The sequence below is a fragment of the Trachurus trachurus genome (genome assembly GCF_905171665.1).
Source record: "Trachurus trachurus genome assembly, chromosome: 15".
In the NCBI taxonomy this organism is placed as follows: Eukaryota; Metazoa; Chordata; class Actinopteri; order Carangiformes; family Carangidae; genus Trachurus; species Trachurus trachurus.
This window is the reverse complement of record NC_139906.1, coordinates 7,132,239-7,401,884: the sequence shown is the minus strand read 5'-3', so window position 1 is coordinate 7,401,884 and position 269,646 is coordinate 7,132,239. Positions and strand designations below refer to the sequence as shown.

Genomic DNA, 269,646 nt, shown 5'->3' with positions numbered 1-269,646 from the left:
AGGATGGTAAAAACACGAGCTACGGGTTACCTGGAACGCTACCAAGTCGTAGTTGTGACTTGAAGCTGTAACTTACGGTTTCAAAAGCCTGCCTTGAACGCAGCATTAGCCGAAACGGCCGTGAAGCTGATATCTGCTTTAACTATAATATCAACTATTTTGAACAGTAATTTGTCTTTGCATGCGTCACCATGTGTTGAAAGCTGTGAGAGGAAATGACGTGGCACACACTCTGGATGTACAGTTATCCTTTATTTTTCTTTAGGAGGCAACTCATGAGAACATTATTTACAATTCTGGGCTGGCGACGGGTTCGTTCAGTTTGGTTTTTTTGTATTTTCCACCTGCTGGGATCTGAAATTAAAAGTCTCAGCTCCGTGACCTGGTCTCTCTGACATGTCGCGACTTTTTTTTAAATTTTTTCCTTCAACAAAAGTTACACAAATTTACTCTTTCGAAAAAACGATTTGAACTTCACCTAAATAAATGAAATAATGGATCTGTGGAGGGAAAAACAATCACTAGAGTAATGAAACTAGAGCTTTTTTTAGTTATTTTGGTATAAGAGCGGAGGGGCGGAGAAGCTCTGAACACCATCACTGCTGTTCAATAATAATAATAACAATCCCCACTGTGTATTAAAATTCACTTTACAAAAAGCTCTTCATCCTTATTAAGTGTTTTCGTTGGAAGAGGCCACCGTCTGCTATCTGATTTTATTTTATTTCTTTTTCGTAACGTCTCACCACGTTCAGGATTAAACAGCGATCAGGTGTTGGTTGAAGCGCTCGAAGCCTAATTTTTTTTTATTTTTTTTATTTTTTTTTAAATATCTTAAAGTGATTCTCAGGTTCGATCGTTGAGCGTTGAAGCGCCGCAGAAAAGACGGCGGCGGCGAGCGACATTCGACCCGGCGACGGACAGAGGACGAAAGGTCTGGGATGTGAAATAGAGAGAGAAGAGAGAAGAGGAGGAGAGGAAGGGAGGAAGAGGGCGATACAGAAAACAGAGGGAAGGGGAGGGGGGCGGAGACAGGCAGTGATGTCATGATGATATATAATCAGGCTTTATTTACTGGAGTCTCTGAAATTTTAAAATCAAACATCTGGTCTCTTTGTTGTTGTTGTAATTGTTGTTGTTGTTGTTGTTGTTGTAGCTCCATGCGTCCGTCTGTCCGTCCGTCCTTCAGTCCGTCCCTTTGTCTCTTAAGTCCGTCCTTCCTAACTCCTCCGCCCCTCAGTCCTCCAGCGCCAGTGTGTTCAGCTCCTCGTCGAGTTCCTCCAGGTCTTCGCCCGTGAACAGGTTCTCGTCAACCGGTACCTCCTCCTCCTCCTCCTCTTCCTCCTCGTCTTCGTCCTCTTCTCCTCCTGCCTCCCCCTCGCCCTCCCCTACTCCTACTCCGTCCTCGTCCCCTCCCCCCTCTGCTCCCGAAAGCCCGTTGGCTTCGCCGCCGCCGCCACACGCTCCGTTCAGCTGCTCCTCTGTAAAAGAAAGCGGGAAAAGAAAAAGAAGTTTTAGTGTTGTGTTGATATCGTTGAAATCAGGGTTCCTACAACTTAAGCCAAGTTAAATTTAAGACTTTTTAAGACATTTTTAAAGCCACTTGAAATGAAATTTAAGACCGACTTCATAATAAACACAAATGCAGAAAAAAGAAAAAAAAACACCACATCAATTACATAGGGTTAGGGACAATTTTACCCACTTTCCTATGTGATCCAAGGTAAGTGACTGCTACATGAACATTGGATTGTGTCTCTTTCCAGCTGTCCTTTCAAAATAAATGCATAAAAAGTCCGGAAAAAAACCCCCACTGACTCGGGAGCTGGTGGCGGTGAGAAATTTAGCGTTGACGGCCGCCACTAACTTCTCTATGTCGGAATGTTACGAATTATTTTGAGATTCGAGGCTAATTACAACCATAAAATACCACATACCATGTGTTAACATTTTTAAGACTTTTGAAAAATTGATTTAAGACATTTTAATGCCAATCAAGGCCTTGTTTTTTAAGACTTTTTAAGGATCCGTAAGAACCCTGGAAATTAGCGTTTTTTTCTTTCTTTCTTTCTTTCTTCCTCTCACCGTCCGTCGGTTCCCTCTTCTTCCTGGAGGCGAAGCGGTCCATGGCTGCTACGGTGATGCCCGTGTTGTCGACCTCTTGTGGAACAAAGCGGGAAAAGTCTATGTCGTGGATCTCCGTGGGGTCAATCTGTGATTTAAAAAAAAAAAGAAGAGGAAAAGATCATTTAGACGATTTATTTAAAATGTGGCATCGATTTTCCAACCTCCTACCAGCGATAAACACAAAAATTAAATTCCCATGTAGCAAAATATTCACACCCTTCCCTCCATAGGAAAAATATACACTTAATCACTTTATATACTTATATTTTTGATTTCTTGCATCATTTTAGAGTCAAGACCTGCCATTTGTTTTCTATTTAGTTCATTATAATCAAATATTTAATAGCATTATGTACAAACAGAAAGTGAACTTGTTTTGCTAATGAAGCAGCCTGCTCCTTTAATTCATGATAAAAATGATTTTTTTTAAAATAATGTAACAAATGTATAATTAGCAGCAACAGGTTCTTCTCAGTAGCCAACAGAACTTCATTTCCCCAAAATAAAAACCTGTTTACATATTAATATTTAACTACTAGAAATTAATCAAGGAACAGAGATCCCAAACTGTGTTTAATTAAGAGATGTGAATAAAAAACAAATCACTGTTTTCTTGTTCCTTAACAAGTGGGCGACAGGTGCAGGTAATTAACAGGCTGATTGATCGTTAACAGTGTGTGAAGACGAGCAGCTGCAGGAAAAACAGTGAGGAAGCTGAGTTATGGTTCCTGACTGAAGCTCTGACGTCTCGACTGTTAAAGAGTTAAACTCATGTGACTCACTCCTCGACGCCTTTAATTAGACGTTAATGCATTAAAGCAGTGACATCATCTGTTTTGGTGTCGGAACGAACAGGAAGCTTTTTTTATGATCCACTCTGTGAGATAACAACATGGAGATGTTTCTCTGCGTTTTGAACCGAGGTCACTAATAAGTGGAGCCTGTGACCTTTGGGTTAATAACATTATACATTAAAAACCTTTAATTCATTTTATAAAAAATGAGCAATTTATGTTGTTCCAGGCCGACAAAACATTTATCACTGACTGGAAAAGAAACGATTCTTCTGTTTATTACTTTATTAGTATGATATTTGTTATGTTACTCAATTATTCTTATTTATAATCTGTTATTATTATTATTAGAGTAATTATTATTCTATTGTATTTGTCTGTGTGAATGTGTGACTGTATGAGGGAATATGTATTTGTGAATTCATGGACATGCTCTGATTAATTTCAATAAATAAACTGTTCAAACTAATAAAATGTATAAACAGTGTTTATATTTCAACCAGCAACACTTTGCTGGTTCTTACAGCACTGGTCACATGACACTAATCGGCCAATCACAGCAACTCAAATCAGTAAGCGAGACGCACGGGACACATCTGAGAAAATACGTGGAGAAGTGAGACATCAGATGTGAAAAAGAAAAAAAAGGAAAAGTCGAGCTTCACTTAATTTTTCCAAAATGGAATAAAAAGTGGATCCAAATTGGTTTGGAGGAGGAGGAGGAAGTCATTTGCATAATTTCATTGATAATCTCGCCCTCTAACACGAACAGTTTCCTCTGATGTTCTGTCAATAGAGTCAGACTTGATAATCATCGACCTGGAGGAGGAAGAGGAGACTCCACTCTCACATCGATCACAGATTAATGAATTAATGTATTAACATATTTACCATCTCCTCCTCGTCTTCGCCTTCGTCGCTCTCGTATCGAGTGTCGGCAGCTTCAGCGTCGTCGTCGTCCACCAGCTCCGGACGGAACTCGAACACCTCACGCCCGCTCACCTGCATCACACACACACAGATTTAATTAAACCCTGTGTAACGGATGTGCACGCACGAACAGTGGCCGCTGCTACAAACACAAACAGGAACTTACAACTAGCGACTTCCCAGCCTTGAAGTCGGCCTTCTTCTTCTCCATCTCCTCCTTCGCCTTGTCAATCTGTTCATCAACAACAGCAAACCGTTAATACACTTTTCTGCAACTTCACACACTACTAGTAATAGTCAAACTAAATCAAAACACACCCAGGATAATAATGCGATAATAAACATTATAAACATGTTTCCAACCTTCTCCTGCCGTTTCCTCTTCTTCCAAGCCAGGAAAGTCTCCAGGGTGATCCGGGTCACGTTAACACCCAGAGCCGCTCGCTGCAGGAGGGAGACACACGGGAAAAATCTGTCACACTTCATCACTAACTTACTAGACTTGCTTTTATGTGATGTCATCCTCTTCCTTCTATCTTCTATTCTATCTCAGTTTTACTCAGATGCTCTTAGTTTTACTTTACACCTTCTGTTTTTAACTCTTTTATCCCACCTTTTCTTATCTTATTGTATCTAAGCTCTTTTTTATCATGTATACCCCCTCTTCATTTATTTTATCTAATGAACTGCATCCTGCATTTTAATTTCCTGGTCTCAATTTGTTGTTAGGTTCTTGTGTTGCTTGGCTGGTCCATCTCCTATGGTTTTATGGCATTTGTGACTTGTCTCTTATGTTTGTTTTGTCAAGCGCTTTGTAAACATGTGTTTTTAAAGGCGCTATATAAATAAAGTTATTATTATTCTTTTTATTATAGCCATGTTGGACGTCCTCACTTTTCGTACGATCTGAAGTCATTTGGTTCAGTATCTCAATACCTGATTGACATCCAAGACCAGTTTATGAGTTTGTTGGTCCAAATCTGCTTTATTGTATTTATCCTACAAAGTCCTTTGTAACTGTTTTTTTGGTGAGATAAGAAGGTGAAACAGCATCAAAGTTCACTCGCAAGATGCTCATGAAAACAACATTTTTACTAGAAGCTAAACACTAAACACGTCCTTTCACTAACTGACTACGGAAGCCCTTAGCGGCCAAACATTTACACATTTTATTTCCTCCGATTTTCCCCAAGATAACGACACCATGAATCTGAGATCAGGAAACAACAGCGTGAACAGGAGAATATTGTTCGGACCATTGCACGTTTCTTCAATCAGGGATCTTCAATCTCCAGCACAGCTTTAATTAATTATGTCGTAAGGATCTCAGATAATTATCCTGTTATCTCAGTAAAAGAGGAAATAAAAATAAAAACTCTGAATCCATCCATCCCTCCCTCCATCCTCACCTCGTTTTCTATCAGCTCCTCCAACGAAATCTTCTCCTCCTCCTTCTCCTCCTTCTTCTTGTCCTTCTTCAGCACGAAGCCCGGCGGCAGGGCGTGTCGGTACATGCAGACGTCGCCCCCCACTGGACACACCCAGAACCAGCCGTACTTATTATTCTCTATGGCCTCCAGGAAGTGCTTGCACACCTAAAGGACGACACAAACACAGCAGAGAGAAGATGATGAAAAACACACGGCACGAGTCAAAGTTGTTATTTCCTTCATGGGTCCGTATGGTTGAAGCCAAACAACCATGACATCACTGATGCATTGGATCAACTGGATTGGTTCCTGCTACCCACTTTTAATAATTTAGGCTATTTTAAAGGTTTTTATCCTATTTGTTGTACTAATTATAAGGGATTGTTGTTGATAGTGTATATTTTTGTATTTTGACTTTGACTATTTTGATTGTCTTGTGATTTAAAGTTGTTTGTCTTTAAACGGACCCCAGAAAGAATAGTCCTCACCAAGGTGACGACTAATGGGGATCTACAGTATGTATAAATAAACAAATAAGCACAGGTTAAAGTGGGGTTTCGCTTTTTATCTTCTCAAAAAAAACACTTACAATTTGTGTTTTGGCCGTAGCAGCTTTCTTCTTCTCAGCTTCTCCGTGTTTTTTGTTGACGACCTCCTCCAGCTTCTTCTCGTCCCAGTTGTCCATTGTGTCTAAACAGAAAACAATTGATTAAAAAACATTTTCTGATAAGTGTTTTTTTTTATCAGATGTATCAATTTGAGATGATTATATCAAACATTACACACATGAAAAGTCATGTTGTGACTTAGCACCAACCTTTCTCCAGTTCTTCGTCTCTTTCATCCACGTAGACGCTTCTCTTCTCACACTTCCTCTCCATCGACAAGTCGTGGCTGAACTTGCACTTGTCGCCTTTGGTGCACTGGCCCTGCTTGAAGAACGCACACAGCACCGACTTTGGGTCGACTCCTGCAGGAAAGAGAGGAGTTTTCATGTTTAATAATAAGATACTGACCACTCACAAGAACAAAATGCACATGTTTGGAAGGATGATTGAAATGAGGAGCAACTAAACTAAAATGAAAGATTAAGTAATGTTAACGGTCGATCGTCACCTTTGCTGACTTTCTGTGCAGCGACGACAGGTTTAAACAGCTCGTTGAGTTCGTCCAGCTCTTTCTTTTTGTCGCCCTTCTTGCCGGTCTTATCCGCATCAGTCTGCGCCGTCACCAAGCAAACAAAACAAGTTCTTATACACAGGTTTAAACAGCAGACACTTTCAGAAAGAGAGGACAGGGTAAATACTGATAGACATCAGTGTGTGTGTGTGCGTGTGTGTGTGTCTGACCTTTGCACTCTGTTGTCCATATTTCACTTGATGAGTGACGTTCTTGATGAATTTCTGCTGTTTTGCCCCTTTCTTGTTCTTCAAGCCAAATGTCTTGTCCTATAGGAAAAAACAAAACAAACATCAATATCATTATCGATACCCCCAAAGCAAACAGCTCCAACCTCCAAAAAACAAACTTCTGCACTTCATCACAAATCAACATCCCATAGAAGTCAAGGGAAAACCCGCTCTATATAAGAAGTGAAGTGAAATCTGTTGATCTATAAGTGTGTTAGACACTTTTCTTTGATCACATTACCACCTACATGTGAACAGTGGTTATTAGATGATTTTAAGACAAACTAGAATTAAATTTGAGCCATACAAAGTTTAGACATTTTTCTCTGCACAATGAGAGAAAGAAGAAACATCCCTCATATCATACTGCTGTAATATGGCAACTCTAAGACAGATTTCTATACAAAAAATACTGACTAAATGTATTGTTTCTAAATAAATATAAACTTAATGTGATAAAATGATATCCTGAATTTGAATTTGCAGATGAATGTGGTTGTTAAAAGTTGGAGGACATGGCTGGCATTTAATGTACTGACATGTTTCAGTCTATTTTATCTGTAGTGCTCAGTGTCAGTCTGAGGCTCCATTAGTTTCTAGTGAAGATGTAAAACGGCTAACTAATACGTCTTCAGGAAACACATTCATGTGTTTTAAATTAAGTTTTTAAAAGACTGGAGAATGGGATGTCAGGCTTTGAAAACAGAGACAATACTACTTTTTTTAAACGTGATTTAGAGTCATGTTTTCCCTACATATCTTTTTAAGTGTTATCACTAGAGTCTAGTGGACCTGCTCTCTATCTCCCTGCCTATTGTTCAGTTACAAAGAGGATGAGAGATATTTTTTCCTTCAGATCTTCAGCAACAAACAAACATTTTTTCAGCTATTAAGAAGTTTATTTTTTAGTTTAAATGTATTTTAGCCTCTTCTATTTATTCTTATTTATGTTTTTGTAATGTTAAGGGTTGCAATGCAACTAAGAATTTCACTGCATGGTTTTTAACATCTGTGTAAATCACAATAAACATTTTGAAAGAGCCTGACAAAAAGGATGCGACAATGGCAGTGATTAGAAGTTTATTTTACAGGTACTTTTACTTATAACTATTTCAAATCATGGATATTCAAGTTTAAAAGTTGCTAACTTTTACAGCTGTGTCAATCCCAACCCTGAGGTCTGCTGCTGCTCCAGGCCGGGCTAAAACACAGGCCCACGCCACCACCACCGCCGCCCCTTATACTCCTGGTTTTAAACAGGAAATGATCGCGTTACTTTGACTAAAACACCACAAATACACCCTGTTAACGTTTCTAATCAATATCCGTGGACTTTAAAGGACATAAATAAACGCATAGATGAGTAAACTCAGAGGACTTTCCCCCGGCGGCCCGGCCCTGTTAGCTGCTCGGCCTCTCCTGACAGCTGACTTCATATGACTTTATAGTGACTATGGATCTCGCTAGGAGGCTAATCAATAATTCAAAATGACTACAGAACAATTAGTTTACGCTGACAACTACCCGGTGTCAAGTGTAACTTCGTAGGTCACTTGTTAGCACTTGTGTTACCCTCGGTTAGCACTGAGCTACTGCGTTAGCTTTACCGGCTAAGTTAAGGCTACAACCGACATGCTAACTCGTGTAATTTCTCTCACTCTTTACCTCAATTATCTTTTCCTTTTTCTTCTCTTGAGTTTTTTTATTTCCCGCGGCCGGGGCGGGTTTCTTCGGAGGCATGTTGTTGGCTCGGGTTAAGCTGTGTACAAGTCGCGTGTAGGTAGTTAGCTGTGTGGTATTTATTTTAACGTGGACGTCGGCGGCTCCACATTCACCCCCAGTTGTTGCTAACACGGCACAGCAACGGTCGGCGGCGCCGCGCGTAGAACGCCACATGTGAGTTGTTGATGTCCTGTGGCGTCATCACGCACCACAAGATGCATGATGGGTAATGTCGTTCTTTAGAGAAACGACTTTATCCAGGCAATACAAACTAAACTAAGTAAGATTAAAGTAAGAGTTTAACCAAGTACAAATAATAAAGACGTAATCTATCTGTACAGACTTAAAACAACAAAAACAAACATAATAATAATGTACAACAAGTTTACAAAAAGATAAATTGAAACAAAATATGAATAAAACAATCAACTTTTCATCAATAAAACAGGCCTGACAGTTATTTACATTCAAAAATCAAGCAGAAATGAAATCTTTCATGACAGTAACATTGAAAACAATGGATTAATCAGTAAAATTGGATATTTAAAATGGGATAGAATAGAATAGTACTTTATTAAAGCAGAAGTAAGCTGAATATTTGTGTTAATATAAGTCTTAAATAGTTAGCCTATATCTTCCGACAGCAATCACTTCACAGAGTGTTTGGTCTGAAACAAGGGTCTGTCAGTCACTCTGCTCTGCTGTAAGCCGAGGAGAAAACTTTATCCTGCAACCTTTATCCAATGAGGAGAGAGAACGGCATAAAGGGGCGGTCCTCTCTGTGTGTGCAGCCAAGGGATGCGCGTGAATGTGGTGACGTAGGGATGAGGGCGGGGTCTGCTAACTCCATCGGCGGACAAGAAGTTAGCCAAAACGACCGGATCACTTACTTGTGCTTTAATCTTTTGCAGGAGATTATTTTGTCACAGCAGCTCCAATAGAATAGAATAGATAATACTATATGATAATTAGGAGAATAAAATAATATCAAGGAAATTATGAGTAGACAATACATATTTACAGTAATTCAGTTACTGCAGGATGAACAATTGTGAGATGTAATATACAAGTGCAGGTGTGCAACTCTGCATTTTAAAATGTCATAAAACAAAATAAAAGTTGGTAAAATAGTCAAAATATGGAATAAAAACAATGGTAGGGGGACAACAAAAACATACTAATTAGAGAAAATCTATAGTTTTGAGACCAGGTAGTTCTCAGAGATGCTGGCGACTTGACTGCAAAAGGCCAGGCACCTTAAGTCCTGGGGTGGGACTCGGGGACAGCCAGAGGAGCCCTGCCCGAGGACATGAGTCTGAGCTCTGGCTTGAAAAGGACTCGGAGCAATAACTGAGCAATATAACTGTGAAGAGGAACCATGAAGTTATCAGTAAAATGTTTAAATTCCACTATAAAGCACTAAAGAGAGGCTAAAATGGGCAATCACTGGTGAATTAAGACATTAGGTTGTTACTTTCATTTATTCATTCACCAATATTTAAATCCCTATATATTTATTTATGCATATCATAATTTTCTTTTACGAAAAATAAATCCATTATTTATCAGAACAATTCATGAGAGGCCTTGCCTGGCATAAAACAGTGCTGATTAACATAAATAAGCCCATTACACTGACACACAAACCACCAAGGGTCATAGAGATTATATAATCAAAACAAAAACTGTTAGAGTTAAACTCTATTATGTTTACCTGCAGGATAGCGAAGGAACAGTGGTGTTTAAAGTTGATCCTCAACTCAAAATAAGCCTCGGTAATTTTTATCTATAACAATTTTGGCAACTTCCAGTGTGGTTTCAGTGCAGTTTTACCACCTGACCACCAGGTGTCAGTGTTGCAGTGTGTGGCAGTGAAGACGAGAGGCAGCACAGCTTCTGGAGAGAGGCTCTGACTAGTTTAGTGGTCAAGTGTAGCTACAACCTAAATCCCAGCATAAATCCTTGGAGAGCACATGGGCTGATGTCAGAATGACAGCAAGAATAAGAAATGTGGTCTGCCGGAGCGAGTGGCTCGCCTGGAGCAGCCGAATGGAAATGAATACCCTGGTTTTTATATATAAATATATATAACAGTGGAGCAGACTCCATGATGGACTCATTTTCCTCAATATGTTAAATTCCATTCAAGTAATGAGTGTGTGATTATTACTGAGCCACCCACATAACTTGCAGACTTTTCCTTGAAATGCTTTTTTTTTTTTCTCTTCTGCAGAGGTGAGGTGATGAAATTAGGACATGGCTGTGTCTGGTTTCTCTCAGATTGCACCGAGAGCTAACAAGTTACAGTTTATTTTGTCAGATCTGTGCCATAATTTTCATATTCTCGTGCATGCTCAATCATGGGAGTCCAGATATGCTAAAAAGTTGGAGATGATTGGATCAATGGCTTTGGAGGTGATGTGTGTGTATAGTGTGTAGTGTGTGTGTGTGTGCATCTGGGATGTTACACAAATACGCAGCTTAGAAAATCCAATATGCTGCAACAAAATGCTGTGTGGCAGAATCTGAAGTTGCGCTTGATTCAGCAGCAAACGTTCGAGGATAAATGATGAGAACAAAGAGCCGCATGCGTTCCTCCACTGTTCGGTTTACAAATAATTGTCCTATCGGCCTCTATAACAGAGGTTATTACAGAGCAGCATCTGGCCAATGGACATCAGAGCGCCGCTTTATTGCCTCTGTTTAATCGTTTGATTGTATAAGCTGCTGGTCAATTAAGACACCCCTGGCATGACTTTTATTGCCTGAGTATATATAACGGGATGAAATTTTAGACCTCGGCTGTGGAGGTGGTGCAGGCTGTGAGCTCCAAGTGCTTTAGGGGGGGAATTAGGGGGAAGCAGAAAAAGAAGAAGAAGCAGAAGAACGACAGCCAAAAACAGGGCTGCTGCAGTCATCTGTGTTTGGAAAAACACAACAACAACCACACAAAAACCAAAAAAAAAATCCTCCTTTTGTTTCCAGAGGCGTGCAGAGATGGTGTCAGGGCTGCAGGGCGGAGGGAACCGGCCAGCCGAGGGTTGATTCAACTTGATTTAATTAGATTTCACTTAAGTTATACTAATGTGATTTCATTTGGCACATTTGACATGTGTGGCCTTGGTCCACACCCCGTCTCACTGTGGCGGCTATAGTTCACTCTTGAAGATGTGTGTGTGTGTGTGTGTGTGTGTGTGTGTGTGTGTGTGTGTGTGTGTTGTAGAGCGAAACTACTGTAACGCCAAAATGGGTCACACACGCCTGCTCCTTTTGAGCTCTCATTTGCTCTCGTGTGTTTTAATGAGCCTTGGTTTTTCCGTTTCTTTTTTTCTTTTTTTTCTCGATGGTAGGGGACAACAGTTACTCAGTTTGGGTGCCCACATAATGACCGTACCATGGTAGTGTGTGTTTTAATGAGTCCCACAGTGAGACAATGAGTTTATACTCCAGCGACAGCAGACGTCTCTCTGCTCACATCATCCTCCCTGATCTGACTCCACTTCATTTCATCTGATGTTTGTGGAGATATTTATTTATAAAACACTTCTTTCTCATGTATGCATGGCGCCCAGTTCCCACTATATATGTGTGTGTGTGTATAATAACCTACGTATATTGACACAGCTCCTGACTACATGGCTGAGGGCTATAGATTTTAAGACAACAGAGGTGGGTAATATCGCCTCGAGCGAACTTTCTCCCTGTGTTTCTCTCCTCCTTCTTGCTCCCACTCCCTCTTCCTTCTTCTCCTTCTCTGAGACTCTTTGTCTGTGTGTGAATGTGTGTGTGTGTGTGTGTGTGTGTGTGTGTGTGTGTGTGTGTGTGTGTGTGTGTGTGTGTGTCAGAGTGTGTGTGTGCGTGTGTGTGAGAGAGAGAGAGCGGGTCTAATAAATCACTATATCTGCTGCAAGACCATTTTTCCCCATAACCGCCCTCTTCATATTCATACAAACATCGATCTTTTTCTGCAGAGGGCATGCATGTCATGTAGTCTACACACACACACACACACACACACACACACATGCATGCACTAACACTTGCAGATATAGAGAACACATCTGCCTAATTTTAAAAAAGCAGAGTAGTTGATTCTCTTCCTGTGACATCTGAGAGAACTTGACACCACAACACACAACTCCTCCCAGTCCATTTTTTCTTTTTTCTTTTTCTTTTTTGCTCAATAATTGAAAGTGTCCTCTTTTTTTTTTCTTTTTCATTTTTCTCGGGCTCGGCCTCCTCCTGCTTCCAAGGACAAACTGCAGCACCGCCGTCCGCGGCGCTGACTGCTGAGCAGGTCATCGGCTGTCAGCTGCTACCCCATCAAGGAGCTGCACGACACCGGGGGCAAAGAAAAGGGCAGAAAAGATTGCCTCCAACCAGGCCCACCCAGGTAACTACCTGCTTCTTAAAGGCGAGAAAATAAAACTCCACTGCAGATGGAAAAAAAAAAAAAAGACTGCTGCATAAACACCCAGACCTCCCGTCACCTCACCCGCTTCCTGCCCGGCACACCACCGAGCTCCAGTTCCTCTAAAAAAAAATCCAGGAGTTATTTTGTGTGTTGAATTTCTATTATTGTTTTTTATTTTGGTTTGAATCCCCCGTCGTTTCCTTTTCAACCTGCCTTCCCTTCCCTTCATGTCTGCACTTCCTTCAGATGATTTCCTGTGTTTTCCCTGTGAGAACAGACGTGAACTTGTTGTATTTAGCTTTAAGTTTTTATGTTCAGGTAATGAGCAATAACAGGAGAACTTGTGATGCTGACAGCAAAGGAACGGCAGAGAATCGTATCCTTTTTTTTTTACTGATAACACAACTCGTCTGCTGGATGCATTGTACTCTGGTCCCTTGAGGCGACTGTCGGTGGAGAGGATTGTTGTGTATTCCTCCTCTCTTGGCGGATTTCTTTCTTACCCGTGTGACAGTTGAAAGTGTGTGCAAAATGAAGAGTCTAAGAGTGCTTTTGCTCCATAATCCTGAGGGACTGACACCAAAAACAGGATGTTTAGCCTACTGTTGATGCTGTGTAGATAACTGAGAGTACATACTATATATATATATATATTTATTAAAAAATGGTGCTGCATTTGTAGCCCTGTTTGTGTTTTAGTTTTTTCCCCTGTTAATATATAGCTGCACTGGAGAGAGATCCACAGTTCTTCACGGAAAAACAGACAAAATGCACTAAGAAATTTGAGCTATTTTCCAATTGTCTGTTGTCAGACGGTGTTAAACTGTTTTCAGGGGGATTTTTGTCTTAACTAGCCGCCCCATTATTCACTCAGCGCGAGGGGGGAAAAAAGATGTCTAGACTCCTTCTGAATGGGGCTGTTTGTAAACCTTATTACTGTCAGTCATAAGTGCTGCCACCATTCATTTTGGGAGGAATCACCGGCAGCACTGATGACTGAGGGTTTTTATTGTATTTTATTTTTTTTTATTGCTGTATATTCAGTATTGACTCCCTGCAGGGTTTTATCAGCTCGTGCTCGTCCTTGGTGGCATAAAACAGTTTGTTGGTTTTTGTGATTTCACTCCTATGCACCTATGCATTTTATTGGTATTATTTTGTTGTTTCTATTCCATCGTTTTTTTTTTGTGTGTGTGTGTTTTTTTATTGTTAACTCCATTTGCAAACCATATTCTTCTCAGGGGACAATAAAGAGTGGAATTGAACTGCACTGAGTCATTCAGGGAGGAGCGGCTGATGACTGGAAACAATGGGAACATTAACAATCATACCGCAAGATCCATTTAGTTGCCGCTTTGGGCTTTCGAACGTTACCGCGTGATCTTTATGTGCATACATGCAGAGTCGACATGGATGAGAAGTTCTGCAAGAGGGAATGTGAACACCTCCGTCTCCACGACAACAGTGCAAACTGAGACCATGGGATGTGAGGAGCAAGTCGGGAGTCGGGGATTTCTTACTCTCAACTCCTCAACTGAAGATGAACTTTGAACCTCGACTTCACAGTCACTTTTTTTTGCGATGAACAGACTTCGCCTCGAGATTTTTAAAAAAGCAGCCAAAAAAGAAGCTGAATGTTAAAAATCAAAAATCTTGGTTTCGAGGCGTCTGAGTCATATTTACTTTATTCATTTGGCAGATGCTTTTATGTAAAGTGGCGTACAAAGTGAAGTACAATCAAGTGACAATAGATCAAGAACGAGTGCCTCAACACTCTCGGTTCCACCTGACACACGACAGCGCCATCGGCTGCAGATGCATTGTGCAGCGTAGAGGCGCTTAGTGAACGACAGATATTTCTGGAGAAAGGAGTAACACAGAAGAAGAATATAGGATCAAAAGATGGATGGATGCGAAGAGACAAGGCGTGTTAGTATCCTCGGAGGAAGTGATTTCAGATCCAGTTCTTGTCGCATCGAGCTCAAACTCCTAAGGTCACGTCTCTGTTGTTTCATGTCACTTCCAGTTTTACTTTGGTCACTTCTTGGTCTTTGCATTTAAAGACAAACTCTGCTACATTTTTACCTTAGTTAAACAGCTTCAGAGTCTTAAATCAATGACTTGTAACTTGTTACAGGGAGAATGGAGGCTCTCTGTCTTCCACCTAGCGTCTCTTGGCTGAAAACCAACCTCGTAAGATCAGAGCCTCCGACCCGGTGTCCCAGCTCTTGTCTCTGCGGCACCGACACACAAACGCCTAATCTCCTGTTTATGATAGATAAGATGACACAAATATACACATGGTAACATGGTAGATGATAAATAACGGATTGATTTCTTGTCGGCTTTGTTGAAAACAAATGCACATGGCCGAGAGGAGGGTTAGCAACACAGAGGAAAAGCAACCGGACTTTAATAGTTTCCCCTGTAAGGTTTTAAATCTTAAGGCCGGATCAAGGTCTAAGAGAACTAAAGCGCTGCTTGGGAGTGCCTGCGTGCCATGTTTAGTGATGCAGGAAAAGAACAAAAAGCTCCAGCAACACTTGTAACAAAAGAAGACAACTTTATTCGACCAACGCGTTCCGGCTCATAGCCTTCATCAGGGTCATCAAGGTTTAGTGATGCAGCCTGGTGGGAGGTGGGAGTTCAAGTCCAAGCACCGCCTGAGGTAGAACAATCCACCGACCCTGAACCTTGAGACAGTAACTTTCAGTAACTTCCAGCAAGAATTCCAGTGTCGCTGTCGTAACCCATGACACAACCTCACTTATATCTGTTTATGGGTGAATCTTGGGGGCAAGCCCACGGGGGCAAGCCCTTGGGGGCAAGCCCACGGACACTTTGACATGTGGACTGGAGGAACCAGGGATCCAGCACTGGCCCAAGCCTCCATTGGGCCCTATAGGCAAAATTTGATTTTATCTGACATAACATGTGTCATTGACTCCACACGAAGCTGATGTGTGTAGTGGATTTGCAGGAATATTCACCACTGTTATTTGCTTTATAGCCTATCACCACAGCCACGTTCATCTTTCACCGTTGCTCTTGGGGGCCCCCTAGTGGTCAAAACACACAAAAACTAAGCAGGTGCTTAGTGCATTTATGCCTTGAGTCAGCCCTGCAGGGATCGAACCGCCGACCCAGTGGTTAATGGACAATCTGCTCCATCTCCTGAGCCACAGCAGCCTAACACTGCATCAACATGGAATCAGGCAGACGGACGACAGCCACAGGATGGGATGCAAAAAAACAAATAAGCGGTCTGACAGAACGGCACGATGGCAAAATGATACAAATGTCTTAATATGTTGGTATGCCGATGGCATGTTGTTTACAAAAATTACTATTTAAAGGGACAGCGAGGAGTTTCTCCAGCAGCAGAACGAAAAATTCTGCGACAATAAAAAAGTCTCATATTAATGTGGATGAATCTACGTTACCCACACTTGTTAATGGGCCCATTTTCGATAAATATATCGTTTTGTCTCTATCGTTATTTTGTTATTATTAGTGGTGGCGGAAATGCTGGTCGAGCCGACCAGCGTTTCCTTACTTTCGGTTTTGCGGCGAGTCATGAGAATAACGCCGCCGAATCGCCGTTTATGGTCGGAACTACGACGGTATGTGATCGTCTTTGAACCTCTGACTTTAATTCTTGATGAATGAAAACATCAAAGAATTTCACAGAGGCTAATAAATGTAGTGTGAAAACGCTTCGCTTTTCCAAAACTCCTCGTTGTCCCTTTAATGTTATTCACGTCATCTATAAAATTCAGATTTCGCATTGCACATTAACGCATTGCAAACTGAATTTTTTTGTTAAATTCCCTCCAAAACGTCACATCTGGTTGTGAATACCATGCCGGTGGACAGTACAAAGTTAAAATATTCTAACTTTGGACGCCGTTTACCGTTGCTGTCTTTGCCAGCCTCGCCCCAAGTTTTACCGCCCGTCTCTCGTCCACTAAAATGACATGCGGTTTACCGTCTGCCTGATTCCATGTGAACGCAACGTGAGCCTTTGCTAAGCTACCGTGCTGAAATGCAACACTACATATATGTATGTTAACACATTCACAACATAAAACAACACACAAACCTGAGACACACTCTCTGACTGATGGTGCAAATGATCAAACACTCACAGTAGCCAACAGCTGCTGGTGGTGGTGTTGAAGCAGCAAGAGAGAGCAAATCAAATTCTGCTTGCAGAAGGTTTGGGTTTGGACCAGCTCTGGTTTTTGTGATGGATTTCCTGCCTCACACTGACAGTCGTAGTGAAGGAGGAGCTCCATAAACCTGCATGAGGGAGTTCACTATGTGCTTCTCTCTCTTTTAATGACCTGAACTCAGTGCGAGCAGCAACAGGGAGAGACACAGTGGAGACACGACCACCAGACCAGATGTGCTGCTGCAGTTTGGGGCCATTTGCAGAGGTTTTGCTGTCGGTGCTGGCAGCCACGCCAGGAGGGAGTTACAGCTGTCACGGCGGGAGAGACGAACAGCACCTGTACAAGGAGTGAAGTGGCGACTCCAGCCACTGTTTATAACTTATAACTTCAACTCAAACAGCAGTCGACAAAATCTACTGCTGCTGCATTAGACTATATGAAGCTAAATCTCTATCGGCAGCTGCTGAAGATGCGGTGTATTGTAGTAAACTTTCATTTCATCTTTTCAATTCAGGTGTTGTCAAACCCTGAGATGAAACATGTATTTATTAGTTTTCTCTACGATGCCCTGGGTGCTCGCAGCATTTTGTTTCCTGTCACAAGCTGCTGATTGAAGCTGGCATAAGTGATGTGTAGGTTTGTGTGCAGAATTGAAATGGAGAGCAAACCGCACCCTCTTGGCTCAGACCAGCACTGTGCCAGTTTGCCAGTCATGTTTTGGACACGAGCCGTTTCACCGATTCAAAAAAAAGAAAAAAAAAAGAAAGAGAGAGTGAGAGAGCCAAAGCCAAGCCAATCAGAGCTTTGTAGGATTAAAAACTGTGACACTACCTTCCTGTTGTAGAGCCAGGAAAAAAAACACAGAGAGAAAAAGCTGCACACGCAGCTGTAAACTGAACTTGTGCAAAAACAAAGAAAAACTTTTGAGCATCATCTGATTCGACTGAAAGCTCCAGAACGATTAATAAACGGAGCTTGTTTACGAGCTCAGGAACGAACTAGAAGGAAACATAATCAGGCCTGTGGGGCAAAAACAAAGTGAGGAGGCCAGAGTCAGACTGGAGCTGCAAGATGCCGAATATACACGTGAACAATTAACACGTGATTCATTTTTATTAACTGGCGTTTTCTTTCCTTCACATCAGCCTCCTGTCAGGACTGTGTGAACATCGTCTGGATTAGATTATGTTTGACAGATAACTAAATGTCTTCACATTAAAAATGTATATGTTGTCTCACTGTTGAATGCAGCTCCTCCTTCATTATTGATGCCAAAAAGACACAGTTAAGAATCATGCGGCAGAAACTACTCAGCACCTCCTTATGCAGAGGAGGAAAGTGTTCATAAAAGTCTGCAGTAATAAGGAGTAAAGGCGACGCGCAGTAAATACTGCATGAGCCTCCGATTGTTTGATTCAATTCTTAGTCCAGATTATAAGAGCAGAACGTTCACAGATTACAAATTGCCAAAGATAGTTAAAGTCCTCCTCTTTAATAAAAAATGAAGACTTTCATTCCAAAATTAGACATCCAGCACTCAATATATAAATATATATTCGACGCCTACCAGCAGATGATTGCTGGCAGTAAAGCTCGGCACTATTAGAGTTAAGAGTCGCGTCACGTTTGCTCGACAAATTGTTACGATTTAAGGACTTAATAAACTGTAGTTTCTGAAATATTAACAGATGAATTCCAGACAGTAAAGACAAATTTATTGCGGCTTGAAATGAAACCTGTAAATCAGTTTCAGATCCATGACTGAGGCTCCTGTTATTGCCAATAAAAAGAACACAAGATGAACATTTTCACCTGCTGTCATTCACACACAGCTTGTTGGAGCCCTGCAGGCATGACGTCTAGCGTTTTAATGTTCCTTTGTTTTTTTTGTTTCTTATTATCATTATCAAAGCAACATGGAAGATAATCCACACACGTCGTAAACTGCTGGGTGGAAGTTTTGAATAAATATATAAAGTCCAGTCACGTCTGGCGTTGGAGCGGCGTGCGGCTCCATTCAAACTGCTCTGATTAGAGTTGAAATGAACTCCTAGTTTTTAATGAAGCGAACGCTTCAGTTTAGATCTGCAATCAGCTAAATGGCTCAGTTTAGAACAACTGAAATAAACCAAATAATTAATTTGGAAGCGTTGGTAAAGCGCTAAAAGATTAATTTTGAGAGTGGCGAAGAAGTAAATGATTCATCTGAGCAGAAGTGGAAGGAGCTTAATGTTGAATGGAAGCAAGTGATTCATTCAGAGGAGTCAGTTCTAAATGACTCTGAGCCAGTTTCATCCTGAAGTTAAAAATAGACTTTCTGTGGTTGAAGCTCACACACACACACACACACACACGAGCACAGATGCTTGCATGCATGTTGTGGCCATGCACGTGCACAAACACACACACACATGCAGAAACACACAAATGAGGATTCAGAGGCCTCCAAACACCACAATTACATTTTCTGGATTTTCAAAATAATAGCAAAAAAAAAAACTCACTTTACACACACACATGCACACACAGTGTCACACTTTCTGTCACTAGCTCTCCTTTTTTGTTCTCTCACTTGCTGACACACAAATACACACACACTCTGACACAATCCCACTCCCTCACACACACACACACCAATACACACACACTCTCGCACTCGGGCTCATGAATTAAAGAGCAGAGCTGGTCCAGGGGGAAGAAATTATTCAGGCAGATCTGCTCTCTGACAGAGGAGTGGGAGGGAGGGAGAAGAGGGAGAGAGAGAGAGAGAGGAGAAAGAGAGGAAAGGGAGGTGAAGAAGAGAGGGGAAAAAAGAGAGGAAAAAAGAGGAGCGAGAGAAAACTGGAGGGAAGAGAAGAAAAAGGCTGTTAATAAGGAATGCACTGATTTGACATCGAGAGGCGATCAAGCCCCCAATGAAATGCTGTGTGTGTGTGTGTGTGTAGCTCTTCATTGATTGTGTGTGTGTTTAATGGATGTGGGGCGCATGTATCAATTTCTCCCTGTGTGTTCGTCTTCACTGTTTGCATCTGTATGAGCATCCAGGTGTGTGTCTGTGTGTCCGAGCTGCTTTTATTCTATTAGATGACAAACTTGTTTTTGTTTTTTTCCCCCCCTAAGGTCACATGTTGCATGGAAACGGGTGATAAAAAAGATAAAATGTTTTCTGTCCGAGCTCCTGCTGGGATGAAAATTAAAAGGCTGGCTAATAAAAACCTGCTGAACGTCCATCTATTGTGCCCCGGCGCAGCCCGTCGTCAATATGTGTGTGTGTGTATAATTAAATATACCAACATCAAAAAACTATGTGCATGAAAACAAAAATTAAATAAAATACAAGCAACAACAGATTTCTAATCAATAAAGGAGGCAGAGAGCAATCAGAACAGAGCAGATGTAAATAAACCTGCAGCAGGGTTCAACCACCGACCCACCAGTCAAATATTAAGTGTGATTTTGTTGCTAAGCGACATCTAGTGGTCGCACTAATTACTACAGGAGTGAACGAAAAAAGTGCAGTGAGTCCATGTTTAGTGGAAGTAGCGGTTATCCATCAGCTTTGTTTGTAATATTGTAACCATGACGACAAAGACCAGTTATTTTAAAGGGATAGTTCAACAATTTGGCAAATTGGCCCATTGCCATAATCCCTATAGTCATAGCAGTAGGTTCGTTACCTTTAATTGTCGGTGCAAGCTATTCTTAGAACGGCGGAGCAGAGCCGCGAGCTGCTCAGAGCTACAGTACGCTACGGAGGCTCATGGGATTTCTTGGTTTCCCTCATCATACTCATCAAATACACAATCCAACAACTCCAAAACGCAAAAGTTGTGACCTGCACATTCACCACGCTATGAGATAATAATAACGTAACGTTACCAGAGTTGTTTTAGAGGTAAATACAGAGACTGCTTGCTATAAAACTGCCCCTGAAGGCAACGTGCATCAGCGGTTTTGCATGAATTTACCTCTAAAACAGCTCTGTTCCGTTATTATCTCATAGCGTGGTGAATGTGTCACAGGGCAGTGGGACTGGTTTTATTGATTGTTTTGTTGTGTATATTTTAGTAGAGATTTTATGCATGTTTTTATTCTCTTGTGTGTTTTAGCTACATTAACTGTGTTTTCCCACTGCCTGTGAACCCACCATCTTGATTAAATGCACTGCACCTGCGAGGCTCTCCTGTTCTCCTACAGACCAATCATCGGCGGAGGAGGAGGGCCCGGACCGGAAACAAAAGACCGCAGAGCACCAGAACACAGAAGGAGCTTGGCTGGAGAAGTTGCCACGGGGAGACCGGACATTCGAGTCGGACGAGGAAAGAGACGAAAGGAAATCCAGACGTTACGATGTGTAACACTCGCAGCGGCAGGGCTTTAACGCTCTGCCTCGTGTGTGAGTACCCTTTTGGGATATTAGTAACGTTCTGGTGTGGAGATCGCTAAGAGAGCTTTGCTCATTTTTGAACGTGTATACTGGCAGTGATCTCGTGTGTTTACAGGTGGCCCTCCAAAGAAGGACGAGGCGTTGCACACGAGTCTCCCCTCCAATCCCACTCGCCTCCAATCCCACTCGCCATCCCGGTCTGGCTGAATCCTTTTAAACAGACTGCTCGTTTTATGGATTTTACCCCTGTTGGCTTTTTAACCCTTTTAACTGGACTGCAGCTGTTTTAGAGGGTTTTTATCAACTGGGTCTTATTGTCATTTTAAACTGTAAATAAACCTTGTACATGCATTGGCATCTGCGCCCTCTGTTTTTTATCTTCACTGACAGTGTGCTCCCACCCGATCGTAAGAATCTGCAAATAATCCATAAACATTTATTATTCAATTTTTATTCACTATCCACTCCTTACAAATGTGCAGGTCACAACTTGTCCACCAGAGCGTTTTGGAGTTGTTGGATTGTGTATTTGATGAGTTTGATGAGGGAAACCAAGAAATCCCATTAGCCTCCGTAGCATAGCTCTGAGCAGCTCGCTGCTTGTCTCGGCGGTTCTAAAAATAGCTTGCACCGACAAATAAAGGTAACGAACCTGCTGCTATGACTATAGCGATTATGGCAATTGGCCAATTTGCCCAAATGTTGAACTATCCCTTTAAACCTAACCAAGGGCCTAAAGCTAATTGAGTCCTGATCGTTATATAGTAACCGCGTTGAGGAAGGCACAGTAACCAAGATAATAATAATTTACATAGCATATTTTGAAACCAAAGTTACAAAGTGCTGCACAGAACAGAAGGGAATAACAGTAAAAACAACAACAACAATAAAACAATAAAAACAAAATCAGAACAAAGGAATAAAAACTACAAGGAGATGACAGAGAAAAACAAACAATAAAAACAGTAAAAACAGAAGTCATAAAGGAATAAAAGCTACACAGAGGACAGAACGACAATGAAGACATAAGAACTAGGCTTTGTTACAGTAAAATGCTTCTGAAATATGTGAAATATGTCTTAAAAACTATTGTGCCTGTCATCGTAGAGGTGATGTTTTGGGCACACTTCTTCTTACGTGTGTTATGTGTCGTATGATGGAGGACTGGTTGTTAAACATGTTGTTGTCTCACAGTCTAGAAAGTTCAATGGAAGCAACAGATTAATCCACACAGGATTTGAAGGCTCATCAGAGGCCAGAACACTTTGTAGTACTATGAGACAGGGAAGTCTGGAAGATTATCATTTTATTCTCTGTAACATGATGTTTTGGTTTAGAGAGAAGCCAGGTTGAACTATTTCTTTTTTTGGGGGTTCCTTGGCCTGTGCTGTGGCGAACTGTGGTTCAACTTGAAGTAGGCTACCTGGTCCCAGCGCTTACAGCCACTATTAAAGTTGCAACCACAGTCTCCTCAGAGAGAAAGACTCTACATCCTCTTACATCTACTCCCTCACTTCCAAGTCTCATCTCTTTTGCAAGTTAATTTATGTTTTTCTAAATAAGTGAGCTCCATTTCAATATTTAATTTGGAATCACTTCAGCAGCCTTCCCTGAGCCTGAGCATTTAACACCATGTTAAGATTTTAAGCACAGCAAGTAGCCTACATTCAATTCTTAAAACTGAATGGTTTGTGTGGTTGGTTTCCTGTGTGCAAGTATCGTCTTCAATCTAAGGCCAAAAGAAGCCAAGCTGGGTTTTTTCTTTTTTCTTTTGACATCCTCTCGTGTGAACTTGATGTTCCTGTCCATTGAGTTGATGTGCTCTGTGAAGGCTTGCACTTCCTCTGCTCTAATTTTGACCCATGTGCCATCCACATATCTGAACCACTGGCTCGGTGCTGTTTCTCTGGGGCCCTGCAGTTTTGTACTTTTGCAAACAGAAAACCAGCTTGTTACTGCTGATGCAATAAAGTATTAAAAAAAAAAAACATTTCAGTGGTGTAGCGTAGCCTACCTCAAGGTAGAGCAAATTCTTACTATCTATCATAGTGTTTGATAGTGTAATAATAGGCTACATGTCATATATTTATCATACCATATCATCTCTTATCATATTACATATTTTCTTATAAAAACCTAAAGTAAGGGCAAAGAGCAAGTGCCTTGTTAGAGGCATCAAATAAATGTAGTGTGTAGACTATTTTGTAGTAAAATGTAGAAGTAGCCTATACAATTAGAAAGTAATAAGCACAATCTAAAAAGTATGCTCAAATGTAACTTAATCATTTATACTTTTAAAAAACAAACATAGCCTACATTTAGTGTGTATTTGCCATGGATCTAAAATACATCATATTTGCTAACATGCGCTCTTCTTCAATTTTTCCCTGTTAAAAGGGTTTGGAGTTTTTCCTCAGTAGGGTCTAAGGGCAGAGGATGTTGTTATGATGCTATGTGAAGCCCTTTGAGACAAACTGTTTGTAAAAACGGGCTATATACAAATAAAATTGCCTTGCCTTGCCTTCTTTTTTTCGTCCTCGATCTGAGCAACAGCGCCCCTCTGGACTGTAATCGTGGATCCGTGTTAATCAGCGTGTGTGGTGAACAGTGGTATTGCACCGTCATAAAGCGCGCAGGTGAGTTGATGGACGCTGATTAGAAACCTGCGGGAAATCGGCGGGACCGGAAGAGACGGGAGAGAAGGAAGGAAGAGAACGTGTGGACAACAACATTACTGTAAACGGTTGGCGGTGAAGAGTTCGTCAACAAGTTTCAACAGGTGGGACATGCAACAACATGGATGTTTTACCGTCTGGTCTGTACCGAGGAGACGTCGAGGACGAGCTGTAGCTTCAGTCCAGGTGAGTCTGTTAGCCGTTGGCTGATATTCAAACTTCCCGCCGTGGATGTGCGTTCTGTATTTAACGGTTGAGTGACGTGTTGTGTGTTTACCATAGCGGTTTGTCTGTTAAGACGTTAGTGCTTGACTTTCTGTTGCCTCCTGTTTGTGAATGTAACTGCTACCTATTGCTTGTTCAGTTAGCCTACATGTTTATCTAGCTAATGATTCAATTTAGATTGTTGCTAAAAAAAAAAAAAAATCACTTTTATCCTACCCTAAAACAAACAAACAAAACATTCCTTAAAGCAGAAGTAGTAAGCGATCCGGTCGTTTTGGCTAATGCTGCGTTCCAGGTAGGCTTTTGAAACCGTAAATTACAGCTTCAAGTCACGACTTACGACTTTGTAGCGTTCCAGGCAACCCACTCGTGTTTCTCCGACCTGTTTTACCTGTGAAAGTCACTATAACGGCCACTCGTAACTTCTGACCCGTGAACTCGTACCAGATCGAACTGGTACAACTTCACAGGTCGGAAAAACACGAGTTACGAGTTGCCTTGAACGCACCATAACAGTCCTCGTCCCAACGTCACCACATTCACGGCGTCCCTTGGCTGCACACACAGCCCTGCATGTCGTTCTCTCTCCTCATTGGATAAAAACTGTAGGATACGATAAATGTTTTCTCCTCGGCTCAGAGCAGAGTGACTGACAGACCCGTGTTTCAGACCAAACACTCTATGTAAGTGATTGCTGTCGGAAGATATAACTATTTAAGACTTATATTAACACAAATATATCACTTACTTCTGCTTTAAAGCAGATATCAGCTTCACGGCCGTTTCGACTAATGCTGCGTTCAAGGCAGGCTTTTGAAACCGTAAGTTACAGCTTCAAGTCACAACTACGACTTGGTAGCGTTCCAGGTAACCCGTAGCTCGTGTTTTTACCATCCTGTTGTCTGTGAAAGTTCCCTATAACGGCCACTCGTAACTTCCGACCCGTGAACTCGTACCAGATCGAACTGGTATGACTTCACAGGAAGGAAAAACACAAAGTACGAGTTTCTTTGAACGCACCATGAGTTAGCAGCCCCCGCCCTTGTCAGGCATCAATTGGTCCTCGTGCTACGTCACCACATTCACGCGCATCCCTTGGCTGCACACACAGCCCTTCATGCCGTTCTCTCTCCTCATTGGATAACACTTGTATCCCACAAGGAAAATTTTCTCCTCGGGTTACAGCAGAGCAGAGTGACGGAGAGACTCGTGTTTAGGCTGAAATACTTCATGTAAGTGATTGCTGACGGAAAATAGGACTATTTAGGACTTATATTAACAAAAACATTCCACTGATATCTGCTTTAAGCATCTTAAAGAGGTGAAGACTCAATCCTTATGTCTGCTATTGACTTGTTTTTATATCTAAAATAATTATTATGAAAAGATAAGAAGAACAGGCTATTATTTGCCCATTATTTGTATTTTGAGCATTTGATTGGATGTTAGCCTACACCAATTTTTGTCATAGCCTAATAGGCCTATCAGGGTTGCAAACATACACATAGGCTAAGAATAAATTGAACATGATTTCACTGGAAGAATTTCTTATCTTGTCGCCCATCAGAGGAATTTTCTTTCCATTCTAGTCAATTTCATGCCCGTTCAGATAATGTTAATCATACTAAGTTGTCATTCATGTCCCATGATATCAACACAGATATTTATATGAAAGTTTAGGCTATCTTGCAGAATAGACTTTTTAAAAGTGTGCTCAATACGGCAGGTGCACACATGAGTTAACAGTAGCCTACTATGTCTGATGGGGTCTTCCTTTGATCAATCACTAGAAAAATGTGAATTGATGCTCTAAGCCAAGAGGTTATTTAGTCTGAAGTTGGTAGTTGTGCCATTGTTTGATTAGGCCTAATATTGGTGAGAATTGATTTAATTATCTTTCATGTTGAAGTTGTTTGTCTTTTATGTGTTTGTAAGTCATGTATTTAATACATGCACTAAACAGTTTGAACTCCTTGTTGAGCTTTGTTGTAGAAAAGAGCCAGGCCATTTAACCTGAAATTAATATCACAATTAATTGCCACATTTACCTAATTAACAAACATTATTTTGTACAGCTGTGCACAGGACTCTCTGTCTTGACACTGGACCTTTTGTTATTATTATTATCTTTTTTTTTTTTTTTTTACAGAACAATTTAGACGTCAGAGTAATATTCATGCGCTTCACAGTATCTTTTTGCTAAAAAACATCAAGGTAACATCTATGAAATTAAAATGAATACTTATTAAACCTGCAGTAACTTATTTATTTACTTATTTTTTGGCCACATGGAGGCAGCACAAAAATAAGTTGTCACCTAAATTGTCGTTTATACTGATAGGTTAACATTGGTCAGTTTTTGGACACTTAATGAATGTAAGAATGAAATGTTGTTGACACATCTGGATCTTTAGCAGCTCAATACTATGTTGACCTGCTAGCCTGGTTATCAGAGGGTCAGTGGTTCGATCACCTGCTCCTTTAGTCCACATAGCAATACTGAAACATGGATTGCCCCAGATTTATCGTAAGTGTGTAAGTGTGTGTCTGTGTGATAGAAAAGCACCATATGAATGTGTAAATCTCAGTAAAGCCAAGTGAAGCTGCAGATTCGGGTGATATTTCCCTGCAGCTTGTTCACACATTACCATTCGATAGTGAAATATTACTTAGTAATGAAAGCCTTCTTTAAAAGCAAAGGACTTATAGTTACTGCATTAGTGAAGGTACCTATGTAAAGTGCTAATGCGTCTCAGAACACATTAAGACGTAATGCATGTGTTTCTTCAGAAACAGGCACAGACAAATCAACACAAATAGAGCTTCAAGCATTTGTTTGAAGTTTTTTTTTCTTTTGTAATGCATGACGGTGAAGCAGCCGAGATGTTAAATGTTTCAGGTGTAAGAGCAAATATGCAAATGCGGCTAATTGAACAGCGACGAGGAGAGAATTCACTTCCGTGAGTGGCCAACGTGTGACTGCTGCAGCTGCTAATGACTGCTGAGTGATCACAGTGGCTGAGTAGCTCGGTGTGACAGCCTCGCCTGTCAGGGGGTAATCAGAGGTGCAATACAAAAGAAAGAGATTGTCAAAACCTGACGCCGATATCTGAAGACACTGGAAGTGATTTTCCTTAGTGGAACTCCACGAGGACGAAAACAAAAGAGCAGCGCCATTCCCCCCCGACTTGTGTTGTTGACACATGCTGTCGTCTTATAGATGTTTTTTTTAATCATCATCATCCATTGCGCTGGAAGAGCCACTGAGGGACTTAATATCATCTTAAAATGATAGTTTATCGATAACTAATAAAGACGTTACTGTCACAGGTTTGATTATAAACTCATTTTAAGTAAGACATCCCACATATAGCCTAATATTGTTTTATATCTTTTCCCAATGACAAGCGTCCTGTTCTGTGATTTTTAATGGACACATGCCAGCCAGTGAATTAGATTATGGTCATATTGGGGTAATCGCTCTAAAAAAACAAAAAAACAAAAACAAATTTAATCTAATTTTATGTCCAAAAATTACAATTTCCTTTAATCCAGGCCAACTGCAGGAGACATAGCAGTGAATATTGAGTTTGTGGTTGTTTACCGTAACAAATTTGACTTAGTGTTTCAGCACTATCACGTAAAGAAACTATGTAGCCTAATGCTTTAAATGATAAACAGTACTGTGACATGTTTGCAGTTGCACAGTTCAGCGGAAACAGCAGCTGATGTCATTTTTGATGCAAACTGAAAGCTATGATGAATCACAGACGATAAAATGTATTTCTCTCAACCTTTTTATTGTCTTTTATTGATCATAATTAATCACATTCGAGTCCTTGAATATGTTAGCCAATGCAGGTCAACCAGCTCCTGAGCTCCACCACTGGTTGCACTTAACTAATTGACCATTGACTGGTGCTTCTGTAGTTTCTAGAGTCTCATTCACATTCACCAGATGAGTTTCTTAAATTTCCCAGTGAGGGGGCAACAGTACATAAAATCAATTTTCTCAATCTGTTTCATCCTGTTCTCATGTTTTTTTTGTTTTTTTTCCCCCTGTGCAGAGACTCAAGGTTGATGACGTGCAGTGGCTTTTTCTATAGCTTTTATATCAATCTGTGCAGACAGGGGAAAGTACGACCCTGGACACAAAGTGAAGTAATATTACATGTGTCTGTCTGCTGCGTTTGTGTGCACTATATCCTGGCACTGTTGTTTTTTTGTTTTTTTTTCGATGTTTTTAAAGTAAATGTAAGTGACTGTAGGCCCCCGGAGCAGCTGAATATTCCTCCACCCCTGCAGAGAACCGTTAAAATGTCCTGCCAATGCTAGACAGAACATTAAATCCATTATGTTGTTTTTTTATTTTTTTTTCATCTCCTCTTGCTTATGTTTTTTTCATAAAACCCAGTTGTTTTGGATCGTGCTTTAGAAACCTCCCACCACAGGCTGCCCTTGACTGTGGTGTTTCACCCTCTCAGCTACAGGGGAGTTTGCACCGGGAGCTTTATATCCACAACTGATCTGCAGGATCGATATCTGGACCAATCGCTGCATTTTTTTTTCTTTCTCTCAGTGATTTTTTATTGGCCTATAAGTAAAGCCTGCCAAATCCATTTTCAGTTGCTGTAACCCATCACGCTCCAGGTAGCGCAGCTGTCAGAAAACTCTTAATTGTGCTGTGTAAGTAAGTAAATGCAGAAAAACACAAAACACACACAGAGGCCTGTAGCTTCATAGCCGCTCTACGTTCTTCACCGGGCAGTGTAAACACAGCGCTGCAGGTTAGGAACAGCTGCTGTGCATCTACTTCAGCAGCAGTTTTCTCTGAGCTGCTGCTGCTGGTTGAAACCTGCATTAAATCTTAGTAGTGAGTCTTTTTCTGCAGAGTGTTATTATTGTTATTATGTTAGAGATGCATCACGTACTCTGAAATGAGCTCCAGAAGAACAGGTGCTTTACATTTATGTGATGAGGGAGACAGTTTTTGAGATGTTTAAGTTTATGTCTCGTGCTGATTCAGCTCCAGTTGTCAGAGCTTAAACCCAAACTATGATCTTTCCTTAAAGGGATAGTTTACTCAAAATTCAAATTGCACTCATTATCTACTCACCCTCATGTCGACTAAGGGCTGGGAGAAGTTTCAGAGTCCTTCGTGGCTTCTCTGAGTTACAGGGGGTCTTGGCGTAGCAGTGCATGTCCATAACGGTTGAAAATGGATACCACTTTTCTAAAAAAGACAAAAAGACACACCAAAAAACATCCAAATACCTCCATGCTCCAAATTGGACGAACCAGGAAGAGGAGCTTCCGCTACAAACAAGCTCGAAATATAGACTTATTTAATTTTTTTCGGAAAAATTTCACATTTCGGGGCTTCAATACAAGACTGACATTACATACGAGCAGCATGGAGGTGTTTGGATGTTTTTTGGTGTGTCTTTTTGTTACGAAGAAAAGTGGTATCCATTTGCAACCGTTATACACTGCTACGCCGAGACCCCCTGTAACTCAGAGAAGCCACGGAGGACTCTGAAACTTCTCCCAGCCCTTAGTCGACATGAGGGTGAGTAGATAATGAGTGCAATTTGAATTTTGGGTGAACTATCCCTTTAAGCCAACAGTTATTAGGACCACAGGACAAGCGCACGGGGCGATAACTGTTGTGTTTTGCTCTGTAGTCGACACCAGAGGAGCTAACACCCATGCAGCAGAGAGACAGGTGTGTTTTAAAGACGTCACAGGAGCTTATGAAGTTTGATAAAGCGACTAGGCCTACAACAGAAGCTTCGAGACACCAACATCTTTAAGAGTCGGCCGGAGCTGCTCTGACCCTGATTGATTTATCTGCCAAAGACAAACTTTACTGCCATTCTCCTCTTGAAGGGCTGTAACTTTTGGACCACGAGTGTAATTAACACGTCTGGTTTATACCGAGGATAATAAAAGTAAAGTCACTTGCTCTCTTGGTGTAAAGGTATTTTCTTTTTTTCTTCAGAGAGGACGCAGAGTCCGGCCGGCAGACTGATATGTAGTTAAATGAAGCAAGGTACAAATGAGAGAGGGCAGGAGAACATAACCTCTCCCATTATGTATAAGGTAATGTTTAAAATTTTAATAAGGCAGGTGGAGATATACACAAGTACGTTAAAAAAAAAAGAAAAAAAGAGAAATCCTCCGCTCTGCAACTGTCGCTATAATTTCTTCTAAACGTGGGCTGCACATAAAACACAGTCCACTCGGTCTGTTTGAGCCTGTCGGTACAGAGAGGCTGAGGTTCACCTATTATATTAATACAAGAGTTCCTCTCCAGTCCAGTGTAGTTGAACCTATAAAGCTCAGTGTCTCCATGTTTGTGACTAGGGATGGGAACCTTTTTTGTTTGCACATTTATGTTTCCAATAAAAATGTCAGTTTGAATAGCTTACTGGTCCCAGTTTAATATAATACACACTTTTATAATAATAATATAGTAGGGGTCCATCTCTCCGTCAGTTTGCAGGTCCTTGGCCTGAAAAAGACGCTGAAGTGCAGACTTCAACGTATTTAGGCCCAATTCCGATTCTATTTTTCATCCCTAACCCTAGCCCTAGCCCTTAACCCTTGCCCTTGAAACAGAGCTACAAGGAGTAGGGTTGAAAGTCAACCCCTACGAATTGGGACACCACTTCAACAATCACATACGTCATCAGTCGTCTCTGCTGGCTTTCACATAAGCAGACGTGACGAGCTTTTGCCACAAATCCTCTATTCAGAACCACGTTAACTTAATAAAATAAAATAAAATTTAATGAAGACTGATCGGTTCATTGTAAAACATTTATTTATTGATGTAAATGTGGTGATTTCTGTGTAGGTTACAGAGCCCCCAGGCAGTGCTGCTTCTGTGTCCAAGACACATGAAGCTTCACTTTTAATTCAAACAAATTAATGCGACAATTGTTACATTTCATCAATGAGACCAGCATTTATCTCCTAAAAATAATGTAACTACGCGGCGGTAAACCTTTAAAACCCTGCGGGTAAGTTAATTAGCGGTCGTCTTTTCTACCGGGACGAGGTCGGGAGGTTGGCCGGCTGACAAGCTCTCCGGACGGGGTGGTGTCTCCGTGACGAGCCGTTGATCTGCTCCACAGGTGGAGGCTCCAACGTGGAGCTTCACTTCTCCGAAAAACATCGGAGCAAACGTTAAAACGGATAAACCGACCGCACATTGATGATCTAAACAGCTACTTTCTCGCATGAAAAAATATTAAAACTTAACAAAATGACGTAATAACAGCGCTACAGTGAGAAATAAAACAGCTGCCGGTTGCCGCAAGATGCATTCTGGGAAACTTGTCATAGCCCTCGGTCCGTAGTGTGCCCCTGAAAAATCTCCGTTTTGAGGGCGAGATAGCCCTACCACTTCCCCCTAACCCTCGTCTGAACCAGAATTGGGACACCCCTACCACTTCACGTGAACGCGCAAAACGAAGGGTTAGGGCCAAGGGCTAGGGCTAAGGGGAGAATCGGAATTCGGCCTTAGTATGTGTCTCTTTTTGTTTTGTTTTATTTGACGTGCTTTTGTTTTTGTTTTGTTTTATTTGACGTGCTTTTCTTTTCGGGATAACTACGATAACTTTTAGATGACACTTAAAGGGACAGTGTAACTTATTTGGCTTTTTATTAGCACAAATCAAATATTACATATTTCACTGAAGTCTAATCACAATCGCATAGTATCGCATCGTAGCTTAGAACGAGGTGTTTACAAATACATAGGTGACCGGTCAAATATTGCACTGTGATAGTTCTGATTTGCACCTCTATCATTTGTTGTCGTTGTGTGATTATTTTCTCTGAAAATTAAAGAGGAACTTTAAAATTACACTACATTTTTACCTTAGTTAACCAGCTCCAGAGTCCTAGTGCTGGATAAATCAGTGACTTGTAACTAGTTGCAGGGAGGATGGAGGCTCTCTGTCTTCCACCTAGCGTCTCCTGGCTGAAAACCAACCTTGTAAGATCAGAGCCGCTGCCCCGGTGTCCCAGCTCTCGTCTCTGCGGCACCGCCACACAAACGTAACGCGCCCCGTAACCCGTCATCTCTTGTTTATGATGGATAAGACTACACAGATATACACATGGTAACATGGTAAATAACGTTATTAACCGCTCCATGGATTGATTTCTCACTGGCTTCATTGAAAACAATTGCACATGGAGGAGAGGAGGGTTAGAGACAGGAGGAGAGATCAGACTTAGAGAGTTCCTCTTTAATAAACACACTCGTTGAAGGAAAAAAAAACAAAGTACAGAGTTTGTTCGGTACCCGTCCCTTTACTGTCACACTGGTTTACAGGATGTTTTGTACTGATGCTGCTGAGGTGTCTCAGCCTGAGGGGAGAGGAGTGGGTGGAGGTTTGGGTTGTTGGCTGAACGGGGGCACTGCAGCAAACCCACTTCTTTACTGAGGCATCACACCCCCCCCCACCCCTCCTCTCTCGGTCTCTCACAATAGCCCTGTCCTCCTGTTGCAGCAGCTTCCTGTCGTAGTAATCTGTCTGTTGTTGCCTGTTGATCTGTTGTGTCAGAGAGTCTGGAGCAGATTCACACTCAGCTCTGTGCCCCCCGGCGCTGGTGAAGGAGGGGGCTGCAGCACAATGCACAGTGTTTATGAGAGCACCTTAAAGGACAATTCCTGGGCAAATTCAACTTGGAGCTGTATTAGGTCTAAAGGAAGGAATCTTAAGATTTTCAGTTTAATTGCTCCTGTTTTGCGGTAGTTGTGTCTGTCCCCGCATCGCCACGGCAGCGATGAATGGGAGTGGATTGAAGTTCCGCTGCTTAGGCTGTTTTACATCCCTCAAAGCCGCAATTTTTTTTCCACAGATAGCGTCAGATGGCGACTCAAACATGCACCGAGAAGTTTATTTACTTCAAGCAAGCCGACATGTTTGTAAAACTAGATCTAATGTTGTCACTCAGTTGTTTATGTGCAGTGGGAAGCTCCCGTTTGTGTCATAAACACAGGAATATCAACTCTTGACTTGCTTGAAGTAAACAAACTTCTCGGTGCATGTTTGAGTAGCCACCTGACGCTGTCTGTGGAAAACAATTTGCGGCTTTGAGGGATGTAAACAGCCTAAGCAGTGGAACTTGCATCCGCTCCCATTCATCGCTGCCGTGGCGATGCGGGGACAGACACAACTACCGCAAAACAGGAGCAATTAGTCTGAAAATCTTCAGATTCCTTCTTTTAGACCTAAAATGTTAGGAAAATACAGCCCCGAGTTGAATTTGCCCAGAATTGTCCTTTAAGGATCCTATAAAACTGCTGCTGCTGCTGGGGGGGCGGCCGGTGAGTATAGTTGTCGCCAGTTTTTCGAGTGTGCAAGGTGTTTTTTTTTCTTTTCTCCCTCCTCCACCTCCACCGGCGCTTTCACAAATTATTCAGGAAGTTATTAGACAGCGACGGTAACGTATAAACAAGTCCTGGGCTGCTCACGTTTCTGTCCCCGTCATCACACATCTCATTACCTGCAGCATTATTCATCAATACTCCCACCTCGAGCCCCCCCAGCACACACATATACCCCCACTGGGTAGGATGGCAGCCTCTGACAAGCCCCAAGTAAATGGGCATCTCAGCTTAGTGTGTGTGTGTGTGTGTGTGTGTGACAAGTGCTGACAGTCCAGGAGCCCGGCCGCGTACAAGGTCAGCATCTGTGAGCTTCATCAGTGTGTGTTAGTCAGTGTGTCTGTGTGTGTGTGTGTGGGTACAAACAATACACCACCTGTGCCCCCCTGCCATGTCTGCACCCAGCAGATGCTCTGAAAGTCAAACCCAGAATCTCTCTCTCTCTCTTTCTCTCTCACACACACACATACACACACACATACATGCACACACACAGACACACACACCTAGTCATGAGCACCACGCAGAGTTATCAAAGTCAGCCGAGGTTAGTTTTAGTGTTATGAGTGTGATAAATATGATAAAATATGGGCCATAAATTCAGCTCATATGGAGAGGGGACAGGGCCTAAAGGCTCCCTGACACTGTCAACACACACACACACACACACACACCACGCAACACACACCACACAACACACACATCATGGACAGGTTATGAGAAAATCGGCCCCCATGGGCTCCGAGCACTAAAATACCCACAATCTCACACTGAAGGAGTTATTTATCTTCTGTCTCTCTCTCTCTCTCTTTTTTAGGTGCATCTCAATAAATTAGAATATCATGAAAAAGTTTATTTTCAATTCAAAAAGTGAAAGTAATGCATTATATAGATCCAGAATGTTTTATTTATAATGATTACAGAAAGAGAAGGGAAAAAGATAAAAAGTTAAAATAAGTGTATATGAGTTGAAAGTTAAAAAAAAAGACGAATTGTGTTCATTGCTGTTTATTTTTCTTTCTTTTTGTTATTGTTATTATTATGTTTCATGATCTTTAATTCTCTGAAACAGTGTGTGGCATTGGTGTTAATGCTCGACATCTAAGCTTATGTCATTAAAGGGGCAGGTATCATAAGTTTTTCTTCTTCCTGCTCCTTTCCATCTATGGTGTTATGTAGATAAAGAAAGAAAAAAGAGAAAAGTTAACATCATGTAATGCACTCCATGAATGGAATAAGTATGACACAAAATTAAATTATGGCTTACATTTAATGAAGACCTAAAATGCATTATCCAACATTTTGAATATAACAAAAGACAAATTTAAAAAAGCATGTATATGTAAATGTTGGCCTTCTGTCCATCTATATCAATCAATACTTAGGACATTTTGACTTGAACTACTGGAAATGAACTTTTTCCATGATACTCTAATTTATTGAGATACACTTGTACGTATATAGCCTACTGTATAGTCTCTTTCTTTTTCAGAAGTTGTTTGTGTTGCGTTGCATTGTGTTATGTATTACTGTTGCTAAAGTGCTTTTTGTGTTCACCGTGTGTTTCCTTGGTTTGTCTGCAGAATTACACAAAACGTACTGAACCAATTTGCAGTGAACTTGGTGGAGTGATGGGTCATGGCCCAGAGGAGGGGGAGAGAGTCCGTTCAATGTTAGGGGCAAAACTGGATCATTTGCAATGAATTAGAATTAGCTTTTTGTCTGAAGTCCGGTGTGTGTTGCTGTTGTTTGACATTGGCCTTGGCTGAGGTCTGCGCTCTGTGTGTGTTTCCTTCTAGTGTTTGTTTTTGTGGTCGTTTTGCATCCCCTTTGGGTTTTTATGTCTCTTAAGGTATAAAATAGAAATGTTTCCATACCTGAGAGGAATCCAAAGTACAAAATCTTAAACCCAGGTTGTATAATCAGGATTATTTTAAGGTAAAACATCACAAATAATGATGAGAAATGTTCAAATACTCTGAGTCTATGGAGTTTGTTTCCGGGCAGGTCAGGTCAGAGCTTCCTCTAATGACAGAAAAACGAGACCAAAAAAAAAATTGATTAGAATTTTATTAACACTTGAACAAAAGAGTTTTTGTATGTCAAGACACAATGTTTGAATTTTAAACAGGGCGAATAACAGCACAGCTCAACAGGAGGCGATACTGTGACAGCAAGAGCCAGAGGGAGGCATTATTGTTATTGTCTCCCTTGGTGGTGACTCGCTCGCAATGCTGCATCGCTATTAGAGAGCAACATAAAAATAAAATCAGATTAAATGCACATGACAGGAGGCAAACTCTCTGACTGGAGTCAAGTTTATGACAAGCTTGTGTCATTTATACCGTGACTGCATGATTTATTCGGCCTCCCTCGGAGCGGCGGAGCCAAGCTGGGAGTTTTCTAATTCCTTTCTCCATCATTTCTCCAGCCGTCAGTCAAAGCTGCCGAGAGCACGGAGGCTAAATGTGAACGGCTCAATAATAAAACGAGGTTGTTAGTGCTGCCAACTTACATTTTCACTCTTTGTTATTTCAAGCCTTGTTTTGAGGTTTTAAACGCTTTTGAACTTTGTGCGTTGCGTTTTTCTTTTTAAATAAAACTGACAGCTCTGTTTATCTCGCAGCCGGTGGCACGGCACGGCGGGCCGGGGCGGCGCCAGGTTAGTCAGCGGTTCAGACGGAAACAAGAAGCACATCTGTCCAGCCATCCGAGCCGATCCAGAGCAGGTTAACACAGCCCGTGTTTTGGCAGAGAACACAAACACACACGGAACATTTTAATACATGTGTGACTCAGATACACAACCGGTGGTAACGCACTCTGACACCTCGAGGCAATTTGGACTCAACAGTCATGTTCGTGTTCATGTGCAGCTAATTTGATGTTTTCTGTTGGCATGAGGAGGAAATGTTGACTAACACATCTGACTGAGGCTGACGTTACTCTACAGGTCCTGATGCTAATTGTTAACTAGGTAATTTTTAATTTTTTTGTCTATATCCGATTTGTCTTGACTGTCGGTTTACATGTTCTGTTGGAATACACAATCCAACAACTCCACAACGCTCCGGTGGACAAGTTGTGACCTGCACATTCACCACACTATGAGATAATAACAGAACGTTACCAGACAGAGTTGTTTTAGAGGTAAGTACAGAGACTGCTGCTGAAAAACTGCCCCTGACGGTAACACGCATCAGTGGTTTTGCATGAATTTCCCTCTAAAACAACTCTGTCTCATAACGTTCTGTTGTTATCTCATAGCGTGGTGAATGTGCAGGTCACAACTTGTCCACCAGAGCGTTTTGGAGTTGTTGGATTGTGTATTTGATGAGGAAAACCAAGAAATCCCATGAGCCTCCGTAGCGTAGCTCTGAGCAGCTCGCGGCTCTGCTCCGCCGTTCTAAAAATAGCTTGCACCGACAATTAAAGGTAACGAACCTACTGCTATGACTATAGAGATTATGGCAATGGGCCAATTTGCCAAAATGTTGAATTATCCCTTTAAGGTGGAGCAGACAGAAGAGAGGCCTTTTTAGGTCGTGGGCGTCTGCAGCAGTGATCGCTGCTACATCGGTTCAGTGAAAAGTGTGGCTGCAGGAAATTGATAATAGGCTATTATTGATGGCGTATCTTTGGCAGATATCCTAATATCCAGATCCAGCCTGAATCCGATCTGACAATATCTGATTTCATGTCTTTTCTTACACATTCGCGTTCATGTTACTGATCCGATCTGAGCCACAGGAAAATCTGAGTCACGTAGTGTAAACACAGCCTAATAGCGACAGTGACAGTATTACTCAGCTCTTTTATGGTTCTGTTAGTGCCATTCAGTGGTTAATGTCATGAAAGATCGCCGCTTTTCAGATTTAACGATTTATCACGAGCTTTTCCCTCACATCAACCAAAGTGCTGTTGTCGTGCCTCTTTGTTGTCGTCTCCTTTGTAGTTGTTTTTGTGTCACTGGGAATTTTTGATTTGAAATTTTTTGCCAAGGTCGACGAATTTCGTTGCTTAAAAATCGACACCTCAGGCTCCGATAGAACAAAGGATTATTCAATTTATCTGAGTTCAAAGACAAACTCCACCTGAGCTGAACTTTCATCCTTGCAGCCATTTTTCTTGTCTGTATAATTGTTTTAAAACACATTGAACCATTGTAATGACCTTTTTTTTTCCTTTAAAAAAAATCTATTTTATTCTTGAACCTCCTTTTGAAAATCAAGTGTTTACAGTCCATGTTCAGACGTGGACTGGAAACTCTGCCCTTGGCCTCTATTCAGAGCTTCAACCTGGTTATTGGACATTTGCTGAAAGATTGTGTTTTATTTATCAGAATCAAAAGAATCTATTAAGGACTCACTCGAATGCAATATTGGTTCGGTTGGTCTCAATATAGAGTGGGATGCCTTTAAGTGCTCTCTTAGAGGTCATGAAATTCAATGTTCCTCATAAAAAGCAAAACATACTTGACTGGAATAAATAAAAAAATAATGCAAAAACAAAATTAATTTTCCAACCCTGCAGACAGAGACTCTGCTGAATGCATCGACTACAGAGCTGGAAACGAAGTACGAATGAGTGGAGAGAATTTTTATTTTATTTTATATAATTTAATGTAAATAAAAGGATGATCAACTTTATTAACCTTGTAAGTCACTGAGGACTCGCTGCTGCAGAGCTGCCGTCACCTGTTGGCAGGTGAGCTAACACATGCAGGAGGTGCGAAGGCGTGAAGAGGAGACTTATTGTTCTCCAAAGACAAAGAGCTCCAAAAAAAAGTCCATTAATTTCAGCAGGGATATTATGGGATGTTACCATTGTGTTGCACCTCAAAGCTCCCAACACTTCCTCCCTGTTTACCTGCTCTTTCCCTCCATGTGTCTCTTTTTACCGGAGCTTATAGCGTTTGGTTTCGTTTGACATTTTGGGGTCACACAGGTTTAGTGAAGTCCATGATAGATTTTTTTTTTTTTTTTTTTTTTAAATGTTCTCTGCTTTTATACTGAGGCACAAACAGAAGTTAAAAAACACCACTGCAACATCTATATTTTCACATTTAGCTCTTCATCCTAAACAATCAGAGGATCAATCTGATGCAAAGTGCTTTATGTACAAGAAGGAAGTGCATCAATGCTTATAAAATGAGTCATTTAATCAGGCCGTTGATTGACAAGAAACATTATTGGCAATGGCAACTACTTTGATTGATTTATCATCAGTTGGTGTAGAAGCAGAAAGATCTGCTGCTTTTTTTCTAATGAGATAATGAATATAAACATGAACCATTAACCAATTAACAGAGACAGCAGCACATTATTAGATCATTGAAATTATATTAGTCACAGACTCAAGTAGCCTACATTAAAAGACAAAGTGAAGAGACTTCACTCACTTTTTCATATTCTCCTATAGGGAACTCCAATCCAGTCCAACTTTATTAAAAATAAGAGATCAGAAATAAAAGACAGCTTACATAAGGCATAAAATTACGTATAAAATACAAATAAAATAAATTAAAAAGCATACATATCGGGTGAAAATGATAACTGTAAAAACTGTAAAAATAAGATAAAAATAAAGTTCATCATCCAATGGTCTCATCAGGCCAAAAATATATACATTCATTTTATTCATTTATATGCAACAAGCATTTAAAATGAAGCCACAAACTTTCTTAAAGTACTTGTTTATCCTTCCTTGGTGAAGGATTGGGTTGAAGAGAGTTCTTTGTTAACCACAGAAAAGAAAACATCTGCGTTTGGGTTAACATGGCTGATTTGTTGAGTTAATCAGGGCTTAAATAAAACCAACTGCCACCAACATTAACCAAACAAACACATATTTCTTCTAGTGTGTCATCACGGCAGCAGTATTAAGCCAACACACACTCTGGGTTTTTTGTTCATTTAGATCAAGAAATAGCTTAAATTTGGGCTCATTCAACATCATCAGGAGGTTGTTTGCGCCATCTGTGTAATATAATGTAATATAATATAATATAATATAATATAATATAATATAATATAATATAATATAATATAATATAATATAATATAAAACGACTGAATGCAGCTTCGCTCTGTTTGGTTCAAGCTGACGACTGTGTCCTACATCCAGATCAGCCTTCATCAGCCTCCTGCTCTGACAACACACACTTGTCGAGTTATTGCTGCCTAACAACCACACACACATACACATCCTCTCACAGTTAAAGGGATAGTTCAACATTTTGGCAAATTGGCCCATTGCCATAATCCCTATAGTCATAGCAGTAGGTTCGTTACCTTTAATTGTTGGTGCAAGCTGTTTTTAGAACGGTGGAGCTGCTCAGAGCTACGCTACGGAGGCTAATGGGATTTCTTGGTTTCCCTCATCAAATACACAATCCAACAACTCCAAAACGCTCTGGTGGACAAGTTGTGACCTGCACATTCACCACGCTATGAGATAATAACACAACGTTACGAGTTGTTTTCAAGGTAAATTCAGAGACTGCTTGCTGAAAAACTGTCCCTGAAGGCAACGCGCATCAGCGGTTTTGCATGAATTTCCCTCTAAAACAACTCTGTCTCGTAACGTTCACTGTTATCTCATAGCGTGGTGAATATGCAGGTCACAACTTGTCCACCAGAGCGTTTTGGAGTTGTTGGATTGTGTATTTGATGAGTTTGAGGGAAACCAAGAAATCCCATGAGCCTCCGTAGCGTAGCTCTGAGCAGCTCACGGCTCTGCTCCGTCGTTCTAAAAACAGCTTGCACCGACAATTAAAGGTAACGAACACTATGACTATAGTGACAATGGGCCAATTTGCCAAAATGTTGAACTATCCCTTTAAACCCCACCACCACGGCCAGATTAATCTCGTTAAAACACACCGATAAGTGGCGCCTAAATCTTATTGGTGTACAATCTGTGAAGTGGTGCGGAGGTAGGTGGTTGGGTGGGTGAGGAAAAGGTGGATCTCCCCCGACCAGCACCAACACACACACAGACACACACACACATCTGATGCCGCCACTGTAGCTTTGCTATTCTGTTTTAAGCTCACAGATTCCCCACCATCTCTTAGTGTGATCTCATTCTGACTTGACCTCATATCAATAATTCATTCAGCCCAGAAAAATCCTCATGAGCTTAAAAACTTTTAGTTCCAGCGTTAGCACTTCTGCTGAGGCCAAACTTTAACTGTGGACGAGCGATATTTCCTCCTGACGTCAGACACATAAATTCAGCTTCTCCTTCTTCTTTTCTATTTCTCCCTCCCTCCCTCCCTCTCTCTCTCTCTCTATCTATTTTCTTTGATTTCCCTCCTCTTTTTATCCCTTAACTTAAACGTCTGTGTATTGCTGTACGGACCTGTTTTATCGAGCATGTCCAGAGTTGTTTATTTAGAAATGTGAAACTTTATACTTAATAAAAATTACAAAAAAATATATAGCTGCTATTCAAGAAGAAGAGTTGAGCTTTTCGAAATGGTGATGTTTGCTTTCTTCAAGTTTTCAGTTTGTCTTTCAAACCGTTATCGGAGGAGGAGGGAGATCAAAGCTTCGAGAGAAAGCGTTTGCCATTAGCAGATACTGTACAACAAACCCTCTTTGAACATCGGTTTGAAAGCCTCTAAAGAAATGAAGTTACTCGAGGTAGTCCCACAATTCTCACAGTGACAATGAGAGGACAAATGTGTTAACACAATCTGAGCGCTGCCAATGTGCCGCCAACGTTTTTTGAAGATAACGACGGGCTTCCTCAAAGACCACGGGCGGATTTTGAGCTTCTGGTCCACACACCACAGAAAATAAGTTCTGTTTTAGTTCAGGCTTAATTTGAAACAAAGAAGTTTTTGGTGTGTAATTATTGTAGTGAGTATCACAGTTAAACCTCAAAACACTCAGGGAACAAAGTCGTGTTTGCGATTTAGACTGAGGTTTTCGGCAACTAAAGCAGAACATAAAGTTTTCTTTCTGCAACATGGTGCCGACTTAACCGGACTCTCTATAGGTCATCTGCAGTATTTTTTAGCTTTAAAGTGTCACAGATGATAACGTACACCAATCAGGCCTAACATTACGAGCACTGACAGTATAAGTGAACATTTTGTCCTCAAAGTTGAAGTGTTAGAAGCAGAAAAAATGGTTCAAGCATCAGGATTTGAGCTTTTATGCTGGGCTTACACCAAACGAGTTTCATAGTCCCGGACTAAAAACTGAAAGTCTTTAGTAAATCTTATATCTCGAACCTTAAGTTTAAGGTGGTAATCTGAGCTGTTTCATATCAGTGGGCTTGCGATAATATCAAATGTGAAAGAGGCGACTCAATGACTCTGGAATCTGTCACTATAGGTAGCAGGCCAATGTTTGTGAGGATCATGAATGAAAAGTAAATGTGAATATTTGCTGAGCAAGTTGATGTAAGTGGTGAGCAGTGAGCATCAAATTTTCTGCTTGCGCTCCTAAAAGTTTAAGTTAGGGGCCACTGTGCTCCTAGTAAGAAACGTTAGTCTGGAGGCCTATTATCCGTATCCATAAGCAGAATCACAGTGTGTGTGTGTGTGTGTATGTGTTATCTGTCTGTCAGAGTCACTGCTGCCAAGTGTTTTGTCCAGTTTGATGGGAGTCAGCTGTGAGGAATGTGAACAGCGGATCAGGACGAGCGGGGTAGAGTTGCTCCATCCAGTGTCCTAGGATCGGAGCCAGTCATTGAGAAACAGTTACTGGAAGAACGGGACTTTTTGGCAGATTGTTTATGAGACATGAGACTGGTGTTCCCAGCTGGGGTCAGCCCGGGTCAAAGCTACGGGAGTCTGAAGAATGAAGCTCTTGAGTTTGGGAGTTGTTCGTGAGTTTGTCTGCTGCAGCATTTGCATTTTTTAGATTTGTGTTTTACCTCAAAGTGAAAGTGTGATTATAGTAGAATACATACATTTACATATCAAGATCCGTCCTGTCTGAGCAGGTTTATGTGTCCACTCCTTCCAGTTTTCCACTGTCCACACCTAAACATGAGGCCGGTGTTGTCGGGATTGATTAAAGGAGACATATTATGCCCCGTTTCCACAAATTCAAATAGTTCCTGTGACATGCTTTGGTCAAAATACCCCAAGGATCAAACATCACAACTCTTTTCATCTTCTCAAAACAGCCCTGTTCAGAACGGCTGGTTTCGGTGCCTGTCTCTTTAAATGCAAATGAGCCACTGCTTGCCCCGCCCCCTCTTCCTGCACCAGTACTCACAGGTAGGGGTGGTATTATGCAAATTCGAAAACTAATGACATCATTGAAAGACATCTGAGGGAACAGCACATGGATTTTGACCTAGGGAGCCTGAAAATTACAATTTTTTTTTGTCAATTCTTGCATTTTGGGGAATGGAAGGCAAACATCCTATGTATTTCAAAAATCTCTGAGTAATGTTGGCTTAGGTCGGGTTCAGACTACACAATTTTACAGCTCCGTTTACAAACATGTTGGCTTTCTTGAAGTAAAAAAAACCCTCGGTGTAAATTTGAAGCCACCTGACGCTGTCTGTGGGGAAAAAGGTGGTTTTGCAGGATGTAAACAGCGTAGGATCGTTTTGCTCTCATTATGCTCTGCTGTGGCGATGCGGGGACAGAAAAAACTAGAGACATTAAAGGACAATTCCGGGCAAATTCAACTCCCCGCATCGCCACGGCAGCGATGAATGGAGCGGATTGAAGTTCCGCTGCTCAGGCTGTTTACATCCCTCAAAACTGCAATTTTTTAGTTGATATTCCTGTGTTTATGACACAAACGGGAGCTTCCGACTGCACGTAAATACACTGAGCGTGTCAACTTGGGTTGAATTAGATCTAGTTTTACAAACATGTCGGCTTGCTTGAAGGAAACAAACTTCTCGGTGCATGTTTGAGTAGCCATCTGACGCTGTCTGTGGAAAAAAAATTGGATGTAAACAGCCTAAGCAGCGGAACTTCAATCCGCTCCCATTCATCGCTGCCGTGGCAATGCGGGGACGGACACAACTACTGCAAAACAGGAGCAATTAAACTGAAAATCTTCAGATTCCTTCTTTTAGACCTAAAATGTGTGGAAAATACAGCCCCGGGTTGAATTTGCCCCGAAAGTCCTTTTAAGAAGAACATCTTCAGGTTCCTGCTTTTAGACCCAAAGTATTACAAAACCACAGTCCCAGGTTGAATTTGCCCAGAATTACCCTTTAAACTACTACTTTCCGTTACGGCATCGTCGAGCTTCTTGGATGGTAAATCACTGTTGGTCAGTCATGTTACACTACGCGTCTGTTTGTTGTTCCTGACGTTCACAATCAGGCCCGACGCTGCAAACGTGTTCGCCACAACTCCATCGCGTGAAATTCTGCCTGAAATTGTGTCGTCTGATCCCGACATTAATGTGGATGAAGGAGCCAGAACCAGGAGACAAATACATCTTGTGTGTGTGTGTTTTCCCGGTGCAGAGCTACAGTCAGAGACGTCTGCAGCGTCTCACTTTGCAGTCAGGTTTGTGATTGTGCAGGTGAAAACGATGATGACATTCAAAACCGGGGATATTAAGAGTGACAACGTGTGACTGTAGGTAAATCGACGCTGACGTGTGACAGACAGAAAGCTGCTTCAAGAGTCTGAGCTGATGCTTCACATCCAGTCTCTTCCTCCAGCTCTGAATTATGGGAAGAGGTGCCGACAACCTCCCTCTTCCTCCTCCTCCTCCTCCTCTTCCTCCTCCCCGCTGCCAGAATCTCAGAAAGAGCTGACAGGTTACCAGATATTTCTTCCTCCTGCACACGAGGTGAATCTGAGTCATTTCCACAGTTGTTTACAAGCTCTGGTTCGCTGGTAATTGGACCGAGTGAATGTGTAAGAACCAGAGTCAGAAATGCAACAAAAAGGCATTTCTGCAGAGCCGAACAAAACAAACTGGAGGTGTTACAGTGTGTGTGTGTGTGTGTGTCGGTCGGTGGTCCTGCATCTCTGCCAACTAGTGTCCTCACAAAGATGGTAAAAACCCAGTTCTTGTTACAAATGGGGAGATTTCAGTGTGAGTTTAGCATTACTGTGCACGTTTTGGTTTATAAATAAGAAGTTTTCAATGACAAACAGATACAGCAGTGTGTGTCTGTGTGTTCATATTACTGTGAGTGTGTGGTGTGTGTGTGTGTGTAGGTGTATGACAGGGCAGCATATGGCTAGCCCTGCATGTAGTGAAATATTAAAAAGCAGTGTCAGCAAGAAGGGCACTGTGTGTGTATGTGTGCGTCTGAGTGTGTGTTTAAGTGTGCGTGAGTGTTTGTGTGTCCCATGGGGAGTAGAAATCTGCCGGACATAGACAACTGGGCATGACAAGCTCCTACTGTGACACACAAACACACACACCACCACACACACACATAACGATACTTTCTCTCCTCGGTCTCTGCCAACGTGTCCAGTTGGCCTTATTTGCTGCTGAGACTAAATGCCATCACTCTCACCCTCTCTCTTTCTCTCTCACACACAAACACACCGTTTTTTTCCACATGTGAATGTTTCATGAACACACCCTGAAGGTCTTCATCACTCAGTACATTTACATGACGCTTGAGAAAACCAAATTATTACCTTAATCCGACTATAACTGGACAACTGAGTGAATGTAAACGACGTTAGTCCGACTAGTATCGGAGTTCTCCAGCTCCGATTAAGACACCTGGCTGATGCGATTGGAATATGACTTTCTCCGGCATGTATACGCCTTAATCAGAGTTTAAAGGGATAGTTCAACATTTTGGCAAATTGGCCCATTGCCATAATCCCTATAGTCATAGCAGTAGGTTCGTTACCTTTATTTGTCGGTGCAAGCTATTTTTAAAACGCGTTCCCGTCAGTTATTCGATTTTCTCAGTTGCATGTAAATGGTGTGTGTGTGTGTGTGTGTGTGTGTGTGTGTCAGAGCAACACAAGCCAACCCATGTTTTTTTTTTTCTAACTCCTCTCCTCCTCCCCCTCTCCCCTCTGATTCACACTCTCCTGCCTTGAAGTGATATTTAAAAATCTGTTCTTACACGATCGTTTTTTGGGGTCGAGCTCGTGGTTCGTCAGCATTTGGCGTCTATTTATTTATTTATTTTTTTTAAATTTTGGGTGGGGGGGGGGGGGGGGGCGATGTCGCGCTCTGACCAAATTACACCCCTCACTCACTGTTTACTCATGATGTTTGATTCATGTTGAAAGGCGAAGCAGCTCCCGTGTAGATGGGTTTTATTTGAACAGTTGTCATTTGGAGTTTCTTCTACAACAACAAACATTTCCTCCTCTCTCCAGCAGCCAGTGGATGATGATTATCTCCATTATGGATTAATCTGCTCATCACTTCCTCTATTGATCCATTTCCTATCACAGTCAGCTAAAAACCAAAGATATAAAACACAGCAAACATTCACATCGCTGAAGCTCTAACTTACAATTTATTGGCAGTTTTGCTCGAAGAAATTATATTAATTATCCATCAATTATCACGTTGCCAATTAATTCTCTGTTGAGTCGCCCCATCGCCTCATCGCTCCTGCTCTGTTGATGTGCTGCACAGTCGGGTGCAGTGGATTCACGAGAGCGAGAGGAAGAAGCTGCATGCTTCCACTAATGTCCCTCTTTATCTGCTGTAAACCAAAATCTGTAAACACAGTCAAATACACACAGAACAGTGATGAGTTTTGTTATTTACACTTACAGTACCAGCTAAGCAGCGTTTATGTGTTTTGTGTGACCTCACAGTAATACTGTTTCAGTCCTTGTTTGAGAAAACCCAGATGAAGAATCCAGACTTATTCTGGATGTATGAGCATGATGTTGTGTTACTTCTTTAAAGCATAAAGATAATCTGTCTGATTTTTCCCTATCGCCCGATTATCTTATCTTATTTTAAGATTATCCTATGAGATTATCCTGCGGTGTGAGGTGTGTTAAGAGTCAAATTCTCCCGACAATCTGCTCAGAAAATGGTTGATCGTAAATATTAAACATGTTCGATATTTACGATTGTCGACTGTTTTGATCAAAAGTCGTCTTGTGTGTGGGGGAAGTTGACAGTCGATGTAAATTCATGCAAAACAGCTGATGCACGTTCCTCCAGGGCAATTTTTCGGCAAGCAGTCTCTGCGTTTACCACTAAAACAACTCTGTCTGGTAACGTTCTGTTATTATCTCATAGCGTGGTGAATGTGCAGGTCACAACTTGTCCACCAGAGCGTTTTGGAGTTGTTGGATTGTGTATTTGATGAGTTTGATGAGGGAAACCAAGAAATCCCACGAGCCTCCGTAGCGTAGCTCTGAGCAGCTCACGGCTCTGCTCTGCCGTTCTAAAAATAGCTTGCACCGACAATTAAAGGTAACAATCCTACTGCTAAGACTATAGGGATTATGGCAATGGGCCAATTTGCCAAAATGTTCAACTAACCCTTTAAGGAGGAGATCTATGTCCTGGCTAGATTCACTGATAAAGCCTGGACAATGAGACAGAAAATATTATATCCCACATAAAACCATACATTTTTGATTTGTTTATCTTGGAAGCTTATCATTTTTTGTTTTGTTTTTTCTTCTTTCTTTTCTTTTAAGATGACACGCTAGCCATTCTTGAATGTTTGCACTTACTGCTAAGTGTCTTACTGTACAAGCCCATGTGGGGTGAGCACAAAAATGTGGATGACACTTAAATAAATAAATCAATCAATCAATACAGTATCGTTAATAGTGCACCCAGAACGGAGAGAGGTCAATCTGAGTGCATTTCACATTTTTTCTTGCCCACAAGTGGAAATCCAGGCCTGATGGTGCAGAGGTCACGGGGTCATCGCGGCCGTTAGAAGTCGTCCTCTGGGGGACGGTGAATATTCAGAGCTACTGGAACAGCAATCTGTTTTTTTTTTTTTCAACATCTTGCAGTGGACAAAAAGCTGACAGATGGAGCCCGAACAACTGACAGTGACATCTGTAGGTCCGACTGCTGGCAGCAGCAGAGCCAGCCGGACTGGATGGATGGAGCGGGAAAAAGTGATGACAGGACGAGTATAAGGTGAAGAGAGAGAGAGAGAGAGAGAGAGAGAGAGAGAGGAGGAATCTGGTGTCAAGAACCTGTAACCCTCTGCTTCAGCCTCGGGTCGTAATGAATTCTGACTCATTTGATCCTCCTGAAGTCTCTGTGGTTTGATGAGCGCTGATCAGTCGTGGCAGGCGGAGTCTGACAAGGGTTTATCCGGCCAATTAGCTCGGCACACTCAAAGTATAGTGGAAATGTCAGAGTGTCGTATCGATTGTGTCAATAGGCTTTTCTGTTTTTCAGGTCTGAATGTACGGACAAAAAAAAAAAACTGTAGGTTAAACCACAAGACGCGCGTGAGTGACAGTAAAATGAATCGATCACATGCATTAACAATGTGATAATCGATGTGTATCGACGTGTGGAGCTCATTATTTTTTATCTCACTCTGCGTGAACGGTGTGCTCGATCAGTTCTGGTCAGTTTGAGGCTTTTGTACTGTGGAGAAACACAACGACAGTGGTGTTGTGCAGCTTCAAATATAGATGATCAATGTTGTGTTTGTTTGTCACAGACTGCATGAGCTCAGCAGCTTTGATATCTACGTCGCAGACTTTTATAACAAATCTAGTGATAAAAACAAAATAAAGATTTATGTTTAACCTGTTGAACTTTTCAAGCATACGCTGTTTACTGATTTGAATATTGGTCTTGTTTTTTGGGCTACTTGTCTTTTCTCTCTCTTTAAAAAAAAAAGAAAAAAGTTCAAAATAAAGAATAATCAATCAATGAATCAATATTCGCCCCCTCAGGACGTCCTGATGATCAGTTTGATGTAGTTCCAGTTAATGGCGTCTGCGGTTGCAGTTTGTTGACATGAAGTTTCCATCGACACTGTGATGAGATGTTTACGTCTTTCACAGAGATTAGAAAAATGTGCATATTTCTGTGTGTGTGTTGTTTTAATCTATAAAGTTGTAAAGCATGGCACCAAGTTTTCTGGCCAAGTTCCTGTGGCTGTTTTTCACAGATGTAGATGCATTTCTGGCTCTGGCACCGGAGAAAACGTCCCTGCACCATATCCTCTCTCTCTCTTTTTTTTTTTACGGAGCTTAGAGATGATTGTTTTTCCAACTGGAATTAAAAAAAAAACACCTGTCAGTGCCGAGCTGTGAGGAGATTCTGGTTGTGCTTGTCGTTACATACACTACATACATGACATAACTGGTCTTGGAGATGGTTTGACTGTAAAATTATAAAATTAAATGATTGAAGAAAAAAAAAGTTAGTAAATTTTTAGCGTGGCGCTCAGGGACACGGTGAGTCAGTAGAAACTAATGCTGCCGGTTTTTGGGCCAAAAAATGATTCAGACGCCATCTTGGAAACGAGAGTAGCCAGTTCTCCTAATTCATTTATCATGTCAGCAAACGCATCACGACTGCTGTTCGAGTCAGACTGGGAGCCAGGGAGTTTATAAGTTCATGAGGATTTTGATGGCCAGAAACTCGGATGATTGATTCCTTTTTGCTTTTTTTTTTCCCCCCTCAGTGATACAAGAGAAGAGTTTCATGAGTCACAGTCTTTAGAAATAGACATGGACAGACTGTGGTGTCATTTAGAAGTGGAGTAATGGCTCCTGTTTCCAGAGAGAAACTCAGACCTGGTGTAACATCCCGACCTCTTCAGAGTGAAGTTGGAATTTCTTTTATAGTCAGATTGTAGAAGAAATGCACATGTAAACAACATGTGAGAGGAGGGAGTCTTTTCTTTTTTTTTTGTGGTATGAAATAATCACATAGTATTACAATTATCACGGTTATTATGCATTAGAATTAGATAATACAACACTATGAACTAAAATATAGTCAAAATATAATCACTTTACTAATTATTTACACAGTTATTTTAAAGCAGAAGTAAGTGGTCCGGTCGTTTTCGCTAATGCTGCGTTCCAGGCAGGCTACTGAAATCGTAAATTACAGCTTCAAGTCACAACTTACGACTTTGTAGCGTTCCAGGCAACCCACTCGTGTTTTTCCGACCTGTTTTACCGGTGAAAGTCACTATAACGGCCACTCGTAACTTCAGATCGAATTGGTACCACTTCACAGGTCGGAAAAACACGAGTTTCCTTGAACGCACCATAACAGTCCTCGTCCCTACGTCGCCACATTCACGGCGTCCCTTGGCTGCACACACAGCCCTGCATGCCGTTCTCTCTCCTCATTGGATAAAAACTGTAGGATACGATAAATGTTTTCTCTTCGGCTCAGAGCAGAGCAGAGGGACTGAGAGACCCGTGTTTCAGTCCAAACACTCTATGTAAGTGATTGCTGTCGGAAGATATAACTATTTAAGACTTATATTAACACAAATATATCACTTACTTCTGCTTTAAGTATCTATTAATATAGGAGCAATTATTAATCCCCCAAGGGAAATGTTAATTGTCATCTTTACCAAATGTTTAAGTTCATTTCAATCTTTTATTTTTTCAACTACAAATGAAACGCTGACATTTAAATTCCTACCAGTTCAGTGCTACGTTAATGGACCAGTATCTTTTACTTTTGCGCACATCTGCCAATATGGTTCCAAAATATTTTTTTGTTTTGGAAAGTAATAGTATTTAGGAATCTTTATGATTAATTAATTGTGGCATTTAATGGTGAAAACAAGTTAATCGTTACATCCCCGGTCTCTCCAGTGAGACCACAACATCCAGCATAGACGGTTCGGACGCTGTTTATACTGGGACAGTCGTGTCGTGTATAACAGTGATGCAGTGAAACTCTGTCAAACAGCAGCAGCGTGTTCATTATGGAGTCTCTTTGCTGCACTAAGAGGCCGACTGTGAGAACAGAGCCGTGGCCTTTTAACGTCACACCGGACCAATAAAACATGTGAGTGCGGTGCGTTAAGCAGGAAGCTGCTGCTGCTGCTGCTGCTGCTGCTGCTGGACTCAGTGTTGTGATTCTGTAAGCATAGTTTACAGACAGCAGGAGCCTATTCCTCCTCTAATGGCGGCAATAACTCACACACATACACACACAGGGCTTAATGGCTTTTATAATGAATAGCCCAAGATAGTGGGCTAAATGGTGGTTGCCATGGTGACGGGGCCAATCGATCAGAAGGTATCGATCAGCCATCGATAAGTTCCAGACGGCAAGCAAGTGGAATAGAGAATGAGCCGTGTGCTTGTGTGTGTGTGTGTGTGTGTGTGTGTGTGTGTGTAGCAGAGGTTAGGGATTAGCTCTTTCTCTGTGTGTGTGTGTGTGTGTGTGTGTGTAGCAGACATTTCTCCACAGTAGTTCAGAAAGATATTGCCGTAATAGATTCATGTGTCATGGCGTCACCTCCTGCTCCTGGATCCAGAGAGCAGGAGGTGTCGCGCGGGGTCTCCCTCCTCCCGCAGCCTGAATCCAGGGGCGACGTAAACAACTGAACCAGAACCGACTCAGTCAGGATTAACATTACAGGAGGAGGAGAGAGGAGGAGGAGGAGGAGGGAGGAGGAGGGAGGAGGGATGAATATTCACTTTGCTCCTTTGGTAATTTAACGCCCTGTGTCGCTCGGCATTTTTTTTAACCATCCGAAAATGACAGGATGTGGCCTGTGACGGACGAGGACGTCTATCAGGACAAAAAGCTTCCTCGGTGGTGGAGGAGGAGGAGGAGGAGGAGGAGGAGGAGGAGGAGAAAAAGAAAAAGTCAGAAACTCAGTGATGGAGCGACAGCTGTGGCTTCAGGAATCTGTCAGTGACTAAAGGCCCTTTCACACCGGGGACGTGACGAATAAAAGACACAAAATTGCGAAACATTGACCACGGTTACATGAATTAATAATTCCGAGTTAAATAGTTCGGAATTAAAATGTTCTCCTTTGAGTTTACATGGAAATAGTCATTCTGAATTGAGGTTTACATGGAAAACACGTTCAATTTCCTTTATTTGATTCTTCTTAACGTCTGGGGGTCAGGAAGGGTTCTGATTGGACAGGGGCCACACGTGTTTACGTATCCACGTCAAACTCCATTCTCAGTTTTTATTATTCTTAAAAGGAATAAACGTTTGCATGATATATGAATTAATTAATTCGGATTTAAAATCAGAATAAAACAGCCACTTACTTCGGAATAACTAAATTTAATTCCGAATAATAATTTTCATCCGGAATTAGGTGTGTACATGGTCTTTTTAAAGTGGAATGAATTTTTATTCAGAATTAAAGCTCTCATGTCAACGTGGCCATTCAGCGGCGAATATTTCGCATCAAAATCATTCACACCGGCGGTGATGTGAATATGCGACAGATGCGACCGTGTAAACCAAAGTTTGGCTTTGCGTGGCGTGGTTCTTCACCTCCACGTCGTATCTTAAATCTGTTTTACACAACTACTCGTTGATTATCCATCACATATTCAACACCTGCTGTCGTCCGGTTACCGACTTCACCACATCCAACACAACAGCTCACTGCCTGATCTCTGTCCTGAGTCCTGACCGCCGACACACTGTCCTTCATTTCCTTCTTTGTAAAGTTTGTGTCCCTTGTCGAACAAGACAGGATGGTAAACTTGGACTGTATATAAACAAAGATGGCGAGTGCATGGATGCACTTATAATAGATCCATGGTTGAGAGACACAGGTTGTTGTGGCTACCTTCTTTTCATGGTACATGATTGGTTGATGCGTTTATTCGCCGGGTGAAAGCTCAGAAAAATCAACCTCACGTATGTCGCATTTCCAACGCAACTTTTGACGTGAAAGGACTCGTAATTTGGCAAAAAAATATTGACCCACAAATGATTCGCACAAAAAATACGTCTACGGTATGAAAGGGCCCTAATTCTGTTTTAATGGAGTAAATAAATGCTGACACTGCACCAGCACTTTTATTTTGATGGACTCTTGCCCTCTCTCTCTCCTGATGGCCTGATGCTCTGTTGCACACTGGTCCCCTAACAAGTTTGGCGTCCACTCGTTCCCCATCTGTCAGATTAACAAAATCATCTCATTTTTTTTTTTACTTCTCCTGCTCTTAGATAAAAAGTCAAGATTTCACACTGAGCTCATTAGAAGAATAAAGAAGGACAAGCAGCTATTCATGCAGGAAAAACTCCAGAGGTCCACTTCAAAACACAAGGACATCACTAAGGAAGGGGATTTAAATTACACGAGGACCGGCGAGGCCACTGAACAACAGTCGGTAATTGTAATTATTGCTCGGGTGAAAAATTTTCCCACATGCGCTCTGCAGATTAAATCCACTGACCAGCACAGGGGATGTTGTTAAAATCACCCCACAAGTGTGAACGCAGGTGAAGCGGTGAAATTACAGTATACACGTGGTAAAAAAAAACAAACCCAACAAAATTATATATATTATTGATGATGGTGATAATTGCACACCGTATCAAGACTAGTTATCGGTCCTCTGTTTGTAGGATTGCAGCAGAGGCCTTAATTCTTCAACCGGACGCATTTTAAAGTCTCTATTTTTACTTTTAATGTAAGCTACTAAAGTGAAAGTGCAGACGCTGGGCGGCCGACAAGTAAAACACAGACAGACAGTAACAGGATCCAACATCCACTTAGGAAAGACATTAAAGCTAAATCAGAAACCAAACGGCTGACCAGGAAAGGTTTGTAGATTCTTTTAAACTAACTGTAATTCGGTGAGAAACGACATCTGGCTCTTTTATTGGCAACGATCAGTTAAACGTCCTCTGCTGAACAACAAGCCAGACGACGTTCATGAGCCCAGTGACTCATCGAAATGATGATATTATCTTCATGATCACTGTCTGCAGTGGTCAATCCTACGGGACGACTTGTTTTTATCTGTTTTGTAATTTTGCAGCATGAAGGTTGTTGAATAAATATTGTCACCACTTTATAAAAAAGAGTCAACCTAATCAATAAACACTATCTTTTACTGTTATTTTTGGCAGTAATTAAGTTTATCATCTAAAAGCTTGAATCTACTCAGTTTACAGTCTCTGCTTGGTTTTGTTTTATAGTTTACAAGTTTTTAATCTGGACATCCAATGTAAAACCATATAGGGATAGTTCAACATTTTGGCAAATTGGTATTGCCATAATCCCTATAGCAGTAGGTTTGTTACCTTTAATTGTCAGTGCAAGCTTTTTTTTAGAACTGCGGAGCAGAGCCGCAAGCTGCTCAGAGCTACGCTACGGAAGCTACAGTAGTGGGATTTCTACAACTCCACAACGCTCTGGTGGAGAAGTTGTGACCTGCACATTCACCACGCTATGAGATAATAACAGAACGTTACCAGACTGAGTTGTTTTAGAGGGAAATTCATGCAAAACCTCTGATGCGCATTGCCTTCAGGGGTAGTTTTTCAGCAAGCAGTCTCTGTATGTACCTCGAAAAACAACTCGGTCGGGTAACTTTCTGTTATTATCTCATAGCGTGGTGAATGTGCAGGTCACAACTTGTCCACCAGAGCGTTTTGGAGTTGTTGGATTGTGTATTTGATGAGTTTCATGAGGGAAACCAAGAAATCCCATTAGCCTCTGTAGCGTAGCTCTGAGCAGCTCATGGCTCTGCTCCACTGTTCTAATAATAGCTTACACCAACAAATAAAGGTATCGAACCTACCGCTAAGACTATAGGGATTATGGCAATGGGCCAATTTGCCAAAATGTTGAACTATCCCTTTAACATTAAATCTGTGAGTAGTAAATTTTAGTGAGTTTACTGTTTAGTTAACATTTGTTAATTCTCTGTAGGCCGACCAAAGATTGTTTGTGCAGAAAGATGCACCACTCTGTGACATGCAGCTGTGAATGAACCAAGTGTTTCTTCTGTCTAGAAGTTCATGTCACGTCCATGTCAGAAGTCAGAACGTCTCAATTAAACATTCATTGAATATCAATAATGCACACCCATGAACTAGATTATTATGAACCAGATCAGGTGGCTTGTGAAAAACCAGAAGAAGTCGACTGCGACTGTGACTTCAACGTGTCTGATGCATAATCAATCCACCTGTACCTAAGTAAATATACAGTGTGTGGGACACAGAGACTTCTCAGTGAGATTCATATGTAGCGCCGTCTTTTCAGCCGACGTCTCAGGGTTTTCTGCAACTTATACATTTTAATGGAATAAAACGTTCATCTTCAAGGACAAAGAGCAGCGATGTCGATGTCTCACAGCACAGACCACATGTTTAATGAGAGCGACTTCTCTTTTAACTCATCAGCCTGCCAATCACGAAGCTTTAAACTTTAAACTTTACTCTTTTTTTTGCCATTTTTAGAATCAAAGAAAGAACCAACGAATAATCAATAATAGTCATTAGTTATCCTAGTTTAGTCAGTTACCCACTAACTAAACTGACCTTGAAGTGACGTGTATCACATTGATATGATGCATTAAATCCATATAGAGCCATTTGTTTCAGATTGCATTGTTACATAAATGCTCTCTGAAGCCATGAAAACATAATAAAAGCAGAGACGGTGAGTTGTCTTTGTTTTATTTCCTCATGTGGGAGACTGTACAGTAAAACTATTTCCAGCAGCAACGTCTCAGTAGCAAATCAAATGAAAGCGTCGGCCTCTGCTCCTCTCAGACTGTTAAATGTCAATCTGTAACGTTCGCTTCGTTCCAGGACTCATTCTGTAGTGCTGTAATTAACTTTTTGTGTACTCACCCCGCGAAAGGAAAAACATCAGAAACCCTTCTATAAAGCTTTGTTGTTTCCATGGTTATAGGTTTATAGAGCATTAAAAGAAAAAAACAAGCGCTCATAAACCATTAGATCTGTGGCTGCATACTGGTTTCCATTGGGTTTCTCTCTCTCTGATGAAATGGTTTCTACTGCATCCTTTAGCTGTGGGTTTTAATGGTTTCCATTACAGGCTGCATTGGTCACTAATGGCCACGATAATTACCAACAGATTACAACAGACAAACCAACAAACCATTATGATGCAGTTTGTCAAAGCCACATCACAATTATGGGTAAACCACTAAGACTGTTAGCAAATGTTAGAAAGTTGTTTGGTTTTTTTTTTTTTTTTCCAGCAGCTTATTTTCCACCCACCTGGTTAATCTACTCCCACTTCAATTAGACATTTCTTACTGTTACTTGACAGGACTGCCAGCAGCTAGACGGCGTTTTAATGACTTTTGGATTTAAAATCTTCCTCCGAAATTATTTAAACCACCTTTTATCATTACATAAATAGACACATGAGGAACGTTGAGTTCCAGGAGGAGTTGCTGAAGTTTATCTTGGCCAAAATCCACCGCTCTCCAAAGTTTGAAGCGTTAAGAAGTAGTCAAGGGTTAGCGTTAGGGTCGAGGTGGGTGTTCATTCATATGTATAAAACCAAATGACTTCGGTATCAGGTTCAGGTTCATGATTGAAAAGCTGCTAAAAATCTCTAAATTATTGTTTTACATGCAGATTCACTGAGTGAGTTTGCCCTCATGCAAACCTGCAAACTTTAGTTGCTTGAGCTTTTGAACTGCATGTGACTCCAGAAATTAAAAATACATGTAAAGTGATGCACAGTGAACTGTTGGTGACCAGAGTTTTTCTAGTGCATCACTGATGATGTTGTGAAATGCTGTAGAGAGGGACATCACCCACCCACCATGTGGAGATTGTCCCATAAACCTCAAACACCGGTGATATCACTACAGATATCACCGCACATCATCATCATCGCTGTATCTGTAGAGAGTTTTCAGTTTGCCTGTTTGCATTGGGCTTAAATTCAAAATATGTCAATCACATGGTTTTAATCACCAGTAGATTATTTCCAATATGACCATGTAGAATTTAATTAAAAAGGGAGAAGAGGCTGTGTGTCCAATTTATGGTAACACTGACACCAACACTGAGTAGATGTTTAAAGGGATAGTTCACCCAAAATTCAAATTTCCTCCGTGCCTTCTCGGAGTTACAGGGGGGATCAGCGCAGCACTGAATTTCCATATGATGGTCGCAAACGGGGCTCACTTTTCTTCATCCAAAAAGACACACCAAAAAACATCCAAATACCTCCACACTGCTCGTCTGTAATGTCCCTCTTGTATTGAAGCCCCAACATGAGAAATTGTTCAAAAAAAAAAGAAATAAGTCTATATTTTAAGCTTGTTTGTAGCGGAAGCTCCCAGTGTCTCAGTGGCTCCGGTGTCAGTCAATTTGCACTGAGACACTGGGAGCTTCCGCTACAACCAAGCTTAAAATATAGACTTATTTAATTTTTTTCGGAACAATTTCGGACCCCCCTGTAACTTCAAGAAGGCACGGAGGACTCTGAAACTTCTCCCAGCCCTTAGTCGACATGAGGGTGAGAAGAAAATGAGTGAAATTTGAATTTTGGGTGAACTATCCTTTTAACTTTACCCTAAAATGACACGAGCCTGTAAAAATAAACCTTTTAAAGAAGATAGAGAAAGCACAACAGATTCCATTTCAGCCAATGTCATATTATTCAAACCTATTTAATTATTAATTCCCCACCATAATTATACCCAGAGATTCAAAGAGTTCACACACAAAAACAAAGATAATTCACTTCCAATCCATATTTCTGATTGGACACTCGTACATGTGATCAATCATGTGATCACTTGAAGTGTAATTGCTCTGGAAGTCGGAATAAATCACCTGATAAATGTCTTATTGCTCACTCCTGTGGTGCTCCAGGTGGTTTGTTGCATGGAACCATCTGGAAACTGTTTGGAAAGCTGCAAGCAGGTGCTTCCCAAAAAAAAATCGAGATACTTGATGATACTTGTGATTGGTTGAACCATCTGTCAATCATACGAGGTAGGAGGAGTACAGAGCATCTGTCTGTTAGTGGTTGTTTAAGGACATATTCACACCAGGCTTGTTTAGTTCACTTGAAACAGACTTTTTCCTTGGTGCAGAGCTTTTGGGTCGGTGAGAATACAAACCACCGGACTCATCTCATCTGGTACTTTGTTCACTTGTTTGGTCCGAAACGAACCCTGGTACGATTCGTTTGGATTTCGCATTCGGTCCTGAAAGGGTTCGGACTGCATTCACACCACAACCAACCGCCAACCAACCAAAAAATGAGGCTTGGGTCAACATGGAGCACAGAAGAGACACGCCGCTTCCTCCATTAGGCCTTAGGGTAGGGGAAAGCATGAATCAGATGCTGGAGAGGACGAAACCGTTTATCTTTGTCCTTGACCATGAACAATCAGGATGTTGTGCAAGTGACAATAACTGGAAATACCAAATTAAAAGGGCAGCGAGAAATGCATGCCTGACCTCCATGCAAGATCCTGTCAATGTTTTTTATCCAATGATCGAGCAACTGTGGAACACATGTGCTTTTGTTTACAAAGTTGGTCCACTTCAAAAAAAAAAGCAATCTGAATACAAATTGCACCAAGTAAAAAAAAAAATTGGTTCACACCAAAGCAAGTGAACTATCAGACTTTCTTGGTGTGAAAACGCCCTAAACCTTTGTATTGAAAACTTGTGTATTGTTAAAAATATCAAAACAGTGGTTTTCTTGTCGCTGCCAGTCGTCCTCCTTCATGGCGATCGGTCTGAACAAGTGGTTGCAATGGTTCACCTACGTACTGAAGAAGGGTTTTCCCTGAAATGTTCATGTCATAATAAAATACTTTAAGGACTTGAGGATCCAGCACCCATTTATATTTTTGGAGGGTGAGCGCGTTGTTTTTTGCATTTCTGAATAAGTGGTTCTCATGGTGACTGCCAGGATTTGTATACGACGTAAAAGTTCAAGAAACTGTTTCAATGGGACAGAAAAATAAGGAATGCCCTCGAGTGCAGGATGAGTCATCAAATGTCCGACATTGTTTTTCAGGAACATAAAATACTCGGATAATAAGTTTCTGACTTGAATTTGGTTAATATAAACAGATAAATAAAAGATGAACACGAAGATATGAGATTAAAGCTTTACATACAGTATATATCTCCATGTAAGATATGGCACCTTTAATTCCTCTGTCGCTAAGATGTAAGAAGCAGATCTGTTAAAGAAAAAAGAAAAAAAAAGTTTTAAAGGTCAAACATAATCATATATTCCTACCAAAATAAAAATAGCAATGTGCTTGGAAGGAACCAAGTGCAAAGAGTCACTGTTGACACCGTCTTACTGCAGCGATGAAGGTTTTAGTCGGATAAAACATCACAGTCGGACGTGGTCGTGTGCTGTGATCAGAGGTTCGACTCAGTGATGGCGTTCGGCCCGTAGAGGTCAGTGCAGCGAAGCTTTTCCACCTTTCAACATGTGGTGGAGTTGCTCTTTAATCTGACAGAGCGCCGGTTTCATTTGGTCTTTGCCCTTGACGCCCTCTTTCTTGTCATTGCAGCGGCCTGTCAGCCTGATCGGTCCTGTAGCCGGAATTAAGTCAGTCACGGCTTAGTCCAGAGTCTCAGTCCCGCTCCGTCCTCCTCGACTACAGAGAGGCCTGAGCATTGATCCGTGATCGGGTTCTGCTCATCAGCTGTTTTGTTGCTGGCGAGGCAGAGCGGCAGCAGAGCAGCAGCTCATTTAATTAATGCGGATTTGACTGGTCACGCTGCTGCTGCAGACTCTCAGCTACCTGCTGCCCCTGCTGCCGCCACCCACCCACCAAAAAAAAAGAAAGAAAAAAAAAAACTACTGAGCCGTGTCACAACGCCACATCAAAGAGATTTTAGAATTTCTTATGTAATTAACTCAGACCTCTGCGAGCGAGGCCATCACGCGGCTCATCACGCAGCTGGCAGGAGGGTCCTGTCACGTCCCCCGCGGTCTATAAATTACCTTTGTCCTGTCGGATCTTGACAGCTTGCCTCAGTTTTAGCCACTTGTATGATAATTGTCATCTGCCATGTTTTAAAGCGGCGGCGGCGGCGGCTGACGAGCTGATGTTCAATACGGCTGACTTGTTGCCCATCAAACTGTCTGCTTTCATTTGCTGCTGGCCTGTATAATCATTTGCTTAGGCACCAGTGACTCCAGAATCACATTAGTACAGCTTGATAGAAAATGTAATAGAAAAATTGAAAAGGAGAAAATGAGAGAATAAAGGAGACGTAAAGAAGAGGGCGGGGGGGGGGAAATAAGTACAAGAGCTCAGACAAAGTCGTTCCTACACTGCAAAAACTCAAAATCCTTCCAAGAATATTTATCCTTTTTCTTGTCAAAATGTCTAATTTCTAGTCAAAACTAAGACTCATCACCTAAAAATTTACTTGTTTTTAGATCATTTTCAAGTTTTTTGTGCTTGTAATAAGGAAGAAAAACATGCTCTATCAGATTTTTCTACTTATTTCAAGTGAAAATATGCTTGAAAGAAGTAAAAACTGTCTATAAACAAGCAACTTTTTATGCAATGTTTCTTATTTTGAGTGTAATGAGATTTGTTTTGACTAGAAATGACATTTTGACTAGAAATAAGACAAATATTCTTGGTAAGATATTTGAGTTTTTGCAGTGTAACAGTCTGGTCAGGTGAGATAAATTGTTAAATTCTCATAAATCTGCTTCAAAAACCTTTTTTTTTTTCTTTTTTCTAAATGTGCATTTTGTTTATCAGTCAACATAAGTTCTCAGCAGCTGCTTGGAGAACTTGTTTTTTCTACGGGTCACCGTGATTTTCTAATAATCATAAATATTCATTAAAGTCTGCTGATGATGAAAACATTCAGTCTTGTTTATTAAGTATATATATGGCTGAACCTATAGATATATGTGTGTGTGTGTGTGTGTGGGCCTGCACCATATTGCGTGTTTGATTTTGCTATCTGCTGGCACCAGCTGTGAAACTATTGGGGATTTAAATATTTAACATCTTGATATCGTTTCCACTCGCTGCTCTCCAACACGTGACCGCTGTGGGTGAGTCGGCTGCATTTCAACATATGTGCTCGCAGCAGTCTGCAGCTCTTCTTTTTGTTTACACGTCGTCCATGCGTACAACGCACACATACGTAGGAGTGTTTGTCGAATGTGTCTGCGAGTTTATTTCCATGCAACACCTCCGGTTGAGACTTGAGGTATCTTTTTACAGCTTTTACACTTTTTTTTTTTTAATCTTTACGTTCTTTGCTTTGCAATAATGCAATATTGGACACTATATTAAAGTGCCAATTCTGAGCTTTAACCTGAGTAGCTTCCAGTCAGCAAGGGGAAAATATAGTGCACATAAGTTCAGGGGGTTTTAACAGTAATTGGACACTTGGCTGCTAAACGTTGCTCGGGCAGCTGTGTGTCGTTTCAGCATCAGTGTCATGCATTAAGAGATTGAGAGTGAGATTGTGTCGATAAGAGGAGACAAATAACATCAGACCTGGTTGTTGTGCCAAGATTAACAGTTTGGCAAAAAAAAATTAAAAAAGGAGGCAGGTGCACAGAGAAAAACAAAGAAACAGCAATAACAGGATGGAGAAGACAAAACTGGTTCAGAGGAAACATCATATAAACAGTGATGCAGAGCTGTTTTACCAGAGCTCTCATGTTACTGTGAAGCGAAACCAGACCACGATCCGTCTCCAACCTCCACCGAGTGAACCGAGCTCCACATTATAAAGCACATTAGCCACATTAACCTTTACTTAATAAGTCAATAAAATGGTGACATTTGGCCTTTTGTATGTGTGTGGGTGGATGAGTGTCGTGGACGATCGTAAAAACAAGATAGATGATGGTCTTAGGGAATAAGAACAATGATGAGGGAATAAACTACAGCAGTAAGTCAGTCAGTCAAAGTATAAAAGCGGTAAAAATTAAGCAGCAGCAGCAGCGAGAGGAGGAAGTGAAGAGGAGCAGAGCGCCTGAACACATCAGAGCATCGGCTGCACATGCATGAGGAGCGTTTACATATTTATTGTCAACTTAGAGATTTCTGGTTATTGCAGCAGCAGCAGCAGCAGCGACGTCTCTGTCTTTATTTCTCTCTCTCAGAATATTTCTTTTTCCCTTCTTCTATCTCTCTCTCTCTTTCTCTCCTCAACCATGAGATTACCTGAAGGGACAGTGAGCTATCAGCGTAACACACACACACACACATAGAGGAACCACTGTGTGTGTGTGTGTGTGTGTGAATGCAGCAAGAAAACCCGTGCATCCACTTAAACAAGTACATGTACATGGTTAAAAAGATTGGCGCCACACAAACACGCCTACACACACACACACACACACATGCAGAGGCAGGCAGTTGCAGCAGTCAGCAGGGACAGTTAGTTGAATAGCACTCATTTAGATGGAATGGCCACACTGCCTCTCTCTGTGTGTGTGTGTGTGTGTGTAGGCATGTGAGTGTGTTTGTTTTGTGTGTGCGTGTGCGTGCATGTTTGCACCGCGCAGAGCTTTGGGAATAAGACACTATTACCTGAGAGAGTCTATGAGAAACTCTGTAAATATTGACAGAGGGGGAGAGATGAGGTGGAGATATGAACCTTAAGGGGGCTGCGGATTGATAATTTAATGGTTTCACTGGGAGAGGAGATTGGATCGAGAGGAGAGAGAGAGGGAGGGAGGGATGGAGGGGTGGGATTTGAACCCTCTCTGTTGCCATGGCAGCATTTGGCTGTAAGATGAGCCAAATGGCCGCGGCCTCCCAAGTAATCTGTGCAGAAAAAACACTGCAGAGGTTTTTTTTTTTTCTTTCCGACGCATCGCCATCGGCCTCGCCGTGACTCGCCAAAGACAACAGAGGGAAAAGACCTTTTTAACTGAGAAAATAATTAACTTTTCTTAATTTTAAATTAGCCTTTGTTATTATGAGCCGCTCTCTGGGTGGAAGGGAGCGCAGCAGCAGCAGAAGCAGCGACGGCGGTGGCAGCGGCGACACTGTAGGGCATCAGTGTGGCGCCGTGTTTATGTGTCGGGTTGAAGAGACGTATTAAGATGGAAACAAAAAGAGTTTCACTCCCACGAGGGATTTTTTTTTTATCACGTAAACACAAACAGACAAAAACTCACAGGTGTTGAAGAGGAATAAAAACCTTCCCCATGCTTTAAGAATGCAGAAATATCAACAAAACATATAGTCAAATTAGCCTTCAAGTTCTGTTTTTATGAATTAAAGCTGTACTTAACCAAATGGAAAAACAGAACTGACAAAATTCCTAATCCTCCAGGGTGTATGGCATGTGATCATGTGACAAAAAAACTGGGGCGATGCTGTCAACTTCACTCCAAAGTGCAGATTTGAAACTCTCTCCCAGTTTGTGTTTGCTGTTGGTAGATCATAGTTTTAATTTGATAGTACAGATGGGATGGGCAGGCGTCACATTTCTTTCCATATATCCGTCATTTGTTTTGTCATTTTACAAAACAGGAAACAAGTGGTGGAATCAGCTGATACTACATGTACTCTATGTGATTTTTTTTGCATTGTGTATGTTTTTGGCCCAGTATGTTAATGAAGTAGGTTAGAGTGAAAAATGAATTGTCAGATCATTTGGGTGAAGTTGTGCTGGGAAAAAAAAGATACCAAAACAAACATGGGTATGGTAAACTTTTTTTTAATGTGGTAAATACTGTAAAGGCAAAATCAAGCATACTGTATTCAAAAACGGGTTAAACTGATATGTTGCCTTCCAGGTGAGGCGTTCAGGTGCATTCAGTCAAAAAGTGCCTTTTCACCTCGTGTTATGAGTTTTTTGTTTCTTTTAAAGGGACAAAAGAAAAAATGTCTTTACCTTGACATGTTTCATCTGCCACGCGCCGTCCGAGTAGAGATTCCAGGAGTGAGCGAGCATGAATGCTCCATCGTCTCTGTTCATTGTGTTGTTGTCGTTTGCTGATCTCTATTGCCTCCTTTACCCATCGTCTGTGTTTGCGTGGTTCTGACCCGATGATTTTGGCTCCGTCTCATGTGGTTATTTCACTTGCAGTGGTCTGATATGACTGATTTTAATGTTCCCTGTTCTGCTTTCACCTTTTTCGTTCTTGTGAGTCTCCCTCTTGTCTCCTTTTCACACTCTTTTTGGTATTGGAGAATTTCCCGTTTCCCCTATGCTTTATTACATGATTTGCATGGGATTTCGTACATGACGTTGCATTTCTTGTTTTTTTCTGCCAGATCCGACAAGTTGTTCCACACCTGATAAGACCACCACGTCACCACAACCACAATCAGCTGACTTCTGGAGGAAGACTGTGCGTTGCAGTTGAAACATGTCAAGGTAAAGACACATTTTCCCTTTGTCTGTTCAAAAGAATCAAAAAACTCTCAACTGAAAACAAGAAGACATAATAAACGGAATCACGCTCATGTTATTTGTGCAAACATTGGACCTTTTTGTCCTATAATGTTAGCTGTGAGCTGTGTGTTCTCTCTGATCACCGACCACATTGTTAACCCCAGTCTCCTCGTCTTTTAAACATAATTGAACAAACATGTTGATTTCAGCTCTCCCATGTTCTTCAGTGTCTCTTCCTGTAGGCTTCAGTTATTACTGTAACTGACAAACCATTTTCCAACTGTGGTTTATTCATTCATTTCACTTTTATTTTGTGTGTTTTTTCGAGGGCTGAGTCACATCACTTCTGCTGCTTTGTGACTTGTATTTATGCTGTTGTTTTAAGAGAGAACATCAAGTGGCTTTTGTGCCGCGGCGTAACGTTATGAAGGCAATTCCTCTGAGTGCTGCTTCTGCTGCGTAATTCAGAGACATTATGTGCATTTGTAAAACACGTGTTTTACATTTTTGTTTACATTTCCACTTCATACAGCTCGCCTCTCTTCTGCAGTTTGGCTTTAAACAGCACATTAATTATTGATCACGCAGCGTATATACTGTACTGACAGAATTAATGACGTTGTACGATCGCGCCCCGTGATGGTAAAACGTGGTTGGGTGGTCGGTAAATGAGGTGCATCAGGTTGTAAAACAGGGCGGCGCTCCCTGTCGTTTGAGAGTGCAGAGGGGTGGAGATAATTACTCAATTTATTGAACATCTGTGACTCTTCTGTTTCCATCTTCCTGCCAACGTTCCCTCGAGAGATCAGCACGGAGAGGAGCGGATTTCAGATGGTTGTGATTGTGAATTCATTAGAAAATAGAAAAGTGCATCTAAAGGCCAGTGCGACATACGTGACTGAGTGACTGACTGAGTGATGGAGTTGCATAATTGGTTGTTAGTGCTGCTTCTCTACTCGTTTTTCTTTTTTTTCCTTTTCCACTAGCACTCTACGGAATAAGAATCAAACCCGCCAATTTTAAAAACACAGCGGCAGCACTGACCACTGATCTGTACTGAGACTGTTGTTGTTCTTTCACCTGAGTTAAATGACTGCTGTGTGATGACGTGGCCGTAGCCGCCGTGATATGACAACCCCGCCCCCACTGAGGAGGAACTATGAAGGACTCAGCTGTGATGGAAAAGCACCTAAACCGAGTCGAGTAGAGTTGTACTGTGTAGTGGATAGGGATGCAAAGTAATGTTAACTGGTAGTGGAAACCTTGCTTTACATTGTTTTAACATCTAAAAATCATCATTCTGAAGGTATGGTGGAACATGCAACAATACAACAACCATACATTCATTTCTTAAAGGGATAGTTCTCCCAAAATTGAAATTTCATCCACTCATTATCTACTCACCCTCATGTCGACTAAGGGCTGGGAGAAGTTTCAGAGTCCTCCGTGGCTTCTCTGAGTTACAGGGGGTCTCGGCGTAGCAGTGCATGTCCATATAACGGTTGCAAATGGATACCAACTGTCTTCATAACAAAAAGACACACCAAAAAACATCCAAATACCTCCATGCTGCTCGTATGTAATGTCCGTCTTGTATTGAAGCCCCGAAATGCGAAATTTTCCCGAAAAAAATTAAATAAGTCTATTTCTCAAGCTTGTTTGTAGCGGAAGCTTCTCGAAGCTCCTCTTCCTGGTTCGTCAAATTTGGACGAACTGGGAAGAGGACAGACCCTGGTTCGTCCAAATTTGACGAACCGGGAAGAGGAGCTTCCGCTACAAACAAGCTTGAAATATAGACTTATTTATTTTTTTCCGGGACAATTTCGCATTTTGGGGCTTCAATACAAGACGGACATTACATACGAGCAGCATGGAGGTATTTGGATGTTTTTTGGTGTGTCTTTTTGTTACGAAGACAGTTGGTATCCATTTGCAACCGTTATATGGACATGCACTGCTACGCCGAGACCCCCTGTAACTCAGAGAAGCCACGGAGGACTCTGAAACTTCTCCCAGCCCTTAGTTGACATGAGGGTGAGTAGATAATGAGTGAAATTTCAATTTTGGGTGAACTATCCCTTTAAGAAGCGTATTCTTCTGATCAGTTCTGACTCGTTCTGCTTGACGCTGCATGTACTTGTCGCAGCTTTAACATTATAAGTAAGATAAAAGTCCAGGAGTTGCTTCAGTTTTACAAGCCCATGTGAAATTACCCAAAGCTTTTAGGAGCATCTGTCTGTGTGTGGGACACGCTGGAGCTTATGTGTGACATGTTTTACTGTTTCATTACAGAAGCAATATCCTTCACTCTCCTGCAGCGCTGTATAAGGTATAATTACCTGGTGAACAATGAGTGAGACACATCCGTGAAGTTTCCTCCTCCTCTCCCTCTCAGTTTGAGGTCCATTCGCTGTCGTTCTAACAATTCACTCCTCAGCTGCTCGTCTCCCACCCACCGGCCCACAGGCCGACCAGCCGGCCCGGGTGTTGTTTCACATCAGCAGCTTCTCTGCTAATGAGCTGCTGCTGCGATTGTCAGCCATAGCAGAGGCTCAAGTGTTACAGGAAGTTGGAGCTGAGTGGTCGATTTTTAGAGGCGAGTCGACTCAACACTGACATTGCACCAAACCTGCGACTGTTTAAGACAAAAAGGGGGTCGAGGACGAATCGGCATCAAATTAAATCAGTCCAGATGTCCTCGTTCACTCCTGAAGACGAAAATCCAAACAATCCAGACATGCCAAACTCCAACAACCCAGAGAGATCTTCTATTTACAAAGATATCAAATCTGAGAAGAAGCAAACCGGCATTTGTGAGGCAGAAAATTGGTCTGAAAATAGTCGATTTGTTTTCTCTGTTAATCAATGAGTTTATTTATCATTAGTCTGCTATAGACTATCCCATCGTTGCTTTTACTGTAATGGTGAATGATGATAATAGAAACAAATATTATGAGTTGAATTATTATTGAGTTGCTTGTAGCCGCACCTACTACACTACACTAATCAAAATAATTCAGTTAAATGCGCCTATAACATGTACGTATTTGCTGATAATACTAATGTATAGTATAGTACAGTAAAATGTCAACAAAGTATTCTTATTGGGCTTCCTGCTGCTAATTATTATTCATATTATCACATCATCTGCAAATTATTTAATCGATTCATTGTTTAGTCCATGTAACATGAAATGACGGCACGGTGGCACAGTGGTTAGCACTGTTGCCTCACAGCAAGAAGGTCCTGGGTTCGAATCCCCCGCCCATGTCCTTTCTGTGTGGAGTTTGCATGTTCTCCCCGTGTCTGCGTGGGTTTCCTCCGGGTGCTCCGGTTTCCCCCACCACTAAAAACATGTTGGCTAGGTTAATCCTCCAGTCAGCGCCACTGACCAAAGGCACTGGCTCATAATCTGGAGTTGGTCCCCGGGCGCTGCACCGTGGCTGCCCACTGCTCCTCAGGGATGGGTTAAATGCAGAGAAAGAATTTCACTGTACTAGCTGTATATGTGACAAATAAAGTACCTTTACCTTTACCTTTAACAAGACAACTTGACAATATCAATAACCATAATTTTTCCTGCCATTTCCAATATTTTTGATGATAATGTGACCTTCGTGTCACTGTTTTGTTCACTGTACACTTTATCTTGGCATTAATCTTCAGATTGATGGCAGCATCAGTTATATTTATATATATATAATAATATACTATTATATTATCGTCCTGGGTGAGGGATCCCTCCTCTGTTGCTCACCCTGAGGTTTCTCCAATTTTCCCTGTTAACGGGACAACAAGGAGTTTGTATTTGGTTATAAAAGAGTCTCATATTAATGTGGATGAATCTACGTTACCCACTTGTTAATGGGTCCATTTTCGATAAATATATCGTTTTGTCTTTATAGTTATTTTGATATTATTATTTAGTGGTCGGCTCGCCCAGGTTTTCCTACTTTCGGTTTCCCGGACGCTGCCCGGCGGGAAGTGTGGGAATAACGCCGCCGTATCGCTAGTTGGCATCGCTTATGGTCGGAACTACGACGGTATCTGATCGTCTTCAACCTCCGACTTTCATTCTTGATCAATTAAAACATTCTTGGCAAATGTTTTCTCTTTCCTCTGTCTTGTGCCGGTCCAAGAATTTCACTGTGCGCGCAGAGGCTCATGGGAAATGTAGTGGGAAAACACTTTGCTTTCCAAAACTCCTCGTACTCCCTTTAAAAGGGTTTTCCTGGAGTTTTTCCTCAGTCGATGTGAAGGTCTAAGGGCAGGGGATGTAAAGCCCTTTGAGACAAACTGTAAAAACAGGCTATACAAATAAAATTGCCTTGCCTTATATTTGAATGTAAAATACAACAATATAAGCAACATAACATATATTGTTTGAGGCGACCTACAGTTTTTTTAAAATCTAAAATATAATAGTTTATAATAGCAGCTACAGGATATAAATGTTCCTCCATGTCCTCATTTCTGTGAATATGAGACTTTATCTCAGATCGGTGAATGGACCGTCAGAACAGTTTCCGGTGAATTGTACATGTGTTCACATCAGTGAATCGCTGCGGCTCACACTCGGCTACAGGATGTGTCTCCATCTCCCTCCCAGTACGTCTCCTTTTGTTTCCAGCATGATGAAGGAACAAATGCATTTAGTGTGTGTGTGTGAGTGTGTGTAATCCAGACTGTGTTCTCCCTGTCAGAGCTGAAATTAAACCTACACTCGTATTTTCCTCCCTGTCCCTCTGTTCTCTCCCACAGGCCCTCTTAGCGCTCGGCTTTTATTTGTGCTTCTCTATCTTGATCCGTGGTCGACATATCTTGGTGGACAGACAGGCAGGAAAGAGAGAAAACACACACATACACACACACTTACACATACACATACACACAAAGACGGGAATGAAAGTCATCTCTGTGGAAGTGTGATGGAATCAACATTGTTGATTTGTCATTTGGTTGGTACACCGCGGGCGGCTGCCAAAACAGCCACTGATACGGTTGCCATGGAAAGAGTCACTGGTTTGGTGCATGCGAGGCAGCGAAATCTGATGTGCTGCCATTTTTTCTGGGTCTGGTTCATTTTCCTGTCAGAGATTCACTCAGCAGAAGAACAGAGCTTCTTTTTTTTTCTTCTTCCTCCTCATTCCTCCACAAACTTATCACTCTCCGTCTCTTTACAGTGTCGTTGACAGCAGGAAGCGGTGAAATATGTGCTGTAGGTGGAAGCCTGATAAGCAAATAATCAGATCTCGCTCGCTGTGTCGCTCCTCGGTTTCACATTTAATGCTCATACCTCTATAGAAACCTGGCTTCATATTATTAAAAAAAAAAAAGTGCAATATTTCTCCAAGTTTCTTCTTCTTGTCCGTCGTCTTCTTCCTCTACTTTTCGCCTTTCCAGAAGACAAACTTGACAAACTTCCAGCGTGAACTTGTTGCATTTATTTATTCATTTTTTTAAGCTTTAGCGGCGGTAACAGGCGCGACATGAGCGCATTTTCTGATCTTTGTTTTTCTTGTCAAGCAAAGTGAGACTCGTGCAGCTTTACACAAAACACACAACTTGTCATGTGGCACCATTGTAGTCGGATGAGGCGACTGTCAGCGGAGGAGTTTACTGCGCCGCCTGCTCTTTGATAGATTTCTCTCAGAGTGACTGTTGTGTGTTTGTATTTTTGGGGAGTTTTATTTTTATTTTATTTTTATTTTTTTAAACACTGAGTTAAAACAGAGGCTCTCTCTTCATGTTCTGGATCAGGAACAAGAATTCAAGCTTATCTGAGTTTTTATGAACACACGCAGCATGAACTGTCCCAGCTCATCCTCATCACCACCACACACACACACACAAACAGACACACACTGCTTTACAGTAAACAACAACAACAACAACGGGACCTGTGTGTTCATATACTGTTTGTTTGTTTGTGGTCCAGTTTTATTCTGACGATCACTTAATCCTGTTAGGTATTTTTAAGGATGAATCAGCAGCTACGATTTCAGCCTCTCCTCCAACGATGAGGATTTGCTGCTTATGAGATGATAATAATAATAATAATAACATTAATAAGAACCTGAATATGTTGTGGCTTTGTGAGAAACAGTGTCATGACTTCAGATCCGTTTGCAATGTGCATCTTCTCTGTTTTTTTTTACAGGCTGAATAATGGAGTCACTAAGCAAGCAAATAAGTAGATTAATTTATAAAAATAATCTCCAGCTGCAGCCTTGTTATTATTTTTTATGAGTCCTGTATCTTGTTTGTATTATTTCTGGGACCATGTGTCACTAAAGATTATTGTTATTTTTTATTTAGAGTATTAATGTGCATCATTCAACGGCCCCAAAAAACGCAAAGATTTGTGTTTTTCTCTCTCTAAAGCAGCAAATCCTCACAGTTGAGAAGGCGAGAAACGTCAACGCTGCTGATAAACTAATTAATTAGGAGTTTTTAAATGAACAGGTGCAACAGAGGAGAGGAGAAGAGAGGAGGTGTTTATTGTTCGACTGAACTGAAGGCGTGTTTTAAAAGGCCTGAACGCCCACATAGGTGTTTTCACAACACGGAGACAAAGATCCGACTGCGGCGTTACACTGCGTTTTGTTCACAGCTCATTAACATCCTGTAGATGATGTAGGAGATACGAGACAGTTAATCTGTTACTTAGAGTTAACATGTAATTTGCTTAAAAGTCGTTGGTTTCCCGGTGTCAAAGCGATCAGAAGATGAATCGTCCTGGAATGAGAATAACTAGTAATAATTAACATTAATACATAATGAGCAGCTCCTCGTGGTCTTCTTTGGACTTCTGTGGTGATACATTGATGATGATGATGGTGGTGGTGGTGGTGGTGGTGATGCATCTATTACCATGACAACAGAGGAGGCTTGGAGGCCCCGGGGTCGGCTCTGATTGGCAGATTGTTCATTCAGCTGAGATGATAATAATGATCATCATTTACAGCCAAATGGCGGTTAACAAACATCAGCGTATAAGAATTAATCTGCTACTATTAATCACCTCCTCTAATAGTGATGAGCAGTTTTGTCCACACACGTGTGAAGAAGATTGATATCAGGCGTTTTTTTTTTTTTACCTCATGAGTTGAACTGAGCTTTCATTAAAAAACAAACACAGAAAAAAAAAACAAGTGACGGAGGAATAGAAGAGGATCACAGCTCATTAGACGGTGATTTCTTCTGTCACCGTTATTGGCGTTAACTCCAGACGACGAAAAAAAAAAACGCATCTGCACAACAATTACCTACTAACACTTAAACTTTCTCCATATTGTCGTCATGACAACACCGGGACAATGTCGGTCAGGGTTCAAGCAGTCGCGAGAAAAACAGAAGGCGGCGATGGAGGGAGGAGAGGAGGAGACAGATGGAGCCGAGAGAGAGAAGAGTCATCACTTTTTTTCATTTCATTTCATTTTATTTAATTGTTTTTTTCTCTACGAGTTTAAATTCATTGTAAAATTACAGGAATATATATATGTTGAGGACGCTGCAGCGGTAACAGAAGTCTGAGTGCATGAAATCAGATTCATAGGAGTTGCAGGATATAATCAGTGGTCAGCTGGAAGGAGCTCTCTATACCTGAATGATTTAAAGAAATTATACATTCGCTCTGTAATGATACAGCATATCGAAGCAGGGATGTACTGTATATATGAGCGCTGCTGTCCGGTGTGCAGGGAGTTGACGCCGCCATGCCGTAGCTCTGAACAGTCGGCGCTCGGCTCGGTCCGGTCCTGGATCCCGCTGATGAAAGCAGAAAGTTACAAAAAAAAAAAAAAAAAAAAAACTCTTGGAGAAAAGTTCAGAGTTACAGAGAACGATGCATAATTCCTGAGGCTGTAAAGAAAAACGGCACCGTGAGCAAATATACTGGGGGTGTGTGTGTGTGTGATGTGGGGCTGTGCACACGGTTGTAAAGCAAAAGCAGAGATTGTGCAATTATTGCCTCAATAGTGTGGAGCAGCAGGGGAGCGCTGCTGCTGCTGCAGGGGGGGTTGGACACGATAACACAAACAGCACAAACATTCAGTCTAATGTACAACACAACAATACGACAGCTGTGCAGCAGAGGCTCAGACTACACGGCTGTAATGTCAGGGTTCGGCCCAGACTGAGTCACAGAGGTGATGATGACTCAGACCTTACCAGGCCCAGTGTGTGTCTGTGTGTGTGTGTGTGTTCTCGCACACAATTTCCAAACATAAACTTCCACTTTCCGAAGAAGTAGTGTGGAAATCTGCAGAGAGTTTGTACTGTGGACAAGTGATGTGATGAGTCCGTGGTGAAGAGCCCACTTCCTGTTCACATTCAGGACTGGAACGATTCAATATTATCATGTTATATAAACCCTGATATGATATTGTAGCGATTTTAAACTGAATATTGCAATACACATTCCCGTTTTACAACTTCAATTTATGTCCTTTCAAGTTCTTAGTCTGCTTGTCTCACGTAAATAATGTTTTTTCTTGCTAAATGTGATTATCAAGCAGACAGACTGAACAACACAGGCCAAAACTTAAATTTGTATTTGCAAATTATAAAAAAAAAACATACAATTCTTTGTCCCTCACCCTGATGTGTGATGTACCAGGTCAATAATGCAATCATAACCAGGTCTAAGACACTGATACACGGCCCACCCACCTGAAAAGTTAACTAAGCTAACAGGTCAGAGCCTCCCATTGGATAATTACTGTATGGATGATTATGTTTCATCTGGCAACAACTTATTTAACCCTCCTGTTGTCCTCTTGGGTCAAGGAAGGAAGGAAGGCAGGCAGGCAGGAAGGGAAAGGGGAAAGATGGGAGGAAAGAGGGAAGTGGAAAAGGAAGGAAATATAGAAGGAGGGAGGGAACAGATTTGCTCAAGGAAGGAAGGAAGGACGGAAGGAAGGAAGGGGAAAAGGATTGTGGAAAGAAGGAAGGGAAAAATTAAGGAAAGAGAGATGGAGGGAGGGAACAGATCAGGTCAATTGGATCAAAAGAGGAAGGAAGAAGAAGTAAGGACGAAGGGAAGGAAGGAAGGAAAGAAGGAAGGGAAAATGTATTGAGAAGGAAAGAAGGAAGGAAGGATGGAGGAAGGGACCAGATTGGGTCAATTTGACCCAGAAAGACAACAGGAGGGTTAACCCTAACTGGTGTAGTCTCATTTCAACAACCATTAATCTGTTTCAAGGGTCAAATTATTGGCATCAAGCAAATAAAACATCTAAGGGGGTTGCTGAAACTACTAAAACTGAGTTAAGAACGGCCCAACACATTATTAAAAATAAGTGAGGAACCATCATCTTCAAGGAAGAAATGTGGTCCAATGTGACCACAGAGTCCAGACCTGAACCCCACTGAGAGTCTTTGAAAAATGAATGCAACTCTGGACGTAAATAAAGTGTTGTGTTGTGACACTGCAGAAGCTCATTGAAACGATGCCACACCAGCTGCCATAAACAAAGCCAAAGGTGGTCCAAAAAAAAAAAAAAAAAGTCACACTTGAATATTTCGTTGGACGGGCAGTGCAGTATCCTGTTGAGGTTTGTTGAAAAGACCTGGGGCCTCATTTATCATTGTGGATACACGCTTTTTTACACGCTCTTTCCCCCATTTTGTGCGTACGCACTTTTCTCCGCCTAATTTGGGATCTATCAAACCAAAACTTGTCGGGAGTAAGTGCAAAAATTTACGACCAGTCCGACCATGGCGTACCGGCATTTACACGCTTTTTGAAGAACAGGAGGAATTGGCGACACCGCTGCAGAGTCAGAGAACTGCAGTGTGAGAGGGAGAGAGGAGCGCGGACACTGTTTGAAGTGTTGAAGTAGCAAGTGGTGGTGATGATGACCCCCCCCACCACCACCACCACCACCACCACCGCACACGTGTTGACGTCGGCACTTTACATGAAAAGCACAGCGACTCAGATTTTTCCCCTGTGCATTTACACTAGTTTGCTCCTAAATACTGGCTTTATAAAACGAATTTCGTTTTCTTTTGATATCATATTGATATTTTCACCCTGCATGTAGGCTACACCTCTTCCACAACCAGTCTGTCCAGTCTGGAAAATAATTTCTGCGACGTGCCTGTGTTAAGTAGCCAGACTGGACACACACAAGCAAGCAGCAAGCACAATAATGTCGGCGCAAATCAAAGCAAATGAGAAAACATGATCGATATTTTTTGTGTGAATAATATTTATTGTATTTAACAAAAATGGGTGCTGCCCAACATCATTTTAGGAAAAGTCACAGACTGGTGGACTTCAATGTTTTTTTTTTTTTTTTTTTAATATATAGCTATGCACAAATGAAAATCAAAGTCGTCCAGTGAACGGCAGTGGGGGGTTAGTGGAAAGGGGTGCAAAGTAGTACTGACTGGCAGTGGAAACCCTGCTTTAAATTATTATGACATAATCTAAAATAAGGGGCAGAATAAATATGATTCTTCTTCTTTCTGTTCTGTTTCATTTAGATTTGGGAGTTTTTTGTATTTATTGTAGCCTTTCAATGCAAGATGATGTTTCTGACTGATATTGCCGTGTTACCGTGTATCTCGCTTTCAGAGAAATTCCGCTTCTTTCTCCGCTCTCCGTCCGTCTGTTGTCTTCACCGTCTTCCACTGACGTCATTCCACACGTTTCCAGAGCGCACATGGCTACTTAATATGCACGTAACTGATTTGCATTGACCACATATGGTTGTATGGGGCCGTTTAGGGGGCTGGGTATGAGGCGTGTTCTCATCCACGCTTTTCTCAGGTCCGGTGTGATCTATCAAGGGAAATACCGTGCAGCCGTGTGTACGCAGAGTTTGATAGATCTGAAAAGAGTGTATATTTTTTGGTCGTACGCACATTTTGCCTTTCCGTCGTACTGAAAATTTAAGAGGACTTTTACACGCTCTTTGATAAATGAGGCCCCTGAGCTGTTGAACTCCTGTTGTCACTGTTGGCTACGTTTCCTTGAACCCTCTCGTCCAACGACCTCTTGTCTAGCAACACTGACCATGTTCAGTCCCATCTGAGATAAAGTTTATTCAGCTTAAGTGTTTGGGAATGTTTAGAAAAGATAGTTTGGGTTAAATGTTACTAGATAGAAGTGATAACATCCTTCAACAACATGCAAACATGTTAACTTTATAATGGTTATGTGATACACTTCCTTTTCTGAAGAGTGATGATGTTGTTGATGCTTTATGCTGCTATTTAAGTTGTGTGTGTGTGTGTTTTTTTTTTTGGCAAAGATGACAAAATTTGATTGTTTCAATTATAGATTTCAGGATTTTATACTTTTCCTTGTTTTTTGTGACACTAAACTAAATATCTGAAACATCTGAAGACTGAGATAATATTAGTTCTCACCTTTGAAATGAAGCTTACACTCTGAAATTCCTGGATCTGAGAAGCATCAGACATAAATGAAACAATCAATTTTCATTTTCCTTACATTTCTAATTTCCTCCGACTTTAATAAAAACGGTAGTAATAGAAGCCCGTAGGTGACAAACCTCTGTCCCTCCGTCCGTCCCTGCAGCAGCTCGGCTCAGAAAGTTGCTCTTGAGATATTTCCTGACTTCAGGTTTTAACCTGTTTTGGTAAAAATCTTCTCCTCGCTGTAATAAAACTCTACAACTAGTCGAGTGGAGCAGCCGCCTCACTCGAGTCATTACTGCAGCCATTTTATTCATTTTATTCATTGAGTTGTCATACAGTGTGTTCACGCCTGAGTGCGACTCCCCGTGCCCCGTGGGCCACCGACGGGTGAATTGTGGGTGCCTCGGCTTATGGCTGAGGTGATTCTTTCCCAGGTGAGCGGGGTCGAGGGGAAAATGAAGTGTTTTTTGATAAGAAGTGAGCGCACCGCTGGAGGCACCGGGGCAAATCTCAAAGACCACGAAGGCAGCACAAGAAGAAACGACTGAGTTTAACAGGAATAAACACAAAACCTCAACACTGCCAAGAAGAAGAAGTCACGGCAATTCGTCTTTAATCTAGAAAAAATCAGGGCGTCTTCACACCAGGAAAGTCTGTTAGTTCACTGGCTTTGGTCCAGACTAAATGCAGAGTTTCAACCTCAGCATACATGTGGCTTTGTTTACAAATTCTGGTCCATATCCAAGAAGTGCAGTGATTGGTGAGAAAGGCGAAAGAGGAAGTGAACAATCACACTGCACTTGTTCTGATATTGATCTGGATTAAAAACCTTCAGGCAAGAGCATTTACTACAACGTCAGTTTTACTGTTCTCATCATCGTACAATGAAGAAGACTTTCTGCAAGAAGGAGAGAGGTGTTCTCACGTCTGCTTTTTGCAACTGGGTTGGATCGATGTTGGGCCTAGCCTGGTCCCAACAGTCGCTTACACCTGATTTAATTTGTGTAAAGTGACTCTCCATTCAGAAACGTTTACTTCCTGGTAGCTGGAAACTCTGTTGAACTATCGCATCTGCCTTTACGCAATCGCTAACGTTTGGTCGTGACATACGTCTAGTGCCGAAATTGGCTAGAACGCAATGAAACTGCTGCACGCTGTAAACAATGACAGCGAGAGGCTAGATGTCCGTCAGCAACAGAAGCGTTGCCACAACGGAACGAATGGCTTCGCAAACATCTGTCTCCACCGCCGTCTTTGTATGAACTACAACTTCAAACCTCCACGTCATTGTTCTCAGCCACTCCCTTTCTTTGCTGATTGGCTGGTCGGTTATCGGCAGGAGAAAAAGTGTTTCAACCCTGAAGAGAAATGAAATCGAGCGGAAGTACGTATGCAGGTGGAGCCAGGCTAATGGTGCGTTCAAAACAACTTGGAAGTCCGAATTCCCAATTCTGAAATTTCCGACATGCAACATCATTGCATTCACACTGCAGGGACTCGGAAGAGAAAAAACATGGATACCCGAAGGAAGTTTGGAATATCGTGGCTCATCGCTGAATACGAAAAATATATGCAGCATATCATTATAGCTTAGATAACCGTTAAACACTATTTCCGTTGCATACAAGGACCACAATTTCACACAATACAATAATCACGGCTTAATATAAACGTATTTCATGTAGTGCAATAATACACAAAAATATGCATTAAAACCCAACAAATAACATTTTTTAATTTCTTACCGTTTAAGACGAAGGCCGCCATGTTTTGATGTTGTCGTGACGTCAAGAGCTCTGATTGATACCTGAGTTTCCGACCTGTTATTTCCAAGTTCGACGTCATTCAATTCATTTTTGACAACTCAGAGCTTGGTTTTTTTTCCGACTTCCGAGTTGTTTTGAACGCAGCATAAATCGGGCTGTGTTCAGACCTCAAATGCACCGTACCAAGGTTTGTTTCAATGACCACCTCTTTTTGGTGCGGTTGTTTGGTTGGCTGTATTTACGCCTGGCCAAAAGGTCGGCACCGAGAAAGGGAAACAAATTTGAGTTTGTTACAAGCGAACGATACCTGGCAGGTGTGAAAACGGTTTAGGTTTAACCAAAATCCCGGAGGTGCAAACATTTTTGGAGAACGTCACGTCACATTAACAAATCCAACATTCAGATGTACAGTATTATTATTCATTCTTATCCGCCCCCCTGCAGAGAATCAACATCCCACTGAAGATCAGCTGGAAAGACAATTAAATTCATATTGCTTTACACAATTACCAGCGAGCATGTGAGGCCGGCAGCCAGCTGCATGGGAGGTAAGAGCCGGTCCGGGTCCGTGTGGAGGTGTTGCTGAGCTCTGGGCGGCTTGAGGCGGGCGACAGTAAAATAACAACACACTCCCACAGCGCTGCGCTCTATAGTTCCTACACTCAAAGCAGCACAATGTTTCTTTCACTCTTCAACTGGCTCCTATTACCAACCTCCTGACAATGAAAACACTGGCTGTCTGCTGCAATAAATCACTGCCTGTTTGTGTTATGGGATGCCGGCGCTCAACAAGAGCTAAATTCAGAATCGCAGCCGCTGCCGTTCGACAACAGAGTCAACACCGAGTTCGACTTCAGTGAAAACACAACTTCTTAAATGTGCCGTAGAGGAGAGAGGGGAGGAGGTTATTCAAGGATACGTTGATATTTATGTTCGAGTCGGTTTTGATAAGCACAGTTAATCACATCATGATTTCATGTTCCCAAGATTAATGTGATGCAACTTGGGACTTTTTTCTTTTTTTTTTAAAGTGTTTGCCACATTTTTAATTGACCTTAAACTAACTTTTGTAATAGATCCTGAACATTAATGATGCTTTTCTGTTTCTGACAAAACAAAACCTTGTAAATTACATAAATAACAAAGTCTGACTGTAAATAATGAGCTGTTCAATGAGGTGTTCAAATGTCGTCCCCAAAAGGCGCTTGTGATCGTCACCTCTACCTCTCACTTGAATGGAGTGGGACCTGTGAAACTCACACAACATAATTGATCGCAAACAGCAAATTCTCTGATCAATGTTATCATGTTGGAGCCTGAACCTGATCCACTATACGAAGGTGGGTGGTACCGACGTCAGTGTCACAAATTACAGCAGGAGTCTCTAAATATAACACCCAGGTAGTGGATTCAATCTTTCAGTTACAATCTACTATATATACACATTTATATACATTCTTTTCTCTATATTATTCTGTTAATTGTTGCATTTGCGGGGAACAATGTCAAATGCAGACTGCTAACATTGCATAACAAACTTTGACCCTTTTTTAATAAGGATATGTGAACACTGAGATATTTTAAAGGGATAGTTCAACATTTTGGCAAATTGGCCCATTGTCATAATCGCTATAGTCATAGCAGTAGGTTTGTTACCTTTAGTGGTTTGTTACCTTTAGAGGTAAATGCAGAGACTGCTTGTTGAAAAACTGTCCCTGAAGGCAACGTGCATCAGCGGTTTTGCATGAATTTACCTCTAAAACGACTCAGTATGGTAACGTTCTGTTATTATCTCATAGCGTGGTGAATGTGCAGGTCACAACTTGTCCACCAGAGCGTTTTGGAGTTGTTGGATTGTGTATTTGATGAGGGAAACCAAGAAATCCCATGAGCCTCTGTAGCGTAGCTCTAAGCAGCTCACGGCGCTGCTCCGCCGTTCTAAAAGTAGCTTGCACCGACAATTAAAGGTAATGAACCTACTGCTATGACTATAGGGATTATGGCAATGGGCCAACTTGCCAAAATGTTGAACTATCCCTTTAATCAAAGATTTATTTATGTTTATGCACTGCATCATGTTTTATAATGTTGACATCTTGTGAACAACTTTTAAAATACAATAAACAGTATCTATCTTTGGAATATAATGTAATCTAATGGAGCAGGAATAAACTGAAGCATCAAATAGAAACAACACCAACAAATATTTGAATTGATTTGCATTAATAACAGGCCTAATAACAAGTGACGATTAAAGAAAAAATGATTAAAGTGAGAGTGAACACACTGGTCAATTAGTCATTTGACAGATATCTCATTGATAATTGATTAATTATTCAGGCAGTAATTTGTCAAAAGGAAAATTCAAACCCTTCCTACTGCAGCTCCAGCTCTGGTTTCTCTCTCTTTCTCTCTCGCTCTGTTTTTCACTTTGTTTTTGTTTCTTACACTTAATAATCTGTCTTAACTCACAAATAATGAGCTAAAAGAGGCACAAAAAGAAGAAGTGAAAAGTCGACTCTTTTCATGTCACAGTGAAACATCTGGTTCAAAGCTCATGAAGAATATCACAATACGGTATTTAAAGTTTTTTGCTGTACCCCCTCGTCATTGACCCCTCGCCCATTAGCCTGAGCTCAGTTAGAGGACGGTGTCCTTGCTGCTGAAGGTGTGCGACTGTGTGTCTGTGTGTGTGTGTGTGTGTGCGTCTAAAGTGGCCGACAGCCTTTGTCCCTCAGCACTCAGACTTCCTGATTGCTGTTATTTGGTCAGCCATGGCACCCGCTCGCTGCAATTTACAAGACGCAAGAGACCCTGTGTGTGTGTGTGTGTGTGTGTGTGTGTGTGTGTGTGTGTGTGTGTTTGTGTGTGTTCATGTGTGTGTTTGTGTGTGTTCATGTGCATGTGTTTGTGTGTGTGTGAAGAGAAGAGAAAGAAGAAGAGGAAGAGCGAGGGTGAAAGAGAGAAGAGTGTGGCAATTTGGAGTAAGCACAACTGTGTGTCTTCAAATATGTGTGTGTGCGTGTGTGTGTAGACAGTTCAAGTAGCAATTTGGAGTAAGCAAGTGTGTGTGCGTGCCCGACGTGTGTGTGTGTGTGTGTGTGTGTGTGTGTGTGTGTATATGTGTGTGCGTGTTTGTGTGTGTCGACAGCTCCAGCAGCTTTTCGAGTGGCTACTTTGATGTCTGACCCACTTTGGCTGTTGCTGAGTATAAAGCTATTTATTTAGTTTTGAGTGTGTGCGTGTGTGTGTGTGTCGGTGTGTGTGTGTCAGTGTGTGTGTGTGTGTATGTGTGTGTGTGTGTAAAGCTATTTATCTGGCAGTGGACTGGGAGAGTTTTGCCGTGTGTGTGTGTGAGTGTGTGTGTGTGCTGCCGGACCCCTCAGCATCTGCTGGTGGAGACGGCAGAAACATCTCACGCTCCGTCTCCTCCTCTTCCTTCTTCTGTTTCCTCCTTCCATATCCGCCATTTTCTTCTTCCTCCTTCTTTCAGCTCCTTCTTCTCCGTGTCATCCCTCCTCCTCTTCCTCCTCCTCCTCCTCCTCCTCCTCCTCCCCTTCCACTTAAAGTAATGTCTTCTCCTCTTCATGCCTCGTAGTGCTCTGTCCTTCCATCTTCCTCGTGCCATTAACTCTCTCTGATGTAGTGGTTAGTTCTCAGCTCTCAGCTCTGATTGGCTGAATCGTGTTAGTGTTCGGAGCTGTTGCAAAGTACCAGATAAATCTCTTTTTTTTATTATTATTATTATTTTTTTTTTTAATAAATTCCTGACAGACTTCACCCATGAAACCAGAAATAAACACAGCAGTCCAGACTCGGGGGGTTTTAGAAGACGCTGTCATTGGGAGAGAAAAGGCACAGATAATATAATACAAAAAAGTCTGAGAGTTTGGATCATGGATAGTCCCCAACGTCCACAGTTGGAAGAGTTGATTAGGATGTTCAATAAACACAGTTTCTGTCCTCGTTTACTAATTAAACCATTTAACCACAGAATAATAATAACAAAGATGAGAATAAATGAGTGAATCCTCCAAAATCAGCAATGTTTCAGTCAATTTTTTAAACACTTTCCTCTTTGGCTTAACTTAAACCTAAAAATCTTTAAATCTTTAAAAGGTCAAACAATCCAACCAGCTCCTCTCTAGATTTCATGACAATCTAAGGGCGGACTACTTTCATCTGCGGATTAATACACATTTGTGGCTCTAGTAGTGTGTATTTGGGGCAGTGGGACGCAGTGCGTGTGTGTTCATGGTATTGTAGAAATATGTCGCCCTCTGTGTTTCATTGATGTATATTTAATGGCTTTTGGACAGTGCAGCAGAAACACACACATCACACACTCACTCACTGGGAACAGACGTTCAATCATTCGATGGGGTTTGTCAACAGAGAGAGAAAATATTGATTAACAGCAAACTCTCGTATCTGCACAAGTCAAAATGGGCAAATCAACTGTAAATTGATTAGTATCGGAATAAATCTTCCACATTTTATAAAAACTCAGATTTCTGTCATCGCCCCATGTGGATTTTCTGCCGCAGCTCTTTTTCTTTGTGTAATTGGTCGACCACTTTTGTGCTCTTTTTTCCTTTCTTTTCTTTTTCTTGTCCGTTTCATGTTACTGTAGTTTCCTCCTCGCCTCCTCAGGGGATGAAGTCCAGCTCTGACATGTCGGGCTGAAACTGATGTGTTTTTTCTTCATTACCGTTGAATTTTAATTTTCATCACTGATCTTCAGAAACATGCCAGATCAGAACTGGACACAAACATGGCGGCGCAAGATGGCAACGCACTCTAAAGCAAGACCCTTGCTATATGTATATATAAAAGAATAATTATAAACCAAACACATTTTATTTTATAGTGGTTATACACTTGTATTAATATATTCATGGGTAGTATATTCAGATTTTGCCAATAAACCTTGACAATTATTACACACTGAACCTTTAATGGAGTCGTATGAGTTTTTAGCACTGGTTCATCAATATTCTTCAGGTTTGCTACAGATTTCAACTCTTTAACTGTTACACTTGGTAATCAAGGTTAACTTTTCTTATTTCTTTTTAACCTTTCTACTTCTTTTAGCCCTTAAAAGCCATTCATCTCTTGGTTTACAAGTTGTACAGTTGTTTTACAGCTTTTGTGCCAATGCTTTCAACATCGCCTCAGCAAAGACGTTCAGCTTTCAGCATTTGCACGCATTTTCTCCAGGAAATGCTTCATCTCGTTTTAATTTAATTTTCATCACTGATCTTCAGAAACAGGCAAAATCAGAACTGGACCAACTTCTCTTTACTGAAGCGCTGCTCGGCTCAGTTCAGGTCAAACTGGTCAAAATGGCTTCATCCAAAATGGCTTCATCCTGGTCCAAGGTGGAGGAGAAGGTGGAGGCTCCACTAATGGAGTCATATGAGTTTTTAGCACTGGTTCATCAATATTCGTTACCATCAGGTTAGCTGCAGATTTCTACTAGGATTTCAATATTTTCTTTTTCCTTTTTCACATCTCTACTTCTTAAGCCATTAATCTCCTGCTTAACAAGTTGTAGGCTACATTACAGCTTTAGTGCCATGCAGCCTTTTCAACATCGCTTCAGCAAAGACGTTCAGCTTTCAGCATTTGCACGCATTTTCTCCAGGAAATGCTTCATGTACTGTAGTTTTTAATTTAATTTTCATCACTGATCTTCAGAAACAGGCCAAATCAGAACTGGACCCACTTCTCTTTACATCTACATTTCTAACAGTCCCAGTTACTGAAGCGCTGATCGGCTCAGTTCAGGTCAAACTTCCTCGATTTAAAGTCAGAACGGCTTCATCCTGGTCCGAGTTGGAGTTGGAGGTGGAGGTGGAGACTGACTTAATGGAGTCGTATGAGTTTAACCTTTGATTTGAAAATGAAAAACTCTCTTGACAGAGGAAACCCTTCCTGCTTCCTGCCCGTGTGTGTGTTGGGATGTGAGTCAGGTCACAGGAGTTGAAGGTAAATACACACTTTGATCCAGCAGCTCTGCCTCCACACTCGACTCCTTGCGCTTTGCAATTTCACTGTCAGACCTCAGCCTGTATGTACCGCTGTCTGCCGAGCGCTTTTCATGTCGGCTTGGAACATATTTCTCTCATTTTTCATGCAGTCGGTACTTCACACATATACACATGCACACCGCTACTTCTGCTGCAGCTCCTCACCTCCATGCGCCGCCCCGTAAACAATAGCAAAGCTGATTTTTATTTATATATATACATAATAATGCAGATTGGAACTTTATGATTCATATTACTGCAGCGCTTTTTATTACGCCGCTGTTAAGACTGTTTTACACAAGCAATAAAAGAAGCAATAAGCCACTTGACGGCTTGCTTAACTCTGATTTTAAATCAGCTAACAGGATTTTAAAAAAGGACAAAGACTTTTCCCTCCTCAAATCACTGCGGCCTCTTCTGCGGCTTATTCTTTAATTTTCTGCTCCTCCGGTCTCTCCCCTCTCTCTACTTTTCCCCCCTTCATCTGTCTCTCTCTGAGCTCTCGTCCTCCTCCTCCTCGCCTCTGTGTTTTGATGTAATTGAGGAGGAGCTGGTGCGCAGTCCTCCCCCACAGCCAAGAGTCCAGAGAGTGAAACCTCTAATCAGCAGTGGCAACAGCCGACACTTTGCAGCGCTGCGCCACGGACAAGAGAGAGAAACTCCGACTTTGCAGAGTCTCTGTAATGATTGTTTGAGCTACTGACACCGAGATCACACTCATTTCAGCAGCCGAGGCGCAAAAAAAAAAAAGCAAAGGCAGGAAGAGGAGGAGGAGGAGGAGGAGGTACATAAACACCAACCTGAGTGTAACCACAGCCCCTCGCTCCACTGTTAATGTGAAGGAAGCTGAGGACGACGAGCTGCAGCTGTGATTTCTTCTTCTTTTTCTTCTGCAAAACAAGCTGGGACAAAAATGCTGAATAATTACAACACTTTTCTTGTAACAAGCCGATCCTCCCATCAAAGCAGTTTAGCCCCAATCACATTGGACGAGCACTGATCTCTCTCTCTCTCTCTCTCTCTGTCTCTCTCTCTTTTGCCGCATTAACATTTAAATTAGCATTTATGCGACCACAGGTGCGCGTTTATTGGGTGTTTAACAACGGCTTCGGCTCGGCCAATCAGAGCGGGAGGAAATGTGGAGTGTCTTGTTTTTTTTATAAGTCATCATTAACACGGCGGCGAAGCGGCACAGATGTCACCGTGGTGTTTCTGGGGGAGCGTTATCAGCGTTCGCAAATCTATTCCTGAGTTTGTCTCAGTCATTTCCCTTTTTTACACCTGAAAAGAATAGAAGCAGAAATCACCTCCCAATCGCTTTTATTTTTTGTTTCTTGTTTTTTTTGCTTTTTCTGTAGTGGTGGTCCTGAGGGGTGGGTGGGGGGGTGGAGGGAGGCCTGATGAATGAACAGCAGCAAAATGAGAGACAGAGCTCAGCACTGTCATCTGTAAAGCTTTAGCTCGGATGTCACAGTTCAATCACTATGGATTACGGCTTTAAGAGAGGCTGACTGCCAAAATAGCCTCTGTGTGGATTTGTGAGTGTGTGTGTGTTTCGTCTCGTATAAATTCTTCTATATATATATAAACCTGAGGACCATTTCGTGACTTCTTTTTTTTTTTTTTTAAAGCTGCATTGAAATGTTGGCAAATAAATATTATTTACAAAATACATGTTGAATAATATGAACAACCGATTCAATTTGACCCTCATGCATAGGTTAATGGAGTGTTTTCAGAGGCGGTCGGCAGAGGACGGTTTCTGAGTGACCGATGGTTGAAAAAGCAAAAAGTCTGGATGTGCAAACAAAGAAAGACAAAGAGAAAGAAGTTTTTTTTATAATTTTTTTTTATTTGGTCAGGTCAGGTCATAGAAATTATTTAAAGTTGAAGTCAAGTGGAGAAGAAAAACATTAAATATGAAAAACAGCAACTTTATGTTGGAGAGAGTTACATTTATTAGCTGCAAAATACACCAGAAGAAACTGATGGTGAATATGAAAATGTCATATTATATTAAATGATGTGTAGTTTAATTATAGATCAGGTCCAGGTTTTGTTTTCAGCCTCAGTCCATAGAAAAATGCACTTCTGTATTCTGAAACTGAGCCTTAGTAAAACCAGCTGTTTGGACTTCCTGTCACTTTATGATGTCACAACAAACGGTCACCAAGCCCCGCCCACTTGGACCTCATATCTAAACCTTGCGGGGTTTGGTTTCTCTGAGTGTTTTACTCTGAAATCCGCTTTGTTTTTTTTGTTTTTTTTATTGGATCACACTTCAAACAAAACACAGGAGAAGTGTAAAAAAAAATATGGAAACAATCCTTTTTGTTAAAACAATAAAAATGTCCAGGTGTCAGAGCTCCTTTTGTCTGTGGCACAAACAGCTGTGAGTGTGTGAGTGTGTTTTTTTTGTTTTTTTTAAGTGAAAGTGCTGGCGAGAGCAATGGAGAGCTGCGTTAGTGAGTGTGTGTGTGTGACACGGCAGCACCGACTGAGGGATGAAAGCAGCGACTATCTCTTAAAACCGTGTCATAAAAATCCTCCAGGCGCATCAGACCTGTCCACCTACCTGTTATGGATTTTAAGAGACTGACAATCAGCACATTAATGTCACATCGGGGCCAAAAAAAAAAGAAAAAGAAAAAAAAAGAAACAGAAAAAGCCTCTGAGGCCTCTGCTGAACTCGTAGCTCCACTGAGCTGACGTGCAGCTCTCAGCTCTGGCCAGTTCATCCACTCAGCTCCTGAACCGTAATCACTCCACTGGCCGTCGCCACCGCCGCTGCTGCTGCTGCTGCCATCGCCACCTGTGCTGACGGCGCTGGCAGCAGCTCAGCGGCCGCAGCAGCAGCAGCAGAAGCGGCATCCAGCAGGCACATCAGCATTTCATCACCCACCCAACTATGATTAAAACACTGGCTCTGTACTTTGTTTCACGCCGTGACAGTCGGTGAGATCTTCATTTCATTTCACGGCTGCATGCGAGCGAGAGGTGTGAGCTCTGCAGGTGAAGTATGAGCCCACACAGATGTTGACAGAGCTGTAAACAGTTTTAACAATTACAGCAACATCTGGAATGTGATAAATGTGATGGATTATTATTGATCACATCAGGTCCTCTGTTCAAACTTGAAACACGTTTTACAAGCTTAACATTTGATGACAGCGAGGATTTAATTGGGCATTTATGAGAAGTGCTTAGATATTATATATATAAGTGCAGTTATTCTGCACCTGTTTCAATATTAAATGAATCGTTTTCGTCATGTTTAAAGAAATAAATGATCTCCCTCGGCTGTGGGAAATCACATCAGGCAGAGTTTTCATGTAGAAATTAACAAATCAATTCATCACAATCGATTTAAATTAAAGAAAGTCATCTTCATCCTTGAAGCTTTTTGTCTCAGGAGTGAAACATTCACGTCTATTAGAGCAGTAAATCCAACCTTGGTGGAGCACGTCTGTTAGTTTCATATTCTCTCTCTCTGCTTCTCACAATCGTCCTTCATTTAACATTTTGTTGATTTTTGTTGTTTTCAAATTTCAAATAGTGGCATGTTCATTCCTGGGTCCTTGACTTCTCTGGTTTTCACTGCTTCTTTCATGCAGACACTGAGAGCTGATGAACCTCTGATGGGAGATTCTTAGTTGTATAATGACATCTAATACCTCTCTATTACCTGTTAACCACCTGGCTTTACTAAGCTGGAAGAGGCAATAACTATTAATACTATAAATAAAGATGTGAATCACCCACAGGTTTCTGTTTTTGAAGCTCAGAGCGAGCTGCTGCGCCGTCGCCATCTTGGCAGCTGATCCAGAAATAGGCAAAGAGGAGGGACATACGATGAGGCCACGCCTTCGATTATGCAAAACAGTCGCTATGAAGGAGGACATTAGCTGTAGAGAATAAAACAGTTCGGCTTTGTACCAGTTTTTTAAAATCATTTTGGCGTTTTGTCCAGACAGAAATGGCTTTTTGGTGGGGTGAAAACGGTATCTTTTGGAAAACGCCACCCAAAACATTTTCATGTAGACACCCAAAACGGATCTTTTGAGAAACTACGATGTCATACCCCCCACCGTTCTCACCTGTAACTTGACACTGAGGCTGAATCTCGTCCATTAAATCATCATCGATCGTCATATTTGCACTGATAGAACTCCCAGTCAACATTTAATCAACTTATAATGTTTGGAGTTTGAAAACAGCTGGAAGCTTTCCTTCTTCTTCTGTGATTTTGGTGTTTATGTGTGGCAGCGTACAGGCCTGGTGTTGTACGACAGAGTTTAGAGTCGTTTTCAGTGGATCCGTGTGGACGCAGATATTTCTTGAAATGATGCTGTGTTTATGGAGATATTTTTCAAAACGAACAAGAAAAAGATCGTTTTGGGTGAAGCTCTTTTTATTGTGTGGACAAGGCCTGACTCAATGTTGGAGACTCACTCTAGTGGTCAGGAGAGGAACTGCAGCTTTGTGTTGAACTCATTGTTAAAAGTAGCCTTTGCAATCCAATAATACTCTCTGTTGGAGTCAGTGATACAGTAATCTCATCAAATCTGATGCATGATGTCATGATTTGACTTCTGTTCTTTTACATTTTCATCGGTGTAGATAATTAACATGTCTGACTGTTGTGAACACACGTTGAGCTCTGGTGCTCTACATATGAAGTTTATAATAATAACAACAATTACCATCATTATAATTATTGTAACAAAGGCTCTTGGACTTTTTCACATCCGGTTCTCTAACAGAAACTTTTTTTTTTTCGCTTTTCCACTAACCAACCCCCAGTACCTGATACCTGGTACTTTTTGGTAAAGTCTCAGCCCGGGTTCCAGCCGAGCCGAAGCGATCAACCGACTGCCGACCACTGATTGGCCAGAACGTCGTAACGACACGACAAGAATCAAACCCGCTAATTTTAAAAAGCAGCGGTCGGCCACTGATCTGTACTGAGACTGCTGTTGTTCTTTTACGTCAGTTAATTGACTGTGTGGAAAACAATCGAGGTGCAGAAGAGTGAGTTTGAAGCTGACGAGAGAGAGGATTAAAAAAAGAGAGCGAGACGACATGGCCGTAGCCGCCGTGATATGACGGCTGTAATGGAAAAGCCCCTAAACGAGTCCAGTCCAGTCGAGTAGAGCTGCTGTGAAGTGGAGAAGGAGCATTTGAGACCCAGGAGCACCATGATGGAGTCACATATTCCGTCAATGTGTTATTTATGAATGGAAAATATCGTGAAAATAAATAATCCCCCCCCCCCTTTTTTTTTTGAGGCGCTGGAGGGGGTTCCTGCCTGGGCTACTGAAACATTTACAGCATCTCATGTCTAACTCCTCCGAATAACACACTTTTTCAAATGTAACATCTGGACCAAAATGTTTTCTCAGGTCCAAACATAATTTTTTTTTACGTTTTTACTTTTTAGTATCCACAGATAGGTTGCTGCGTGAGAGGAAACACATCACCCCTGACCCCTGCTCGGCTCGGCTCAGCTCAGAGACACTTCCTCAGTCAAACGTTATCGGTCGATCGCGGCCAAATTGAGATCCTCTTAGTGATTTTTCCGCTTCTTCTCTTTTTTTTTTTTTTTTTGCCGGGGACTGCATGCGGTTCAATGTCGGATCAATCGCACGACCAGAAACTCTGAATTTAAATCAGAGCCAAACTTTGTGTAATTAGGTTTTCAGAGTCTTTTACAAGAAAAGAAAAGAAAGAAAGCAAGCAAAGGAGTTGGTCATGGAGGCTGAAAGAAGCTGCTGCTCTGTTCAGCGCTCAAGGCTGCTGCTTCCCTCTGTTGTATTTTCTGCTCACAATTGGTTCTGTATCCCAGGATGAGTGTGTGTGCGCGAGTGTTTAAGCTCGCAGACGCCCGCCACAGTAGTTGGGGCTGATTACAGATGATGAATCACTTTACATAGCGAGCGTCGGAGGCGCGGTGGAGAGGTATTCAATCGGAAATAACCTTTTGTTTCACCTAAACAGGAGCCGCCGACGATGAGAGAAAGGAACCAGTGACTCCGGGCGGGAAAAGTGAGATGCAATCAGTCATCATAAATGAGCAGAAAAGTGGAAAAGGCTAAAAAACTTTTTAGTTCTTCAGCACTAAAACATTGTCGGCGTTTGAACAGCGGAGAGCGGGTGTGTTGACAGCGCCGCGCAAAAGAGGCTCATCAGAGATTCCACTGACTCAGACGACTACAAGATGTTTGATGTGTCTGTGGCAGCCGTGACCCATTTCTGCACAGTAGCTGCAGTGATCAAAAAATGTTAGAACAAATGTTATTGCTTTCTGTTGCCTCCCTGTGGTTTTTTTTTCTTTTTCTTTTTTGATTCTGAGTCATGACTTCCTGCGATAGGAGGAAATGTCGGCCCCGTCCTGCGCAGCCATTAGCAGCCGTATACATCCACACCACACCACACCTTAACCCCGACTCCTTGGAGGATCACACACATCCACCGCTTCCCTCCTCCATCCCTCCCTCCCTCCCTCCCCCCAGGAGTTAATCTTACTAACACCACAGAGGAATAACGGCACTTTACGGGTATATATATAAAAAATAAAAAAAAACGTCCTGCATCAACAGGAGCGAAATGTAATTTGGTGACACAATTTAAAGTGCTCATTGTGCAAATTGGTCTCTGTCACACTTTTAAATCCTCAGAACTGGAGAAAATGAAATATTGAAGCATGAAAATCTCCAAAAGCTGCAGATAAAATGTTTAAGAGCCAACAAAAGAGGGATTACGTCTCCTTTTTTTTCACAGGCTCAGGGAAATTCTCCCTTAGATCATGTCTGAAAAGTCAGTAGCCAGGTTCCCCCCCCCCTCTGCTTTTGCAGAGATGACATAATTACAGGAGCCTCAGTTCAACTCAGCGCAGGTGATAAATAATGTAGAAAACATCATAGAAATGTGGCGTTTGTTTCATTTATTAAGGTGAGACACTACAGGCAAAATGCACTGATCAATTTTGAGATTTCGGGCTATTTTTCTTCCTTAACATGTATTCTTTCAGAAAAGTTGAAAGAAATGGTTGAAAATCCACATTAAGGTTTTTATTTTACTTCATTTTGTCTCTTTCGTTGGTAGATTTCTCCTAAATTCGCCAAAAGTTAACAGCTACTCATTTCCTTCGTATCCACAACCAATCATAAAAGTACAATTTACATTAACAATCTATGGAATTTTACAGTACAAGTCTTTAAAGGCCGCTTTCTCAAAATGAGGTTTTCCTCAGACTCTGAGCTAGAAATCTTCACTTCAGCAGCACCTACAGACACCAAACCTTCCAGTTTTATTCCTGTCTATATTCTGAAGGTTTTTTTTACAGAGGGGATTGTTGATATATCATTCACAGCCTGATTTATACAATGTTTTATTCCTAAAAACAGGACGAAATTGGATTTTTTTTTAGGGCTGGTGACGGTATTTTTCTCTTTTACAGAGTGATAAAAAGAGATATCCAAAATCCCCTCTGTAAAAACTTCTGACTCTAATATGTCAACAAAATAAAACAAGAATTTTGAAAGTGGCTTTATCCATTTTTCAGATTGCAAATTAGCGCGTATTTCATCAGATATAACCTAATTTACATATTTAAACATAACCTTTGACAAAACTTATAATACAAAAAATATTTGTCTTAATGTAAGTGATAAACTTGGGAAGTTTCATGGTGATATCTGTTATTTAAATTTTTTACCCTATTCACCTTCAGTGTCTCCCATCTCATCGCTCCACAAAGTGCTGATGGTTTGATATATTCAGAACTTCATCATTATTTCAGCCTTACTATTGTGGCCCTCGCTCTGATGCTGCATGTGAAAATCTAAAGGTAAACACTGGCAGGAGAAACAAAAAAACAAAAGTAAAAAGAAAAAAGTACTAATCTGTGCAGAAAGTTGTTGAGAATTAAGCGCAGTCCCTCAGTAAATGTACTTACCGCCCACCAGCCGGTGTCTGCGGCGCTTTGTGAAGCCTACACACACTGAAAACTCACAAACATCCCAGTGTGAAGCCGAAACGCTTCAAGTCCAAGACAAAACGATTATGGAGTTGTTGTACATTCCCTGGAGCCACTGAGCCCTTCAGCCCCGCAAAGCAAAACACACACACACACACACACACACACACATAAAAAATACAGAAAACAACAACAACTAAACTACTTTTTTATAGTTTTAGCCTTAAATTTATCTGAATCTCAGCTTCACCGTCCACGACTGAAACTCTCCTCAATGTGAAGGAGAAACATGAGAACAGAAGTTGTTTCACTGTGGTTTTAACAAATATGATTGAGTATGTGTGAGTTTAGTGTGTGCGTGTGTGTGTGTGTGTTTGTGTGCTCTTTAATTTCTCACTCACCGCTGTGTCTGATTGCATTATGCGACGTGTTAAACAGACTGAGAGCAACACGAGAAGAACACGCCTGTTGATTTCACAGCTGAACCTCTGGTGATGTGATTTTGTTTTGTTTTTTTAAATAAAAAGCCAAATAACAAAGCGAACAGAATCAGCTGCTGTTCATTTCTCTGCTGCAGAGACTTGAACCACTGGTACAGGACGATAAATACAGTTTATTATACCGTGTATTGAATTATACTATTAGGATCAATAGATTAAACTCTAAAGAAATCACTGGTTCTACCTGTATGAAGTCAGGTGACTTTATTACAGGAATACACAGTACAAACTTTCACTAGGACTTGGGGATCAACTCGGGGGGTCAAAGGTCAAAGTTCAAGGGTGTGGTGACCTCATAAAACAATGTGTTGGTCTTCTGAATGTAATACATCATAACACCTCGGACAGATTACTTCCTTTTTGAAACACTTGGACTTTGAGGCTGAACTGATACGTCAGATACGGCGCCTGAAACGCATCCACGCGGCATCGATCATCATATTTGTTCTGGCACGACTTCTGGTGTTTAGTCGACTTATAATGTTTGGAGTTTGTTTACAGCAGGGAAGCTTTCCACTCTTCTTCTTCCTGGTTTTTGGTAGATTTGTGTGGCAGTGTGTGCACTACTGTGTGTTGAGTCGTTTTCAGAAAGGCACAGGAACTGTATGGTTAAAGGGATACTTCACCCAAAATCAATAATTCACCAGTTTTCTACTCACCGTCATGCCAACACTTTTGAATCGTCCAAAACACACACAATGAAACATCCAGATACCTCCGTACTGCTCGTCTGTACTGACCCAAGTGTCCTGAAGCCGCCACATGGGAAAGTTGATCTCAGTTTTTATCCTTGTTGTAGTAGCAGTAGCTCCCAGTTGCTCTGTTGATGCGCAAGTAAGATTTGCTGTGAGATGTTCGTTCATCGTTGTAAACCATTGGATGTATGATGTAAACACGGAAGAACATCTCGCAGCAAATCTCGCACAGCCACTGGGAGCTACTGCTACAACAAGGATAAAAACAGAGATCAAGTTAATTTTTTCCCAACAACTTTTTCATGTGGCGGCTTCAGGACACTCGGGTCAGTAGTGACGAGCAGTATGGAGGTATCTGGATGTTTCATAGTGTGTGTTTTGGACGATTCAAAAGTGAACTCTATCCGCCGCTATTACTGTATATGAAAATCCATTGCCAGTCGGACCCCCCCTGGAACTCCAAAAGCATTTTGATGACTCTGAAAGTTCTCCAAACCCTTCCTTGGCATGATGGTGAGTAGATGATTGGTGAATTATTGATTTTGGGTGAAGTATCCCTTTAATATGTACACCTGAATATTTACTTACTTATCGCAAGTCATATCGTCATTGCGATATTCAACAGTGTCAACGCACATCGCACATTTTGCTAATGTCATCTAGGCCTACTGTAGTTTTGACCTCACACTAAATGTCTTCAAGGATGAACTGTTTAGATTTTGTCTGTCAAAGGTCAAAGGTCAAGGAAACACTGACCTCTCAAAAACTCCTTGTGGGAATCGCTTCCGTTTTTTTTTCACTTGGGGATGTTCAAAGATTAGTACGTTAGATTTCAGGGTCAAAGGTCAAAGTTTAAAGACACAGTGACCCTCTAAAACTTTGACATCAATGTTTTCACGACACTTTGGACAAATAGATCCCTTTAAAATTTTATACAAATCTTTGCTTGGACTTGGAAGATGAACTGATGAGACTTTGGTGGCTAAAGATCAAGGAGGTCAACACTTAAACAGAGATCTACAGTAAGTAGTTCATATAAACATGTTCCCTTGTTCTCTTGGCCTGTTTTCCCGTCCTCTGCACTCGGCAACTTGTCTCCGAGCTCGTCTCTGCCACTTAAATCACTTGAACGCTATGAAAATATCATTAATTTTTCAGCGTTTAGTTTCTCGTTAATCCCGGGGAGAGTGACAGGAGCCACAATGACTCATTAATGGATGGCGTTCTCCCTAAGAGCTTTGTCTCTCTGCTCCCGACGAAGAACACAATCAGCCGCTTCCGAGGTTTTTATTTCTTAACACGTCGTCTGAGTAGCTTTTGTGGTCGGAGCGAAAGGGAAGCCATCCGATAATGTGCCGCCGCCGCCGTGGAGTCTATTAACTCATTCGCCAAGCAGCTGCCTGAGACGAGACATCCGTCAAACCTCCTGTGTGTGTGTGTGTGTGTGTGTGTGTGTGTGTGTATGTGTGTGTTTGTGTGGAGGAAAAAGGAATAACAAAGAACATAAGTTTCGGAGCAGAAAGATCACACACACTCTTTTTTTCAAAACTAATTCCACGCAGTCAAGTTTTAATGTCAGAAGGTTTTTCTGTCGGTTTCTTAAAGGTCACCGAAGCAAATTACGGAGAAACGTTGAATCAAATATAACTTGTACACACTTAATCTGATATTATACACACACACACACACACACACACACTTACACACAGTCGGAACAGCCCCAGGTGTTGAACATGTTGAGTTTTGCCGCTATTTTAGTCATTGAATGTGATGGTCCCAGCTGTCACACACACACACACACACACACACACACAAGGTCTCAGTCCCTAAGCATCTGATAAGCTGTGTGTGTATGTGTGTGTCGTTTTCTTTTCAGCCTGAAAAGTGATTAAAATATTCTGTGAATGAGCTCCGCACTCCTCGTCCTCTTCTTCTCCTTCTTCTTTTTCATTTTTTTTTTTGCCGTTTCTTGCCTTTATTATTTCACGCACAGGGGAAATTACAGTTGAACGTGTCAGTAAAAAGGTATCGATTCACAGATTTGTCGGCTTGATAATGGACTTTTATATGAAAGCTGAGTCATTTCAGGTTTTATCCTTTTTAAGAAAGAAACACAATGACAACAAAAAACGCCGTGATATCAACTCTACTGATTTTATTTCCATTTTCCAGAGTAATTTGTTTTTCTCCATGGATTTATTTTTTACGAGACCTATTATATTAGCAGGGATAACATCTGTGGATATGAGTCTGCTGAAATTAGATTACATGAAGGATGTTGCCAAATATTAGTTTATCAGGATTTCAAGACATCTCTTTGACAAAAAAAAAAAACAGAGGAGGGTGAAAAAAAAAACAACAGCTTTCTGGTGAAACTTAAACGTGACCTTTTTTTTAAAACCCATTGAATGACGACAAAGTCTTTGAAGAACATTATGTACAACAGCGTTGACAGGAGGAGAAATCAAAAGAAGAGGCGTTGAGTTGGTTTTACTAGCTAATATAGCATCAGAGGACATATACAAAAACTGTGCCTCATTCAACTGAGGCTTCTCTACAAAAATACATTTAATAACAGCTTTGTACTCTTCTCTAATTTACACCGTTTTATCACAATAATAAACAAAAACCGTACGCTCGCGCAGAGAGAACGTACGGCTTTTCAAACCCCTCGTGGTCACAGAGCTACAGGGAGAGAGACAAAGAGTGAGTCGTCATCACACCGGCTAAATATGATTCAGGTGTTTTTTTTTTCTTGCACTATAGTCGAAGAAGTCGAAGGCTAAACTTCTCTAGAGAGGAATCGGCATCTGCAAACTGGAAAAACTGCATCCAGGAGGCTAAAGTATTTTACAATATGTGCATGAAGCCTCTCCAGTCCAGTTCTCATGCATGTTTCTCTTTTTGTTTTTTAGGTTTTGTTTTGTTTTGTTTTTGTTGTCGGCTGTGATGGATGGATGGATGGATGGATGGATGGATGGATGGATGGATGGATGGATGGATGGATCGGCGCTGCCACTTCCCGCCCCAGAGCCATCGCAGCACAGCCAGATGTTTCCAATTCAGAGGAGCGAGAGAAGACGAAGTAAGTGAGTAAGTGTGGGAGTCGTCGTGCTCGTTCACACCTCCGAGCGTCTCCGGAGTGATGATGATGATGATGATGGAGACACATAGGGCAGTCACGCTTTGTTAATTGCGAGGTATTTCTGCCACGCACAAAGTCGGAGCATTAGGACTCAGAAAGAAGAAGGAGAATATGAACAAAGAGCAGGAGCAGAGGCAGATCCAACCCCCCCTCTCAGGCTTTTAAAGGAGAAAAATCCACCCTGAGGGGGGGCCGCTCAGATATAGAAAAGTGCCAGTTGTTGTAGTAGTAGCAGAAGAAAAAGAAACACTTTAAACTTCCTGCATTTCAATGAAAAGACACAATACACTTGTGTTATTTTGTCGCAGAACCCAGAGCGGAAATTCACCTGTCAAACCTGGCAACAAGCATCCCACGAGTTACAGAGGTGGTGGTGGTGGGAGGGGGTGAGGATGAAGACGACGAGGGGAGGGGAGGGAGGAGAGTGAGGGGGGTTTAATCAAAAAGCGGTTGTTCTGTGATTGCCTGACAATCAAATCCTCCTACATTTCATCACCACTCATCTCTCTGCACCGGCTCCTCTCTCTCCCAGGGACACGGCGCTATTGAAGCCGAGCGTGTCGCGTGTCGACGTGCCGGATCAGTCGCACAACCAACCCCCCCCCCACTGTGTGTGTGTTTCTGTGTGTGTGTGTGTCTGGACCTTTGTTTCCTCTCAGGGTGAGTCACTAAATGTAAAGTCCTCCACCACGTTGGGGTGTTTTATTTTTAGAGAGAGAGAAAGAGAGCGAGATGGCAGAAAATCAACAGTGGAAAACGTCGGGTGTAAAAGGTCGGCCGCTGGAGTCAGTCCCTCAAAATCAAAGAGCAAAGGCTCATTTCTAAACTTAACACACTGCGTGTCACCGTGTGTGTGTGTGTGTGTGTGCTGAGTCAACATACTCACTGGGAGATGCACATACTCTATAAAAAAGTTACTTAGGCCCATTTCTACTTCTCTATGAAGCAACCAGACGGCTGCACAGGCAACCAAAAAATATTTTTACCATGAATAAGGATTTTAAAATCACAGCAACTGTTTTATGTTTCATTATTCATTCAAAACTTTTCAAATAATCTCCAATTAGCTGTTTTTTGGGTTTGCTAATGTTACATGCCCACATTTGTTTTCATGTCTGATGCTGCAGATAATCTAAAATTTAAAGAGAATTAGTTGAATCTTTTAACTGATATCAAACCAGATGAGGACGTATTATGGTTTAGAAGTCATGTTGTCGTAGGTGAATATTTTTACTTCCCAACCTCTGAGACAGGTGAAGGGATGTGAGTAAGAAATGGAATTAAGCCCAAGTACAGTAACACACTAATGACTATGCATCTGTGCATTAATGTGTCTTATAACAGTGTAGTAATTATCATATTTTGATGATTTTATAGTTTTTCTGTTTTGTATGAACAGAAAATGAAAAACTGAACATGTGACGTCAATCAAGCTGCAACTTTTAAAATGTCACTGTCACTTCAGCTTCAGTGTTTTTACAGATATCTCATAATTATCTCCTCTTTAATGTTCTGATGTGTTACTGTAGCTGTGATCACTGATCAGTTTGCATCAATGAACTTTTCTCTCAGTGGCCTTTATGCAGAGATTCAGACTAAATACTAAATGAATGTAAAATAAAAGGCAGAGCTCCTTTTCCTTCGCCTGCTGCTCTCAGACGTTTCCTTTAAACTTGTATAGATTATAAATTTACATGCATTTGCTCCTTTTGTTTTTCCGACCTTCCCCTCCCCACAGGAGCCGGATCAACCAATTAGCTTTCAGGTGTGCACGACCCCCACGACCCGTTGTTTAGATTTTGGCGGTGTGCACACACCAGTTACCCATAACCCCCCTCTCTCTCTGCATGAAAAAAAAAGCAGAGTAACCTCAACCTTGCACTTTCTAACAAAGCTCAATCAAGATATTTGTGTTTTTCCCGTCCACACTCTGAGCCAAATGGGTTTTTACCACAATAGTAATAAAAAAAATCATTATTATCATCATTAAATAAGAATAAAAACATTATTTTGTCAGTATTCAGGTAATTAGAGCACACAAGAGGCTCCAAGAGATCAACATATGATCTGATAAATAAAAACAAATGAGTCTAAATGAGCTTTTATCAACATGTTTTAGCTTTTGAAATAACTTAGATTTTTTCCATAATCTTTATCCATAATCTGGGCGGGCTACATTACCCACAATGCAAGCCGACAGTTCAGTCAGAGCTTGAGCTTGTACAGGCCACAGAGGTCTGAGAAGTTCACTTTTTAACTCCAAACCCCCATTTTTTTTAATACAATTTTTTTCTGCTCCTTTTTCTCAACTTCAGCCGACGCCCCAATTCATCCGACTTCACACGCTGCTGCTCCCTCTGGAGCCACAAAACTTATTTCACATACTGTATGCAGTCGCTCGCACTCCCCATGACTTGTAAATGGACTTTGATGTTTAAAAAAAAAATAAAAAATCAGCGGAGCTCCCCTTTAATTCTGGATTTTATTTATGTAACTCCCAGTGATGGAGGCTCCGCTGCCACCGCTGCTGCTGCTGCCACCTCCTGATGTCTCCGACTCATAATTGCACATTATATGAAACCAGTTAAAGTGACAGAAGACTGGGGTTTGTTACTGAAAGATGAGCAAATCTACATTTTTATTTTACTGATAACTGTGGACAGGAAACTCCACGATGTTGTTTGAGCCTGTTAGAAAGACGGACGGAGGAAAAAACCCACTGTTTTCCTGCAGAATAATAGCCTAACAGGGGGATAAACTTAAAGAGGAACTATAGTCTGGTCGCTTTCCTGCTGCTAACCCTCCTCCTGGCCATGTGCAGTTTTCAACAAAGCCGGCAAGAAATCAATCAATAGAGCGGTGGATAACAATAGCCTATGTATCATATACAATTTTACAAAGTGTATATCTGTGTAGTCTTATCTGTCATAAACAAGAGATTACGGGTTACGGGGCACGTTTGAGAGCTGGGACACCGGGTCGGAGGCTCTGATCTTACATGGTTGGTTTTCAGCCAAGAGATGCTAGGTAGAAGGCAGAGAGCCTCCATTCTCCCTGGAACTAGTTACATGTAATTTATTTAACCATCACAATTACTCCAAAGCTGTTTCATTAAGGTACAAATGTAGCATAGTTAAGCTACAAATCCTGCATACAGTACAGTAGTTCCTCTTTAAAGAGTCATGCAGGTCACAGGCTTTGATGACCACCAGCTGAGAGCAACAAGTTCACATCACAGCTCCACAGTGAGTCCGGGAGCTACAGCGCAGGAGGAGCTGCTGCTGCTGCTGCAGAAGAAGAAGAAAATGTAAATTTGTACGAGGAGGAGGAAGGAAGGGGGGGAAAAAAGAAAAAGGAAAATCCTGCATTTATTATCACAGACTGAAGATATCTGAGTGTTACAAGGATGAATTTGTCTTTTTTAAGTCACAAACCATAAAAATTCCCAACATGCCTCACAAGCAAATCATTGGATAAAAAAAAAGCAAAACAGGAGCAAATCGACTGATTTCTGCCGAGGGAGGAAACGAGCCCAGCTGTGTATTCCCCCTCCACCCCCCCTCAACCGTCACCACGATCCCGCTGGCTGCACACCTGAGGCTCATTTTGAGCAGGATTGCGACTGATGAAGATAATTAGCCATTTCTCTTTCTCGCTCTCTCTCTTTTTTTTCCCCACATGTGTGTGAATCAGAGCTGGGAGTGTTTGTGCGACGGGGGCGGAGAGGTTCGGCTTCAAGAAACACCAGTTTTAGGTTTTTTTTCCTTCCTATCCCCCCTGAAATTGTTTACCCCTCGTGTTTCACCCTCACTTTTTGCAGATTGCAGGTAATGACACATAACAGCTGCTTTCACACAGCCGACCGACAACTTTTTGGGGAGAAAACAGAAAATGAACCTTTAAAGGTAGAGTCTGGAGTTTTGTTCATTGCAGTTTGTAAACAAAACATTGAAACTCGGCCCCTCCTCTCGGGCTCAACTGTGTAGCCTCCTGCTCCTGCCAGCAGCAGTTGTCAGGACCGCAGAGGAAAGGAAATACAGTCTGAGTGAAGCGCTGGAGGCGTGGGCCGATAACCGACCGTCACCAACACCGGGAGGCTCCGTGTTATGTTGTTATGCCGTTGTGGTGAGCTGGGAAGCGGTTGTGTTAGCGGCGGATGCTAACCGCTACCGCTAGCCGAAGTTAGCATCGAGCTAGCTCCCTCAATTCCCCACAACGACCCCCATACTTGTTATCCCTTGAGGCTTTAGTTGACTTATTTCTTGTCAAAATGTCTCATTTCTAGTCAAAACTAATCTCTTTCCACTTAAAATAAGACTCATCACCTCAAAATTATCTTGTTTATAGATTATTTTCAAATTTTCACTTGAAATAAGCAGAAAAATCTGTCGTCTGTTGCATAAGGCAGAAAAACATGCTTCACTATCAGATTTTTGTACTTATTTCAAGTGAAAATAAGCTTGAAAGAAGCAAAGAAAAGTGTCTAAAAACAAGCTACTTTTTATTTGATGAGTCTTATTTTCAGCATAATGACATTTGTTTTGACTAGAAATGACATTTTGATTAGAAATAAGACAAATATTCTTGGTAAGATATTTGAGTTTTTGCAGTGCAGAAACATCCACATGCACAACAAAATAGCTGCAGACACAGCCCCCACCACACAGGACTAGAAGCCCATAGGTGACGATTAAGACGGATTTCATTTGTGTAAGCCTAACGTTTATTTTTGGGCAAAAAACTCCAAACTCAACCTTTAATGAGTCTGTTTCTTTTATCTTTTTTTCAGAACAACACTTGTAGAGGGAGGACGGCCGGATGTGGGGACGGAAACAGAGGTGGGTGGGGGTGGTGAGGGTGGGGGTGGTGGTGGTGGAAGGCCGCTGCTATGGGATACGGCCCGGGGGCATCGAGGAGGGAGATGGGGGAGGAGGCGTAGAAAGATGGAGGAGGAGGGGGAGGATGAGGATGAGGAGCGAGAGGACAGAGGTGAGGAGAGAAGGAAGGGAGGAGCTGAGGGTACGGGAGGTGATGATGATGATGATGATGATGAGGAGGGGGAGGAGGAGGTGGGGGGAGGAGGGAGAGGTGGTGCTGGATGACGGTGTGGTGGAAGGAGAAGGAGGAGGAAGAGGAGGAGGAGGGGGGCGGGGGGAGGAGGAGTGGGGGAGCGGCGTGGAGGGGGATGCACGGCGGCGGCGGCGGCGGCGGGTGAGGGAGGAAACAACGAGGCCTAATAATATTCTTTATCTTCTTCTTCTCCGGGTATACGAGCTCCACCTCCTTCCTCCTCCTCCTCTCCCTCTCCTCCTCCTCCTTCCTCCTCACCCACTCCTTCCCCCACTCCTCTTGCTTCTCCCTCACCTTCATCCTCTCTATCTCTTTCTCCCCCTCCTCCCTCTCTCTCCTCTCCATGGCAACATCTTCCCCCCCTCCGTTTCCCCTTCCTCTATTATCATCAACAACATTGTCACAATCGGTGATGCGTTGATCGATCGGTCGATCTGCGTCTCCTCTGTGATCGATCGCCGAGCCGACGCCACAAACATTTTTCTGGTTTGTGCGCGCGTCGTCGTCATTGTCATCGCAGGTGTTGGCTTCTCTACGACAACCGTCCGCCTCCGCAGCGCAGTCGGTGGACGCGTCGTCGTCCTGCGTGCATCCGTCGTCAGACAGGAAGTCGTCCACAGGTGCGTGAAGTTCGTCCAGGTGTGTGTTTATCGCGTCGTCTCTCTCGGGCGTTTCCTCGCAGTCATCGGCGTCGTAGCGCTTAGTCGTTTCCCCGCCGCCGCCATCGTTCACCGTCCTGCAGAGACAGCTCCAGTCCGTCGTCCCTGTTGTCTCACTTCCTGTGCAACAGCTCGCCGCCGCTCTCCTCGGTTTCCTCTTCCCCCTCCTCCGCTTCTTCCTCGGCGGCGGCTCCGGCGGCGACTCCGTCATCTTCCTCTTGTCCCCGGCTGCTGCTGCTGCTGCTGCTGCTGCTTCCTGTGACGTCACTTCCTTTGAAACATTGTCATCGTCTTCGGCGTTGAGGGTCACTGATCTCGCCTCGGTTTCCGTCTGTTGTGCGGAGCGGCAGCAGCGTGGCGGCTCGCCTGCTGCGGATATTGTTTGTCTTCTTTGACCGCACGCTGTTTCTCCAACGGGAGCGGGGACGAGGCTAATCGCCGGAGCGCCCACCGCTGCGGCTGCTGCTGCTGCGGGAACTGAAAGACGAATTTCGGGCCGGCGTGCTGCGTCCTCTCGACAGGGGGAGGAAGAAGAAGAAGAAGAAACGGCGCTAATCGCTCTGTGACACACGTCTTCCTGAACGGCGCTCATCGTCGTCCTCAGATACCTCCGCTCCTCCTCCTCCTCCTCCTCCTCCCTTCTTCTCCTCATCCCCACCGGCGTGTTTTTGTCTCTTATCTCCCCCGTCTCTTTGTCATTCTGAGCAGGGTCGGGTGTAATTGCGGGACAGCGTGGCGCGCTTCCGTCTATAACTGACTCCGACGGGACGGGGCTAATCACTGAGTTGCATGCTACACCCCTGCAGAGGAGCTTTCCCCACCCGGAGGCTGATTGCTGGGATTGATGCTGGCCGCCCTCGGGTTTCACCTGCAGACACAGCTGGTTACACCGATTACACCGATTCACGGGAAGATTACTTAATAGCTCGCCTCTCTTCTCGTCATTTCTACCTGCCCTCTCTCCTCGCTCCGTCTGATCTCCTCTTATCCTCCCCTCTTCTTCTCTCCTCATCCTCTTTTCTCTGCCTCCCGCCGGCCGATGATGCGCCGCCAGATTACTTAATAGCCCTTTTTCTTTTTCTTCCCTCCTCTCGTCTTTTTCTTTCTCCGCGCCCTCTCTTTTCAACCTCTCCTCACCGAACATCTGACTCACAGACAGACCAGTTATTATCCTTCTCCCCCTTTCTGGGTCTTTTCTATTTGTCTTGTCGCCTCTTTTCCTCCTCCCCCTCTTCCTCATCCCTCGCCTCACCCCTCCCCTCCTCCTCCTCCTCCGTCTCCCTCTCCCTCCCCTCCCCCCTCCTTCATCTTTCTGAAGGCCCGGTGCCGCCGTCGTCGTCGGTGCAAGGTGGCATTCTGCGGAAACGGGAACGAATTTTAAAGCGCTTTCATCACGGCAGCCGGAGCGATCCAGAGCTGCGCTGCCTCGGCTACAATGGGCTACAAGTTCCATAGGATTTCCTGCCTGTCTTCCTTCATCCTCCTCTTCCCTTTCATCTATCTTTACCTCCCTTCCTCCCTCCGTATCATCCTGCCTCTGTTGGCAGTTGGGTTGTTTGATCACAGATGGCTTTATTCTCTCCCTGCCTTCTTCCTCCAGCCCTCCTTTCCTGTCCTCACCCTCCTCCTTGGCCCGGTTGTTGTGATGCGCTCTGAAGTCGTGCAGGAGCGGGTTGACGCTGTAGGAGATGGAGGGGGAGGTTTTGGTGTAGCTGACCATCTCCGAAGGCCAGAGGAGGATGCGGGTGCCGTCGCGGCTCAGGACGCGACAGAACGGCTCTTTGGGCCGATTCAGGGGCAGAGAGGTCGACTCTTTAGTCCAGTTGGATTCTTTCGGCTCTTTGGTCTCATTTATAATCGATTTTTGAGGCGCAGAGGAACAAAGCAGGTCTTTTTTTACTTCCTGGGTGGGGTCTAAGTCATTTGCGATCTGTCCCAGTGTCCCGACGTTTAAATGAAGATCCGCACCACTCCCGGTCCCAGTCCCAGTTTCAGTTTCCCCGCTGACTTGGGCTCCGGTCCCATTGTCATTACATAAGGAGAGCTGGGCTCCGTTCCCACTGATAACAGAGTCCTCAACTCTGATCCCGCTGCGATTACATAAAGACAGCTGGGCTCCGGTCCCAGAGAGTCCCGCAGCAGCCGGTCCCCTCTCGGTAGACTCCCTGGCTCCGGCCTCCGACTGCTGCTGCTGCTGCTGCTGCTGGGTTGCACTTTTACTGTCCACGCCGCACTGGTTTCCAGTGTCAGGGTGATGATGCACAGCCACAACAACATCCACGTCTGCAGATACCGGAGATCTGAGCTGCTGATCGGCCACTTTCGCCCCCAGATCTTTGGGCCTCTCCTGCGTCAACCCCACTTCGTGTTTCCCGGAAGAGCCCGAGCCGCGGCCGGGAGCCTGGATGAAGACGGCCGCCGACTGGTGCAGGAGGACGCAGCTCCGTTTCGGCAGCGAGAAGGACACGGGACGGACTCTGCTGCTGGGGACGGACAGGACATCTGCTCTGCTACTGTTGATGCTGATGCTGGTGGAGGAAGAGGAAGAGGAAGAGGAGGATGTGGTGGTGATGTTCTTCTTGCCGAAGCTGGTCACAGTGGTTTTGTTGAGGATGGAGGAGGCGTTGGTGATGGCGGCAGCTGTTGGGACGTTACTGGGAGGAAAGGTGTTCTTTAGATGATGATGATGATGAGCCCAGGGGAGCTTGTTAAAGTGGCTGCTGCTGCTGCTGCTGTCAGTGTCCATGACGATGTTGCCGTTGCTGTCGATGCTGTCGTTGTTGGAGAAAGTGGAGGTGTTCGTGGGCGAAGCGGTGGCAGCTGCCTGGTCACTGTCGTCCAGATGGGTCCTGTTGAAGAAGGAGGAATCATCATCATCACCAGCAGCAGCAGCAGCAGCAGTGTTTGTTGTTGCGTTGTTGTTGTCCACTCGGTCGTACACCCACTGTGTGTCGCTCAGCAGTCCCGGGTCCAGTCGGGGGAGGAAGGGCCGGATCAGGGAGGTCTGAGGCTCTGAGATGATGGTGGTGGTGATGATGATGATGGAGAAGAGGGGAGAGCAGAGAAAGGATTAACAAACAAACAACAGCTGACACCGGCTACATTCACATGCACAAACATAACAGGATTATCTGCCTAACCTGACTATAAAGAAAAGCAGTGGGAGGAGATACATGTAGAAGAATAGCTCTCATTTTCAAGACTTCCCATACTGTAAGCTCCTTATGCATTTATTCAGTGTTCTGGCTGCTCACCATTACTTCCTTTGTTGCCTTTAACGCATCTGAATATGAATCGTGGGTGTTGGATGGACTTAAGAAAAATATACTAAGCAGACGGATGAATATGTGTCGTACTTAGAAACAGGGGAAAGAAAAAATAAAATTAAGATTAAGGGTTTTATTTTAACATGTTATATCCGTTTTTCTTTTCTTTTGCGTAGATCCACTTTGGGAGCACAACACACTGCCAGACATGTGTCAGGGTGGCAGATGAATCAGGCAATTATTTCTCGAGTGAAGGTTTTTTGAAGATGAGTCACAACTTTTAAAAAGTAATCCATAATGTGGCTTTCTCTGCTGCTCCGTTAAATATTAGAGTTTTAGAAGCGGAGGCCTGCAAATGAATTATTAAAAGTGGAAATACATTTAGCACTCGGTGAAAGAGAGAGAGAGAGAGTCGACTTTAAGTGGAGTTGTCGAACTTTTCCATCACTTCCAAGTTAAAAAAAAAAAAAAAAACTTTACTGAATAAGGAACAGATAGATTTTCATTCTGACAATTGATTGTTTCCCTGAAACCGAAGACGCTGTCGCCAAAATAAAAAAATAAAAAATCCATTTTGTACCTTAAAATCCACATGAGATGGACTGAGAGGCACATTTAAAGGGACAACGAGGAGTTTTGGAAAAGCGAAGCGTTTTCACACTACATTTATGAGCCTCCGCGCGCACCGTACATTTCTTTGACCGGCGCAAGACGGACTCATGTTTTCATTCATCAATAATTAAAGTCAGAGGTTCAAAGAGGTTCACATACCGTCGTAGTTCCGACCATAAACGGCGATTCTGCGGCGTTATTCTCATAACTCGCCACGAAGGAAACGCTGGTCGGCTCGACCAGCATTTCCGCCACCACTAATAATAACAAAATAAAGATAGAGACAGATCGATATATTTATCGAAAATGGGCCCATTAACACGTGTGGGTAGCGGAGATTCATCCACATTAACGTGAGACTTTTTTATAACCGAATAGAAACTCCTCGTTGTCCCTTTAACTGGAAAATAATATCCCAGTCTCACCGTTACAGCTGTGTATTCACCGTTTATTAGAACATCAACCTCAGACTCGGTCCAACGCAGCAGCTCTGTATTAAATCATATTTTTTAAGAGGCGTTGATTCAACTTCATGGTCATTTTGGCAGCTGTATAGATTATTGTTGGTGCAGAGGTGTTTGGGTTTTTCCCAAAAAAAGAGCACAGGACTGAGTGCTTCACTTTTTGCACATTTTATTTTGAAAAGCATATCGTTAACGAAAGTGGAAATAATAAAGGTCTGTAATAAAAGTGGCTCTGCAGCAGTGAATGTGAACCGTTTAGAGGCCATTTACACTCGAGTCACTAATAACTTAACGAATTAAAGTTAATGTAAAGTCATAAATACTGTGCATACGGTAGGTTTTGACCACCCCAGCCCCTGAAGTGATGAATCCTGGGTAATCACACTCTCACACTTTGTGTTTACTCTTCTCTGATTCAGTTTTAATGTGAAGACGATGGGAACCAACTCCTGCTTCTTCTCTGCAGTCGCCGTGTTTACGTTCCTGTTTGTTGTGACAAAGAACAACCATCTGCTAAACGCGTTACTAAGAAGAAGGAATGAAGAAAAAGTGCACATCACTATACTCTGAAGCTTTGTGGCGACGCTCTAATCCTCCAACACACAAACTCCAAATCCCCCTTAAATTTAAGGAAGTGTGTTTGTTCCTCCTGTCTCGCGGCTGCAGAGTCTTTCTTCCCGAGCCGTCGACTCTCCAGCAGAGCTTGGTTATGTAACGTCGACTCGGCCCGGTGCGACACACAACTAATACAATAGCTCACTACTGTTCCCCCCCTCGCTCAAAGGTCAGCGCTGTCGACACCGTTTTCAATTGGTCTCCAGCAGGAAGTTGTGCGTCAGAGTTTGCAAAAGTTGAACTGCACAGAAGCTCCATTGTTGATTTTTTTTTTTACAACAGATCCACTGATTGCTGCAGTTTCCCTTTTTTTTTTCTTTTTTTAAATGTATTGATTTCTGCTTGAAATCCCAGACGTTACAAACGCTGCTCAGCCCCTGGAGCCTGTTTTTTTTAAAAAACATTGTGTGTATAATTGTTTCTGTTAGTGTTTTTTGTGCACATCCTCCGTCTGTTGAGCAGCATCATCATCATCATCATCATCATCATCACTCACTGGTGTCTGGTCTAAAGTCGACTGTCGATAAAGATATTCCAACATCGCTGCAGCAGACCACACTCTGTTTAATCCCTCAATATGAAGAGTGATATCCTCATCACCAAAACCAAACACACTCTCATAAACTATTTAAGCAGCCGCCGCCGCCGCTGCCACGCACACGCAGCTTTGAAGCAGATAAGAGTTCTCACTTGTTCCCAGTGTGGAGCTGCTGCTGCTGCTGCTGCTGCCGCTGCTGCTGCTGCTGCTGCTGGCGTACACGTCGGCCCAGTTCTGCACCGAGTCCGGTCTGGACTGGTTCGCCGGATCAACGGCCACGGTGGTGGATCTGAACATGGGACCAGAACCTGGAGCGCTGAGGAAGAAAGAGAAGAGAAGAGAGGATGAAAGGATGAAAGGATGAAACGTAAGAAGGTTATAGGAGGAGAGAAAAAAGGATGAAAAGACAAAAAAGATCAAAAGGAGATCAAGAAAAGACCAAAGAGAGGAGAGGATGAGATGACGAACGATGAGAGAGATGAGAGGAGGACAAGAAATTACCAGAGAGATGAAAGGAAGAGAAGAAGAAGACAGGACAAAAGGAAAGATTGAAGGAATGAGGAGAGGGGATGATGATGATATGATGATGATGGGACAAAAGGAAAGGAATTAAGGACGGAGGGATACAAAGAGAAGGCATGAAAGGAAGGGAATAAGGAGAAATGAGGAGAGAAGAGAAGAACAAACGGAAACGGAGTTGGTGTGAGGATGAAAAGAGAAGAGGAGAAAAGGTAGAAAGTTAGGGAGAAGACAAATAGAGGAGGAAATAAGGATGAATTAAAGGTAAGGAAAGGAGAGTGATGTTGATCAAATAAAGAGGAAAGAAGATGGAAAAACAAAGGAGGAGGAGGAGGAGAGGAAGAGAGCAGAGCTGAAATCCAGCTGAAAATCAATTTGGCCTCCTCTCTCCTCTCCTCCTCTCTCCTCCTCTCCGCCCTTCCTGCCAGGAGCCACTCGCATTGTTGCAGATCAGAAAATGGCAGCGACAGGCGGCGAGTTCCTGAGTTCAGACGCTCGCCATGATTGGTCAGAGACACTTTCTACAGGCCGCGCTGGTAATCCCCCCATTAAGAACAGCAGGGCGCATTTTATTGGTTGCTGTGCCAACGCTTGTTATAGTTACCAAGGAGTCGGTTAGTGATCCGTGTCTGTTTTATTTTTACCCGTTTAAAAAACTCTGTGAAACAAACATGTCAGTCTGCACATCAACTGCTTTTAAACATGCGTAGGCCCACAAACACACACACACACACACACACAGACTCACTGTAAAAAAAAAAAAAAAAAGTGAGCCCACGTTGAAGCTCTAAACTTTCATGCATGGATTTAAGAAGTCGGAGATGTTTGATTGTGTCTCCGGGGACTATTTTCTGGCGGAGACCTACGCTCTCTCTCTCTGTGTGTGCGTGGGCATTGTCAGGTTGTGACTCGCAGCTCCGAGCTTTAAAATTTTGCTGCGAATTCAAAAGTACCATCGCAGACGTTTAGAGAAAAAAACAAACAAATCCTCGGTAGTTCGCCAGATCAGCTCTCTCCTGTTTTTTTTTTACATTTATATTACATCTGTTTGTTTCTTTTTTTAACACGAACACCAGATGAACACATCACTTGTCTGGCAGCCCCCACTTGAAAAAAGTGCCAAATATCCGAGCTTCCCGCCAGCACATGAATGCACCGCCGACAGATGTGCTGTGAACCGTCAGCAAAGAGTAAATCTGAAGAGGTCAAAACAGGCCGATAGTGAGGATAAAAGGTCACCGGCTCAAAAATGTAGGGATTTTCACAATAAAAGTCTTTATTCTACTGCAATTCTGTTGTCGTCGTTATTTATAGAGTCAGAGCCAGAAGAGCTGAGACCATGACGAGTTTATTTACAAATCCAGCAGATATTAACAGGAATTTGGAGACATGACTGTTGCATCAAGCTGTCGAGCAGCAGCAGCAGTGTATTGGACTCTCAGGGCCACCGTAGTGAATTCAGACCTGGATCGTTTGGAGCAGTTGTTCCGAAACAGGGAGTTTTTAACCCCAGAGATTAGATCGTTTGGCCACATGGAATCACAGCTAATGGGCTCAGATACGGGATGAAACAAGTGGGCCAAGATCACAGAGAAGTTGTGGCGGTCTCATCTCAGTTTGCGTCTATTCGAGCTCTGGATCTGGATCTAAAACGCCATCTACTCATCAACCGACACAACAAGCGACACACTGCTGATGTTGCATGGTTTTCAACAACCAGACAGATTTTCAGGCCCGTTGAGACCTCTATTCCTTGTTTTTTGATTTTCCTGGACCTCCTTCTGGGTCAGATTTCTGGCCAATGAGAGAGGAGTTGGTTCATGCATGACATTTGTTTACAACTTTGGAAGTGCTTGTGTCTGTAACTGTGTGAACACAAACAACCCAAAATAAAAATGCAACAGTTGTATCGGTTAAGCTCCTGAATCGAAACAGAGCAAATGATCCACAGGTCTGAATGCACAATGAGACCCGGTCCCATTTCTACACAATAAGCCACTGAAGCTGAAGGAACACAGCAGGATGGCTTCACAAGAGACTCATGAATGTAAAAGTATTTTCACCAACTTCACTTGAACTTTACAACTTTACTTTATGTTACATTCAATCTTGTGTCCATTTCACTACGACCCTGTTTTTCATAAATCACTCGTCTGCTGCCGCTGCTGCTGCTGCTGCTGCTGCGTTTCACTAACGTCAGGTCGTTTTTTCTTTTTGCTGACACAGCAGAGGATCTGAAAATGAACTAAAGTCCAGCAGCAGAAGATTAGCTCGTCTGATTTCAATACATCATGACACAGACGATGACAGATCAGAGTTCAGTCGGGGAGTTTTTCTTCTGTTTCCTCTTCATCCAGTTGTTATTATAGTTTTAAAAATTTCATTAGTTTTTGTTTTAATTTAGTTTTTCAGTTTGCTTTTTTTTTAAATCTGTCATCCCATATTGAGCGTTTTCTTCCTGCAACAAACTGAGCCGATGTTATCTGACATCCAGTTTAGTTTTAGTTAGTTTTGCATTGTTCATTGTAGTTTTTATTTAGTTTTTCACTGCTAGCTTTAGTTTTATTTAACTATATACAGTAAACTATTGATTATCGCAGCTTTAACCTTACTCACCACTCTCCGGTCCTCCTCTCCTCATGATGCTGCTGCTGCAGGTGGAGCCTCCTCCTCCTCTGCACCCGCTCCTCCCTCCTCTCCTCCCTGCGCCTCCTCTGCCTCCTGCAGGCCAGCGCTCGGTAAAACTCCCTCTGCTTCAGCTCCTTCAGCCTCTGCAGAACAAACACAGGTAGTTTTAGTAGCAGCAGTAGTAGTTATAGTAGTAGTAGTAGTAGTAGTAATGTTAGTAGTAGTGAGAAATAAGAGGTCAAGAGGCTGCGCTGTTGAAAATATGTGTCGGAATAAGTTGATGATGTGGTGTTTCTGTGTGTGTGTGTGGGAGTTTATCTTTCTGTTCTGCAATTTTTTATCTGCTCCGTGTTGTGTGTATGTGTGTGTCGGTGTGTCAGCGTGTGTGTTTACAGTATGTGTACTTACTAAGTCAGCCTGTGTCAGCTTTAGTACAGGCCAGACCAGCTTAATTCACTTACTGAGCTCTGTCTGCAAGCTGTCTGCAAGCCGGAGATACTGATACTGTGTTGTGTCCCTCTGTGTGTGCGTGTGTGTCCGTGTGTATGTGTGTGTGTGTCACAAACAACAATAACAATAATATACCGGTGGGCTCATATCACAGACAGACAGATGACAACCGACAGACAGCGAGGCGGGCAGAGAAACCGACAAATAGATAAACAGACCGAAATAGACAGACAGATAAAACACAGAGGGACAAAGAGACAGGCAGGAAGACAGAGTGTGTGTATGTGTGCATGCATTTGTATGTGTGCGAGTGCGTGTGTGTGTCATTTATTTATGTATTTGTTTTCAAAGCGTTGCACTGTAGCCTCAGCGTTTCTTCGACGGTGCACATACAGTGTGAAGGTTTGGACGAAGTGACAGGAAACCTCAACAACACACTCTGAAGCAGCAGCAGAAGCAGCAACACAACAAACTGTGACTTTAAAAATAACCACACAGTCGAATCAATACTTTAACAACGACAGTCACTGGTGATGATTATTATTATTATTTATTTTTTGTTTTGTTTGTTCCCACACGACTCCCAGCTTCACAGTTTAACCGGTTTCAGATGAGCTGATGTTTGTGCTGTGATTTGTGTTTGTTTTTGTGACAGTTTCACGTTCGTTTTCTCATCAGAAATAAGTGTTTAAAATTTCATCAAACTCCCCCCAGATCTTCTGTTTGCGTCACCGTAGGAACGTCTGTGTGGGAGACAAGGATGGAACTGGTCAGATAAACAAAACTGTCACGTTTAAAGTCTTCTCCTGCCTGCAAGTCGTCGACCCACGGACACCGACAGATGTTTTCTATCCTCTCTCAGCGTGCTGCGTGAGGCTCTGTCTTCATCCAGCTCAGACTGAGACTCACATGTGATTGTGAGCTCATCTGTGCAGGAATCTAAACTACAAAACTGGGACTTGTGTGTATAAAACGTAAAATACAACAAGAATGTGATGAGTTGCAAAACATTTAAAGGGACAACGAGGAGTTTTGGAAAAGCGAGGCGTTTTCACACTACATTTATGAGCCTCCGCGCACACCATGAAATTCTTTGACCGGCGCAAGACAGACTCATGTTTTCATTCATCAAGAATTAAAGTCAGAGGTTCGAAGACGATCACATACCGTTGTAGTTCCAACCATAAACGGCGATTTGGCGGCGTTATTCTCATGACTCGCCACAAAACCTCAAAGTAAGGAAACGCTGGTCGGCTCGCCCAGCATTTCCGCCACCACTAATAATAACAAAATAACGATAGAGACAAAACGATATATTTATCGAAAATGGTCCCATTAACAAGTGTGGGTAACGTAGATTCATCCACATTAATATGATACTTTTTTATTGTATACCGGATTTTTTCGTTCTGCCGATGGAGAAACTCCTCGTTGTCCCTTTAAGATGAAAGTTGCATCAAATGTTGGAAATTCATTGTCTTCTGTAGAGGTGCACAGTTCAAAAACTCCAAGGTCAACATCCAATTCACAGGAGGAATTTTTCTTTTTTCATCTAGTTAAAACCTCACAACTCACAACATTTCTGTGCATTGCCGGCACTACTACTATGTGAGGGTTGCTTGCCACGGACAACAAATCAAGACATAAAAGATTAAGTTTGTTTGGTACAACACCCAGCAAACCTCACAGCACCTCATTTATATAAAGTAAAACTGTCTGTTCACTGTCTGAAATCACATGTCACAACATCTGTCCAGATGTTCTTTGTACATTGCTCAGCTCTAACTAACTATATGTTTATGAACTTTACATCTTAAAACAAGGAGAATTTCAGTGTCTGACATGAGTGGAGGGTCGAGGGGTCACGAGCTGCAGGCTACAGGACAGACTGATGAAGGAAACACTGAATCTAATCTATTTTTAAATGTTAATGTTCATGATAACTTGAAAGAAAAAGAGAACTCTTCTCCCACCGAAGACTTTCACCGCCATAAAGAACGACCTGACCTGTCCGTCTAAAGGTTTTTATTAATAAAACCGCTCTAATTGATGAAGACAAAATATATGGGACCTTATGGCTGTAGAGAAAAATAAGCAAGAACATTTTCCACAGACCTATAATTATCTCCAAAACGGCCTTTGAGCTTTAAGCGCTGCTTCCATCAGATGTTTTCATTTAGTTAGTTTTCCAGCTTTTTCTTTCCACTATCGAGACTTTTGTCAGAAACCAGAAACAGCATCATCTTTGTGCTCTTTCCAGTTTGACATCGGGTTTGAATGTTGTGCAACTCATCATATTCTGTTTTCTATTTAACTCTATCGCAACTCACACACACACAAAAAAAAAAACACATTAGCACACATCGCATCAAGTAAAGTTTCTATTAAAAGGCTCCATTGATCCAAACTTAAGCAACATTTACTCACAGGCGGTGGTCGGTGTGAGCAGGATAATCCACTGGAGTCCTGCAGTTATTAACTAATGCACAATATAAATATGTTCCCTTGAATATCAGACACTACGCGGTGTCAGCTGGGAGCTGCTTCGCTGCATAATTTTGTTTGTTGAGACGAGACGGTGCATATTCCAAATGTAAAATATCATCTAGTTCATGGACTGATTATGAGACAATGGGCCCTCGGGCACAAACACTTGAAAGCCCCCCCACCACCACCACCACTACCACCCACCCCCATCCTCCTCCTCCTCCTCCTCCTACGTGGCAAATTAAATTGCTTTGCTAATTTTAATATAGATTTACTGTAGCATGTGTGCGGCGCTCGCAGTGTGCAGCTGTTTAATGGAGGAATTGATAAACAAATAAATAATGAAGTGTGAATATTAGAAGATTCACAGATGCTGCGTATTAAAGGACTTGGATCCTCCTGATGTTGACTGAGGGTCTGTTTTAAGGCCCCCACCCCTCCCATTATGCATTCGGGTGGGTCCCCTGGAGTCACAGTGTCCCCACAGAAACGCCCCATCAACATCTGTTTTTGCACCATAGCAACAGTTGCTTGATTTATTTATTAATGTAGATGTGGCTATGAGCTTCACCACAGTGTCATTCGTCGTTATTTAACATCACTGGAGTTAATTTATAGAGCTCGGAGCTAAAATGAAAAGGTTATTAACAGGAGGAAATAATTGCTTAGATGAAAAAAGATCGAATTTGATCAAAGTTTTGTGAGTGTAGTTCAGTTTATGAATCCAGCTGTGACTGACATCACACATACAGTAATGAAACCACAATTATCTCATCATTACATCATGTCACTGTCTTGTTTCTTGTAGTGTATTGTTGAGTTGACAATCACTGGCAGGTGTGAACCAACAAATCCACTTCACATGGAAATGGGAAGGTTAATCCTACTGTAGTAGACTCCTCTGTAGGATCCAGCCCCTGAATCGGGACACAGTTTTTATGTGTGCACAAAAACTTGCTTTCCTAAAATGATAACACTTTTATTCAGGAAATAAGGCGCATGTGCACCAGTCTCAGCAGTAAACAGATAAATACCATCCGTTAATCGATCGGTTTGCACCGCATGAGGCACAGAAGAGAAGGACGGGACCTGATGAGCTCGATGTTAAACTGCTGATCAGACTCGTCCCCAGAAAAACAGCTAAAGACGATGAGTTAATTCCATATTTAAGACTTTGTTCAATGTGTTTTCTACGGCAGCTCGCCAGGGGCCTGATTATGACTTTCCAATCTCATATTTACGTAACATCCGGTGCAGTTCAGAGATGTATTGCTCTTTAATTAATCAGCGAATATATCCAAGACTATAAAAGAAAATGTGGGTAGTTTTTTATTATTATTTTAAATCTTACATTAATATATTCTTTTTGTCAGGACCACTGATCATCATCGAGCTGCACTCCAACATCATTTTTCCCATTTGTCTCCCTGAGCAAAACAGCTTTACTGTGCCTCAGCTATAAGTTATAGGTCAATTAAATATATTTACACTTGATTCCTTGGGTTAATTTTTATTCCAATGAATGTTTTTTTTATTTTATTATTTTTTATTTGCAACGGAAGCCGAGTCGGCACTTTGACGTCTGAGTCATTGTTTGGCTTCAGGAAAACAGTGACAGCACAGCAGAATTTGTGTCACCTCCCTCCCACTCACAGATCTCACTGTACACATAAATACATATATATATACATATACATATATATACTGTACATATATTAAATTATAAAACACACAGTGTCTGTCTGAGCAGCAGAGCCGAGCCTGGAGGTTTCTCTCTGTCAGCTCATCGAGTGACGTAGCTTCGGCTCAAACCACTTCATCTCCAAAAGAAGACGAGACCGTGACTGACCATGAACCAGCTTATAGCTCAGTGTGTGTGTGTGTGTGTGCATATATGTGTGTGTGCGTGTGTGTGCAGGCTGGAGAATATTACTCTTAGAAAAATCCATTTCCTTCCAAGTCTCAAACAATATGCCCTAAATGCTCTGCATCCTCAGGTAAACTTAATAAGTCTGACACTCGGCTAACTGTGAAAAATATTAGGCCTCTTTCATCACTTGCAAGAGAACAAATGATAATTGCAGCGGGTCCGTTCCTCCCTCCCAGCACCTGTAATTTAGTAAACACCCAGAAAGCTGTGAGCCGAGCGTCGCCTCCACATCAAACTGTGGAAGAACAAAACTCTGAAAATTACACTGAAGAGAGGAGGGGGAAAAAAACAAAAAACCGACAGGAGAAGAAAAGAGTTGTAACAAGTCTCCTGATTGTTTCTGCTTGTTTTTTTCGTCTTTTTTCCTGTGTGTGTTATTGATAAGCTGTGTTTTTATTATGTAATCAGTGCCGTATGTAGGCTACTATCGATCTGAACCCATAGCCTAGTGCTGCTCTGGATAAGTGCCGTCGTTATTGTTCTAGTCTATGTGTTTTTATAGATTCACTTGTGCAGGATTTAATTGAATTTAAAGAGTTTTAGACAAGAAAAAAGGGTCCAGATGAACTCTGCTCGTAACAGTCGATGTTCATATTGATCTGATCAGCCTGTTACAATAGGGACAATGAATCGCCGTTTACAAATACTTCCGGGTAGAAAACCAGCATGAGAACAGTAGTGACAGTCAGACAAGAGTTTCGCTATATTTATCTCATTTTTCATGTCACTATATCACCGTTTAGACTAATCTGATGTTTGTAAAGTCTATAAATAAAACCAATGATGGGGCAAACATTACTCTTTGTGTGTGCACGTTTTTGTAATTAGTCATGGTTATCGTAAATTGGCAGCTAGGGCTAATCGTTAGCCTACCTGTTTAACTCTAATAACTCAGTGACTCAAACGGTCCATGAATTTTTTTTTTCTCCAGCAGATATCTGAGTTACAACATGATTGAGCTAACTGGAGTAGTTTCATGTCGTGTCCGACTCCGACAGTGGGAGGGTTTTAACAGCTGTCCTGATGTTAGCTTAGCTACTGCCGTTACTGTAGCTTAGATACCGCCGTTAGCTGTCCCTGTCAGCTGAGCCACTATGCTTCTATCTAGACACTGTGATTCCCCCAAACTGAATAAATACCACACATAATACTCAACACAAAACAAGAAATAGTATTGTATCTTCAATCATTTCAGATTTGTCTAAAAGGTGATAGGGCGTGAAAAACATGATAGGCTATATAGCCCATAGCTAAACTCTCGTTCGTTACTACTTTTCTCATTCAAATTATGTGCTGGTTTTCTACCCGGAAGGCGATTCATTCTATACAGCAATTATAGATTTTATAGAATTATAGATTATCTTGCAGTATTTCTTGCATATTAATTAGGATCGGTAATTTTATGTCGTATTAGTATTCCTGCATCTCATCAGGAAAATCAGTCGTTAATGGTTAAAATAACAAGATGAATCCAGATGTTTAAATGTTGTTAATGCAAAAGTCATTAAAATCCAATATTGCTCCGAGGGATTAAAGTGATAACGTGATGATCCGCTGATGTCCTGCTGTTTTTACCTGCATGCACTCGTCTCCCTCACCACAGTCACACACACCACACACACATCTGCTTCATGCTTTCTCCCTCCTTCATCTCTCTCTCCTGTATCCCCCCCAGGAGATGTCGGGGGGGAGCAGGGGGAGGGGAGAGAGAAAGAGCGGTGGAGGCTGGAAGTTAGAAAACCCAACTCTTAAATAAAAATATAAACAAATTTGCTGTCGAGCTGCTGGTGGTTGAGTGTTGACGTGTGAATAATCCGTCAGCAGAAAGTGTTACAGCTCCCAGAGCGAGTGGCCATGAGAAAAGATGTTTGTGTGATGTTGTCGGCCACAATGTGTATGTGTGTGTGTGTGTGTTGTGTCGTGTTGTGTAAGAGAAACCGGCGAGAGCACCCGGCGCTCGTTATGGCCCTGGGATGAAATAGATCCCTGACCTTGGTAGAGGAGGGTTTAAGGTGTTGTGTGAGTGTGTGTGTGTGTGTGAGAGAGGATGAAGCAGACCCCCGGGTGCCTTGTTAGGCGGCTGCCTGGCTGTGACTCACCTGCTTGTGGTGGTGGTCGTAGGAGTTGATGTGGTTGTCGTACTGTTGGTGTCTCACGTACTGCTTATCGCACAGCTCGCAGTACAGACTGGAGTCGCCTTCCTCCTGGACAGAGGGGAAGAAGGAGAAGAAGAAGGTGTAATTATGAAAATCCCACTTGTTGTGTTGTGTCTTTGTGATGATCTTAAAGGGATAGTTCAACATTATGGCAAATTGGCCCATTGCCATAATCCCTATAGTCTTAGCAGTAGGTTCGTTACCTTTAATTGTCGGTGCAAGCTGTTTTTAGAACGGCGGAGCAGAGCCGTGAGCTGCTCAGAGCTACGCTACGGAGGAGGCTCATGGGATTTCTTGGTTTCCCTCATCAAACTCATCAAATACACAATCCAACAACTCCAAAAGGCTCTGGTGGACAAGTTGTGACCTGCACATTCACCACGCTATGAGAAAAGTGAAAGAGAGTTGTTTTCGAGGTAAAGACAGAGACTGCTTGCTGAAAAACTGTCCCTGAAGGCAACACGCATCAGCGGTTTTGCATGAATTTACCTCTAAAACAACTCTGTCTCGTAACGTTCTGTTATTATCTCATAGCGTGGTGAATGTGCAGGTCACGACTTGTCCACCAGGGCGTTTTGGAGTTGTTGGATTGTGTATTTGATGAGTTTGATGAGGGAAACCAAGAAATCCCATGAGCCTCCATAGCGTAGCTCTTAGCAGCTCGTGGCTCTGCTCCACCGTTCTAAAAATAGCTTGCACCGACAATTAAAGGTAACGAACCTACTGCTATGACTATAGGGATTATGGCAATGGTCCAATTTGCGAAAATGTTGAACTATCCCTTTAAGCGTCGCTGCTCCATTAACAAGAAAAGTAGTTCCTCGGCTTCAGTTTATAATAAAAAGAAAAATGTCCAGAATTAATTTCAAAGGTCCCTGATGACACCCAAAAAATGTATTACAGTAAATAAATAACTCCAGGTACCTAGATCCTGTTTTTATTTGTTTCTTTATCATCATCCTCAAGTAAAAAAACACAACATCCAACTCCGGTTTTAATCAATTTTACCCACATAACTATAGGCAGGAAAAACAAAAGCTTTCACATGTCGTGTGTGTGTGTGTGTCTGTGTGTAAAAGTAATTACAGAGCCGGTCAGAAAACCAAACAGAGAACAGAACGTGTGTGTAGAAAAACCAAAGTGTGTAGGAAGGAGAGGTGAATTATCGTCACGGCCGGTATAGGTCATAAAATGTGTTTATATGGGGATGTATATTCATCATACTCAAGCTTTTAATTTGTAGCCTGTCATCCAGTGTGTGTGTGTGTGTGTGTAGTACCACCAACAGTGGACCGACGAGCCAACAGGGGACGTTTTAAAGGTCCGCTGTTGTTGTTGGAGCCGTAAATCAACGCCGTAATTATTCCTCCAACTCTCTAAAACTTTAGAGTTTATTTTTCAGTTCAGCCGAGAGGGACGGACTCGAGGTGTTTGAGTGATAAAGTTCAGACCGAAGTCCGAGACTTTAACCAACTCATTCACTCACAGTGTGTGAAGTAGACGTATATAGGACTAAAGGGGCAGCTCCTGAAACACTATGAGCTCCACACTCTGATAAAATCCAGAAGACGGGGAAATAAAAACATCTCAAAATCTAATTTTAAAGAAATACAACGGTGAGAAGAAGTTAATTTCTGTTTCTTTCCTCCAAACAAAACTTTAGAAACACAAGTTTAAAACATGTTTTGTCTCCTCTCTCTTCATATAAGGAGGACACTGTTTGTTGATGCATGTAACAGGAAAAAACATTCACACTTTTCACCTCCTGTTCACTGGAGCATGATGAGACAAGCTGCAGGCAGAGACGGACGAGTGCAGGGTCCTTAAAGCTAAATTATGCTCTTAGGGTGTGTGTGTGTGTGTATTTACAGTCATTCACACATTGTTTCCCTCTACATAATCTATATTTATAAATCTCTCCTTGAATAAATGTTTACATCGTGGCTAAAATTCAAAACTCCCTTCAGTCCGAGATATTTCAACACTTGAGCTTCGTGCTCTGAACAAACCACCGGCCATTATTTACTGTTTCCCAGAATCATAATCAGAATAAATGTGAATGTATTTTCATTTCAGACCAGATAATCTCCTCTGGGGAAATTGTTATGTTGCAGTGCTCCCACTGCATATATAACAAAATATACCCTAGTTTTGTTGTAAGCAGGGTATATGCATTTTGTTATTTACAGTAAATGTGCACAGATTAAATTATGGACAGAATTGTAATTGGATTATTGCACATAATAGCATAATGCAACCATAATGGCTCACCAGGAGCGCAGTGCCCCCTAACTTAAAGGAGACATATTATGGCCCTTTTCTACGAATGAAAATAGTTCCCAGGCGTCTTAAAGACATATCTGTGACATGCTTCGGTAAAAATCAAAGGATCAAACATCACAGCTCTTTTCATCCTCTCTAAACAGCCCTGTTCAGAACGGCTGGTTTCAGGGCCTGTCCCTTTAAATGCAAATGAGCCACTGCTCACCAAGCCCCGCCCCTAATTATGCAAATTCAAAAAAACTAATGACATCATTGGAAGACATCTGAGGGAACAGCTCGTAAAACCACACGGATTTCAACCTCAGGAGTCTGAAAATTACAGATTTTTTTTTCAATTCTCACATTTTGTGGGGCTGGAAGGCAAAACAAACACCCAAATTTATCTTCAAGACCCTTCAAAAAATGATATTTCCATAATATGTCTCCTTTAAATTTTTACGAGTGCAAGCTGAAAATTTAGGGGTGCAAACTGCAAATTGACTTGGAAAGCAAATATTCACATTTCTGTCATTATTAACCTTTCATTCATGATCCTCACACACACACTGGTCTGCAACTTGTAATGACAGATTCCCGATTCTTTGAGTCGCCTCTTCCACGTTTCACCAGTGTTAAAAGAAAAATAGCCAATTTACTGGTTGCACATGCGCAAGTAGATGAATTTTAGGGGCAAAATGCAGTCTGGAGGTCTGCTAATTAATGTTCTCATAGTCTTGGAGTCGTGGTCAGTTGTTCTGAGGCTCTAAGTCATGAGGCTGTTGTTTGTTGAACCGAATGTCTCAAGGTGTCAGAGGTCGTATTGACTTATTGAAATCTGATGTCCGACTTCCAGAGGACGAAAACACGAAGTGGTCTTTTATTAAACTGGCTGAAGGAGTCAGAGTCAGAGGCCTGTTCAAGTGTAAAGAGAGAAAAGCTCCAAGAAGTTCCAGTCTGGTTGGATCAGGGAGCTGTCGGGACTTTTATAGGTTCAATCCTGAAGCGCTGCTGCAGATTTGAAGTGAACGCTCAAAGACAAATATCGGAGCTTTAAGGAACAAGCTCAGACTGTTGGAGAGAAGGTTTCAGGATTGTGTTCTTGTGTTTGTTGTTTGGGTTCAGTCCTCGGTCAGTTTGAAGTGCTCCACTCAAACAGCTGCTGGTTCAACAGAAGCTCCCAGTGCCTCCAGTAACACGATGTACAGTATGTGTTGATGGTTTGAACATCAACAAACCTTCTCACTTTCTGGTTTTAGCAGAAAAAACAACCATGATAAGACTTTTTTTTTAAAATAAATCCCCCTTTTGTCCAGGTAGGAGTGTGTGTGTGTGTGTGTGTGTGTTTGTGCGTCAGTGTCACAGAGTTTGTCATGTGGAGTGATGCTGTCTCTATTGCTTCCGATGGCTAATGGCCCCTTCAATCACAACTATTGATCAGCAATCTGAGTGTCTGAGTGATCCCAAACAGTCAAACACACACAAACACACAAAAACACACGCACACATGCACACACACAGGCATACATGCATTGCTTTTGATACAGCAATCACACACTTAACTCACAAATGTAGAATTGCAGGATTTTTACTCTCAGGCTTCTACACACAGAGACAAAGACAGAAAGACACACACACACACACACACACACACACACCAACCATCTCCATTAATGGAAGATTGATTTATCTTTAAAAGTAGGGAACATTCAATCTGTGACACGACCTTCACTGGAGGTCTGTGCTCTCTCTATGTGTGTGCGTCACAGTTTGCACAAGTTGGATATTTCCTACTTTGTGTGTCTGTAAAAAAAAAAGCAGCAGCAGCTTCCCGAACTGTGCAGCAATGAGCAGCTTTCAGGAGACAGAGCGATGGAGGCCGTGCGGCCGAGACGGAGACAGAGACATAAAGACAAACAGGGAGGCGAGCCAGACCGAAAGCTGTGACAGAGGACAGATGGAGACAAACAGAGCGGCGGTGACAAAAAGCCGAGGGGGAAAACGCAGACAACCTCGTTTAAAGAGCCGTCCGTCCACCGTCCCCGGCCATTACCGCAGGGACCTCCCTCCCTCAGTCAGCATTAGCTCATCAGACAAGTGATTACTGCTGCTGCCGTAATCCCATTAAGTAACGAATTTATGTTACATTATTCTATTACAGAACGAAGCATTACATTTGCATTATTTAATCAAAGACAGCATTGGTTTGCATTATGTCGTTAAAGATGTCGTTGGGTTGCATTAGCCCCACGAAGATGGGTTTTGATGTCCATTAAACATGGCTTGGAAAATCGCTGCTCAGCAAAGTCAAATTAAAACGCATTACAATTTAGGAAGGTTTTCTGTGCAACAAAATAGACGGACCGTCCTGTTGCCTGTGTTAAAATCTCATTCTCCTTTTATTTATTTGTTTTTTTTTTCCTTTTGGTAACTTTAGCTGAAGGAGAGTTTTTGTGGAAATTGCCCGACCCATAGTGTGAATGAATTTTTCAAAACCTGCAGGACAAACTCTTGAGATGTGCAGCTGGGAGGCAAAAAACAAACCTCCCGAGACCAGACGGCGTCTTTGCAAACTCGGTTTTTAAACCACATGATTTTGGGAAAACATCTGCTGAGAAGCTTCTCAGCTGGATGTGATATGTGCCAAAAAAAAAAAAAAAAACTTCCACTGCTTTATGAAAAATATTTTGATGACAATGTGTTTTGTCATCTCATAAAACTAGATGTACGATTCAGGTGTGATGTAAAACAGCTGCAGTGTTTGATTTCAGCTGGTTTTATTGCTGAGACAAGACGTCGGTTCAATTGACAGAAATGAATTAATGTAGAAACATCCACATGTTCCCTTTACGTTAGTGAGGATTTGTTGCATTTTAAGCAAAAAGTATTCAGTTATTCCTAAAAGTTTGTCCCTGTTCAGGCCTTTTAGGCTATTACATGCTTTTATTTTGAAAAATGGAAATGTGCATATGGTTTGGATGAAGCTAATTGCTGTATGCTAATTCATGCAAACCGTGCTTCGCTCTTAAATGAGTGTGTACCGCTGTTGTTGTTGTTGTTGATGTGGATTTGTGATGAGTGCTTTCGCTGCATCTCATTGTCGTGTTTTTCCCCCGACGCAGCTCGACACAGAACTTTTTAGTGACTCTAACTTTCTGCATGTGTCAACGCATGTGTCTCACAAATACTAACCTGCCTTCACTTTGTTGAAAATCAGCATGATAATCCCATAAACTATTCAGTTTTTTCTTCTTCTGACTATTTGAAAATCATCCCTTGTCAATTTCATCGCTTTTATTTGGTGAATTTAAGATTGTTGGGTTTCTAATCTGTTGGTTTGATTTGAAACATTTGCTGGGATCTTGTTATTGGTATTTTTTGTGACTGTTATCACTGGTTAAAGCTATAATTTACAAAGAATAACACTGTCAGTTTAGATAATGAGTTTTTCTAGCACGGAAGTCTAATCAGAAGTTTTGGTTTAGTAGTCAGAGTAAAAGTTGTTGAGTTACAGTTTGTTGTTTGTTCATGTTCAGATCTGAACCTCAGGACCGTCAATGGTCTGAAATCGAACTGAGACACGTCCACTGAACGATATGACCTCAAATCAGCCAATCAAGATACAATTTAAGATTGTGTTAAAAAGAAATACAAGGGCCAGTTCAACTTTTCAAAATCTCCAATAATTAATATTGTGTAGGAGGCAAAAAGAAGAACCCACACTTCTCCTCATTGTTTTTTGTTTTTCCAGGAAGCTGTGCAGCCGGGTGACGTCAGCTCTGATATTCCTGCAGAATCTGACATGCATCAAATTAGTTCAACACAGGGTTTTATTAGACCTATTTTCTACAGTGTGAGTCACTCTTAATGTCCACAATCATAGTTGTCACATAGGTTTCAAGAAGATCCATCATCCTCCGCTGCACAGCTTATTATCACTCGAACTTTACTTTACAGCCCTGCTGCAGTGGCAGAAATCAAAAATCATCTGAACATTAGAGTAGCTGGAACATTAATAATTTAAATCTCAGTTAATATATATATATATATATATATATATATATATATATATATATATATATATATATATATATATATATATATATATATATATATATATATATATATATATATAAAAGCTGTAACACATAACTTCAAATCACACAAATCAGCTTATGGCTAATACGTTAGCAAACAAATACGTAAAAGCTGCTGGAAGCTCCACTTACGTCACCAGCCTTGTTTTTACTGAGTCTCTGAGCCACATTTCCATCCTCTTGTCAATCAAATCATCTGAAGATCGTTAAAAATATTAAAGCGAATAAAGCTGGTGGAAGTGTATTTCCATCTAAGAGCTTTAAATTGAATAAAAATCTCTGCATAAAGACGTCAAATTTCTTTGCATCTTAAGGAGTTTCCATCCATTTTTTCACTGAGTCGCAAAACCAAATGCACAACAAGCCACAAAATGTGACAAGCCGCTGGAGTCATTGCCTTGGAGACCACTGAGTGATACGAATGCAGACATTGGATTCCATCTAACCACAAATGGTATTATAGCGTATTGCACAGGTGATAACTGTGCTTATGTGTCAACTCATTGCGACACCAAGCTTTCTTCAGAGGACGACGGCGTGGAAACACCGTTTTAATGAAGATGCAGGTGTTAGCTAAATGCTACATGACACCGGAGGAGACATGTTGGGAACGGCAGTTTTGGAAGATTGTGGTTGGAAGACACTTAAGATAAAGCCTGTCTGTCTGTCTGTCTGTCTGTCTGTCTGTCCACCTGCATCTTTCTTTGTTTACTCCAGCCGTGTCATTGAAATACGGAAATACTAGCGGATTAAAGAACTGTTTTTCCATTGGCATGCACTTACACCTTCCGTCGATCAAGAGAGAATCCAATGAGATCAACAGTACAAACCATCAATATTCATGACATTAAATCAAATATTAGTTTTTAATTCGCTACAACTTAATGTGCATAAAAACGTGTGGATGGAAACTTAGCTTGTGTTGTGTTTGAGCTTCGGTCCTAAACCAAAACCCTGAGCTCAAAGAGCCTAAAATCTGCTCAGGGCCTCAGAGTTGAGTTTTCTCGTCTGTTATTATGTCACTGTTATTATCCAATTAGCAGCACTGTGTGTTTGATTTGGACTCTGCTGCTTCATAACTTTAGTTGTGACTGAAGGAAATAAAAAAGAAAATAGGATAAAGGGAGAAAAACAGCATCAAATAATCTACATTTTAGGACGTCTCGCCCAACTCAATATCTCGAAATGTATTACTTTTGCTGAAACAAAGCTGTCGGCTGTAACTAATTTGATTTTGGATGCCTTATAACTGGCTTGATAAGTCTGAAGTGTGAAGACTTGTGAAGTGAAGCTCCTCTGCAGCTTTTTTTCTTCCTCCGTCTCCCATGCTCACTGAGCGGCTCCTGTAAATGACTTTCTCTCAGAGAGATCTCTTTTTCTCTGTCTCCCTCAGGGTTATGTTCTTTCTCCAAGCTTGTACTTTCTTAACACTAATGACTAACCGCAGCCACTATGTAGATAGACGTTTTTATCAAGTTTTTGGGGGTCAAGTCAGGTCATTTTTAATCTTTTTTAGAAGAGAGAGAAAATGGGCACGGCCTTTATGTCGAGCACTCGTCGCCCCCGTGGTCTGGCACTGTCGCCATTGTGCTGCTTTTGAAGACCAAGGACAAGGTCGCCGCCCTCTCCTGAAGACCACTTTGATTTTTAAAAAATTGTGAAAAATCGGAATCGGTGCGGACAAATGTTGTGTCGATTTCAAACTGCGCGATAAGAAAGAACACAATCGGCAATGACTGAGCTCTTTGAATGTTATTGTCACCTTGTACAGTTTGTCCACCGACCAAGTGCAAAGAAGCTTTTCATCCCAGAACCACACATCTTACTGTCCTCACATCACACACCAGCTCCCCCCAGGACTCTGATCTTCACCTTTTGCTCTTTATTCTATACAACGACTATTTTTTCTTGACCTAAATGTGACAGAAATGGAAGAAAATGTGACTGACTTTACGCAGTCTGCTGCAAGAACACACCGAACTGAACAAATCTGTTTATCAGTCCCTCGAGAAAAACGCGATCACGTAATTTAATACATAATCAGGCAAAGCCCGCATTTTTCCAAAAGTGCAGCACTTTCGCCATGTAGATTGCATAAAAATGTGCATAATATGTAGCCTGGCTAACACCAGACCTCATCTCAATGTAAATTGAGATTCAGTCTGGGAACCACCCGAATGTCTATCAAATGCGTCTGTACGTAGCTTATAGCCAATCGTATCAATTATACCCGATGACGTATGTAGAGCGACAGAAATACAAAAATAAACTTGCGGTCTAAACTACTTAAAACACTTTCTACTGCCGCATCAAAAGGTAAAGCATCTGCCGCCATGTTGGATCAACAAGCTATCAGCAAAGTGACTTCGGTGTGTTGTCATCGTCTTGCTGCCCCCTCCCCCGTTCTGTGATTGGCTCCCTCGCTGAGGGAAAAATTTGTCCATGGTTTCCAGGCCGACTTGCAGAGCGAATAAATTTGCGCACAAGGCAGCGTGGCTATACCCAGGCTACATAATATGCGGGGCTGGCATGATTTCATAATATCTGCACTTCCGTTGCGAAAAAGTCAGACATACAGTATCTTTACAGAAATTTGAAATTTGAAATGTTAACTTCACACAGGAGAAGCCATTGCCCCCTGTTGGCTTGAGAACGTTATGAAGTGACGCAATTACGTGCGAGAAGATTAAAGCAGAAGTAAGCGATCCGGTCGTTTTGGCTAACTTCGTTAGTTAGCAGCCCCCGCCCTCGTTATGGATCTATTGGTCCTCGTCCCTACGTCACCACATTCACGCGCATCCCTTGGCTGCACACACAGCCCTTCATGCCGTTCTCTCTCCTCATTGGATAAAGGTTGTAGGATACAAGGAGGAGACAATACGTTTTCTCCTCGGCTTACAGCAGAGCAGAGTGACTGACAGACTCGTGTTTCAGACCAAACACTCTATGTAAGTGATTGCCGTCAGAAGATAGAACTATTTAAGACTTATATTAACACAAATATTCTGCTTACTTCTGCTTTAACAAAATCGTGTGTGAGAGAGAGAGAGAATAAAATATAGCCCAGTTATTGAAAATAATTGCTTTACAATAAAAATCGAAATATGTTGAAATAATATATTTTTTCCAGCTCTTGCGATTCTAGAAAATTCCCGAAATGTCATCGCATAAAATTGCATAAATACCCCAAATACTTCATTGCATGTTTTAGGAAAGCCCCGCAACAATCACAAAACAAACCTTGGACTCTTGACTGGTTGATAAACAATCAGTGCGAACATTTTACAACATTTTTATGGCACACCGCAAGATGTCTCCATAGATACGGCCCAGCATCAACAGTGTGTTGATGTTGACAGACGGTAGAGATGCAACTTCTCCTGCAGTTTTATGAACAAACAAGTGAAGACAGATGGAAAAAAAGACATATTTTTATGGTAATTGTGCCTCCAGGTATTTTCATGTACTCTACAGTGAACCTTTAACTGCATCTTGTTGTTTTTACTTTGAGCAGAACATGACACATTGTTTTAGTGGTGGAGTTGTGGAGTCGTGATGATGTGGAGCTGACGGTAGAAGGAGGTTGTACAGAGAAAAAACAGCAGCTTATTCATATGAACAAAAAGGAACAAACGGATGTGTTCATCTGTATGACCTGAACTTATCCACATGATAAATCATTAGACACACACACAAACACGTTAAACTTCAGACAAGAAGTCGCTCACTCTTCGTCATCACCATGTTCTGAAGAAGCTTAAAACCTTCATCACATACAAAAATGTCTGGCTAAGTGTAGCTCTGCCCGCTCTGTCTGGCTTCACCTCCTGCAAACAGAGCGACTGGAGTCTATATTATTTTTATTATTTGTATATCCAACCAGTGAAGATCAGCCTCAGGGACATTTACATTCATTTGAATGTTGATTAATGTGCATTACTTCCTCTCACAAAGAAATAAATAAACAAATCGCAGGATCATTTTATATCCACTGCAGTTTAATTGGTTAATATGGAACGATTCGGCTTTTTATCATCATTTTTATTGGCCTGTATGGAGCCATTGTCTCCAGAGCTATTTTGAACTTCATTTTCTTTATTTATTTATCTTGTACAGTGTCTTTGCATCGTAGTGTGTTGTGTTTTTGATCATAAATCCAGTCCTGAAGTGAATCGAAAAAAATCCTTCAGGGACGATAAAGGCTGAAATTAAAAGGGAAATGAAGTGAAATGAAATGAGTGTGTGTGTGTGTGTGTGTATAAAGTACAGCATGTTTGTGTCTATAAAGTACAGCATGCCTGTGTGTGTGCATGTGTGTGCATCATACAATCAGATTAAGTGCATTTTTGTAATTGAAAGGAAAAGAAATCAAGAGGTCGACCTTCAACAGCTCCTTACATTTTACCAAATGCACCAGCTCTCATAAAAGGAACAATTATTATATTATATTATATTATATTATATTATATTATATTATATTATATTATTAGTGGCCTGCTCTGGTCTTCTACAGGGACATAAGAGTTTATTAATTAGTTGTGAAGACATCCAGACGAGGAAACACAGGAACAAACTGCTTCACTGAGTCCAACCTGTGACCTGCAGCAGCTGTTTGGATAAAGCAGACGAGACAGCCAGCAGAAGAAAAAAATAATTCTGTTTGAAGACAAAGAAAAAGTTTCATTTCCTTAATTTTCTCTGTGTGTGTTGAGCTGACGTGGACGTTTCAGGGTCTGTTAGTTGAGCAAATGTCTCTGTGTTCATGCACCAGAAATTGGACGAGGGTCAAGAGCAGCGTGGCCGCTCCTCCTCCTCCTCCTCCTCCTCAGAGCTGGACATACAGACTTTCATAGATGTGTGTGAAGTGAGCAGCCATTTATTTTTAAGTGGACGCAAACAGAATCAAAGAAACAAAGGGCAGTGACATGATCAGTAGAAATGTTTAATGTGGTTGTATGTAAATTGGCCCATTGCCATAATCTGTATAGTCTTAGCAGTAGGTTTGTTACCTTTATTTGTCGGTGCAAGCTATTTTTAGAACAGCGGAGCAGAGCCGCTAGCTGCTCAGAGCTACGCTCCCTCATCAAACTCATCAAATACACAATCCAACAACTCCAAAACGCTCTGTTGGACAACGTTTTGGAGTTGTTGGATTGTGCATTTGATGAGTTTGATGAGGAAAGCCTCCATAGAGTAGCTCTGAGGAGCTCACAGCTCTGCTCCGCCGTTCTAAAAATAGTTTGCACCAACAATTAAAGGTAACAAACCTACTGCTATGACTATAGGGATTATAGCAATGGGCCAATATGCCAAACTGTTGAACTATCCCTTTAACTAATGCTTAATAGTGTGTACTTATTATAAAGTGTTTTGTCTCCCTGCAAGCACTTTTAGTTGTGTTGTGAGCTGCAGTGCGTTGAGCCTTCATGGCCACCGTGGATTCAGAGCATTGAATTAATCAAATGAAATGACACAAAGCCAAAACAAAACAAAAAACACAACACACCAAAAGAGAAACAGTGTGTTTAGTCATCAGATCGTTTCCCTCCAACTCTTCTCCCATCACAGATTTAACCTCATCATCTCATCTCATCTCAGCCTTCTTCTCTTTGTAACCACGGTTACCGTAACGACCAAACTGGCAAAAAAAAAAAAAAAAAAAAAGGGTAGAAACTCAGATTCATTATTCCATGGATGTGACTCATTAGAGATACAACATGCATCATTATAATTATTAATGTGATTATTTCTCCTTGAATAACAACAGAGAAGATGTTAAGATCCTGGTGACGGTCGAAATATTTTAATTAACGGTGCCGACAACGACAATGACCACGACGACGGCAAGGGTTTTGGTGGATTAATAACAAAGAGGAAGTTCAGACTTGTGGTTTTTCCTGCCACATTTGAACATATTAGCGCCATCATCAGTGTGTAGTGTTGTGTTGTGTAGTGATGATAGTTGAGTGTTGGTCACTGGAGGTGAGTGGAGTGGAGCTGATGTTGGTGGAGCAGATACATGAGATCGTTTGTCTGCTGCTTCAGATCTTTGCCTCTGGGGAGGAAACTGCTGCTGCTGCTGCTGCTCACCCCCCCCCCCCCCCAAAAAAAAAAAACCCCAACAACTTCCCCTCGCTGGTCTGCACCCACCGGATTACTGCACATTTTCCTTAACATGTTGTCAGAGTCAGAGAGCGGAGGGTTGGAGGAGCGCTGGAGCTGAGGGACGGCAACAAAGAGGCAGAAGCTCCGGCTGCTGAGTCGGGAATATAAAGGATGAGTGTGAGTGTGAGTGTGTGTGTGTTGAGTGTGTGTGTGTTTGTGTGTGTGTGTGCGCGCTCCGGCTGCAGCCAGAGCTTCTCTAGACTCCATCATCCTCTGTTGTTGTTCAGTAGCTCTTTAGCAGTGTGTGTGTGTGTGTGTGTGTGTGTGTGTGTGTGTGTGTGTGTGTGTGTGGCAGCAGGGGGCCTGCAGATATGAACTGTGTCTGAGAGCTGTTGTTGAAACAATGAAACTTTGAACTGGAGACATTTTCAAACTTTTCAACCTTTTCTAACTGAGACACTCGAGTCTTTTGTAAGAATACATGATTTCCCATGACTCCAACAAATGGCTCTGTGTTATGTGTGTGTGTGTGTGTGTGTGTGTGTGTCTGGTCCAGCCCGGCCCGTCTCCTCAAAGAGCTCAACAGCTACAACAAGGACGTTTTATTTTGAAAGTTCAGCAACAAAGCTGCTGAAACATCCAGACAACAATTCCCTTCTTCTTCTTTTTTTTTTGTTTTCTTCGCAGTGTTTACTTTGAATGAGTCAGCCTTTATTTTATCTTATTATTTTAAGATTTGTATTAGAGCCTGTTGATTAATGATTATTAAATTCTTTGTGATGAATTGTGCAGTTTTGCTTGGTGAAATAAAAAGCAGATACTGATTTATTACAGATACATGCAAAAAGTTGGATATTCATATCTGAAACACCTGTTACATTATTTTGCATCTTAATCTATTATTAATATATGTAAAACTGGAAGCTGACACATGTTCGATGTGGTGATGGTGTCTTGTAAAACCCGTGTGGGAGGGGTCAGACCGGCAGGACAAAGAGATATAAGTAAACTTTACGCTTTATAGTTGATTATTTACCTCAAGTTCAGGATCGAAGTTGCTGAATACAAAGATAAATCGCTGCATATTTTCTTTCCACTGGTCTGAAAAGAGGACGTGTTGTGTGATCAAGTCCTACCTGGCTTGTTAGATAGGAATTAATTTGCCTTTTATCCATTAGGAATAAAGAAGAAGAAGCCGTTGTCGTTGTGTATTGTTGTAAATGTGTTTGTACATTTGATAAGTAGCTGGAAGTGAACGATTTACGATACAGCCGAGGGAATATTTCACAGACCCTGAGCGTTGGCAGCTAAAAGAGGAAAAAAAAAAACGTTCACGTCGTCAAATAACAACTAGAGGATTGTGGGACTTCTTGATGGCGAGCAGATCTCCCTGTTGAATGAGTCTGTGCCAAAATGACGCCATGCTGCCGTCACTACTGCTCATACAGCTGAATTAATGTGTTTTAACTTGTTAATGAGCTTTTTACAAGTGTATGTGTTAATGCTAAAGGAAGTGAGATCTGATCTGAACACAGCTTGAACCAAAGTGATGATCAACTACAGTACAGTGGCATCATGCAAAAGTTTGGGCAGAGTGGAAGATGAAATGATCTCCAAAAGGCATAAAGTTAAACATGAAACACTCTTTTCAATATTTTAAACAACATCCGTTTTCTACAGTTTTAGAGTGAAAAGGGGAAACAAAGCAGCAGCCTGCAAAAGAATGGGAAACCCAGGAGACTTTGACCAAGGTATCAGACAAGATATTTACTATTTACAAGTTGTGATAGTTTCCAAGTTTTTCTGTGAGTTTGAAAATGTAAAAGATGAATATATATATATATATATATATATATATATATATATATATATATATATATATATATATATATATATATATATATATATATATATATATATATATATATATATATTGTTTAAGGTGTAAAGGGAATGTGTAATATGCAACGTTATGCCTTTTGGAGATCATTTAATCTTCCACTTGCTTTCACTGTTCACATTAACAGAAATCTTTAAATCAGGTGTGCCCAAACTTTTGCATGCTGCTGTATAGACTGTGTGCACCTCCATAACATTACAGTAATGTAATTAACATGATGTCAGTGAACGTGACACCAGTCTGAACACTGTAGTTGGTCCAGTCCTGCAGCAAAGAAACAGAAACAAAGAAACACCTGTGATCGGTCGGGAGCAGAGTGTGTGTTTGACCCTGGACGTGGAGTCTCAGACACAAGAGAAGTCATTGTGTGTGTGAATGTGTATGTGTGAGAGAGAGAGAGTGTGTATATGTGTGTGTATGTGGGCTGCAGCCTTAAGACGTGAGAGATCAAACATATGGCAGCGCCTCTGGCTTAATATTCGTAATGCAGAATTTTATGCATATTTTACGAGTGGTGTTGTGTAAAGAGGACGAGGACGAGCTGCAAACAAATTAAAGCTGATGCTCCTTATACTCTCACTTTGACAAAAGCTCATCCCAACAGCAGCTCATGTAAAATGCAGATCGTTGAATTTTGAAGTTTAAAAACTCTTCTCCAACAATATGGCGGAGAATCAGCCGGCTACGCCCTGTGGTTCAGTCAGGCCACTGTTTTGTCCCTTCGGTGTCTGGTTAATTAGAGCCAGTTAATCTGATTATCTTAACGAGATAATGAGATACGAGGAGACTCAGGACTTTGACTGACCTCTTGACAGGAACCAGGTAATGACTCCAACAGCACTTAGCATGGACCTGACGAAGCTCATGCAGGTTAAAGCATCAACATCTGCTGGATTGGAGATGATGAATCTAAAAGAAACATGTGTTTTTACAGAGTGAAACCAGATAAAGCTGCAGCGCTAACTGTGTTAACGTGTTTGTATTCAGCAGCCGCTTTAACGCTGCTTCTGTTTCAGGTCAGGTCGTCTCCACCAACCTCCACCAACCCCGTCTTTGTTCTGACAAACACATTTATTCTTAATGGGCGATTCAGAGTTTCCTTTTTACCCGACCTGAACTCTGGCTGCCCCGGCTTCTGAGACCAACATGTAAATTACACACACAGGTTTTTAGGTGTGTTTTAGTCCAAGGCGAAGAGACAACAACGTGCTCGAACTGACCAATCAGAGCTTCACAACAACTCAATGTTTGCACCATTTTGCCGTCACTTATTTCTCTCAGTTTGACTCTGAACAACTATCACATCAACACTGAGTCGTTTGACTCCAGTGTTTTGCTTCAGGCCGTTATCAGACATCTGATCCCTCCTCCGACCTGCTGCTGCTGCTGCTGTTTAACACTGGAGACCCAAATGTGTAAAACTGGATAAAACCAAGACTCAAAAATGTTCAGAGAAATCATGAAACTTCCCCCCAGATGGACTAAGATGCAAGGAAATCTGGGTAAATAAAGACTGATTAAGAAAAAATGGCCGACCAAAGAACCTCATCAAACCACTAAACCCCAGAGAAAAATTATGAGTCTTTTAAAACATAATTCAACAACTACAAAAAAATATATATATATTTTGGAAATTCAGCGACAAGTGAAAAAAATCTGATTTGGTAAGTAAATGTTAAAAGGAAAGAGAAAAAAAACTCAAACAAATTATCAGCCATGTTTTTCTGGTCTTTTGTTGTGCAGCTGTCATTTATTGTTACCATGGTAACGTGTGGGTAAGGAGTCTTAATGTTTTTGTTATTTGTTTTTTTTACATAAAAAAATGAGTCACTCTTTATTTTATTCTTATCAAAAAAACCAAGACTGAACCAACACACAGACCAGGATGGAACTGGAGCCTGTTGATTGTTTTTTACATTAATGCAGCTGTTGCTTAAAAAAAAAACACACACAACAGCTGTTTACACATCAGGCTTTATAGGAAACTTGATGTAAGCAAAGATAGGATTGAATTAAAAAGGAAAACGCACCGATGTAAAAAGACAAGGTGAAGTAGAATAAACATTTTGTATATTTTTCTTTCCTCCAGTGTGAGTGAAGACGTGTTACTGAAGCAAAATGACCCAAAATCAGTGGTCACAGAGAGGCAGGCAACATTTGGTGAGTTCAGGGGACGACCACAGGTGATAATAAAAACATACTGTCATACCTGTACTACAGGTCTGAGATCAGCTGTGAACCTGAATCTGAAACGTCTCAGCACCTGTTTGAAATCTTTACCATCAGATTGCATCAAACACGGTCGCGGTCGTGCCTGTTTTTCTTCCATTGCCGAGCTTTTAATTTGTTGAATTTGTTGAGCGAGATTTCTGGACGAGATGAAACATGGTTCTTTCTTTCTTTCTTTCTCTCTCTTTCTTTCTCTCCTCCTCGGCCGGTCAGCTGTGCAGCCGCCAGCGAATTCACAGATTCAAGCAGCCAATTTGACTTTTTGTCTGCCAAATTATTTTTTGGATTACAAAAGTCTGATCAAACACAGGTGGGCCACCTTCCAGAGTGGCGAGTAAACCTGACAGACATCAAAATCAGCACACACACACACACACACACACACATATTCATGCATGTGCACAAGCTACCACCCACACACACACTCGCGCACACACACTTGCAGAAACTCTCTCCGTTTCTTGATGGCGGATATTTCATGGCTCATTTGTCTGAGTGTCTGAACAACAGAAAGCGAGAGAGACAGAGAGATAAAAACTAATGATAGAGACAAGAAGAGAGAGGATGAATAATAGAAAGAAAAGATGAGAGGGAGCACGAATAATAGAAAAACGAGAAGATGAGACAGTGGAGGGAGAATGGGTGTTGAAGTAATGATGCAGGAATAACATCCTCCTTATTGTCTCTCGCGTCCGTTTGTGTCTCCATCTTTGTCTCGTTCTCCTTCTGTCTCTTCTCTCTGCCTCTGCACATCTCTGTCTTTCTTTGTCTGTCTCTCATCTTTCACGTCATTTCATCATCATCTATGCAGCAGAGACAAGACCAAGTCAAAAAATCACTCAGAGACTATGTTCCTTTTTTTCTTCTTCTGCTTCTTGACTTAAACCAAAACCACAAAGTAGCTCTTTGTGGTTCACGGCCATTGGATGGATTCACCCAACGTCGAAACGAGAAATGAAGAAAGGCACGAAACAACCACAAAGTGCCGCAAAACAAATACAAAGTGATGCAAAACAATCAGACCGAGATGCAAAAAGGCCACAAGAAGAAAAAAAAAAGATGTAACCCGATAACATAGAGATGAAAAGAGCTCACAACAGTCACAAGACAAGAGCCACAGTAATGACAGCCAGGAGTCAAGAGATGAAAAACTACTACTACAAAGAGAAAATGGAAGCGAATAGATGCAAAATAACCACAAAGTGATGCAAAATGGACACAATTAAAGCAAAATGAAGACAGAGTGACCTCAAAGAGATCTGAAGTGGAGATTAAGAGAGGGAAATAAAACTAAAAAGAAGCACAAATTGATCCCAGATGGATGCAAGACAATGCAATGGGATGCACAATGGCCACAAAAAGAAGCATAATGGTCAGATAGCAATGCAAGAAGACAAAATATTGGTCTAAAAAGAAACAAAGAGTTGCAAACCGACTTCAAGAAAACTTGAAATAAGTACAAAAAGATGCAAAATAATTGCACAAAGGGGATGCAAAATGGTGACTGAGGACAGCAAGATGGAAAACAAAAACAAAATAGACACAATGTAACTACAAAGTGCTACTTAACTCATTCAGAAAAGGCAAAATCACTACAAAGGGATGCCACATAAAATGGCTGCAAAACGATAGACACAAAATAATAGAATTGAATGGATGCGTACTACCTACAAAGGGATGCACAATGGTGACAGGAAGTCCAAACGGAAATGAAGGGAAAGAAATACTATATTCATTGAAGATGGGACTACAAAGACACAAGAAAAGAGACACAAAATGAAAACAAAAAAATGCATAACTGCGACAAAGGGATGCCAAATGGACACAAGGAAACGTAGAGTCTAAAAAAAACCCACAAATGTGCACATAGAAGCAAAACCACTACAAAAAAACACAAAGTGAACTCTCTGAGATTTCAAAGTGACTCCAACAGAGGACGGAGCACAGGGAGGCAAAATGGCACAAAAGATCAGAAGCATCAAACACTAAAGAGTCTCTTCTGTCCTGTGTCAGAGCAGTGGGAGGCTTCAGATCTGATTCTTAGCAACATGGCTCCTTCTTCTCCTCTCTTACACCTGCCATTAACATGCAGCTCAGATCCAGGTGGATCCCACACAGGAATTATTCCACACTCCAGTCACACCTACCATTTATAAAAATGACTCTGAAATATATCACAGGAAATACTGCACATAGGTGTCTCCCCCCCCCCTCCACCCCACGAGGCACCTCTGCCTCTCACAGCTCATTTAAAATGACTGGATCCGTGCGTTTCAAAACGTGGACCTGGACTCTCCGGGGAGGTCCTTAGGGCTGCACGTTACCGTTTCTTTAACTTTTAAAACTCGTCTTAATTAACACCCCACAGGCAGCATCTGGCTTCTCTCGTTATCGGGGACGTTACCAAATGTGTGCATTTAATAATTCTAGTTGGTTTGAATTATTTAATCTAGAGGGTTGGGGGGGAAAGAAAAAAATCAAATACAAAAGGAGGGAGAAAAATCCGGCGTTACAGCGAAGTTCAGAGGAAGAGGAAATGAGCGGCGTGTCTGAAGAGCGAGTTCCTTTGATAGGAATGTGACATCCACGAATCTTGACTCCTTTCTTCTCCGTCGCTCCCTCTTACCCTCCCCTTTGCTCCTCCTCCTCCTCCTCCTCCTCTCCTGCTCTCTCATTATGTGCTGCTTTAATTAGCCCGTCTGATATGGCAACTGGACTTCAGAGAGACGGCGAGAGAGGAGGAAGATAGAGAGATACAGACAGGGGTGGAGGAAAAAAATAGAGAGATAAAGGAAGAAGTAAAGAGGGTTTTTGATGTCTTCAGTGTACTTTGTGGGTTAATTACATGGGCTCACCCTCCCACTTCTTTTTCATTTTTTTCCCCTCCTTTTGTTAAAGAATAAAGAGATGGAGGGGTGTCGGAAATAACAATAATTCAATCTTTAAAAAAAATAAAAATAGCTTTAACATTTGTACCAGTCTGCCTTCTTTGCCAACTTTTGACATAATTATAATTCCCCAACGCCGCGGCCACGAGGAGAGGGAGACGAGCACCAGCGAGCCAATTAACAAATGTTTTATTTTGAAAAACTCACACACATATGCACACACAATAAATGGAGAAGAAGCAGTTAAACTAAACAGCGACATGTGTACAGTAGTCTGGAGGATCAGCAGTGTGTCCTCATGAAACACTGACTAATTGCTGCTTTGGTGAACAACAACAAACTTTGATTTCTGAAGCACTTTTATTTTGGTTAAAGTGAATGTTGTTGAACTTGTCGGCCGCACTCAACCAGCAGCCCTGAATACATGAATTTGCACAACATGAATATTATGAGGTTTATTTATAGACTAAAATATACTAATGTATTAATTGAGAAATGAGTCATCGGATCAGTTGATGATGAAAACAGCTCTGATTTTTTTTTTAAATAGTCAACTTTATAAAGAGTGTGACTCTGGTCTGAGAATATTATTTCCAGGCTTCACAAAAAACAACAACAACATATGTGTTAAACTCTTTTGTCTGTGTGTGTGTAGTTGTTGTTGTGTCGCAGCGTGCGCCCACACAGGCCGAACACGGGCCAGATTGCCAAGTTGTGTTTAATGCCAGCTGCTTTTAAACGGTGAATTTTGTTCTCTGTGTGAACTCTGATTACACGGCAGAACGAGTTCGCTCATCCGTCCAGTCAGATGAAGCTCGATTAATGAAAACAAAAGTTAATACTCGCTTCACTTTGTTGCTCCGCTCTGTGAATACAACAGCAGTGTGTGAACTGTTGTGGTGTTGCGTGCACATAAGTTTTCCTCCTTTTTTATTTATTCTGCAGCCGTCGACTTTTGTGTGTGAAGATTAATATGAATGAACCTTTGAATATTTAAATCTCATCTCTTTTGTTTGTTTACTGTTCATATTTTTTGTTACAACTTGATCTGTCTCCTGGACTCTACAACGATGAGCCAACAGGACGTCTGTGCAGCAGGTCGTTGTTACATTTTGTTGCCAGGCGACACCTAGTGGTCACAGCAAGTATGACAGGGGAAATGACCTAGCCGAATGAGAGGACATGTTTGTAGGAGGTTGTAGTGGATGATTACAAGACGAGAGAGTGTGGTGTTCGATTCTCAAAAGTTTTAAAACAGACAGAGTTAACCTCGCTGTTATTCATTTATCTCAAATATACATATTTTTAGGCAATTTATGCTTTTATTTTTTAAATTTTTTTAAGAGTTTGTTGCAGTTGGTACAAAGACTACTCTGCCAGCTGAGCCATTTGGACTTATAGATCACAAAAATCTTGTTGTAAGTCGAAGCCATTTACCCAATGAAAGCTCAATGCTGAAATACGTCACAGTTTGTTGGTTTTTAAAGTCTCACAGGACCAAAAAGGTTTTTATAGTTTAAAATGTGAGTGACTTGGAGTTTTTTTAGTAATTTTGTTGTGATTTGTGCTCAGTTCTTTGGAGAAGCCACTACTCCAACATTTACAGATCATTTAATGTAGAGTAAACACAGATTTTAAGCTAAAATACAATCTTTTCTTGAATATAACCAAGCCTTTTCTGTTATTATTTTTGACCTTGTGAGTATTGTATTGTGTTTATTGTTGTAACCCTGACAACCACAGACCAGTACGCAAGGAGCGCTATTTCAAGAGACGCTCCTGCCTATCAGAGGGTTGAAAACCACTTGATAACAACAACTACTTGATCCAGACCAATAAATTGCTTCGGCTACACTCACTAACATACAGGTTGAAGCTGCTCCATCCCTGTCAGATATTTATAAATCACATGTAACAAACTGTTGCCCAGGTAATCTATTACATCACTGATTCAGCACTGCATCTGCCATGTACAGATACAGATGTTTTATCATCTTCTACAGATGTTTTCCACCTCTGATGGTGACGATGACGTCCGTCCACCTTTCTCTCTGAGCTGTCGTCCTTGTTTCAACTCCTTCTTCTTGATCTGTGTGAGTGAACTGAGACTAATGAAAAACCAGAGTCAGGGTCGCTCCGTCAGAAGATTCATTTTCAAAAAGGACTTTGATGCACTTGAGTTCATCTCTAATGCATGGTAAACTTTTCTCTCTCTCTTTTTCTTTTTTCAATGCTGGTGTCGTTATCCCCTCGTCACCAGGTTTTATTTATATATTTATTTTTATGGGCGTACCGGCCCTTTAAGAAGTCCCGCCAAATTTTTTTTTGCGACGACGAGATGAAAATGAGCCGGGCATATTGACATTAATATTGCATCACTGTCAAGAGTGTTTGCCATGTTGTTTCGTGAACACGACCCACATTCAAGCCAAACAGTCTCATCCTATGAATAAACATTGTTCAAATTAGACTGCACACACACACACACACACACACACACACACACACACACACACACACACACACACACACACACACACAGACACACACACACACACGTTGCTGAGGCCTCATCTCATCCCTCACAGTTATGGCAGCTACTTCCTGTTCAGCCAAGACTTTATTGCTCAGTCTGGATGGAGGAAAGAGGCCGTTGTGTTGTTGTTGTGTTTTTAATAGAGCGTCTGAGCTTCACCTCCAAATGAACGAGGGGCCGGGCTGCACCTCCACCTCGTCCTCCTTCTTTGCCACTGATATTAAAGGCTTTAAAGGGATAGTTCAACATTTTGGCAAATTGGCAAATTGGCCCGTTGCCATAAGTGGGTTCGTTACCTTTAATTGTCAGTGCAAGCTATTTTTAGAACAGCGGAGCAGAGCCGCGAGCTGCTCAGAGCTACGCTACGGAGGCTCATGGGATTTCTTGGTTTCCCTCATCAAATTCATCAAATACACAATCCAACAACTCCAAAACGCTCTGGTGGACAAGTTGTGACCTGCACATTCACCACGCTATGAGATAATAACAAAACGTTACCAGACAGAGTTGTTTTAGAGGTAAATGCAGAGACTGCTTGCTGAAAAACTGCCCCTGAAGGGAACACGCATCGGCGGTTTTGCAGGAATTTACCTCTAAAACAACTCTGTCTGGAAACGCTGGAAAAGCTCACGGCTCTGCTCTGCCGTTCTAAAAAGAGCTTGCACCGACAACGAACCTACTGCTATGACTATAGGGATTATAGCAATGGGCCAATTTGCCAAAATGTTCAACTATCCCTTTAATCGTGCAGACTACAGAAACCTTGAGATCACACCGTTGTGTGTTTTGTTTGAAGATGTAGATTTTTTTCTTTTTCTATAAAAAAGGCGTTTGAGTGGCAGCTTTGATAAAATGTTGTCAGTCCTGTTGTCTTCTGGGAAAAAAAGAAAAGGGTTTCAAGTGCAGCGGGTGAGGACCTTGGCTCGCCGCGGAAACATCAGTGCCGAGTGGATGTACTGTTCACTTGTGAGTGTGTCAGTGTGTGTGTTAGTGAGTGTGTGTGTGTGTGTGTGTGCGATGTAGCAGAGAGGTATCTGCAGCCAGAGGGCCAGATGGAGACAAATGGATGATCTTTCAAGACAACAGCCCTCCAATTAACACACAGACACACTCACAAATCACACTCGCACACCCCACATCCACACACTCACTCACACTTGCACCACTAGCAGCCATAGACACACATTTTTTACCACACACACACACACACACATTCACATAGCAACACATATAGAGATATTCACACAGCTGAGTCTGATGGGTTCTGATCCTTTTCTAATAAAGACGATGAGTTCGGGTCGGACTAAATGTTTTATCTCTGACAGCACATTTGTTTACAAAGTCGAGGCTGCTGGATATTTTCATATTTTCATACACAATGGGGAAACTGTGTGTGTGTTCGTGTATGTGTGTGTATCTGTGTGTGTGTGTGTGCTGCTGCAGGGAGATTCATGATGGCAACAGAGTGAAAGTAACAAGGGTCTTTGGTTTTGTGTTTTCTCGGATCATGTCGAACAAATTGCAGAGCAGAAAAAAAACAACCAGGAGCCTCTGGTCCAGTTCAGTGTGGACTGAACCACCGAACCTCAGCCGCCGCCGCCGCTGTGATTTATGTCCACGTCTCCGTTCATTTACGTTCAAGCAGAGAGCTGCAACATCTGGATTTAGCTGCTCCATCACACATCACACACACACACACTCGGCTCATAAACAGCGGAGGGATAAATAAATCCTCCAGGTTTCAGCGTCACTCTCGATTTATTGGGATCTGTGTGGATTTCGACCTTTAACTAACAAGAACCAGCAGCACTGAAAAGGAAAGGCCAGATATGAGTTAGTGTGTCGCCACGACAACGACACCGGATGATCGTTCAACTGTGAAACGTCCAGCTCAGGTCAGAGGTCTCAGATGAAGAGGGAAATGATTATGTTTAAATGTGTGTTAATGTTAGAAACGCTGCAGGTGATTGAGATAACTGTGTAAACAATGCGAAGACGATGTCATAGATATTGATCTATTAGTTCAACGTGACCTCATGATAAACTGATAAAATAGTACGGTTTTCAAGAAATGCAGTGAAAACAGAAGAATGAGGAATTAAAACTAGTTTTTCATGCAGAATTAAAAAGGAAGGAACACTAATTCTATTACTTTTATTATAAATAATAATGCTACCAACTCTTAATTATATAGTTTGAACATCAGTCCAGATGTTGGTTGTATTATCAGTCATTTCAATGATCAAGCACTCTCATTACTTTATGAATGAGTAGGCTACTCAATTACTTTCGAAATAACCAACAATGGAAACCAAGTGTAGTTCAACAACCTGAGTCATAAAAATCAAGTATATTTGTTGAAATAAATAATAATAATTACATTCCCTCAGCACCGAACTAGTGTTTCTATGATTCACATATTTCACACTGCTCGTTAACTTCGTCTTTTTCCAGATGTTTGTTTCCACACTCGCACCGATCCTCAGTAGATTTACAGTAGATTCAATATGAGTCACGCCTGATGTGACTTTACTGTTTCTCATTTAAAGCTCCACGTCGTCTTCTACATCGTCGTCTCGTATCAACAGATTTGGCTGACCATCACATCTTTACTGTTTAAACCATTAACCTCGTGTTTCACCTCGTTTTTTTTATTTGTGCTGCAAAAAAATCTGGAAAAACACCTCGATGATCTGATCTCTGCAGCAGTTTCACTCCTCCTGGGTCAAACTGACCCAATCTGTTTTGAATGGTCCTTCTTTCTTCCCTTCCTTCTGTCTATCCACCCCTCCTTCCTCCTTCCTTTCTTCACTCCTTTCCTTTCTTTGTTCCTCCCTTCCTCCATCCTTCTTTCCCTCCTTTCTCCCTTCTTCCCACCATCTCTTCCTTCCTTCTTCCTTCCTTGACCCAATCTGTTCCCTTTCTTTCTTTCTTTCTTTCTTTCTTTCTTTCTTTCTTTCTTTCTTTCTTTCTTTCTTTCTTTCTTTCTTTCCCTCCTTCCTTGACCCAATCTGTTCCCTTTGCCCATCCTTCTTTCCCTCCTTTCTCCCTTCCTTCTGTCTCTCCACCCCTCCTTCCTCCACTCCTTTCCTTTCTTTGTTCATCCCTTCCTCCATCCTTCTTTCCCTCCTTTCTCCCTTCTTCCCACCATCACTTCCCTTCCTTCCTTGACCCAATCTGTTCCCTTTCTTTCGTTCTTTCTTTCTTTCTTTCTTTCTTTCTTTCTTTCTTTCTTTCTTTCTTTCTTTCTTTCTTTCTTTCTTTCTTTCTTTCTTTCTTTCTTTCTTTCTTTCTTTCTTTCTTTCTTTCCCTCCTTCCTTCCTTCTTCTTCCTTCCTTGACCCAATCTGTTCCCTTTGCCCATCCTTCTTTCCCTCCTTTCTCCCTTCCTTCTTCCCACCATCCTTTTCACTTCCTTCCTCCCTTATTCTTTCCCTTCGTTCTTCTTCCTTCCCTGATCCAATCTGTTCCCTTCCTCCATCTTTCTTTCCTTCCTGTCTTGCCCCGGCAGGACAACAGTAGCATTAATTAATGGGGTAGAAACCTTCATCACGTCACCTGATCCATCAGCTGTGACCAGGTAGAAAACGTCCAAACAACAAACAACTGTAGGTAAAGACGGAGTGAAGTGAAGCTTCAGCTCCACCTTGACGTCGTCATGTAGCTATACAGTATATGTCTGCTGCTCTCTGTCTTCCAGCTCAGAGGCGAGCGAGCGAGCGGCGTTCTGCTGCTGCTGCTGCTGCTGCTGCTGCTGATGAACTTCCCCCCCGACGCGTCAGGCTTCTGGTCCGAGCTCGTATGGATTTCCAGACGGAGCCTCTGCAGCGTGACCGGGAAAATAACGATTTTTGGATCCCGGCTTTAAGCGGCGAAGGATCTTGACAGGTTAGTGCTGCTTGTAGTTACAAGGCCCCGTCTTTAACCTCCGCCCACACCAACACCAACACTAACACCAGCCTTCATCACCACCACCATCATCATCATCATCATCATCGCTGTTTCCTCTTCCCAGGAAGAAGCTTAGTTTCACTTCCTGCCTCCAACACGTCTAATGTAGTGACTCCTCGCTGAACCTGAACTCTGCCTCGGTGCATTCAGGCTGCAGGACGCAACACACACACACACACACACACATACACACAACGCAACACACACACAGAGTCTCGGGGCAGACACACCAATCAGCCTACGACTCTGTATCAGAGTCACACACACACACACACACACACATCCACAGGCTTAGTCAGGATTAGACCACACACAAACACACACTCTGCAGATATCCACTTGCATCCACACACACATACAAACAGATGCTCGTTTTATACACACATCCTCCGTCATACAGCCTCACACACACACACACACACACACACACACACACACACACACACACACACACACACACACACACACACACACAGAGGCACAGTGTTTCTCATTATCATGCATAGTGGTAGTGGTTGCATTGATTTCCACTCTGTCTTAAACTTAGCCCACACAGTGTGTGTGTGTGTGTCCGTGTCCGTGTGTGTGTGTGTGTGTGTGTGTGTGTGTGTGTGTGTGTGTGTGTGTGTGTGTGTGTGTGTGTCCGTGTGTGTGTGTGTGTGTGTGTGTGTGTGTGTGTGTGGTCAGCTTGGCAGAGCTTCTCCAGGCTGAGTGAAGATTATGGCTCAGAGATTTTTCACTTCTCCTCTTTTTTTCTCCCTCCCTGCTCTTTCACTCTTTCTGTCTATTACCCCCTCCTCCTCCTCCTCCTCCTCCTCCTCCTCCTCCTCCTCCTCCTCCTCCTCCTCCTCCTCCTCACTCTTACTCCCTCTCCCTCTCCTCCTGTCTCTTTATTGCTGTTCACTCCATCAATCTCTGTCTTTCCTCCCACAAAAAAAAAGAGAAAAGTGTCGTTAAGGAATTTCTAAGAGGCGACTAGAGGGGAACGGGAGGAACAGATAGAAATAAAGAGATACTGTAGTGGGAGATAGAGATGAATAGATAGAGAGAGAGAGGTGAGGGAGGAGGAAAGAGATTAAAACAGATAGAGGGAGGGATGGAGAGAGACAAGGCAATGAGAGGGAGAGAAAACGCAGGTGGGTAAATAACGAAGAGACGCCGGGCGGAGAGAAGATTTCAGACGCTGAGATTGGGAATTATTTTTTCCAAAATCGGTCGAAGACGAAACTGATGAATGGAGAGTAGAAGAAAAAAAAAGCAACCTCTTTTAATATTGGACGTCGGAAAGTATGCAGCTGGAAGCCGAGAGGCGCTCTGCTTCCAGTCAGAGAGGTTGCTCATCCGAGATCTCTCAGGCATTATAGCTATATTATGGGATGTCTTAACCGCTGGCATTGCTCCATTCTAATTAACTACCTCACAGCATATATCTGGCTCCTCAGACGTTTAGTTAATGGTTTGCAGCAAGGCATGAGCAATCCAATACTGCAATTAGAAAGGTTTACTAACTTCCCAGCAGGAGATACCTGCAACATAATTACTTAAAGCCTAAAACCTGTAATGGCAACAGCTATTATATTTTTTTTATTTATTTATTTATATCACACGTTTAGCTAATACATTTCAGAGTAGAATAAATACGGTTAATCCAATAAACGGGTGTCGGCTCAGGTTGGTGGAGAGTTTGAGCAAATGTTACTTTTAATACGAGGTACAGAGCATTTTTGTGTTCGTAATATAAACAAATTTAACACCGTTGATGATGACGTTGAATGAGGAGACTGATTATTGTGAATCTTTATCTACAAACTCTGCTTAATATTTAAGGGAATCTCTCAAGAGCTGGTGGAGACCAAAACAGAGCTAAAAGACGAGTAAATACTGAACTTAACCTCATCAGATCGACACAAACACAACCTCTGGTGCGTGTTTATTGGACATGTGACTGTGCAAAATCTAAATCTATATATATTTATTGGAGGGATAAGCCCCTTTAGATGGATCCTTAACAGAAAATACAACACAGTACAACACAATAAATTGATTTCCCCTTGTTTTCCCAAAAGAAAATTGATTTTAAAACATCATAGGACGAACAGCAAATGTTAGACATAAATTAACAAGGTATATCCTAACTACTTCTATTGTCTTACTGATACGCATTTCTCAAAATAAGCTTTGAATCGTAGCCATGTTGCATCTTTCCCAACAATAAAATCCTGGTTTTATCTCAGTGTGATGACTATTGGTTTGACTTTGTTGTGTCTGAACTTCAGGTGAACGAGTCCTTGAGAGGTTAGTCTCAGACCAGCAATGTTTTTCTCGGTTACATGAAAGCTGACATTTGAGAGGAATGTGTTTCCTACTCGCGCTACGTTTCCTTTATGATTGTGTTGTGTTTTGTTTTGTCCCCTTTTAGATAGAAAAGAAAAGCACAAGTGGTTTTATCGATCTTCTCATCTAAAGTCCAAGAAAGAACTGCTGCATTTTCCAAAACATTGACCAGCTCCCCTCCAGATAGGTTTATAGACAATTTACTCCATGTGTGATACTTCTTTCACCAGAAATAGTTAAATTACCCATCCAGACATTCTTCTGTGTTTTTTCATTAATATATTCTTGGGGCATGGTGACTGTTGCACCCAGTAAGACCAGATCTGAGCAACATACACTGACCTGTTGTCTAGTTTTTGTCCTTTTCTGGACAGATGTAGCTGCATATAAATGGTGCCAGCTGCTGGTTCATGTCCGCGTTTGCTCTGGCACAACAACATGTGGCGAGATTGCCCACCACCCGAACCAATGAGTGTTCACATAAACCCCAGATTTTCAGTCGTCTGTTGTCAAACTAGATGCAGATAGTAGATATTTGTTTTTACTTTTTTTATTTGTCACATTCAGTGCACTGAAATACAAAAACCACGTACGACTACCAAGAATAAATAATAATATATATATATATTTAAATATATGCACACATACCCATACATACACAAACACACACACGTTCCTAAGTTAAAAGGAGAATGTCAATACAAGTGTAAAACAAATGTAAAACTTCACTTTCAATCAGATACACAACTGAAGAGACAGATAAATAAAGAAGCCTATAAAAGCCCTTAAAATCATAGCATGTTCTCTTTTCTCCACAGAGAAGAATAAATACCAAGCTAGGTCACAATAAAAAGCAAAACATATCATGAACCAGAGCATTGACAGAAAGCTGCAGTTCCTCTAATGGCCACTAGGGGCTGAAGAGTTTATCCCCTTATGTTAACTCATTGAGTGCCAACCACGTAATTTCTCGTTTTTCGTTCCCATGCGTTGAGTGCCGAAAACGTAATTTTACGTTTTTTGCTTTTTTTTTAAATTATGAAAATAGACACTTTAATACACATTATATGTAAATTTGGGGACTCTACGACGAGGAGAACTGAAATAGATGACGATCAAAGTCACATGACAGCTCATGATCTGGAAGTTTTTATCATAACTCGGCTTCTGCAAACGAGTTCTGCATGCAGATGCAGCAGCGCAGCTGCTCTGCTCTCACCCGCGCTGCTGCTCCAGCTGCTCGAGCTGCTCGGAGCAGAACCAGGAAGCTCTCAGCCGACAGTCCGCCCGGTCTTCAGCTGGAGCAACACCGTGTCCTCCCCAAAGTCCTCCCGCGGTAAAATCTGATGGTCTCTGGACCAAAGCAGACCGGCATCACCGACCCGTACCACAGAAGGACCGCGACCACCGGCGGGACCGGTGTTCGCGAGCCGCGGTGGCCGACTGACCCTCACGCTCCGCGGGGAGAAGCTGTGACACGGCACGGTGCGTCTGTGTTATTGTTGTTTAGTGGCGCCCCCCCCGCCCCCGCTGGTGGTTTTGTGAATAGAACAACAACTGTTGTATATATTTATCTTATACGAGCCCTTTGATCCAGAAATGCGAGTGTCAGAAGAGCGACAGACACAAACAGCGCACCTTTCATAAAAGACGCTGTATCTCCTTTTCTAGAAAAAAAGGAGGGATTTTGGTGAAACCCAGCCATGTTTAGCTTGACTTTTCTCAGGAACAGAGGCACGTAGAAACAAACGGTTTGTGGCCACTTGAAGCATTAAGGTAAACCTTTCAATTGAGCCACAGTATGTGTTGGTGGCAATAATATAGAATACACTGTGGCTCTACATAAAAAGTCAAAAATGGTCTAAATTGCCGGTACACTTGACTAAAACTTTGGAAAGGAGCGCATCACTCAATGAGTTAAAATGACCAACAGAATGATTCTGCATAATCGAAGGCGTGGTCACAAACACACCCTTCCTTTTTGATTACATTTTTGGATTAGCCAGAATTAGGGCGGAGCCAAACGCTGCCAAGATGGCGACAGCAAAGCAGCAGCTGCAGCCACGATCAGCCACTCTGCGCTCCACCAGCGACTGCGTCCATCTTTTTTATTTCTGCTCTCCAGTCGTCCTCTGACACTGACGTCCGGCAGCTGTATCTGCTTCACGCTGCGCCGCTTTAGAGCTGTTTTATGGTCCCTGTGTTTTATAAAAAGGCCATTTATTCTCTTATATATCACATCTCTTGGCTGCCTGCTCGGCCTGTCATGTGTTGTTGCTCTGCATGTGTTTTGCCCCCCCCCCTGCACGAGCAAATTATACATTCAGAGTCGAACAAGAGTTGAACTGACAAATGCAAAGTACAACCTTGCTGTGCCCTACCTCGATCTCTCTTGTCTCCCATCTGCACCAGCCATAACTAATTTTTTTCCCTCTCACCTAATCCCTATAGATCTCTTTTTATTCTCTCGCCCTCTATCACTCATTTTCCCTCCCTCAGTATCTTCCTCCGTCGTCTCACTTCTCCCCCTACCCCTTCCTCATCCCTCTCTTTCCTCTCCCTCTCTTCACATCTGTCTCCCCGCCTCACCACTTCCCCTCCCGACTCCCATTTCTCTGCCGTCCTCATATCTATCTCTCTCTCTGTCAGGGGTAGAGGAGGCAGAGTATCATTTAGAGAAGATAGCTTTCGCAGACATGCCGATGCGCACACACACACACATACACACGCACGCACGCACACACACACAAACACACAAACACACACACACACACACACGAGTTAGCCCGGCTATCCATTGTCTCCCAGTGCGTCTCTGTTTTTGGTGGGCAGCTGCTAAACTAGATGTTATAAAGTGCAACTGGTGCTCTGTTTGGGGAGATGAGAGAGTGATGGAAAGAGGAGAGGAGTCGGAGGTAAAGGGAGAGGGAGAGGGGGCGAGAAATAGAGAGGGGGGGGGGAGGGGTGGAAGAGTGGATAGAGAGAGAGAGAGAAGGAGAGAGACGAAGCAGGGGAGATGGAAACAGGAATGAAACACAGGAAAAAGCGAGGCGGGGGGAAAAGCAATCCTGTTGGCGCTGATAGATTTCTGGGAGAACAATGTTATCTCTGCCTCTCTCTTTCTCTCTCTCTCTCCACACACACACACACATACACAGTTGAATATACACACACACACATACACACACCTTGTAATAGAGAGAGCTAACAAATCTTTGTGGAGAAGTACATGTATCCGCAGCCTTTATTTTACAACCAAGAAACGCTCTAAAGGCGGCGCAGCAGACTTACAAAGAAGTCGAAACCGTCCCGAAATAGAAACACGGTCAAACTCGTTGCCGCATACAAATCTGTGTGTGTGTGTGTTTGTGTGTGTGTTTGTGCTGGCTGTGGGCTTCTCGGCGTCGGTTTATTTACATTCCTCGCTGCACGGTGGCGCGTGGTGAGGAGAGAGAAAGAGAGGTAAACCGAGGGAAGCCGGAAATAGAAGTGACAGGAAAGCTGAGACAGGTGAGGCTGCAGCTGCGGTGACACCGACGACAGAGAGAGAGGGGAAACGTTTTTAAAAGCCTCTTATTAACAACACACCGGCGGCGACGGATGGCAACAACGACGACATGCAGCAGCGACCCTGTGGTTTTACAGAAACACGACGAGTGTTTGGACGATCGGATGCTGAGCTGACAGGAAGTCGACTGCAGGCAGGTTCACAACAGAAACGACGGAGCCAGGTTGAGATGAACTCCTCCGTTCATTGTCGTCAGTAAATAAGAGACCGTCCACAGAAGATGACTAAACGACCAGTTTCACTGAAAAGGTCGTGGTGGATTTATGGCCCAGTAGAGCGTTTGAGCAACTGTTTTGTAAATCCTTTTGGTTTCTTTTCACCATGACGATGACATTTCCCTAAAACTTCACCTTGAAGAGCTTGTTTTAACTGTGTCCCTGAACTGAACCAACACGACCTAATGTCTCCTTTAACCTCCACTGTCTTTAGTAGCAACGACTACGGTGGCCCTGAGAGCTCAACATACTGCAGCTCCAGGAAATGCATGCAAACAGCACAACAGGAAGTGTTTGCAAACTAAAATGTGGTGAACCTGGTTGGCCTGGAGTCAGAATCTGGTTTACTGCCAAGATTTCACATCAGGAATTTGATTTGGTGTTTTTTTTTTTGCGAAACAGTTAAACAGTAAACAAAGAAAAAAAAAATTTAAATATAAACAAAGATATAAATACTGTAAATTCTCCAATAGAAGCCCGGACTTTTATTTGCTTCAAATGCCAAACTGACCCGGCTTGTATTTGAGACATGCGTCTACATGGGGCAGGCTTTTATTTGATTTACGCTGCGTTCAATTGCACTCGGAACTCGGAAAGATCCAGGTCGGAAATTCCGACTTCCGAGGTAAATGCGTTTCATTGCGCAACCGCGGAAGATATGGCCGGCCACAGTGAGCTGATGTCTTTCGAGCATCAAAAAGTAGGCTACTGCTGGGGAAGAACATTAGCTACTTCAGGGAGGGAGAGAAAGAGAAACGCCACTTCTGCAACACACAGTCCTGAACGCACTGGCGAGAGGAATCCTGCATCCCTTTTCCATAACTTCCCCCTTGCTTAAACATCTAATTTGGAAAATAAATAGCCTAAATAAATAAACACCTCTGACGGTGTGCAACGCCATTTTTCTTTGATTTTATTGGTTCTTCTATTGCACTTTTCCGATTCGGAGGTCAGCTCTTCAATCGAACGCAGCATTAGAACGAATCTTATGCTCATCAAAGATGGAAAATCTTCTCAAATCGTTCTGTTCTTACTATTTAAAAGAAGTAAGAATAGAAGGAAAGAGACGGATCCAGACGTTTAATCGGCACAAATTAACCCAGTTTCTACTGTAACTGAGACTCGGCTTTTATTTGAGAATTTACGATAGTAAATAAAAAGTAGTGGAGTTAAAGCACAGAGATGCAACAATGGGATTAGAATTGACTATTTATTGTGTTGTAGCACTGAACTTGTTTTGTGTTTTGAGCTCTCAGGGCCACCGTAGGAGCCCAGTGATGAAAGGTGCAACACCATAATCCCCAAGTGTTTTTATTGTTCAATGATCCACTCAAACGTTTCACACAGTCACTGGTCAATATGTTGAGTTCATTCATGAGAATCAGAGAGATTGTGACGTTTCTGGCTTCTCAATCACAATCACATACGTTATTGATCCCCAGGGAGAAATCGTATCATGTTACTGTACAGTTGCTCCAAGGGGGAAAAAAAAGTCATTATATGATCAATAGATCTGATATTAATAAACCTGGTTCTCGAAGCCATCGACAAACAGTTTTGTGCAGCTGACTGAAGCGTCAGAGCAGGACGACGTCGATAAAACACTGAATCAATAAATCAGTAAATAAACACGGAGGTGAAAACGATGTCGTCTGGAGTTAATTTTTTTCCCAACAATAACAGCATCTTCTTCTTCTTATCATGTTAATTGTGTCTGTGATGTTTTATTTAATCTCTCCATCAATGATCCGATCAAACATCGGCTGCGCTGATCGTGTGCGACGTCGCCGACGCTGATCAGAGCCTCTCGTAAATTCCTCATGACGACTTCAGTGTGGTTCAACACTTCCTGTGTGGTGTTAGCTACCTGGAGCTCATTTGCATATATTTATGCTTATGATGATAATAATAATAATAATAGAAATAACAAATGCTGGCGTGTTGTTGTTGGAGCATATTTCCGTCAACGTGCTGAACCCGTGAATGTGAGATCAGAGTAATAGAATAATAAACTCAGTGAATCTACATGAGCAGCGATGAACGTTGTTGTTGCCCTGAAATTGTCTAATCCTGAGTCCTATAATCCTGCCGACGCTGATGCTCCAGTGCTGAAATGGGTGGAGATGTTTTTTTCTCTGGACTTATTATGAAGTTTTATTTCCTGCTGTGCTCTCCAAACGCACCATGAAGGAGGGAAGAAACATAATCTACTGTGGCAGGGAAAGAAAGAAGGAAGAAGGAAGAGTCGATCCAAGCAGGAAGAAGAAGAAAAGGCTCTGTAATGTTCGGTAAATTTGTTAAATGAACAGTGGAGAAGAAACTCAAACTCAAATTCTTGTTTTATATATTAAAGGTGTAAAAGGAATAATCAATATACTGAAATATTGTGATATATGACGTGACACTGTATCAATTGTTGCATTGTTATATATATCGTTTACACAGTGACAGTGGTTTGTGTTTGTGTTGCATTTAAAATACATGTATTTAATGATGACTAATTGTATGAGTTAATCACGATAAATCGCTAATTAATTGCTCGTTCTTGGCCACATGGTAAATAGTGGATAAAGACAGATGTGGTCCAGAAACTACATTTTTCACCTAAAACTTCTTGTATTTTTTTATGTATTAGCTCAGTTTAGATAGTTTAGTTTAGTTTAGTTTAGTTTAGTTGTGTTGATCTTAGTTTAGTTTAGTTTTTTAGTAGGCTACGATTCACTAACGTCCTCTCAGGTTGAGTCCTCTGTTGGTTTTATTCTGTTTTGATTTGAGAAGCAACTGTTTCTTTTAATCTGCTCTTTTAGTTCTCTTGTTTAGTCAATGGCTCTCCTCATTATTACATTAATTGTTTTAAGAACTAAATCTGGTTTTATGTCGCTTTGCTTTTCCCCTAAACACAAGTTCTGTCGTCACAGCAGTCACACAATTAAGTTAAGTTAAGTGAGTTAATCGCACATTTTTCATTTGTTGTAAAAGCATCTTAAAGGTCTGTTCTTCAAGTGTTTAATAAAGGTCTAATATGATTTCTTTAGGCAAATGTAACCGATCTGGAGGAGTCAACACAGATTTCACTGTAACACCGGCAACCGATTCAAACTACGGGTCGGACCAAAGGACAAAATAACAGATTGTGAGTTTTATCGTGTATCAGAGAAAAACAGACACATGTAAATGACTTTGTATCATTGTGTTAAACTTTTACAGCCTCTGGTTATTTGTTTATCTGCAGTGAATCTGGTCTCTGGTCCAAGTCGTGACCTTGATGTGGAGACTGATCCTCGATCAGCGCTCGACCACGAAGGAGATGAACCAGGAAACAGAGAAGACGCTGGTGGCAAAACCGATCAGGTGACCTTTTTACACTTATCACCGATGGGGGCGAAGCGGCGGCCGCGGCTGCAGCGAGTGTCTACACACACACACACACACACACACACACACACACACACACACACTCAGAGGTACAGAGTCAATGTAGCGCATCGTGATTTTTTATTTTTTTTCATAAATCTGCCCTTTTGTCTGTGCGAACTTGTCAGAATTAGATTAGTTTTCCACAGCAAGCAAGCATGGCCTTTCCACATATACAAACACACACACACACACACACACACACACACACACACACACATGCACACACACTCAGACATAGACTCAGCTTCCTTGTGTGAGGCCAATTCATTTTGCCACAAGTGGTCCCAGATTGGATCTGGTCAGAGTCCCATTACGCTTCACCTTGTCTGACCTTAAGATGCCCCACCTCCGCCCCCCAACACACACACACACACACACACACATATATCAACACATCAACACACCAACACACACTTACTCATGCACATATACACACACACACACACATAGACACACAGACAAATGCAATCTTGAGCCTATATTAAGACACACACACACAGGTATAGCCTCACCAAGACACAGGTCAGGTCATCAGAGCAGACACACACACACAGAGAAGAGAGTGTTATTGATTGTGTGTAACGTTATCTAGATGGGATCGTTCCTATTGATTTAGAAAGAGGGGTCACTCTGATCAATGCTATCTGCTCGTCTGCTGTGTCATTAGACTCGGAGCTCGAGTGCCAAAACAATCTGACCATCTTTTCTCTTTTCCCCCCCCTCCTCTCTCTCGGAGCACGACGAGGACGACGAGGAGGAATTACCCGTTTGATCTCGGGTATCAACGCTGCCGACGTGCCCCGGGGCAAGGGCATCTGCAGGTCATCAGTGTTTACGCTGTCGGAGGAGTTGTAGTGAACGAGAGCTGACAGCGTCTGAACACAGATAAGTGAGGGAGACACGGGAAACGTGAGAACGGGTCAGAACCACACACACACACACACACACACACACACAATAAATATGCAAACTTTACAAATGTGTAAAGTTTACATTGATATATCGTAAAAAAAACAAACTGAATAACGCGTTCACATGTGGACGTAGTGTCAGTAGTGTAAGTAATTATAAGTAATTTTAAGTCTATATGTTATAATTCATCATTAATTTGACTGTTTTTGCACATAGTGATTTCAGATTTCAGTTTTTCACAGAAAAATAGAGCTGTCTATAAAAAAAAATTTTAACGACTGATTAATTCCACAATTTACTGCGATAATGAATTTTCTTTTCAACACAATATCTTGAGAAATGCCACAAGAACTTATGTATTTTATTCCTAGGGGAGTGACACTGTTCACACTCCATATCACCAGCGCTGGATATTTTTATACAGATGAACTTTATAAAAAAGAAGAAAAAAAGAAAACACATTGATGCAGGTGTTTCTGCTAATTTTCCTTGACGACGGAGGAATAAATAGCCACTGTGCATCTCTTCCTCCTCCTCCTCCTCCTCCTCTTCCTCCCCCACTTCATTTGCATATCGAGATCGGGCAGAATTGTTACGACAAAGACAAAGACGACAACGCAAGGTGTGACAATCAGAGGTGGAAAGGTGACGTGATGCTGATCAGTTCTGCTTTTTTTTTTTATAGATGGCGACGATAAAGATGTTAAAAAAGTATGTGTGTGTGTGTGTGTGTGTGTGTGTGTGTGTGTGTGTGTGTGTGTGTGTGTGTGTGTGTGTGTGTGTGTGTGTGTGTGTGTGTGTGTGTGTGTGTGTGTGTGTGTGTGTGTGTGTGTGTGTGTGTGTGTGTGTGTGTGCCTCAGGCTGTGTGACCAGATGTGTCCCCTTTTGCGATAATTTTTTGCACCACTGCTTCTTTAACTTCATCAAGCAGTCACACACACACTCAAGGTTAGTAGTAATAATGTCTTAACCCTCCTGTCGTCCTTCTGGGTCAAATTGACCCAATCTGTTCCCTTCCTCCATCCTTCCTTCTTTCCTTCCTTTCTCTCTTCCTTTTTTCCACAATCCTTTTTCCCTTCCTTCCTTACTTCCTTCCCTTCCCTTCGTCCTTACTTCTTCTTCCTTCCTCTTTTGAACCAATTGACCCTCCATCTTTCTTTCTTTCCTTGCCTTTTCCCTTCCTTCTTTCCTCCCTTCTTCCTTCCTTCTTCCTTCCTAGAACGAATCTGTTCCCTCCCTCTATCTATCTTTCTTTCCTTCCTTTTTCCCTTCTTTCCTTCCTTCCCTTCGTCCTTACTTCTTCTTCCTTCCTCTTTTGATCCAATCGAGCCTCCATCTTTCTTTCCTTCCCTTTTCCCTTCCTTCTTTCCTCCCTTCTTTCCCTTCATCCTTCCTTCTTCCTTCCTAGAACGAATCTGTTCCCTCCCTCTATCTATCTTTCTTTCCTTCCTTTTTCCCTTCCTTCCTTCCTTCCCTTCGTCCTTACTTCTTCTTCCTTCCTCTTTTGATCCAGTTGACCCTCCATCTTTCTTTCCTTCCCTTTTCCCTTCCTTCTTTCAACAATCCCCCCTTCCTTCCTTCCTTCCTTCCTTCCTTCCTTCCTTCCTTCCTTCCTTCCTTCCTTCCTTCCTTCCTTCCTTCCTTCTTGACCCAATCTGTTCCCTAGCTCCCTCCATCTATCTTTCCTTCCTTTTTCCCTTCCTTCTTATATCCCATATTTCCCTTTGTCCTTCCTTCCTTCCTTCCTTCCTTCCTTCCTTCCTTCCTTCCTTCCTTCCTTCCTTCCTTCCTTCCTTCCTTCCTTCCTTCCTTCCTTCCTTCCTTCCTTCTTGACCCAATCTGTTCCCCAGCTCCCTCCATCTATCTTTCCTTCCTTTTCCCTTCCTTCTTATATCCCATCTTTCCCTTTGTCCTTCCTTCCTTCCTTCCTTCCTTCCTTCCTTCCTTCCTTCCTTCCTTCCTTCCTTCCTTCCTTCCTTGCCCCATGCAGGTGAACAACAGGAGGGTTAAAGTCATTCGTTAAAACTTGTCGCTGTAAAACTTGACAGTCGGACGTGTCTTATGACTCAAACAAGAGGAGTCATTAAAAACTCCTTTAAATCTGCAAATACTGATCAGAAAATATTACGGCCGTCGTCGTCGTGGCGATCACTGGTCGCCACCCCAATGCCCCCCCCCCCCCCCCCCTCTTGACCTCCATGTGTCTTTGGTTTAGAAACGTTTCTCCCTCGAGTATCGACGGGAACGTTTGAGGATTTATCTCGTCTTCCTGTGGCTGCGAGGACGCTGAGGAGGATCACACAATGACAGGGGTGAATACACTCTGTGTTCACACACACACACACACGCACACACACACACGCTCGCCGCAGTCGCCTCCAGTCAACCGTGTCTTATTGGCCTTCTGTTTGACTTCCTATTCGGCTCAGTGTGTGTGTGAATGTGTGTGCGTGAATGTGTTTGTGTGTGAGAGAGATCCAGATGGAGATGGGTTTATAATCTCGGGACAGTTGTTGTTTTTATTATTATTTTATCGTTGTTTTTACTGCTCACTAAACTGAGAATGAAGAGAGGAGAGGAGAGGAGAGGAGAGGGAGAGGAGGGAGAGATGAGAGGAGGGAGGAAAAAAGGGGAGGGAGTGGAGGAAGGAGGAAAAGAAAGAAAGAAATGGAAAAGAGTAAACAAAAGAGAGAAGAAGGTGAAAGGAGGAAGAAAGAGGAAGGAGGCGCTGGAAGGAGATTCTTGGAAAGCAATGATGCCAACGTCTTGTGGAGAGGAAGAGGAAGAGGAGAATCGAAGGAGGGAGGGAGGGAGGGAGGGAAGGAGGGAGGGAAGAGGGGGTGAAAGATAAGAAAAGATGAGTGTTAGTACAAAAGATGAAAAGAAAAGCTGCAGATGTGTTTAAAACAAGGAGACGAGACAAAGACGAGAGGAGAGAAAACAGCTGAGAGAGGAGGAGAGAAGAAGATAAGAGGAGCAGAAGATAATGATGAAAGGTGAGGGAGAGAAGGAGGGAGGGAGGGAGGGATGAAGGAGGGAGGAGGGAGGGGAGGGAAGGGGGGGTGAGTTGAAAGAAAAGCTGCCAATGTGAGGAGAAACAGAGAAAATACAGAAATGGAAATGAAGGAGAGAAATGGAAGGACAAAAAAGACGAGTGGAAAGACAAGTGGAAAAGCAAAGCAAAGCGCCTGTTGAAGGAGGAGAAAGGTGATGGTGGTGGAGAGGTAGGAGGAGGAGGAGGGGGAGGAGAAGAAGAAAGAGAGAGGAGAGGAAGATGACAAACAAAGGAGGAGAGAGGGAAGTGATGCAAGAGAGGAAGAAAATTGGTAAAAAAGAAAAAAAAAGAAGCAAAGTTTGTCAATGTCAAGAGGAGAAGGGAAAGAAAAGAGGATGAGACGAGGAGGGAGGAGTAGAAATAACGATAAGGGGGAGAAGGGAGGGAGGAAAGAAGAGAGGGAAGGAGGGAAGGAAACATGGAGTCAGAAGTGAAACCTGCAAAAACTTCTCAAAGCGACAAAACTTTCTCCTCGAACGTCTCACAATGTTTCTGTCTTCTCTCCATCTGTTTCTGTTTCCTCTGTCACGCTCCCTCTCTCCCTCTCCCTCTCCCTCTCTTTATCTATCTCTCTTTCCCTCCCTCTCTCTCCCTCTCTCTCTATCTCTCCGTCCCTCCCACCACATTTGCAGGGTTCATCCAAGTCGCGTTGACGCCCACTCACCTCCAACATGCTACCTCAGTTTCCATGGTAATCGAGTAGCGACCGTGCTACATAAATATATACTTTAACATTCGGCACCCTCACAACTCATTAAGAACATCTCCGCATGAAAAAAGATAAGAAGAAATAATAAAAACATCTCTCAGGGAGGAGGAGGAGGAGGTGTAGTTATATTTTTTTCCCTCTTAAAGGGGCAACACACTAAAAAAAACAACCTGCGAGGCGTGACATCCTGTGACCTCGGGAGGGGGTTCAACAGCGACACGACACGAGAACGTTTTACAACTCACGACTCAGAAAAGGAAAAAAAAAAACACAACGATGCTCATTTGGGTATAAAAGCTGAGAACAACTTTATATTGTTTGTTGTTTTAAACTAATAAACTTATCAATTTAAAGATTTTTATCAGCTGCTGCACTTTTTCAAAATCAGCACAAACCTCAGCAAACTGTTTATGCCTGCCAATCAATAACGACGTCTGTGCAGAATAATATAAGTTTATATCCAAAACAAAACAAAAGAAAAGAAATGACCTTCAGTTTTCCTTATCTATAAAGATAAAAGATGTTAACAACATAAAATCCTCATAAAATCACATTTATCTCTTTGGGGGGTTTAGTTTATCTGTAATTTTCTGTCTCTTGTAAAAAATAAAAAAATAAAACAAAATAGAAGCAGCTGCTCAGTCTTTAATCTCTGAGTCTAACATCAAACACCGAAACCTCACTCCAGTGTCACTTTACTTCACTCCATAAGATACGCCACTAGACCTTTTGTTTCAGGGGCCACAATGAGTTTTAAAATGTGACGGGTGTTTGTGTGAACTAATATAAGTTACATAAAACAGTAGTAGCAGTAAAAGCCAATTGCCTTAGTCAAGTGACTCCACATGACTTTACGAAGACGGAGGATGATGATCGATGTTGTAAACAAACCAACAGAAGCAGAAATGAGGTGGAAAACTAATCAAATTAAACCATATTCTCATACGGTAGTTAAAGGAGAATTCCGGTCATTTTCTAAATAACGCTCTACAGCTCTACAGTAGGTCCCTGAGTGCTACCATAGGAAAAGCCCCAAGAAAGATATGTGCAGCCCGGACCTATAGCTCTCCTCCTGCTAGCTGCGCTACATTGCAGCAAAGATATAACAGCGAAGTAATTCTTCTTCCTTGGTAGACCTACTCGACCTTCCTTGACTGTCGAGCTCAGGACTGTTTCCATATCAATGAAGACTGCTCCTCATCTGTACATTCTGGTTTGAATAAACACGCACAACCATCAAATTCAAAATGTTCCTGCATGTCTTCAACATCGGATCCGGACATATTCAGTCGACTAGTAGGCTAAGGTCTACCAAGGAAGCCAGCATGAACAGAGCGACACGACAAAAACACACATGTAACACTGCTCTCTCATATTAACAGAGTTTATGCACAGTCAGTGTTGTGTGGTAAGGAACTGGTGGATGTTGCAAAGCATTTGTAGTGATATTTTGAGCATTATAGAGGCCATAGTCAGTCAGTTTTTAAGCATGATATATCTATATGGTTGTGGCGCATTCATCTATTAACAGGTTAATGTCTGGAGGTGTAAACGCTCCTGTGGCCTAACCAGTCGTCACAACATAGCCTACCTGATATAAGATCAGATATTCCTTAGATTTAAACAGTGTTGGCGATCGCTTATTTTAACTTAGTTACTTCTCTCAAGAAGTATTTGAGTTGTTTGGCCAGTTACTGCTTCATAAAAGTAATTAGTTACTTGAGAAAGTAACTTGTTTTCTTCATCTCTCTACTGTAAGTCTCCTAATGTTCTAACAGTCAGTGATTGACACGTTTCCATCATCAGTGGAACAATAAAATACAATAGCTCCATTTAGAAACTGCATCCATGATTAATACTTTTATCATCCACATTACACTTAATCTTTTATGATTATTTTCCTCCTTTGTCACATTGTCTCTTTGTCTGGTGTGTAATTATAATATAAATCGTTACCTGCTCATTTCATGTTGCACGTGTTAAAATTTTGAGGATAAAATGCATTTTCTATTGTATTTTGCACAGCAGAGGTGGAGAATATTTTATTCTGAGGTAATCAATCAATCAGTCAATGTCTCCCTGTCTTCAACTGCACATGACAAAAAAAACACAAACTTTCTGAGTGTCTGAGTCCTGATCAGCTGACCTCAGAAACAGATTTGCAGCAGTCACGACGGACTGAAGCTATGAATCCATATTTTTACTTTCTCTCCTTTTTTTGAATGAATGAAACGGTACATTTATTATTAACAGCAGCTGTTGCCAGGAGGAGTTTCTGGTGGGTGGAGGCTGCACAAAGCATGAGGCAGTAACACTACCATCTTCTCCAAAAAAAAAAACCTCAACACAAGAGCAACAGTTTAATAACAAACTGATCAGTATAGGCTAATGATCAGTAACAATCAGAAACCAAACAGGTTTCATTGATACGTTCACGTCATTTAACAGCAGATCATCATTAAGTTAATAGGAAACATAATCCACACATTATGTTTCCTATAAAATCTGATTATTGTAGATTATTATCTAAATATAAACATGAATCCTCAGGAGAGGAAACAAAGCTGATTGTGAACGTGACGCATGAAAACACACACACACACACACACACACACACACACACACACACACACACACACACACACACACACACACACACACACACACACACACACACACACACACACACTCACACTGTTTGATCCAGAGGTGAAAAGATTCAAGAGATATTTTAGTGCAGTGAGACTCAGGCTGAGAAACTCCATGATGTCCCACATGCACCAAAATCAACATTCAGCCAAGTAGTCAAACTGTGTCAGAAAATCACACACACACACACACACACACACACACACACACACACACACACTGCTGTGTCACGCAAACACACTCCTGTACACACACACACACACATTCTTGCACTCTATCTCTCCCTTTGGAGCAGATGGCTTCATAGTCATAGCTGATGTTTCACACATCAGTGAAGCACACCATGTACTCACAACTACTGAATACACACCCCTCACTCCGTCACACACAAACACACACACACACACACGGTCACCACTATGGAACAACACTCTCAAACAGGGAAACATGCTTGCATACGCACACATGCGTAACTGCTCGAACCCAGACGGACTGACTGATTCTCCTCACACACACACATGCACACTGCACACACAAAGACACACACACACACACATACACACACATGCACATACACACACTCACACACATGCAGAGTCATTTTAGTCACACACACATGCACAATTGCACACGCATGCACACAGTGTCCTCATTGGTGCTAATTTATGGAGTGAGGAGCCATGTTGTTGGCAAGTTAGCTCAAACACTCTCTCTCCCTCTCTCTCACACACACACACACACACACACACACACACACACACACACACACACACTCTCTCTCTCTCTCTCTCTCCTGCAGGTTTACAGCGTTGCCGGCGGAGAGGCGGTGGGTTATGGTGCAGTAGCGTCCTGGGTGCTGTTAGGCCTGATGTCAAATAGCTGAAAACACCGAGTGAGAATATTGCTCTATAACCCGGCAGCTTCAAGGACGTTAATGCTCTTAGCCGACGCTCAGCAGCACCTGTGGGTTTAATTGAAAACACTCAGCACTAAATACAGAGCTAAAATAAATAAACCAGGGCACAGTTAACTAGTCCCTTCCTTTTTTTTCTTTTTTTTTACTGCTGCTTTTTCTTCTCTTCTCTTCTGTCACTTTGCTGAGGAGCGACTGTGCACTTCGCACTCGCGGCACAGGAAGCCTCCAAAACCAGATAAATAGCTGCAAAATATCACGGCACAGAGAGAATTAAATACTCAGAAAAGGAATCTGATGTTATTTAACTTACTGGAATCAATGTTTCTATAGCAACGCAACTCTGGCCTCGCTGATATTGGGAAAGGTGTGAAAAATTCCCTGACAGCTGGCGGGCTATCATGAATTAATGTCGCCGCTGAGCCGCTGTGAACTACCTGATCTATAAAAACACACACACACACTCCTATACAACCTCATTGTGTGTGTATGTGTGTGTGTGTGTGTGTGTTTGTGTGCACACTTGTTGCTGATTTTAATAAATGAAGACTTTGGACCACCCAGGCAGCACCTGAGATGAGCAGTGATGACAGCATGAATAATCACACACAGAGACACAACGGGCAACGAGCCCAAATATCTGTGGCACATTCATTCAAGCAATCAGGGTACAAAATGCAAAAAAAAAAAAATGAAATAAATAAATGAAATGAAATGAAAAAAAAAGCTTTTAATTCAGGATGTGAGGAGGATTTGTTTTCCTTGTGAGAGCAGGAGAGAGGAGGTGATATCAGCCGACAGCATCAGATGTGTTTTCTCACCTGTGCGACAACAAGGTGTTGGAAATTTTTTTACAGGAAATGAGATTTAAGGCCAAAACTATGATGACTATCCTTAGAAAAATTAAATGAATAATTAAGTTGCAGAGGTTTGAATTAGATCAGTAGTTTAGTATTATTTAATGTGCATTATTATAAAATTTCTTCAAACAATCATTCATAAGGTCACGAACTAGCTCGCTTGTTTGCTAGCAGGTAGAGATGCTAGAAAAATGGAAAAGGACAAATAAATGATAAAGTTGCAGAGGTTTCAATTGGATCAGTAGTATTAGTTCATTTGCATTATTATAAAATATATCAAATTTCTTCAATCAATCATTTATGTCACAAATTTAGCTTGCGCTACAAAAAGTAGACAAGGAAAAGACCCGGCTGTTGCAAATACAAATTATTTTATCAATAAAAATAAGAAAACATTGTAAGAAGTTTCTTTTTTTATATATATATATATATATTTGCCATAGTATTTGTATAATGTACCCTGGGCCGTTGGGATGGATAAGTTTGGGAATCCCTGAATGACTTGACTATTATATCCAGATGTTCTCCACATTAAAGATACTTTTGTATAAAAAGGTCATTGCAGTCCAAAAAGAAAAAAAAAAAGAGTTAATCAGAATGACAGCCGGTGAGATGGAAAGAAAATACAGATGGCCACTGATACACTTCATTTGATACAGAACATTTCATTCCCTGTTTAATACTCCAGGGATGTCGGGTTAGTGCATGCATGGATTACCGAATGGACCAACTGGACACGGGCCTGAAGGGTTCAGGGGCCGTCTGTTTTTTTTTTTTTTTTTTCACCTCCAAAAAAAAATTCTCCCAGACTGAAACAACAGCTGCAAAGAGATGCAGAAACATTCACACTGTGGGTGTGTGGATGTGGGGGGTGGAGGGGGTGGAGGCCTCTCAGGACCGTAATCCATCCAAGGTTTTCGGATCATAATATTTGTACCGTCACCATAATGTTTTTAAAATACCCACGAGTGATTTGAGAAAATAATCTCTGCACAAGGTCACATGTGATTAAAAGCTCCAAAATAGATATGAGAGGGACCTTGTAGTGAGATTGTGTTCTTCAATCGTTGTTTCCAAGGTGACGAAGGAACTCTGAATCTCAGCTTTTATGGCAGCACATTCAAAACGTCCTCAAAGTGCTCAGCAAAGAAAAATTAGAAATAGAAAAAAAAAAATATATATATATATTTGTAAACCCACGGTCAAGCATGAAGTGGGTTCTTGTTGCCGCCCTGAACTTGTCAGAAAAACCAGTAGCCGAGTCTTAAAGAAGCTGAAGAAATATCCTCCTCTCACTGGCGTTTTTACACGTTGCAGTTTATTAAAGAAATGTGAGATTATACATTAATAAGCCTGAGTGGGTTGATTCATTAGCTTCAAACAAGGTGTTTCCAGGCTTTATGTTAAGCTAAACTGAGATGTAGCATCAGGTGGTGAGTAGGGAAATATTTCCCAGATGTCTACAGTTCATTTATAGCGTGGTTGCTGTATAGTTTTGCATGTTTGAGATAAGCAGCGACATCCAATAATGATAAATAAAAGCCAACACCAACCTGCAGTTCCTCTCCTGACCACTAGTGTGGGTCTCCAACAGTGAGTCAGTCCCTCAAAACAGATTTTGTCTGCACTGCTAATTTCTTCTGTAATGTAATATAATCTGTAATGTTCAGGCTCCCTAGGTTGAAATCCATGTGGTTTTACGAGCTGTTCTCTCAGTTGTCTTCCAGTGATGTAACTAGGTTTCAAATTTGCATAATACCACCCCTACCTGGGACCGGTAGAAGGGATGGGAAGAAATGTCTTCTTTGTCAATGAATTCAGACCTGGCTTGTTTGGAATAAAACAAGTGGGCTGAGATCACAGTCCTTTTTTTTTGACCGAGTTTGGGTCGACAATACATACAGTTGACTCGTATCGGATCAGGTCCAGGCTTCAACCGCGGTTCGGACTGGGCTGGGTTTTAATTTTCAGGCCCATTCATATCTCTGTTCCATGGTTTTTGTTTTTTCCGGGGTAAGATTTCTGACCGATGAGAGAACAGTTTACAACTTTGGACCAACAACCCAAAAGAGAAATGCAACAATTGTATCGGAACAAAGAAAATGAGCCACAGGTCTATGACCAGTGGCGGCCGGTCAATAGGGGGCGCTAGGGCGCCGCCCCCATCAAAATTTCAGGAAAAAAGTGTAGACACAGTAAAAATAAATAACATAATAAAAAGTAATTACCATATCTGTTCAGTGTTCACTCATACAATGGGTTTTACTTTGAAATTCGTAAGCCTTTCCATTCCATATTGGGTTTATTCTGGGTTGTTTCATACATCTCAATAGCGAGGGGCGCCGGCCAAATGAGTGTGTATGTGGCCTCTTAAACTTTTGGCTTCCATGTGACTTCATGCTGGTCTCTAATTGGTCACTTCAAGATTCTTCTCCGGGCGCAGCTCTCTGCGCCCGTGGCCAATCAGCGCGTTTGGGTAATTTTTTCATCCAATCGGATTGATTCATGATACCTGACCTGTCAATCAAAGTCACTCCCCTGGCAGCGGCGAGTGCCTGTCACTCAAACAGTTACAGACGCACCCGCGTGCACACGGACCAGACACACAACAACAAGACAGGAGACAATGGCGGCCGCAGCAAAAGAAAAATCAGTTGTTTCAGGTTATGTTCAGAGTTTCATCCTAAAATCAGCTATAAAGGCGCTGCTGTTTAACTATTTAGCCTAACTAATTTTCAGCTGGCGTCACCTTTACTTTGAAAGTCCAGTGGAGCTGGATCAGAACGGAGCTACGGAGGGAGAGATCAGCTGATCCGCTGCTGACTGCTGTTTACTGCTGGATGTGAAGTTAGCAATGCTCTTTATTTATCTTATTTATCTGACGCCCCCCAATTTATTTTAGCACCAGCCGCCACTGTCTATGACTCTCATTAAGTTAAGCATAATTAGGGGCGTGGCCTGTTTGAGTGACAGGTGGTTGGATGTGGTCTTGCCACAAACTGACTCCACCTGATTTTGTATGTTTTACTCTATATTTTGTATAATTATACAATTTTTAGATACTTATTTTTATAAACACAATCTTTAATCACGATTAGCTGGGAATTAGGAGGCGGGGTCAGACACTGCAGAGGGTGGCGAGAGCGGAACAGCTCGCTCTGAGCTTCAAAGCTGCTCTTCTATAGAAAAACCTGTCAGGGAACGCTGCATCAATATTTATTTACATTCATATCACTTTCTCAGCTGTTTGTTTTTCTGTTTGTTTACGTGCTGAATGCAAACTGTGCTTCGCATGTTGCAGCAACCTGAAGGGAGAGTCGTCCTGCGCTGCCTACATCACTGCACACACATCTTTATGGGCATCACTCAGACTTCTTTATCACCTCGACTGTACATTTCAAAGCTCCTGTATCCACATCACACAGTCAGAGACCTGCGCGCCTCTGGCCTCAGGAAAAACCGACTTCCCCTAACTCTCTTCCTCCTGCTCCATCTCTCTCTCTCTCTCTCCAAGTTTTCTTTGTCCTCTTTTGTGCAGCAGCTGATTCACAGCGTAGTTCAATCGTATGAATCATTGTTAATCATATATCACTGGCGGTACAGTGGAAGGAAGAAAGAAAGAAAGGGAAGCAATGATTGGACATTTTAAAAAGAAATCATTTTCAGTACCAGGAAACCCAGCTAGTTATAATGTGGTGCTGTAACTCTGTAGGTCCATTTAGTGCATTGTAGCTCCAGAAAAAAAAAAAACCAAAGGGCACAAATTTTGGAATAACAAGCAAGTTATTATCCATCATCTGCAGATTAAAGCGATTTGTTAGTGGTGGATTTAACAGATTAAACACTAGGAAACAAATCTCCTGTGGTAAACTGTTGCCCACTTGTTTTTGTCCGTTGTTTTTCTTTTCTCTGCAGGTGATGATCACCTGACTCTCACTTCTTTCTTTCCACTGACTTTTTTTCTCCATAAGGCATTTTGTACCTCTGTTTCCTGTGAAGCGCCATACCAATAATGATGCGTTTGAATGTGTATTACCAGACAGCCATACTGTGATAATGACAATCATTTATGCACAGGATTCAAACAGGAGGCTGCTTAAATGCTTTTCAAACCATTAGGGTGCCAAACTGAATCCCCAATACACGTTATGTTTTAGTAACAGAGCTAAAACGTGATGAGTTCAGGGACTCAAATGGTTTATTTAAGAGAAGATTTCGGGGGGAAAACATCTTAGCATAAACATGGGACTGAACTTTGAGTCACTGGAAGTTGAAAGGAAACTGCAGACACTCGTCCATCCCACTGATCTGCTGCGCTCTCACTTTACACTTAATTTGGCTTCACACTGTTTCTGCTCATGTTTCCCTCATGCAATCCCTCTTCTCGTTTCCCCCACCCCCCGTGCATGGAGCATGTTATTTGAAAATCTTTTAAAGACGTGATTGTTTCATGCAATTTCATCAGACCTGCCCGCGCTTAAAAACTTGGGAGATAAAATTAGCTTGCTGTGAGGATCCAAGGTGACTGGTGATAGTCATGTGTGGTTGTTCGCCAATTAAATCTCTTGATAAAGCTTTCTATTCCTGGATTAGGTGACAAACGGAATTGAATACGTGCCTTTGAAATGCCTCCACTTTCTTGCGGGTAATTAAAGAGGATTTATTTATGGTATTGTGTTTTGCAGTTGGAAACTTTACCGTCTGTTTGCTGAGTTTTGTGTCGTTTAACAAGTCGTGAAAGCTCTACCTTGTTAAAGGTGTGATAAAGGCTTCATTAGTTTGTCATCTTTTTTAATGAAGCACAATAATTAGCATGTGAGAGGCTATTTCTGACTTTTCCCTTTGACAGGCTTTAATGAGAAAAGTAGCTTCAGACCCGAGAACAGCAACAGCGTCGGTGTGTGTGACGACGTGTGTGTGTTTCCAACAAAGGCTCAGAAATACATTTGTTTACGTTCATGTGACGAAGATCTCCAGAGATGATGACTCTTCGTTGTCAGGGGCAACAGAGGAAACTGTCCAAAGAGTTCACGAAAGGCTCAGACACTTTCATTATGCACACTTTTTTTTCCCCGCAAAGTTCACACTTCTGTCTGAGGGAACTTCCATAAAGTTCACACTCAGTGTTACCTTGGTTATCAGAGGATGACCATAAGACAAAAAAACAGCAATTGTAAGAGAAGAAATGATGAGAAAGAAGAAGGAGAAGAAGAGTTAACAAAGAAAACATGAGAGGAAGGAACAAAGCCGCCAGAAATGATCAGGAATGTAAACGCAGCTTGTGTGTAGTCTCTTGTGTAGTTTGTGAAGGAAGCGAGTAATGAGTGTCAGATCGGAGGTCCCAAACCCACAGAATTGGATGCAAATGATTTGGCATCGTCAAGGTAACACGATACAAGCCCATGAGGGTTCAGGTCTTAGGAGGGAGGGGCGGGGGGAATCATTGGACTTAACTTCCTGTTTCGTGGCGTCAGGGTTGAGTAACACTTCCATTACATTACCAACCCCGAACACTCAGCGCCGCTCCGTCAGGAGACTCTAACGACCTCCACGCCTCCACACCTACACATCGCTTTGTCTGTATTTAGCACAGAACAGAAATCAAGACACAGTCAACTGCCTGGGTTACGTTCAGAGGAGACATGTTGTTGTTGTTGAAAGACGGAGCACAAGTGTTACACCAGAGACCAGAGTGTAAATTAGAGGTTTAAACACAAAATAAACCTTTAAAGTGTTGATGTAAGTTTCCAAACATGAAGACAACTCATCTCTAAATCATGAATGATAGTCAGCACTTTCATTATCACCGTCATTTCCCAACCTTAACCAAGTGCTTACTGCTGTAACCGTGACAACAACGGTCCCATAAGGTCCCACATTTTATCAGATTCAAACCATCATCCAAACCGAACAAAACCAAACCAAACCAAACCATCATCCAAACCAAATCAAACCAAACCACACCAAACCAAACAAAACAAAACCATCATCCAAACCAAACCAAACCAAACCACACCAAATTAAACCAAACCACACCAAACTAAGCCAAATCAAACTAACAAAACAAAATCAAATCAAATCAAACCAAACCAAACCAAACCAAACCAAACCACACCAAACTAAGCCAAACCAAACCAAACCACACCAAACTAAGCCAAATGAAACTAACAAAACCAAACCAAATCAAACCACACCAAACTAAACCATCATCCAAACTAAACTAAACCACACCAAACTAAACCAAACCCAGGCTGAGCCACAGCTGCTGTCGCAGTGATTTATGACACTGATTTCTCACTGATTTACTCCGAGCTGCCGCCGCTTCACTCAAGTGTCGTTTAATTGTGAGGAGGGAAAAAAAATAAAGTGCGAGTGTTTGTGGAAGAGATCCAGGATCTTTTATTACGAACACTCAGCTCAAAAGCCTCAGTGGAGAGAGAAAAAAAAACCAGTGAAAGGTTGCAGCAACTACGAGCCAAAGGCTGAGAAACACTTTATTTCCTCTAACTGATCTGGCATCTGTAGCTGACAGGATGAACTGTGTCAACATCACAACTGGACCTGCACCATTACTCTTCATTTGAAGCTCTAACAAGCAGCATGAAGCGACGCTCAAAGTTTCATTCTTTGCATTTTGCTGCTGTGGTTTAATCAGAGCAGGTCAGAGCTGTCGTTACGTCTTCTGTTAATTCCCAGCTCGGTCTGAGTCGCCGCCGCCACCGCTGCTGCTGCTGCCGTGGTGATTTACTGCACCTGAAGACGAACGGCTCCATCATTTCACCGTGACGTGTCACATCATAATTTATGATTTACGGCGGCTGTTAAAACTATTGACATAAGTAAAAATGAAATATGATCCGACTTTGCCGACTTCACATGAACAAACACCGAGCCGCCCTCCCGCCCGCCCGCCGTCGCTTCTTCTTGTTCTACATTCAGCTCTAATGGTTTAAAACGAGACTTTAAACGATGGTAAAAACAGTCAAAGTTTGTATTTTTGGTTGATTTGTAAAGTTTATTTTATTTTATGTAAAAAAGGAAAAGCAAGTGCTTTAATGAGCCAACTAGCTGTGCCCTCACACAACCTCCAGTGCCTCTTTCACTGGAGGAACTGCTTTTTTTTTTTTGTACAAGGACTCACTGTGATTATATTCACCAGGAAGAACGAAGGAGCAAGGTTTAGTTGGAGTTTAGATCACGAGGATGATATTAAAAAAAAGAAGGAAAAAAGAAAAAGACGATATGAAGATATGGAAAGTAAAGAAGCGTCTGACTCATCTGGCCGCGGCTTCAAATCTTCCCACACACACATCACACATCACATTGGACTCACTCTCATTCACATTTCAATAAGATGCACTTTAATGTTTTTTTAAATTCGTTATGTCAGGAAAAACAACAACAACAACAACAAAAAAAACATCAAAATATGACTGAAGTTTAAGTGTATAGCCAACTGCACCGGTGTCGTGTCAATCATCTTCATTCAGCATCTTATTGACATTTAGAGAATTAAATAAATGTGCATGGAGGAGGAAGTGAGTGGACGGACAGGAAGTGTTGAAGATAGATGTAAATAAAACATTTTTTAAAAAAAAAGAAAAAAGAAACAAGCCTGTTGACATTTCACTGACCTCAAACATCAAACACAGAGGAAGAAAAAGGCAAAACATGTTTAAGAGCCTGAGCAGCTCTTAGTGTAAGAGTAAGTAGAGGGGGGGTCTAACCACTCTCCCACCTCCCCCACCTCCCCCATCTGCCTCCAATACTGAGTCAATTAACCTAATGGAAGTGGCAATTAATTAACTCTGCAAACACACTGATTAAGGACCTGACAATCAAGTGAGTGAGTGGCAGCGAGTTTAAGTGATGCTGATTTAGACGTAACGACTTCCTGCCTCCTCTTTGATGCAGGAAACAAAAAAACAAAACAAAACAAAACAGAACAATCACTCTCACACCAGAGGATCAGAGCGGATTAATTACTCCCTTACTTTTCAGAATAAAAGCACACAGGAGTTTGTTGTGTTGTGTTGTGTTGTGTGTTGTGTGTGTGTGTGTTTTCTTCAAAGTCTCAAACTCAAACAGAGATAAAAAGAGGTGAAGAGTGAGGCCTTACCGTGTGTCTCTGGCCGTTGGTTCCTATTGGTCCTCTGAAAACCCCCTTGATGCTCCTGAGCTGTCCGTCTCGCAGGTGGGTGGAACTGATCACGATGTAGTAGCACGCCATTGGACACGGTCTGTTTGTCTCTTTATCGAAGTAGTGGACTCTGAGTGGAAAAAGTCATTAAAACAGTTTCGTCCTCCTTCTTCTTGTTCTTTTGTCCTCCTCAACTCTCCCTCGCTCTCCTCATCTTCATTCCTCCTCTGGTGTGTGAAGTCGAGGAGGAGCTCGCAGGTTTTCTGATTTATTCTCTCTCTTCTCTTAAGTTTCCGCCGGTGATTCCTTGACTCTGCTCATCTCCCCTCTCTGTCTCTCTCTTTTTAAATATTTCACTTCCTCCTCCTCCTCCTTTTTTTCTCTTTCCACTCTCATCCACTCTAAATGTTTTTTTTATTCTTCCCGTTCTCCCTCTGTACCCAAGTCTGCCTCTTTTCTCTCTCTCTCCCTCCCTCCCTCTAGACTCCTCTGTCTCTCGTTAAATATTTCTCTTTAAGTCCTTTTTCCCTCTAGATGTTTTTGCTCCCATCTTTCATTCATCAATCTTTCCCTGTCATTGACTCCCTCTCTCCCCCTCTCCCCCTCTCGCTCTCTCACTTCTCCGTCTTTTCTTGCTGAGTCTAAATTTCTTTGCAGAAATCTCAGCCGCTCATTGATCAGTCTTGGAGCTCCTCTAACTATCCTCCACTCTCTCTCTCTCTCCTCCTCCTCCTGTTTTCCCTCCCTCTTTGTCTCTGTATCTCTCTAAGTGGAGGGGAGGGATACTTTTTTCCCCCCTCTCCTCTTAATAATATCTCTCCATCTCCTGTCTCCCCCCGTCTTTCTCTTTCTCTCCGTCCCTCTGCCTCCTCCTTGTTAGTGCTGTGGAGAAGTAGTACTCAGTCTTCTTCTTCTTCTTCACCTCCTCTCTCAGTCTTTCTCTCAGTCAGAGCAGGCGTGCAGCTTCCTCTCAGATGCTCCTCTCCTCCTCCTCTCCTCCGCTGCGCTGCATGTGTTCGCTCTCCTCCCTCCCTCTATCTCTCTCTCTCTCTCTCTCTCTCTCTCTCTCTCTCTCTCTCTCTCTCTCTCTCTCTCTGCTGATCTCTTGCTCTGTGGCCAGCAGAGTGGTTTGCTCCTCAGTTACCCGCGGTTACCATCTGCCCTTTTAACGCATGGAGTGCTGATGCTTGCTCTCTCCTCCCCATCCCTCCCTCTCCTCTCTCTCTCTTCCTCTCTCTCCTCTCTCTCTCCCTCTCTCTCCTCCCCCCCTCCCTTCCTTCCTCCATCTCTTTCTCTCCCTCTCTCTGTCTCTCTGCCTCTCCTCTTGCTGTCTTTCTTCTCTCTCTTTTAATCCTCTCCTTCTCTCCCTCCTTCTCTCTTTCTCTCAAGCCGAAGGAGACAAGCTCCACCTACTGGCTGGTAGGAAACACACAGAGAGAGAGGAATAAAGGTGAAGAGGAGAGTATCATCATCTCTCATCATTTTCATGGTTTTAAAACCAAAATAAACACAGAACAAACACGGATTCATGCTGAACGACAGGTTAATCGGTGATAATATCGACTGCTACGATATGAGAAATCTACATGACAGAGAATTGAAGACTTTTGCTACAAACAGTGTTGAAAATAAAGACTTTTTTAAATGCAAATAAGATCATAACTCACCAAATAGGAAAGGGAAGCTCCAGTTGATGCAAAGTTGAAAGTCCAAGCAAGAATTCATGGACAAAAGTAGTAGAAATGAGTAGAAATGATGTGAATCGATTAAAAAGAAAAGAAAAAAGCATCAGGATGGTACTGTAGTTAAAAGAAACTGGGAAAAAGACTTAAGGAGATATTTATCATTGGAAACTAAAGGATCATGTGCAGAGAACACGTAACAAAATGTCTGTAATGTTTGTTATTTAACAATTGTTATTTATTGTAAAGCAATGTATTTGTTTTGCATAATGTTGTTGTGGTGCAACACAAAGTTGGTTTATCTTATCTTAAATCAGCGAAGAATAAAATGATAAATTATAATTTTGTGCATATAAAGTAGAATATAAATTACTGTTTGATTCTGGTCTTTGTTTGCATTGCAAACAGGATAAAGGTACTTTATTTTTACCATATGTTTTGGGCCTTGTGGGAATATTGTTATCGGCTTTACTGTTTGTTGTGAATGAAGTGTTGACTCTGAGAAGAACCTGAGCCCAAACACAACACAACATGTCTGACAAGAGCTACAAGACTGATAACAACACAGATCAACTGACAGAGCGACTGTGGCTTCAAATATTCATTGACAAGATCTCCATGGAGCTCATCACTGAGTTTCATGTTTGTTCATATGATACTAACTCTAACAAAGCCTCCATCCACCTTATCCTTAGTGTAAAAAGTCATATTACATTAATATACTCGTATACATACAAACATTTGATATATTAACTGATTCTGTTTGTTAAAAACCCAGTCTTGGTGATATGGGAAGCATCAAATCATCCACTTCCCTATGTGTTTTAATGTTTTTTCCCCAAACTAAGTTAATTAGCTCTATCTGAGTACATAAAAATGTTCCTATTTCAGTCTGACATTTCCAGCATGAGTTATTGGACAGTAAACGCATCCTGTGGAGCCTAGAAGCACTAAAATAAAAACCTATGGATTATCCTAAACACATGAAGCTGGCAGTGAGTCAATCTTCTGCTGTAATGAAATGGAAACGTGATTAAAAGCACAAATATCGACATGTGTGCGGTTAAGTTTTTATTTTAAGGCAAATTGATACAGAGATAAATAAATTAAAGATAAATCTACAGCGGCCCTGAGAGCTCAATGCTCTGCAGCTGGAGATAACACATGCATAAATAAACATAAATACATTAAAGACTGTGTTGACATGTGGAAGGCAAACTATGTTACGTTTACCTGACAACAACCTCATGCTGTAGTGTGAAGTAGCAGGACTCGACCTCAAACCTGTGCAAAGTGAATTAGGAGGCTACGGTGGCCCAGAGAGCTCAAAACAGTTCAGCCTGAGACAAAAGACAAACAAATTCAGGAATTTCTTTTTTTTTTCTTTTAAATCAATCTGTGCTGCAACTACCCACAACACTCAATTTGTGTTTTGTCCATTTGTCTGTGTTTGCTCAACTTGGTATTTTGACCTCTCAGGGCCACCGTATTTTCCTTTTCCAGTAAAAGACCCAGAGGAATGAATCACTTCAACCTTTATGTTCTCTCAGGGTCACCGTAAGTACAAGCTGCAAACACAACAACACTGAGACTCTAGTGTTGTTGTGTTTTTCTGTCCATCTGACGCATTGTTGGTCCAACATTTCTTCTCCTTTTAGCTCCATTTTACTCTCCTCCACCTCCTGAGGAAATACAATATGTGGCGTTCAGGGTCACGTTCAGTGGATTTTTAGAGTTTCCTCTTTAGAAAACAGCTCCCAAACATAAATCTGCAAACTGGTGAATGAAAACAATGAGCAATAAAAGCTCTGCAGGCCTGAGGTGACCTGCAGCAGGGTCGATCGCGGCGCAGCAGAAAGGAGGAGGTCAGGGTTGGACGAGCGTCCTCTTCCAACGCTCGGCCTTGATGGTTCCCGATTTCTTTCAACCAAAATCTGAGTGGAGATGTGTATCAGGCTGCAGAGGAGTGGCGAGCTCACTCCTCTCCAACTCCACACCCCCAGGTTTCTCTTTTTCTTTTTCTTTTTTCCTTAATTTTTGAACTTGTCGACTTCAGACCAAGTGATATTTTATCGGACTTCACACAGCTCCCTCTGAAACCACAAAAGCCTTTACACAGCTTTTTTTTCTCCCCCACATGTGCAGCAGTGGAGCTCCCCAACACCTGTAAACAGACTTTGATGTGCGAGTTTCCCATCAACCAAAACATCAAGTGTTTGTACCGGCATCAGCCAATCTCCAACCAAACAGGTATTGTGTTTTAGTATTTTATCTTTATCAATTTTGTTTTTTTAAATCTTTGTCGTTTTCTGGCCGATCAGGGTCACTACAGAAGCTGGTGACAAAATCTATTATGTAGATAAAAGATAATCCATTGAAATCAAAACAAGTTTTTTTGTTTGTTTATTTTTTTCTATCCCTTATGTGATTATTTTACTTTCCGACTTCAACTTTCTGGTTCATGAGATCTGAGGATGAGGCAGCGCCACCACCCACACCACAGCTTCATAATCAGGAGGTCAGAGAGGTTGCAAACAAATCCCCAGTTTAACCCAATTATCTGAAGAACATTTGCAAATTAAAAAAAAAGAAATGCTGTAGAATAAATTTAGCAGAAGATCTAAGAGGCCTAAGAGTGGAAATAAGAGGGGAAGAGGTCAGAGATATGAAGCGCCACGCTTCAAAAACAAAAAGCACACTCTCACAATCAGCTCTCTGTAGGAGGCCGGTGGAGGGGAGATACGATACTGCAGCTCTGCTTGATGTCAGCGAGCGAGACGCTAGGCGAGAAGCCGAGACGGTGCTGACTCACACAGAATCACAAAAATCAAGATGTAAGAAATAAAATAAAAACTATGTGTGAGATGTCTCGTCTCCAGGCGCCGAAGAAAACGAAAACGGTTTTTAGGTAAAGTCGAGTATTCCAGACGGTCTCATTTTCAGCTCCGACTCTAAAATGGATGATTCTTTTAATCCATAAGAAATTACAGTTTACTTAGAGAATCCACAGCACCCGCGGATCCACCAGGCTTTTAAGACTGGGCTCTATCCGTCATCACATGTCTGTGAGTTATTTCCACCTTGGTTAATGCGTTTATTTTGCTGCCCTCCGGTAAATCCTCCCCATCTGCGTTGGAACTTGTGTTTTTTCTTCAGCTTAGTTTAAAAGACTGACTTTCGGAGAAAAACCTCAGAGTTAAAGAGCCAATCTTTTCTCAATTACAAGCAGCAAATATTCAAGATGGTAGCTAGTGTTTGAGGTACAACGAATTTCTTTTATTTTAACATCCACTTCAACTCTGTCCATATCAAATATTCCTCTTATATTCTCTTATCAATCCTACTTTTATCGCCACAGTCCTTTTCCACTGCAGTCAGTGTTTCCCATTCTGTACCTTCATGTATAAATCAGAACAACTTAAGCAAACTTGATTTAAACTTTCATTCAAAGCAAAGTTTGCAGGTGTTAAATTTTAAAAAAGGTCTTCTGAGGCACAAACTGCAACAGAACAGTTATATTTTATTTTTTGTTACACTGATAACATTACCTAGTGCCTCCTGAACTGTTGTGTTCGAGTTGCAGCTGCAAAATGAGCAGGAAGCAGCGCAATGAAGAGAAGACACGACAACGTAGAAGTAAGAATCAGTGTGATGATTGTGCACATCATTACCGTTTAGTCACAATCAGACCTCTTGCCACAGGTGCCAACACTTACACTGCATCTTAAAGGTGTGTTTCTAAAGCACTGAGAAGCTTCCTCTCTTTCTAAATTACTCACTTTACTCACTTGAACATTTCCCAGGAGTCAAACTGGAAGAAAGAGAAAGAAAGAAAGTGCCTCATACACAAAAAACAAGAAGAGGAAAACAGCTCATGACAAACACACCACAGATGAAGCCTCTGCTCATTTAAAGGGATAGTTCAACATTTTGGCATATCGGCCCATTGCCATAATCCCTATAGTCACAGCAGTAGGTTCGTTACCTTTAATTGTTGGTGCAAGCTGGTTTTAGAACGGCGGAGCAGAGCCGTGAGCTGCTCAGAGCTACGCTACGGAGGCTAATGGGATTTCTTGGTTTCCCCCATCAAAATGGAGTTTGTTTTCGAGGCAAATGCAGAGACTGTTTGCTGAAAAACTGCCCTCGACGGGAACACGCATCAGCGGTTTTGCATGAATTTAATCATACATTTTTATTTTTAGGAAGCGCCTTCCACGCCACTCAAGGACACTTTACCATGAAAACAACTCTGTCTCATAAAGTTCCATTATTATCTCATAGCGTGGTGAATGTGCAGGTCACAGCTTGTCCACCAGAGCGTTTTGGAGTTGTTGGATTGTGTATTTGATGAGTTTATGAGGGAAACCAAGAAATCCCATTAGCCTCCGTAGCGTAGCTCTGAGCAGCTCGCGGCTCTGCTCTGCCAGTCTAAAAACAGCTTGCACTGACCTCCTCCTAAAACTATAGGGATTATGGCAATGGGCCAACGTAAGCTCCAACGTATTGATTACTGAGAATTCAGATCTTACTGATGAGAAAAACAGGCAAAACTGAATAATATAGCTGGATGGAAATGTTAACCTTTAGCTTTGTAAATGACATGAAGCAAGAAGCAGAGTGTTAAAGCAGAAGTAAGCGATCTGGTCGTTTTTAGCAGAGAGGAGTTAGCAGCCCCCGCCCTCGTCATGGATCTATTGGTCCTCGTCCCTACGTCACCACATTCACGCACACAGCCCTTCATGCCGTTCTCTCTCCTCATTGGATAAAGGTTGTAGGATACAAGGAAGTGTACAAGACGTTTTCTCCTCGGCTTACAGCAGAGCAGAGTGACTGACAGACCCATGTTTCGGACCAAACAATATAAGTGATTGCCGTCGGAAGCTATAACTATTTAAGACTTATATTAACACAAATATTCCGCTTACTTCTGCTTTAACTATCTGGTTATGGATAAAGTCTGGTTAAGCTTGGGCAGTTTCACCTGCTGTGTACAGTACAGGCTACAGGTGCACTCTCCTGATGATTACACATCCCAGCTGGACCTCGTTAAGTTAAAGTGCATTTAACGACCTTTTGCTGAGACAGGCAGCGAGGAGACGCTTCACTGCACAAGCTCCACTGCAGCAACTCCAATCACAAACTTTACCTTTATAATCCCAGAGTTGTTGTTTTTTTATTAGTATTAGTATTAGTATTATTGCAACGTTATTCCGCCCTGATGAGATGTATAGCTACAGACGGTGTTTTGGTTTTCAAGCAGGAACCGCACTCACATATTATTGTCACCTGAAACACTTGCTGCATGTGTAACTACTCCAGCCCGGTGCTGAGATTTGCTCATTTCCAGGCGCCCTACTTAGGTTTCATTCAGTAAGAAACAAAACAATTCCTTTTCTTGTTTCCCGCTGAATGACTCTGAATTACTACATTTGCATCGGTGTTGGCTCGTGGAAGGATTTTCCTCAACAGGAAATTGTCAAGACCCCCCCAGGAGTCGCTCTCTCTCTGGTTTAGTGGCCGAATATTGTTGTTGAGCACTGAGAAAATAAAGTACACAGTAAGAGGCTTATCTGATAAATTTCCCTCTACTTTGGGTCCCATGATCCAGTACTATAAGCTTAAAGCCACCCCCCACCCTACTACAACTCATTGGCTCCACTAGATTAATTTTTACACAAAAACAAATCTAACTTTTTTCTCTCTCCCTAGCCGTTAATTCTTCATTCATTGTTTTATACTGTATGGTTTGTTTTTATTTGTACAAATGTCCACATTTATTTGCATTTATTTCTCCCTTGAAGCCCATTATGAAATGTTTTATGCATCTCCTGCAATGCTATGGCGAGATAATGTGGGGTTACTGGTGGATTATGATTTCTGTTTGGGGGTTGGGGAGATAAGACGGAAATCATTAAAATATGTACTCTAATAATATTGTGTGTTAAATGAAAGCCCGGTTTATTTAATAATATATCACGTATACCCACGAGGGAGAAAAAAAAACAATAGAGCTAATGCTAATGCTTTTTTTTCACTATCTGCACATTTTGGTGCAAGAAGACGATGCAGAACTGTTTCATTGCAATTTTCTTGGTGAGGAGATGTAGTCCATGTTGTGTCTTTAGTAGGAAGTGCATCGTACATACAAGTGACAGGCAAGTTAAAGGAAACACCAACATGTGTGTTAGAGCGTCAGTGTGGATCCAGAGGGAGAAAACAAACCGTCTAATGTGTTTACGGCAGATGCTTTATGAACCTTGGGTGTAAATTTCTATCTATCTATCTATCTATCTATCTATCTATCTATCTATCTATCTATCTATCTATCTATCTATCTATCTATCTATCTATCAAAATTAGCCTCTCAGCTAACTTACGTAAATATAAATTTACATTAAATCTACGTTTTGTTACGATGATTTATTAATGTACACAGTCCCTTTTCAAATTAACAAATACCTGCATCTAGCTACCTGGCTATCTAGCTAGCTAATTTGCTAAATTAGCTGCATTAAATAGACTGATTTAGATAGATAGATAGATAGAAAGATAGATAGATAGATAGATAGATAGATAGATAGATAGATAGATAGATAGATAGATAGATAGATAGATAGATAGATAGATAGATAGATAGATAGATAGATAGATAGATAGATAGATAGATAGATAGATAGATAGATAGATAGATAGATAGATAGATATGAGGCCTACATCATACACTGTAAAATATTTGACCTAATTACAACGAAATTCAGATCCCGGTTGTAAATTCATGCAGGACAGTAAAAATTTACATATGATTTGCATGTGATGATTACACATGATAATTTGCTCTTTTGCTGTATAAATATGCACATGGCACACATGCAGCCATGTTTATATGCATATTATGTCCTCATAATGTCAGGAAACTTGCATGCAGACAGTAGGCAGAGAAAATGTCATTATTTAGTTATGGTCCAGTTTGTGCCTGGATTTGTTTTCTGTGGATGTGACTGGTGAGTGTGTGTGTGTGTGAGAGAGAGAGAGAGTGTGTGTGACGCATTCAGACAGAAAAGGAAAAAAAAATCAAACCAGGATTCTCCATTGCTCACTTCTGCAGTTCATCAAACGTAATAAAACCCAACAGGCCAGATAACACTGTGCTGCTTTGGGGGGGAAATTATTCATCATCCTGTATGTAACCTGGCTTCTCACTGTCTGTTAATATTCTCATAGTCGGCCGTGCACAGACTGAGATGCTGGTTGGACCCTACGAGATTCTGCAGATGGGACAGCTTGTGCCATACTGTGGGCCGTCGCATCCAGACGGTAAAATGTCACAAAAATGTCAGGGGAAACCCAGTTGGCTTCATAGCAGATACTCCTCAGTGATACACCATTGAACAACACCAAAGAAAAGGCCAAACTCCCCTACACTCAAGTGCTATCACAGACTGCATATTGGCTCCGTGGCCATTAGTCAGACACTGGTTCAGGATTTTATTTGCCTGTTTCTGAGAGCTTTAAGTCCATCACATGCAGAGATGTGTACTCATTAAACAATAGTGTGAATTTATTGTGGGGGAAAAACAAAGCCACGGGCTCCAGATATGCAGATATTAACACTGTCAGAGAGCTGCTCTTTGCAATCTGTCCATGGCTTTAAAGGGGTGTTAAATAATCTATGACCTTTATAGGGCCAGTAGGAATTGCAACCAATTTGGCAGGACTTGCTTTCTCCTCCAAGTCCCTGGCACCGAACCAACCTCCACCCCTCTGCCTCCCCTGAGTGACAGCAGCCTGAAACTGACACAAACTACAAAGCTGCATTTTCAAAAAAAGAAAAAAAAAAAAGCGGGACAAATATGCTCTCTGATGAACACAGAAACCGGCACTAACGTCTCTTTTATGGAGGTGATACATCAGGATGCAAAATATGAGAGTAATAATATCATTTTAGCAGTTTACTTACAATTTTTTTTTACATTATATAACAATTTCAAATAAACACATACAATGCACGGGGGGTAGGCAAAAACGCCTCCAGGCTTTTATGGGTGAGTGCCTCTAAAAGTTGATGAGACAAGTGAACAAAACAACTGGAATAATAATATGAGAGAAAATGAGGAGGCACATACAGTAAACACTTAAAAAGAAATTCTATTAACTTAAATAGAAAACAAACGCATTGACTGACTTCAATTTAATTAAAGGCAATATACAAGTGGGCAACATAGTGGGAAAAAAACAATCAGAGGCATAAGAAGAAACAAATATAATGTGATATCAACACAACTAAAGCTGTGTCCTAAATTTTGGGCTACATTAGTAGTTAGTACACAACATATGGTCACATTTAACCATTTAAACTCGCACAGCAACTTTGAAATTACCGGTATACCTCCTATTAAACTCCACAAACAGGCACCAAAATGTTTTAGGTAACATTTAGTTTGCTTTCTAAGAAATTCCTAGAGCTTTCATTTATTTTTCCCAGATGTGTTTTCCATGTCTTTCAATACTCTGTTGCAACACCAGTCACTGAATCAACCAGTAGCTATTTAGCAGCAGCTCTTCTTCGCCCACTGGTGACTGAGAGCACCGTTGTGATTCACAGTACATTACTTTCTCATTAAAAAGCTTATTAAAAGACCATGAAAGCCAGAGAAACAATCATAATCGGATAACTCATAAATAATGGGCTGCTGAGCTGTTAACCTTTTGTGCAGCTCTTATAGTTTTAGACAGAAACTGACAGTTCAGATTATCATCAGGTTACTGAGCAGTCACAATCAGCCCTGTTATAGCTACTGAGGCACAGATACAACTATCCACTGTTAAAAAAACCTATCTATCTATCTATCTATCTATCTATCTATCTATCTATCTATCTATCTATCTATCTATCTATCTATCTATCTCTATACATATTGTATTAAAATCCTGTTTAGATTGAGCTTTTTTGCAGGTATACTAACTTATCTCGCTTCTTCTGAGGCTGTATAGGTAAATGCTAACATCCACATGCTAACATGCTCTTTTTTGTTTTCCTGGTAACCATCTGCGGCTTCATCCTCCACTATATGTTTTCATTTTAAAATGGGATCAACAAACATCATCTAAATCCAAGCAAGTGCTCCTATACCTGAGTAATCTGAAATGTGATCCACGTGGCATCAATCGGCATATTTGTACTGACGCGACTTGTGTTTAGTCGACTTATAGTGTTTGGAGTTTGTTTATAGCGGGAAGCTTGTCATTCTTCTGCCTCTCTGTTTTTGGTGTATTTGTGTGGTATGCCGGGATTCCACTGGATGCGGAATGGCTCTGAAGGTTGCGTGCTTCGCCGTCCGTCAACACCCACCGGCTCTGTCTGTGACGCGCACTGTTGCAGCTCTGCCGGACAGCGAGAACACGAGATCTTGCAAATTCACGCATAATCGCGCAATATAGTGGCGGGTTGTAGTCTCTATAAAGAGAACCACAAAACCAAAAACAGTTAAAGCAGAAGTAAGCGATCCGGTCGTTTTGGCTAATGCTGCGTTCCAGGCCGGCTTTTGAAACCGTAAGTTACAGCTTCAAGTCACGACTTACGAGTTTGTAGCGTTCCAGGCAACCCACTCGTGTTTTTCCGACCTGTTTTACCTGTGAAAGTCACTATAACGGCCACTCGTAACTTCCGACCCGTGAACTCGTACCAGATCGAACTGGTACGACTTCACAGGTTGGAAAAACACGAGTTACAGGTTGCCTTGAACGCACCATAACGTCTTGTCAGCCGATGGCGTTAGCAGCCCCCGCCCTCGTCATGGATCTATTGGTCCTCGTCCCTACGTCACCACATTCACGCGCATCCCTTGGCTGCACACACAGCCCTGCATGCCGTTCTCTCTCCTCATTGGATAAAAATTGTAGGATACGAGAAAAGTTTTCTCCTCGGCTCAGAGCAGAGCAGAGGGACTGACAGACCCGTGTTTCGGTCCAAACACTCTATGTAAGTGATTGCTGTCGGAAGATATAACTATTTAAGACTTATATTAACTCATTGAGTGCCAACCACGTAATTTCTCGTTATTCGTTCCCATGCGTTGAGTGCCGAAAACGTAATTTTACGTTTTTTGCTTTTTTTTTAAATTATGAAAATAGACACTTTAATACACATTATATGTAAATTTGGGGACTCTACGACGAGGAGAACTGAAATATATGACGATCAAAGTCACATGACAGCTCATGATCTGGAAGTTTTTATCATAACTCGGCTTCTGCAAACGAGTTCTGCATGCAGATGCAGCGCAGCTGCTCTGCTCTCACCCGCGCTGCTGCTCCAGCTGCTCGAGCTGCTCGGAGCAGAAACAGGAAGCTCTCAGCCGACAGTCCGCCCAGTCTTCAGCTGGAGCAACACCGTGTCCTCCCCAAAGTCCTCCCGCGGTAAAATCTGATGGTCTCTGGGCCAAAGCAGACCGGCATCACCGACCCGAACCACAGAAGGACCGCGACCACCGGCGGGACCGGTCTTCCCGAGCCGCGGTGGCAGACTGACCCTCACGCTCCGCGGGGAGAAGCTGTGACACGGCACGGTGCGTCTGTGTTATTGTTGTTTAGTGGCGCCCCCCCGCCCCCGATGGTGGTTTTGTGAATAGAACAACAATTGTTGTATATATTTATCTTATACGAGCCCTTTGATCCAGAAATGCGAGTGTCAGAAGAGCGACAGGCACAAACAGCGCACCTTTCATAAAAGACGCTCTATCTCCTTTTCTAGAAAAAAAGGAGGGATTTTGGTGAAACCCAGCCATGTTTAGCTTGACTTTTCTCAGGAACGGAGGCACGTAGAAACAAACGGTTTGTGGCCACTTGAAGCATTAAGATAAACCTTTCAATTGAGCCACAGTATGTGTTGGTGGCAATAATATAGAATACACTGTGGCTCTACAAAAATCGTCAAAAATGGTCTAAATTGCCGGTACACTTGACTAAAACTTTGGAAAGGAGCGCGGCACTCAATGAGTTAACACAAAAATATTGCTTACTTCTGCTTTAATTTAATCCAGAGGAGTAGTAGGAAAACAACTCGGTGCTGACCTGTTGATCTGCTTATTTTGTGATTTTACAATCAGTATCTCCTCGTTCATGGTGCCAACGGGGTGAAATGGTGTCTGAAAACCTCTGACCTGTTGACTTCAGGCCTCAGCCCATTACGACGTTTTCAAGGTGTATATGATGATCCGCTGTAAACAAGGTGTATTTTATTTTGAAAAACAGCGCCACCACAGGCCTGGTGTATGTACTACAGTGTGTTGAGTCATTTTCAGAAAGACACAGGAACTTTTGCTTACTTATTGCAAGTGATATCGTTATCGCGATATTGAACAATGTCATTGCACATCTGGTATTTTGCTGATATCGTGCAGGCCTAGAATGTATGGACTTCAAATCGCAAATGGCAACCTCATGGTGGCGCTAGAGGGTCATATGGGATTCATCCTCATTGGGCCTCATTGGTCTCAAATTCACGGACAATCCTTTAGGATGATCCAGTCGTGGTGGCAGAGCAACAGGCAGATCTTCATATACTGTATCAACATCGCAAAGTTTGATTTAAAAAAAAAAAAATCTAAGTGTTTTGTCCAAGTTAGGTTTAAAATCCAAATGTTCCTGCACTTCAAGTCAAAAGTTGAGTCTGAAAAGTGACATTTTAAGTAATCACTCTCTCAGTCACTGTTATTATTCATAACTGCAGTTAAATTATAGTCATTTTGTGCATTGGGGCACTAATCTTCATGTTTAATTTATTCCATTGTATCACTGCAGATTGCACCACAGTCTGTTTTACTAATCGTGGGCTTGTACCAGTGGATTTAAACGGATTAGACGACACAAGTATTTGACTGCTAATACCAACACCCTGGACATTAATCAGTAACAATAACCATCAGTAAATGACTTCAGCTGCTCAAACAACAAACACACATCTGCACCTCCGACTTTTATGTCTGCTGCTTTTAACAGTGAAGATTAAGACACAACACCTTTGTGCGATGCTGCTGTGAGTGCGGAGCGTCAGGAGCTCATCCCAGCGGTGTTTGTTGATTAGCATGTGAGCCAACTGGATTCTCCCTCATTATCTAACGAGCTAATTACAAACTAATTATTTCAAGGGAGCCGGGTTATCGCATCAACTTTGCAAAGTTGTGAAATTGATAGAGACAATGCAGCAGTGAGGGACAATCATTATAATTGATTGTGCCGCGCTGTTTGTGTGCAGTTGAGACAGAAAGCGAGTGTGAACCCCGGGAACACTGGCGCGTCTTAAATTAGAAAACTATCTATACTGCAAAGAAAATAAGCGCCCCCCAAAATGAACAAAATCTAATTGGAAATCAGTTTCTTAAGAGCTAATGTGTGAAAGACTCTTGTTTTTTCTGATACAGGAGATTAAAAATAACACCCTCAACACATTTGTTGACATTTGGCACAAAGTCTTTATTGGCAATAAATAAATAACACAAGTTCCAATGTTGTTTCATATGAAAAATGTGAAGAAATCCAAATATTTCCAACTCTAGAAGTCCATTTTCATCCTCATGTTCATGACAACATCCACATGACAATCTGAGACCATGAGAGACAATTTAAGAAAAAATATTTTATATAGGACAGAAATCCAGCCCGAGGCGCTGCAGCGTTTGGCAGGACACTCAGATCTGGGTGTTACGCTCCTTTAAGGCTGCGCTTTTAAGCTGAAAATTGGATTTGTATACTAGTCCCTTATGGTTTGTAGCTCTGTAGTTGCTGGTAGAAGCCCGGGTTGGGCCGAGTCGAGGGCCTCGCCGTCTTCACCTGGCTGAACACGTCGTCGAATGACAGCCCCTCCCTCAACATCAGGTAGCCAATCACGATGGAGGAGGAGCGTGACACGCCGGCGTTACAGTGGACGAGCACCACGCCACCCTGTGGGGAGAGGAAGAGATAAAGAACCTAAATCAGCTGCTTTTGTTGGGTTATGTGTCTCTGGAGCTCTAGTAAGGGGTAACAGGTCGGTGTCAGCCAATCAGAAGAGAGTAGGCTCTGAGCCTCTCTTCTGATTGGCTGACTGTTTTCTGAGTGATCCGCAAAGTAGATTTCAGAATAAAACACTCAGAGAAACCAAATCCTGCAAATTGCTGGATGGATGGTGTTGTTGTCCAGGTGGTGAGGGGGCGGGGCTTAGTGTGACTGCTTTGTTGTGACATCACAAAGTGACAGGAAGTCCTGACGGCTGGTTTTAAGGCTCAGTTTCAGGCTGTGTGCATTTCTCTGTGGACTGAGGCTTTGATACTTTCACAGTATTAATATAGAACCTAGAGCTGCTTTATAATCACACTACACATGGACATCTACCTTTATACTGTATGGAGCTTTAACACAAACATCTACCTTTATACTGTATGGAGCTTTAACACAAACATCTACCTTTATACTGTATGGAGCTTTAACACAAAAAATTACCTTTATTTTGAAGGAGGTTTAATACAAATATCTAACTTATACCATATGGAGCTTTAATAGAAACGTCTACTTTTATACCGCTTTAATAGAAATGTCTACTTTTATACTGCTTTAATAGAAACGTCTACCTTAATTCTGTATGGAGCCATTTAGGCACCCCGTCTTTCAGCATATTGTTGGTGTAAGAACTAACAATTGAGAGTTAAAAGTCGGAACCTGACATGAACGTTTCTCCCACACTGCTGCTCATAATTACAGTTTAAATGAAGTGACATGAGTGTGACATTTCATAAAAAGAGAACAGGTCGAAGTCTGAAATTCATGGTCTTTAATTACAACTCCCACATGTTCAAATAGTCAGGCAAGAAATGCTGTTCCCATGCAGCGTCGCTTTTCTAAATACCATTGTTTAATTAACCCAGCAGATATCAGCTAACCAGCAAACTAACAGATTTGTCTGTTTATCACGCAGGTGTTTGGCAGATTAAAAAGGGTAATTACGCACAAAAAAAACAACATTTTTCTATCCCCAGTTGTATAATTTTATCTGCTGAGATTTCTGCTGCCACTTCAATAAAGCAGCGGTAAAAGGATTTTCATTTTGTTGTGCTCACAAAGTCCCTGCCAGAAGCAATGCCATGGTTACTGTGGATATTTCACAGACCTCGCTGTGAACAGTAGTCATAGAGACTACTTTTCTACAGAAGGAGAAATACTTGAAGCCTGTTATTTGACTTGTAATGTGCCGCTCTTGACCACAACCACCAACAAAATTCTTTTCAGCTCTATAGTATTGACCTTGTAAACTTGACTTTCAGAGCGTTTCTGAACATCAAATTGTGCACAAGGCCAAGTGGCACTAACGTTTTTTTTAAAAGAGTGTGGTTGACATGATCAAGTTGTGAGTATTTTAAACACGTGTTACCTAAACAAATTTCATTTCATGTGATTTTTGTGGAATATCAAATCGCAGGAGGTGCTTTTTTTTTGATTAAGGTAAAATATGTCACAACAGTATTGAGCGCTCAATCAATCAATCAAAAGCAAAACTGATCGTTCATAATGAAACCACAATCTGCCCATATAATCACAATATGATATCCATAATATGATATGGATGGTGTGTTTGTTTGTCTCTGTAGCACTGCCAACAGTGCACAACAATGTTTATAATACAAAAAAATGTAGATATTGCACATTGTGATTTCAATTATATTTTGATTAGTTCAGCATATCACTGCTTTTTTTTGTTTTGGTTTTTTTTACCACGTAAAAAAAACTATTTTGTATTTTCCCTACATCCCTGAAAGCAGCATTACAGTAAACCGAGCATGTAGAGCAGGAATATATCTGTCTGTGTGTGTGTTTGTGCGTGTGCGTTTGTCAGAATTTGTGATACGATTAATATTAATGCTGATGTAATTATTTTACAGCCTAGAGTGCCTGGCTGGAAATAAACTTTTAAAATTCCAGCCACATCTTTAGACAAGGCGGCGCAGGGCCCACGGCTCGACGCTGAAGCTCGCCGTATTGACACATTTGTCTCTTTTTATTCAACACGGAGCCGACCCATCACAGCGAACAGGCTGCTCTCGGGCTGAAATCAAAGTGTAAGCACTTTTCTTTTTTTTCCTTTTTTTGATTCTTACATGTCAATCAGTTTGCCATTGTGGGGGCAGAGGATTCACACTGGTTGAACACACATGCAGGCAGCGCTCTGGATGCTGTAATTGAAATGTTATGGCTGCTTCCCTTTTACAAGATGTATGAGATATAAATGAATCACACAGGATGATATCAGTCTTTTATAAGCTCCTATCAATCAGTGAGGTTTCTCTGCTTGCTCTCCTATATTTGTGCTGGCGTCTGCGCTCGGCGCTGTTACATATCAGCTCTTGTTTTTCCTTCTTGTAGGGAAAAAACAACAACAAAACATAAAACTTCTACAGACTGAAAATTGCCTGAGCTAGATAATCCATCACAGCAAACATGGAGACTTAATTTGGTTTTGTCAGAGTTTCTTGTTTTGCTGTTATTTCATTGCGCTCGAGTTGAGTGTTTTCATATCAGTGCTCACATCACATTATGTTCTGCTTACGGTCAATCTCCAGACACACACACAAACAAACAGACACACATAGAGGAGGAAATGCCAGGAAATAATCTCTTTAAAAAAAAGTATTACATTCAGCATGTGAGGGGAAAAAAACTAAAGTGTAAGCAAAGAACATTTTGACTTTCAACATGAAATGACCCCAGCGTGGTCTTTTAATAGGTATTCTGACCACCTACCTGCGCCTTTGTGCTGAGTTACAGATAACTGACTGCTAGGATGTGTGTGAATGCATCACAGTCAGGTAGCAGAATAGCTGTGTGAGCACACTGACATGTTAAATTACCCGGCAGATATAAAAGGAGGCATTTTCAGGCTGCGGGAGCCTCCGGAGAGAGAAAGTAGTTCCAGAAATGTTTAAATAGATTTGATGCATTTTTTACCGGGTAAAAAGAAAAAAAAAACCATGACGCTCTATTGTGGGTTTGTGTCTCGTATTCATGTGTCTGCTGCATCTCTCAGGATGGGAAACGACAAAGTGCATTTACTAAAGTCGAATTTGGAGAAAATTTGTACTTAACTTAAGATAAATCAGATGGATGATAGTTTATATTCACACTGCGCTACAGCTCAGAGGAACATGCTGTACTGTGTATTTATAGTTACTGGGAAAATTACGATTTTGAAAACATATAACAATCATATATATATATATATATAAACTACACTGTTTAAATCATATCTACTATAGCAAATCACAACATTAAAAGACTTTTAAAGGAACAATTATCAAATGTATTGATCCGAATTATGTATGATAATCCAAATATGTACAACATAGACACATAAGACAGTGGCTTTCAATGTGGAAGTTCAAGCTGATAATATTGACAATGTTGATGTAAAAGGCTGTAAAAGTTTACAGTTTTGGGAAACCCATTCATTCTCTATCTTTCTCAGACTTTAGAGGACAAGATCAATAACTCTAATGTCTGTACGGTAAATATGAAGCAGCACAGTCAATCAGCCGTTCACTGTCGTTTACCTTAAAAGACCCTACAAACATTAAGCATGGCTCTTTCTCCAAAGGCAACAAAATCCACTCAATAAATTGTGTCTTATTTGTTTGTCAAGTGTAAAAACAACAATTAGTCGAACAATTGAACCTGCTGCCTGCTAACTTAGATACTGACGGAGACTTCATACTGATGCGTTTATGTTTATATTTATGTTAATTTAATAGTTATGAACAAGAAATGACAGACAAGAAATAATACAAGCAACAACAAATACATAAATAGATAAAAAATGAAAATCATAGCAGTTAGGTAGAAAATTGTAACATTATTATTATTATTGCAGACAATGAAAAGAATATATCAAACAACTGAGAGAGCAAATAAGCACTTTTCCCCGAAATGTTCAACTTTTATGTTTAAAAATGTAGTAAAGTGGTAAGTAAACTTTGAGATCCAAGACTCTGCTTGTACAAGACTGTTTCCCACCACATTAATGTTTCCTACACGTCTGTCAGCTGTCAGTGTGTGTGTGTGTGTGTGTGTGTACCTGCTCTCTGGCCTGATCTATGAAGGAGCCGCATTCCCCGAGATATGAAGTGATGTCGGTTTCTGGGAGATCGAGGATCTGCAGCGTCTTGTACACCAGCTGATCTGGGAACAGGTTATCGACTCCATAGGCCACGTTCAGCACATGAGACACCTGACAGATAGACAAAGTGGGAGGAAGGGGGGGTGAGGGTTGAAGAGGGGGAGGTTGAGACATGAAACTCCTTGAGCTGATGACCCCTGGGAATTGACTTGTTTTAAAGGCTGAGAGAGGAGAGACGCACTGTCTCTCTGTCTGTCTGTGAGACGTATCGATGACATGACACAACCTGAATGTGAGAGCGAGAACAGAAAGATGGAGTGAGAGTGAGAGGAGGAGAAAAAAAAGGGAGGGAGGTTGACAGGCAAGAAAGATGAAGAGAGAGAGAGAGAGAGAGAGAGAGAGAGAGAGAGAGAGAGAGAGAGAGAGAGAGAGAGAGAGAGAGAGAGAGAGAGAGAGAGAAGGAGAGAAAACGGGAAAGAAGACAGATGGCTCGGATTCATTATGCAGTATCTGTCTACTCTCACTTAAATTTAGCTTTACCTCAGAGGGCCGGCTCCTCTCTGCTCTGCTCTGTGTCCTGCCTGTGTGAACTGATGCTAAACCCACAATGAACCAGTACTGTAGGTACGACCACACTGTTGCACCGGGTGACTGACATGTTTCCTATCAGGTGAAATAACCCACCACTGAAAAATAGACCCAAATAAATGCATGATTAACTGATGTTTGTGGAAACTTTCCTTAAAGGGGAACTCTCCAAGTCTGCTGTCTCCTCCTCTGTGTCTCTAACCCTCCTCTCCTCCATGTGCAATTGTTTTCAACGAAACAATTGGCCCATTGCCAATTGGCCCATTGCCATAATCCCTATAGTCATAGCAGTAGGTTCGCTACCTTTAATTGTCGGTGAAAGCTATTTTTAGAACGGCGGAGCAGAGCCGTGAGCTGCTCAGAGCTACGCTACGGAGGCTAATGGGATTTCTTGGTTTCCCTCATCAAACTCATCAAATACACAATCCAACAACTCCAAAACGCTCTGGTGGACAAGTTGTGACCTGCACATTCACCACGCTATGAGATAATAACACAACGTTACAAGACAGTTGTTTTCAAGGTAAATTCATGCAAAACCGCTGATGCACGTTGCCTTCAGGGACAGTTTTTCATCAAGCAGTCTCTGTATTTACCTCTAAAACAACTCTGTCTGGTAACGTTGTGTTATTATCTCATGGAGTGGTGAATGTGCAGGTCACAACTTGTCCACCAGAGCGTTTTGGAGTTGTTGGATTGATGAGTTTGATGAGGGAAACCAATAAATCCCATTAGCCTCTGTAGCTCTCAGAGCAGCTCGCTGCTGCACTCAGCCGTTCTAAAAACAGCTTGCACCGACAATTAAAGGTAACAAACCTACTGCTATGACTATAGGGGTTATGGCAATGGGCCAATTTGCCAAAAATGTTGAACTATCCCTTTAACCATCTGAAGCTGGTTAATTAAGGTGACAATGTAGCATAGATAAGGTAAAAATCCTGCATAGTTCCTCTTTAAAAACTCCAGGCTGTTTTAGGAAATGAACGCACCATTAAAAAAAACTATATTGGCTATTTATGAGCTGTTATTAAAGATTTATTGCAATAAAAAAATAAGAAATAAGAAGACAGGATGCACCAGTCCTGGTTGCAAAAAAACCTTCTTAAAAAAAAGGAAAAAAAAGTGTCTGTCTTGACTCGACTTCCGCATTGCAGATGATGTTTTTCCTTTTTTTTTTTGTAGTTGATCTTTTCATCCATTACTAAAGATTAGATGGAGACGCTAAATCCAGCCGAGTGGCAAATGCAGCAGCAGCAGCAGTGGAGTTCAGACAGCCGGAAACCAAACTGGGTTTATCCCTCAACTCTTGTGGTGGTGGTAAGTCAATCAGTCGACACAGAAATGTGTGTATTTGATGTGTTCAACGTGCGGAAGAGTCAAAACTCAGAAACTATCACTGCTGCCGATAGACGATCAGAAACACGGATGATATGAGAATCATCTAAGATAAGACCTCAGAGCTGTGCAAGTAAATGTCTTCAGTCGCAAAATAAACCTTTAACTGTTATGGAAAATGCAGTGTGAAGCTGTAAAAATCTGTGTAAATGTTTTACTACAGCAGGAGCAAGGCTTTTTTTTTAATAAAGTGTCCTCTGGGCCTGCTGTCAAATCTCCTGAGCTTTAACAACCTCCCTGAAAACTTCTGCCGGGGTTCGGTTATTAGGCAGTCACAGTCCCGTCCCAGAAACAGGAAGTGAAGGTATTTGTAATCTCTCCAATTCATCATCCTGGAGACTGCACAGGCAGCAATATGCCGGTGCCTGGGAGCCGCAGCCACTGCAGAGAGAGAGAGGAGAGCGAGGAGCAGCAGCAGCAGCAGCAGTAGTCACATCTCTGTGATGTGGTGAAGCAGCACTGAGACTTACTGTAATCATTTACTCCCTCTACTGAGCTAAACTGTCACTGCATGAGTCATGAAGCTCCTCCAGGCCGTTTGGGTCGGGTTGTTGCTGAAAACCACCCGCAGGAACACACACACACACACACACCTACGCAGCCGCCGCCTCTGATCTCATGTCACCGCACATGCGAATCGCAGCGAGGCAAGGGCATGCGCGCGCTATTGATCCCTCTGTACTGACCTTATATCTCTGCAGGGTGTCAATGTCGTGGGCTGCATCCTGAGAAGCTGCAAAGACAGAGACGGCTCGATGAGAAGAGGAGACACGGTGGCATCTGGCCTCTGCTCTGACAAAATATTACTATTTAAAAAACAGCTTCTTTTGCATGAGAGAAGGAAAATTTACCACTTAAAGCCTATAAAACTACTATACTATAGAACTTCATTCATGCATAGGAGGGTTGGTTTTGTTAAGATGCTGATAACAACTAAAACAGCAGTGAATAGTGTTTCTTTAGGCTTCTGAGTGGATTTGCTCTGTTTATTTGTTGTTTTATAAGTATATAAGAATATAACTTTAGTTTTATAGCTCATAATGGGTGAGCACCATCTTATATTGACCTTTTAAAGGCACATGTTCCCTCAAGGTCGACTGATGAGACTTGACTTTTAACTCATCCCAGCTCTGATAATCACATTGATTTTATTTATTGTGCAATTATTTTTTATTTAATTTTATTTTATTGTAGAGCTGTTTCATTTACCTGGTGTGTTTTTAAATGTGTTTTATATCATTTCACTCTCTCACCCTGGGCTCTGGGAAAAGTGTGTCCGCTATTAGTTTTTTCTGACGTTTCATTAACTAAACATTGAAGCAGATGCTTCTAAAAAAAAGAAAAAGAAAATTAACTCTCCAGTGTTAATGAAAACACTCCTTAGTTGCAGACTTATTCTTAATGATATAAACCAGCAGTGTCTGATCCCAACACACTGTAAATACAGAGGGTGATCAAACAGTCAGTACCACCTCTGCCTCGCACTATATACCGGTACTAAAGGTGACCAAAAACATAAAATAGTCAGTTCACTGGTGTGAAACTTCAGCAGCTGAAAAGCAAAAATCCACATGATTTCAGCAACACCTATATCACTTAGTTGGAAAATGCTCTGAACCACTGCAACACCAACAAAAGGGGAAGATATCAATCAGAGGAAACCAACAGGAAAATGGCTTAAAGCCACAGAGAGAAAGCAGAAAGAGGAATCAAATGATTTGTACGGTGGCTTTAAAAGAAAAACTGCTGAAATAAACATCCAGTATTATCTACAGCTGCAGAGTAGGCATCTTATGATGTTCATGAAAAGAGGGGAGAAAAGGCATCTTGAAAAAAAACCCCGACAACAACAGTGAGAGTTTGAATGACTAATGCAGAGGGTCAAAGACTAATGGAGGAAATAAAAGTGAGAGGACCGCAGCAAGTCGGTGGAGAAGAGAAGCAGATAATCATTGAAGGAGACAGTTGAAACAGAATGAGCAACAGTCTCTTTCAATTTGTCAAAGAAACTCCAGTGGCAGCATTAAAGAGAGAGCAGGAGCTGGATAATTACATAAAAAAAAAAGAGAGAGAGAGAGACATATGGGCAGGAAGCAGCATCGTGGTCGTGGGGCTTCCTCCAGATCTCCACTGTGGATACTCTGCAGCAGCTCTCTGCACTTCAAAAAACAGAGGAAATATGCACTCTTTGCTTTCGCCAAAGCCACTCTCTCATAATGCCAGATTCATGGGGTTTGAGACGTAAATCTAAATCCAAAGGATAGAGAGCGTCTTTGGAAATAAGCCAGCGCCGGCACACACACTCGCACACACACACACACGCAGGCCTCATCAGTGTCGAAGGAGAAGATTTAAAGTGACACATCTGTGAAATGACGCAAGAACGCCAGGGTTTTTTCCTTTTTTCAAATATAAGTGAGACATTGGACCAAATTTTCAGTTGCACAAGAGGAGATGTGTCTTTTTCAAGTCACAAATGTTTCTAAAAATATGATTTAAATTCTATAATTAGAAATACAAAATATAAATTTCCAGGTCGTTGTTAATGGCTCAGTGAGGAGTCGGACTATATATTAAAAGGTCTTTAGTGCTGTGATTGGATTCTTTTTTCTGTGGGTTACAAATACTAGCTAATTAATTACTACTAATTAATATTTTGTCATTTTCACATCAGTTTAAAGAAACTCGATAGATTATCAATAGCCTACAAACTGTTTCAGGGTTAAATTATGGGTTAATTTAAATCATGCGCTTGTTGTTTTTCTTTGATTATTGTCTAAAGACTCTGTTCTTTTTGAAGAAAAGTCAAATTCAGTTTATCACAAAGCTAAAAAGCTGAGAAAATAAGAAAGACCACTGCTGTATCAACGATATGAAGTTACAGATGGAAGCTAGTTAGCACAGCTTAGCCTAGCTTAGCATTAAGGAGGGGTTTGGTCCGTTGATTCACTCAATAACTTCAGGCTCAGTGAAAAACAAACGAGTCGAAACCGTTACGATTCCCGATCGGACTACCTCCGATGACAGCGCCCGCAACAGCCAATGAGAGCGAGCGGACCGGGAAACATTGCCAACCGGATGCAGCGTTACAGCTAACAAACATGGCCACTTTAGTTTGGACGCCCAAAACTGATCTTTTCTGAAACAATGAAAATTTCTGGAAACGATGCCGTGTTTACGGAGATCGTTTTGGGTGAAGCTGCGTATTCGTGTGGACAGGCTTTAAGATGCTAAACAAGTTTACTCAACAGATAGGCTACCTCATTTTTTATGTATTTGTTTTTGTTTGTTGATGTAATCCACACTGACAGAAACAATATGCCTACCTGAGTAAAGTTATTAAGTTTCACAATCCTGCTGCGATGGTTTGCATTAAATTGTGATGTTCGCCCTGAGAGTTAATCAACACTTGTCATATTTATGTGCATGTCAGAATTTCATAATATTATGCTATAAATACAAGGGGAGATGTTGAAATCACAGTGTGTTCCTACTGACTCCACTCTCACAGTTGTCATATACATGATATGACAACTGTGACAACAGCATCAGACAAAATGCTGCTTGCCAACTTGAATGATTGCCTGAAATGGGTTCGGACAAAAGGAGAAGAAAAAAAAAAAAACACACACATTAAGTGTCCCTATAACGTCGCAGACTGTCAGAACAAGGTGCTTTACTGCAAAGAGCTGATCCTGCGCCACCGTGTCATTACTGGCTGATGTCACCATGGATGTTGTTGAAGGGACCTGAAGGTAAAAGGTGGAGCGCCGTCCCAGAGATTGATGAGCTGGTGCAGCAGGAGTGAGGTGGCGTATGGAAACCAGTCACCTCTGTCGAGCCGAACAGATGTAATATTTCATTGATCTCTGCTGAGAAACTCTCCCTTTGATTCTCTCCAGCAGTGAGGTCAAAGCTTCAGCGTTCGCTACAGAAGAGAACGGCATCCCAGAGGTGGTGAAGGAGGGGGGGGGTTGAATGTCAAGGCCCAAGGACACTTCAGCAGGACGGACACACGCTGACATGTGTGTGGGTGTCAGGTGATGCCGTCCTGCTGCGCCACACATCAATTTATTCATTATTGGGAAAATATTTCTCATTTTTATTCATTCAAATGTGTTTCATTGCTTTGTAAATGCTTTTTGAATCACATCTTATTGTTCAGTTTTTAATGCATTGTCATGCTTCACTTTGAATTGACCAGTGTTCGTTTGATTATTCTCTTTTCTTTTGGAAACAAAGTGAGTAAATTCAGTAGCTCAAAAAGATTGTAATACACCTTATATATATAATAATACCTAATATTCTCATTCTTTTTTGCTTTTTGTTTTAAAAAAAACACTTTAAACTGATTATGGACTTTTGGGGACACGTTACAGAGATGAGCACTAACTTATAGCTGCAACAGTACCTGCAACTTGCATCCAAAATGGGGAAAGTCTATGTCAATGTCTTTAGTCTGGCTTTTATGTTATAATCTCATAGTTATTTTATTCTATTTTACAGTTTTACAGTCTTCTATTTTATTACTTTCTTCTCTCTCATTGTTATCTTTCTTTTGAGTGTTTTTATATTTTGTTCTGAATTTCTATCCTCCATTTTATTACATTTTTATTGTTTTTTATATTTTATCATATTTTATTGTGTTTTCATATTTTACTATTGCTATATTTTATTGATGTGTTTAATCTTCATGCATTAGTCTCAACGTCATTCTTCTTGTTTCACTTCTTATATATATACTTTTTCAATCAAAATGTAAAGCACTCTAAACTGCATGTATTTGCTTTGAAAGGTGCTATATGAATACAATTTGATTGATTGATTGATGCTGATGATTGTGTGTAGAAGGAAACTATGTAATATAATAGTGTTGTATATTGGTCTTGTAGTAGTTAATATGTTAAATTATTATATATAAACAGTGGTACAAGTTGTAGTAGTACAAACAGTAGCAGCAATAATAATATCAATAGTGCCAATAGGTAATTAAAGTAAGGGCTGCATTAGTACACTTATGTACCGTCAGTAGTGGTAGTAGAAATATTTACCAAGTAGCAGGAAGGGTCTGATGACTCCAACTTGAAGGTCCAGACTTTTATCTTCTACAAATCCACATCCACGTCCCTCCTCCAGCTCTTCCACCTCCTCCACCACCTCCACCACTTCTCCCTCTCCTCCGTCGCTCCTCCTCCTCTCCAGCAGCTTCTTGCCCATCACCGTAGTCACATGTGTGCACTGTTTCTTCAGACGGTTTTTGGAGAATCCCTGGATCTCCTGAGCCAGCGAATGCATCTTTCAGTCAGCGGGGGGTGGTGCAGCAGAGCTGAGCTGAAATAAACTGAAACATGAGCATGAGGTTAGAAAGGCTTATTATAACCAGAGGGTTTGCTTATAAGTTAGTAGGCTAAGTTAACTTATATTTGTGTGTGTAAGAGTTAAATCTTGAATTGAAAGTGACCATTAAGATGTTCAATAACAGATACCTCTTTTTTTCTAAAGGTATTTGTACTCATGTAATGTAATCCACACCCACAGAGGTCAACATTGTACTTTAAATTACTACACTACATTCGCCTTCTTGCATTAGTTACCAGCTCCATTGCAGAGTCAAGTTACTACAACAAGCAAGTTGATTGTGTGGCCTATATAAAGTAGTTGCATGAGCTCCAACTTTACTTTAGCTGCATGATTTAAGTGATGTGCAAATTATAACATAATTAATTTCATTCCACGATGGTTCATTTCATTAATTTAACTGTAGGCTATGTTTATTTTAATGCGTTTGTATGGACAAGTGAAATTCTGAATGCACCACTTTTACTTGCAGCAGATTACTTCTACACTGTAGTATAGTTACTACTTTCACTCTGAGTATCTGAGTACATCCTCGACAGCTGATAATGGCTGATCGTTAGTTTCCCTGCCTCGTGCACACCCACCTCGTCTAAAAAATGATCTGAGCTCAAGTGTAAAATCCCGGAAACAGTTTTTAAGACCGTCGGTGCTTTAACCGAATAAAACAACACAATAACTCAAACATTACTGCCGCTGAGTCGACATGTGTGAGAGAAACACAGACACAATCTACTGCAGCGGCGATAAAAGGCTTCAACACTGACCCGACAGCTGAGCGAAGTCGGAAGCTGCGTCAACGACGTGACGCGTTCACGGACTGGGAGTAAAATCGTAAATATGAGCGTTTACTGTAAGAATCTGAACAAACCTTTTACAGTCTATGGAACAAACATATCAAAATGCAGTTCTTCTAACAATGATTCATATTAATGGCGTTACCGTACGTTTATGGTGTTTTATTGTATTTGTTTGACCTACTATTAACCAACCTTAGCCTACAACAAATGAGCACAAACTGAACTAAAACATTCAAATCTTAGAATTTGATTTTGACATTTGGCCCCATCTTCAAGCCTGGGGGGCTACAAGATGGAGAATGAGAGACTCGTTGCTCTAATACTGTACATAAGTGGTGTAGTAATAGGTCTTCGCTGTTGCAGCTCCAAAAGTATGGAACGATCTGCCTCAACACGTCAGACAGGCCTCTTCTCTGCCTGTTTTAAAATCTCTTCTTAAAACCCACCTCTTCTCCTTGGCCTTTGACCCCAGTGAGAAGTTAGGATATTATTAGACATCCAAATTTGAGTGAGATATATATTATAAGACCATGCTCAAAACTCACCTTTTTAAATTAGCTTTTAATGTTTAAAAGTTTGTGTGTTTTAGACTGTTTTATTGCAGTCTGACAGTTTTATTTTATTCTGACTGCTCTATTTTATGATTTTTAAAAGTGTAATCTGTCAGTTAGGGTTAAGGAGCTATAACATTTGCAGGTGTGCTGTGTTGTTATTTTTCTTGTGTCTCTTATTGTTTTAGTTACAGATTTTGACTAATGGTTGGAGTTGTATGTGTGTACATATTTGTTTATGTATATACATGTTTTATTTGGGGCATTCTGTTATTTATTTCTTGGTTAATGTCTTGGTTTGTGTATGTGTGTATGTTTATATGTGTTTATTTGAATATGTAGCTTGTTACAGTAGGCTATAAGCATTTGTTTCCTGTCTGCAGTGACAGACATCTTGATCTGCACCTCCTTTTTTTATGTAAAGTGTCTTTAAGGATTTTTAAAAACGCTTACAAATAAAATGTATTATTATTATTGTTGTTGTTGTTTTTATTATTATTTAGTTTGACCCTAATAATTAGACTCAGATTTTTTGATTTGACTGAGATTTAGAAACAGAGTCGTGATTTGTACCATTTACCGAGGGGCCCCTGAACGCAGCAGGAGCCAGCCTCGTTGTGAAAACCAGGACAACTCCTCCTCATCCCTGTGACCGAAAAAACAGGCAGGGGAGACGGTGGGGTGGAGTACAGGAAGCCGCTGATCATGGGCGAAATCTAATAATCACATCAATCACTGCTTCTTTTTTCTCTTCCTTTCGCGGAATTAGGAGAAGCTGCGGAGATTTGTAACATTTTATTTTTTATTTTTTATTTTTTCCTGGATTGAATTGGAGATTTAACCCGAACAAGCGAAGATGTCTCGGGGAGTGATCCAGCCCAGCCAGCAGAAACTGGCAGAAAAACTCACCATCCTCAACGACAGAGGCATCGGGATGTTGACCCGTGTTTACAATATCAAAAAGGTTCGCACACACACGCATACACACAGTTAAATCCACACAGGTCTCTATTCACAGATCCATCAGATATATCGATAAATATCTGCACCTGCATCCCCCAAAAAACCCAGTTGTCAGTATTAACGCTAGTTAGCCCGTATGAATGCTTTGATTAATTAGCAACGACTGTTATACATTATAACGACTATAATAATTAATTACTGGTGTTTTTTAATGTCTTATCTAGTGTAAATAATGTAAATTAAACAGCTAAATTATCCCAAAATGTTTCCAAAGGGGAAGCAGGGAAGCAGGATGTGGGCACTGTTAGCTACAAAGGTTAGCTTGCGGTAAAGTTGGCCGTTGGGTTTATTTTTATTTATTTTTTACTTTATTTTATTATGTAACGACGATAAATACACACGTACATGCTTGTTATAGACCATTTTTGGTTAATGTGTGTTAACCACAAACCACAACCGGAGATGAAACTGTCAATTTAAGATCCTGAAAAAAACCCGACAGGCCCTGCGGTAAATGTTAGCAGTTAGCTACCGTCGGCAGCCGTTGATCGTTAATGGCGACGGCAGGCTAAGCTAAACTAAGCTAAGCTAAGCTAACTAGCCGGGCGTCGTCTCTGCTGCTCCACGAAGACACCGACACACTAAACATCGAACAACCGACACAAGTGTAATCTTATATTTACGACTCTATATCTATATCAAACTGGGCAGTTATGTATGGGAGCCCATTTCTGCCACTTGTTGGGAAAAAAATAAGATCTAATAACTCGAAATAATGAGATACTAGGTCAAAACTAGCTCTAAATAATAAGATACAATCTCATTTGACTAATTTACTAAGTCAAAATAACGAGAAAGTAGGTCCTATCTCATTGTTTTGAGTTAGTCAGTCAAAATAAGGAGATACTTTCTCAAAAATAATGAGATACATAGCCAAAATAATGCAATACTATTTCAAAAATAATTAGATATTAAGTCATTAGACTTAGTATCTCATTGTTTTGAGTTATTAGATCTTATTTTTTCCCCCCCATCAAGTGGCAGAAATGGGCTTCCACAGATGTATGGCCTAATTTTGTGTTTTTAATCCCCTAACTATTTGTTTGCTACGTTTTAGCCTGCTTAAGTCAATTAGGCTATTACAAAATAGAGCCGACAATGTCGGTTCATTTTGGTCCTTTATTCTATTATTGACCATTATGCCAACAAATATAAGTTATCAGCAGTGGTGGAAAGTAACTAAATACACTTGTACTCAAGTGCTTTACTAACAACATTGAGGTATTGTTTCTAATTTGTTTTGGTTTATGCTTAAACTACACAATATGTCAGAGGGGAATCATGTAGGTCACCGGATTTACATTCAATTAATATAATAAGTCGATGATAATGGTACTGTTTGGATTTGACCTCTTATAAATACAGTGTCTGGCTGGGGCCCCTGGTCATGTTTCCTGATGAATCTGTGAATTGCCAGCTCTGACACACCCTCACATGGATTCATTATAATAATAAAGGCCTAAAGAAGTCAACTTATTCAGTATTTTATATCTATGAAATAGCCTAAAACCTGAGAAATGTCATGGTAATTTCAAAACAACTTTGATCCCTGACCCTTAAGTTCAGTACCACTAGACTAAACAAGCTACTTTATGGAAAATAAAGGATGTCCATGATGTGTTATGGCAAACTGATTCATGGTTTTTATACCTAAACTTGACATTAGCCTACTCCTGTACTTTTATCTTTTTAAACATTGAACCCTTACTGGTTTGTTCTATTGGTACTTTTGCTTGAGTAAAATATCTGAATATTATTCCACCACTGGTACTAAAATTCAATAAAATATTCTACAAAGATTTTTCTTTGGATATTCAGGCTTAATCAAGCAGGATAAGCAAATTTATGATTAAAATCACATAATTGGTGAATTGATTTGTTTCCTAATTGTTTCACTACAAATTTGTATAGAAAGTTTGGTTTCTCCACACATTAATTACAGTGCAACAGAATCTAACATACAACATATTTATCAATGTTACTGACTCTTAAATGTGTTGCTGAAATGTTACACTAATGGTTTTGTGTGTGGGAGGACGAAGAGTACTGGGTCTGTTTGTGTGGGACGAGCCTTTGTGCTGGTGTGTATGATGATTTACCCCAAAAAAATGAAAAAAAAGGGAGTGAGAGAAAGAGGTCAGTCATACTTTATCCAACCAGAGTTAAAAGAGACTACAGAGTAGAAGTTAAACTCTCTGAAAGCCCATACTGTTTCCTGTTTATTGGCATTTATTAAGTAGTCCTGTTGTCAGTAGTCGTTTCCAAAGAGTTGTGTCAGCGATCTAATACAAATCTGTTATTTGATTCTCAATTGAAATATCAGATATCACTAGTAAACTTTTCAATTATCACCAACAACACATTTGTTTTTTGCTCTCTGACAGTATGAGCAGTCAGACACCATCACAGAGATTATTGCTGCTGATTACTCTTCTTAATACGCCCTTCCTTTCCTCCCTTCTTCCTTCCTTTTTCTTTCTGTCTGTCCCATCATCTTCATATCTCTCCTGATCTGCCTCACCATAAGGCTTCTCAACATATCCGCCCTGAAATGCTGTTCATATGTTTGTTTTGTTTTTGTTTTTAATGCTTTTTCTTTACCTTGTGATATTAGCAAACTTTCCAGCATCCAATAACAGCTGCATCCCAAAGGTGGAAATGAACAAACCAGGACAATAATCTGTGTTGTGTTCAATGAGTTTTTTTTTTCTTCTTTGAACACTCTCTGTAGCAATTTGGAGATTTAATTTAATCACTTTATCTCTGAAACTCTCCCAGAAATTCTCAGATGATGTCCTCACAAAGTTGTCTCTAGTTTCAAATAAGTGGCCTTATAATGTTTCCTATTGAAGACACAGGTGACAGACCTGGTTGTTTTTGTTTCTGCCTTTGGGAGAGAGCAAACCCATTGCTCACTAATGGTAATATTATCATCTTTAGATCACGACGTTGTTCTTTTCCATTTTAAGTATTTTCACTCATCACACACCACTGACTAGCTGCAGCGAACCTTTTACAATCTGTTCCTGTTTCCGTAACAGTCACCTTTATTATTAATCTTGGCTGAGAGGCATTAAAGTTTTTTATTTGCTGTGCTTATCTTTCAGCCAGTGGACCTCCTAACATCATATTTTGTCTTGCACACGGCGCTTACATGTATTTGTTTTCCTTAACTTTGCCTATTATTACACAGTTACCCACCTTTAGCATCCTGAGCAGTTAGAGCAGGATAGACCAAGTTAAAGGGATTGGATGTCGTCTAAATACAAGTACACAACAACCTGAACACCTGTATATTAAGATCATTTTTAGGCTTGAGCTTACTCTGCTTTTCTAGATGTCAGTTTTAAATGTCTACAAAAGTAGGTAAGTTAAACTAAAGCCTCTTTAGAAACAGTCCCAGTCAAAACATGCTTTCCCAAACTTCACATAGTTTGTGTTTCTTGCGGTAGAGTGCATTTGTTTACACACTCACTGAGCACTTTATTACGGACACTTGTTTATTCATTCACTTATCCAATTAGGCGATCATGTGGCAGCAGTGCAATCTAGAAAGGGTTTCAACACATGACATAACCATCCATCGCTAGATTTTAGTCTGAGTGCAGCCAAAACAAATAAGAGAAAAAAACAACAACAATTGAGCTGCAGTTCTTCAACTAGAAAAAACATTTTGGCGATTAGAGGTCAAAGAAGAATAACTAGGAGCTGACAGTCTGATAACCACCCTCAGGTTGACGGACCACGACAGTAGAAGAAAACATTGGGCTCCAGGCAAGAACCAAAATCTGAGGTTCTCTGGGCACAAGTAGTAGACTGTAGGATAGGAAAGTTGGCATCAATAGAAAAAATAAATCAATGAATGAATGTGTGAAAGTTGATTTGAACACAGAATAAAAGATGGACAAAAATAAAAACGAACAAACAGTAAATACAAGACAACAACACAAAATACAACAACGAAACATAACAATTATTTATGTTCAAAAGGAATGGGAAGAAGCTGAAGCTTATTAAATCCCACCCCTTCTCCATATGTTGATTCCAATACTAATAGGTTTTGAAATAGTAGTAATTAAACACCCAAACCAACTCCAGAAGGATGGTGGCCACGGATTACTATCTTCTAACAGCCACCTCCAACAGGATACTCGTCTCAAGCTGGTTTTTAAGAATATCACAATGAGTTCAGTGAACTAATCCAGTAGATCCCCTTTGATATTTGATAGATTTATAAAAAATAAAACAGTATGATGATGCTGCTTTGCCTGTGGTGAAATCTTGCGCCACAAAGAAGTGAGGCATGTGGATCATGACATTGTGCAAACCGCGGTGAGTTATGTCAGTGTAGATAGACGCTACGCTACAAGTGCATCAACTGTGCACCAGCTAGAAAATTCAATGCTGGACACACGAATGTCTAATGTGCATTGTCCATTAATAAATGTAGATAATGCATTGTCCACTAGCAATTATACCTAAGGCTCAAACCTTTTCTCTGAAAATGGAAGGAAAAAATGCTATAACAAAATATTATATTATGATGTATAAAGAAAAAGTATTGGATGGATTTATACTTTAGAGACAGGATGATTAAAACACAAAGTTGTTTTATTTAGTCAAACACAAATTAAAACTTTTCTCGTTGCAACCAACAGTGTGATGCTGCCTCGCCTTTGTGGCGAAATCTTATGCCACAAAGAAGTGAGCCCATTTCAAAAGGGAGGTCCTACTCAGTATTCACATGGTGTTCCTAATAAAGTGCTCAGTGAGTGTATAATAAGTAGGATGTAGTAAATCACTCTTCAGCTGGCCTCGCAGAAGAGGACGCTGCCATTTTCTCCACTTGTGTGGCACCAACAATTTCTACTACTACTTTATTCCTCTTTACTTTTTTCCTTCTTTTTTCGATTACCCACAATACACTGGGAAGTGCAGCAGCCCGGACATTGGTTTTTACCTACGGCAGCCCAGAGGCAACAGTAGCTTCAGTCACATATGAATAATTACAGGTTGACATTTAATGAAGGGCACTCCTGATCACTCGGGGCATTTCTTGCTCCTCGTTTGTAATTTTAAGGGCATTTTATGAGCTGTTGAGGGCAAACTGCCCGACGACCCCATTAATATCTCACGGTCCGCACGGCACCTTCCTCTTGAGGGGGGTGGGGGAAGAAAATGTTGCACTTTTAATATTTTTTATTTAATCTATTTGATTTAAAGAGCCCTAACTCAGAGTGACTTGGGTAACAGATGTGTCGTCGTGCCGCTGAGGGAGGCGAGGACGGAGTGAGCAGGTTTTCAATCAAAGTAAAAAACGTATTAATAAAGTAGAATTAAAAAACCTGCCGGCTCGCTCCATCCATGGCATCGCTGCACATCTGTGGTTTTTTTTTAAAAGGTTGCAGACTCTTTAATGTGTGCTGCTTTTTGCCAAAATGTTTGCAGAGAGATCCCCCCTTCTCTTCCCCCCATCCTCCCCCAACCCTAACAGTGTTCAATAATGCACCGTGACTATGCATAAATGAGTTTCTGTTATATAATACGTACTATTAGAAAAAACTGAATTGAGTCAGTTTTTCATCACTGGATTAAAAGCTGAGCCGAGTTATTCACTGGAAAAAGTCGATGTTTGAGAGAGAGAGAGAGAGAAAAAAAAGGGAGAAGAAAAAGATCAAATGAGGGCAATTTTTCTTCCAAAATTTGTTTCTAAGTGCGTTCAGAGAAAATCATGTGGGTAAAATATGGTTTTGTGTCGCTGTCTTGTTTTTCTTAAACTTGTTCCTCTTTTACTTCCCGAGCTGACAGTAAACACAGATAAGAACCGACCAATCAACAAGGTCTATCTAATCGCGTCAGTGTTCATACATATTGAAAGTTTAATTTACAACAACATGGTCATTATCTGCTCTAACCACCTGTCAAGAGCGGAGTTTATAATAAAATATTAAAAGCTGGATTGTAGAAGCAACAGAGCAAATTCACTTAGCTCTCACGATACTGCCAACACTCCTGTCCAACCATTAGAAATAATAGAGGAGGAGAAGAAGGAGCCAAAAAGGAAGAAATAAAACTAGAAAATATGTTTTGTAATATGTTATTGTTTTAAATAAGAATCACAAATGTGAGGTAACATCTCTTCAAGACAAAGCCTCATTTTGTCATTTGGAGCATGTGCAGTCGGCATGACGTTCATACTCAGCACTGGGATGGCACACAACTTTGTGCAAACAGCGATTAGTTATGTCTATAGATGCTACACTACAAGAAAAGAAAACTAAACATGAATACTCACGTCAACGACTGCCTAATTTGCACGTGTGCAATGCAATGTCCATTCATAAATATAGATAAAAACACTACATGTCCACTAGTTCAAACCTTTTCTCACAACATATTATGATCAGATAGTATTGGATGTGGATCAGTCTTGGTAATACCTGCTATCCTGATCTTTTGGATTTGGTTGGTGCATTTGTACTTTAGAGGTAGGGCTGGGCGATTATGGCAAAATTAAAAATTAATTTCAGCTTGTTCGTAATATGTTTTGAAAGGACAGCTCATTAACTGTAAACATCTTAATAATGCATGGGAAAACTTCAGAGTTCTTTTTATTTATGGGTTATCATGCTTTTATTTTTCTGGTCCGGCCCACTTGAGATCAGATTGCACTGTTGTGGCCCCTGAACTGAAATGAGTTCAACGCCCCTGATATACAGTGAGCTAATGGCAGATACATCAATCAAACTCCACATAGAATAAGCAGAAACATCAGCAGTCGACTCTTCCTTATGATTTTCTGTGTCCAGAGGAATCACATCAGGGTAAACTGTGAACATGAAAATGATGAAACTGAAACACGAATCAGAGCATCAGGAGCAAATGAGGCGGTCGGTGATGAGGGAGGGAGCTCTGCATTGTCAGTTACTAAGCAACAGCAACATGGAGCAGATAACGGTGGAAACAGAAACAGCAGCAGGGATCAAACTTTGTCTCCTGTATCAGAGAGAGAGAGAGACAGGAGCAGCTGACAGACGTGTTATTACTTCAGCACATTTTCCCCCACACTCTGAAAATGGATGTTATTTATTTTTACTTGAATGTGTTTAAAGGGATACTTCACCCAAAATCGCGAATTCACCTATCATCTACTCACCGTCATGCCAAGGAAGGGTTTGGAGAACTTTCTGAGTCATCAAAACGCTTTTGGAGTTCCAGGGGGGTCCGGCTGGCTGCGGATTTTTATATAATGGCGGCGGATAGAGTTCACTTTTGAATCGTCCAAAACACACACTATGAAACATCCAGATACCTCCATACTGCTCGTCCGTACTGACCCAAGTGTCCTGAATCCATGACATGAAAAAGTTGTTCGGAAAAAAATAATTTAATCACTGATTTTAGCCTTGTGTTTACATCATACATCCAATGGTTTACTAGCCTGTCTAACACCTTGAGATGAGGTCTGGGTACCACTCGTTCATTTTTTCGTATTTGAGGTGCGGTTTACAAAAGCCCAGAGCTGTTTATTGGGCGCTACAAATGTCTATCAAATACGTCTGTACGTAGCTTATAGCCAATCGTATCAATCATACCTGATGATGTATGTAGAGCGACAGAAATCAAATGAGGAAAAAAACACTTTTTTCAAAATAAACTTGCAGTCTAAACTATTCAAAACATCGCATCAAAAGGTAAAGTGTCTGCCGCCATGTTGGATCGACAAGCTATCAACAAAGTCGCTTTGGTGTGTCGTCATCGTCTTGCTGCCCCCTCCCCCGTTCTGTGATTGGCTCACTCGTTGAAGGGAAAATTGTGTCCGTAGTTTCCAGGCTGACCGTGCAAGGCAGCGTGGGTAAACCCAGGCTAGGGTTTACCTCGACGAACGAACATCTCGCAGCAAATTTTTTCCGAACAACTTTTTCATGTGGCGGCTTCAGGACACTTGGGTCAGTACGGACGAGCAGTATGGAGGTATCTGGATGTTTCATAGTGTGTGTTTTGGACGATTCAAAAGTGAGCTCTATCCGCCGCCGTTATATGAAAATCCGTTGCCTGGAACTCCTAAAGTGTTTTGATGACTCTGAAAGTTCTCCAAACCCTTTGTTGGCATGACGGTGAGTAGAAAATTGGTGAATTATTGATTCTGGGTGAAGTATCCCTTTACGTCGGTAGTGATGATGATGATGATTATGATTATGATGATGATGTTGATGGCGCAGCATGTGTTGGTTTGTGTTTCTGTTTTTGTTGTTTTATTTTATGTGTTGTGTTGATAAGAAATGGCCTCTCCCTAACTAAACAGATGCTCAGATGTGCAGAAAAAAACGACGACACACCTGAGTGGAAGAAACAGCTGTTTTAGATGCATGTGAGAGTGTGTGTGTGTGTGTGTTTTGTGAGTTTGTGTGTGTGTGAGTGTGTGTGTGTGTGCACCAGTGATCCAGCAGTTTGTCTGGGTTGGGCTCTTTGTTTTTGATTTCTTCTCTTCTTCTCTCCGTTCCAATGCTTCCCCCCTCTCCTATGCAGCAAGGACAAGTTTGGAAGGTTTGCAAAGTTTATCACCTTCCACTGATGAAACCTCCTCCCCCCTCCTCCTCCTCCTCCTCCTCCTCGTCCTCCTCCTCCTGCTCCTCCTCCTCCCCCCTTCACCCTTCCTCCTCCTCTTCCTCGTCCTCCTGCTCCTGGCTACCTGTACTGATCTGTTGCTCCTCTCCTTTTGTGCCTCACTCGTCTTCATGTTTGAATCTGTGATGCTGAGAGCGACGCTGGGCTCCCACTCACCTGTAATACCCACAATTCAGTGCAACTGCAATTGAATTCATGATGCAGCACATGCACCATGCTGCAGTTAAAGCCTTTTTTTTTTGGATCGTGGATAGTTCACTAGACATTGTTAAGTCTTCACTCATCATAAATGTGACACAGTTAAATCCACAGAAGTAGAGCTGCACCATAACTCTTTTTTTCCACCGATATCGATTAGAGCTGCAACAATGAATCCATAAATCAAACAATAATCGCTAATCAAACAATTGGTTTGAGTAGTTTTTTTAAGAAAAAAAAAAGCCAAAATTCTCTGGTTTAAGCTTCTTAAATGTGAATATTTCTGGTTTCTTTGTTCCTAATGAAAACAATCGTTAATTGCAGCCCTAATACCGAAAATCGATAACTTCCTGCTTTTCATAACCAATAATAGATAATATTTTAATAGTTCATATACACACCTAGGGCTGGGTATCACTAATGATTTACTGAATTAATTGATTCAGATTCAATCCGATATTGATTCATTTGGAGATATTTCAGTTTTAATACCAATTTGCTTGGTATTGAAAGAGATTTTCACAAAACTAATGATGCAGATTGTACAAAGATGTAACTCTCTAACCTGATATACAATTATATAACCAACATCACTACTGTTGTAATTGCACCAAAAACAACAGCATTTCTTCAAAAATCAACATTTATTATTGTTTAAAATTAACTTTGGGGGGAAAACGCAAAATAAAAGGCAATGTTGGCTCATTATAACTGGCTCTAGTAGTGTTATTATCAGACTTATCTGTGTATTTTGGCCGATAATCACTGACCGATAATTATCAGCCAATATCCGGCCGATAATTATCTGTACTGATAGTTACCGTGCATCCCATCACAGTACTTGCAGCAGTGCGAATCACAAATGTTGAATGAATCCGGGTTCAGTCTTGTTTATCTGAACCGTATTTTCTCCTGCCACCAATTAGTTTCCATGAAGCACCTCAGTTATCGTCTTACCTCATTAATTTACTAATTTGGCAGCAGATTTTTCTATTTGCATCGCACAGACTCTTCAGGTAAAGAGACAGAGAGCGAATGAGCACAGTAACGCTGACAAACGCACACACACACAAAAAAGAGGATGAGTGAAGATGAACAGTGTTGTGGTGCCAGCAGGCGGCCCCGGACGCTGCCAGCTCCGAGCAGCTCAGTTTAAAGTGGCTCTCGAGTCGAGTGCTTCTTCTCTTTCTTAAATCACGTGAGCCTGCGAGTCCTCTGTTCTTTGGATTTCATTCAATTTTTTATTTATTTTTTCTCCCATTTTTGCAGCAGTTAATCCCCGTCTTTGTGAAAACGAGAGCGCTCACACACAGTGAAGAATGACGGGACAAAAACAAATTCATCACAGAGAGGACAGCAAGTTTTTTTTTTTTTTGCGTGGCTTCTACTGGGACTTTAAATCGCTGTTGCCACGGGGTGTTTTTAAATATTTCATCCAGTAATTAGCCGGCGTAATTAGCTTTTCAGATGTAGGTTTTCCCCGTTTGCCCGGTCCGATCTATTTCCAGCAGAGTCCCAGCGCCATATGTTGGTCAATGTGGGGTTTCTTCTTTTTTGTTTTTTGAGAAGCTCAGCGTTTAATTGCTGCCCAGAGTGGATAAAAGAAAACGAAACGATAGTGGAGGCGAGACACTATGGTCTGTTCTGGTATCCAGGCAACAGCTTCCCTTTACTTTTACTCCTCCCTGACCACGACTGAATCTCAGCTTATTCCCATCATCACCCTGTCCCTTCATTCACTGTGCGTCCTTCCTTCTTTCCTCTCTTCCTTCCATCCATCCGTCCATCAGCCCCCCCAGCCCACCCCACCCCACCCAAACCCAGCCAGTCAGCTTTATTGCACTAGCCGCCACCACCACCACCACCACTAATGGACAGTACCATCCCATATAAATAAATAACTGAAAGCAAAGTAATTAATAGTGAATAGTGAAGTAGCTGCTGAGACGCTGTCATGGTGTGGCTGTATCTAGGAATAGAAATCTAGCTCTTCAGTACATGCTATCCTCTTTTTTCCCCTTTTTTTTTTGAAGTTCTTGCATGTTTTAGCCCATTAAAAGACGATAAAACTATAACTTTAATAATGATAATGAAGCTGAATGTCTGTCAATGTGTCGTTAATTTCCTCTTTTCACTGCCTCCTGTAAAGCACACTGAAAATCAAATTAGACAAAGACATGATGATGATGAGGATATTGTGAATTTGGAGGGTTTTTTGCATTAGAAAATGTTTCTTAATGAAAGAAATGTGAGTAACTGAGTAAAGACTGTCACCTTTTTGGTTTTGAGTTTGGGCTAAAACACGTAAAAACAGTTTGAACAGTCCGATGATAACCAGACCAGTGTTTATTTTTTTGTTTTTATTTTACTCTGCAGTTCCCCGGCGTGAGTCAAAGGGTAACTACACTTTAGTGGCCGATTGTTGTAGAGAGTACGGTAGTCTGTTGTGTAGGAGGAGGAGGAGGAGGAGGCTAGTGGTCGCTAGTGTCGTCATCAGATCAACATTAGAAAAAACGAATCGAGGCTTGTGCTTTTTTGCTACTGCATGGAGTTCACAGTCGCATCTTGATTCCTTGTTTCTCCTCATCCAACACCGTTACTCTTCAGTCCACCTCTCACACACCTCAACAGATTTGATTTTTTTTTTTTTTTTGCTGTTTGAGTCGACACGTTAATGTTTACGGCCTCGACGATGAGAGAAATCTGTTCAGGTGTGAGAGAAAGTGGCCGCAAGGAAACAAGCTGAGACTCAGGGTCCAGTCTGTGACGTCATTGATGGATATCGAAAATCATGTCGTTGTTGTTGGTTTTTTGTCGTTGTTGTGTGTATTTTCTGTGTCCAACCCCTCCACTGTCTCTTCCCAGAGTGTCCCAGTGTTTTGTGTTTTTTGAGAAGTGTTAGTGGGTGTGTTTCAGACCCGGCTCGGCTCGGCTCGGCTCGGCCTGTTTCTAATGTTTCTGATGAGTGAGCGGCTGCAGCATCAGAGTAAACGGACAAACTGAACTGGGTTTTTTTTTAAATTATTATTATTATTTAGCTGATTTTGAGTAGAATATCTCCTTTATTTATTTATTTTTTTTTGGACCTGCACCATTTTGCATCCACTGTTGAACTGTAACAGATGCATGATGGGAGCAGGTGCTGATCAGTGTCACTTTTATTATCTGTAAATTTAACGACGATTCAGCTTTTTAAAATCGCTCTGCAGCGAAGCAGCAGTGTTGCACTGAGGGTTTTCTTTTTGTTATTATTATGGCACTGACCATCACACCCACTGAGGAGGAAAAACTTTAACTAACAACAACGCAAAATGCAAAGTGTGTCCGTAGAGTTTCTCGGACCCAGGTAGTCAGTTTACCTCCTGTGCTTTGTGTGAACTAGCATGTGTCGCTGTTTTTTTTTTTGTGTGGTTTCATTTTGCACTGGCTCTGACGCTGGAAACATTTCCACGCCATGCAAACTGAAATCCAGGTGGTTTTTTTTCATGGTTGTGGTGCCGTTTGAAGCCTGTTGTTGGTTCATCAGCTGTGATTCTGTAACTGCGAGTAGAAACGTTGACCTTTTTTTGTCATTATAGCGTAGGTGTTTTTGTTATTGTTTTTTGGTAACTTTGTGTTACCTCTTTTTCTGGCTTTTCTCTAAATGTGTGCTTCCACTGTTTCTGAACTTTAAAACCCTGAACCACGAGGAACTGAATCCTCAGAGCGGTCGGCGGCTCCTCTGGCTCCTCCGACCTGGTCTAGGATCGTTCCTTCGTTGTGTTTGCAGCCAACAAACTTTTTTCTACATTCAACTCACATGTTTATGGCACATGCATGGACTACATCTCTCCTCACCATTCACGACTACACTACCCATAATGCATGAGCGCTGTTGCTTATTCCTGGGCCAGTCAGGCAGGCAGACGCTACCGCAACACCTGTAAGACCAGAATATTAATGAGGAGGAAGAAAAGAATAAAAACGCTGATGCTCGATGCAGAAAACTCAGGACAGGACTCGTTCTCTCTCCGACGGCTCATCTCTTTCCTGTTATTTAAGTTCTCCCTCTTCCCTTTTGCATTTCTCTCTCTTTCTTTCTCTGTTTTAATTCAGTCCCTCCCTCACTCGCCCCATCCATCACTCTGCCTCTCTAACCAGCGATGGCTCCGCCTCACAGTTTGAAACTGAAACCCTCTCATCACCCCGGGGCTCTCAGTGGTTCTCAGCCTTTTTCTGGGTCGTGGAGCGTTCAATGCTGCAACTAAACATTTCTATTATCAATTTAATATTATTTTTTATTATTTACTTAATTTAGCAGGTTTTTTTTGTTAATGCAGCATCACAAAACTGGAAACATGTCCCTCACAATGTCATAATTGTGCAGCTCTGGTTGATATCTGTATAATTAAGAGTAATAAAGTGTAACCTGGAGATAAAATGTTATAGTATTAACATTACTGATTAGTTGTTTGAAGGATCCAGGCTCGGCTCCACGGCTCGGCAGCTGAGAACCACTGATCAGTCGAGGCTCCTGCTGAGTCTTGTTGAACAGTTGAACCTGGTTTATCCCCCCCCAAAAAAAAAACACAGATGTTCAAACTTAAATAAAAAAACAACACACAACCCTTCCCTTTCATGTCGATTTGTTCATAACTTCTCCTAAAATCTCCCAACGTTGACGTGTGCATCTAAACATCATGTTAGACTGCACAGGTCGACCCATCCAGCTCTGTGTGTGGGTTTCGTTTTCATGTCTTGAGAAAAAATAAAATACATTGATATTTAGCGCCTTCATTTTGGATATTTCAACAGATGTCAGTGGTGTCAGTATTTTTCATCCATCCCACTCAGACTCCCCCCTCTCCCTGAACCCCCACTCCTCCTCCTCCTCCTCCTCCTCCTCCTCCTCCTCCTCCTCCTCCTCCTCCTCCTCCTCCTCCTCCTCCTCCTCTTCCTCTTCATGTCCCGGGCCGGATAAACCAGTTTTCACTGTGAGCCCTTACATGTTTCCCCTGGCGATGATGATGGCCACACATCTAACATGCCTGACCATGAGGAAAGAAAATGTTAGAATAGTAAAAAGAATAGAAAAGCTACAGTAAAGATTAGAATAAAGAGCTTAGGTTTGTTCTGAACAGTGTGTGTGTATCTCTGTGTATTTGTGTTTGGACTCTCCTCATCTCCTCCTCTTCTCCTCTTCCTCTGCAGGCATGTGGCGACCCCAAGGCCAAGCCCTCCTACCTGGTCGATAAGAACCTGGAGTCGGCTGTTAAATTTATCGTCAGGAAGTTTCCCGCCGTGGAGACACGCAACAATAACGTAAGCGTGTCTGTGTGTGTTGTGTATGTGCGTGTTGGTGTTTGTACACTTTACACAGCAGAGGGGAAAGACAGACGGTCGGGTGGAGCTGATTTCTCTGACACACATTTATATATTTTGGCGCAGGATATATATAGACTGTAGGGTTTTTAGTTACTGTTGCATTTGACTACACTTTAATGTTTTCTTTCTGTGCTTTCATTTCATTTTCATTTATTATTTATTTGATGAGGGCAATGCACATTAATGAGCAATTAGTGGTGTGCACATCACGTCATGTAAATATACCGGATTTAGCTAGAAGCTAATTTCCATCCGTAGTCCTCACATTTAAAAACAGACAGACAATAGGAAGCTACCTGCATTAGTGCAAGAGAAGACATAGTAATAGCAGCAGTTACAACAATGAGAGAACAGGTAGCAACCTGCATAAATATAAAAGAGGAGTAGCAGCAGTACTAGCAGCATTTAATAATAATAAATTTTATTTATAAGCGCTTTTCCAAAAGCTCAAAGACACTTTACATACAATAAATGCAGTTAAGAACACAAGACATTCAATTAAAAGCAGCAGAGACAGTATGATGATTTGTATCAATAAGAAAAGAAAACAGGTAACAATGCCATGCATCGCTGCATGGCATTGTTACCTGCATACATGTAAGAGAAAACAAAGCATTAGCAGCAGTTTCACAGTAAAATTACATACGATGTCAACTGTGCTGTTGACATGATGATTACTTTAAGGGGTTAAAGTCAGAAATCAGAAGCTGCTCTGTAGTTGAGGAGCTTGCTTGGTAAATAAATAATAATCTTATCACTTATTTTATTGGCCAAATACTGTTTATATTACATCACTATATAATACAGTAGCAGATGAAATACAGTTTAGTGCTGCAGCTAATTAAGTCTTTTATCTATGACGCTGTGTCCTGTACAAGATGGCATCATCATGTGTCTGAAAACTCAGTTTATTATAAAATATAAAACCAAGAACCCACACACCCCTGTTGTGGACCCCACACACCCCCACAACAGCCTGTTTGTGCTGCTGCCGTCAGGCAAAAGATACCAACGCATCAAGGCCAGCACAAGCAGGCTGAACAGTTTTTTCCCCCAAGCCGCCAGACTATTAAACAAACCAACCTAATAATGAATCCAAACGGACAATGGACTCTGGCTGTGGCCTCGTAAGCTGGTTTGGATTTGTTTTAACTTCCCTTTTAATCCTTTTAAACTTTTTAGGTTTTAGTATCATAATTTATTTATTGTCTCTTTTTTATTTATTATGCATATTGTGGAGCGTCCACCCAACTCAAGCTTTGCACAATGTATGTACTTGTACATCTGTGTGACAATAAACTTCTTGAATCTTGAATCAAGAAGAAGAAGAAATCCTCACAGTTTGAACTGTCACATCACATTTGGCTCATTTAAAGTGCTTCAACAATAAATCAGCTATCAATACAGGTATCTATTAGCTATTAATCACTTATCAGTTTTATCAGTCCATAATACTGTATAAGGTCCTGTTGTAGCTGTGTAACCAGGCAGTGGGACTGACAGCAGCTGCTGATCAATCACAATTCAATGAAGTGATCAATCATGTTAACTTCTGACAGGGCCCAGAGTGATGCTTAACATCTAATTAGTCTCACTGACTCAAATACTTCATTAATTAATATTGAAGTGAAGCCGCTCTGATCTGATCAGCTGTTTGGTGTTTGACGGCTGAAAAGTGATCAGATCATGATTAAACATTGAAATCGGATACTTTTTTTTTTTGCAGTTTGACAGAAATGTTAATTAACTGAACATGACAACATGGAATTTGTGTTGATTATTGTATTGATTAGTAATTTATCTTCATGTTTATTTATGTACACAGATAAACACTCACACACACACACAGTCTGGTTGGTGTCCCCGGACAGTGTGTGTTATTTATATAAGTGAATGATTTTAACATTTGTCTTAAAGTGTGTGTGTGTGCGTGCGTGTGTGTGTGTCTGTCCAGCGAACTAAACTGAATCATTGCTCATCAAATGTTTCTTTCAGCTTTACTTGTTAGCTTAGCTCGAAGCTTCTGTGTTCATGTGAAACTGTCATTTAGCAAACAGCTCTGTGTGTGTGTATGTGTGTGAGAGAGAGAAAGTGTGTGTGTGTGTGTGTGTTTTTGTGTAGCTAACTGCTTTATTCAGTGTAACTGTGCAGAAATTGTCTCTTACGTTGTTTTCTGCTTTGTTTCTGTGTTTGTTTGTGTTCTGCATGCTAAAACTTGGCTTCTTATTCCGGACTTGTGCTTTTTGGTAAGTTTTTGTATCTAAGTTCCTGTAACTTATTTATTTATTTATTTTGTTGTATTTTAGTTCATGTTCACTTAAGTTTTTTGCAGTAATGTAATTATTTTCTTGTTGTTGCTGTTGTAGCTGTTTTTTAAAGCTGGTTTGAAGCGTGTGTTTTGCTTTGCTGTGCCTCTTCCTCCTCCTTCTCTTCCTTGTCACATTTTTTTTTCTAACTTCCTTTCCTTCATCCTCTGAGTGACTGTGTGGTTAGTTAACTGGTTAACTGGTTAACTCCCGGGGTCGCCGACTGGCTGGCTGCTGGTTGGTTGGTTGGTTGGCTGTTTGGATCACTCGCTGCCTGTCTGCACTAAGGAGTTATTAAATTAATCTGTTTGTATTTTAAACTACTGTCTGATCTCAGGCCTGTCACAATTATTACATAACCGCATGATCGTGATAATTTGATCTTATACCGTTATTATTCTGCATAATCGTTAAAATCGTTTCCATTCATCTGTATAAAAACAGCTGGATGAAGCTAACATGAATTGTCATATTATTTTATGACACATTGCTGGAGAATGAACGTCACAAACTGTTTATCCCGAGGCGCTTTTATTTCTAGAAATCGACGACCGCTATCGACATTAGCATCACGGATTTAGTTGCAAAGTCAAACTAAAAGAGATGCAGCTTTTATTTGTTTAATGCCAATAAATGGCTCTTGTTCTTCTTTTTCTCCTTCTTCTTAATTTATTAAATTATATTGAGACTTAAACTATAATAATGACATAAAAGACAATTAAATGGTTAATGGTCCTCTAAACCCCTGGAGCAGGTGAACTGAGCAGCCGTCTCCAGGTGTGAACTCCTCGGTGCAGCAGCAGCAGCGTCACACTCTTCCTCTACACTCGTCATTCTGACACTTTCCCCACCGTAGCAGGTCGTAGTCCAGCTGTGGTCCAGGTGTGATTTACATGCAGCGTCATGTAAACAGCTGCAGTAGAGCTTTCACATTCCTCTTTTTTCTTTTCTTTTCTTTTCTTTTTTTCCCAACCTATGCACTTCTTATTGTAGCTTGTTAAAAGACTGTCACATCCTCAGTCTTTTAAAGATTAAGAAACTTAATTTCATGCTTCTGGGAGGAAAAGGCCGAATCCACACCACAGTCGAGTTTTTTGATGCTTGGACTGAATTTCTCTTCTTCTCACTTCTGTCTTTGAACTCTAACCTTGAAAACGTTCAGGACACCGGTGGGTCGACCGTTTGGCTTCGCTTTGACTGAGTCGCATTTTTTACTTTGGTTAAACATTTTATTTTTTATCCTTTGCAGCTTTGACATTAAACTTCAAACACAAGCTGCTTGGAAAAAAAAAATCAAATCAAATAAGCAAATGGGGAAAAAAAAGAAATAACTAACGAATGTCACAGCGTTATGTCACACAGAGGGAAGTTATTCGAATGACGAAAGTGTTTCACCAAAGTAAAGTGACTGCTTATTTGGGAAAATAGGATCTGTGCATCTCCCAGTTTGTGTTTTTAAGTGAAAGAAAGAGTTTTTCCAGCTCCAGCATTAATTAATTATTCAGTAACAGTCTGTAATTTGTCAGTTTGGTCTTAATTTAGTCAAAATGAAGAGAAAATGTCATTAATTTGAACCAGACGTGATAAACTCTATTGATCCCTGAGGGGAAACTTGGTAATTGGACATTTTTCACACTGGATTAATTACAGACATGCCTCAGTCCAGTCCAGTTTTTAAAAATAAAATGTTATGTGGGAAAAAAAAATACTGGAATTCAAGTTAAATCTGATGTAACTAGTTGAATATTTATTCATTTATTTGTTGTTGCAGCTACAGAATTAAGCCAGACAGTCACAAGCACGAGCTATGAAAGATCATTTTTAGGAGGAAAAACTTACCTGCAAATAAAAATCAAAGCATAAAGGAGAAATAAAAGTATAAGATGAGATCGTGTGGTGACGCCACTTTGACGCTGTGACGTGTGGTTTTACAGCAACAGCTGGCTCAGCTGCAGAAGGAGAAGTCAGAGATCCTGAAGAACCTGGCTCTCTACTACTTCACCTTTGTGGATGTGATGGAATTCAAGGTAAGAAAACACACACACACCTACACACACACACATACATACCTACACACACACAGGTTTTATTGTTCTTGACTCCAACGGTTGTTTCCTCTCCGTCAACAGGACCATGTGTGTGAGCTGTTGAACACCATCGACGCCTGCCAGGTCTTCTTTGACATTGTGAGTGCAAAACACCAAACAAGACATTTTGACAGCTACATTATTAGGAACACCTGTAGAGTCTAATGCACTGTGATTTAATACAGTGCTTCTTAAACTTTTTTATATCAAGGACCCCTAAATTGACACAGATTAGACCACGGACCCCCTTGGACAATATTTTGAAGCAGACACCAGAAATGCACAAATATTTGTGTATTTTAAATGTAGACTGAAGAATGTTACTTTTTTAGTTAATGTACGTTCAGATTAGGGCCAATGGTTTGATTTTTTGGGGGGAAATATTGTAGAGAAATTTCTGGAAAAAAGTGGTAAGATTTTAGTTAAAAAATTTCTAGAAAAAAGTGGAAAAATGTCAACCAAAAAAAAAAAAAGTTTGAAAAAAATTCTAGAAAAAGTTGTCAGATTCTCAACAAAAAAAAAAAAATCTAAAAAAAAAAAGGTTTTTCATATTTTAGAAAAAAGTGGTCAAATTTCAAGGGTTAAATTAAAATTGTAAAATTGTTCAATTGGTTGATTATTCATGTGCAGCTTGTTCAATAAAAGTATCCTTTTTTTTACTCTATTCATTATTCAGTATTTATTAAAGGCCCCAGGAACTGTATGGTTAATATACTTAAATATTTGCTTTAATATCTGTTTTAATCATTTTTTGAATATCTTTGTTGTCACCAAGTAAAGACCTTTGAGGAAGATTTGGATGATTTAGTTTAGTTTTTTTTGCTGTAAACACCAAACTTGGACACATTTATGTGCAGATGACAGTCGTGGTATTAAGTTGTTTTGTTGTAACAATTAAAGAAATTCAAACTCACTAGTTCCACATGTTTCTCCTCCATCATTATATTTTCTGTCTGGTGCCAGACGGTGAACTTTGACCTGACCAAGAACTACCTGGACCTGGTGGTGACCTACACCACCCTGATGATCATCCTGTCGCGCATAGAGGAGAGGAAGGCCATCATCGGCCTGTACAACTACGCCCACGAGATGACACATGGAGCCAGGTAAATAAAAAACACACACACAAACACCTTTGCTGTTCACTTGTTTTTTTGTTTTGTTTAGTTTTTTTCTCTTCTTCCTTTTTCTTTTCTTTCTTTTATTGAAACTGGATCTTTGATTGTTATAATTTATATCTCAAACTCCTTTTAAGAGGAGCCCAGGAAGACTAACCTGCAGTTTGTGTGTCGGCTAATGGGCATCCTCAATAAATAAAATAAACACAACCTATAACATGTGAGGCTGATTTGAGAAGGTAACTCTACACTGCTCTGCTCTGTGTGTTGCAGCGACCGGGAGTACCCCAGACTGGGCCAGATGATCGTGGACTATGAAAACCCTCTGAAGAAGATGATGGAGGAGTTTGTTCCTCATGGAAAGGTGTGAGAACAGGATTCAGTGTTGTCAGTGTTGAATATGCAGCGTGCAAACAAAACATTACAACTGTCTTTGTCTCGGGGCTTTTTTCTTTTTTTGTGTTTGTGTTGCTCAGATCCAGTTTTCTCTGTTAAAACAGATCGTCTCATTAAATTAGCGCAGAGTAAACTAGCAGATCAGCTCAGTGTGAGTGTTTACAGTCTGATCTCCCATGTGAACAACAGATATAATCTCAGTTTCACTCGGCTCCGTCATTTCCTGCTCTGAAATATCAGATGGATTAAAACAGTGAAAAGTGAAACTAATGTGTTGAAAAGTGAAGTTGTTGCTTTGATAACTTTGTGCACAGAAGAGTTTGGGATCATGTTACATGACAGGGCTTATTCTTGTTCTTCTTTTTCTGTGAGTTTATTTCTGTTGGACGTGTTTTATCTCTCTCCTCGGCTGCAGTCGCTGTCAGACGCGCTGATCAGTCTTCAGATGGTCTACCCCCGGAGGAATCTGTCCGCTGACCAGTGGAGGAACGCCCAGTTGCTCTCTCTCATCTCTGCCCCCTCCACCATGCTCAACCCTGCTCAGTCAGACACTGTTAGTATGACGACTGCATTGAAATAAGACATGAATTATTCAGCCTGACCCCCCCCACCCACCCCCACCGATCCATAATCTGAGCTAGCACTTTAAAATGTTTGACACTTTATTTCCATATTCATTCATCAGGGAAGTGAGTTGATCTAAAAAATGTGTTTAATCCATTCACCTGCACCTGTGTGATGCTTGTTTTTCACTCTGAAGCTAAAAGCTGCAGCATCATGTCCTCCAATACTGAAGAGTGACTCACAGAGAACATATACTGTACAGAACAAGTTTGAATATTAATAATAAATTGATATCTAAATAAAGCAAATCATATAAGATAAATATCTCCTGACATTTGCAAAGGCATGACCAGTCAGCGATTTTCAATCCCTGCCAGAAAGACGTTCATTGAGTTTAAAGAGGAACTATGCAAGATTTTTACCTTAATTAAACAGCTTCAGAGTGATTGTGATGGTTAAATGACTTGTTATAGGGGAAATGGAGGCTCTCTACCTTCCACCTATTGTGTCTCTTGGCCGAAAACCATCCTTGCAAGATCAGAGCCTCCGACCCGGTGTACCAGATCTCTTGCATAGTTCCCCTTTAAATGAACAAAAATTGGGGTTCGCCTCCCCATTTCCTCTCTCTCTCAATTATCCTATCAATTAAAGGCAAAAAAAACCAACAAACACTTTTAAAGAACAAAAACTGCATGAATCCATATGAGAGCTGCATATATAGAGAGATAATAATGTGATTAATAATGAAATGAACTCCTGTCCTTGTGTCTCTGTCTTCAGATGCCGTGTGAATATCTGTCCCTGGACGCCATGGAGAAGTGGATTGTCTGTGAGTACTGCAGCAACTTTTTCATCTCTTATCGATTTCTTCTTCTGTTTCTGCTTCTGTTCTGCGCTTTATTCACACTTGTTTTTTTTCTTCTCCTCCTCCTCTGTGCGTCCCTCAGTCGGTTTCATCCTGTGTCACGCGGTGCTGAACAGCGACGCAGCAGCTCTGTCTCTCTGGAAGTTGGCTCTGCAGAGCTCCACCTGCCTCTGTCTGTTCAGGGACGAGGTCTTCCACATCCACAAGGCTGCAGAGGATCTGTTCGTCAACATCAGAGGGTACGAGCATCCTCTACGTGTGTGTGTTTGTGTGTGGACGAAGATCGACACACACTTTAGTTGAATAACTCGAATAACTTGAATAACTCGATTATTGGTCGTTGGATGTCATTTTACACAACTCAACTTTATTTATATAGCACTTTAAAACAACCGTAGTTGAAAACAAAGTGCTGTACATAAAGACCTAAAACAATTAAAGCAATAAAATAAATACAACAGGTAGAACAGTTGTTTCATTGTTTTTAAAAACAATTAGAAACAATAAAACAATAAATGAAAGCAAGCCATAAAACACTAAAACGAGTTAAGTCCCATCCGGAGTTGAAAGCCAGGGAGTAAAAATGGGTTTTAAGACTGTTTTTTTAAAAATTAAAAACTTTAGATTTGTGAGCTTTATATTCATCTTTTCTTTCTGTGTTTTCCAGGTACAACAAACGCATCAACGACATCAGAGAGTGCAAAGAGCAGGCCCTGTCTCATGCGTACGTACATCTTTTCTTTACTGTTCCTCACACACACTCTTTATTCTTTATTCCACAGTGCACATATGTGGTTTTGTGATATTTTTTTTTCCCACCCTCCTCTTTCATGCCTCCTTATTTCAACCATAATTTCATCTTTGCTTCTCTACCCTCTTGTGTCTCTCTCAGGGAGTCTCACACAGACGGTTCACCTTCTCCCTCTCTTTATCCCTCATCCATTTTTTTTCCTTATCCTGTTATCCTCCCCCTCCCCTCTTTGCCCCCCCACCCACCCCCAAATCTCTCTGTCTCATCTCTGCTTTTATCCTCATTACTTATTCCATCTTCCCCTTTCATCTTCTTTCTCATCCCTCTGCCGTCAGTGTTTTGTCCTCTTGTCTCTTGATTGTCCTGAAAGTGTCAAAATACCATTTTAATCTTTCAGCCTCAGTGTTTTGATGCTCGGCTCTGACTCCCTCTTGTCTCTCTGTCTCTCTGCAGGGGCTCCATGCACAGAGAGAGGCGCAAGTTCCTCAGATCGGCTCTGAAGGAGCTGGCTACTGTTTTAGCCGATCAGCCTGGACTGCTGGGCCCTAAGGTAACACAAAACACCACCTTAAACTGCGAAAATCCACCTTAAATAGCTTGGATTAGTCATCTTAGATAGCTGTGACCTTATGTACTGAATAAAACCACCTTAAATAGCCACCAGTATTTATGTAACACACTCAATTCTCTTTGTAAAGGCATAAATGTAATAATAAATATGCATAATATAAGAGTATCCACTTAAATACAACCACAAACCAATAAGATTTACAACTTAAACAATCCTATTCCACCTTAAATCATTTGGAGTAGTCATCTTAGATAGCTGTGACTTTATGTATTGAATAAAACTGCCTTAAGTAGTGACCAATACTTAGGTAACACATTCAATTCTCTTTGTAAAACACGTTTAAGTAACAATAAATATACACAATATAATATACTATAAGAGTATCTACTTTAATACGACGACAAAACCACAAGATTTACAACTGAAACAATCTTATGTTATGATTTCAGATCTCATCTGTGTAATACCTTTTAAAATACCGCCTTAAATAATGCTGCATAAATTTCAAGGCTTATTAGAACAGACTGATTGTTTCCACCTTAAAGAGCCATTTAAATTCCCCCCTTCATAAATCTACAACAGAACAAACTGACTCTGTAAACTGTGAGGAGGATGCAGCTGCTGCCAACTGCTCTGTGGGATTTATCGGAGAATAATTTATCTCACGAGAGTCGTTTCTTTTCTTTTCTATTTTCTTTTCCTGTCTTTAAATATCTCTCTCTCCCTCTTCCTCTCCTGCCAGGCGTTGTTCGTGTTCATGGCTTTGTCCTTTGCCCGGGACGAGATCATCTGGCTGCTTCGACACGCAGACAACATCCAGAAGAAAAGCACAGACGACTTCATAGACAAGTACGCACACACACACACACACATATCACACATATGCACCAAACGACATGAACACGCTCACGCCTGCATTACGATGCAATCACCACATCTTCTGCTAATTTTCCGCTCGGCTGCTCTGGCTGTGTTTTTTTGCAGACACATAGCGGAGCTGATCTTCTACATGGAGGAGCTCAGAGCTCACGTCAGGAAGTACGGCCCCGTGATGCAGAGATACTACGTCCAGTACCTGTCGGGCTTCGATGCTGTGGTGCTGAATGAGCTGGTGCAGGTACGAACACACACACACACACACAGAGCTCCACACTACGACACAGAGACTTAACAAATTAAACTCTCACTTTGATTAATGACCAGTCTCTCACTCACATTCACATTTTAATTAGTGAGCACATTGTTTTAACACCCAGCAACGTCTCATCTGGAGTTCATCATTGTACTGAAGCTAAACACAGGAAACAGGACTTTCAAAATAAAATACAAATCACTGCGACTGTGTGAAGCTTTGAGATGCAGACAAAAGTAAAGTCATTAATAAAGATATTTTGGAAAAAATTGAGTGATGAATTTGTGACTGTGGCAGAAATGATTCTCTCTCTCAAATTTAATCGTAGTCAACTGGACTTGTATTTGTCTAGGAAGACGTTTCGCCTCTTCTCCAAGGGGCTTCATCAGTTCGTACGCATCGGTCTCAGTAGTGAGACTGATTCCTAGACAAATACAAGTCCAGTTGCCTACAATTCAATTTGAGAGAGAGAACAATGACCTGGATGAATGAGAATATTCACATCTGGCAGAAATTATGTGTTTGACATTTTGACAGTTATGTTTTTCTTTTTGCTTTTTTTTTGCTGGCTGTGTAAAAAATGTTGTTTTTAGAAATAAAATCAAACACTTTGATTGGAAAGTTTTTTTTTTTTTAACCGGTTGCTTTCCTCTGTAGCACAATTGACTGTTAACCATCATCCGTCCTTGTGAATAAAGTGAGATTGGTGGTTAAGATGCTGTATAAGTTACAGTACACCTTGTGCTGGTTGAAAGCTATATAACCTTTAAGATGGTGCACGTCTCTCTAACCCGTTATCTTCTCTTCTCCCGTTTTTTTTCTTCTTCTAATAGAACCTGTCTGTGTGTCCAGAGGACGAGTCTATAATCATGTCTTCATTCGTCAACACGATGACCTCCCTCAGCGTTAAACAAGGTAACACATCGCTTTGTCCTGTCAAAAAGCCTGTAGCGTACTGAAACCTCTGTCCAGATGTTGTAGCGTACTGAAACCTCTGTCCAGATGTTGTAAAGTGTGTGACTTACCGTGCTCTTGTGTTGCAGTGGAGGACGGAGAGGTGTTTGACTTCAGAGGCATGAGGCTGGACTGGTTCAGACTGCAGGTGTGTGTGTGTGTGTGTGCACAAGCTGAGATTCTTTAGAAACACATTTGTAAAGGTCAGCGTGGTTTCCAGGACGACAGAAACACAGTTTTCACAGTCTGTATTTTTGGTAATATACCACCAGACTGTAGCTCAAGATCCCACAATGATCTTTTTAAATCCCACTTGTAGCTAAAACGCTCCGTCTGTGTCTCTTCACGTCGTCTTCACTCTGTCCTCCATGTCTTCGTCTTCGTCTTCAGGCCTACACGAGCGTCTCTAAGGCCAGTCTGGGCATCGCCGACCACAAGGAGCTGGGGAAGATGATGAACACCATCATCTTTCACACAAAGATGGTGGATTCTCTGGTGGAGATGCTGGTGGAGACTTCAGACCTGTCGATCTTTTGGTGAGACACAAATACACACACACGCACACAACACAACACAACACACTAAGCTACACAAAAGAGAGCACACTTTACTCCAATTTTAAAGTCTCTGCATTGGCTTCTGCTCTCCCTCAGAATTGATTTTAAAGTCCTTTTACTGGTTTTTAAAGCTCTTAATGAAAACCTTTAACTGAATGCCCCTTCTTTTTATTATTATATAATAATATTAGTTTTACTGTTTTATTATTTTACTTACTCTGTTTTATTATTACTTATTTATTGTCTTATTTTTGTATTAGTTTTTTTCGTATGAGTTAACTGATCTTATCATTATCACTCTGTTTTAGCATGTTTTTATTTGATTTAGTTATATGCATATTTATTTATCCTATTTGTTTTATTAGTATTTCTTATCTTAATTTGTCAGAGCTCTATTTATCCTCTTTAACACCTCATTTTTTAAGACTCCAGTGTTTCCCCCTCACTGTTAAGATACGTAGCGTTTCCTGAGTTCAGTTCAGTCCCTAATTTTAAATATTCCATGTTTACATTCATGCTGTATATATGGTGGGTGGGATTGTGTGCTTTATTATGGAAAACACTTAGTCTGTGTTGCATTTAAACTGTATAAATAAATTGAATTGAAATGCAAGCAGATGGAGATTAACTGAGAAATGAAGTGTGTCTGTGTCTTTATGCTTTGTGTGTATTCACTCTCTCTTCTGTGTCTTTGTGTGTATAAGTAGCTTCTATAGCCGTGCATTTGAGAAGATGTTCCAGCAGTGTCTGGAACTTCCTTCCCAAAGCCGACACTCCATCTGTTTCCCGCTGCTCTGCACACACTTCATGTCCTGCACACACGAGCTCTGTCCCGAGGAGGTAAACACACACTCACACTCACATCATCCTCATCGTTAAGTGTGTGACAGTTACTGTGAACAGAGTAGATGTGACTAAATGATTTCAATGTGTCTCCTCCTCCTCCTCCTCTACAGCGCCACCACATAGGAGATCGAAGCCTGTCGCTGTGTAACATGTTTCTGGATGAAATGGCCAAACAGGCCCGAAACCTGATCACTGACATCTGCACCGAACAATGTACACTCAGCGACCAGGTAGGAACACACACACACACATTTTTCTTTTTTAACATTTCCATAAACATAGAACAACAGGGCAGAGGCATTACATGCTTTCACATACACCTACAGTCATCGTATTCCAACACTACTATTTACATTGAACAACCTAATAAGCAGAATTCTCAGTATTAATCCCAGTGTTTCCTCTTGACCTCGACTTTTTTGTTCATCACTGTCCATGTTTCATACATGAAGAGCTCATTCAGAAAAGCTGTAATGACACGTTCTCAGAGTGATGATGATAAATTAAAAAGCAGCAAACTCAATACTGAAAAAATGAAATAAAATGACGATTAAAATTATAATAATTTGGATGTTTTAGGGTTAGTGGTTTGTGTCGTCACTGGCCTCACGATTCAATACGATTGTGATTCACCAGTCTATTGATGCATCACATCCTCAATTTTCTGTGTTGCCTCACATGGCTTTTTCATTAATTAACATAAATACTCAGATAAACATTTTAGATAAACTTCTTATTTATATAAAATAAAACAGAAAATATCATTTAAATGCATTTCCACAATACAGCAGCTTCCTTGGAGTCTGAGCAAACAAAGAAAAAGAAAATGTCTAGTCTACTTAAAGGAGCACTTGTTAAGTTTTGAATTTAAAAATCGATTATGTGACGTAACTGCATCGATTCAGAATCGTCCCATTAAGAATCTCGATGCATCCTTCGTTCCTTCCTCTTTCTTTCTCTGTTTGAACCTTTGAGGGAAATCCACTTCTCTGCTGTTGTGCAGAGAGTTGGAGGAGAAGAAGAAGGTCAAAGAGCCAGCAGCCCGTTAGTTTAACTTGGCTCAACATAACGACTGGACACAGCTCAGCTCCTGAATTAACACAATAAACCTCATTTGTTTCAATCTGTACAAAACCCCCAAAGAGCAAAACTGACACTTGACTGTTTTTGAATGGGGGTTGAGTGCTGGGACCAGTTGCCAGGCAACCAGGCAAATGACTGGTCCGAGCCATTGATCAGAAAGTGAGAGGGGTCGTATCAATATTCTCCTCTAACTCTCTTCTCTCTCTCTCTCTGCCAGAAAGCAGATCAGGGCGTTTCCTAAAAAAAAAAAAAAAGGTCAAACTTGTGCAGTCGTTTGAGCAGGCGCCAAATATGAAGAGGCTATAGTCCTCGCTGCAGTCCGCCCCGGTTCGAATCCCACATCGGGCGGCCCTTTAATGCATGTCGTTCCCCCTTTCTCTGCCTCCCCATTTACTGTCTTTCTCAACTGTGCAGTCAAATAAAGGTGAAAAAAAAACACACACAAAAAAAAGAATGAACAACTGTGGGAAAAACTTTCAGTCTTTTTTTAAACCAAACAAGTTCTCTGATGTCACAGTATGAAGTTAGAGACAAGTGGTCTCTTATCTGCCCGTTACGTGCTGTCACATCGATGCTCGTCATTAAAAGCTGCTTAGATTTATCTTCACCGTCCACTGTATCGGCCCGGCGGCTTAATAACCCGTCTCTTTGTTTCCGTCTCTTCCTCCACCTGTCTTATTTTGTCTTGTCTTGTCTTGTCTTTCTCTCTAGCTGCTTCCCAAACACTGCGCGAAAACCATCAGCCAGGCCGTGAACAAGAAGAGCAAGAAGGCGACGGGGAAGAAAGGCGAGCCGGAGCGAGAGAAACCCGGCGTGGAGAGCATGAGGAAGAACCGACTACTGGTTACCAAGTGAGTAACAAAATAAAACAAACAAAAAAAACAAAAGAGTTTAAACGTGTTTGTTGTTCATTTTCTCCCCTTTTTGTCCCTCTGGCTCGCCGTATTAATAAGTTATCACTGTTGTTTCTGTGTGTTTTTTAATAATAGATGGATAACCTTGTTTTTATTGTCAGTTCGAATTCCCATTAACACCGTGAAACCTCAGTGTTCATGCAGTAGTCATGGTAACAGCTGTTAACTCTCATGTTAACAGCTCACAACTGGTTTGTACTTTGTAAGTTTTTACGCAGTCGTTGTTTTGCACATCTGTCCTGTTGCAGTCTCCTCACATACTTCTATTCCTCCTCCTGTTTCAGTGTTTTCTTTTAATTTATTTTTCTCGGTTGCTGTCAGATCATTAAAAGTTTCTCCATGTCCTGCTGAGCCTGTTTTGACCTTTTTATTTATCTTCTGTTTTTCTTCGTCTTCTTCTTCTTCTTCTTCCAGTTTGGATAAACTCCACACAGCGTTATCTGAACTCTGCTTCTCCATCAACTACGTTCCCAACCTGGTGGTGTGGGAGCACACCTTCACACCCAGAGAGTACCTGACCTCACACCTGGAGATCCGATTCACCAAGTAAACACACACACACACACACACACACACACACACACACACACACACACACACACACACACACACACACACACACACACACTCACTGAGAGAAGGCTTAAAGTCAAACCTTTGTTTTTTTTTAGTTTAGATGCAGCATCTGTTTATTAGAGTTAATTAGACACCATCAATCCCTAGTCTGCTGTCCTTCCAGAAAAATGCAGCATTTTTTGTGATTGTTGGGGGGAAAAATCTTTGATTATGCAGCAGGTTTTCTTAAAGCAGAAGTGAGTGATATATTTGTGTTAATATAAGTCTTAAATAGTTATATCTTCCGACAGCAATCACTTACATAGAGTGTTTGGACTGAAACACGGGTCTCTCAGTCCCTCTGCTCTGCTCTGAGTCGAGGAGAAAACATTTATCGTATCCTACAGTTTTTATCCAATGAGGAGAGAGAACGGCATGCAGGGCTGTGTGTGCAGCCAAGGAACGCCGTGAATGTGGTGACGTAGGGACGAGGACTGTTATGGTGCGTTCAAGGAAACTCGTTTTTTTCCGACCTGTGACGTCGTACCAGTTCGATCTGGTACATAGACTGTACAAAAAGACGTAGGCTACTGGTACGATTTCACGGGTCGGAAGTTACGAGTGGCCGTTATAGTGACTTTCACCGGTAAAACAGGTCGGAAAAACACGAGTGGGTTGCCTGAAACGCTACAAAGTCGTAAGTTGTGACTTGAAGCTGTAATTTATGATTTCAAAAGCCTGCCTGGAACGCAGCATTAGCGAAAACGACCGGATCACTCACTTCTGCTTTAAAAAAAAGATGGAATATGAGGGGAATTTATGCAGTTTCATGCAATGAAATTGTAGGAATTTGTTAAAATGGCAAGTGCTGGCAAAAAATGCGATTTGATTAGAAAGGGGAAAAATGCTTGATTCCCCCAGCACCCTGTTCTCACTAGGCTGCAACCTAGAAAGAGTCATCTCTAATGACATCCTTTAATAAGCAAGCACACTACGTCACTGTTTAAGTTCTCATCTTGTTTTATTTCAAAACTTAATAAACATAACTCAGACTTAGAAAACTTTCGTGAGTCCAAAAAGTTCCAGTAGCTTCACAAAATAAAAAATGTGCTACAAATTATGTAGAAGAAAAGAATAAAAATACATTTTTCCCATTCGTTCATCTTCTCACACGAGGCAATAATACTTCCCGTTGTGTAATTACATCACTTAATAACGTTCCCAAGACAAAAGGGAAAATGGCTGCTCCCCTGTCAAGTAAAGCATTTTCAGCTTTCTGCGAAGATACAGTTTATGTGAGTTTTTTTGCAACAAAAATGCAGGGATTATGAAATCATGCAAGCCTCGCAGATTTTACACGGAAATCAGAGATTTTTGCAGTGAAAAGTTTAGGCTTTGGCTGATTCTGCGTTTGAATTATGCGATCGCATAATCACATGTTTCTGGAGGGACTGAGCCTAGAGCGTGGTCATCACAATCAGATCAGATCAGTAAGCAGCAGATTAACTGAGTATTTTGGATAAAAGTGAAAGAAAATGATCGAAAAGAAAATGAATCGTCCTTGTTGTTGTCCTGGGGCCGTATTCACAAAGCCTTTTATCTTACCGCTAGGAGTGCTCCTAACTCGCGCTAAAAGTTTTTACGTAGGAGTTTTTTCTTAAAAGCTATTCACAAAGCCGCTGAGACCTACCGGTACTCTTACTAAGGATAAATTACTAAGAGCAAACTAAGAGTGACGCCCTGTTGCTATGGATTACGTCAATTCTCGTGCACGAATTAGAGGCGCTCAACGGAGTGATTGGTTGTTGAGTGCCGGCGATCTGCCCCCCTCCCACCCCTTCGCCTCCGCTCCACTTTTTTTTTTTTTTTTTTGCCCTCAGGTCCGACGGGGCTTTTTAGATTGCTTCGAGTCCAAACCACTCTCTCTGCTGCCAAGTTGGGCTCTGAACTTTCTGTTCTCTGCAGCAATTCGCAGTCCTCCATTGTCTCCAAAACATTTGCCTGGCTGCAGCCATTTCCGATTGTTTGTGAATAGGTCTTACTGAGTTAGGAGTCCTCGCAACTTTTGAACTCTCTCAAACTTAGGAGCTACTTTTAACCCTAAGATTCTTTGTGAATACGGCTCCTGGTTTGTGTGTTTCTGTCTTTAACCCTCCGTCCGTCCCTCCCGTCCCTCTCCTGTCTCCAGGTCGATCGTGGGGATGACCATGTACAACCAGGCCACGCAGGAGATCGCCAAGCCCAGCGAGCTGCTGACCAGCGTGCGCGCCTACATGACGGTGCTGCAGTCCATAGAGAACTACGTCACCATCGACATCACCCGGGTCTTCAACAACGTCCTGCTGCAGCAGACGCAGCACCTGGACAGTCACGGAGAGCCCACCATCACCAGTCTCTACACAAACTGGTACGTAACCGACGACGACGGAGATGATGTTGTTGTTCCTTTTTAACCTAATACACTGGAGCTTTCAAAAAGCTCTTTTCTTCACACATTTCCTTTTGTAAGAAGCTTTTTTTTTGTTTGTAACCATTCGTAAAACATCATATTTTTTTATTGCACTACGGGGGGAAGTGGCTTTTAAACTTACAGCGCTTTAGTTTGTCACTGCAGGAAGTTTTTACAGCACAAACAACTAAATGTCAGACGTTTCTATTCTAGGCTCAGAAACTGCAGGATGGTTTTTTGTTCGTTGTTGTTGGATTAAAGGTCATGACTGTTGGTTTTTGGTTGCATATTGTTTATTTATTGCTCTGATTTAAGAGGATATGTAAAGGACAGGAAGTTAAATGGCTGATATATGAATCAAAATAAAAGATAGATATGAAAGCTGGTTCGTCAGTGTGTTAAGAAGCCAAACTGCTGAGTTCAGCGCTCTGAGGATGGGATTTGTGTGTTTTTTTTTGCTTGACGCCTCCTACAGATGGATTAAAATCAGATTTAGCTGCAGAGGGAATTTCTGCCAACACAGAAAAGAGACTAAAATATATTATGTTTGTGTGTGTGTGTGTGTGTGTTTAGGTACTTGGAGACGTTGCTGCGTCAGGTCAGTAACGGACACATCGCCTACTTCCCCGCCATGAAGGCCTTCGTCAACCTGCCCACCGAGAACGAGCTGACTTTCAACGCAGAGGAATACTCCGACATCTCAGGTACCAACACACACACATACGAGCAGAGTGTCGTTGTCGTGAGTCACACTGATGCTAGTGAGACAAAATGTGTGTGTTTGGACTCATGGAATGTGTGTGTTTTTGTTATTTTTTTTTATTTCCCAGAGATGCGTTCGCTGTCGGAGCTGCTGGGACCGTACGGGATGAAGTTCCTCAGTGAGAGTCTGATGTGGCACATTTCATCACAAGTCGCAGAGCTGAAGGTACAAACACACACAACCTTGAACCATTTATCTATGTCTTTATCCTTATATATTCTTAAAGGGTTAGTTCAACATTTTTGGCAAATTGGCCCATTGCCATCTAAAGAGTAGGTTCGTTACCTTTAATTGTCGGTGCAAGCTATTGAGCTGCGAGCTGCTCAGAGCTACGCTACGGAGGCTAATGGGATTTCTTGGTTTCCCTCATCAAACTCATCAAATACACAATCCAATGACCTGCACATTCACCACGCTATGAGATAATAACAGAACGTTACGAGTTGTTTTAGAGGTAAATTCATGCAAAACCGCTGATGCATGTTTCCCTCGGGGGAAGTTTTACAGCAAGCAGTCTAAAACAACTCTGTCTTGTAACGTTCTGTTATTATCTCATAGCGTGGTGAATGTGCAGGTCACAACTTGTCCACCAGAGCGTTTTGGAGTTGTTGGATTGTGTATTTGATGAGTTTGATGAGGGAAACCAAGAAATCCCATGAGCCTCCGTAGCGTAGCTCTGAGCAGCTTGCGGCTCTGCTCCGCCGTTCTAAAAACAGCTTGCACCGACAATTAAAGGTAACGAACCTACTGCTAAAACTATAGGGATTATGGCAATGGGCCAATTTACCAAAATGTTGAACTCTCATTTAAATCTGTATAGGTTTCAAAATCTTATTTGTTGTTTCCACTGTGGGTTTGGAGCAAAAATGCGATTTTAATCACAAACTGACAGTGAAGCTGACATAGATTTTGACACACACACACACACTGACACGCACAAAGTAAAGTTTTCACCTCACAGGATCAAGTTGAGTTTAAGAGTCTTAACAGAGACGAGCGCTAATTAGCTCCTTCGTTTGATCTGAGTATAAACATCTCAAATCAAAATGTTAGTGCAGACAGTTTGTATCAATATGTTTGGCATTAAGAAGAGAAAAAAAAAAAAACATGATGCAATTTTACACCAGTGCATCATAAACATGAAAGTATAAACATTAAAAGTTTTAACCCTTTGTCGCTCTCTGTTTGTTCAGAAACTGGTGGTGGAGAACATGGAGGTTCTGACCCAGATGAGGACGAGCTTCGACAAACCGGAACACATGGCCGCGCTCTTCAAGAAACTCACCTGTAATTCAACACACACTTATACACAATCCAACACATAAACAGCGACTCTGAACGTGTGTGTGCACTGTAGGAACCTTTTCAGGGAATAAACTGTGTGTGTGTTTAACAGCTTTGTGTAAAACTCAGTTCACACTCGGAGAGGAGCCACATTCCTCTCTGAGCCGACAGCGTGAAGTCCAGACTTGTTTCCCGTCGGCGTGAAGCTTCACTGTGTCGTCCATTATTATGTGTTAAATGAGTCGATGTAAACACACAACACTTCTCTGGGTTAAAGGGGAACTATGCAGGATTTTTACCTTAATTAAACAGATTCAGAGTATCGTAATTGTAATGGTTAAATAACTGACTTGTAACTTGTTACAGGAAGATTTTTAGATTTAGATTTATTTTGCACAGTTAAAAATACATAAGTAAAAGGAACAATTTGATAATTTACAGTGCTGGAAGAGGTGAAACTTACTAGATACCTCCTACAATGAAATACGCCAGACCAGACTTGCATAGTTCCTCTTTAAAACAGCTTCGTCTTCAGCTGTGAACGACTTGATTGAAGATTAATTAGTGTGATAACTTTGTCGTCATTTATTAACTGATTGTTGCGTGTGTGTGTTTGTAGCAGTGGACAGCGTTTTGAAGAGGATGACCATCATCGGAGTCATTCTGTCCTTCCGCTCCCTCGCTCAGGAAGCTCTGAGAGATGTAAGACACACACACACACACACACACACACACACACACACACACACACACACACACACACACACACACACACACACACACACACACACACACACATTAATCCAATCCAAATAACTGTGTGAATTTGCAGGAACCATTTTGTAAGTTGTTTATTTATTTATTAGTTACATGGATCCCAATTAGCTGATGTTGAGACAACCAGCTAGTCTTCCTGGGGTTCATAATACAATGAAGATTAAAATAGAAAGAATACAAATACCAGCAACAGGCAAGAAGATAACAACAATATAAATAATAGAAAGGAGAATTATTCAAATAAAATTATTTGATAACACTGAACCCTGTGAGTATGTACACAGTTTTCTCTTAAACCAGCTCTCTCCTTGTCTGAAGTTGAACTTATGGCCATATACAAACTGAAGTCTTGTACGCATCGCTGGCTCCTCTAGTGTGTGAAGGTGTAGATTATCTTTTTCTCTGGTCTAGTTTTTCAATATACCATAAAAATGAACCAGTGAATTAGATAAAAGCCCCGTCTCTTCAGTGTCTCACTGCATCGTCTGCTTCTCGTCTCTCTCTACAGGTTTTGTCCTGTCACATTCCTTTCCTGGTCAGTTCGGTGGAAGATTTCAAGGATCACATTCCCCGAGAGACGGACATGAAGGTGAAAAGATCATAATTAGTTTTTTTTCTTTGTGTTCAGAAATCGTCTTTCCTGTTCCCCCTGTGTGAATATATATACTGTGTGTGTTTGTCCAGGTGGCCATGAACGTGTACGAGCTGTCGTCAGCTGCAGGTTTGCCCTGTGAGATCGACCCGGCTCTGGTCGTCGCTCTGTCCTCGCAAAAAAGTGGTGAGACTTCAAATAAACACACAAAAAACACACACAGATGAATTCATCCGTGGTGTTTTGTCTCTTGCTGACCCGCTTCACAACACAATCTGTGCAGAGAACATCAGTCCAGAGGAGGAGTATAAGATCGCCTGCCTGCTCATGGTGTTCGTGGCCGTTTCCCTGCCGACGCTGGCCAGCAACGTGATGTCACAGTACAGCCCCGCCATCGAAGGTAACGTTCACACTCGGGTTGTAACACCTGGTCAAATGTAGGAGGCAGGAACGTCACAGAAACATCCCATCAAACCCGTACAGGACTGACCGGAGTCATGGGGAGACGGCATCGTTGTTTCATCACAGTTTTCCTTGTTGTTGTCCTCATCATTATCCTTTTTTGCACAATAACTATCGGTATACATTATTATCGGGCAATAATTATCAGCAAATACACAGATGAGTCTGATAATTAATAAACATTACTAGAGACAGTTATAATTAGCCAACATTGTCTGTTTCTTGATTTGAAACAATAACAAATGTTGATTTTTGAAGAGTCATAGCTGGTATTATTAGTGATTATTTATATTTATATTATTTTTTCAGAGCCATAATGTTAAATTCATCTTTATTTACCGCATCTCAGCCTTTCTTAAAGCAGAAGTAAGCGATCCGGTCGTTTTCGCTAATGCTGCGTTCCAGGCAGGCTTTTGAAACCGTAAATTACAGCTTCAAGTCACAACTTACGACTTTGTAGCGTTCCAGGCAACCCACTCGTGTTTTTCCGACCTGTTTTACCGGTGAAAGTCACTATAACGGCCACTCGTAACTTCCGACCCGTGAACTCGTACCAGATCGAACTGGTACCACTTCAAAGGTCGGAAAAACACGAGTTACGGGCTGCCTTGAACGCACCATAACAGTCCTCGTCCCTACGTCACCACATTCACGGCGTCCCTTGGCTGCACACACAGCCCTGCATGCCGTTCTCTCTCCTCATTGGTTAAAAACTGTAGGATACGAGAAATGTTTTCTCCTCGGCTCAGAGCAGAGCAGAGGGACTGACAGACCCGTGTTTCAGTCCAAACACTCTATGTAAGTGATTGCTGTCGGAAGATATAACTATTTAAGACTTATATTAACACAAATATATCACTTACTTCTGCTTTAACCTCAGGTGTGTTTAAAATGTTATTCGTCGTCGGTATCGGTGGAAAAAACAGTTATGGTGCCTCCCAACTTTCTACTAATGCTGGGTTTTTAAAGTGCTGCTTATTTTTGCCGCTTTCTGTTGGCGTCACATCCCGCTCTGAGTTCAATCCAATCAGAACCGAGGAAACGTCAAGCCCCGCCCAGGAGTATTTTGGTGCCACTCGGACTCATTTAGCCACTGTCAAAGTTCCTGCAGTAGAAACAGAACTACAGAGTCTGTAACGCCATAAAAACAGAAAATACTTCTCAGCTCAACGTAGAAAAGCAGCAAACTCTCACATATAAAAACCTATAAAGCAAAAAAAAAAAAGGAAAAAGAGTGAAAGGGTTGAAGATCATCTCAGTCGTTGCTGTTTAATGTTCTGTCCTTCGACTAATCGTTGTGCGGAGCCACGAGAAACGACGCAGGACAAAATACCACACATGGTCGAGAACGTAATTTACCGCATGAGCGACACGCGGCCGCGCTGCATGTAGATGAGCCCCGGACCCGGCGCCCTCACACTGATTCATTCATGTGCACATGAGCCGTTTCATCACCTCCATAATGTACACGTCTGTTTCTTCTTTAAACGATGAAAACACTAATGCACCAGTTTACTCACGTTTAATCGTATTTGTTGCATCTTTTGTCAGTGAAGAGATTCATCCAGTTCGATATCGAGTGTAATAGAGACGCAGCGGTGTTGTAGTTAAACGAGGCTTTTGATAAGGTATCAAAGAGTTTCTTCTCAAGGATGAATTATCAAGACATCGCCTCCTTAACAACCTTGAAATGAAAGGCGCCATTGTTAATAAGGGACATTTGAAAAGGATAATGAGTTGTAATGGGCTCCACCATTGTTAGTATGCAGAGCGCACGTCGGGGCAGCAATTGGTTTTCTGACAGCACGTCTCAATACACGGCGCCCGGCGCAGTCACGCAAACCGTTTTGGTGAACTAAGAATTATATGCACATATTTTATTTTACTTTACACGCCCGCGCCGCTTCTCATCATGCGCCTCACATTCACACATAACGGCCGTCATCTGCATGAAATACAGAGAAAAGAAAAGGAAAAAAGTGAAATCCATGTTTCCTCCTCCTCCTCCCTCCTCCCTGCGCAGCGGGAGCTCCACCTCTGCACGTCGTGAACCAGCCGCACGTGTCAGAAATTAAACCGTAATTAATTGACTCTGGAACACTGAAGACGTCTTTTTCTTCTTCTTGCTCTGTGTGTGTAACCGTGTGTGTGTGTGTGTGTGTGTGTGTGTTTGCTGCCCCCTGCAGGCCACTGTAACAACATCCACTGTCTGGCCAAAGCCATCAACCAGATCGCTGCTGCTCTCTTCACCATCCACAAGGGAAGCATAGAGGATCGCCTCAAGGAGTTCCTGGCTGTAAGAACCAACCCATACCATCACATTTATTATCATTATTATTATTATATCTTAAAAGTTAATATGAATGATTTTAAATTTTATTATTGTGACGCCAAGAAAACAAACCGGGACCAGAGTCAGAGACTTTGGAGGAAAGAAAGAAGAGAAAACAATACCAAGCTTCAGAGCTTCAAACTATCCTGTCTTCTCCTCCAGGCTTTGGGAATAAAATGATCAGTCTTAAACACATTGAAATGAAACAACCATTCCAGTTTTTTCAGGGTTTTGTCTGTAGATTTTGCAGAATAAAACCTCTCTCAAATCCTCATACTTCAGTACAAAACGAATGGAGCTCAGTTTCCACTTCATCTTCACATATTCTCTTTATCATCGGTAACATTTTTGAATCGACCAACAACCTCGATGGCCAGAGGAAGAACGCAACCAAGGATCTTTGACTTCTCTGTAGACGTGATGTAACATAATAATTCAGGGCCAAAGTTATATTCAATCTGCATATATTTAATATATTAACATAATATTTGTATGTCACACCATCACGACTCTGCTGCAGGACGTCTGCTGTGTGTGTGTGTCTCAAACTTTGATCTACATTTTCATTTCATTTTATTTATTCATTCCAGTGTAATAATATTAAAATATCTGCTCCTTTCTTAAAACAAAAAACCTACTTACATCAGATGAAATGCCGTTAAAATGAACCAGTTCCCAATCTACAAATCAATAATCCATAACTAATCTTCTTTTATTACAATATGTTTCTATTTCTTCCCCATTTTCTGCTTATACATCCTCTGAAACTGAGAAATATCTGTACAGCTCTTCTCTTAGTACAGGGTACAGGTGGAGGAGACGTCAGACGTCCTGCTGCTCTTATATCATCTAAAACAACAACTGATTTTTCACCAATTGCCTCAAAACTGCAGCAAAGAATTAATGGAATCACAACGAGTTGCTCTACAACTATTATATTAATTATACTGCACACGTTAAAACTCAGTAAGGTGCAAGAGCTGAACATTAGCGATAACTATACGCACTAATTTTTTAAATCAGTTTCATGCTTCTCATTGGAGCTGTGGTGAATCAAATCATCTTAAATGAATAAACTAAACTCTTTAATGTGTTTTCGTGTGTGTGTGTGTGTGTGTGTAGCTGGCCTCGTCCAGCCTGTTGAAGATCGGTCAGGAAACGGACAAGATGACGACACGTAACAGAGAGTCTGTTTACCTGCTGCTGGACATGGTGAGAGAAACCGCCACGAAACACTGGAGACAAGTTCACGCTTTAAAGGGATAGTTCAACATTTTAGCAAATTGGCCCCATTGCCATAATCCCTATAGTCATAGCAGTAGGTTTGTTACCTTTAATTGTCGGTGAAAACTATTTTTAGCCGCGAGCTGCTCAGAGCTACGCTAGGAGGCTAATGGGATTTCTTGGTTTCCCTCATCAAACTCATCAAATACACAATCCAACAACTCCAGAACGCTCTGGTGTACAAGTTGTGACCTGCACATTCACCACGCTATGAGATAATAACAGAACGTTACCAGACAGAGTTGTTTTTGAGGTAAATTCATGCAAAACCGCTGATGCGCGTTGCCTTAAGAACAGTTTTTCAGCAAGCAGTCTCTGTATTTCCCTCTCAAACAACTCTGTCTTGTAACGAGTTGTTGGATTGTGTATTTGATGAGTTTGATGAGGGAAACCAAGAAATTCCCTTAGCCTCCGTAGCGTAGCTCTGAGCAGCTCACGGCTCTGCTCCGCCGTTCTAAAAATAGCTTGCACCGACAATTTAAGGCAACAAACCTACTGCTATGACTATAGGGATTATGGCAATGGACCAATTTGACAAAATGTTGAACTATCCCTTTAAGTTTGACTCTATATTTATATCATCTCACTGTCTGTGTGTTTGTGTGTGTGTCTCTCTCTCAGATCGTGCAGGAGTCTCCCTTCCTGACCATGGACCTGCTGGAGTCCTGCTTCCCCTACGTCCTGCTGCGAAACGCCTACCACGCCGTCTACAAACAGAGCATCAGCGCCAACGCGTAAAAACACACACAGCACCGGCCCATCGTGCTGCGTCTCCTACTACGACAACAACAACTACAACAACAACAAACACACACTAACGGCATACACTAAAGACAAACTAAAACAAAACACTAAACTATGCCTACGAATGCCTCAACGTACCATCGTCCTGACAACGAACGAAACGTGTCGACGTGCACACGAAACAACGGTCGACACACGTTACAAAACAAAAAACAAAACAAAAAAACACTAAAACGTGTAGCATCTAAACAAGTCAACTCTAAACCCAGAACAAAAGTTGTTCACTAAACTAAACGCCAAAAGAACATAACACACACACACACAGACACACAAATACATACAAATGATTCATTCCACAAAGACGACACAAGAAAAACAAACACAATTCGACACACAAACACACACACATGAGCTGGATGAAGTTGGGGGATCAGTGTCTTTACTTTAATCATTGTACTTTTTTCATTGATGTTGCCAGGGGGACCATAACCATAGCAACACGTAATATACCATATGTTTGGTTGGTATAAAAGAACAAAAATATAAATATATAGTATATATATAGTTGACACTAAAATATTCTCTCTTTTTGTTTGTATTATTATTATTATTATTATTATTATTTTTATTTTATTTTTTTCTTCGATGACAGATTTGAATTTCTAGCGGCCGGATGCCGACTTGTACGTGGTGGTGATGGATTTGGATGCTTAACTTACTTTGGGAATGCAAATGACTGATGTGATGTGGGTTTTTTTTTTTTCTTCTTTTTTTTCTTTTTTTCGTTTGCTTTTACTGACGAGGGCGGGTGAAGATTCCTGTGTTGATACTGAAAGACATGTTGCTTGTTAATGTAAGTTTACACTTATATACACACACACACATACAGTTACATTTTGAGCAGATATAAAACTACCAACACTAATCTTTCAGCATTTCATAGTGAGAAGTTGAACACACACAAACACACACACACACTTGTATAACATGGTGATGTTTTCTTTCTTTTTTCTAGCTAGTCGTAAAACAAAAAACTTTTTGTGGGTAAAGATATAATATCTGTATTCTACTTTGATGTGAACTGAACTCGTCTGTTTTTAATGTTCATGTTTTGTTATTTTTATGATGACGACAATGATGATGATGATGATGATGATGAAAATGACGAATTGCCAAAATGTGTTGACACTAAAAACAAAACAAAAACAAAAAAAAAAAAGAACTTGTGTGTATCAGGGCTTGGAAGTGGTTGGTTGGAGTGTTTGGGTGTTAAATGGGTGAAGAAATGCCATTTTAAAAATGTATGGACGATTTATTATTGGGACAAGCCGCCAGGTCACAGAAGCATTTTTTTTTTCTCCTTCTTTTCTCTTTTACAGTGGGAACAAAACAAACAAACAAAAAATACTGCAGTGATTCTACAGTGTAGGCATCAACCAGTCAGTTTTATTTCAAAGTGCAGCATGGTCCCAGTTCACTTCATAACATATGGAGCATGCGCCCCATCCTGCAGCTGTAGCCCTCATTTTTAAGTTAAGGTCCAGTAGCTGTACGAAATATAATTAACATCTGGCAACTTCTGCAAAAAAAAGAAAAGAAAAAAAAGGCAGAAATCATCAGTTTTCACCTTTTTTTTAATTGATGGAAATTTTAGCATCTTAATTTCTCACCAGCTGTTGACGGATAAACTCTCATCTACACTCCGAGGTTAGAGAAACATGTTAGTACTTAACTTTAATCAAAAATCCTCTGCAGACAAACATCTTTAAAATCCTCATCATTGAAATAAGGAAAAACCTGGAGCTGCAATAAGTCAACAAAAACAAAAAATAAATATATGAATATATATATACGTGCACTCTGGGTGATGTTTTCTCTGGTCGATGGGGCGTCCTCCTACCTACAACGAACTTTCCATGTGAGCCGGTTATATTTTTCATGACGGTTGTTCGGGACCTTTTAGGACAGACGGACACGGACGGACAACTTTTACAAAGTGCAGTCTCTTGTTTTGTTTTTTTTTTATTTCTTTTCCTCAATCAAGGCATGGCAAGGGCTACATACTGAGACACATACACAGACAGACCATGCTCCCTTTATGCCAGCCCTCTGCTGATGTATTAACTAACACCAGGGCTCTGTCTGAAGGCTCACACTGCAGACTGCTCCAGTGTCATGCTGCAAAAGTGAAGTAACATTATAACACTATGTACAGTAGCAGGATTACAGCTCAGTTTCTACTCCTTGCAGTAGAAGACCTGTGTTTCTACTGTGTTATCTAAACATCTGGCCGTAGTAGTAGTAGTAGTAATCTGCATTATGAGCACGAGAGTGGACAGATCCGTGGGCACATTCTGCCGTTTGATGTGGAATGGTTGCTGTTTTTCTTTCTAACCTCTTTATTTTTTTTTGTGTGTGTGTCTCTAATTCCACCGTGTAACTTAAAAATGACATGAATAAAATAAACTTTAGGGCTGTGGTCAGACCTGAGCTGTGAGTGTGTGACGCTGCTTCCTGCAAAAACTTTAAACGGCCTCAGCTGAGACAAGATCAGGTGAGGTAAGTGTGACAACTTTGTTTAAACAACTATAGTTTTGATTGTTACAAGGACAATGTATGAACAGACTCTGACTTTGATGTGTTTTCTTAATAACTAAAGTAAATTTCAACTATAGTTTTGATTGTTACAAGGACAATGTATGAACAGACTCTGACTTTAATGTGTTTTCTTAATAACTAAAGTAAATTTGAACTAACCTAGAGCAAATATATGCACAGCAATGTATGCACTCTTAAGTATTAACTGGTGTTTGTTTTTAAATGGAAACTATCTTTTAGCTCTCAAGTAACTGACAGAAGTCAGTCAGGACTGACCTGACAAAATGCAAATGAGGTATGTTTCTAACATGAAACAGCTTTCTGCTTTTTAAAAGAAACAGAATCAAATCACTAATTTCTGCCATGCAGTTGTACAGTTATTTAAAAAAAAAAAAAAAAAAAAGCCCTTAGGAAGTAGAACACCTTATATATCATTTACACAAGGTATTGTGTGTTTCCTCTTGCCTGCGGTAATGTTCGTTCTACATTTTATGTGAATGCACACATTTTATAACCTATAAACCTCTAGGAATAAAATAACATCAATTTGCATTTATGCACAGCACAGACACATATATAGTCATAAAGAAGTGTAAATATCTGTAATGTATAACCATATATTTATATTTTATATATAAACTAAATAAATGAAACATTTGCAGCATTTAACAGGTCCACTGATGCTGTATCATATAAAAACCACCAGAGGGTGCCCCAAGAAAACAAAAACAGTAAAGGAAGGAGAGGAGACATGATATTATAGACCTCTGATGTTTCTTCTATTCTAATGTTTATTGTTTAAAAAAAAATCAATAATCAATGCTGACATTTTATTGCAGTTAGTGACATTATAGTCAGAGGGATACATGTAGCAGATACAGAGAGAAAATAAACATTTAAAAACTAACAGATCCATCATAATACAGTTAAGAGTACATTGAAAGTTTTCTGTTTCTGACCTGTTTATCTAAAAATGAGTCAAAACCTGTGCTGGTCAAATGTAAACTGAGATTTTTTCTTTGCATAGTTGCAACATGTGAAATAACGGAAACACGTTACCTTCAGCAGGTGTTTTGACACAGCAGGAACACAAAAAGTGTAACTAATGGTGGCTTCTTGTGTCAGTTTCTCTGTTACATGTCAAAATGTCAACTTTAAAACACTGCTAAAAGCTGTAGTTGTTATTTATTGTGTTACCGTTGTGTTTGGCTACAGATGAGTGTTGTGTGAAGCACCTGTAAAATTTCTGATCTCACAGTGGACATTTAAAAAAAAAAAAAAATTAGAACTTGAAGTGGCAAATGATCCAGAAATTAGCTGATATCTATTTGTTTTTAAGATCAGGTCTAGTACCAAATCAGTAAAGTAGCAAAGAAACATCCAGTAACTTGAGCTTGAAGTCAATCAATCAATTGGCAGGAAAAATAATCAATAATTTTAGTCTCTTTCAAGCAACAACGTGATCAGCAGTTTTTAAAACGAGGGGATTTGCTGCTTTTTTGCTGCAATAAGTGTATTATATTTTTTTAAGCAACTAACATTGTGTGGCGGGTCAAAAAATGTCCATCTACAGCAGATTAATTATCTTAAAGGAGCTTTAAGTTTTGCTAAATTGCTACAAAACTAATGTAAGCATTCACAGTTGTATGTTGCAGTGAGTCCATATCCAAAAGTGATGAGACAAATTGGACCAGCTATAGCTAAACAACATGTTAACTTTAATAAGTGATAGAGAGGCAGCATTTCTTCACCCACTGGAGCCAGGCAGCTGTTGGCGAGTAAGGGGATTGAAGTTTGGCACCAAACAACGCTGGTCAGTAAACAGCTGCTAATGCTAACATTAGCAACGCAGCAGTAGCAAAAAGCTTTTTTAAGTTGTTGTTGAGACCAAATATTACACTGAAATCATTCATTATTGCCCTTTGAATTATATTTTTTATTTCAATATGTAATCTTTCTAAAAATTAAAACATTTATTTTGATGTTGTTAGCATTGGAGCTAGCTACAAGGAGTTTCCCGCCAAAAATGTTGAAATGTGGCTGTTTGAGGTTAACTGTTGTGATGTCCTTTGTTTGCTGCTTTTGTTAAATGAAGAATCACATTTCCACCTGATTCATGAGCTGAAACAGGACGAGTAAAGGTAAGTTTATTATTACAATAACAGTCTTGTCTGTGGCAGTTTGTTTTTGACACCATGTCATGGTGGATGTGCTAAGTGAAGGTTAACGGCTCTGTCGGCTGTTTCCAGACCTGTTTGTTTTTAAGAATAAAAGATGCTGGTTTAATTCCTGCTCTAATATAAAATGTCAACAACTCTTCCCCTCAAATCAAAATCAATGTCCTGTCATGTAGGTGCTACACTTGAGATGGACGCCTCCAAGTCCGTCTGTCCATCCGTTCGTCTGTCCAGAAAACCGGAGATTAAAATGGCCGCCTCTGTTGTGCTCAGACGTCTCTCCCAGATCAGTCGCCCTGAGGTATGGTTTCCTCTTCGTCCTCCTCAGGTACAGCGCTTTCCAGCTTCCCTGTACAAACACGAATATGACTTTAACTTAATGAATAAATATTATGATTGATAAATTGAACCCTCAGCCCACAACAGTACTTTAAAGGAGACATATATGCCCCTTTTCCACAAAGTAAAATAGTTCCCAGGTGTCTTAAAGACATGTCTGTGACATGCTTCGGTCAAAATACCCCAAGGATCAAACATTACAGCTCTTTTCATCCTCTCAAAACAGCCCTGTTCAGAACGGCTTGTTTCAGTGCCTGTCCCTTTAAATGCAAATGAACTTCTGCTTGTCCCGCCCATCTACTGTTACCAGGTAGGGGTGGGGTTATGCAAATTCAAAACCTTACATCACTGGAAGACAACTGTGGGAACAGCTCTTAAAACCACATGGATTTCACATTTTGGGGGCCAAAAGACACGACAAACACCCAAATATATGTTAAAGAGCCTTCAAAAAGTGATATTTCCAATATGTCCCCCTTAGTTGTCTGTTTTATCACATAATACCTCTACAATTTTAAACCCATGCTGGAACATGATGCATTCATGTTTTAAAGCAGGATTAGTTACGGCATTCAAACTGTACCAGAAAAGAAATGTAAACAAAGATAAAACAATTTGCTGTAGGTCATAGTTTGAGTTTAAATAGGCAAATATTAAGTTAAATGTTAACGAAAAGGATGGAAAATACTGAAAAATGTAGGTTATGGTGGGAAAGCCCTGTTCAAAACTGTTAAAAAAGCTCCATTATACTGAACAAATAAACTCGTAAAAAGCATGATTAATATTATCCAGTGTCACATAATTTCATGAAGCCAAACGCAGTCGTCAACTGAAATGTTCCTGGGCTTCAAATAAAACTCAGTCACTGTTGGCAGTCGGAGGTGAACAGTAAGTCCCTCGGATAAATCGTCCTGTTTCCAGCTGCACAGTGAACGCAGCATCAACAGGAAATAGCTGCTAAAAGGACTCAGGGAGAAACAGAATTATATCTTTTGCAGAGTCAGACATGTAAACAAACATTTAAACAACTCGGTCCGAGTCATAGGAGTGAATATTTTGCTTTCTGAGGAGCTGTTCTTGTTTCTTTCCCTCCCTCTTTAACCCTTGCTCTGCAGCCCATCTGTGGACATTTAGCCTGGGATGATAAAAAAAAAAAAGGAAAACACACACTCACACTCTCATTCACAAACGGACACATGCAGAGACATTGCTGCTGATCTCCAAACAGTCAGGTCACACAGATGTGAGTAAAGTCCTAATGCTAATGCTATTTACTGTGGCGTTAATGGCACAAACAAACAAAAAAAAACATCATGTCTGACCTAAAATTTATTTGTAATCTCTTAATGGTCGCCCCCAGTGTCTCATAAGTGATTCAACTCTTAAAACTCTTAAACACAACACATTTGAAGTCCCAAAACTTGTTTGTCTCATAGTCGTCTTAGCTGTTTTGATCAGTGCTACCTGGTTAATCATTTACCTGTGAGTCTATAACATCATCCAGCTTCCTCAGAACTTAATCCTTTAATGAAGTGCATTTTAAATTAAGTCACATTCACCTCAGTGTCAAAATATACGATGTGGTTAAAGCGTCCTTTTAACTACTACTGTTTCTCATCACAATGTAAAACTGTCGTAAAATGCGACACCTCGTACGTTCACATTCATCATTCGTTGATAGACTGATTTGTAAAGTTCAACATAACCAAAGGTCAAAAGTCACTGTGACAGCAGAAGACAATTTTTTGGACATAATTCAAGAGTTAACGCACTAATAAAGACTCTTGTTTTGCACAAATGTCTGACGGGCTAAAATGAAGGAGTGATGACATCTCAAATTCAAGAATTCAAAAGTCAACTTCACTGTGACTTCATGATTTAACCGTCGTTTAGCTGCAGAGGAGGAGATCAGAGGATGGACATGAAACACACAACTGTGACTTTTATCTTTATATTTATGTTTCTATCAACATTAATTTACCAGTTTAATAAAGACACACAGAGCAGCCAGACATTGAGCACATGGTTCAGTATAATAACATCTTTATTCACAGCCAAGAACCTGAACCTGAGCCACACCTCCTCCTGCACTTTAGATTCACACCGGTTCAGTTTGTGCTCGAGTCTTTATGAGTGTGAGAGAGAGAAAAAGAGAGAGAGAGGGAGGAAAACAACATTCAGTGTTTGGTGCAGCAGGAGAGTGAAGCAGTGAGTGGATGATGGAGATGGAGGAGGAGGAGGAGGAGGAGGAGAGGTGGTTATGGAGAAGTGAGAGGGGGGAGCGGAGGTGGCTATCGGGAGACGGTGTCGGGACTGGGCGCTTCCTTTTTGTGGTCACATGACACATCTGAGAAAAGGAGGAGAGAGAGGGAGTGAAGGGAGGAGGGTGAAATGAAAGATAATGTGAAGCCACAAGAAGAAGAAGAAGAAGAAGGGAGGAGGAGGAAGATAAAGAGAGAGAGAGAAAGATGAGTTAGTGCTGTTAGTCAGAGATGGAAATAGAAACACAGAGTGAATTAATTTAGTCGATTTCAGTGGATGTGGTCAGTTTTTTCTTTATTGACTGTGACATTTGCAGCTGAACAGACTCAGTTCAGCGTCCGGTTTCACTCAGGAGGTTATATGTGGGTTTTTTTCCGGTTTTTTTTTTTTTTTGGAGAGAGGGGTGGTGGGTGGGGGTGTTATCTCCTAAGGAGAAAAAAACGTTTACTTGTTCAGCCGCTTTACGTTCAGCTGTCGTCATCAGTTTGTCTCTTATCTGCAGCTTTGTAAAGGAAACAGCTGCTGCAGGAGTCGATAAGAGCAGATCAGACGTAACGAGGAGCTGAGAAGATCCTCAAAGAAGTTTACGTTCAGTCCCGATTCAGTGTCGATAAGGAAACATTAATTAACACGGTTTGTCTCTGAGGATAATTTTGTCTTATCTTAATATGTATATAGAATAGAGACAAACAGTTTTTTGTTGTTTTTTTCAACATCATTTAGTCTGTTGTGTGTCAGCTGTGTTTGTGTGTGTGTGCAACAGAATACTCCACATGAATAATAACTACACACTGTATTCATACATTGGTAACACTTTATAATAAGTACACATTATTAAGCATTCGTTAAGCATTAATAAATACTGAATTCTTCATTTATAATGCATGAATACTCATTAGTATGTAGTTTATAAATATCAATTATGAGTAAAACATTTTTAACTGTGTTTATAAACTATTATTTATACATTTTTGATTTAGATGAACATTTATTTGACATGTACTGGTCAGTGAGTGTGTTGATACATGTTTATTAATCCAGAGTTACACATTGATAACCGTAATTAGTATCAATGATGGGTGAATGCCTTATAAATTATTAATTGGGTATTTAATTAAGCTTAATTAATGCCTAAAAGTGTGTAAAACAATAGTGTGTACACAATTGTTTGGTTTTATTCTGTATACACTGTTAACACGAGCACGTTAACCCATTTACTGACTAACAAAGTTATAACTTTATTTGTATTTCTCTTATTTCGCAGAAACTTCTCGTTAAAGTTGTAAAAGAAATCTGCCTTAAAGTGACGTGAGCACAGTCTTAAATTTTATAGATTATTCATGTTGGAGTATCCTGCTGCACAAAGTGTTTTTCTTTTTTTTTAAAACAAAATCACTGTTTACCGCCTAAACTGCTGCTCTCTGCCATTCCTCTCTCCTGATTGGCTAACGGCAGACTCGCCACGTTCCCATTGGCCTCCTCCGGCCCGTTGTGATTGGCCCACAGAGTGGCAGCGGCATAGAGCTGCGCCGTGATTGGGCTCAGCTGTCCGTCTGCCTCACAGAGCCCCGCCTCCAGCAGGTGCTGCTCCACCCCCAGCTGAAGCTCTGGGGAGACAAGAGCACCTCTAGTGGAGAGACGCTGCAACTGCAGGCACGTCGCAAAAACAGAGCAGGAGGGGGGGAGCAAAAATAACTAAATAAGTAAAAATCAAATTAAACTGCAACTTAAAGAATTAAACTAAAACTTAAAGGGATAGTTCAACATTTTGGCAAATTGGCCCATTGCCATAATCCCTATAGTCATAGCAGTAGGTTTGTTACCTTTAATTGTCGGTGCAATCTATTTTTAGAACGGCGGAGCAGAGCCACGAGCTGCTCAGAGGTACGCTACGGAGGCTCATGGGATTTCTTGGTTTCCCTCATCAAATACACAATCCAACAACTCCAAAACGCTCTGGTGGACAAGTTGTGACCTGCACATTCACCACACTATGAGATAATAACAGAACGTTATGAGACAGAGTTGTTTTAGAGGTAAATGCAGAGACTGCTTGCTGAAAAACTGTCCCTGAAGGCAACGCGCATCAGCGGTTTTGCATGAATTTACCTCTAAAACAACTCTGTCTGGTAACGTTCTGTTGTTACCTCATAGCATGGTGAATGTGCAGGTCACAACTTGTCCACCAGAGCGTTTTGGAGTTGTTAGATTGTGTATTTTATGAGTTTGATGAGGGAAACCAAGAAATCCCATGAGCCTCCGTAGCGTAGCTCTGAGCAGCTCGCGCCTCTGCTCCGCCGTTCTAAAAATAGCTTGCACCGACAATTAAAGGTAACAATCCTACTGCTATGACTGTAGGGATTATGGCAATGGGCTAATTTGCCAAAATGTTGCAAACTATCCCTTTAAGAAGAAAATAAAAGACAAAAGTTGAGTCAAGTTGAGACAAAAGGAGTCTGATGTTCAGTTTGATTTGTAGGTGCCGGCAGAGACTGAATATTCACACAAAAGTGCTGCAAACTCAGATTAAATATAAAATTACAGATGTTTTAAGAAAAGTATTTCAGCCTGGAAGTGAAACCACAGTGTGAGAATAAAACCTGATCGGATTAATGAATAAAAACCTGCCTGATCCTACAGCGAGAGCTAAATGCCTTATGTGCAGTTGTTCCATATAGGCAGTAACTCATACAGTAAAGCTATTACTACACACACACACACACACACACACACACACATACTCAGACGGGATCAATAACAGAAAAGCTTTTACAGCCTCTCCTCCACTTCCCGGAACCGAGTCCTCGCTGCACAAACACACTTTGTTTCTTCCTCTACTTCTTCCCTTTTCTTTCCTTCCCAACATCATCCTCCTCTTCCTACACACACACACACACACACACTGCAGGGAGCACAGTCACTGTCCTAATATAAAAGCCTGAACTCTTCTCTGTGCACTTCACTAGTTTTTCCAACAAGAAGCTCGATATCGATTTTATAAATTATTCAGAGCGATGATAAAAATATGATAACAACAACAACAACAACAACAACAACAACAGTGAAAGTCGAAAGAGAGACCGACAACACGTGGAAGCTGAGACTCTCTTCACTGTCTGTTCAGAACAAAACACTGAGACTCATGATGAAGTCGAGCAATTCCTCTGTTGTTAATAAATCAACAGATTGAAGCACTGATCTATATTTTCTTTAATTTTAACATTAATATTTAGTTCATTTTGAAGTTTTTTTTAAGATTTGAAGTTTCATTTCCAAACAAAACCCAACATCTGTCATGACGTTACATCAACATCTGGTGCCAGCTGTGTTTCAACCACCTCTGATAATGTTCATTCATTAATTTATCTAATGATCCAATCAGCCAATCACATGGCAGCAGATCAATGTAAAATATTCAGGTCTGGATGAGGTTGTTCAGTCAATAAAAACTCCCAAAAGGAAGAATGACCAAGAGTTGAAGCAAACTGTTTACTCTCTGATCTACTTATCATGGAAACACTGAAAATATTCACATTTTAGAATCTGGAGTTAGTGAATTTTAAAATTTTTGCTTTAAAATCCAACTTTAATCGTGTATTAAATGTGCTGCCAGTTAATCTTCTGTCACTGAACTCATCAGAAAGGAAAACATTTGTGTTCTCTGGGCGAAAGAAAGAAGATTTTTCACTAAACTATCAACAATATCATTAACTCAGTCCTGAGAGATAAACTATAGTTTCTGAGGAAATTCTTCTTGCAGCAGAAAAATAAATCAAACTCTTTGTTTCCGGGCAGATTTGATTGATGTTTAGGGACATACTGTATAATTAGAGACCACCTCCCCCCTCCCCTCCCTCTGCAGGACGTCCCACAGACCTGAGACTGAAAAACAACGAGAGCAAAAGAACTGGAAGAAAAAAAGAGAGGAAAAACTGGAGACCGAAGAACGAAGAGTAAGAAAACAGAAGTGTGTGTGTGTGTGTGTGTGTGAGAGCAGATCGAAGTCCAGATACAGACAAAGACAAATGTCACGTAGTAAAACAAAAACAAACACAACTTCCATACTGAAAGCAAACACACACACACGGAGATACCATAAAAACATACAGATGTGTACACAGCTGCAGATACAACACACACACACACACACACAGAGGAAAACTCTCAGATTCACACACAGACGTGTTTGTTGAAGTGAAAAACTGTTTAAATCCTCTGAGGACGAACGTCGTCTGTTATTAATAATGATAATAATAATAATCTGTTAATAATCCAGAGTTCAGACGAGTGTCGAGGTTTCTGCTGTTAGTTTGTGTTGTGAATTAATCAGATTTCTTCCTCTCACTCCCTGTTTCCGCAGCAACAAACGTGCAGATTAGAGGCCGAGCCGACATGCACCATGACCCATAATCCTCTGCTGTGTATATATATGTATATATTTATCTTGTTTACTTGCACATGTTGCAGATTGACAGTGTTTACCTTTCATGGTGGGGGGGGCGTAGGTGCTCTGCTTCCTCTGAGACGAGTCTGACGCCTGAGGAGCAGAAAGAAAATTTATGAAAGATGATTTTGTATTTTAAAGCTCCAATAAGACGTTCAATCAAACATCAGTAAAATGAGATAAATGAAGATTTAAACATATTAAAGTTGATTTATGAGCTCACAGGGTAGAAACTAATCCACAGTTTGTTATAAATTTGCTTGTCAATTGAAGTAGTAGTTTAAAGGAGAATTCCGGTCATTTTTGACCCCTAAATCGTTGTCCTGATGGTCACCCAGTGTTGGAGGGAGCAAAAAACTATCACAGAGCGCCTGCTCTCCAAGTCCCCGCCACAGAAACTTTTTCCTTGTTGTGATGATTTCTTTACAAAAATAAATGGTCTTAGATATTTTGGATATTACCACTGCACTGCTCGACCGTTTATTTTTGTAAAGAAATCATCACAAGGAAAAAGTGTTTGTTTCTGTGGCGGGGAGAGCAGGCGCTCTGCGATCGGATAGTAATGTCTTTCCAGGATGTTTCAGAGTTCGGCTGTCTGAGGTGAGTGACTACATGCAAAAACAAAGTTTATACTGTTTATACTGTACACTATATGAGTTCAGTGGTGTCTCGTAAGGATTCCAGTCATGTACCGTAGATATTTGATTGTTCTTTGAGTGTTTGTTGTGGTTGAAAGAATTGCCCCCATGGGTTAGCGTTGTCGCTATCCCTAGCGCCGGGTAGCCATGGTGTAACTCCGGTTTGCCTGTGTAGCCGATGTCATATCTGGCCCTCTGCGTTGTGTTTCTCACGGCCTGCCCTAGGTGGGGTTCGATCCCACGACCTCCCGCACCGGAGGCGACGATGCTAACCTCTTCGCCAAGAGGTTGACAACCACTTGGCAGGTTGGTTAGCACGTCTTTTATGGGTGGAGTGAGTGCACATCCGTTACACTCACCCCCGCTGAACTCACTCCACCCAGGGCATCCGGGTCACGGCACCACTGTAGCCGATGTCGATCTGGCCCTCTGCGTTGTGTTTCTCACGGCCTGCCCTAGGTGGGGTTCGATCCCACGACCTCCCGCACCGGAGGCGACGATACTAACCTCTTCGCCAAGAGGTTGACAACCACTTGGCGGGTTGGTTAGCACGTCTTTTATAGGTGGAGTGAGTGCACATCCGTTACACCTGCATCAATTTTAGTCGCGTTTTCTGCTCCACCCAACACTGGGTGAACTTCAGGACAACGATTTAGGGGTCAAAAATGGCCGGAATTCTCTTTTAAGTTATTATACTAAGAGTTTAACATCTGTATCTCTATCAGACCTGTGTGTGTTTGTGTTTTCACTCTGCATCTGTTTGTGTTTACAAACCTGTGAGTCTCCACTGGCGCTGAGCTGATCTCCAACATCTGCAGAAGAAACAAGACGTTAGCAGCAGTGATGATGATGATGATGATGATGATGATGACGATGGTGGTGAGCACTTCCTACAGTTCATTTTCTAACTATCAGTTTCTTTCTCTTTACTCTGATGTTTCCCGGAGCTTCAACACTGTCAGTATCAGTATCAGTGTCAGTGTGTCTTGGTCTGTGGCTCAGCTGTTTGGACGCTGGCTCTTAAATCTCCTTGTTTCCTCCGTGGCCTGAGGCTGCGCTGTGATCATGGAGGAAACAAACGACTCTCAGATGAACTCAGAACAAGAACAAGTTGTAGTTTGGTAAGAGAAAGTTTCTTTACTCAGATTCCTGGAAGAAACAGGAACCTCCAACACCTGCAGGTGATTTTAGCCTCTTTTTATTTATTTTACCAGAAACTGTGCAGCAGCTGGAAGCAACTCTGAGTTCCTACTGTCAGTGAACACCATAAATCGATCGACACCAAGAAAAGCGAGTTTTTGTGTTTTTAAACAACAGGACCATCTGCCCCTCGGTGTGTTTGAGGGAGGAACTATTTTCAGCTGCAGATTAATACACATTTAGTTCTGCGGTGTGTGTGTGTGTTTGGAGCAGAGGGAAGTCACAGTGACTCAGTGTTTTTAGAAACTATGGAGCTCCACTTTGTTTTTGTTCTGTGCGATCAGACTGAATCTGATTTCGAAGATGAAACTTGGCTCCAAACTCCAAAAAAACAAACAAACAAAAAAAACAAACTTCCTCCTCCCGGTGGCTCGATGTCGATGTTTGTGAATCTCAGCGTGAAATTCAAAACATCGACTGTGAGCGGGAAGTTAAAGCTTCAGGGTGAAAAAAAACCTGACGTCACCTGAAGTCTCCTCCGTCACCGAAACTAAAAAACATCATTAAAGGTACATTGTGTAGGAATTACTCCCATCTGGCGTTGCGGTTGTATATCGCAAGCAACTCAATTGTATTTTTCATGCTGCATTCACGTGAAATTGGGCAGACAGCAGACGGACAACAGCCGCTGCATGTAACGGCATAAACAAGCCTTTATGTAAACAAGTGATCCGTCAGCACGAGGCAAAACAATACACGTGACAATATGTTGTCATGGCGATGTCGTATTGTTTACCTGACCCACGTTTTACCGGCTTTCTCTGGACTTCTGTGACTAAAATGACATCTGGTTTGTTACCGACGGCCGTCTGCCCGACTGCAGGTGAATGCAGCATCAGTGTAACGCTCCATTCCTCCTCACTGCGTTACCGCGGTGACTTTTCACAGACGCCACCTCCACCTGAGCCGACAGCTCCGGTGTCTCCGCTGAGTTTCCGTGGTTTCCTACCGTCACGCTGCCACTGAACGTAAAAACATGGCGACACGACATGGCAGCAGCACCGAGCTTACCCGCTCCATGGAGATATGAATGATATGAACGGCTCATTCAGAGCTGAAAGGAACACTTCAGTTTGTTGATGGGGGGGATTACTGGTTAAAGCAGAAGTGAGTGATATATTTGTGTTAATATAAGTCTTAAATAGTTATATCTTCCGACAGCAATCACTTACATAGAGTGTTTGGACTGAAACACGGGTCTCTCAGTCACTCTGCTCTGCTCTGAGCCGAAGAGAAAACATTTATCGTATCCTACAGTTTTTATCCAATGAGGAGAGAGAACGGCATGCAGGGCTGTGTGTGCAGCCAAGGAACGCCGTGAATGTGGTGACGTAGGGACGAGGACTGTTATGGTGCGTTCAAGGAAACTCGTATTTTTCCGACCGTGAACTCGTACCAGTTCGATCTGGTACGAGTTCACCGGTCGGAAGTTACGAGTGGCCGTTATAGTGACTTTCACCGGTAAAACAGGTCGGAAAAACACGAGTGGGTTGCCTGGAACGCTACAAAGTCGTAAGTTGTGACTTGAAGCTGTAATTTACGATTTCAAAAGCCTGCCTGGAACGCAGCATTAGCGAAAACGACCGGATCACTCACTTCTGCTTTAATGACAAACAGACTTTTTAACGAAATAATCGATTTTCGTGGATAGATAACAGGGGAAGTTACACAATGTCCCTTTAAGACAAAAAGTGAAGAGAACGTAGCATGAAACATCTGCATCTGTTTTACTGTGATGACTTGTGTCTAGAGTCCCTTCTTCTTCTTCTTGTCTAGTCTTATCTCTTGCTCTTCTATTTGCCTTTCTTCTTCTTTGTGTCAAGGATGTCTTCATCTCTTCTTTTTCTTCTTCTTGTCTAGAGTCTCTTCTAATTCTTCTCCTCCTCCTCCTTGTTGTCCCAGCTGCAGCCCGTTTCCCTCCGACACTCTGGTCACAGAGTCAGGAGATAAAATCTGAGGTCGGAGCTCAGATCCACCTCGGGCCGAGAACAGCTGATCACGGTCGGAGCTGCTCTCGCTCCATCATTACATCAACAAAGAGCAAGAAGTTTGTCTTATTTCCTGTGTGTGTGTGTGTGTGTGTGTGTTCGTTCACTGTCTTGTTCTGATTTCATTGAGAAAGAGACAAAGAAAAAAAGAAAAGAAAAAGAAGAAAACTCCCGGGGATCTGGAAGCTGAGCCACTGAGCTGAGATCACAGAGTTCGACTCAGGCCGATTATTCAATCAGTCAGTTTGTTCCTGTGTGGAGGGATTTATACGAGCCAAGAGCACCGGCACACACACACACACACACACACACACACACACATACACACACACACACAGGCTCTTGAGGCATCCATCAGTCCAGTCTGAACGCTGAGATCACTTTACCAAAAGCTGCAGCTCAAATCTAATAAAGGTTCCATTATAGTTGCTGCTTTTCAGTTCCTCCTCCCCCACATACTCACTCTCCTCTCTCCCTCCTCTTCTCTCTCTTCTTCCCTCTCTCTCTCCCTCTCTTTCTCTTCCTCTCTCTCTCTCTCTCTCTCTCTCTCTGCAGTCTTACCTGAGCCAGGTTGTCTGTAGATCTGCAGGGTTGCAGGAGTCGGTCGTCTGCGGCGAATCTGAGGTAAAAAAAAAACAAAAAAACAAAACACAGTAAGACTCATGGTGCAAATAAAAGTTAGGTGCCCTGAACGCCTCATTTCTTACCCCGTATGAAAAACCCAATTAAACACACCCCTGTGTATTTTTAATGTTTTTTTTCATTTGCTGCCTGAATGCATCTTTGCAGCTTTAAAAGACTCGTTACGTTTATTTTTCCAACACAACGCAACTTTCCCACACGCTGCAACAACACGTTTTATTGTTTCACCTCAGATTTTATATGATTTTCTCACCTTTAAAATGAAAACATGGCCTATATAGATGCATGCTGCTGCCTGTTCTAGTTTTTATTACATACAGTAGATCTGTTTCTATATGATCCAGTGTGAAACCAACCAGTGCATCAGGTTTTCACTCTGCAGGAATGTGAATGTAAATGTTGTCGTTGTCGTCGTCCTGCAGCTGCAGCGACTCAGTGGTTTACACGATGGTATCTCATAAAACAAACCCATCACAGCTATTTATCTCTGACTTGTCTAAATGCAACATGTTTCCAGCAGCAGCAGCAGCTCACTCAGATCCGTCACTCTTCATTTAGCAGCTTCCTTAGAAACCAAACGACTTCCGGCTCCCGGTGACTAAACAGTTCATAAAAACGTCACTGTGAGCGTTTTTTTTTTTTTTTTTTCTACCTGACTCTCGTGAAAGAGTCGCTCAGTATTTGTGTTTTTTTTTTTCTTTTTTCTTTCCAGCCCCCTCTGAGAGAGAGAAACGGGCGTGAACTAGAACTTGTTGCAATCAGCTGCAGATCGACTGTGACTTGACTTTAAAACCATCGGCTGCTTTTTACACATGAATATAAAGCTTTGATTTATGAAGAGGAGGAGGAGGAGGAGGGGAGAGGATTTCTAAGGGTTTTTCTCTGTGAATCTGCTCACAAACGCACAAATATTAAACTTTAACGTAGACAAAAAGTCAACACAGTGCAGCTGAAATTGAAGAAACACACAAACACTTGAGTTTCCATCATCACATCACACAGCTCCGCTCCCACACACAGAAAAATCCAGACCAGACTCACAAGATAGAAGCCACATTCATCAGAGACCCACACAAGCCCACACTTTACACACACTTGACACACACATGCTGGGACACACACACACACACAAACACACACACACTCACATGTTCGGCGGCCTGTGGGTCCAGCTGTCCCTGCAGCGGAGGGACGGCAAACTGGATCTTCTTGGGACTGCTCGGCTCCATTATCACCGACTGAGAGATAGAAAGAAAGACGGACAGAAAGAGAGAGAGGGGAGGGAGTGTGTGTGTATGTGTGTGAATTTGTATGTGTGTGTGTGTGTGTGTGAGGAGGGAGGGAGCACAGAGAGAGAAAGAGAGAGGGAGGGAGGGAGTGGTTTTCACTCAGCCGCCGGGGTCCATTATCACTAATTGACAGACTGAGAGAAAGAGAGAGAGAGAGAGAGAGAGAGAGAGAGACTGGTCACTGCAGCATCATCACAACATGACGTCACACTAGTGAGTGAGAGGAGTTCATAAACTTTATTGATAAAGCAACATTTACAACCATAATGAGAAAAAAAACTGATTCAAACATAAACGAAACGTCTTTTATTTTGTTAAATTTATACTTTCTATGAAGCTCCGCCCACTTCACCACCAATAATAAGCTTTTATTTCTGTTTTTTTATTGATGTACTTCAGTGAATGTGTGAATGTAAAATCCCCTGAGGACTTCATTGTTTATAACTGAGTTTAGACACTAGTATATACATTTAAATACTCTTATATTCACATTTCCAAACTGTTTTCCAGACGTTCTCAGACTCATGAGTCTCTGGACTCGTATAAAAACACAGCAACTTAAATAATAAAGTGTGAGGTGGGGAATGAAACACATACACATGTATATAGCATTATGCACTGTTGCCCATAAAGTTGGAATAATGTTGTTTTCAGACACATTCCTGTTTTTATTCCTATTATAAAGGTTAATTGTGGTTAATTTTCACAGTAATAAGTTTGGAAGAGATTGATCCATAAAGTTTTGAGAAGATAAACGCTTTATTTATCAAGAATAAACCACATTGTCACAAGTAAAAAAAAAAAAAAAAAAAAATCTTAGCCCAACTTTATAAACAGTGTATATAATTGTCTTTACCATTTCAGCGTCCTTGCAGCAGCTTAAATCAGTTTCAAAATAAAAGTCCTGTACTGAAACTGCAAAACAAATTAAAAAACGAATTTATTGAATGACTTCTTGGAGGATTCAGTCAGTTTCAACAAACAACACACATTCTACGTGGTTTAATGTACATTAATAATCATTATTTAGTATGTTTTCTGTGTAAAATCTGAATTTATAAAGTAACATCAGCTGTTTGTATAAATAGGGTTAGGATGTTGAGTAAATTTTCTCTTTAAGAAAGAATTTGATGATTTCAGACACAAACTAGATGTTAAATAGAGTTTTGTAATGATTTTTAATTGTAATGCTGCAGCTCAAAGACAGTGAGACTCGTTCTCTCTGCTCCTCTTTGTCTCTGTTTTGTTCTACCCCCGACTCAGAAACCTGCATCCTCTGCCACCAAATGACATCAGTGTGTGTGTGTCTGTTGTGCGTGTGTGCTGGCAGTCGTAGTGGAAACACTTTGTCTCAGCGGAGACATATGGAGAGACTTAGTGGCTACTGTAGGTGGAACAAACCGCACACACATCATACAAAGAGCCTCTTGTATGTGTGTGTGTGTGTGTGTGTGTGTATGTTGCTCACAAACACCTGCAGCTTCCTGAGAGTTTCTGGCTGCAGGCGTTAAAGCTGCGCTCAGCAAAACTATTCAACATCAATCATTAAATGAGACGACGTCATGTGACGCAGTCCAGTGTGAGGTCATCGCTGACAGACAGAGAAGGAGAGAGGGAGGGAGGGAGGGAGGGAGGGAGGGAGGGCGGCCATGTTGTTCTGTGTCTGCTAATAACACCTGTTAACATAATGACATACATATTAGGGCTGGGACGATACGCTTTTCTCCCTATTCGATTTTTTGGATGGCAATTCGATTTAAATTGCGATTCTGCGATATTGTGGATTCTCTCGATTTTTAGTCTGCATTTTTAATATTTATCTGCACACAAATACTGTAGGAGCCTATAAATTAACATACTCCATTATAAAGTGAACTTAAACCCTTTTCAAAACCTGTACCCTCTGTTTGTAAAAAAGGCTAACAAATGCACATTGCACAATATTTAAAAAAAAATTTAAAAAATCGATTTTTGAAAAAAAAAATCGATTTAAAAATCATCAAAATAGATATTGCGATATTTATGTGAATCGATTTTTTCTCCCACCCCTAATACATATATATATACACATAGGCTATATGTAGATCTTTATATTATCAAGCGTCTTACTCAGGCTTTTAGTGAAGTGTAGGACTAAATCTGAAGTGTCAGTCTCAGAGCTGAAGGCAGTCCCTTATCTAAGAATATAGAAATATCTTGGAAATGTCTCAGTGAATAGTTGAATGCCCAATGGGATTGTAGCCTATATTCAACCGTATTTTGACAAAATAATACAAAATATATACTATACATTAGGAATGAATCAAAAATAGATGTTCCTTATCTTTCAAATTTATTATTTACAGTATTACATTGTTGGTGAGATGACGTCCCTGATTGAATCCATGACAAGGATGATACCCGCTCTGTCCAAACAACATCATTTGATCAACTGCTCGTCATCAAACAAAACCACAACTTCCTTCCTTTTGCGCATGTCTCTCTCTCCTCAGTGCCGTGTCCTCCTAAACACTTAGGACTTCTCTGGAGGTCTCTTAAACATCTGGGGGAGTAGGACTGATTCTTAGACTTGAGATAGATGATCAATAGGTTTATTCTTACATTTGAGTGTAGGACTTAATTCCACATATTTTCAAAATGTCACTCACTTGATAAAAACAGCCCGATAAATATGAACAATTTAAAATATTGACGTGTGTGGAGTCTGTATAAATATATAGATGATATTATATAGAAAGATTAGTTAGATCAATATATTTCCATCCTAAAACCTGTTTATTTATGTTGAGACACTTCGCTCCCAGAAACAGTAACAAACTGATGGCGTTGTTTGTCGTGTGTTGAGCCCTCAGGGCCACCGTAGTCGTAGGTTGTTTGTTTTGACTGAGTGGTTTCTAACTGAGTTCAGGTTGAATTGTTTTTTTTTTCTCAGGTGGGAAATTCCCCAAACAAACAGGCTGGGATTTAAAAAGCTCAATGCTGATCAGTCTAAATGTTGACACTTTACCTTCTGAAGCTAAGATCATGTCAGCATGTTGTCTTAGCGATGCACAGCTGTTGTGTTAAAGTTCAAGACGATACAGATGTTCAGTTGTTCACAGGTTTCAGGCTGTAAAAAGTATTTTTTATTTATCCATTACCAACACAAGGTCCGTTCTCACAGGACTCGGGACTCCTCGTCGCCTCCAGATGTTTCTTAGAGTCTCAAACCCAGTTATGGGAATAGCGGCATTATAAAATAACAGTGTAACTAACGGTGCTACTTTTTTCAGTAACAAGTAATCAAAAAAGTTACTCTTTCCCTCTGTTACAACGCTGTTACTGTAATTGACAATAAAATGCGCCGTTACTCGTCAGGCTAACCCTTTAATTTACAGGCCGTTAATTACGTGATAATGTCACAAAATAACAAATAATTGCATCATAATGTCAAGAAATGGCCTAGAAATAACGGTCAATTTCACAGTAATGTCATGTTTTTCATAAAGGCAAAATATTACACATGCTTTTTTCATGCTTTGAACTTTTTTGGGAAAGAGCAGAATTTTTCTCCACCAAGTCCTTGCAATCGACGGTTATTTTTGGGCTGTTTCTACGCAATCAATTGTTACTTCTCGGCTATATTTCTCGACATTACTATGAAATTGACCGTTATTTTTAAGGCCATTTTGCTATGAAGCAATTAATTGTTATTTCTTGGCTATTTCCTGACATTATCACGTAATTAACGGCCTGTAAATTAAAGGGTTACCCGCATTTTTTTTCAGTCCATCAACTAACAGCGGAGCCGGCCTGTGCGGAGGAATACTGAGTGAGAAACTAGTAATGCAATAGTTACTTTTATAACGTAGTCATTCAATTACTAACTGTGTTACTTTTTGGGGGAAAGTAACTAGAGTTGCACCATTTATGTTGGGGTTTGGCCCAACTCTAGTAACTATAACAAATTACTTTTTTAAAGTAAGATGCCCAACACTGCTCAGACTCCGCGGTCACTGGTTGGTTGTTATCTGGGGAACTGTCCCTGGACGCCCTGGTTCCAGTAGGTGTAGTAGGGGAGGTTGGCACGGTAACAGTGCCAGCACGGCTGCGTGTACAGCTGCGTGTGTGTCGGTGTGTGTGTCTGTGTCTGTGTCGGTGTGATCAGCGCCGAGGGGTGAGGCACAGAGAGCGGATAGGGTGGAAGTTGTTGTTGTTGTTGTTGATACAGGTTTTGATGCTGCAGATACGGGTGCTGATGCTGCTGTTGCTGTGGTGCTGATGGTTGTTGTGACCCCTGTTGCCACGGTAACGGGAACCCCGTCCACTGACTCTGAGATGCTCCTCCTCCTCCTCCTCCTCCTCCTCCTGGTGGTGGTTTCTTCATCCTCTTCTCCTCCTCCTCCTCTGCCGCCGCCGCCGCCTCTCTCTCGGGCTGGTGTCGGCAGATGGTGAAGGCAGGCAGGTTGCCACGGCTGCGTTTCACCGGCAACACCTCCAGGTGGAGGGTGGAGACGATCTGAGGCGGGCGGGGCAGGAAGGAGAGAGGGATGAGGCGGGGGGCGAGGGAGGAAGGCAGGGAGAAAGACTTGACCAGAGGAGCTCTGCGGGTCATCGTCCTCCTCCTCTTCTCGTCTTTATCTTCCTCCTCCTCCACCTTCGTCTCCATCTCCATCTCCGCCGCGTAGCCATCGCCGTCGCCCTCGCCAGGTGGCGGCGGCGGCGTTGGCGGCGCTGCTGCTGCTGCTGCAGGTAACTCCAGTGTTTCTGCTACAACCGGTTCGGAGCTCCTGCTGCAGCCGGAGGAGGAGGACTCTGACTCCGACTCTGACTCCGACTCTGACTCCGACTCCTCTGGACCGGAGCCCTCGGCCGAGGAGCTGGACTCGCCGCCCGGCCGCGCCTTGTGGTTGTAGCAGCCGGCGCAGCGGGACAGACCCAGGAACTGGGACTGAGGACGGAGAGAGACGACACACAGAGGGACGGACGTCAGTCAGGTTATGATGTAAGTAGGTCGAGTTCCCATCATGCACTTGGAAATAATGTTTATATCAGAGAATCCACAGTCAAATGTTTGAACACACTTTCTCATTCAGTGTTTTTTCTTTATTTTCATGACTTTCTACATTTGTTACGGCCCCAAAGCAAGAGAAACAAAGAGGCCAGTAACATGAATCAAGGACGCCAACAAAGGTTTAAAGCAGAAGTAAGCGGAATGTTTGTGTTAATATAAGTCTTAAATAGTTATATCTTCCGACAGCAATCACTTATATAGAGTGTTTGGTCCGAAACACGGGTCTGTCAGTCACTCTGCTCTGCTGTAAGTCGAGGAGAAAACTTTCCTTGTATCCTACAACCTTTATCCAATGAGGAGGAGAATGAAATAAAGGGGCGGTCCTCTCTGTGTGTGCAGCCAAGGGATGCGCGTGAATGTGGTGACGTAGGGACGAGGGCGGGGACTGCTAACTCCATCGGCTGACAGGAAGTTAGCCAAAACGACCGGATCGCTTACTTCTGCTTTAAACTTTGAACAACAAAGATCCAAGCTTTATTTGAAATAAGCAAACCGGATAAGATAAACAAATCAGTCATCAAATAACTCATAAGGGCGGAGGACAAAGACCGACCCAGCAATGGGCTGTAGGATCACTACCCGCTGCCGACTAAGGCTGCCTAACAAAGGAATGAATGAATGAATTTTATTTCGAACATGTCTAAATGAAAGAAAGTATGTATACATACATATATATAAAACAAAACAAAAAATAATAATACACACAAAAAAAAAAAACCTACTCCCGCCACGACCGGGAGTGTGTGTATGTGAGAGAGGCCTGCACCTCTCTTCATTCAAACTAAAGACATCAAAACTATGAAGGAACACATATGGAGTTATGTTGTAAACAAAAACAATGTTAAAGCAGAATATGTTTTAGACTTTAGATTTTGCAAAGTAGCCACCTTTTGAATTTTTTGAAAACCCTCGACTTTCTTTCATCATCTTCGTGAGGTTCCCAGTTCCCAGTGAAGCTGAGCTCTTGTTCTCCAACTCATCCAAAACCATCTCAGTTGGGTTGAGGTCAGGTGACAGATGACAGTTTTGTTTTAATGAATGGTTTTGTGTTTACTACATAACTCCATGTGTGTTCCTTCATAGTCCTGGTGTCATCAGTTTGAGAAGCTGTGTCCATTAAACTTCTGATTGGTTCTGTACCTTTGGTTGTTTTGGACCTGTAGCGTCCTCAGACTCGTCCTCAATCCCCTCTCTGATTGGTCGATCTGTGCAGACACAATGACGACAGGTTTGAGTCCTGAGACACTTTGTCTTTGTGTTTTTTTATGAATCACACATGCACACACACACACTCACACTCGCCTCCACCTGCTTGGACTGATGCACTCATTGTTCTGGACAGTTCACCCTGCTCATTCAGTCACTGCTGTGCGCCCCCTACAGGCAGAAACACAACAACACGAGTCAAAATGTAAAACTTCAACTCCCTGCTTGTTTAAAAAGACCCAACAGGAAATATTAGGGCAAAGACAGAGCAGTAAAAAAAAAAGTATTAGATAAATAAAAACTAATGATAAACAGTAGAAAACAAATGTGACAGTCGTTTTCAGTTTTCACATTGATCTGCATTAACTTTAACTCGTGTAAATCAGGTTATTGTTAATTCCGGAACACAAGATCATATTGATTATGTGACATTTTTGCATTTTTGAGTCAGCAGTCAAACAGTGACTGTGCCTGAGGGAGGAAACACAGGCGCCACACACTCACAGTGTTAAATAGACACATGCGTGCAAAGTTTGTTTGTTTCTTTACATGTTGCTTTAGGTTTGTTTAAACAAAGTTAAAGTTTTGGATGCAATAATACACATTTCAGAAGATGATTCATAGTTAATAAACTGAATAAAAAGGTTGCAACGCTGAAATAATAACGGAATAATAACCCAGTAAATCAAGATTAAATATTTTATGCGAGATGCGAAAAAAATATCTGTGATTATTTTGATAATGTATTGTCAGTATTTATTAATGCTGAACTAATGCTTAATAGTGTGTACTTATTATAAAGTGTTAGGGTTTATTACTGCAGCAACTTCTACCTGTTTCTGTCTGAAGTCAATTTTAATTTGAATGCATTTTTTCTATAGTCCTCCTTTATATTATATCTTCACCTATACAAAAGAAAAAATATTTATGCTTTTTTACATACTTAAAACAAAAAAAATAATACGCTGTTGCCTAAAAGTTGGAATAATTTAGTTTTCAGACACATTCCTCTTGTTATTCCCATTTATCCACATCACCAGGTGCAATAATCACATACTGAGTCCTAGTTACGAGTTTTGAGAAGATTAGAATAAATCACATTTTTACAATTGTTTCATAAAAAGAGGTAAAAAAAGAAAGGTATTTTATTCCAGCTTTCTGGGCAACGGTGTGTATATACTGTTATCAGTCTCAGTCCTATAGAATCTGAACCACAGTGAACTGATGGATCTCTACTAACAGCTGTCGCCTCATGTCTTCCCTCTTTTATAATATAATGTAAAATAATAATAAATAACATATAATATATATATAATGAAGTGGTGCTGACCTGTCTCCTGCTCCGTCTCCTCTCCAGCTCCAGGATGCAGCTCAGCTTCAGTTTGTTCCTGTGTTGACGCCCCGGTGAGTGTACGTGTCTCCTTCATGTCTGCGCTGCGTTTACACACTTCAGTCGTCACTGTCAAAGACATTAAGAGACACACACACGTACGTACACACACACACCCTCTGTACACACTCCAGGATTGTCCTCAAGGCCCCTCCACACACATCCTGTCCTCTCACGGCAGCGTTTGATTCATTCATTGATTGGTTTATTCCAGTTGTTTCATCAGCATCAACAACGACAAATTCACTTCAGTTTTAAAATATGTTTGTTTTTTATTTAGACAATGAAAAGTTTGACACAAACACACACGCGCACACACACACTCACGTCGTCGTGCAGAGACACTTAAGGCGTGAAAATCTCCTTCGTCAGGAAATAAAATGAGATTCAGTCGTTTGATTCAGTCGAACCTTTTACAGAGTCACATGACACGTTTCATACAACTCACCACCTGTATCTGTATCTGGAGTGTTTGAATGTTTGATTATGGATCGATCAGAAATCTTCTCAGTCACAAGCATAATAAACTTCATTAAAAATGGAAAAAAACATTAAATTAAACATATTTGTAGAGATTTAATAGCAATTAGCTGTTTAAACTCATCGATCATCTTTAGGACAAGCTCCTGTAAGTGCTTTAATTGATGCTCCACATCAGCTGATTGATTGATTGATTGATTGATTGATTGATTGATTGATTGATTGATTGATTGATTGATTGATTGATTGATTGATTGATTGATTGGCAGCAGAATCACAAATAATCCTGTAAAAATTAAATCATATAAAAGGTAAAAGTCATAAAGAGCGAGTTATGAACGTATGAATCATAAAATCTGGAGTGACTTGACGTCAGCAGTGAGACACGGAGCCAAGAACAACATGTGGAAAATAAAAACTGAGCCGAACTCTTTAACTGGAAATTGGGAGTGTTCAGAGGAAGTGAAGGGATCTAATGATACTGAACACACACGCACACACACACACACACGTACGTCCTGTTCGTTTATATACTGGTGCTGTTGAAACAAAACTGAGCAATGAGACCGTTTTTACTTTTAAAGTGCAAAACGATCAAATCTACAAACTGAACTGCAGGTCGTCGTCATCAGAGCAGCTGATTGGCTGATTGATTGATTTTCGATGCATGTGTGTTTAGATGAACGTTTTTTTAACTTCTTATAATGATTAAAACTCAAACACGTCTCACTCTTCATCTCCCGGGATCAGATTCATCCTTCGGCTCAGGTCAGATCACACTGTTGTTTACTTCGCGGTTGTTTACTTTGTGTTCAGTCGACGCCTCTCGCGCGTGTTTAAACAGTTTTATAAAAACTGTGTCACAAGATTCAGAGCTGAGTCATCAAGACGGAGAATTAAATCCACGGCTGTTTGTTTAGTTTGAGGCAACACCTAGACTTAACACTTAGCAATAAAAAAATAATTTAAAAGTTCTAGCGACGACTTATTTTTGAGTTTTTCTTGAACATTTTATCACTTCAGAGTCTCAAAATTTGACAAGGCGCAGGCTATTAATGGATTTAGCTCTAATTAATAGCTTTAGTTTAAGAAAAACTTTTGGGTTGCCAGGTTTGCTCGTCTCTTTAACTCCCTATTATTTCGTTTTTAAGAGCGTAAAAGAAAAGCAAAACTTTTGAAGGTTTTTTCCCACAACCTGGCAACACAAACGTTTCTCTCATCAGCTACTCATCACTTAACAAAGTTATTAATTACAGCTCATCAACCCTCTGTAAACGACGCCTCATAAAACTGCAGCGGCATTCTGGGTAATAATTACTGATTAGAAAACAAAATAACACAGATGAATGAGTCGTTTGCTTTGGCAACTCGACAACGAACAGGAAGGCAACGAGCAGCAAGTAACACATGAACACTGTCGCTCAGTCATTCAGTCACGTTCAACTCAGTGACGACGACCCTGAGGCTCAAAACGCTGCGACTGAAGAGGATTAAAACTAAACGACAAACAGAGAAAACAAATAAATATGTAAAAGCTAAAAGAAAAACAATGTTAATTTAGATATTTGCTAAAAAACAAACATAAACAAACTTTAAACCATGTGTTTGTTTTGGTTTTTTTCGTACATTTTCTTCTTTTCAAATTTGCATATTTCCTCTTCAGCTGCAGCGTGTGTTGAGTTGAGCTTCCAGGGCCACCGTACTTTTCTTTTCTTTTTTGTTTGGATGGAATTTGTCAGGAAAAAGGCAAAGTAAATTGTCAACAAGTAGAAACATTGAAAGGCAGTAACATTCGCACACGTCTGTGATTTACAGACCGGAGTATCCTCCTCTTCCTCCTCCTCCTCCTCTTCCTCTTCACAAGGTTTGATGGAGGGGAAAAAGAAAAAATGGCACATTTGATGAAGGATTTCACTGGATTTGTGCAAACTTTTGGCGCAGGAGCTCCTCGAGTCTCTTTGTCGAGGACGGATGGAGACGGAGACGGAGACAACGCTCCGGGGACAGAAAAGATCAGGTGAGTTCTTTAAAACACTGAGAAAAAAAAACAAAAAAAAACACTGAAGGAGACGAAGCTTCTCGTCCCGACGGTTCAAAACGTCTCTGTACATTCTCAGGTCCGTTTAAAGCAAAGTGAACAGTCAACGCTGTTTTTTTTAAAACATCTAAAGTGTCGGGATTCACAGTTTTTTGTTTCATAGATTCGTACGGAGTCAGTGGGACGACGCCTGAACACATCACAGTCAGTCACTATTTTGGTTTGTCAGTCACTAACAGAAAAAACGTCTCATTCACAGATTTTCTCCAGGATTCAGCGTCCGGACTGAATCGTCCTTCACTTGGGAGGAAGTTAAAGCGTCGTGGACGTCGGACGCTGTCAGAACGACGTCCAACGCCTTCATCGCTGTGTCCTGTGCAACTTAAAGAAAAAACTAACAAAACAATCTCTGATCTCCACGTGCTGGCGTTTGGCGGTCAGCTGACTTCAGGCGAGGACGAGGAACGTTTTCCTGGGAGAAGTCAAATGTCGGCCAACTGGTTGTTACTCTTAATAAACTCACCGACCCCCTGACCTCACGTCAATGTCTGGCTGATACGGATCTCGCCGTGTTCTCAGGGTTCACGTGGAGGTCGGGGCTTCAGATGGACAGGTCAGTGTCTGTGTCGGTGGGCGTCGTCTTTGGGCTCACGCTGCTTCCGCCGCCGCCACTTCCTCCTCTCTCCTCAGGGATGGACGACGGGTCGCCGTTGAGCCCGGGCAGCACACCTAAAACACACAGGTGAGCTGTCAGCTTTCTTTCTTTTTTTTCTTCTTTTCTTCAACTCTCTTCATTGAGTTTTGTCATTTTGAACATAAAACAAAACAAAACAAACAGTGGTGCATACACCATAAACATTTACATATACACATTTACATTCAAAGGTTAATAAAGTTATATTAAAGCAGAAGTAAGCGATCCGGTCGTTTTGGCTAATGCTGCGTTCCAGGCAGGCTTTTGAAACCGTAAATTACAGCTTCATGTCACAACTTACGACTTTGTAGCGTTCCAGGCAACCCACTCGTGTTTTTCCAACCTGTTTTACCTGTGAAAGTCACTATAACGGCCACTCGTAACTTCCGACCCGTGAACTCGTACCAGATCGAACTGGTACGACTTCACAGGTCAGAAAAACACGAGTTACGGGTTGCCTTGAACGCACCATAACAGTCCTCGTCCCTACGTCACCACATTCACGCGCATCCCTTGGCTGCACACACAGCCCTGCATGTCGTTCTCTCTCCTCATTGGATAAAAACTGTAGGATACAAGGAAAGTTTTATCCTCGGCTTACAGCAGAGCAGAGTGACTGACAGACCCGTGTTTCGGTCCAAACACTCTATGTAAGTGATTGCTGTCGGAAGATATAACTATTTAAGACTTATATTAACACAAATATATCGCTTACTTCTGCTTTAACTTGTATATCTAAAAATGAAAAATAAACATAGACAGATGAAGGGGTTTAATAAAAAAGAAAATTATACATAAATATATTTGTATATATACAAATGAGAAAAAGAACAGAAAACAAACCGAAACAGAGAAAGGAAGAAAAAAAAAATATTTCCTTCCATTGGGGTTAAGAGCACTTCTTAAACTTTCCATCAGACTATGTGTGTTGTGGTGAAAATAAATAAATGGCTGCCAGACTCGATACTTTCTTCCCTGATTTTCAGTAAAAATCTGTTTTTCTCCAGCTCTAAATGTCTCATAACATCTGTCATAAGATTTTAAATAAGTTGGGGCTGCCTTTTGTTTCCAATTAAGTAATATCAATCTTCGTGCAGCTGTCAGCTTCCTGTCCAGATGTTATTTTCCTATCTCACATAAAATATTTAATCTTGATTTACTGGGTTATTATTCTGTTATTTAAACTTTAAAACCCTTATTTTGCCTCGAGTGAAAGACAAGACAAGATGTAGTGGAGTTAAAAACAGTTACAATCAAATAAAACAATGTCAGAGGTTAGATTTTTGTACTTTATCTCAACTTAACAAAGCTACTGAATCTGGAGATAATAAACTAACTAATGTGTGAAAAAACGTCCTCTCTCAGCTTCTGTAACATGATTTATAAACAGACTATGAATCCAATAAACAGATTATAATGTCAGAGAATTAATTCCCAGTAGTCGATGGTTGTATAAACTCTTCTGGCAGTTTATTAGGAACACCAATAACCTGAGCAAACTGTGATAAAAGCTCCTTTCATAAAACTTTATGAGGTTAGTTATATAAAGAGGCGTTGATTGTGTCCTTTATGTCCCTAATAAACGGGCTACTGAGGGTAAATACAGGTGGGGCTTTATCTGTAATTACCCCGAGGGCAATAACTTCATTAGTGAGGAAAGTTCCTGGGACGTATTAAAGCTAATTGGTTCCTAATTAGAGAAGGAGAAGGAGACACTTGTGCGTTCACAGAGAAGTTAAAGACCTGATTTGTTTATAAAATATCAATGAAAGTTATTGATTTGTGTCTTAAAAAACAACTACAGTTTGGTGCATACGGTCGGTGCAGACTAACTTATTGATTGCAGCTATTATTGTCTGTTTTTATCGACTGTTGTGTATTTATCTATCTATTTTTATAGTGTGGGGTGCTTTTGTAATAGAGCCTGATAAGGAATTTTCGCAATAAAATGATAAATAAATAAAAAGCGTCTTACGTTCTGTGTCATAAACGGAGCTGTCGGAGCAGGTCCTGTTCCTGCGCTGCGTCGATCTTTGACCTCCACTCACGTACTCCTTCAGCACGCCCGACCTGAGACAGAGAGAGAGAGAGAGGGGATGAAAGCTCAGATAGAAGATACATTATTATTATTATACCGTAGATAGAAATAACGTATTTAGTGTTTCGGCTGCTTTATTTAAGACGGAACTACACAGGAAGTGTTTCTGAGCGACACAATACAGTGACAGCTACAGTTTGAAAAAGTGTGTCAATATCACATGATTCAGATATTATTGACCATATTGTACTGTTAGCTTAGCATTAGCCTTTACCTGGGTCCGTCACTTCTTTGTTTCCCTCTGGAAACACCTACAGCTCAAACTGAACTGATGAAGCTGTTTTCTGAATTTTGTTGCACATTTGTGTCTTTGATGTATTTTCTTATTACTGTAGTGAGTTGACCCCTCAGGGCCACCGTAGAATTAAACTGTAGCTTTTTTTTTTCCATCTCAAAAACTACAAGTACAAACGACAAAACCATGACGCAGCTTTTCTGCAACAACAGAAGTTTATTTTCCGAGAACTCTTCCTGTTCACTTGATGATTGTTACTTTGTGTAACTTTAAAATCCAACATAGATACAAGGAGATTTAGTTTTTCTGAGTTTAAACCATGTACGGGTCACCGAATGCGTCAAATTTAAGATGAGAAAGTCAAAATAACCGGAGAGAGATTATAAAACTGACACTTTTCTTATCTGTGCTCAGGCGCCTGTCGTCTCATCATCCATCCATGACTTCAACGCGTCTCCAAATATCATTTTATTGTTATTTTACACAGCGAGGTGATGAAGCTTTGACTCGGCTCCTTCTGAGACATTTGGAGTTTGTGTTTCACTCGACCTTCACTTGTCCTCACTTCACTTCTCATCTGCAGCTGATGGAAACTCAGTCGTTACTGTTTGGTTTTAAAGGTCAGTGAAAAACGTTGATTAAAATATCATGAGACTTGTTCATGGTTTTTAATTTTCCCCATGTTGTTCTCATCATGTAACCACTAAAGGCTGAGACACAAGTGTGGTTATATTAATATCATACGTAATCAATCAGTGTTTGTAAAGGTCATTTTGTGACATTTGTTATTAAATTTTCTACAGTTGGATCCTGTGATAATAAAACTGTATGTTGAAAGCTTTAAACTCAAACACATCTGTTCCCTGTGATACTGAAACTCACTGTTACAACAAATCCATTTGTGTTTTACAGTTTTCTTTCTAAGGTTGTTTTTATTATTCCTGGTGCTGCGACGCTGCCTCCTGGTGGCCACAGTTATTATTAATAATACTGATAATAACTCAATAATTAATAACTATTTGGATTCAAACTGCAGGTCAGTTTAGAGGTGGATGAAGTTTACACAACCAGATTTAACTGGGTTTTGGTGATTGGTTTGCACTCTTGTAATTTTTAATGCTGAATTTTACACAATTTGTTGTAAAATTTACCTTTTACATCTTTCCTTTGCTCTTATGTTGCATATCTGTGTCCTGTATTATGTTTTATATATTGT

At 41.3% G+C, this 269,646-nt stretch overlaps 7 protein-coding genes across 12 annotated transcripts in view; 1 reads left to right on the top strand and 6 right to left on the bottom strand.

The window, feature by feature from the left end:
* Window positions 1-1,084: 1,084 nt before the first annotated feature.
* On the bottom strand, window positions 1,085-8,557 carry zc3h15 (zinc finger CCCH-type containing 15). Its single transcript, XM_083988206.1, has 11 exons — window positions 8,356-8,557; window positions 6,631-6,729; window positions 6,398-6,500; window positions 6,099-6,251; window positions 5,871-5,971; window positions 5,261-5,446; window positions 4,215-4,295; window positions 4,018-4,083; window positions 3,813-3,923; window positions 2,086-2,212; window positions 1,085-1,481 (listed from the first exon to the last, which is right to left on the bottom strand). The coding sequence occupies exons 1-11, from the start codon at window positions 8,428-8,430 to the stop codon at window positions 1,237-1,239; spliced, it is 1,347 nt and encodes a 448-aa protein (XP_083844332.1). The 5' UTR covers window positions 8,431-8,557; the 3' UTR covers window positions 1,085-1,236.
* A 91,650-nt stretch (window positions 8,558-100,207) lies between these two features.
* On the bottom strand, window positions 100,208-170,546 carry LOC310997691 (uncharacterized protein; the record flags this gene model as incomplete). Its single annotated transcript, XM_083987483.1, has 6 exons — window positions 169,532-170,546; window positions 116,760-116,864; window positions 109,782-109,936; window positions 106,867-106,962; window positions 100,755-103,679; window positions 100,208-100,655 (listed from the first exon to the last, which is right to left on the bottom strand). Exons 1-6 carry the CDS (start codon window positions 169,640-169,642, stop codon window positions 100,208-100,210), a joined length of 3,840 nt encoding a protein of 1,279 aa, XP_083843609.1. The 5' UTR covers window positions 169,643-170,546.
* A 13,154-nt stretch (window positions 170,547-183,700) lies between these two features.
* Window positions 183,701-196,514, bottom strand: LOC310998064 (dual specificity protein phosphatase 19-like). 3 transcript variants are annotated; one of them, XM_083987949.1, is made up of 5 exons: window positions 196,477-196,514; window positions 195,406-195,695; window positions 191,041-191,087; window positions 188,330-188,482; window positions 183,701-184,173 (listed from the first exon to the last, which is right to left on the bottom strand). In XM_083987949.1, the coding sequence occupies exons 2-5, from the start codon at window positions 195,647-195,649 to the stop codon at window positions 183,991-183,993; spliced, it is 627 nt and encodes a 208-aa protein (XP_083844075.1). In that variant the 5' UTR covers window positions 195,650-195,695; window positions 196,477-196,514; the 3' UTR covers window positions 183,701-183,990. The 3 variants fall into 3 exon arrangements, with proteins under 3 accessions (XP_083844075.1, XP_083844074.1, XP_083844073.1); XM_083987948.1 differs by having other exon boundaries at window positions 196,291-196,480; XM_083987947.1 differs by having other exon boundaries at window positions 196,297-196,480.
* Window positions 196,515-197,721: 1,207 nt separating this feature from the next.
* nckap1 (NCK-associated protein 1) lies at window positions 197,722-239,211 on the top strand. 4 transcript variants are annotated; one of them, XM_083988194.1, is made up of 31 exons: window positions 197,722-198,024; window positions 212,100-212,210; window positions 216,520-216,606; window positions 216,709-216,765; window positions 217,630-217,772; window positions 218,058-218,148; window positions 218,596-218,733; window positions 219,525-219,573; window positions 219,692-219,848; window positions 220,277-220,333; window positions 220,814-220,910; window positions 221,674-221,780; window positions 221,916-222,048; window positions 222,897-222,978; window positions 223,107-223,165; window positions 223,408-223,553; window positions 224,282-224,414; window positions 224,531-224,650; window positions 226,215-226,354; window positions 226,832-226,963; window positions 229,161-229,379; window positions 229,995-230,125; window positions 230,252-230,349; window positions 231,378-231,471; window positions 232,088-232,170; window positions 232,754-232,834; window positions 232,930-233,023; window positions 233,121-233,237; window positions 235,486-235,595; window positions 236,754-236,843; window positions 237,537-239,211. In XM_083988194.1, exons 1-31 carry the CDS (start codon window positions 197,917-197,919, stop codon window positions 237,651-237,653), a joined length of 3,381 nt encoding a protein of 1,126 aa, XP_083844320.1. In that variant the 5' UTR covers window positions 197,722-197,916; the 3' UTR covers window positions 237,654-239,211. The 4 variants fall into 4 exon arrangements, with proteins under 4 accessions (XP_083844320.1, XP_083844319.1, XP_083844318.1 ...); XM_083988193.1 differs by having other exon boundaries at window positions 224,279-224,414; XM_083988192.1 differs by having other exon boundaries at window positions 216,514-216,606.
* Window positions 239,212-245,064: 5,853 nt separating this feature from the next.
* On the bottom strand, window positions 245,065-255,253 carry LOC310997690 (protein phosphatase 1 regulatory subunit 1A-like; the record flags this gene model as incomplete). Its single annotated transcript, XM_083987482.1, has 6 exons — window positions 255,096-255,253; window positions 253,867-253,924; window positions 250,892-250,929; window positions 249,518-249,572; window positions 246,439-246,642; window positions 245,065-245,120 (listed from the first exon to the last, which is right to left on the bottom strand). The coding sequence occupies exons 1-6, from the start codon at window positions 255,174-255,176 to the stop codon at window positions 245,065-245,067; spliced, it is 492 nt and encodes a 163-aa protein (XP_083843608.1). The 5' UTR covers window positions 255,177-255,253.
* Window positions 255,254-259,228: 3,975 nt separating this feature from the next.
* On the bottom strand, window positions 259,229-263,022 carry LOC310998447 (uncharacterized protein). The gene is made up of 4 exons (XM_083988490.1): window positions 262,826-263,022; window positions 261,598-261,666; window positions 261,430-261,494; window positions 259,229-260,166 (listed from the first exon to the last, which is right to left on the bottom strand). The coding sequence occupies exons 2-4, from the start codon at window positions 261,617-261,619 to the stop codon at window positions 259,243-259,245; spliced, it is 1,011 nt and encodes a 336-aa protein (XP_083844616.1). The 5' UTR covers window positions 261,620-261,666; window positions 262,826-263,022; the 3' UTR covers window positions 259,229-259,242.
* Window positions 263,023-263,196: 174 nt separating this feature from the next.
* Window positions 263,197-269,646, bottom strand: part of plekha3 (pleckstrin homology domain containing, family A (phosphoinositide binding specific) member 3) — a 13,257-nt gene continuing 6,807 nt past the window's right edge. The window contains exons 7-8 of the mRNA XM_083988365.1: window positions 268,073-268,167; window positions 263,197-266,132 (exon numbers count right to left, since the gene is read on the bottom strand). Of these exons, the coding sequence (XP_083844491.1) occupies window positions 266,005-266,132; window positions 268,073-268,167 (223 nt within the window). The 3' untranslated portion in view covers window positions 263,197-266,004. The remainder of the gene's footprint in view (window positions 266,133-268,072; window positions 268,168-269,646) is intronic.

Bases quoted from the DNA above. Each gene is read 5' to 3' on its own strand.
- LOC310998064 (XM_083987949.1), bottom strand. From the start codon at position 195,649: ATGCATTCGCTGGCTCAGGAGATCCAGGGATTCTCCAAAAACCGTCTG. The intron at 191,088-195,405 runs GTAAATATTTCT...CTGTCTTTGCAG, and splicing joins CAGACCCTTCCTGCTACTTG to CTTCTCAGGATGCAGCCCAC. The intron at 184,174-188,329 runs GTACACACACAC...CTCTCCCCACAG, and splicing joins TAGATCAGGCCAGAGAGCAG to GGTGGCGTGGTGCTCGTCCA.
- nckap1 (XM_083988191.1), top strand. From the start codon at position 197,917: ATGTCTCGGGGAGTGATCCAGCCCAGCCAGCAGAAACTGGCAGAAAAA. The intron at 216,766-217,629 runs GTGAGTGCAAAA...GTCTGGTGCCAG, and splicing joins GCCAGGTCTTCTTTGACATT to ACGGTGAACTTTGACCTGAC. The intron at 226,355-226,831 runs GTGAGTAACAAA...TTCTTCTTCCAG, and splicing joins AACCGACTACTGGTTACCAA to TTTGGATAAACTCCACACAG.
- LOC310998447 (XM_083988490.1), bottom strand. From the start codon at position 261,619: ATGAGTGCATCAGTCCAAGCAG. The intron at 261,495-261,597 runs GTGGAGGCGAGT...GTGTCTGCACAG, and splicing joins GAGTGCATCAGTCCAAGCAG to ATCGACCAATCAGAGAGGGG. The intron at 260,167-261,429 runs GTACAGAACCAA...CTCCGTCCTCAG, and splicing joins CAGGTCCAAAACAACCAAAG to TCCCAGTTCCTGGGTCTGTC.
- zc3h15 (XM_083988206.1), bottom strand. From the start codon at position 8,430: ATGCCTCCGAAGAAACCCGCCCCGGCCGCGGGAAATAAAAAAACTCAA. The intron at 5,447-5,870 runs GTAAGTGTTTTT...GTCGTCCTTTAG, and splicing joins CTACGGCCAAAACACAAATT to GTGTGCAAGCACTTCCTGGA. The intron at 3,924-4,017 runs GTAAGTTCCTGT...TGTGTGATGCAG, and splicing joins AGGCTGGGAAGTCGCTAGTT to GTGAGCGGGCGTGAGGTGTT.